At 47.4% G+C, this 288358-nt stretch overlaps 3 protein-coding genes across 5 annotated transcripts in view; 2 read left to right on the forward strand and 1 right to left on the reverse strand.

Moving 5' to 3' along the window:
- Positions 1–46650: 46650 nt before the first annotated feature.
- LOC138657421 (zinc finger protein 665-like) lies at positions 46651–147009 on the forward strand. Its single transcript, XM_069745202.1, has 7 exons — positions 46651–46764; positions 62369–62515; positions 62819–62998; positions 65541–65664; positions 110803–110900; positions 111023–111140; positions 144060–147009. Exons 2-7 carry the CDS (start codon positions 62426–62428, stop codon positions 145853–145855), a joined length of 2406 nt encoding a protein of 801 aa, XP_069601303.1. The 5' UTR covers positions 46651–46764; positions 62369–62425; the 3' UTR covers positions 145856–147009.
- A 7760-nt stretch (positions 147010–154769) lies between these two features.
- On the forward strand, positions 154770–196886 carry LOC138657454 (zinc finger protein 773-like). Its single transcript, XM_069745248.1, has 7 exons — positions 154770–154862; positions 177597–177733; positions 178036–178215; positions 180661–180784; positions 185285–185382; positions 185517–185631; positions 194606–196886. Exons 2-7 carry the CDS (start codon positions 177644–177646, stop codon positions 195562–195564), a joined length of 1566 nt encoding a protein of 521 aa, XP_069601349.1. The 5' UTR covers positions 154770–154862; positions 177597–177643; the 3' UTR covers positions 195565–196886.
- Positions 196887–226046: 29160 nt separating this feature from the next.
- The window catches only part of LOC138657427 (zinc finger protein 84-like), a 729030-nt gene continuing 666718 nt past the window's right edge, over positions 226047–288358 (reverse strand). Inside the window, exons 1-7 of one of the 3 annotated variants that reach the window (XM_069745212.1) lie at positions 256327–256511; positions 245647–245740; positions 242857–243036; positions 237962–238085; positions 237093–237190; positions 236853–236970; positions 226047–228064 (exon numbers count right to left, since the gene is read on the reverse strand). In XM_069745212.1, the coding sequence (XP_069601313.1) occupies positions 226422–228064; positions 236853–236970; positions 237093–237190; positions 237962–238085; positions 242857–243036; positions 245647–245724 (2241 nt within the window). In that variant the 5' untranslated portion in view covers positions 245725–245740; positions 256327–256511 and the 3' untranslated portion in view covers positions 226047–226421. Of the gene's footprint in view, positions 228065–230318; positions 230436–236852; positions 236971–237092; positions 237191–237961; positions 238086–242856; positions 243037–245646; positions 245741–256326; positions 256512–288358 lie in introns of those variants that run through there. The other 2 variants (XM_069745214.1, XM_069745211.1) reach the window with 2 other exon arrangements.

Consider the following 288358-nt stretch of genomic DNA (forward strand, 5'->3'; position numbering starts at 1 on the left):
GAGACTGTCTGTGATCATCCTGGAGCCAATCATTGGTAACGTGAGACTGTGATCATCCTGGAGCCGATCATTGGTAACCTGAGACTGTCTGTGATCATCTTGGAGCCGATCATTGGTAACGTGAGACTGTGATCATCCTGGAGCCGATCATTGGTAACCTAAGACTGTGATCATCCTGGAGCCGATCAATGGTAACGTGAGACTGTCTGTGATCATCCTGGAGCCGATCATTGGTAACGTGAGACTGTCTGTGATCATCCTGGAGCCAATCATTGGTAACGTGAGACTGTGATCATCCTGGAGCCGATCATTGGTAACCTGAGACTGTCTCTGATCATCCTGGAGCCGATCATTGGTAACGTGAGACGGTCTGTGACTATCCTGGAGCCGATCATTGATAACCTGAGACTGTCTGTGATCATCCTGGAGCCGATCATTGGTAACGTGAGACTGTCTGTGATCATCCTGGAGCCAATCATTGGTAACGTGAGACTGTGATCATCCTGGAGCCGATCATTGGTAACCTGAGACTGTCTGTGATCATCCTGGAGCCGATCATTGGTAACGTGAGACTGTGATCATCCTGGAGCCGATCATTGGTAACGTGAGACTGTCTGTGATCATCCTGGAGCCGATCATTGGTAACGTGAGACGGTCTGTGATCATCCTGGAGCCGATCATTGGTAACGTGAGACTGTGATCATCCTGGAGCCGATCACTGGTAACCTAAGACTGTGATCATCCTGGAGCCGATCAATGGTAACGTGAGACTGTCTGTGATCATCCTGGAGCCGATCATTGGTAACGTGAGACTGTGATCATCCTGCAGCCGATCACTGGTAACGTGAGACTGTCTGTGACCATCCTGGAGCCGATCATTGGTAACGTGAGACGGTCTGTGATCATCCTGGAGCCGATCATTGGTAACGTGAGACTGTGATCATCCTGGAGCCGGTCACTGGTAACCTGAGACTGTGACTATCTTGGAGCCGATCATTGGTAACCTGAGACTGTGATCATCCTGGAGCCGATCATTGGTAACGTGAGACTGTGATCATCCTGGAGCCGATCATTGGTAACGTGAGACTGTCTGTGACTATCCTGGAGCCGATCATTGGTAACGGGAGACTGTCTGTGATCATCCTGGAGCCGATTAATGGTAACGTGGGACTGTCTGTGATCATCCGGGAGCCGATCATTGGTAACGTGAGACTGTGATCATCCTGGAGCTGATCACTGGTAATGTGAGACTGTCTGTGATCATCCTGGAGCCGATCATTGGTAACGTGAGACTATCTGTGATCATCCTGGAGCCGATCATTGGTAACGTGAGACTGTGATCATCCTGGAGACGATCATTGGTAACGTGAGACTGTCTGTGATCATCCTGGAGCCAATCATTGGTAACCTGAGACTGTCTGTGATCATCCTGGAGCCAATCATTGGTAACCTGAGACTGTCTGTGATCATCCTGGAGCCGATCATTGGTAACGTGAGACTGTCTGTGATCATCCTGGAGCCAATCATTGGTAACGTGAGACTGTGATCATCCTGGAGCCGATCATTGGTAACGTGAGACTGTGATCATCCTGGAGCCGATCATTGGTAACGTGAGACTGAGATCATCCTGGAGCCGATCATTGGTAACGTGAGACTGTCTGTGATCATCCTGGAGCCAATCATTGGTAACGTGAGACTGTGATCATCCTGGAGCCAATCATTGGTAACCTGAGACTGTCTGTGATCATCCTGGAGCCGATCATTGGTAACGTGAGACGGTCTGTGATCATCCTGGAGCCGATCATTGGTAACGTGAGACTGTCTGTGATCATCCTGGAGCCGATCATTGGTAACGTGAGACTGTCTGTGATCATCCTGGAGCCAATCATTGGTAACCTGAGACTATCTGTGATCATCCTGGAGCCGATCATTGGTAACGTGAGACTGTCTGTGATCATCCTGGAGCCAATCATTGGTAACGTGAGACTGTGATCATCCTGGAGCCGATCATTGGTAACCTGAGACTGTCTCTGATCATCCTGGAGCCGATCATTGGTAACGTGAGACGGTCCTTGACTATCCTGGAGCCGATCATTGATAACCTGAGACTGTCTGTGATCATCCTGGAGCCGATCATTGGTAACGTGAGACGGTCTGTGATCATCCTGGAGCCGATCATTGGTAACGTGAGACTGTCTGTGATCATCCTGGAGCCAATCATTGGTAACATGAGACGGTCTGTGATCATCCTGGAGCCGATCATTGGTAACGTGAGACTGTCTGTGATCATCCTGGAGCCGATCATTGGTAACCTGAGACTGTCTGTGATCATCCTGGAGCCGATCATTGGTAACGTGAGACGGTCTGTGACTATCCTGGAGCCGATCATTGATAACCTGAGACTGTCTGTGACTATCCTGGAGCCGATCATTGATAACCTGAGACTCAAAGTAAAAAAGCGACAGCGCTCCATCCGGGTGTAATCCAAAAATCGAAACTTTATTGAGCCATAAAACAGCAGACAGCAACGTTTCGACCCTGTGGGTCTTTATCAAGCATGTCTAACAGTGCAAAGGGCCGGCTATAAATAGCATAAGTGCCACGCAGGGCACCAATCACCAATAAGCCGCACCCCACCACATAATTGGCAATATATACAACATTAAAAACAAAGATCAGACATATACCCAATAAAAATCTCCCCACCCAGGTATTCACCGCATGCACAGAACGTAGATATATCCCACTAATGTATAGAAATACAGCGCAATCCGGAGAAGTTTCAGCTGTCAGAATCAGGAGGCGTGATCTTCATAAAAAAGTCCACCAATCATTGCACCACCACATGGAGTTGTAAACAATCCACTGCCAATCGACTCCAGGCTCTCTTGAGTGTCGTAGAGCCTAACGACGCAGTCAGAAGAGTCACATGTCCGGAAATCACCTCGCAACCAATAGAAGAACCTGTAACAGAATCAACACAACTCTACATACAGCTCAAACGTCTCCAGCCACCACCCACCCATTGGTAACGTGAGACTGTCTGTGATCATCCTGGAGCCAATCATTGGTAACCTGAGACTGTCTGTGATCATCCTGGAGCCGATCATTGGTAACGTGAGACTGTGATCATCCTGGAGCCGATCATTGGTAACGTGAGACTGTCTGTGATCATCCTGGAGCCGATCATTGGTAACGTGAGACGGTCTGTGATCATCCTGGAGCCGATCATTGGTAACGTGAGACTGTGATCATCCTGGAGCCGATCACTGGTAACCTAAGACTGTGATCATCCTGGAGCCGATCAATGGTAACGTGAGACTGTCTGTGATCATCCTGGAGCCGATCATTGGTAACGTGAGACTGTGATCATCCTGGAGCCGATCACTGGTAACGTGAGACTGTCTGTGACCATCCTGGAGCCGATCATTGGTAACGTGAGACGGTCTGTGATCATCCTGGAGCCGATCATTGGTAACGTGAGACTGTGATCATCCTGGAGCCGGTCACTGGTAACCTGAGACTGTGACTATCCTGGAGCCGATCATTGGTAACCTGAGACTGTGATCATCCTGGAGCCGATCATTGGTAACGTGAGACTGTGATCATCCTGGAGCCGATCATTGGTAACGTGAGACTGTCTGTGACTATCCTGGAGCCGATCATTGGTAACGGGAGACTGTCTGTGATCATCCTGGAGCCGATTATTGGTAACGTGGGACGGTCTGTGATCATCCGGGAGCCGATCATTGGTAACGTGAGACTGTGATCATCCTGGAGCTGATCACTGGTAATGTGAGACTGTCTGTGATCATCCTGGAGCCGATCATTGGTAACGTGAGACTATCTGTGATCATCCTGGAGCCGATCATTGGTAACGTGAGACTGTGATCATCCTGGAGACGATCATTGGTAACGTGAGACTGTCTGTGATCATCCTGGAGCCAATCATTGGTAACCTGAGACTGTCTGTGATCATCCTGGAGCCAATCATTGGTAACCTGAGACTGTCTGTGATCATCCTGGAGCCGATCATTGGTAACGTGAGACTGTCTGTGATCATCCTGGAGCCAATCATTGGTAACGTGAGACTGTGATCATCCTGGAGCCGATCATTGGTAACCTGAGACTGTCTGTGATCATCCTGGAGCCGATCATTGGTAACGTGAGACGGTCTGTGATCATCCTGGAGCCGATCATTGGTAACGTGAGACTGTGATCATCCTGGAGCCGATCATTGGTAACGTGAGACTGTCTGTGATCATCCTGGAGCCGATCATTGGTAACGTGAGACTGTCTGTGATCATCCTGGAGCCAATCATTGGTAACCTGAGACTGTCTGTGATCATCCTGGAGCCAATCATTGGTAACCTGAGACTATCTGTGATCATCCTGGAGCCGATCATTGGTAACGTGAGACTGTCTGTGATCATCCTGGAGCCAATCATTGGTAACGTGAGACTGTGATCATCCTGGAGCCGATCATTGGTAACCTGAGACTGTCTCTGATCATCCTGGAGCCAATCATTGGTAACCTGAGACTGTCTGTGATCATCCTGGAGCCAATCATTGGTAACCTGAGACTGTCTGTGATCATCCTGGAGCCGATCATTGGTAACGTGAGACTGTGATCATCCTGGAGCCGATCATTGGTAACGTGAGACTGTCTGTGATCATCCTGGAGCCGATCATTGGTAACGTGAGACGGTCTGTGATCATCCTGGAGCCGATCATTGGTAACGTGAGACTGTGATCATCCTGGAGCCGATCACTGGTAACCTAAGACTGTGATCATCCTGGAGCCGATCAATGGTAACGTGAGACTGTCTGTGATCATCCTGGAGCCGATCATTGGTAACGTGAGACTGTGATCATCCTGGAGCCGATCACTGGTAACGTGAGACTGTCTGTGACCATCCTGGAGCCGATCATTGGTAACGTGAGACGGTCTGTGATCATCCTGGAGCCGATCATTGGTAACGTGAGACTGTGATCATCCTGGAGCCGGTCACTGGTAACCTGAGACTGTGACTATCCTGGAGCCGATCATTGGTAACCTGAGACTGTGATCATCCTGGAGCCGATCATTGGTAACGTGAGACTGTGATCATCCTGGAGCCGATCATTGGTAACGTGAGACTGTCTGTGACTATCCTGGAGCCGATCATTGGTAACGGGAGACTGTCTGTGATCATCCTGGAGCCGATTATTGGTAACGTGGGACTGTCTGTGATCATCCGGGAGCCGATCATTGGTAACGTGAGACTGTGATCATCCTGGAGCTGATCACTGGTAATGTGAGACTGTCTGTGATCATCCTGGAGCCGATCATTGGTAACGTGAGACTATCTGTGATCATCCTGGAGCCGATCATTGGTAACGTGAGACTGTGATCATCCTGGAGACGATCATTGGTAACGTGAGACTGTCTGTGATCATCCTGGAGCCAATCATTGGTAACCTGAGACTGTCTGTGATCATCCTGGAGCCAATCATTGGTAACCTGAGACTGTCTGTGATCATCCTGGAGCCGATCATTGGTAACGTGAGACTGTCTGTGATCATCCTGGAGCCAATCATTGGTAACGTGAGACTGTGATCATCCTGGAGCCGATCATTGGTAACGTGAGACTGTCTGTGATCATCCTGGAGCCGATCATTGGTAACGTGAGACTGTCTGTGATCATCCTGGAGCCGATCATTGGTAACGTGAGACGGTCTGTGATCATCCTGGAGCCGATCATTGGTAACGTGAGACTGTCTGTGATCATCCTGGAGCCAATCATTGGTAACATGAGACGGTCTGTGATCATCCTGGAGCCGATCATTGGTAACGTGAGACTGTCTGTGATCATCCTGGAGCCGATCATTGGTAACCTGAGACTGTCTGTGATCATCCTGGAGCCGATCATTGGTAACGTGAGACGGTCTGTGACTATCCTGGAGCCGATCATTGATAACCTGAGACTGTCTGTGACTATCCTGGAGCCGATCATTGATAACCTGAGACTCAAAGTAAAAAAGCGACAGCGCTCCATCCGGGTGTAATCCAAAAATCGAAACTTTATTGAGCCATAAAACAGCAGACAGCAACGTTTCGACCCTGTGGGTCTTTATCAAGCATGTCTAACAGTGCAAAGGGCCGGCTATAAATAGCATAAGTGCCACGCAGGGCACCAATCACCAATAAGCCGCACCCCACCACATAATTGGCAATATAGACAACATTAAAAACAAAGATCAGACATATACCCAATAAAAATCTCCCCACCCAGGTATTCACCGCATGCACAGAACGTAGATATAGCCCACTAATGTATAGAAATACAGCGCAATCCGGAGAAGTTTCAGCTGTCAGAATCAGGAGGCGTGATCTTCATAAAAAAGTCCACCAATCATTGCACCACCACATGGAGTTGTAAACAATCCACTGCCAATCGACTCCAGGCTCTCTTGAGTGTCGTAGAGCCTAACGACGCAGTCAGAAGAGTCACATGTCCGGAAATCACCTCGCAACCAATAGAAGAACCTGTAACAGAATCAACACAACTCTACATACAGCTCAAACGTCTCCAGCCACCACCCACCCATTGGTAACGTGAGACTGTCTGTGATCATCCTGGAGCCAATCATTGGTAACCTGAGACTGTCTGTGATCATCCTGGAGCCAATCATTGATAACCTGAGACTGTCTGTGATCATCCTGGAGCCGATCATTGGTAACGTGAGACTGTGATCATCCTGGAGCCGATCATTGGTAACCTGAGACTGGGACTACCGGAGACTCAATAATCAAAAAATCAGCACTAAATATAAGTCAGAAATATTAAGGCAGCTAGACGATGGGGCAGTGTATGAGAAACTATCATGTAACCCGACATTCCGTTTTCAGAAGGAACTACAGCTTGTGGTCAGTGACTCCCTAGCCATGGGACTCATTGACCATAAGCTGGCCGATTTTTTGATTATTGAGTCTCCGGTAGTCCCAGTACTATATGTACTGCCTAAAATACATAAAGATCTGTATAATCCCCCGGGACGACCTATCGTCTCGGGGAGGGGCTCTCTCTTTAATAATGTTGTAATTTTTTTGGACCGCGTATTGAGGTCATATGCTACATCAGCAAAGTCCTACATCCGGGACACGGGAGACTTTCTGAATAAGATTGAAAACATTACCATCTCTGATTCTACCATCTTGGCTTCATTCGATGTGGTATCTTTATATACCTCCATTGAACATGATAAAGGTCTCGAATCGGTCTCATGTATGCTATTGGGCTCTGACGTGGCCCCAGAGTGTGCACGACTCATCCTCACATTGCTTGAATTCATCCTCAGGTGGAATTTTTTTCTGTTTGGGGATGAGTTTTTCTTGCAATTAAGGGGTACCGCCATGGGGTCCAATGTGGCCCCCACGTATGCCAACATCTACATGGCGGTACTTGAGGATGCGTTCGTGTACAGTTCCAGCCTCTGGCGCCACGTCAGAGCCTGGTGGCGATACATTGATGATATTTTTGTGATATGGGAGGGGACCTCCCTTGAGCTGGAGGCCTTTCATGGGTTTTTGAATCATATCTATCCTGAATTATAATTTACCTTGACTCAGTCTACCATCCAGATACAATTTTTGGACACTTTGGTGTACAAGGCTGGTAATAAATTAGAGACCGACATTTTTATTAAAACAACGGATAGGAATGGATTATTAGCCTTTGATAGCAATCACCCGAGGAAGATGGTGGGTTCCCTTCCGTGGAGCCAACTTCTGAGGGTGAGACGCATTGTGTCAGATGAAGAACGCGTGGATTCGAGACTCAGTGAGATGTGTAACAAGTTCATTTCTAGGGGATATCCAGCGAGGGAGGTGATTAAATATAAGAATAAGGCTTATGGCTGCTCCCGTTCGAGTATTCGAAATAAGACTCGTGCTGAGTCAACTACCGATAGAATTCCCTTTGTTTCAACATATAACTCAGCTAGTAGTCGGGTTGGGAATATACTGAGACGGCATTGGTCCCTATTACAACGGGGTCTACCTTTTGTCCCTAAGTTTGAGGCGCCCCCTATGATTTCATTTAGAAGGGGACGTAACTTCAGAGATAAACTTGTGAAGTCAGATATTGGGACCTCTAAAAGATCTATTCAAAGTACCCTGAGCACAGTCAAAAATGGCAATTTTCCTTGTTTGGGCTGTTCTTGTTGCAACAACAACATGTTAAAGGGAGAGTTTTTCCATCACCCGCACACTGGTAAAAAGATTTTTCTCAAGGAGAGATACACGTGTACTTCCAGTTTTGTTGTGTACATGATTGTGTGCCCATGTGGGCTAACTTATGTTGGTGAAACAACCATGGAGGTAAGAGCACGCATCACCAAACATAAGAGTACAGTGAGAACAGGACTCACGGAATTGCCAGTGCCTAAACACTTCGTTGATAATAAACATTCAGTGAATCAACTTAGGTTTAGGGTGATTGACAGTGTACCATTGCTCAGGAGAGGAGGTAATAGATTACAAATTCTCAAGACTAAGGAACTTCGTTGGATCTATATGCTGGGGTCATTACAACCTAAAGGCCTGAATATTGATTTTAACCTGCATGTGTGTACTCGGTAGGAAGTCGGTCCCGTTATCGTTGGTATTTGTTTTTAATGTCTTTTCTGCCCAGAGTTGTTATGCGCTGTTAAAGGTGTGCTGTATCCCCTAATTTTTGGTATGTTCAGATATACTTTGTCACAATGGAGGGTGAAGGGGAAGTGACAGGTCCGATCTATGGCAGGAGACCTTATTTGGTTCCCCTGTCTGTGCCCCCCGTCGGCTATATGGGGGTGATGATGGACTAATCGATGGTTGGTATGTCCCCCTCGCTCTTTACCAATCTCCGCGATTCCCTTAAATATGGGTTCTCTATTAAATGATTGTGATTTTTTCCCCTACAGGATGTGTTCCTCCTTTGGGGTCTTATAGACTCTGATTAGAGATGTCGCTGTGATTTCCTTATTCCTCTACATTGTACCTGGTGCTGCACGTGTAATACTTGGGCTGTGGTTGCCTTGACAACGGGGTGGCTTACCCGGTGAGGTGTGCGAGGTGTGTACATCGCGGACTCGTCCCTTGGGTGGTTCTTCCACTATCTGGTGGGGTTCTGACTTGGGTGGAGATCCGTGTGTGCATCCTCGTTTTCGCGTCGCCGGGTTTAGCCGCTTGTTGAACACTGCGGCTGGGGTATAGTAGCGTTGCGGTTACTGTGGCAACGCTCCAGTCCGGCCCCGCTCCCTTCGGGAGGTGTGCACATGACGCTCTCCGCTCTGGATAGGTCCCCGCTTGGGGGCGTGTCTGAGCGGTGTTGCGCCTGCGCTCTCCGGCCTGGGTGGGTGGTGGCTGGAGACGTTTGAGCTGTATGTAGAGTTGTGTTGATTCTGTTACAGGTTCTTCTATTGGTTGCGAGGTGATTTCCGGACATGTGACTCTTCTGACTGCGTCGTTAGGCTCTACGACACTCAAGAGAGCCTGGAGTCGATTGGCAGTGGATTGTTTACAACTCCATGTGGTGGTGCAATGATTGGTGGACTTTTTTATGAAGATCACGCCTCCTGATTCTGACAGCTGAAACTTCTCCGGATTGCGCTGTATTTCTATACATTAGTGGGATATATCTACGTTCTGTGCATGCGGTGAATACCTGGGTGGGGAGATTTTTATTGGGTATATGTCTGATCTTTGTTTTTAATGTTGTATATATTGCCAATTATGTGGTGGGGTGCGGCTTATTGGTGATTGGTGCCCTGCGTGGCACTTATGCTATTTATAGCCGGCCCTTTGCACTGTTAGACATGCTTGATAAAGACCCACAGGGTCGAAACGTTGCTGTCTGCTGTTTTATGGCTCAATAAAGTTTTGATTTTTGGATTACACCCGGATGGAGCGCTGTCGCTTTTTTACTTTGGACTTCCTATGGTCCTAGTTGGTTCCCTGGACCTGGACGGGCGCTCTAGTTTGTGAAGTGCGGTTAGCCATCTTGTTTGTTTTGATAACCTGAGACTGTCTGTGATCATCCTGGAGCCGATCATTGGTAACGTGAGACTGTCTGTGATCATCCTGGAGCCGATCATTGGTAACGTGAGACTGTCTGTGATCATCCTGGAGCCAATCATTGGTAACGTGAGACTGTCTGTGATCATCCTGGAGCCAATCATTGGTAACGTGAGACGGTCTGTGATCATCCTGGAGCCGATCATTGGTAACGTGAGACTGTCTGTGATCATCCTGGAGCCAATCATTGGTAACGTGAGACTGTGATCATCCTGGAGCCGATCATTGGTAACGTGAGACGGTCTGTGACTATCCTGGAGCCGATCATTGATAACCTGAGACTGTCTGTGACTATCCTGGAGCCGATCATTGGTAACGGGAGACTGTGATCATCCTGGAGCCGATTATTGGTAACGTGAGATTATCTGTGATCATCCTGGAGCCGATCATTGGTAACGTGAGACTGTCTGTGATCATCCTGGAGGTGATCATGCCATTCTGGCCATTCTTCCATCCATTGGAATGGTCGTCTTCTGTTTTCTACCACATCTCTCCGGTTTGGATTTCCATTATAAAGCATTGGAGATCGTTGTAGCTGAACAGCCGATCATTGTCTGCACTTCTTTATAAGTTTTACCCTCTCCAATCAACTTTATAATCAAAGTACGCTGTCCTTCTGAACAATGTCTCGGACAATCCATAGTTCTCAGTAGAGTTGAGCGACCTTGACCTTTTTAGAGTCGAGCCGGGTTTTGCGAAACCCGACTATGTCCAAAGTCGGGTCGAGTGAAATCGGCCGATTATGACGTAAAGTCGGGATCGACCGAAACACGAAACCCAATGCAAGTCAATGGGGCAGCATAGTCGGCAGTGAGTGGGGGCCAGGAAAACACCTAGAGTGCCCATTTTAATGTCAAAACCATCCATTCTTCTTAATGAAGCTTGTCAAGCGTAATTTACCTTATAATAATTGGAAGGCATTTGAAATTGGGGGTCATTTGGCTAAAGTTGTGGGGGGTAGGGCTGGTTCAAGTAATTAGTGGGCCCAGGAAATCTGGACCACGTCACGGCAGTGGAGCAGGGAGAGGTAAGTATTTCAACTTTGCAAGTGCTGTGAACCTGAGCAAGCAGGGGGGGCCCACTCGTTGGCATTGGCACTGGCACAGGGCCCCTCAAAGTACAGCGGTGTGTTTGCACGGCGGGGGCGCCTCCCACCGGCAGCAACACTTTTGCGTACTATGAGAGGCCCTGTGCCAGTGACGTCGCCAACTAGTATTCCTCCCCCCACCTGATGAAGGAACCTGCACTTTCATCTGCACCTTCCTCTTTGTCCCCGTGTAAGGTGGTATGGTATGCGGGAAGAGCAACCTGACTTTCAGCAGGGTCACAATGTTGTTGTGTAGCGTGCACGGGGAATGTTGCGTTATGGGTCAATGTACCAGCAGACTCATCTATCACTGGCTGGGCAATGGGCACGATGAAGTGGAAACACAGATATAGGCCCAAAGAAGAAAGTGGGCTAAATGCAGTTCAAAATTGGTAACACAGGAATAACCAGGGGGCATTGCAGTGGAGGACAACTGGAATGAGAGGCTGACACAGAGAGTAGGGCCAAATCAGTAAGTAGTCGAAATGCAGTTCAAAATTGGCAACCGTAGTAAACAGGCGGCACAGCTTTGTTCAGTGGAGGAGAACAGCAAGGAGTGGCAGACACCGATAGTAGGCCCCAACCCAACTAGTAGGCCAAATGCAGTCTAACATTAACAACTACTTAACGAGAGGCTGAAAATGGTATTTCAGGACAGGAAACCAGGAGAACAGCAAGGAGTGGCAGACACCGATAGTAGGCCCCAAACCAACTAGTACGCCAAATGCAGTTGTTCCATTTAACCACAATTTAATGAGAGCCTGAAGATAGAAGCTCAGGAAAGGCAACCTGGGGAACACCTTGGAGTGTAACACACCATCTCTCTCCACCCCATACCCATTTTGTAGGCCTAATGCTGTGTACTTTTCTACAACTACTAAACGAGAGTCGGAAGACCGAAGCAATGGCAAGGAAACCTGGGGAACACCTTGGAGTGTAACACACCATCTCTCTCCACCCCATACCCAATTTGTAGGCCTAATGCAGCCTACTTTCCGACACCTACTAAACGAGAGCATGAAGATCGAAGCTCAGGAAAGGCAACCTGGGGAACACCTTGGAGTGTAACACACCATCTCTCTCCACCCCATACCCATTTTGTAGGCCTAATGCTGTGTACTTTTCCACCAACTACTAAACGAGAGCCGGAAGATCGAAGCTCATGAAAGGCAACCCGGGGAACACCTTGGAGTGTAACACAACCTCTCTCTACACCACGAAAGGGCTGATTCTTAGGAAGGAAGGCTGTTGTAAATAAGCATTGCGCGTCCGAGGGTGATTATATTCTTATTCGGTATCTACTCACCCTCGGACGCGCCATGCTTCTTGATTTGTAATTAATGTTTATTTGCAATGTGCTTTTGACTTACTCAATTATTTTTTTAATTATTGATTTTATTAAATTAATAGTTTAACATCTTATTGGAAATAATTTAAAGGAGACGCGACAGGACAACACTCGGTGGATGCCATATCTGTGTTAACAACTCCAAAAAACTTTCAGTTAACTTCTTGCAGGAGAAAGAAATTGTAGCTGTTGGACCTTTGTAGTACAGTTCCAGATATTTGTTGTGTGTTTGTTTTGATTGTTAAAATGTCTGCATTTGAGATCTCAACACGATCTTATTTTTTATAATCAAATTAATTTTTTTTATATTTAATGATGTTGGTTCAAGGGGTACACGGGCCGCAGTAGACAGGTCAGTGGAGGCCTAGTGGAAGGAGGGACCGCAGATGCGCCACTGTTTCACCCATACACAATTAGTAGGCCTAATGCAGCGTAGTTTCCAACAGCTACTAAACGAGAGCCGGAAGATCGAAGCTCAGGAAAGGCAACCTGGGGAACACCTTGGAGTGTAACACAACCTCTCTCTACACCACGGAAGGGCTGATTCTTAGGAAGGAAGGCTGTTGTAAATAAGCATTGCGCGTCCGAGGGTGATTATATTCTTATTCGGTATCTACTCACCCTCGGACGCGCCATGCTTCTTGATTTGTAATTAATGTTTATTTGCAATGTGCTTTTGACTTACTCAATTATTTTTTTAATTATTGATTTTATTAAATTAATAGTTTAACATCTTATTGGAAATAATTTAAAGGAGACGCGACAGGACAACACTCGGTGGATGCCATATCTGTGTTAACAACTCCAAAAAACTTTCAGTTAACTTCTTGCAGGAGAAAGAAATTGTAGCTGTTGGACCTTTGTAGTACAGTTCCAGATATTTGTTGTGTGTTTGTTTTGATTGTTAAAATGTCTGCATTTGAGATCTCAACACGATCTTATTTTTTATAATCAAATTAATTTTTTTTATATTTAATGATGTTGGTTCAAGGGGTACACGGGCAGCAATAGACAGGTCAGTGGAGGCCTAGTGGAAGGAGTGACGGCAGACAGGCATCAAAGGCCTAACATTGGGCTGGCTGTAGGCAAGTTAAAATTGGTTCCAGGGGAACACGGCCATCAGTGGCCTGGTCAGTGTAGTTGTAGTTGAAAGAACGGGACGCAGACAGGCTTCGAAGGCCTAACATAACAAACTTGGGCTGGCTGTAGGCACTTTTAAATTTGTTCCAGGGGTACATGGGCAGCAGTGTATGGTCAGTGGAAGTCTAGTGGAAGGAGTGACCGCAGACAGGCTTCCAAGGCCTAACATAACAAACTTGGGCTGGCTGTAGGCACTTTTAAATTGGTTCCAGGGGTACACGGGCAGCAGTGGTCTGGTCTGTGGAAGTCTAGTGGAAGGAGTGACCGCAGACAGGCTTCGAAGGCCTAACATAACAAACTTGGGCTGGCTGTAGGCACTTTTAAATTGGTTCCAGGGGTACACGGGCAGCAGTGGTCTGGTCAGTGGAAGTCTAGTGGAAGGAGTGACCGCAGACAGGCTTCCAAGGCCTAACATAACAAACTTGGGCTGGCTGTAGGCACTTTTAAATTGGTTCCAGGGGTACACGGGCAGCAGTGGTCTGGTCAGTGGAAGTCTAGTGGAAGGAGTGACCGCAGACAGGCTTCCAAGGCCTAACATAACAAACTTGGGCTGGCTGTAGGCACTTTTAAATTGGTTGCAGGGGTACACGGGCAGCAGTGGTCTGGTCAGTGGAAGTCTAGTGGAAGGAGTGACCGCAGACAGGCTTCGAAGGCCTAACATAACAAAATTGGGCTGACTGTAGGCACTTTTAAATTGGTTCCAGGGTAACACGGCCAGCAGTGGCCTGGTCAGTGTAGTAGTTGTAGAAAGAAGGGACCGCAGACAGGCTTCGAAGGCCTAACATAACAAAAATGTCAAAACAATGGTATTGTCAGTGCCAGGCATTGAAGGATGTCAGCGCCTAGACTACACATTGGTGAAGCTGTGAGAGATAATTTTGCTAGTGGTAGAGCACTGTTTGAGCTGGGGGGGGGAACTGTCTTGTGGCCGGCGGTACAGGCACAGGGCCCCTCATATTACAACGGTGTGTCTGACGTTGGGTGCGCACCACCACCGCCAGAGACACTTTATTGTACTATGAGGGACCCAGTGGCAGTGCCGTCGACCAAAAGCGGCCACACCCACCTCTTCAGACAAACAGCACTCTCAAGGGTCCAAGCGCAAAGTGGCGATAGCACGGCCCCGTGTGGGGAGTTTGGCCATTTCGTGAGGTGGAAACATGTCGTATGCTGGACAATCAGGTGAAGAAAATTACGAGATTGGAAAAGTCATTCAGAATAGTCCACAGGCAAGACCTTTTCATAGGAAAGCTAGGTGTCAGCCGGGCAGGGTGGGGCAAAAGATTTTGAAATCCAGTTGTGGTTCATTTTAATGAAGGTTAGATCATCTACATTTTGGGTAGCCAGACGAGTCCTTTTTTCTGTTAGTATTGAACCTGCAGCACTGAATACTCTTTCTGATAGGACACTAGCTGCCGGGCAAGCAAGCTCCTGCAATGCATATTCTGCCAATTCTGGCCAGGTGTCTAATTTGGATGCCCAGTAATCAAATGGGAATGACGGTTGAGGGAGAACGTCGATAAGGGATGAAAAATAGTTTGTAACCATACTGGACAAATGTTGTCTCCTGTCACTTTGAATTGATGCTGCAGTACCTGTCCTGTCTGCGGTCATAGAAAAATCACTCCACAACCTGGTCAGAAAACCCCTCTGGCCAACGCCACTTCTGATTTCTGCCCCTCTAACACCTCTGGTCTGCTGGCCCCTGGAGCTCGTGTGAGAACGATCACGGGCGCTGTGTGCAGGGAATGCCAGAAGCAAACGGTCAACAAGAGTTGATTGTTTTGTTGCTAATATTAGTTCCAAGTTCTCATGTGGCATAATATTTTGCAATTTGCCTTTATAGCGAGGATCAAGGAGGCAGGCCAACCAGTAATCGTCATCGTTCATCATTTTTGTAATGCGTGTGTCCCTTTTGAGGATACGCAAGGCATAATCCGCCATGTGGGCCAAAGTTCCCGTTGTCAAATCTGCGGTTGTGCTTGGTTGAGGGGCAGTTGCAGGCAAATCTACGTCACTTGTGTCCCTCAAAAAACCAGAACCCGGCCTTGCCACGCCACCAATTTCCCGTGCCCCCGGGAAAGCTTCCTCATTAAAAATATACTCATCCCCATCATCCTCCTCATCCTCCACCTCCTCTTCGCCCGGTACCTCGTCATGTACACTGCCCTGACCAGACAATCGCTGACTGTCATCAAGGCTTTCCTCTTCCTCTGGTGCAGACGCCTGATCCTTTATGTGCGTCAAACTTTGCATCAGCAGACGCATTAGGGGGATGCTCATGCTTATTATGGCGTTGTCTGCACTAACCAGCCGTGTGCATTCCTCAAAACACTGAAGGACTTGACACATGTCTTGAATCTTCGACCACTGCACACCTGACAACTCCATGTCTGCCATCCTACTGCCTGCCCGTGTATGTGTATCCTCCCACAAAAACATAACAGCCCGCCTCTGTTCACACAGTCTCTGAAGCATGTGCAGTGTTGAGTTCCACCTTGTTGCAACGTCTATGATTAGGCGATGCTGGGGAAGGTTCAAAGAACGCTGATAGGTCTGCATACGGCTGGAGTGTACAGGCGAACGGCGGATATGTGCGCAAAGTCCACGCACTTTGAGGAGCAGGTCGGATAACCCCGGATAACTTTTCAGGAAGCACTGCACCACCAGGTTTAAGGTGTGAGCCAGGCAAGGAATGTGTTTCAGTTGGGAAAGGGAGATGGCAGCCATGAAATTCCTTCCGTTATCACTCACTACCTTGCCTGCCTCAAGATCTACAGTGCCCAGCCACGACTGCGTTTCTTGCTGCAAGAACTCGGACAGAACTTCCGCGGTGTGTCTATTGTCGCCCAAACACTTCATAGCCAATACAGCCTGCTGACGTATGCCAGTAGCTGCCCCATAATGGGAGACCTGGTGTGCAACAGTGGCAGGTGCGGATGGAGTGTTTGTGCGACTGCGGTCTGTGGACGAGCTCTTGCTTCTGCAGGAGGACGAGGAGGAGGAGGAGGAGGAGGAGGGGGTGCGAACGGCTACAGACAACTGTTTACTAGACCGTGGGCTAGGCAGAACTGTCCCAAACTTGCTGTCCCCTGTGGACCCTGAATCCACCACATTTACCCAGTGTGCCGTGATGGACACGTAACGTCCCTGGCCATGCCTACTGGTCCATGCATCTGTTGTCAGGTGCACCTTTGTGCTCACAGATTGCCTGAGTGCATGGACGATGCGCTCTTTAACATGCTGGTGAAGGGCTGGGATGGCTTTTCTGGAAAAAAAGTGTCGACTGGGTAGCTCGTAGCGTGGTACAGCGTAGTCCATCAGGTCTTTGAAAGCTTCGCTTTCAACTAACCGGTAGGGCATCATCTCTAACGAGATTAGTCTAGCTATGTGGGCGTTCAAACCCTGTGTACGCGGATGCGAGGCTAAGTATTTCCTTTTTCTAACCATAGTCTCATGTAGGGTGAGCTGGACTGGAGAGCTGGAGATCGTGGAACTAGCGGGGGTGCCGGTGGACATGGCAGACTGAGAGACGGTGGGAGATGGTATTGTTGCCGCCGGTGCCCTAGATGCAGTGTTTCCTACTACGAAACTGGTGATTCCCTGACCCTGACTGCTTTGGCCTGGCAAAGATACCTGCACAGATACAGCAGGTGGTGCGCTAAATGGTGGTCCTACACTGCCGGAAGGGATGTTGCGTTGATGACTAGCTTCATTGGCCGAGGGTGCAACAACCTTAAGGGACGTTTGGTAGTTAGTCCAAGCTTTCAAATGCATGGTGGTTAAATGTCTATGCATGCAACTAGTATTGAGACTTTTCAGATTCTGACCTCTGCTTAAGGAAGTAGAACATTTTTGACAGATGACTTTGCGCTGATCAATTGGATGTTGTTTAAAAAAATGCCAGACTGCACTCTTTCTAGCATCGGATACCTTTTCAGGCATTGCAGACTGAGCTTTAACCGGATGGCCACGCTGTCCTCCACCAGGTTTTGGCTTTGCCACGCGTTTTGGGCAAGATACGGGCCCGGCAGATGGAACCTGTGGCGATGTTGATGCCTGCTGCGGCCCCTCCTCCTCCTCTGCTTCAGAACTGCTGCCGCCTGCACCCTGTTCCCCCAATGGCTGCCAATCGGGGTCAAGAACTGGGTCATCTAATAACTCTTCTTGTACCTCCTGCGCAACTTCGTCTGTGTCACCATGTCGTTCGGTGGTATAGCGTTCGTGATGGGGCAACATAGTCTCATCAGGGTCTGATTCTTGATCAGCACCCTGCGAGGGCAATGTTGTGGTCTGAGTCAAAGGACCAGCATAGTAGTCTGGCTGTGGCTGTGCGTCAGTGCACTCCATGTCAGATTCAATTTGTAATGGGCATGGACTGTTAACTGCTTCACTTTCTAAGCCAGGGACGGTATGTGTAAAGAGCTCCATGGAGTAACCCGTTGTGTCGCCTGCTGCATTCTTCTCTGTTGTTGTTTTTGCTGAAGAGGACAAGGAAGTGACTTGTCCCTGACCGTGAACATCCACTAACGACGCGCTGCTTTTACTTTTACCAGTTTCACGAGATGAGGCAAAAGAGCTAGAGGCTGAGTCAGCAAGATAAGCCAAAACTTGCTCTTGCTGCTCCGGCTTTAAAAGCGGTTTTCCTAATCCCAGAAAAGGGAGCGTTCGAGGCCTTGTGTAGCCGGACGACGAACCTGGCTCCACAGCTCCAGACTTAGGTGCAATATTTTTTTCCCCACGACCACCTGATGCTCCACCACTAACACTACCCTCATTACCAGCTGACAATGAACGCCCCCGGCCACGACCTCTTCCACTAGACTTCCTCATTGTTTTAAAAACGTAACCAAACTAACGTTATTTGTTGCAGTCACACAACTTACACGGTGAGCTATAACTTCAGTATGATTTAGCTACCCCTTTACAGGTTGGTGAGACCACAGCGAAAATCAGGCCCAATGTTACACACTCTTTTTTTGGTGGCTGCAAATTAGAGAGATGCCCCACACGCAGGACTGTCACTGAAGCACAAATGTTAATATTAATGTCACACTATTTTTTTTTTTTTATTTTTTTTTTTTTCAGGAACACTTTAGAAACCCCCCAAAAAAAAAAAAATAGATTTTTGCAGGGAGAATTTAGAAAACAAATGTAACAAACTATATGCTTTCTATGGGCCACTGAGTGAGAGATGACGCACACAGGAATCAGGAGTGGCACACAAGCCCAGAGGCCAATATTTTTCTACCAATGATTGATGGAGTTATTTTCTCTGGTAGATTTTGGAACCCAAATCAAGGAAAAAAAATGTAGGCTTTCTATGGACCACAATTGGAGAGAGAGAGAGAGAGAGAGAGAGATGGCACACCCAGGAGTCAAGACTGGCACACAAGCAGAAAGGCCAATATTAATCTCCCATTTTTTGGGGGGTTTTGTTTTTTTTTTTTGTTTTTTGTTTTTTTCAGGGAGACTTTAGAAAAAAAAATAATAAAAAAAATATGATTTTATCAGGAAGAATTTAGAAACCAAATAAAATAAAATGATTTTTTCAGGGAGAATTTATAAAACAAATAAAAACAAAAATAGGCGTTCTATGGCCCACTGACTGAGAGATGACGCACACAGGAGTCAGGAGTGGCACACAAGCCCAGAGGCCAATATTTTTCTACCAATGATTGATGTAGTTATTTTCTCTGGTAGATTTTGGAACCCAAATCAAGGAAAAAAAATATAGGCTTTCTATGGACCACAATTGGAGAGAGAGAGAGAGAGAGAGAGAGATGGCACACCCAGGAGTCAAGACTGGCACACAAGCAGAAAGGCCAATATTAATCTCCCACTGTTTTTTTTGTTTGTTTTTTTTTTTTTTTTTTCAGGGAGACTTTAGAAAAAAAAATAATAAAAAAAATATGATTTTATCAGGAAGAATTTAGAAACCAAATAAAATAAAATGATTTTTTCAGGGAGAATTTATAAAACAAATAAAAACAAAAATAGGCGTTCTATGGCCCACTGACTGAGAGATGACGCACACAGGAGTCAGGAGTGGCACACAAACCCAGAGGCCAATATTTTTCTACCAATGATTGATGTAGTTATTTTCTCTGGTAGATTTTAGAACCCAAATCAAGGAAAAAAAATATAGGCTTTCTATGGACCACAATTGGAGAGAGAGAGAGAGAGAGAGAGAGAGAGATGGCACACCCAGGAGTCAAGACTGGCACACAAGCAGAAAGGCCAATATTAATCTCCCACTGTTTTTTTTGGTTGTTTTTTTTTTTTTTTTTTCAGGGAGACTTTAGAAAAAAAAATAATAAAAAAAATATGATTTTATCAGGAAGAATTTAGAAACCAAATAAAATAAAATGATTTTTTCAGGGAGAATTTAGAAAACAAATAAAACCAAAAATAGGCGTTCTATGGCCCACTGACTGAGATATGACGCACCCAGGAGTCAAGACTGGCACACAAGCAGAAAGGCCAATATTAATCTCCCACTGTTTTTTTTTTTTTTTTTCAGGGAGACTTTAGAAAAAAAAATAATAAAAAAAATATGATTTTATCAGGAAGAATTTAGAAACCAAATAAAATAAAATGATTTTTTCAGGGAGAATTTAGAAAACAAATAAAACCAAAAATAGGCGTTCTATGGCCCACTGACTGAGAGAGAGAGAGAGATGGAACGCTTAGTACTGGCACACAAGCCCAAAGGGCAATATTAATCTCCCTTTTTTTTTCCAGGGAGAATTTCTAAAACCCAAAAAAAAAAAAAAATAGGCTTTCTATGGCCCACTATTTGTGAGAGAGATGGGACGCTCAGGACTGGCACAGATGGCACGCTCAGGACTGGCACAGAAGCCCAGAGGCCAATATTAATCTCCCTTTTTTTCTGGGAGAATTTATAAAACCAAAAAAATATTTAAATAGGCTTTCTATGGCCCACTATTTGTGAGAGAGATGGCACGCTCAGGACTGGCACAGATGGCACGCTCACAACTGGCACACAAGCCCAGAGGCCAATATTAATCTCCCTTTTTTCAGGGAAAATTTATAAAACCAAAAAAAAAATTAAATAGGCTTTCTATGGCCCACTAATTGTGAGAGAGATGGCACGCTCAGGACTGGCACAGATGGCACGCTCACAACTGGCACACAAGCCCAGAGGCCAATATTAATCTCCCTTTTTTCAGGGAAAATTTATAAAACAAAAAAAAAAATTAAATAGGCTTTCTATGGCCCACTATTTGTGAGAGAGATGGCACGCTCAGGGCTGGCACAGATGGCACGCTCAGGACTGGCACACAAGCCCAGAGGCCAATATTAATCTCCCTTTTTTTCAGGGAGAATTTATAAAACCAAAAAAAAAAATAAATAGGCTTTCTATGGCCCACTATTTGTGAGAGAGATGGCACGCTCAGGGCTGGCACAGATGGCACGCTCAGGACTGGCACACAAGCCCAGAGGCCAATATTAATCTCCCTTTTTTTCAGGGAGAATTTATAAAACCCAAAAAAAAATAAAATAGGCTTTCTATGGCCCACTATTTGTGAGAGAGATGGCACACTCAGGACTGGCACACAAGCCCAAAGGCCAATATTAATCTCCCACTGTATTTTTATCAGGGAGAATTTATACACCCCACAAAAAAAAATACAGAAAAATGAAAAGGCTTTCTATGGCCCACTATGTGAGAGAGATGGCACACACAGGGATGGCACTCTAGCAGAAATGCCAAATTGCCAATCTTAATCTCCCACCAAAAAAAAAAAAAAAAAAAAAAACAGGGAATGTCCTACAATTACTATCTCCCTGCCTGCAGTAATCTCAGCCAGGTATGGCAGGCAGCAATAAGGAGTGGACTGATGCACAAATGAAATAAAAAGTGTGGACAAACAAAAAAGATAGCTGTGCAGAAAGGAAGGAACAAGAGGATTTGTGCTTTGAAAAAAGCAGTTGGTTTGCACAGCGGCGTACACACAGCAATGCAGCTATCAGGGAGCCTTCTAGGGCAGCCCAATGAGCTACAGCGCTGAGGGGAAAAAAAAAAAAAAAAAAACTTCCACTGTCCCTGCACACCGAAGGTGGTGTTGGACAGTGCAAATCGCTGCAGCACAAGCGGTTTTGTGGTTAATGGACCCTGCCTAACGCTATCCCTGCTTCTGACAAAGCGGCAGCAACCTCTCCCTAAGCTCAGATCAGCAGCAGTAAGATGGCGGTCGGCGGGAACGCCTCTTTATAGCCCCTGTGACGTCGCAGACAGCAAGCCAATCACTGCAATGCCCTTCTCTAAGATGGTGGGGACCAGGACCTATGTCATCACGCTGCCCACACTCTGCGTTTACCTTCATTGGCTGAGAAATGGCGCTTTTCGCGTCATTGAAACGCGACTTTGGCGCGAAAGTCGCGTACCGCATGGCCGACCCCGCACAGGGGTCGGATCGGGTTTCATGAAACCCCGACTTAGCCAAAGGTCGGCGACTTTTGAAAATGTTCGACCCGTTTCGCTCAACCCTAGTTCTCAGGCTTTCAACTAGAAATGAAATAACGCGCGTTGTCTGTAAGTTTTCAATATGCCCATTAAACGTGGGCTGCAACTTCACATAAGCATATACTTAAGCCAGTTTTGCTCCTGATACATTAACCAGGTACAAAAATAGAAGTGACCAGCAACAGTTTTTACAGTTATAAAAACATAACATTTATTAGTTGAAAAGATAAAAACAATAAAATTTTCTGAAAAAGGTGCTGCAATGGAAAGTACAGGTAAAGATAAATCAATAAGTAGCCGATAAATATACAATGTTATTTATCTCTAATCCCATTGTAAATCATGTAACACTCGGTTAAACAAGAAAATTAAACAAAATATTCTAATTTCTAAAGTGCTAGTCCCAAAAATGAATAACAATAATAAGGTCCTAATAGTGGTCAAAATCCGATTTATTTCAAGACTATCTTGATTAGAAGAATAAACCAATATGAAAAAGTGCAATATCAAATAGAAATGTGTAAGCACAACACACCTGTGATCAAACCAGGGATTGAAGCTTGAAAAGGACAATTTGCATATTCCAGGTGCCTTCTGGGAAAAGCAAAGAGTTTCCCTCAGCAAGAAGATCGTTGGAAACAGCCGGGACCAGCTGCTTGGAAAGCATCGCCAAACCGCGCACCTTACGGCTCGCACATTTTTGCCTCTGCGACATTATTGCAAGAAAGCTTGGCAGATTGAGTAAATTACACAAGAAGGAAGACACACAGCAAGTCAGCAGTATATAGGAGCAACATGGCAGATGTGACAACCTACATGGTGAGCTGCAGCATGTGCTACATGTTCACAGATCGACCAGAAGAAGAATCCAACTTCACCTGCCAGAAGTGTAGACTACTGGCCCTTTTAGAAGAAAATGTGCGGGGTCTGGAAGAAAGAATTGCAACCTTGAAACTCATCAAAGAAAATGAAGTATAGACTGGACCACGGTGAATCATTGGAGGTGGTGTATCTTGATTTTTCCAAAGCGTTTGATACCGTGCCGCACAAGAGGTTGGTACACAAAATGAGAATGCTTGGTCTGGGGGAAAATGTGTGTAAATGGGTTAGTAACTGGCTTAGTGATAGAAAGCAGAGGGTGGTTATAAATGGTATAGTCTCTAACTGGGTCGCTGTGACCAGTGGGGTACCGCAGGGGTCAGTATTGGGACTTGTTCTCTTCAACATATTCATTAATGATCTGGTAGAAGGTTTACACAGTAAAATATCGATATTTGCAGATGATACAAAACTATGTAAAGCAGTTAATACAAGAGAAGATAGTATTCTGCTACAGATGGATCTGGATAAGTTGGAAACTTGGGCTGAAAGGTGGCAGATGAGGTTTAACAATGATAAATGTAAGGTTATACACATGGGAAGGAGGAATCAATATCACCATTACACACTGAACGGGAAACCACTGGGTAAATCTGACAGGGAGAAGGACTTGGGGATCCTAGTTAATGATAAACTTACCTGGAGCAGCCAGTGCCAGGCAGCAGCTGCCAAGGCAAACAGGATCATGGGGTGCATTAAAAGAGGTCTGGATACACATGATGAGAGAATTATACTGCCTCTGTACAAATCCCTAGTTAGACCGCACATGGAGTACTGTGTCCAGTTTTGGGCACCGGTGCTCAGGAAGGATATAATGGAACTAGAGAGAGTACAAAGGAGAGCAACAAAATTAATAAAGGGGATGGGGGAAATACAATACCCAGATAGATTAGCAATTTAGTCTAGAAAAAAGACGACTGAGGGGCGATCTAATAACCATGTATAAGTATATAAGGGGACAATACAAATATCTCTCAGAGAATCTGTTTATACCAAGGAAGATGACGGGCACAAGGGGGCATTCTTTGCGTCTGGAGGAGAGAAGGTTTTTCCACCAACATAGAAGAGGATTCTTTACTGTTAGGGCAGTGAGAATCTGGAATTGCTTGCCTGAAGAGGTGGTGATGGCGAACTCAGTCGAGGGGTTCAAGAGAGGCCTGGATGTCTTCCTGGAGCAGAACAATATTGTATCATACAATTATTAGGTTCTGTAGAAGGACGTAGATCTGGGGATTTATTATGATGGAATATAGGCTGAACTGGATGGACAAATGTCATTTTTCGGCTTTGCTAACTATGTTACTAAAAATACAGGATTTTCCCCCTATAGGCTACTCTGTATATGACACTTTCATTGCAATATGTGCATTTTATATGTTCAAAAAAAAACAATATAAAGGGAAAAATGAACAGGTGTAAAATATTTGGACAGTGAAGCTGAGAAACATGGCATACCTGGGATTTGCTGCAATTCCGAGTTGTCCGTGCACCTGTAACCTACTGGCCCCGACGCGCGTGTTTTGCCCTGCTTTGGGGGGCGTGGTGTACCATTGGAATGGTCATCTTCTGTTTTCTTTCACGTCTCTCCGGTTTGGCTTTTCATTGTAAAGCATTGGAGATCATTTTAGCTGATCGGATGATCATTGTCTGCACTGCTTTATAAGTTTTACTCTCTCCAACTTTTTAACCAAAGTTCGCTGTTGTTATGAACAATGTCTCCAACGACCCATAATTCTCAGGCTTCCAAGTAGAAATGTATGTACAAGTCCTGGCTACACCCTTAAATAAGGGCCACCTGATTCACATCTGTTTCTTTACAGAATGATTGACCTCAGTAATTCATCTCCATTCACACTGATATTATTGTGAACACACCGACTTTCAATTCATTATTCTAACACAGAGACTCAGAAACCTGCAGATCATGAATGCGGAGTCTGGTGGTTTTCTTAGAATCTACTGCATCAACTGGTAAATTGTGTGACAGGTGGTGATATAATTTATAGCAAAAATGGTCATTAATCTGGTTAGTTATTTTGGACGAATAGTATTTTGAACACTACTGTAGTTGGTAACTTCCTGCCAGTTCTGTCTGCTGCCAGTTCAGGAGAAGGAGGCGCACACCGCTGGGTAGAGGACGAGGTGCAAGCTGGACCGGGATATAGTAGAAGGAAAGTCAAACAGCTGCACTCTCAATTCCTGTTGCTAGTGAATCATTAAATACTTAGAACATTTGACACCACACAAATTGATCTGATGCATAAGGTACAAAATCAAATAGCGTCCGTGACGTTTCTACCCTTTGGAGGGACTTTCTCAAACGACGCTGGAAAGTAAGTGAACATACATCAGTAATGTGGTATAGACAGTGTGACATATTCAAAACAGTGAAACATGTTCAATAAACTAAAATATAAATAAAAGATAAAAGACAATAAATATCAATGTAGACTTTGATAAAGTAATATATTGACAGTTTTAAGTAAGCATAGATAGTAGATTACTGGAGAGATTGGTGTTGTGAATTCTGTTGTCGAGCTCCCTCCTGTGGTCGTGAATGGTACTTCGGCGAGTTCCGTCTATGGGCTCCCTCTGGTGGCTATGAGTGAAGCTGCTGCTTCTGAGGTTCCTTACACAGGTGACGTGGTTTATCCTTTGGTTGGCTGCTCTATTTAAATCCTCTCAGATCGTTACTCCATGCCAGCTGTCAATGTTTTTGCATTGCTTTAGTTCGCTCCTGGATCTCTCTGGTGACCTTCCTTCTCCTGCAGAAGCTAAGTTCCTGATAGTCATTATTTGTTCACTGTTTTCTTGTCCAGCTGTTTATCATGATTTTGTCTTGCTAGCTGGAAGCTCTGGGATGCAGAGTGGTCCCTCCGCACCGTGAGTCGGTGCGGAGGTCCTTTTTGCACACTCTGCGTGGTCTTTTGTAGGTTTTTGTGCTGATCGCAAAGTTACCTTTCCTATCCTCTGTCTATTTAGTAAGTCTGGCCTCTCTTTGCTGAAACCTGTTTCATTTCTACGTTTGTGACTTTCATCTTTACTCACAGTCAATATATGTGGGGGGCTTCCTTTACCTTTGGGGAATTTCTCTGAGGCAAGGTAGGCTTTATTTTCTCTCTCTAGGGCTAGATAGTTCTTAGGCTGTGACGAGGCGCCTAGGTCTGGTCAGGAGCGCTCCACGGCTATTTCTAGTGTGTGATAGGATTAGGGCTTGCGGTCAGCAGAGCTCCCACATCCCAGAGCTCGTCCTGTATGAGGTTTAACTATCAGGTCATTCCGGGTGCTCCTAACCACCAGGTCATAACAGATTAGCTGGAGAAGATGGGGTGGCGAGAAGGAGAAAAGGAGCTTGCGGAAAAAGAAAAAAGGAAGGAGCAATGATGTAATACTGACCTAGCTGTAGATTCAATATGGCCCATAAGTAAATGGTGTGCAAATTGGGTGCTGAAATAGTAAAGGAAATATATTAGAAAAACATGGGTAAAGGTAACAGCAAGGAACTAGACGGTAATTGTGCAACATTGCTGGTGAATGGCACAAAAAGCAATCAAGCTCCCTGCTCTGCTGGTAAATGAGGGCATGAGCTAAAAGGAACAACTGTCCACTCACCAATGGGATAGGAGATGGTGTCCTGGAGCGCATATCGCAGCGCCATTGTGGTGGTGTGGAGACATTGGTGGTGGTGGGTGTATAAATAGGAACATAGCGGTGGAGTTCCAGTGTATAGAACCGGAAGTAGCCGCTGTATGAGAGAGAGGCTTGGAGTAGCTGCGCATGCGCAGTGAGACCAGGCGCTTCTGAAAAGGAGGCTTGGAATGATTAGAATAGCGCGCTTGCGCTGTAGTGTGTGTAGGAGTCCTGGAATGCCAGCAATTGCGTGATGGGACTGAGTATGGAACAAGTAAAAAGAGAAAAAAAGAAAGAAAGAAAGAAAGAAAGATAGAAAGAAAGAAAGAAAGAGCACTTGTATAGTAAGGAACAAATAGCAGAGCAAAGCCCCCGGAATTTAATGTAGTGAAATGTATCCCCAAAGGGCATATTTGGGAACAAAAAATCAACGATTTATTTAATAATGAATGGAACTCTGGAAAAATGAAACTAAAATAATGTATGCCAAAGGAAATAAGAATAAACAAAATGAAATAAAAATTAAAAAATAAATATAAAAATAGAGATGGAAAACAATGTAAATGATGATCATAGAGTCATAGAATGGTAGAGTTGGAAGTGACCTCCGGGGTCATCTGGTCCAACCCGCTGCTCAACGCAGGATTCACTAAATCACCCCAGACAGATGTCTGTCCAGCCTCTGAAGACTTCCATGGAAGGAGAACTCACCACCTCTCGTGGCCACTTGTTCCACTCATTGATCACCCTCACTGTCAATAAGTTTTTTCTAATATCTAATCTCTGTCTCCTCCCATTCAGTTTCATCCCATTACTTCTAGTCATTCCTTGTGCAAATGAGAATAAAGATGATCCTTCTACAATGTGACAGCCCTTGAGATATTTGGAGACAGCTATTAAGTCTCCTCTCAGTCTTCTTTTTTGCAGCTAAACATTTCCAAATCCTGTAACTGTTCCCCATAGGACATGGTTTGCAGACCAGTCACCATTCTGGTCGCTCTTCTCTGAACTTGCTCCAGTTTGCTGAGGTCTTTTTTTAAAATGTGGTGCCCAGAACTGGACACAGTATTCCAGATGAGGTCTGACCAAAGAGGAGTAGAGGGCAATAATGACTTCACGTGATCTAGACTGTATGCTTCTGTTAATACACCCCAGAATTGCATTTGCCTTTTTTGCTGCTGCATCACACTGTTGACTCATGTTCAGTCTGTGATCTATTAGTATACCCAAGTCTTTTTCACATGTGCTGTTGCTTAGCCCTATAATAAACTATAGATAATATAATAAAAATGACATGGGAAAAATAGTGAATAAAAAAAATAAAAATAATTTCCAACATCATTTTTACTACATTATCTATAGTTTATCATCATTTACATGGTTTTCAATTATTTTCCATCTCTATTTTTATATTTATTTTTTCATTTTGTTTATTCTTATTTTTTTACTTTATTATTCATTATTAATTCTTTGTTCATCAGTTAATATCCATTTCCTTTGGCATACGTTATTTTATTTTCATTTTTCCAGAGTTCCATTCATTATTAAATAAATAATTGATTTTAATTTTTCCTCCTCCCCTAAAAAAACACCCCACCACCTCTTATTCACAGATATGCCCTTTGGGGATACATTTCACTACATTAAATTCTGGGTGCTTTGCTCTGCTATTCGTTCCTTACGACAGTGCCTTGCGAAAGTATTCGGCTCCCTGGAACTTTTCAACCTTTTCCCACACATCATGCTTCAAACATAAAGATACCAAATGTACATTTTTGGTGAAGAATCAACAACACGTGGAACACAATTGTGAAGTTGAATGAAATTTATTGGTTATTTTACATTTTTGTGGAAATTCACAAACAGAAAAGTGGGGCGTGCAATATTATCCGGCTCCTTTACTTTCAGTGCAGCAAACTCCCTCCAGAAGTTCATGGTGGATCTCTGAATGATCCAATGTCGTCCTAAATGCCTAATGATGATAAATATAATCCACCTGTGTGTAATAAAGTCTCTGTATAAATGCACCTGCTCTGTGATAGTCTCAGGGTTGTGTGTGAAGCACAGAGAGCATCATGAAGACCAAGGAACACAACAGGCAGGTCGGTGATACTGTTGTGGAGAAGTTTAAAGCCGGATTTAGATACAAAATGATTCCAAAACTTTAAACATCCCAAGGAGCACTGTGCAAGCGATCATACTGAAATGGACGGCGTATCATACCACTGCAAATCTACCAAGACCCGGCCGTCCCTCTAAACTTTCATCTCAAACAAGGAGAAGACTGATCAGAGATGCAGCCAAGAGGCCCATGATCACTGTGGATGAACTGCAGAGATCTACAGCTGAGGTGGGACAGTCTGTCCATAGGACAACAATCAGTCATACACTGCACAAATCTGGCCTTTATGGAAGAGTGGCAAGAAGAAAACCATTTCTCAAAGATATCCATAAAAAGTGTTGTTTAACCCCTTCATGACCTTGGGATTTTTCGTTTTTCCGTGTTCGTTTTTCACTCCCCTCCTTCCCAGAGCCATAACTTTTTTATTTTTCCGTGAATTTGGCCATGTGAGGGCTTATTTTTTGCGGGACGAGTTGTACTTTTGAACGACATCATTGGTTTTAGCATGTCGTGTACTAGAAAACGGGAAAAAAATTTCAAGTGCGGTGAAATTGCAAAAAAAAGTGCAGTCCCACACTTGTTTTTTGTGTGGCTTTTTTGCTAGGTTCACTAAATGCTAAAACTGACCTGCCATTATGATTCTCCAGGTCAGTACGAGTTCATAGACACCAAACATGACTAGGTTATTTTTTATCTAAGTGGTGAAAAAAAATTTCAAACTTTTCTAAAAAAAATGAAATAAAAATTGCGCCATTTTCCGATACTCGTAGCGTCTCCATTTTTCGTGATCTGGGGTCGGTTGAGGGCTTATTTTTTGCGTGCCGAGATGACGTTTTTAATGATAGCATTTTGGTGCAGATACGTTCTTTTGATCGCCCGTTATTGCATTTTAATGCAATGTCGTGGCGACCTAAAAAACGTAATTCTGGCGTTTCGAATTTTTTTCTCGCTACGCCGTTTAGCGATCAGGTTAATGCTTTTTTTAATTGATAGATCGGGCGATTCTGAACGCGGCGATACCAAATATGTGTAGATTTGATTTTTTTTATTATTGATTTATTTTGATTGGGGCGAAAGGGGGGTGATTTAAACTTTTATATTTTTTTTATTTTTATCATATTTTTTTTCAACTTTTTTTTTTTACATTTGCCATGCTTCAATAGCCTCCATGGGAGGCTAGAAGCAGGCACAACGCGATCGGCTCTGCTACATAGCAGCGATCTGCTGATCGCTGCTATGTAGCAGAAATGGAGGTGTGCTGTGAGCGCCGACCACAAGGTGGCGCTCACAGCCACCGGCGATCAGTAACCATAGAGGTCTCAAGGACCTCTATGGTTACAATGGAGACGCATCGCCGACCCCCGATCATGTGACGGGGGTCGGCGATGACGTCATTTCCGGCCGCCCGGCCGGATGCGGTAGTTAAATGCCGCTGTCTGCGATTGACAGCGGCATTTAACTAGTTAATAGGTGCGGGCAGATCGCGATTCTGCCCGCACCTATTAACTAGTTAAATGCCGCTGTCAATCGCATGTCGAAACAGCTGACATGTCCCGGCTTTGATGCGGGCTCACCGCGGAGCCCTGCATCAAAGCAGGGGATCTGACCTCGGACGTACTATCCCGTCCGAGGTCAGATAGGGGTTAAAGTTTGCAAAAAGCCACCTGGGAGACACCAAACACGTGGAAGAAGGTGCTCTGGTCAGATGAAACCAAAATCGAACTTTTTGGCAACAATGCCAAATGATATGTTTGGCGTTAAGGCAACACAGCTCATCACCCTGAACACACCATCCCCACTGTCAAACATGGTGGTGGCAGCATCGTGGTTTGGGCCTGCTTTTCTTCAGCAGGGACAGGGAAGATGGTTGAAATTGATGGGAAGATGGATGAAGCCAAATACAGGACCATTCTTGAAGAAAACCTGTTGGAGTCTGGCAAAGACCTGGGACTGGGACGGAGATTTGTCTTCCAAAAAGACAATGATCAGAAAAAAAAAGCAAAATCTACAATGGAATGATTCACAAATAAACGTATCCAGGTGTTAGAATGGCCAAGTCAGAGTCCAGACCTCAATCTGGAGCCCCCCCAGACACAGGGCCACGCGTTTCGGTACTGGGCCTCTCGGGTTCAGTTCTGAGGCGGTCACGGTGGCTAGACCCGGTCCGCGACCCTGCTAAGGGGCATCCAATGAAAGTAGTATTGCAGTCTGTCAGGGGTTCGTGACGCCACCTGTGGTGTTCGGTCAGGGTGACCGACGCTGCTGTGGGGTCCGCTGGGGTGATGGAATGGCAGCTGGATGGTATACCTTCCCACAGGTGAAGTACAGGTCCTTCTCAAAAAATTAGCATATAGTGTTAAATTTCATTATTTACCATAATGTAATGATTACAATTAAACTTTCATATATTATAGATTCATTATCCACCAACTGAAATTTGTCAGGTCTTTTATTGTTTTAATACTGATGATTTTGGCATACAACTCCTGATAACCCAAAAAACCTGTCTCAATAAATTAGCATATCAAGAAAAGGTTCTCTAGACGACCTATTACCCTAATCTTCTGAATCAACTAATTAACTCTGAACACATGCAAAAGATACCTGAGGCTTTTATAAACTCCCTGCCTGGTTCATTACTCAAAACCCCCATCATGGGTAAGACTAGCGACCTGACAGATGTCAAGAAGGCCATCATTGACACCCTCAAGCAAGAGGGTAAGACCCAGAAAGAAATTTCTCAACAAATAGGCTGTTCCCAGAGTGCTGTATCAAGGCACCTCAATGGTAAGTCTGTTGGAAGGAAACAATGTGGCAGAAAACGCTGTACAACGAGAAGAGGAGACCGGACCCTGAGGAAGATTGTGGAGAAGGACCGATTCCAGACCTTGGGGAACCTGAGGAAGCAGTGGACTGAGTCTGGTGTGGAAACATCCAGAGCCACCGTGCACAGGCGTGTGCAGGAAATGGGCTACAGGTGCCGCATTCCCCAGGTAAAGCCACTTTTGAACCATAAACAGCGGCAGAGGCGCCTGACCTGGGCTACAGAGAAGCAGCACTGGACTGATGCTAAGTGGTCCCAAGTACTTTTTTCTGATGAAAGCAAATTTTGCATGTCATTCGGAAATCAAGGTGCCAGAGTCTGGAGGAAGACTGGGGAGAAGGAAATGCCAAAATGCCTGAAGTCCAGTGTCAAGTACCCACAGTCAGTGATGGTGTGGGGTGCCATGTCAGCTGCTGGTGTTGGTCCACTGTGTTTCATCAAGGGCAGGGTCAATGCAGCTAGCTATCAGGAGATTTTGGAGCACTTCATGCTTCCATCGGCTGAAATGCTTTATGGAGATGAAGATTTCATTTTTCAGCACGACCTGGCACCTGCTCACAGTGCCAAAACCACTGGTAAATGGTTTACTGACCATGGTATTACTGTGCTCAATTGGCCTGCCAACTCTCCTGACCTGAACCCCATAGAGAATCTGTGGGATATTGTGAAGAGAAAGTTGAGAGACGCAAGACCCAACACTCTGGATGAGCTTAAGGCCGCTATTGAAGCATCCTGGGCCTCCATAACATCTCAGCAGTGTCACAGGCTGATTGCCTCCATGCCACGCCGCATTGAAGCAGTCATTTCTGCCAAAGGATTCCCGACCAAGTATTGAGTGCATAACTGAACATTATTATTTGTTGGTTTTTTTGTTTGTTATTAAAAAACACTTTTATTTGATTGGATGGGTGACATATGCTAATTTATTGAGACAGGTTTTTTGGGTTATCAGGAGTTGTATGCCAAAATCATCAGTATTAAAACAATAAAAGACCTGACAAATTTCAGTTGGTGGATAATGAATCTATAATATATGAAAGTTTAATTGTAATCATTACATTATGGTAAATAATGAAATTTAACACTATATGCTAATTTTTTGAGAAGGACCTGTATGTCCCCAGGGCTTCCCGGTTTGGTGGATGGTGATGGTGTGAGGCGCAGGCAATAACGAGGACACAAGGTTGCAGTCTCTTTACCTTTTTACTGAAGGCTTCAATACACTCAGTCCAGAGCACGTTCAACCGAGCTATCAGAGACCGGCCGGTCCGATGGGCACATCCAGAGTTTCCCTCGCAGATGGAAATCGTTGCCTACCAATAGCGCCTGTGTGTTATAGTCCTATCCTGCTGAGCATTCAGAATAGTCCTCACAACTGCTGTTCTCCTTCGTTCGTTCTCTACAGCTTTCTCTCTCTCTCTCTCGTCCTTTGGTTCCAGATGTTGCTGGTTTCTCGTCCCCCAGATATATTTTGGCTAGGACGCCACCCGTTTGACGGGAAGGCTTGGAGACGCCCCTCTCCCAATGTTGCCCCCTATGTCTTCGTAGGTGTAAAAGGTAGTCAGCCAACCTATAATCAACTGTCCAGCGGAATTTGAAGTAAGGCCTGAAGTCAGTTACTCCTACGGTGATCCGGCCACCGACTACGCGCCTCAGTAAGATGTTGCCTTCTTCTCTCGACACGACTCTTACTGGCTCTCCTTTGTGCTGATCTCGTTTACACTGTTCCACAATATTCTTCCCTTCTTGTCTCTCTCTTAGGATACCGCCGCAAGGTGTGCAGGTGCGGTTACGTTACGTTCTGTTCGCTAGGCACCTGCCAGGTTCCCACGCCTGACAGGGACCCCCCTGTGCCTTCTCCTGCAACACCCCCTGCCACGGGATGTTGCCTGGATCCAACCCAGTCAGCTTCTGACTAACTTCCTCCCCAGCCCCTAGTTTTACCAGTGTGAGGAGTGGCCCAATAAATAAAGCCTTTTCTCCCCCTAGTGGCCGGAGTGTGAAGTGTAATGTGTTCTAGTGATACCTGGTCAGGAGAACTCCTTAGTGCCATCAGACGTACCGCTGCTCCCCTTAGTGGCAGAGCGCTATACTGCAACGACCAGGTCTCTGGGGCGCTGCAAATCCAATCGAGAATCTGTGGGAAGATGTTGTGAATTCTGCTTTTGGGTTCCCTCCAGTGGTTGTAGGTGGTAATGCAGTTGTCCCTGAGTTGCAGTCCTGGTCAGGTGTTTCTGCTGATTGCAGTTCTGACTGGGGTATTTAGGTGTGCAGGATTCATTAGTCCTTGCCAGTTGTCCATGGTTCTGGGAGGTTTTGGATCTTTGTCTGGTTCCTCCTGCCTTGCTGCCAATTCAGCAAAGATAAGGGTCTGGTTTTTGTTTCTGTGGCACACATGCTGTGTGCTTAATAATTCAGTGCTATTCATTTGTTTTCTCTTGTCCAGCTTAGACTGTGTCAGTATTTTCTCAGTCTTGTTGGATTCACTGGAGTTGCAGATATACGCTCCACATCTTTAGTTAGATGGTGGAATTTTTTGTATTTTCTGCTGTGGATATTTTTGGAAGGGTTTTAATACTGACCGCTTAGTATTCTGTCCTATCCTTTCCTATTTTAGCTAGAGTGGCCTCTTTTGCTAAATCCTGTTTCCTGCCTGCGTGTGTCTTTTCCTCTACTGCTCACAGTCAATGTTTGTGGGGGGCTGCCTATCCTTTGGGGTTCTGCTCTGAGGCAAGGTAGAATTCCTATTTCCATCTATAGGGGTATTTAGTCCTCCGGCTGTGTCGAGGTGTCTAGGATTTGTTAGGCACACCCCACGGCTACTTCTAGTTGCGGTGTTAAGTTCAGGATTTGCGGTCAGTACAGTTTCCACCAACTCCAGAGAAAGTTCCATGCGGCTCCAAGGTCACCGGATCATAACAGAAAGAGCTGAAAACTGCTGTTCACAAACGATCTCCATCAAACCTCACTGAGCTCCAGCTGTTTGCCAAGGAAGGACGGGCGAGAATTTCAGTCTCTCCATGTACAAACCTGATAGAGACATACCCCAAGCGATTTGTAATCGCAGCAAAAGGTGGCGCAACAAAGTATTAAGTCAAAGGGGCCGAATAATATTGCACGCATCACTTTTAGGTTTTTGAATTTCCACAAAAATTTAAAATAACCAATAAATTTCGTTCAACTTCACAATTGTGTTCCACTTGTTGTTGATTCTTCACCCAAAATTTACATTTGGTATCTTTATGTTTGAAGCATGATATGTGGGAAAAGGTTGAAAAGTTCCATGGGGCAGAATACTTTCGCAAGGCACTGTATACAAGCGCTCTTTCTTTCTTTTTTCTCCTTTTACTTGTTTCATACTCAGTCCCATCACGCAAGCGCTGGCATTCCAAGCCTCCTACACACACTACAGCGCAAGCGCGCTATTCTAATCATTCCAAGCCTCCATTTCAGTAGCGCTTGGTCTCACTGCGCATGCGCAGCTACTCCAAGCCTCGCTCTCATACAGCGGCCACTTCCGGTTCTATACACTGGAACTCCACCGCAATGTTCCTATTTATGCACCCACCACCACCAATGTCTCCACACCACCACAATGGCGCTGCGATATGCGCTCCAGGACACCATCTCCTATCCCATTGGTGAATGGACAGATGCTCTTTTTAGCTCATGCCCTCATTTACCAGCAGAGCAGGGAGCTCAATTGCTTTTTGTGCCATTCACCAGCAATGTGGCACAATTACCTACTAGTTCCTTGCTTTTACCTTTACCCATGTTTTTCTAATATATTTCCCTTACTATTTCAGCTTACCTATAGCACCCAATTTGCACACCATTTACTTATGGGCCATATTGAATCTACAGCTAGGTCAGTATTACATCATTGCTCCTTCCTTTTTTTCCTATCCCGTAAGCTCCTTTTCTCCTTCTCCCCACCCCATTTCTCCAGCCAATCTCTCCAGTACACCCTGTTCCAAATTATTATGCAAATGACATTTTTCTCGGATTTTCCAAATGGTCGGTGCAAATGACAGTCAGTCTAATAAAAGTCATCACCCATTAGAGTATACATCAAATTTTATTGAAGAAACCTCCCAATGATAACAGTATAATCTCCAAAATGAATAAAACCCCCACAATGCACTGTTCCAAATTATTAGGCACAGTAGAATTTCTAAACATTTGATATAAAGAACTGAAAATGCTCATTTATGGAATTTGCAGCATTAGGAGGTCACATTCACTGAACAAAAAAGCTATTTAACCCCAAAACCTCCTAACCGGCCAAGTTACATGTTACCATAGGAGCCTTCTTTGCTGTCACCTTCACAATTCTTGCATCCATTGGACTTGTGAGTTTTCAGAGAGTTTCTGCTTGTATTTCTTCCCTCCCAGAGCTGCTGTTTTGATGTGAACGGCCTCCCACCCTCATAGATCTTGTGCTTGATGATTCTCCAAAGGTTTTCTATAGGGTTGAGGTCAGGGGAAGATGGCAGCCGCACCATGAGTTTATCTCCTTTTATGCCCATAGCAGCCAATGACTCAGAGGTTTCTTTGCAGCATGAGATGGGGCATTGTCAGCATGAAGATGATTTTGCTCCTGAAGGCACGTTTCTGTTTTTTATACCATGGAAGAAATTTGTCAGTCAGAAACTCTATATACTTTGCAGAGGTCATTTTCACACCTTCAGGAACCTTAAAGGGCCCACCAGCAGTTTCCCCATGATTCTGACCCAAAACATGACTCCTCCACCTCCTTGCTGACGTTGCAGCCTTGTTGGGACATGGTGGCCATCCACCAACCATCCACTACTCCATCCATCTGGACCATCCAGGCTTGCTCGACACTCATCAGTAAACAAGACTTTTTGGAATTTGGCCTTCATGTATGTCTGGATCCACTGCAGCCGTTTCTGCTTGTGAACACTGTTTAGGGGTGGCCGAATAGTAGGTTTATGCACCACAGCAAGCCTTTGAAGGATCATACACCTTGAGGTTCGAGGGACTCCAGAGGCTCCAGCAGCTTCAAATATGTTTGCTGCTTTGTAATGGTATTTTGGCAGCTGCTCTCTTAATCCGATGAATTTGTCTGACAGAAGCCTTCCTTATTATGCCTTTATCTGCATGAACTCTGTGCTCTGTTTCAGTGACAAATCTCTTCACAGTATGATGATCACTCTTAAGTTTTCGTGAAATATCTAATGTTTTCATACCTTGTCCAAGGCATTGCACTATTTAACGCTTTTCAGCATCAGAGAGATCCTTTTTATTTCCCGTATTGCTTGAAACCTGTGGCCTGCTTAATAATGTGGAACATCATTTTCAAGTAGTTTTCGTTTAATTAGAATCACCTGGAAAACTAATTACCACATGTGTTTAAGGTTGATTTCAGTGATCCACTGAGCCCTGAGACACAATACCATCCACGAGTTTATTTGAAAAACAAAACAATTAAATCTTTATGACACTTAAATTCAATCTACTATATAATTGTCTAAGGGTCACTTCCGTCTGTCTGTCCTTCTGTCTGTCTGTCACGGTTATTCATTCGCTGATTGGTCTCGCCAGCTGCCTGTCATGGCCCGCGACCAATCAGCGATGGGCACAGTCCGGAAGAAAATGGCCTCTCCTTACTCCCCGCAGTGAGTGTCCCTGGCGCTCCGCTCCATACTCCCCGCAGTCAGTGTCCCCAGCGCTCCGGTCCATACTCCCCGCAGGGTCCCCGGCGCTCCGGTCCATACTCCCCGCAGGGTCCCCGGCGCTCCGCTCCATGCTTCCCGCAGTCACTGTCCCCGGCGCCCGCTCCCTACTCCCCTCCGGTCACAGCTAACACAGGGTTAATGCTGGCGGTAACGGACCGCATTATGCCGCGGGTAACGCACTCAGTTATAGCCGCTATTAACTCTGTGTGTCCCCAACCTTTTACTATTGATGCTGCCTATGCGGCATCAATAGTAAAAACAGTAATGTTAAAAATAGTACAAAAACAAAAAACCTGCTATACTCACCCTCCGTTGTCCGCTCGCACCTGCCGCCTTCTTCCTTTCCCAGCGATGCATTGCAAAATTACCCAGAAGACCTAGCGGTCTCGCGAGACCGCTAAAGGTACCTTCACACATAACGATTTCGTTAACGATATCGTTGCAACATCACGCTTTTTGTGACGTAGCAACGATCCCGCTAACGATCTCGTTATGTGTGACAGCGACCAACGATCAGGCCCCTGCTGGGAGATAGTTGGTTGCTAGGGAATGATCAGGACCTTTTTTTGGTCGCTGATCACCCGCTGTCATCGCTGGATCGGCGTGTGTGACGCCGATCCAGCTATGTGTTCACAGGTAACCAGGGTAAATATCGGGTTACTAAGCGCAGGGCCGCACTTAGTAACCCGATATTTACCCTGGTTACCATTGTAAAAGTTAAAAAAAAAAAAAACAGTACATACTCACATTCTGATGTCTGTCACGTCCCCCGGCGTCAGCTTCCCTGCACTGACTGTCAGCGTCGGCCGTAAAGCAGAGCACAGCGGTGACGTCACCGCTGTGCTTTACGGCCGGCGCTCACTGTCAGTGCGGGAAGCTGACACCGGGGGACGTGACAGACATCGGAATGTGAGTATGTACTGTTTTTTGTTTTTTTTTAAACTTTTACAATGGTAACCAGGGTAAATATTGGGTTACTAAGCGCGGTCCTGCGCTTAGTAACCCGATATTTACCCTGGTTACCCGGGGACTTCGGCATCGTTGAAGACAGTTTCAATGATGCCGAAGTCTTTCCCCTGATCGTTGGTCGCTGGAGAGAGCTGTCTGTGTGACAACTACCCAGCGACCACACAACGACTTACCAACGATCACGGCCAGGTCGTATCGCTGGTCGTGATTGTTGGTAAGTCATTTAGTGTAACGGTACCTTAAGTCATCTAGGTAATTTCGCAATGCATCCTGGGAATGGAAGATGGCGGCAGCCGCGCGCCCATCGACACAGCGCCGTTGGATCCCAGGAGGCGGAGAGACGGGACGCTCAGGAGCAGCGACAAGAATGGTGAGTATGTTAAACTACAAGGGGGCCTCGGATCATTAGGTGAGTATGTTTATTTTTTATTTTTTAACCTGTGACATACGTGGCTGGGTAATATACTACGTGGATCTGTGCTGTATACTACGTCACTCGGCAATATCCTACGTGGCTGGGCAATATACTACATCACTGGTGTTGTGAGTTCTGTTTTTGGGCTCCCTCTGGTGGTTACTGATGGTACTGGGTGACTTGTGTTCTCTGCGGTCTCTGGTGTCCACCTGTTCCATCAGGTTATGGGTGTTTCCTATTTAACCTGGCTTTTTAGTCATTTCCTCGCCGGCTATCAATGTAATCAGCGTGTCTTTTTACCTTTGCTCCCTGCGTCTGTTATCTTCTGGACAAGCTAAGTTTTGATTTTCCTGTTCTACGTTTTGCTTACTTTTTGTCTTAGTCCAGCTTGCAGATATGTGATTCCTTGCTGCTGGTTGCTCTAGTGGGCTGAAATTACTCCTCATGTTCCATGAGTTGGCACATGAGTTCAAGTAATTTCAGGATGGTTTTTTGAAGGGTTTTTCGCTGACCGCGCAGTTCACTTTTGTATCCTCTGCTATCTAGCTTTAGCGGGCCTCATTTTTGCTGATTCTATTTTCATAACTACGTATGTGCTTTCCTCTCATTTCACCGTTATTACATGTGGGGGGCTGCTATTTCTGTGGGGTGTTTCTCTGGAGGCAAGAGAGGCCTGTGTTTCTTCTTATAGGGGAAGTTAATCCTTCGGCTGGCGCGAGACGTCTAGGAATCATCGTAGGCACGTTCCCCGGCTACTGCTAGTTGTGTGTTTAGGTTCAGGATCGCGGTCAGCTCAGGTTCCATCACCCTAGAGCTTGTTTTGTTTTTGTGCTTGTCCTTTTGTGATCCCCTGCCATTGGGATCATGACACACTGGGCAATATACTACGTGGCTATGTGCTGTATACTATGTCGCTGTGCAATATACTACGTCACTGGGCAATATACTACGTCACTGGGCAATATACTACGTGGTTGGGCAATATACTTTGTGGCTGGGCAATATAGTACGTGGCTGGGCAATATAGTACGTGGCTGGGCAATATACTACGTGACTGGGCAATATACTAAGTGAATGGGCAATATACTATGTGACTGTGCAATATAGTACATGGCTGGGCAATATACTATGTTGCTGGGCAATATACTACGTAGCTGGGCAATATACTACGTGGTTGGGCAATATACTATGTCGCTGGGCAATATACTACGTCGTTGGGCAATATACTACGTCGCTGGGCAATATACTACGAGGCTGGGCAATATACTACGTCACTGGGCAATATACTACGTGACTGGGCAATATACTACGTGGCTGGGCAATATACTACGAGGCTGGGCAATATACTACGTCACTGGGCAATATACTACGTCATTGGGCAATATACTAGGTGGTTGGGCAATATAGTACGTGGCTGGGCAATATACTACGTGACTGGGCAATATACTAAGTAAATGGGCAATATACTATGTGACTGTGCAATATAGTACGTGGCTGGGCAATATACTACGTGGCTGGGCAATATACTATAGCTGGGCAATATACTACGTGGTTGGGCAATATACTATGTGGCTGGGCAATATACTACGTCGCTGGGCAATATACTACGTCGCTGGGCAATGTACTACATGGCTGGGCAACATACTACGTGGCTGGGCAACATACTACGTGGCTGGGCAATATACTACGTGACTGGGCAATATACTACGTAACTGGGCAATATACTACGTGGCTGGGCAATATACTACGTGGCTGGGCAATATACTACGTGGCTGGGCAATATACTACGTGGCTGGGCAATATACTACGTAACTGGGCAATATACTACATGGCTGGGCAACATACTACGTGGCTGGGCAACATACTACGTGGCTGGGCAATATACTACGTGGCTGGGCAATATACTACGTGGCTGGGCAATATACTACGTCACTAGGCAATATACTACGTCGCTGAGCAATATATTACGTGGACATGCATATTCTAGAATACCCGATGCGTTAGAATCGGGCCACCATCTAGTTTGCATAATAATTTGGAACACGGTGTAATCTTCATTATGTATGTTTATTTAAAACTGTCAATATATATTACTGTACTTCAAAGTCCATATTGATGTTTATTGTCGTTTATCTATATTCAAGTTTATTGAACATATTACACTGTGTTGAATATGCCACACTGTCCATACTACATTACTGATGTATGTTCACTTACTTTCCAGCGTCGTTTGAGAAAGACCCTCCAAAGGGTAGAAACGTCACGTACGCTATTTGATTTTCTACCTTATGCATCAGATCAATTTATATGATGTCAAATGTTCTAACTATTAAATGATTCACTAGCAACACGAATTGAGAGTGCAGCTGTTCGACTTTCCTTCTATGCTGCGAGTTCAGAGCGGTCCCTGACCGCTGCTGCCGGCGATTCAGCTGCTCCACAGCAATAGAGCAGTTCTTCCATCTGCCCTGTCGATGGGGTGTTGCAGGCGACGTCATGGTGAATGACAGCTGGCTTCCACAGTCACGTCTGTCAACAAAGCAGAAGTGAAGCCATTGCTTTTTCTTATTCAAATTTGTATTGTTTTATAAATACACAACTAAAACAAACATATCAACAGGTCCAAACGAACACACCATATGCCATGGTAACTACTGAAATAGAGAATTGTTTGGTTACACGAAAACCAACAACCTCATACGGTATCAACATTAGGCCACTACTTTTTCAACGTGACATCAACAGAAGCCTTAGAATCGCCGCCAGGAGCGGTCTGTAACAGCTTCGTGCTGGGAGACATCAGCTGGTTGCCTGTTCTTAGGCCCATGGTAAAATAATGATCTAATCCTGGATAACCCCTTATACTCACTAGACTAATATAGGCCGCACCCACCGATATCAACGTGTTCGTCTCACAGTCTAAGGCTACGTTCCCACATCCATGTGTAACATTCTGAGATAAATAGACCGATCTTCTCAGGTGTCCTCCTAGCTGTAACCTGGATGCTTCTGTGTGTAGAGGGGTCTTCGCTTCCAAGCCAATAAGAAAATCCTTTGTCCGTCACGTTTTCATTTAAGGTTATCACAAAGCAACAGATCCGTGATGGAAAATGGGAGAATATGTGAAGCTTCCGATCTGCATCTGTGCCTCATGGATCCCCATAGACCTGAATGTCCGAGTCTGAGTCACAAATCGGGTCAGAATAGTCCCTGCTCTGAGTGTCACAGATCTCACTATCAGATCCGTGATATTACCCGATGTGTGACTACATCCATTCTGCTCTGTGACTTTCTACTGTATCTGTACTCCGCTGTGTGAGTGTGCGCTTGTCTACTGAACTCGCACCTTTAATACAGCTTTTGTGTGATTGGTGGGGTCTCAGGATCGGGTTCCCCACCGATCTGCTCAGAACTAAATTGCCTAAAATATAAATAAAAATCTTCCCAAAGTTTAGTTACTCTACAAGGTGCATCCATACTGGCTGATAATCAGTACCGATCGGCCGATCTAAACAGGCGGCCAATCACCCGATCTACGAGCAGAACATTAGTTTGTTTTGTGAAGTAATTTTTAAGCCTAAATATTGTTCTGTGCAGCAGATCATCCTGTGTAAACGTGCCGCTGAGAACATTGCTATTCTCTGTGCACAGAACCATCATAGTACAGCTCACCAGCTATTAAACCACTGCCAATCACCTTCACATAACTGGTCGGTGGTCATGTAAGTGCCACGTCTGACCAGTGTAAATGTCACATTAGATCCCGGTACCTTATAGGTGACGTCTTCTCTGATTGCAGTTGCTCTCATCCTTTTCTTCATCTGCTCCTGATTCCAGGGTAAGTTTTCACATCCACAGCTCGTCTCCACAGATGTCCCTTTTCTCCAGTCTTCTGCAGCATATGACGACACAGCGCCCTTAACAATAAGGGTGTGATGTGCTGCTGCAGTGCAGTATAGAGCAACCTCCACCAGGGGGTGCTGGCTAAGGAAAGGAGGCTGCACACACAGCGCAGCAAAACTGAGCAACAACACAGGTGTCGCAGGTAATGAAAGGGACATGAAACAAGCCAAGGTCATACACGGAGATAGCGGCGCGGTACAGAAGGGGCGAGCAGAGAATCGTCGGGGGCAAGTAAGATGTCAGAACCTACCGGGAACGTGGTAACCAAAACGTGAGGCGTAAGATGGAGTCGGGGTACAGGCCAGAGGTCAGAACAAGTCATAAACGGGGGCAGGCAGTCAGAGGCAAACAGGAACACTATAACAGGGATCAGATCAGGTCAGGAGCTCAAACAGTGCAACATGAACTATAGCTGACACTGGCCCCCAGGCTGCAGAGGACTTAAATAGCACAGCCAGCTCCAGGGTGAGGCAGAGAGGATTAACTCCCACATGACCAGTCCAGAGACAAGAGAGCTGAACATAATCTCAGAACTGGATCATGACAAAGGGTCATTATAATGCCGCCTGAATAAAAATATCTGCCCCTGCTGTGCCCTAAATAAGCTTGTGCCCCTGAATAATAGCGCCCCACTGTGCTCAGTGCACAAGAAATGACATCCACACTGTCCCTCTTATGATACCTGGTCTCCTCTAATATAATATATTGCCACCATACCTTCTCCGCTTATATTATTATTTATTATTATAGCGCCATTTATTCCATGGCACTTTACATGTGAGGAGGGGTATACATAATAATAACAAGTACAATAATCATGAACAATACGAGTCACTGACTGGTACAGGAGGAGAGGACCCTGCCCGCGAGGGCTCAGTCTACAAGGGATGGGTGAGAATACAGTAGGTGAGGGTAGAGCTGGTCGTGCAGCAATATGATAGAACAAGGGTTACTGCCAGTTGCAAGTCTGCCAAAAGAAGTGGGTATTCAGTTTCCTTTTGAAGGTGTTCATGGTAGGCGAGAGTCTGATATGTTGTGGTAGAGAGTTCCAGAGTAGGAGGAACATACAGAAAATATCTTGTTTGCAATTATGGGAAGAGGGGAAGGAGATCTTTGGAAGATTGGAGGTTGCGTGCAGGTAAGTACCAGGAGACGAGGTCACAGATGTATGGAGGACACAGGTTGTGGATGTCTTTGTATGTCATGGTTAGGGTTTTGAACTGAAGTCTCTGGGAAATGGGGAGTCGGTGAAGAGATTGACAGAGAGGAAAGGCAGGAGAATAGTGGGGAGACAGGTGGATTAATCAGGCAGCAGAATTTAGGATAGACTGGAGGGGTGCGAGAGTGTTAGAGGGGATGCCACAGAGCAGGAGGTTGCAGTAGTCAAGGCGGGAGATGATGAGAAATTGGCAGGAAGTGGGAAGGGCTTGGCTATATGGTTTGAAGGAGAGATTATAGAGTCCAGGGTTACTCCGAGGCAGATAGATTGCGGGACTGAGGAGAGTGGGCAGGCATTGACTTTGAGGGAAAGGTCTGTTGAGTGAGATTCTCCTCCACCATTCTCCTCCTATCACCGCTGAGCCATCTACATCGGAGCAGCTGGAATCTCCTCCATTCCCCTCCTGTCATCGCTGAGCCGTCTACACTGGAGCTGCCGGAATCTCCTCCATTCTCCTCCTGTCACCACTGAGCCGTCTACAACAGAGCTGCCAGAATCTCCTCCATTCTCCTCCTGTCACCGCTGAGCGGTCTACACCGGAGCTGCCGGAATCTCCTCCATTCTTTTCCTGTCACCGCTGAGCCATCTACACCAGAGCTGCCAGAATCTCCTCCATTCTCCTCCTGTCACCGCTGAGCCGTCTACACCGGAGCTGCCGGAATCTCCTCCATTCTTTTCCTGTCATCGCTGAGCCGTCTACACCGGAGGCACCGGAATCTCCTCCATTTTCCTCCTGTCACCGCTGAGCCGTCTACACCGGAGCTGCCGGAATCTCCTCCATTCTCCTCCTGTCACCGCTGAGCCGTCTACACCGGAGCTGCCGGAATCTCCTCCATTCTCCTCCTGTCACTGCTGAGCCGTCAACACCGGAGCTGCCAGAATCTCCTCCATTCTCCTCCTGTCACCGTTGAGCCGTCTACACCGGAGCTGCCGGAATCTCCTCCATTCTCCTCCTGTCACCGCTGAGCCGTCTACACCGGAGCTGCCGGAATCTCCTCCATTCTCCTCCTGTCACCGCTGAGCCATCTACACCGCAGCTGCCGGAATCTCCTCCATTCTCCTCCTGTCACCGCTGAGCCATCTACACCGGAGCTGCCGGAATCTCCTCCATTCTCCTCCTGTCACCACTGAGCCGTCTACACCGGAGCTGCCGGAATCTCCTCCATTCTCCTCCTGTCACCGCTGAGCCGTCTACACCGGAGCTGCCGGAATCTCCTCCATTCTCCTCCTGTCACCGCTGAGCCGTCTACACCAGAGCTGCCGGAATCTCCTCCATTCTCCTCCTGTCACTGCTGAGCCGTCTACACCGGAGCTGCCGGAATCTCCTCCATTCTCCTCTTGTCACCGCTGAGCCGTCTACACCGGAGCTGCCGGAATCTCCTCCATTCTCCTCCTGTCACCGCTGAGCCGTCTACACCGGAGCTGCCGGAATCTCCTCCATTCTCCTCCTGTCACCGCTGAGCCATCTACACCGGAGCTGCCGGAATCTCCTCCATTCTCCTCCTGTCACCGCTGAGCCGTCTACACTGGAGCTGCCGGAATCTCCTCCATTCTCCTCTTGTCACCGCTGAGCCGTCTACACCGGAGCTGCCGGAATCTCCTCCATTCTCCTCCTGTCACCGCTGAGCCGTCTACACCGGAGCTGCGGAATCTCCTCCATTCTCCTCCTGTCACCGCTGAGCCGTCTACTCCGGAGCTGCCGGAATCTCCTCCATTCTCCTCCTGTCACCGCTGAGCCATCTACACCGCAGCTGCCGGAATCTCCTCCATTCTCCTCCTGTCACCGCTGAGCCATCTACACCGGAGCTGCTGGAATCTCCTCCATTCTCCTCCTGTCACCACTGAGCCGTCTACACCGGAGCTGCCGGAATCTCCTCCATTCTCCTCCTGTCACCGCTGAGCCGTCTACACCGGAGCTGCCGGAATCTCCTCCATTCTCCTCCTGTCACCGCTGAGCCGTCTACACAGAAGCTGCCGGAATCTCCTCCATTCTCCTCCTGTCACCGCTGAGCCGTCTACACCAGAGCTGCCGGAATCTCCTCCATTCTCCTCCTGTCACCGCTGAGCCGTCTACACTGGAGCTGCCGGAATCTCCTCCATTCTCCTCTTGTCACCGCTGAGCCGTCTACACCGGAGCTGCCGGAATCTCCTCCATTCTCCTCCTGTCACCGCTGAGCCGTCTACACCGGAGCTGCCGGAATCTCCTCCATTCTCCTCCTGTCACCTCTGAGCCGTCTACACCGGAGCTGCCGGAATCTCCTCCATTCTCCTCTTGTCACCGCTGAGCCGTCTACACCGGAGCTGCGGAATCTCCTCCATTCTCCTCCTGTCACCGCTGAGCCGTCTACTCCGGAGCTGCCGGAATCTCCTCCATTCTCCTCCTGTCACCGCTGAGCCATCTACACCGCAGCTGCCGGAATCTCCTCCATTCTCCTCCTGTCACCGCTGAGCCATCTACACCGGAGCTGCCGGAATCTCCTCCATTCTCCTCCTGTCACCACTGAGCCGTCTACACCGGAGCTGCCGGAATCTCCTCCATTCTCCTCCTGTCACCGCTGAGCCGTCTACACCGGAGCTGCCGGAATCTCCTCCATTCTCCTCCTGTCACCGCTGAGCCGTCTACACCGGAGCTGCCGGAATCTCCTCCATTCTCCTCCTGTCACCGCTGAGCCGTCTACACCGGAGCTGCCGGAGAAGAATCCAACAGGAGACAGAACAAGGGGGAAGTGTCTGCTGCACAGAGAGGGAGGAGCTGTAGTCTCATGACAGGATCATCACCACAGGTCTTTCACCTCTTCTCCCCTGAGCCCCGCCCCCTGATCACATGACGGTGACGTCACCACAGGTCCTTCTGCTCTCCATGCAGCAGCTCCGTCCTGGTTGTGTGCAGCTCGTGTTCTCTGGTGTCAGCCAGCAGCAGATTTCCCGCCATTCCGGTGAGATTACAGGAGGGTTTGTGGTAAATCTGTGAGAGGAGAGTGTGGGGTGAGATCAGAGCTGTTCCTGTGGAGGCTCCTGCTCCCTGTGACTGCGGCTCCTCAGTGTTGGGGACGTTAACCCCTTAGTGACGGAGCCAATTTGCTACTTTTTTTTGCGGGACTATCTGTACTTTTGAATGACATCATTGGTTTTACCATGTTGTGTAACAGAACATGGGAAACAAATTCCAAGTGCGATGAAATTGTAAAATAGTGCAGTCCCACACTTTTTTCTTTGCTTTTTTGCTAGGTTCACTAAATGCTGACACTGAGCTGCCATTGTGATTCTCCAGGTCATTCCGAGTTCATAGACACCAAACATGTCCAGGATCTTTGTTATCTAAGTGGTGAAAAAAAATCGAATTTTCAAAAAAAAAAAAAAAAATTGCGACATTTTCCGATACCCGTAGCGTCTCCATTTTTCGTGATCTCGGTTTGGGTGAGGGCTTATTTTTTACACACTGAGCTCAAGTTTTTAATGATACCATATTGGTGCAGATAGATTCTTTTAATCGCCCTTTATTGCACGTTAATGCAATTTTGCGGCAACCAAAAAAGTGTAATTTTGGCATTTTGACTTTTTTTTCTTGCTACGCCATTTGAAGATCAGGTTAATCCTTTTTTTTTATTGATAGATCGGGCGATTCTGAACGCGGTGATACCAAATATGTGTAGGTTTGACTTTTTTTTTTTTTTTTTTTAAATGGAGCGAAAGGGGGGTGATTTGAACTTTTATATTTTTTTATTTGTTTCATAATTTTCAAAACCTTTTTTTTTTTTTTACTTTTGCCATGCTTCAATAGTCTTCATGGGAGGCTAGAAGCTGCCATAACCCGATCGGCTCTGCTACATAGAGGTGATGCTCAGATCGCTCCTATGTACCTGAATTACAGACTTGCTATGAGCGCAGACCACAGGGTGGCGCTCCGAGCATTCCGGCATCAACAACCGTAGAGGTGTCCAGGAGACTTCTGGTTGTCATGCCAATGCACCAATGACCCCCGATCATGTGACAGGGGTCACCGATGTGCACATTTTCGGCCGGATGACCAGAAGCGCTTGCTAAATGCTGCTGTCAGCGTTTGACAGCAGCATTTAACTAGTTAATAGCAGCAGGTGGATCGCGATTCCACCCGTGTCTATTGCGGGCTCAAAACAGCTGACCTGTCCCAGCTCACCGCCAGAGCCCACCTCAAATGGAGACATACTGAGATCGGCTAATTATTCCGTCCAGTGGCAGTAAGGGCTAATGACCGGCCAATTTTTACAATTCTGACCACTCTCACTATATGAGGTTATAACTCTGGAACTTCCATGGATCCCGCTGATTCTGAGATTGTGTTTTCGTGACATATTGTACTTCATGTTAGGCTGCCGTCACACGATCAGTATTTGGTCAGTATTTTACATCAGTATTTGTAGCCAAAACCAGGAGTGGAACAAATAGAGGAAAAGTATAATAGAAACATCTGCACCACTTCTGTATTATCACCCACTCCTGGTTTTGGCTACAAATACTGATGTAAAATACTGACCAAATACTGATAGTGTGACGGCAACCTTAGTGGTAACATTTATTTAATTTGACTATTTATGAAAAAAGCAGAAATTTAGCGAAAATTTTCATAATTTTGCAATTTTCAAACTTTTAATTTTCATGCCCTTAAATCACACAGAGATGTCACACAAAATACTTAATAAATAACATTTCCCACATGTCTACTTTACATCAGCACAATTTTGGAAACAAATTTTTTTTTGTTACGGAGTTATAAGGGTATGTTTCCACGTGCAGGAAACGCTGCTGCATAGAGACGCAGCGTCAAACACGCAGCGTCCAGATGTTACAGCATAGTGGAGGGGATTTTATGAAATCCCGTCTCCACTATGCGTGGTAACACGCATCCGGCGGCCCTGCGACTCCAGACATCTTTTAAGATCGCAGCATGTCCGTGTACCTTGCGGCGACGCTGCGACGCCGCAAGGTATAACACAGGGCCCTATGTGTGGGGTGCGATGATCCCGGATGTGTGCTATAAACACATTCGGCATCATCGCATCACAGAAGGGGGTGGAGCTTAGCACGGAGCAGGTTTGCCGCTCCGACCAAACCGCCGGCCATCCTGAAGGTGGACACATACCCTAAGGGTTAAAAGTTGACCAGGAATTTCTCATTTTTACAACAAAATTTACAAAACCATTTTTTTTAGGGACCACCTCACACTTGAAGTCATTTTGAGGGGTCTATATCATAGAAAATACCCAAAAGTGACACCATTCTAAAAACTGCACCCCTCAAGGTGCTCATATGTAGGGGATAGCCATTGTTTGGGCGCATGGAAGAGCTCGGAAGGGAAGGAGCGCCGTTTGGCTTTTTCATTGGAGAATTGGCTGGAATTGAGATCGGACTCCATGTCATATTTTGAGAGCCCCTGATGTGCCTAAAGAGTGGAAACCCGCCAATTCTAACTGAAACCCTAATCCCAACCCTAATCCTAACTTTAGCCCTGTCACGATAATATGAATATGCCATATTTTGAGTATATACCTAGAAGGTTCCATGGCTTTTCAGACACACGCATGGCCTCCTCAACTCTATCCTGGTATGCACGGCTCCCTCATCCCTATCCTGGTATGCATGGCCTCCTCAACCCTATCCTGGTATGCATGGCCTCCTCAACCCTATCCTGGTATGCATGGCTCCCTCATCCCTATCCTGGTATGCATGGCCTCCTCAACCCTATCCTGGTATGCATGGCTCCCTCATCCCTATCCTGGTATGCATGGCCCCCTCATCCCTATCCTGGTATGCATGGCCTCCTCAACCCTATCCAGGTATGCACGGCTCCCTCATCCCTATCCTGGTATGCATGGCCCCCTCATCCCTATCCTGGTATGCATGGCTCCCTCATCCCTATCCTGGTATGCATGGCCTCCTCAACCCTATCCTGGTATGCACGGCTCCCTCATCCCTATCCTGGTATGCATGGCCCCCTCATCCCTATCCTTGTATGCATGGCTCCCTCATCCCTATCCTGGTATGCAAGGCCGCCTCATCCCTATCCTGGTATGCAAGGCCGCCTAATCCTTATCCTGGTATGCATGGCCCCCTCATCCCTATCCTGGTATGCATGGCCCCCTCATCCCTATCCTGATACACATGTCTCCCTCATCCCTATCCTGGTATGCATGGTTCCCTCATCCCTATCCTGGTATGCATGGCCCCCTCATCCCTATCCTGGTATGCATGGCCCCCTCATCCCTATCCTGTTATGCATGGCCCCCTCATCCCTATCCTGGTATGCATGGCTCCGTCATCCCTATCCTGTTATGCATGGCCGCCTTATCCCTATCCTGGTATGCATGGCCCCCTCATCCCTATCCTGGTATGCATGGCCCCCTCATCCCTATCCTGGTATGCATGGCTTCCTCATCCCTATCCTGGTATTCATGGCTCCGTCATCCCTATCCTGGTATGCATGGCCCCCCTCATCCCTATCCTGGTATGCATGGCCCCCTCATCCCTATCCTGGTATGCATGGCTCCCTCATCCCTATCCTGGTATGCATGGCTCCCTCATCCCTATCCTGGTATGCATGACCAAAAGTTTGGACACACCTTCTCATTTAAAGATTTTTCTGCATTTTCATGACTATGAAAATTGTATATTCATACTGAAGGCATCAAAGCTATGAATTAACACATGTGGAATTATATACTTAGCATAAAAGTGTGAAACAACTGAAATATGTCTTATATTCTAGGTTCTTCAAAGTAGCCACCTTTTGCTTTGATGACTGCTTTGCACACTCTTGGCATTCTCTGGATGAGCTTCCAGAGGTAGTCACCGGAAATGGTCTTCCAACAATCTTGAAGGAGTTCCCAGAGATGCTTAGCACTTGTTGGACCTTTTGCCTTCACTCTGCAGTCCAGCTCACCCCAAACCATCTCGATTGGGTTCAGGTCTGGTGACTGTGGAGGCCAGGTCATCTGGCGTAGCACCCCATCACTCTCCTTCTTGGTCAAATAGCCCTTACGCAGCCTGGAGGTGTGTGTGGGGTCACTGTCCTGTTGAAAAATAAATGATGGTCCAACTAAACGTAAACCGGATGGAATAGCATGCCGCTGCAAGATGCTGTGGTATCCATGCTGGTTCAGTATGCCTTCAATTTTGAATAAATCCCCAACAGTGTCACCAGCAAAGCACCACCACACCTCCTCCTCCATGCTTCACGGTGGGAACCAGGCATGTAGAGTCCATCCGTTCACCTTTTCTGCGTCGCACAAAGACACGGTGGTTGGAACCAAAGATCTCAAATTTGGACTCATCGGACCAAAGCACAGATTTCCACTGGTCTAATGTCCATTGCTTGTGTTCTTTAGCCCAAACAAGTCTCTTCTGCTTGTTGCCTGTCCTTAGCAGAGGTTTCCTAGCAGCTATTTTACCATGAAGGCCTGCTGAACAAAGTCTCCTCTTAAGAGTTGTTGTAGAGATGTGTCTGCTGCTAGAACTCTGTGTGGCATTGACCTGGTCTCTAATCTGAGCTGCTGTTAACCTGCGATTTCTGAGGCTGGTGATTCGGATAAACTTATCCTCAGAAGCAGAGGTGACTCTTGGTCTTCCTTTCCTGGAGCGGTCCTCATGTGAGCCAGTTTCTTTGTAGCGCTTGATGGTTTTTGCCACTGCACTTGGGGACCCTTTCAAAGTTTTTCCAATTTTTCGGACTGACTGACTTACATTTCTTAAAGTAATGATGGCCACTCGTTTTTCTTTACTGAGCTGCTTTTTTCTTGCCATAATACAAATTCTAACAGTCTATTCAGTAGGACTATCAGCTGTGCATCCACCAGACTTCTGCTCAACACAACTGATGGTCCCAACCCCATTTATAAGGCAAGAAATCCCACTTATTAAACCTGACAGGGCACACCTGTGAAGTGAAAACCATTCCCGGTGACTACCTCTTGAAGCTCATCAAGAGAATGCCAGGAGTGTTTAAGCAGTCATCAAAGCAAAAGGTGGCTACTTTGAAGAACCTAGACTATAAGACATATTTTCAGTTATTTCACACTTTTTCCCTGACGTCCATGACGGCACCATGGAGAGAGGGGATCCGCCCACCAAGGACAGGAAACCTACAGATAAAAAGGCGGTACCTCTCTCCCACATCAGTTGGTTTCCTGTCCTTGATGGGAAATCTACAGACTCACCTTAGAAGACGACACCGTCGTGGGATTCCGGGGCCAATCAGTCCAATTCAGGCAGCGGGGGTCCACCTGCCTCAGCTGGTGTGGTGACCCGAGACACCACCGCTGGGGCTAGTGGGCCTCTAGGGTGCGCGAAGATAGGTGGCATGGAAACGCGGCCACCTCTCTAGGTAAGGCAAACAGCAGCAGCGGTATCCAAGGGGGGTCCCTCTATGGATAGGAGCCAGCACTCTGCCTCCCCCAGCGTCAGTCTGTGGGCTGAAGCTCCCGGGGGTTCCGATATCCAGCTACATGCGGCGATGCGTGGTGCCATCTTGTATTAGATTCCCCGTCTGTGCATGCGCGAGATTTCACGCAGCGCGGGTCGCTCTTCGCATGCACGGCCAAATCGATGCTCGCACATGCACGGGAAACAGGCTGCAATTGACACTCTCTGCGCATGCGCGAGATTGAGAACGCGATTGCCGTTCTCTGCGCAGGCGCGGGATTAAGAATGCGATCTTGCGTAGGGACCGCACATGCGCGGGCAGGCAAGATGGCGCCATCCACTGCTATTTAACAAGGCACACCTGGGTGCAAAACACTTCCAATGGAGATCGACCAGCGTTCGCCAGCCATGAGCGACCCAGAGCAGGCATCTTCCCTATCCAGGTCATCACTGCCGCCACAGCAGCAGAAGCGATGACCCCAGAAAGGACACCAGGATGCTACTGGCAAGGGACGCTCTAGATCACTGCACAGCAAGGAGTCCAGTACCACGTCCGGCACAAGGGATAAACCGATAACAGACACGGATCGTCCCCAACCGGTATTTATGGGTCCATAAGGTGGTAAGTGATCTACGTGAAAGCTAATGATAGTAAGGGCATATATTTGTCTTTTCTTGCTATAGGGGAAGAAAAGCACAGGCAAAATTAAGCAAAAGATATGTGCTCTGTGTAGAGAGGAGCTTCCAACTACATGGGAAAAGAGACTTTGCAATGTTTGCATTCAACAGACAGTGTCCGAAGGGCTTCCCGGGTTCGCAGCAGACATTAAAAACCTGATCAGGGACCAGGTCGAAGATACTTTTATATCCCTTAGAGAGGGAAAAAAAGCAAAGGAAGACCAGGCACAGATCCCCGACTCCTGAGTACAGCGATTCGGGGGAAAATGTGGATTCGGATACGTCTAATTCTTCCTCATCATCATCATCATCATCATCATCTTCCCCTGGAGGCTTTCCTCTAGAGGAAATGGACAGTCTTGTTAAGGCAGATAGGATCACTATGGGGCTAACAGACCCTCATACGAAAAGATCGGTTCAGGACATAATGTTTGGAGGTCTCGACCAAAAAAAGAGAAGGGCCTTTCCTCTTAATGAGAAAATCCTAGCATTAATTAAAAAGGAGTGGAAAAAAACCTATAAGGAAGGCATTACTTACGCCAAAAAGGAAATATCCGTTTGATGACCAATCTTATTCTTTTTGGGAAAAGGCACCTAAGCTAGATGTTGCCATAGCTAAGGCATCTAAAAAATATGCCCTTCCATTCGAAGACATGGGGGTCTTGAAAGACCCAATGGCCAAAAAGGCAGATGCTTTCCTCATAAGTTCATGGGAGGCAGCTGGTGGAGGGCTAAAGCCGGCGGTTGCTGCCGCATGCACGTCCCGCTCCCTAATGGTATGGTTAGACCAATTAGAAATCCAGCTTAAGAACAGGTCATCTCATGACTCAATCTTAAATACCTTGCCAGTAATGCGTGGAGCTGCTGCCTTCTTAGCAGATGCCTCTGCGGATCCGATCAGACTATCTGCTAGGTCAGCGGCATTTTCTAATGCCGCAAGACGAGCCCTTTGGCTAAAATGTTGGCCGGGAGATCTCCAGACAAAGTCTAAAATGTGTACCATCCCCTGTGAAGGTGAATTTCTATTCGGGCACACTCTAGATGACATCTTAGAGAAGGCGGGTGATAAAAAGAAATCATTCCCCTCCCTTGGTTTCCCTTCCTACAGGAGGCCCTTTCGGAGCAAGAGGTTCTTCCAAAGGAAGACGGGGAAAAGTCAAGACAAGTGGGAAGATAAGAGAAACAAAAACAAGGGATTCATATTCGATATGAACCCTAATGACAACAAAAATCCTACCCAATGAATGCTTGCCCCAGGTGGGGGGGGAAGACTGTCCCTCTTTCTCTCGGCCTGGGAGAAAATTACCAGCAGTCCTTGGATTTTGAATATAATAAAATCAGGACTAAAGCTAAAATTTCTCAAACTTCCTCGTCCCTCCTTTATGACGACATCACTGAGGACTTCAGAGGAAGAACAACTAGCATTAGAAAAAGAAGTCATGGGACTAGTGAGTAAAGGGGTTCTCCTAAAGGTTTACACAAGAAAAAGGGCAGGGATATAACTCCCCTCTATTCCTGAGGAAGAAACCGGACGGGTCTTTCAGGACTATCATAAATCTGAAAAGTCTATACAAATTCCTAGAAGTCCAGTCGTTCAAAATGGAAACAATAAAAACATCAATAAAAATGCTAAAAAATAAAAATTGCAACTGAAACCGCGCATAAAGGGACCAAAAACACGTATGAAAATATGTAGACACACGTGCAAACAATAGAATGGTACCTGGGGGGCTTCTGGGGGCTGGACAATACCAACCAAAATGCAGAAAGAACCACCAGGGTCCACCCGTAACCACTGCTGAGGAGTGACCCAATGACCTGCAATAATAGTGTGGCGGGCCCCCTACCAAATATAAGATATCAAATGGAATGTCCCGATAAACACAAATGGTGAAAAGATGGACTTACCAGAACACAGGTGCAGTGGTGTCAGCGAGGTGGACGCACTTGGGGTTCTGTGGTGAAGAGCCCAGCACCAGGAAGATAGAAGGCGTGAGGCCGAGCAGACCTGGAAGGGGCTGCAGCACGGCGGAGCACCGAGAGATAGGTGCAACAGGATAAATGGATAAGTCCACGTGGGTGCTGCGCAGGGAAGCCCCGAAGAGATACACGGGCGAACCTGCAGGGGAGCAGGCACAGGAACGCTGTGCAGTAGCTGCGTAGAGCCAGGGAAAGCCCCGGCCGGTGGCGTCCCTGGATACGAGCGGGGGGAAGATGGCCGACAGAAGACTCAGCGTGTGACGTCACAGCTACGGAGCGGCACTGGGACCAAACTTAACCAACGCGTTTCAGAGGAACTCCGTCCTCCTTCGTCAGGGTTACCGGTCCCTGGGTGCTCAGATGATTTATACAAGAGCCCTGTCAATCAAACCCCCAAGCGGCCCGCCCCTATCCCCAGTGATCTGGGCTGCCCATATGAAAGAGTGGTAGCAGAATGTAAAGGTATGAAGCTAACAGCCCCCACTTAACCCGATGAGACCGAGCCACCAACCCGGAGATAACGGGAAAAGAGGGTAATCAAAATAAATACATAATACATAAGTAATGAATAAATAATACAGATGGTCATAGCAGCGTGTGGGTGCACTAAATGAATCGAATATGCTAAAGAGAAGGGGGGTAGAAAGGAGAACACTGTTCACAAACAAGTGAGTACACAAAATAAATAAATAGATATAAAAACATCTTTTAATAAATAGATTAAAAAATGAAAAAAGTGTAATATAAAATGGAATAAATATATAATCATAATAAAAGATACAAAGTGCATGTATCAAAATAAAAATAAAAACAATATCCCTTGCACGTTAATTATATATACCTGTACGGTCAATCTCAGCGTTCCTGTGCCTGCTCCCCTGCAGGTTCGCCCGTGTATCTCTTCGGGGCTTCCCTGCGCAGCACCCACGTGGACTTATCCATTTATCCTGTTGCACCTATCTCTCGGTGCTCCGCCGTGCTGCAGCCCCTTCCAGGTCTGCTCGCCCTCACGCCTTCTATCTTCCTGGTGCTGGGCTCTTCACCACAGAACCCCAAGTGCGTCCACCTCGCTGACACCACTGCACCTGTGTTCTGGTAAGTCCATCTTTTCACCATTTGTGTTTATCGGGACATTCCATTTGATATCTTATATTTGGTAGGGGGCCCGCCACACTATTATTGCAGGTCATTGGGTCACTCCTCAGCAGTGGTTACGGGTGGACCCTGGTAGTTCTTTCTGCATTTTGGTTGGTATTGTCCAGCCCCCAGAAGCCCCCCAGGTACCATTCTATTGTTTGCACGTGTGTCTACATATTTTCATACGTGTTTTTGGTCCCTTTATGCGCGGTTTCAGTTGCAATTTTTATTTTCTAGTACTTCTATAGCAGGATTGGTACTTACCTGCCCTGACTCCAGCTGCTAGGGACTTTGTGTTTAGGATCAGCGCTTGTGTGTTTCCCCTTTTCTTGATCAATAAAAATGCTGTTTCCACTGTGTTTCATGGCAGTCCTGGATCTGAAGGATGCCTACTATCACGTCCCTATCCACAAAGATCACCAAAAATTCCTCAGGATAGCAGTCTACATCAGGGGGGTGATATACCATTTTCAATTTTCAGCTCTCCCCTTCAGGCTGGCCATAGCTCCGGTAATCGGCTCCTCTCCCCAACACTGCGAAAGACAGCTAGAGACAATCATGCACTCATTAGAAAACCTGGGCTGGTTGGTGAACTTAAAAAAATCCGGGTTGTTACCGTGCCAAATCCAGGAGTATCTGGGTCTTATTTTGGACTCTATAAAGCAAGAATGCCGTCTTCCATTGGAAAAAAATCCAAAACATAGTAGGACTAGTATCCAGAATGCGAGATCTCGCCTCCATAACCCTCCGCCATGCTATGTCCCTCTTGGGATCCATGACAGCCTGCATCCCTGCAGTCCAATGGGCTCAACTACGTTCGAGGGAGCCTCATTGGCAAATTTTGTCAGAAGAAGTCTCTCTAAAAGGGAATTTAGAAAGTCTGTTCAGTTTATCTCCAAACACGATTGTCATTAGATTGGTGGACATCGCAAAACAATCTTTCTCGAGGAGTCCCGTGGGCAACTCCGGTCTCAGAAATGGTAACAACAGACGCGAGCCCCAGCGGGTGGGGGGCACACCTGAACGACCTGTTAGCTCAGGGGGCTTGGCCGCCGTATCTAAAAAAAAAAAAAAAAAAAAAAGTATCCTCCAACATGAAGGAACTGCTGGCAGTCAAGTTTGCACTATTAGAGTTCCTGGGTCTCCTTCAGTCCCACCATGTCAGAATTATGTCGGACAACAGAATAGTGATAGCGTATCTAAATCACCAAAGGGGTACCCGGTCGCAGAGTCTGATGGAGGTAACCAAACCAATCTTCCATATAGCCGAGGGCAACCTTCAATCTTTGTCAGGCCTTCATATAAAGGGGGTGGACAACTACAGAGCGGATTTTCTGAGTCGTTCCCGCCTGAAGCAAGGGAAATGGGAGTTAAATCAATCAGTGTTCACCCAGATCTCAGAAAAATGGGGGGTACCAAACATAGACCTTTTCGCGAGCAATCTGAACAAAAAAGTGGACACCTTTTGCTCAATAACGCCATTGGGGAACACTGTTTCACTAGATGCGTTCCTGATTCCCTGGCATCACCAACTAGCATATGCCTTTCCCCCAATTGCTCTGATTCTGGCAGTGCTGAGGAAGGTTCGGGAGGACGGTGCTTACGTAGTCTTAATAGCCCTGTTCTGGCCGAAGAGGCCTTGGTTTTCTTGGATGATGAGAATGTCTATCTCTGACCCATGGGTACTACCGGACCTTCCAAACCTCCTCTCCCAGGGCCCTGTTCATCATCCTCAGGTTGCAAGTTTACACTTGACAGCCTGGCATTTGAAAGGGAGTTACTAGAAAACAGAGGGTTTTCTCCGGGGCTGGTATCTACACTACTGCAAAGTAGGAAACCCGTTACAACCAAACAATACGGGAAAATATGGAAACAATTCCTTTCATCCTCAGGCGCCAAAATAGAGGAGGGTGTCCCTCTTAAAGCCATGCTAGAATTCCTGCAAAACGGATTAGAGATTGCTCTGGCCACAAGTACCTTGAAAGTCCATGTAGCAGCTTTAGGTGCTTTATTCAACTATGATTTGGCGGGGAATCGGTGGATTTCCAGGTTCATCAAAGCAGCCGGTAGATCAAGGCCTCCCCCTGTAAAAATTACCCCTCAGTGGGATTTAAATTTGGTCCTTAAAGCATTGACTAAACCTCCCTTTGAACCCTTAGCGGAGGTCCCATTAAAAATCTTATCCCTTAAAACTTCCCTACTTGTCGCTCTCACCTCTACACGTAGAGTTAGTGACATACAGGCCATATCCGCTAACCCCCCTTTCACTCAATTTCTGGATGATAGGGTCGTTCTAAAAACTGATTCGGCGTATCTCCCAAAAGTAGCATCCCGATTCCATAGGACACAAGAGATATCTCTTCCCTCCTTTTGTCCTAACCCTAAAAACAAGGAGGAGGAGTCTTTACATATAGTGGATGTTAGGAGATACCTGATGCATTACATAGAAGCCACCAGAGAGAGTAGAGAGGATGGCTCTCTTTTTGTGTGCTTTCAGGGTCCCCAGAAGGGGAAGAAAGCCTCCAAGGGCACTCTGGCAAGATGAATCACGGACGCCATCAGCCTGTCATACTCATCAAGTGGGGTACCCGTCCCGGGAAATATCAAGGCGCACTCAACTAGAGCAGTAGCGACCTCTCGGGCGGAGAAGACCGGAGCTTCAATTGATCAGATATGTAGAGCTGCTACCTGGTCTTCACCGTCCACATTCAATAAGCTCTATAGATTGGACCTTATTTCCTCTTCGGACCTTACCTTTGGTAAAAGGGTTCTGGAAGCAGTGGTCCCTCCCTAATGTACAATCTCTGCAATTCTCTCCGTGGTGCCGTCATGGGCGTCAGAGAAAAATATAGTTCTTACCGATAACGGTATTTTTCTGCGCTCATGATGGCACCCGTACATTCCCTCCCTTCACTTATGGCTGTGCACATTAATATAGTGCCTTATGCTAATGGTCCCAATAGCCACGCGGTATCTCAGTTAAGTCTTCAAGTAATGTTAAAATCAAAGACTCTATTCCTTAGTCTCCCATCGTTCTCTAGTAAACAACTGATGCGGGAGAGAGGTACCGCCTTTTTATCTGTAGGTTTACTGTCCTTGGTGGGCGGATCTCCTCTCTCCGTGGTGCCGTCATGGGCTCAGAGATATACCGTTATCGGTAAGAACTATAGTTTTTGTTAAGTGTATATAATTCCACATGTGTTAATTCATAGTTTTGATGCCTTCAGTGTGAATGTACAATTTTCATGGTCATGAAAATACAGAAAAATCTTTATATGAGATGTGTCCAAACTTTTGGTCTGTACTGTACCATCCTCAGCTTCCTCGCAGCATCCTACTCCATTGCCAGCAGCTGATTAATGCTTGTAACCAGCACATGGCAGGGACGTCACAAGCAGAGCACAGCTGCCGGAATACTCACCGGGACTGTTCATCGCAGAGAGCAGTGAGTATTCATTGCTCTTCAGTAGCGCGCGGCGCAGTGTCAGCCGGAGCCTTCCTGCTGCTGCCAGTGGTTGTGTTCCTGCCATGTGCTGCTTACAAGCATTAAGCAGCTGCTGGCACCGGAGCAGGACACTGCTAGGGAGCACTGGGAAGGTAAGTGTAATGGTTTGTTTTTTTTAATCTGATAGGGCATGCAAACCAGGTGCGAGCAATCATACCAGGAACAGAATTAGACCAATCATACCAGGATGCCAAAAAGAAATGAATATTCATTGCCCTCCACGCCCATTATTATTTATTTATATAGCACCATTTATTCCATGATGCTGTACATGAGACGAGGTTACATCAAAATACAAATATCACTTACAGTAAACAAACTAACAATGACAGACTGATACAGAGGGGCGAGGACCCTGCCCTTGGGGGCTTACATTCCACAGGATTGTGGGGAAGGAGACAGTAGGTCGAGGGTTGCAGTAGCTCCGATGGTGTTGAGGTGGCCGTGTGGTCATTACAGGTCATTACAGGTTGCAAGCTTCTTTGAAGAGATGGGTTTTCAGGTTCCGTTTGAAGGATCCAAATGTGGTCGATAACCGGACATGTTGGGGCACAGAATTCCAGAGGATGGGGGATATTCTGGTGAAGTCTTGGAGGCGATTGGGTGAGGAGCGAATAAGTGTGGAGGAGAGAAGGAGGTCTTGGGAGGACCGGAGATTATGTGAGGGAAGATATTGAGAGGTTAGTATAGAAATATACGGAGGAGAAAGTTTATGGATGGCTTTGTAGGTCAGTGTTAGTAGTGTAGACTGGATACGCTGGGATATTGGGAGCCAGTGAAGGGATTTGCAAAGAGGGGAAGCAGGATTGTAGCGAGGAGAGAGACTAATTAGTCGGGCAGCAGCATTAAGGATGGACTTGAGGGGTGTGAGAGTGTTAGAAGAGGTGGTGAGAGCTTGGATGTGCGGTTTAAAGGACAGGGCAGAGTCAAGGGTTACTCAGAGGCAGCGATTACCGGGACGGGGGAAAAATGTGAATTAATTTATTGTGATAGATAGATAGATTAGGTAGGGGGGATACACGAGATGGAGGAAAGTTAATTAGTTTGGTTTTGTCCACACTGAGTTTGAGGAAGCGAGAGGAGAAGGAGGAGGATGTGGCTGATTGACACTCTGGGATTCTGAAGAGCGGAGAGGTGACATCTGGGCCAGAGAGTTAGATCTGATTGTCATCGGCATATAGATGGTAATGGAAGCCATGGGACTTAGAGTTGTCCCAGGCAAAGGGTATAGATTGAGAAGAGAAGAGGTCCTAGGACAGAGCCTTGAGGGACACCAACAGAGAGGGGGCGAGATGAAGAGGTAGTATGGGAGTAGGAAACGCTAAATGTGCGGTTGGTGAGGTATGAAGAGATCCAGGATAGGGCGAGGTCTTTGACACCAAAGGAAGAGAGGATCTGTAGTAGGAGGCAGTGGTCAACTGTGTCGAAGGCAGAAGACAGGTCTAGAAGGAGGAGTATAGAGAATTGTCTGTTAGCTTTGGCTGTAAGTAAGTCATTCGTAAGTTTGGTCAGGGCAGTCTCAGTGGAATGGTAGGGATGGAAGCCAGATTGTAGGCTGTCGAAGAGAGAGTTAGATGCAAGGTGAGAGGAAAGTTCAGCATGGACATGCTGCTCAAGGAGTTTGGAAGCAAATGGGAACAGAGATATGGGGCGGTAGCTGGACATAGCGCACTGGTCAAGGGAAGACTCTTTGAGGATAGGTGTGATTGTGGCATGTTTGAAGGCAGAGAGGAAGGTACCAGGAGTTAGTGATAGATTGAAGAGATGGGTTAGGGATGGGATTAGTGTAGTGGTGAGGTTGGGGAAGAGGTGGGATGGGATGGGGTCAAGCGCACAAGTGGTGAGGTGTGATTTGGAGAGAAGATGAGCAAGCTCCCCTTCAGTGATTTTGGAGAGTGAAGTTATGGGGTTTGGGCATTGGTCTGGTATACAAAGGGGTTGTGGTGGTCAGACCACAAAGACTTGCCTTGTTTGGTCTATCTTATTTTTGAAGTGCGTGGTAAAGTCCTCAGCAGAGATTAAGGAAGTCGGAGGGGGCAGTGGTGGGCGGAGGAGGGAGTTAAAGGTGTTGAACAACTGTTTGGGGTTGTTTGATAAAGAAGATATGAGGGATGTGAAATAGGCCTATTTAGCAGAGGTGAAAGCTGATTTTAATACGAGTGGTAATTGTTTGAGTGCAGTGAAATCATCTTGTGAATGCGTTTTCTGCCAACGCCGTTCTGCAATTCTGGATACTTGCCAAAGCTTTTTAGTGATGTTATTGTGCCAGGGTTGTCTGTTGATTGCATTCCATGGGTGTGGAATGCAGTGAATATTAATTTCTCTTTAGCAGTGGGCACAGGAGTTAGCCGCATCCGCTGGTTTCTGCCTCTGTGACCCGCTGCTCCGCCGAAATCGCTCCCCACCTCTCTACCACAGCCAGAGTCGGTATATCGAGACTATAAGACGCACTCCTAATTTTTCTCCACATTTTGACAGGAAAGAAATGCATCTTATAGTCCGAAAAATACGGTAGCTCTCTTTAGAAGGGGCTATAGCAACAGGAATGTACAGCATCTCCTCCTCATCTCACAGCCTCCACTGGCGGTGTAGTTACCACGGTGATCGTCCCTCTCTGGCGGTGTAGTTACCTCAGTGACCGGCCCCCTGCTGGTGCTGTAGTTACCACCTTGACCGTCCTCCGCCTGCGAAGCTGATAATGAGCGGTCAGATCGGCGGAGGAGGCCGCGGTGGAGTTTTGTGGCTTTTCCTCCAGATTCCTCCTGACAAATGTTGATATTTGGCAGAATTTAGTGATTGTTGTTTTATCGTCCCCTGTGATTTCCATCTTCTCCTTCATCATGAAGACGCCGGCAGGGCGAGATCCCTCCAGCTGATCCAGTGTTCATCCCTTCTCCTCCTGAATGACCCCGAGGATGGACGAGGACAGGAATGAGACCACCAGAAGATTATCCCACTTCGCCCTGGAGATCATCTCCCTGCTGAGCGGAGAGGTAACTCCTCTACATTTCTATCAGCTTTATTGTGTTCTGTGACAAGTCCGACATCCAGAATAGAGAGAAGGATTCTTTACTGTAAGAGCAGTGATTGTGTGGAGCTCTCTGCCCGGAGGAGTTGTCATGGGGATTCCCTATAAGAGCTGTAGAGGGGCCGGGATGTCTGTGCGGAGGGGAATAATATTCCCGGTTATGGCCCCAGATTACTGGAGACGGTTATTGATCCCGGGATTTCTACTGATTGTCAGATCTGGAGTCGGGAAGGAATTCTTCTCCCTAAATGTCTCTCTCCATACACAGGATTACACAATAGTGAGGAAGACACCGGGGGACGGTATGACTCCCATCATCCATCTCCAGGAGTCAGGAGGGCGGAGCCCGGGCCCCATCACAGAGCCTCCCCCGCACTCCCTGCTACATGAGAGGAACAAGAAGGTCCTGGAGCTCAGCAACAAGATGATTGAGCTGCTGAGCGGAGAGGTGACTGCTGGGAGATTATACAGGACTGGAGGATTCTGGGTGATGAGCGGAGAGGTGACTGCTGGGACATTATACAGCACTGGAGGATTCTGGGTGATGAGCGGAGAGGTGACTGCTGTGACATTATACAGGACTGGAGGATTCTGGGTGATGAGCGGAGAGGTGACTGCTGGGACATTATACAGCACTGGAAGATTCTGGGTGATGAGCGGAGAGGTGACTGCTGGGACATTATACAGCACTGGAGGATTCTGGGTGATGAGCGGAGAGGTGACTGCTGGGACATTATACAGGACTGGAGGATTCTGGGTGATGAGCGGAGAGGTGACTGCTGGGACATTATACAGCACTGGAAGATTCTGGGTGATGAGCGGAGAGGTGACTGCTGGGACATTATACAGCACTGGAAGATTCTGGGTGATGAGCGGAGAGGTGACTGCTGGGACATTATACAGAACGGCACTGGAGAATTCTGGGTGATGACCAGAGAGGTGACTGCTGGGACATTATACAGGACTGGAGGATTCTGGGTGATGAGCGGAGAGGTGACTGCTGGGGCATTATAGAGGACTGGAGGATTCTGGGTGATGAGCAGAGAGGTGACTGCTGGGACATTTGTTGTGAATTCTATTGTCGGGCTCCCTCCTGTGGTCATGAATGGTACTTCGGCTGGTTCTGTCCATGGACTTTCTCTGGTGGCTGTGGGTGTTTCTGAGTTTCCTTCCACAGGTGACGAGGTTAATTCGTTAGCTGCTGCTCTATTTAACTCCACTTAGATCTTTGCTCCATGCCACCTGTCAATGTTCCAGTATTGGTCTAGTTCACTCCTGGATCGTTCTTGTGACCTGTCTTCCCAGCAGAAGCTAAGTGACTGCTTGTTTTTCTTTGGTTTGCTATTTTTCTGTCCAGCTTGCTATTCTGATTGTTGTCTTGCTTGCTGGAAGCTCTGGGACGCAGAGGGAGCGCCTCCGCACCGTGAGTCGGTGCGGAGGGTCTTTTTGCGCCCTCTGCGTGGTCTTTTTGTAGGTTTTTGTGCTGACCGCAAAGTAACCTTTCCTATCCTCTGTCTGTTCAGTAAGTCGGGCCTCACTTTGCTAAATCTATTTCATCTCTGTGTTTGTATTTTCATCTTTACTCACAGTCATTATATGTGGGGGGCTGCCTTTTCCTTTGGGGAATTTCTCTGAGGCAAGGTAGGCTTTATTTTTCTATCCTCAGGGCTAGCTAGTTCCTTAGGCTGTGCCGAGTTGCATAGGGAGCGTTAGGCGCAATCCACGGCTATTTCTAGTGTGGTTGATAGGATTAGGGATTGCGGTCAGCAGAGTTCCCACGTCCCAGAGCTCGTCCTTTATTATCAGTAACTATCTGGTCATTCCGTGTGCTCTTAACCACCAGGTCCATTATTGTCCTGACCACCAGGTCATAACAGACATTATACAGCACTGGAGGATTCTGGGTGATGACCAGAGGTGACTGCTGGGACATTATACAGGATGACACTGGAGGATTCTGGGTGATGAGCGGAGAGGTGACTGCTGGGACATTATACAGGACGACGGCACTGGGGGATTCTGGGTGATGAGCGGAGAGGTGACTGCTGGGACATTATACAGGACGACACTGGAGGATTCTGGGTGATGAGTGGAGAGGTGACTGCTGGGACATTATACAGGATGGCACTTGAGGATTCTGGGTGATGAGCGGAGAGGTGACTGCTGGGACATTATACAGCACTGGAGGATTCTGGGTGATGAGCAGAGAGGTGACTGCTGGGACATTATACAGGACAGCACTGGAGGATTCTGGGTGATGAGCAGAGAGGTGACTGCTGGGACATTATACAGCACTGGAGGATTCTGGGTGATGAGCAGAGAGGTGACTGCTGGGACATTGTACAGCACTGGAGGATTCTGGGTGATGAGCGGAGAGGTGACTGCTGGGACATTGTACAGCACTGGAGGATTCTGGGTGATGACGGTGAGGTGACTGCTGGGACATTATACAGCACTGGAGGATTCTGGGTGATGAGCGGAGAGGTGACTGCTGGGACATTGTACAGCACTGGAGGATTCTGGGTGATGAGCGGAGAGGTGACTGCTGGGACATTGTACAGGACAGCACTGGAGGATTCTGGGTGATGAGCAGAGAGGTGACTGCTGGGACATTATGCAGGACAGCACTGGAGGATTCTGGGTGATGAGCGGAGAGGTGACTGCTGGGACATTATACAGCACTGGAGGATTCTGGGTGATGAGCGGAGAGGTGACTGCTGGGACATTATACAGCACTGGAGGATTCTGGGTGATGAGCGGAGAGGTGACTGCTGGGACATTATACAGCACTGGAGGATTCTGGGTGATGAGCGGAGAGGTGACTGCTGGGACATTATACAGCACTGGAGGATTCTGGGTGATGAGCAGAGAGGTGACTGCTGGGACATTGTACAGCACTGGAGGATTCTGGGTGATGAGCGGAGAGGTGCCTGCTGGGACATTATACAGCACTGGAGGATTCTGGGTGATGACGGTGTGGCTGTTGTCAGGTTCCTATAAGGTGTCAGGACGTCGCTGTCTATCTCTCCATGGAGGAGTGGGAGTATCTAGAAGGACACCAGGATCGGTACCAGGATGTGATGATGGAGGAGCTCCGGCCTCTGACACCACGAGGTGAGAGGAAACCTTCCCCTGACATCAGATTGTCTCTTCAGCGTTGGTCGGTTGCTATTAGTGATGCAGACACAGATATTTCCGTGTTTTCTCTGTGGGATGAATCTCTCCTATAACGGCTGATCGGACCTCACATTCGGGTCGTGCAGATGATTCTCTGCGGCTGATGGAGAATTCATTCTAGATTTATCTTTATTTATTGGTTTATAAATTTACAAGTGTTACAATCGGGGCAGTAACCGCGGTGATATCAGACGATCACCGGAGAGTAATAATCCGAGTACAGTGGTGTCAGTTCCCAGGATCCTGCACAGTCTAGAACTTATCATCGGACTTATACTGAGGGCAGAATATTAATTCCCTAATTATAGTCTCATAGTCAATGATCTAACGGCAACGTGTAAGTAAGGTCAGGAGAAGAAGACGAAAGAAAGCGAAGAGAAGAGAGAAAAGCAGAAGAGATGGAAAGAGGGACGGTGAGAGGAAGGAGCGGGGAGGGGGATGTTTCTGCAGATCTCTTCTCTCCTGTTAGAGCCAGGTAATCCCCAGAGGATCGATATTCCAGAGAGTAAAACCAGTTTGTGTAAAAGGCTTGCGTTTATTTGTGAAAAAAAAAATGTGGAAAGTTGACAAACATTTTGCAATTTTCAAACTATTAATTTGTATGCCCTTATATCAGAGAGACATGTCACACCATTCTGAAAACTGCACCCCTCAAGGTGCTCAAAACCACATTCAAGAAGTTTATTAACCCTTCAGGTACTTCACAGGAACTGAAGCAACTTGGAAGGAAAAAATGAACATTTAAATTTTCTCAAAAATTTTACTTCAGACCCTAATTTGTTTATTTTCACAGAGGTAACAATGGAGACAATGGACCCCAAAAATTGTTGTGCAATTTCTCCTGAAAGAGAAGGAGATCCAGCTCAACGAAATAGTGAAAAATCCATAGTTTATTTCATTTAATCATGATTAAGGGTGCTTAGTCACCGGAAACGCGTTGACCTTGGTCTTATAATATTTTTTGTATGCTGATGTTTTGTCCTTTCACTATATTTTAAGTGAAATAAACTATGGATTTTTCACTATTTCGTTGAGCTGGATCTCCTTCTCTTTCCTGTTCGTCTACGCCCTGACACAGCGGTTCCGTGCTCCGAGCTCTTGGGAATGTCGGTATGGTGAGCTGGATTTTGTTTTTTTCCAATTTCTCCTGAGCATGCCAATACCCAATATGTGGAGGAAAACTACTGTTTTGGTGCATGGCAGTGCTTGGAAGGGAAGGAGCGCAATTTAACTTCTTGAATGCAAAATTTGTTGGAGTTATTAGTGGACACCATGTCGCTTTTGCAGAGTCTCTGATGTGCCTAAACAGTGACAAGTTACCACATTTTGGAAACTACACCCCTCAAGGATTTTAACCAGGGGTATAGTGATCATTTTGAAGCCACAGGTGCAATACATATAACATTAGGTATTTGTCATGAACTGGGGGTATTTGGCTGTCCCAGGTTCGTCAATCATTTGTTATATCCCACTTCCTAGTTCTGATTTGGAACTTGCAGCTCTCTGGCACCCCCTTACCCTCAGGTCAGTCTGAGAACTGTACGTAGGATAAGTAGTTGCCAGAAAGGCTGCCTGTTCGTGTACTGGCTATTGGGCACGCTGCAGTGAGGGCATTATACCTATTCCCAATCACAGGCGGAAATCCACTTATAAAACCCTTTCTGTCACTCCCAGCTTTGCCCAACAAGCTCAAAACGTTTCGTTGCCACCATCTCCTATTACTTATGATTAATAATGGGTCAGAAACCAACCCAATCAGTAGCAATGACTTAGGTCGGAGGACTCAGGGTACATTTGGAGCAAGGAAAGCGAGACTAGCAAATATTATAGCTTTTACTCCAAAAAGATTAGGCAGTGTTTACAAAAGTATATAAAACGATATTAGAAAATGAGACAAGCATAGTATGTATAGAACAATTACAAAATAAAAGGGATTGAAGAAGAAAATCTCTTACAGTCCTCTCAGATAATGGCAAGCCATGTGGTGGGGGGGACGGGAGATGCATCACAATTAGTGTTGAGCATTCCGATACCGCAAGTATCGGGTATCGGCCGATATTTGCGGTATCGGAATTCCGATACTGAATTCCGATACTTCCCGCGTATCGGATACCGGAATCGGAAGTTCCCAGAATTCAAATTGAACGCAGCAGCCAATGAGGAATGAATGAAAGTGTGGGCACATCCTGTTTAGCATGGTGGGCATGTAAGTACTGGCAAGGCTTGGATTGGCTGCTGAAATGATGTCACTCTGCACTATAAAAAAGCGCTGCCGCCATTTTGCGCTCACTCTGCTGTGATTTCAGTTAGGGACAGGACGCTGTGTTCTAACTGAGGGCCAGTTGAGCTAGCTAATTGCTTTATTTTCCTTTCCAAAGGCTAATTTAGCAAAACGCTGTGTGTTCTTCACTGTTCACCTTGCTCTTGCCTTGCAGCGCTGTTTTAACAGCGTTCTGCAAGGTCTCTGTGTGTGTGTGTGTGCAGCTCACTCTGTAGTCTGTGTGCAGCCATATACCCGGTTGTATTCAGCTCAGGGGGGGTTCACACTGCCTCACACAGTTGTTCTTTTTTGCTCTTAGTGCAGCCTGCTGCACATTTTTTCTCAAATTTCCTATTAGTGTTTTTCCACCAGTCTCCAGCTCTATTGTGGAAAAACACTACATAGGATAACCTAGAGGGGGGTTTTTGGGCCTTGCAGCGCCGTTTACGGCTGTCTGCACGGTCTCCGTGTGAGCCCAGCTCGCCCTGTAGTCTGTGTGCAGCCATAGCCGGTTGGATTCAGCTCAGGGTTCGTTACTGGCTCATACCTTGAGAAAAATTTTCCTTTTTTTCAAATAGTGCAGCCTGTTTAAAATTTGAAAAAAAAAATTCCTATTAGTGTCTTTCCACTCGTATCCAGCTAAATAGTGGAAAAACACTATATAGGATAACCTAGAGGAGGGTTTTTTGGCCTTGCAGCGCCGTTTACGGCTGTCTGCACGGTCTCCGTGTGAGCCCAGCTCGCCCTGTAGTCTGTGTGCAGCCATAGCCGGTTGGATTCAGCTCAGGGTTCGTTACTGGCTCATACCTTGAGAAAAATTTTCCTTTTTTTCAAATAGTGCAGCCTGTTTAAAATTTGAAAAAAAAAATTCCTATTAGTGTCTTTCCACTCGTATCCAGCTAAATAGTGGAAAAACACTATATAGGATAACCTAGAGGAGGGTTTTTTGGCCTTGCAGCGCCGTTTACGGCTGTCTGCACGGTCTCCGTGTGAGCCCAGCTCGCCCTGTAGTCTGTGTGCAGCCATAGCCGGTTGGATTCAGCTCAGGGTTCGTTACTGGCTCATACCTTGAGAAAAATTTTCCTTTTTTTCAAATAGTGCAGCCTGTTTAAAATTTGAAAAAAAAAATTCCTATTAGTGTCTTTCCACTCGTATCCAGCTAAATAGTGGAAAAACACTATATAGGATAACCTAGAGGAGGGTTTTTTGGCCTTGCAGCGCCGTTTACGGCTGTCTGCACGGTCTCCGTGTGAGCCCAGCTCGCCCTGTAGTCTGTGTGCAGCCATAGCCGGTTGGATTCAGCTCAGGGTGCGTTACTGCCTCATACCTTGAAAAACAATTTCCTTTTTTTCAAATAGTGCAGCCAGTTTAAAATTTGAAAAAAAAAATTCCTATTAGTGTCTTTCCACTTGTATCCAGCTAAATAGTGGAAAAACACTATATAGGATAACCTAGAGGAGGGTTTCTTGGCCTTGCAGCGCCGTTTACGGCTGTCTGCACGGTCTCCGTGTGATTTAAACTAGCTCTGTAGCCCGATCTGCACCAAAAAAAAGGTTAAGTTCACCAAACACAACTTACACTTGTGTAGGCCACATTTGAAAAATAATAAAGTTTAGTCCACAATTTACAACATTAGTGTTTCTTACACCTGTTAGGAGGAGCATTACAGGAATAAGCACACTAAGGCCTTAGTACTTTTCTGCTTATCTTTATCTGTCAACCAAGATGAAGAGGGCAGGGAGTAAGGCACGTGGGCGTGGGCGCGGAGCAGGGAGAGGAGCAGGGAGAGGACGTGGTGATTCTGTGCCTGCTGCGGGCGCCGGTGACTCGTCGTCACTCAGTTTCAGCAGGGAACAGTCCTTCATGCGCAGCTTTGTCGGAGAGCGCCGTGCACCGCTGCTGCGTGAAGACCAAATTGAAGCCGTTGTCGGGTGGATGGCAGCTAACGCCTCGGCATCGACTTCAGTTAGTGCCACATCCTCTCAGGCACAGAGCACTGGAGAGCAGCCATCTGTCTCTTCACCACCTGCCAAATTGGCCAGGCAGTCAGAGAGCCGTCTCTACTTCTGTTCTCTGAATCTCTTGGCTTGGAAACAGGGGGCCAGCCAAGCAGCATTGGAGAAATGGAAGAAGAGGCAGTGTGCAGTGATGCCCAACACCTTTTTCTCTCTGACTCTGAAGAGGCAGGTGGGCCAGTGCCTCCGGTGACCACAGCGCAGTACGCATCTGATGATGAAACTCAGGTGCCGCTTTCTCGTGCGTACTGTGCTGCTGAGACTACCCAGGAGGAGCAGTTGGTGGCAGAGGGTAGTGGAGATGATGAGGTCCTTGACCCATCGTGGCGTGAGGAACAGGAAGGTGGTGGGAGCAGCTCAGAGGAAGAGCTTCCTCTTACGGGCCAAAGAGGGAGAGGGAGGGGGAAGACTGCGGAGCCTGTAGCCTCCACTTTGGCACCCGTTAGGAGCCTGTCTCTTTCCAAAGCCAAAAAGGGCGCTCCCAAGACTTGCAGTGCCTGGTCCTTTTTTGACACAGTTGCAGATGACATTTGTTTTGTCAAATGCAAGCTGTGTCATCATAAAGTAAAAAGAGGGAAAAATGTCAGCAACCTCAATACCACAAATATGTGGAAACATGTGCGGACCAGGCACGCGGTGGAGTTACAGAAACACACTGAAGATGTAGGCCAACCAACAGCGGCAGCTACCACCTCTTCAGCTCGTGTTGCCTCTTCCTCCAGCTCACGCACAGCTGGTTTGGCTTCCTCCCAGAGACCTTGTGTAATTCCACCCACAGCACCACCTTCCCAGTCATCCTCACACTCCCAGTCTACTCTACAGCCATCGGTAGTACAGGCATGGGAGAAAAGGCGGGCATTCTCGGCCAACCACCCCCGAGCACAGGCTCTGAATGCAGGCATTGCCAAACTGTTGTCCCTGGAAATGCTCTCGTTCAGGCTGGTGGAGACTGACAGCTTCCGTGACTTGATGGCATTGGCAGTCCCACAGTACAAGGTGCCCAGCCGCTTTTACTTCAGCAGGCAGGCTGTCCCTGCCCTGCACAGGCATGTTGAGGCAAACATAAAACATGCGCTACTGAACGCCGTCAGTAGCAAGGTCCACCTCACCACCGATGCGTGGACCAGTCAGCATGGACAGGGGCGATATGTTTCCCTCACTGCCCATTGGGTTAATGTTGTTGAGCCAGGTACAGATCGTGCGAGTGGCGCAGGACGTGTCCTGCCCACTCCAAGGATTGCAGGAATCCAGTCTGTACGCATCGACTCCTCCTCTTACACCAGTTCCTCTGATTCCTCTCTGCAGGATCCGTCACAGTCCACCCCCACATGGACCCGTGAACGTTTACCTATGACCGACATGAGCACAGCCGTGGCCAAACGTCAGCAGGCCGTCTTGAAACTAGTTTCATTGGGGCATCGAAGCCACACAGCGCAGGAGCTCTGGAATGCCATAAAGCAGGAGAGCGATGTGTGGTTACTGCCAGCGAATCTCCAGCCAGGCATGGTAGTGTGTGACAATGGCCGAAATCTGGTGGCAGCTTTGGCCCTTGGCAACCTCACTCACATCCCATGTCTGGCACATGTGCTCAATTTGGTTGTGCAGAGTTTTCTGAGGGACTATCCGGATCTTGATGCCCTGCTGCACAAGGTCCGCCTAGAGTGTGCTCACTTGCGGCGTTCCAGCTTGGCCAGATCCCGCATTGCTGCTCTGCAGCGCCGATTCCGCCTTCCGGAACACCGCATCATATGTGACCTACCTACCCGGTGGAATTCCACGTTACATATGTTGGAGCGGTTGTGTGAGCAGCAGCAAGCAGTTATGGAGTACCAGCTGCATCAGGCGCAAAGAAGTCGCAGTCAGCGCCGATCAGACTTCACAACCACAGAGTGGGCCACTATGAAGGACGTCTGCCAGGTTTTGCGTCCTTTTGATTATTCCACGCGGATGGCAAGTGCAGATGATGCACTAGTCAGCATGACTGTCCCCCTTATCTGCCTGCTTCAGCAAACTTTGCAAGGGTTAAGGGATGATGTGGTGGAAGAGGTGGAGGATGAGGAGTCACCTTTTCCATCAGCTTCTGGAGAGTCAGCGCCACGTGGTTCCTCACAAAGGGGTACGCAGGGGCCAATTTGTGAGGAGGATGAGGAGGAGTCAATGGAGGAGGAAGAGCTCCGTCCAGAGGAGGGAGCGACACAATTGTCCAGTGGTCAGTGTGTACAGCGAGGGTGGGGTGATGACGAGCGGGCAGAGATCATGTCTCAAGCAGGGGACAGCGTTTCTGGGCCGGTTGGCACTCTGCAGCACATGGTGGATTTCATGCTGCAGTGCCTGAGAAACGACCGCCGCATCGACCACATTCTCAACATGCCTGATTATTGGGTGTTCACCCTCCTCGATCCTCGCTACCGGGACAACGTCCAAAACCTCATCCCTGCGTTGACCCGGGAGCGTAAATTGCGGGAGTACCACGACACACTGGTGAATTCCATCATCTTCTCCTGTCCAACTGAGAGGAGTGCTGCTAGTGCTTTACAAAGCAGCTCAGTGCGTCGAGGCAGTGGGGGAGGCTCTGCCCAAAGAGGGAGCAGAAGCAGTGCCTCTGCCCAAGGCAAGCCCAGTATGGCACAACTCTGGCACACTTTTGTGTGCCCGCCCCAAATGTCTACACCATCACCGGCGGCTCCAGTCAGCAGGAGGCAACGGTTCCGTCAGATGGTGACAGACTACATGGCTTGCCCTCTTACTGTACTCCCAGACGGCTCTTCCCCGTTCAAGTTTTGGGTCTCTAAGCTGGATACATGGCCAGAGCTAAGCCAGTATGCATTGGAGGTGCTGGCTTGCCCTGCGGCTAGTGTCTTATCGGAACGTGTCTTTAGTGCCGCAGGTGGTGTACTAACAGACCGTCGCATGCGACTATCCTCCGATAACGTTGACCGGCTTACTTTCCTGAAAATGAACCAGGCCTGGATCTCGCAGGAATTTGCCACTCCTCTGCCTGATTAAGTAATTGGGTGTCATCCAGGTCTCCTGCTGTGTTCATCTTTCTACCACCTGAACTGCTATTCCTGGGCTCCAACACCGCCAGTTGCGGCTCAGAAGTGCAGGCTGCACAGTAAAAACATACGACCCAGTGTTATTGGGTTTCAGTAACGTCAGCTGATCCCCAGCTGTGTAGCCGGCAATGTGTCCTGCGACCGCCACGCTGGCACAACAACCTAAATGTAAGGGAACCTGTCCCCCCCCCCCCCCCCCCCGTCGTTTGTTACTGAAAGAGCCATCTTGTGCAGCAGTAATGCTGCACAAGGAAAAGGTAGCTCTTTTTTTTTAGCTCTTTGCACACGCAGAACTTAACACTTATAAAATGTGTTCACTGATACCGTTATACCGTCCCGGAGCTGGGACTTTCCTTCGTAATGTGACGCAGCACAGCCGTCATTCCTACCCCCTTGGTGCCATGCGCTGCCTCCTCAGCGTTGTTTTAAGCTGTCACGGAGCCTGCGCTGTTCTGTTATCCCTTGGGCATGCCCTATTTGCGCTGCCTGTCTTCTGACATAATTTGGTGTCAGGCTGGCTGCGCCTGTGCGGCCGCGGTGCCCGAGATCCCGCCTCGCAGTGTCTTCTGATTGAGTCACACTGCGGGCCTGGGATCCATGGGCATGCGCAGTGCATATCTTCCCCTCGGGCTCTCGCTCATTTCCCTCCGCCTTCTTTAGACTGTGCGCCGTCAGCTGATCCCTAGCATGCCACGGCCGTGACACCGCACAGTCTGAAGAAGAGGGAAGGAGGGGAGTGAGAGTCGAGGTTATGCACTGTGCATGCCCATGGTTCCAAGGCCCGCAGTGGGATTACGTTAGATGAGACTGCGAGGTGGGATCTGGAGCAGCGTGGACGCACAGGCACTGACAGCCTGACACCAAATTATGTCAGAAGACAGGCAGCGCTAATTGGGCATGGCCAAGGGCTAACAGAACAGCGCAGGCTCCGTGGCAGCTTAAAACAACGCTGAGGAGGCAGCGCACGGCATCAAGGGGATAGGAATGACAGCTGTGCTGTGTCCCATTACGAAGGAAATTCGCACCTCCGGAACGGTTTAACGGTATAAAGGGACACATTTTTAGTGTTTACTTCGGTGTTTGCAAGGAGCATAATTAAAAGAGCAACCTTTTCCTTTTGCATCCTTAGTGCTGCACAACATGGCTCTTTCAGCTACAAACGTCTTGGGGGGGGGGGGTTAAAGGTTTCCTTTCAACTTGCTCCAATCAGGCTTCGGCCTACACTCTGTTCCTCTGCTCCTCCTGCTGTCCCTGGGCTCTAACACCGCCAGTTGGTGCCTGGAAGTGCTGTGTGCACAGTCAACAGTCGCTCCTCTGTTATTGGGGTTCAGTAACGTCAGCTGATCCCCAGCTGTGTGTGCGGCAATACCTCCAATCTGCTCCTCCTGCTGTCCCTGGGCTCTAACACCGCCAGTTGGTGCCTGGAAGTGCTGTGTGCACAGTCAACAGTCGCTCCTCTGTTATTGGGGTTCAGTAACGTCAGCTGATCCCCAGCTGTGTATCCGGCAACGTGTCATGCGACCGCCACGCTGGCACAACTAAAATGTAAGGGGACCTGTCCCCCCCCCCCCTAGGCGTTTGTTACTGAAAGAGCCACCATGTGCAGCACTAATACTGCACAAGGGAAAGGTCGCTCTTGAAATTATGCTCCTTGCAAACGCTGAACTACACACTCATGTAATGTGTCCCCTCACACCGTCCAACCGTCCCGGAGGTGGGACTTTCCTTTGTAATGTGACACAGCACAGCCGTCATTGCTACCCCCTTGGCACCGTGCGCTGCCTCCTTAGCGTTGTTTGATTCCGTCATGGACCCTGCGCTGTTATGTTATCCCTTGGCCATGCACAGTTTGCGCTGCCCGTCCTCTGACATCATTTGTTGTCGTCCTGGCTGCGCCTGTGCGTCCACGCTGCCCGAAATCACACCTCGCAGTGTCGTCTAATGTGATCCCACAGTGGGCCTGGTATCCATGGCCATGCGCAGTGCATATACTAGCCTCTCACTCCCCTTCTTCACTCTTCTTCAGACTAGGCGGCGTCAGCTGATCCCTAATAGCATGCCACGGCCGTGACGCCGCACAGTCTGAAGAAGCAGGAAGGAGGTGAGTGAGAGGCGATGATATGCACTGCGCATGCCCATGGATCCCTGGCCCGCAGTGGGACTACATTAGATGACACTGCAAGGTTGGATCTCGGGCAGCTTGGACGCACAGGCACTGCCAGCCTGACACCTACATGATGTCAGAAGACGGGCACCGCTAACTGTGCATGGCCAAGGGATAACATTACAGTGCGGGCTCCGTGACAGAACCAAACAACGTTGAGGAGGTGGTGCCCGGCACCAAGGGGGTTGGAATGACGGCTGTGCTGTGTCACATTACAAAGGAAAGTCCCACTTCCGGGATGGTTTGACGGTGTGAGGGGACACATTATATGAGTGTGTACTTCAGCGTTTGCAAGGAGCATAATTTTCGGAGCCACCATTTTCCATGTGCAGTATTACTGCTGTACAAGATGGCTCTTTCAGCAACAAATGCCTGGGGGGGGGGGTTAAAGGTTCCCTTTCAACTTGCTCCACTGCAGGCTTCGGCCTACACTCTGCTCCTCTTTGATTCCCTGGGTTTCAACACTGTCAGTTGCCACCTGGAAGTGTTGTCTACACAGAAAAAAACACTAGGTGATGTGTCAGTGGGGTTCAGCACCGCCAGCTGTTCCCCTGCTGTGTAGTCGGCAACGTGTCCAGCACAAGCCACGCTGGCACAACAGAACAAAAGCTGCCACCAGTGCAGGCTTCGGCCTACACTCTGCTCCTCTCCTCCTCCTGCTGACCCTGGGCTCAAACACCGCTAGTTTTTGCCCGGAAGTGCTAGCTGCACAGAGAAAAACACCAGCCAATGTGTTAGTGGGGTTCAGCAACGCCAGCTGTTCCCCTGCTGTGTAGCCGGCAACGTGACCTGCAAACGCCATGCAGGCACAGGAACTGAAATTAAAAGGGAACCTGGCCCCACCCCCCCAGGTGTTTCTATGTATAACAGCCACCTAGTACAGCAGTACTGCTGCATTTGTACAAGGTGGCTGACTTTTTCTCCTTGCCCACGTGGAACTCAACACGTACAAAATGTGTCTCATTGAGACCATTCCACTGTCCCTGAGGTGTGACTTTCCTTTGTAATGATACGCAGCACCCCCCTTGGTAGCGTTTCCCGTCTTTTGTCATCATGGTTAGCTGGCTGCGCCTGTGCATCTCCCCTGCTCGAAACAACGGCCCTCGGTGTCTTATTTTTTTGGACAGCGAGGGTGTGATTGATGGGCATGTGCAGTGCATATGTTTGCCTGTGTTCACTCATCTCCTTCCGCCTTCTTCAGACTGGGTGTCCTCATGGCCGCGGCAGGCGATAAGGGATCAGATGAGGCCGCCCAGTCTGAAGCAGGTGTAAGGACATGTGTGAGCGGCAAACATATTTAGTGCACCAGGGCACGAATCCCAGCACCGCAGTGTGATTTTTTAAAAACACACTGTGGGTCTGGGATTCATGTCCATCGCTAACCGCAACGGCCGACATGAAATGAGGTCAGAAGACAGGAAGCGCTCACAGCGCATGGCCAAGGGATCACAATAGCGCAGACTCCTGTACAGCAAATAACAACGCTCAGGAATCTGCGCCCAGTACCTAGGTGCAAATTTTGACACCTGTGCTGCGTCTCGTTAAAAAGACAAGTCACGCCTCCACAACTGTTTGACAGTATAATGGGCTAAATAGTGTACGTGTTTTAGTCAGCGTGTGCAAGGAGCAAAACAAATAGAGCAACCTTTTACTTGTGCAGCATTAATGCTGCACAAGGTGTGGCTCTTGTACCTTGCAACACCTGAGGGGGGGGTTAAAGGTAACCTTTGAAATTGGTTCAACTAGGCTTCGGCCTACACTCTGCTCCTCTCCTCCTCCTGCTGACCCTGGGCTCAAACAACGCCAGTTTCTGCCCGGACATGCTAGCTGCACAGAGAAAAACACCAGCCAATGTGTTAGTGGGGTTCAGCACCGCCTGCTGTTCCCCCGCTGTGTAGCCGGCATCGTGTCCAGCACAAGCCACGCTGGCACAACCGACCAAAAGCTGCCACCAGTGCAGGCTTCGGCCTACACTTTGCTCCTCTCCTCCTCCTCCTGCTGACCCTGGGCTCTAACACCGCTAGTTTTTGCCCGGACATGCAATCTGCACAGAGAAAAACACCAGTCAATGTGTCAGTGGGGTTCAGCAACGCCAGCTGTTCCCCTGCTGTGTAGCTTGCAACGTGACCTGCAAACGCCACGCAGGCACATGAACTGAAATTGAAGGGAGCCTGCCCCCCACCCACAGGTGTTTCTATGTATATCAGCCACCTTGTACAGCAGTACTGCTGCATTTGTACGAGGTGGCTGACTTTTTCTCCTTGCCCACGTGGAACTCAACACGTACAAAATGTGTCTCATTAGAGACCATTACAATGTCCCTGAGGTGTGACTTTCCTTTGTAATGACACGCAGCACCACCCTTGTTAGCGCTGCCCGTCTTTTGACATCATTGGTTAGCTGGCTGCGCCTGTGCATCTCCCCTGCTCGAAACAACGGCCCTCGGTGTCTTATTTTTTTGGACAGCGAGGGTGTGATTGATGGGCATGTGCAGTGCATATGTTTGCCTGTGTTCACTCATCTCCTTCCGCCTTCTTCAGACTGGGTGTCCTCATGGCCGCGGCAGGCGATAAGGGATCAGATGAGGCCGCCCAGTCTGAAGCAGGTGTAAGGACATGTGTGAGCGGCAAACATATTTAGTGCACCAGGGCACGAATCCCAGCACCGCAGTGTGATTTTTTAAAAACACACTGTGGGTCTGGGATTCATGTCCATCGCTAACCGCAACGGCCGACATGAAATGAGGTCAGAAGACAGGAAGCGCTCACAGCGCATGGCCAAGGGATCACAATAGCGCAGACTCCTGTACAGCAAATAACAACGCTCAGGAATCTGCGCCCAGTACCTAGGTGCAAATTTTGACACCTGTGCTGCGTCTCGTTAAAAAGACAAGTCACGCCTCCACAACTGTTTGACAGTATAATGGGCTAAATAGTGTACGTGTTTTAGTCAGCGTGTGCAAGGAGCAAAACAAATAGAGCAACCTTTTACTTGTGCAGCATTAATGCTGCACAAGGTGTGGCTCTTGTACCTTGCAACACCTGAGGGGGGGGTTAAAGGTAACCTTTGAAATTGGTTCAACTAGGCTTCGGCCTACACTCTGCTCCTCTACTCCTCCTGCTGACCCTGGGCTCAAACACCGCTAGTTTTTGCCCGGAAATGCTAGCTGCACAGAGAAAAACACCAGCCAATGTGTTAGTGGGGTTCAGCACCGCCAGCTGTTCCCCTGCTGTGTAGTCGGCAACGTGTCCAGCACAAGCCACGCTGGCACAACCGACCAAAAGCTGCCACCAGTGCAGGCTTCGGCCTACACTTTGCTCCTCTCCTCCTCCTGCTGACCCTGGGCTCAAACAACGCCAGTTTCTGCCCGGACATGCTAGCTGCACAGAGAAAAACACCAGCCAATGTGTTAGTGGGGTTCAGCACCGCCTGCTGTTCCCCCGCTGTGTAGCCGGCATCGTGTCCAGCACAAGCCACGCTGGCACAACCGACCAAAAGCTGCCACCAGTGCAGGCTTCGGCCTACACTTTGCTCCTCTCCTCCTCCTGCTGACCCTGGGCTCAAACAACGCCAGTTTCTGCCCGGACATGCTAGCTGCACAGAGAAAAACACCAGCCAATGTGTTAGTGGGGTTCAGCAACGCCAGCTGTTCCCCTGCTGTGTAGCTTGCAACGTGACCTGCAAACGCCACGCAGGCACATGAACTGAAATTGAAGGGAGCCTGCCCCCCACCCACAGGTGTTTCTATGTATATCAGCCACCTTGTACAGCAGTACTGCTGCATTTGTACGAGGTGGCTGACTTTTTCTCCTTGCCCACGTGGAACTCAACACGTACAAAATGTGTCTCATTAGAGACCATTACAATGTCCCTGAGGTGTGACTTTCCTTTGTAATGACACGCAGCACCCCCATTGTTAGCGCTGCCCGTCTCCTGACATCATTGGTTGGCTGGCTGTGCCTGTGCGTCCCCCCTGCCCGACACAACGCCCCCCGTTGTCTCATATATTTTGACTGCGAGGGTGTGATTGATGGGCACGAGCAGTGCATATGTTCCCCTGTTTTCACTCCCCTCCTTCCGCCTTCTTCTGACTGTGCGGCCTCATGGCCGCGGCATGCGATAAGGGATCAGCTGAGGCCGCCCAGTCTGAAGCAGGTGTAAGGACATGTGTGAGCGGCGAACATATTTACTGCACAAGGCCACGAATCCCAGCACCGCAGTGTGACTTTAGGAAAAGCCACTGTGGGTCTGGGATTTATGGCCATCGTTAACCGCACCGGCCAACATGAAATGAGGTCATGAGACGGCCTGCACTAACAGGGTATTGCCAAGGGATAACACAAGAGCGCAGACTCCTGTACAGCAAATAACAACGCTCAGGAATCTGCGCCCAGTACCTAGGTGCAAATTTTGACACCTGTGCTGCGTCTCGTTAAAAAGACAAGTCACGCCTCCACAACTGTTTGACAGTATAATGGGCTAAATAGTGTACGTGTTTAATTCAGCGTGTGCAAGGAGCAAAATTAAATAGAGCAACCTTTGACTTGTGCATCATTAATGCTGTTCAAGGTGTGGCTCTTGTACCTTGCAACACCTGAGGGGGGGGTTTAAGGTAACCTTTGAAATTGGTTCAACTAGGCTTCGGCCTACACTCTGCTCCTCTACTCCTCCTGCTGACCCTGGGCTCAAACACCGCTAGTTTTTGCCCGGAAATGCTAGCTGCACAGAGAAAAACACCAGCCAATGTGTTAGTGGGGTTCAGCACCGCCAGCTGTTCCCCTGCTGTGTAGTCGGCAACGTGTCCAGCACAAGCCACGCTGGCACAACAGAACAAAAGCTGCCACCAGTGCAGGCTTCGGCCTACACTTTGCTCCTCTCCTCCTCCTCCTGCTGACCCTGGGCTCTAACACCGCTAGTTTTTGCCCGGACATGCAATCTGCACAGAGAAAAACACCAGTCAATGTGTCAGTGGGGTTCAGCAACGCCAGCTGTTCCCCTGCTGTGTAGCTTGCAACGTGACCTGCAAACGCCACGCAGGCACATGAACTGAAATTGAAGGGAGCCTGCCCCCCACCCCCCCAGGTGTTTCTATGTATAACAGCCACCTTGTACAGCAGTACTGCTGCATTTGTACAAGGTGGCTGACTTTTTCTCCTTGCACACGTGGAACTCAACAAGTACAAAATGTGTCTCATTACAGACCATTACAATGTCCCTGAGGTGTGACTTTCCTTTTTAATGACACGCAGCACCCCCATTGTTAGCGCTGCCCGTCTCCTGACATCATTGGTTGGCTGGCTGTGCCTGTGCGTCCCCCCTGCCCGACACAACGCCCCCCGTTGTCTCATATATTTTGACTGCGAGGGTGTGATTGATGGGCACGAGCAGTGCATATGTTCCCCTGTTTTCACTCCCCTCCTTCCGCCTTCTTCTGACTGTGCGGCCTCATGGCCGCGGCATGCGATAAGGGATCAGCTGAGGCCGCCCAGTCTGAAGCAGGTGTAAGGACATGTGTGAGCGGCGAACATATTTACTGCACAAGGCCACGAATCCCAGCACCGCAGTGTGACTTTAGGAAAAGCCACTGTGGGTCTGGGATTTATGGCCATCGTTAACCGCACCGGCCAACATGAAATGAGGTCATGAGACGGCCTGCACTAACAGGGTATTGCCAAGGGATAACACAAGAGCGCAGACTCCTGTACAGCAAATAACAACGCTCAGGAATCTGCGCCCAGTACCTAGGTGCAAATTTTGACACCTGTGCTGCGTCTCGTTAAAAAGACAAGTCACGCCTCCACAACTGTTTGACAGTATAATGGGCTAAATAGTGTACGTGTTTAATTCAGCGTGTGCAAGGAGCAAAATTAAATAGAGCAACCTTTGACTTGTGCATCATTAATGCTGTTCAAGGTGTGGCTCTTGTACCTTGCAACACCTGAGGGGGGGGTTTAAGGTAACCTTTGAAATTGGTTCAACTAGGCTTCGGCCTACACTCTGCTCCTCTACTCCTCCTGCTGACCCTGGGCTCAAACACCGCTAGTTTTTGCCCGGAAATGCTAGCTGCACAGAGAAAAACACCAGCCAATGTGTTAGTGGGGTTCAGCACCGCCAGCTGTTCCCCTGCTGTGTAGTCGGCAACGTGTCCAGCACAAGCCACGCTGGCACAACAGAACAAAAGCTGCCACCAGTGCAGGCTTCGGCCTACACTTTGCTCCTCTCCTCCTCCTCCTGCTGACCCTGGGCTCTAACACCGCTAGTTTTTGCCCGGACATGCAATCTGCACAGAGAAAAACACCAGTCAATGTGTCAGTGGGGTTCAGCAACGCCAGCTGTTCCCCTGCTGTGTAGCTTGCAACGTGACCTGCAAACGCCACGCAGGCACATGAACTGAAATTGAAGGGAGCCTGCCCCCCACCCCCCCAGGTGTTTCTATGTATAACAGCCACCTTGTACAGCAGTACTGCTGCATTTGTACAAGGTGGCTGACTTTTTCTCCTTGCACACGTGGAACTCAACAAGTACAAAATGTGTCTCATTACAGACCATTACAATGTCCCTGAGGTGTGACTTTCCTTTTTAATGACACGCAGCACCCCCATTGTTAGCGCTGCCCGTCTCCTGACATCATTGGTTGGCTGGCTGTGCCTGTGCGTCCCCCCTGCCCGACACAACGCCCCCCGTTGTCTCATATATTTTGACTGCGAGGGTGTGATTGATGGGCACGAGCAGTGCATATGTTCCCCTGTTTTCACTCCCCTCCTTCCGCCTTCTTCTGACTGTGCGGCCTCATGGCCGCGGCATGCGATAAGGGATCAGATGAGGCCGTCCAGTCTGAAGCAGGTGTAAGGACATGTGTGAGCGGCAAACATATTTACTGCACCAGGGCACGAATCCCAGCACCGCAGTGTGATTTTTTAAAAACACACTGTGGGTCTGGGATTCATGTCCATCGCTAACCGCAACGGCCAACATGAAATGAGGTCAGAAGACAGGAAGCGCTCACAGCGCATGGCCAAAGGATCACAAGAGCGCAGACTCCTGTACAGCAACTAACAACGCTCAGGAAGCTGCGCCCATGCAAAAAGGTGTTTTCGACACCTGTGCTGCTTTTCTTTAAAAAGACAAGTCACGCCTCCACTACTGTTAAACAGTATAATGGGCTAAATAGTCTACGTGTTGCATTCAGCTTGTGCAAGTAGACAAATTAATAGAGCAACCTTTTACTTGTGCAGCATTAATGCTGCAGAAGGAGTGGCTCTTGTTCTTTGTAACACCTGAGGGGGGGTTAAAGGTAACCTTTGAAATTGGTTCAACTAGGCTTCGGCCTACACTCTGCTCCTCTCCTCCTCCTGCTGACCCTGGGCTGTAACAACGCTAGTTTTTGCCCGGAAATGCTAGCTGCACAGAGAAAAACACCAGCCAATGTGTTAGTGGGGTTCAGCAACGCCAGCTGTTCCCCCGCTGTGTAGCCGGCATCGTGTCCAGCACAAGCCACGCTGGCACAACCGACCAAAAGCTGCCACCAGTGCAGGCTTCGGCCTACACTTTGCTCCTCTCCTCCTCCTCCTGCTGACCCTGGGCTCAAACACCGCTAGTTTTTGCCCGGAAATGCTAGCTGCACAGAGAAAAACACCAGCCAATGTGTTAGTGGGGTTCAGCAACGCCAGCTGTTCCCCCGCTGTGTAGCCGGCATCGTGTCCAGCACAAGCCACGCTGGCACAACCGACCAAAAGCTGCCACCAGTGCAGGCTTCGGCCTACACTTTGCTCCTCTCCTCCTCCTCCTGCTGACCCTGGGCTCAAACACCGCTAGTTTTTGCCCGGAAATGCTAGCTGCACAGAGAAAAACACCAGCCAATGTGTTAGTGGGGTTCAGCACCGCCAGCTGTTCCCCTGCTGTGCAGCTTGCAACGTGACCTGCAAACGCCACGCAGGCACATGAACTGAAATTGAAGGGAGCCTGGCCCCCACCCCCAGGTGTTTCTATGTATAACAGCCACCTTGTACAGCAGTACTGCTGCATTTGTACAAGGTGGCTGATGTTTTCTCCTTGCCCACGTGGAACTCAACACGTACAAAATGTGTCTCTTTGAGACCATTCCACTGTCCCTGAGGTGTGACTTTCCTTTCTAATGATACGCAGCACCCCCCTTGGTAGCGCTTCCCGTCTTCTGACATCATTGGTTGGCTACTTGCGCCTGTTCGTCCGCCCTGCCTGAATAAAATGCTCCTCGTTGTCTTAATTATTTTGACTGCGAGGGTGTGATTGATGGGCACGAGCAGTGCATATCTTCGCCTGTCTTAACTCATCTCCTTCAGCCTTCTTCAGACTGTGCAGCCTCATGGCCGCGGCATGCAAGAAGGGATCAGCAGAGGCCGCCCAGTCTGAAGCAGGTGTAAGGACGTGTGTGAGCGGCCAAAATATTTACTGCTCAAGGCCACGAATCCCAGCACCGCAGTGTGGCTTTATGAAAAGACACTGTGGGTCTGGGATTTATGGCCATCGTTAACCGCACCGGCCAACATGAAATGATGTCATAAGATGGGCAGCGCTAACAGGGCATTACACAAGAGCGCTAACAGGGATAACACAAGAGCGCAGACTCCTGTACAGCAAATAACAACGCTCAGGAAGCTGCTCCAAGCACCAAGGCGTTATTTTGGACACCTGTGCTGCGTCTCATCAAAAAACCAAGTCACGCATCCACTACAGTTTGACTGTAGAATGGGGTAAATTGTGTATGTCTTTCATTCAGCGTGTGCAAGTAGACAAATTAATAGAGCAACCTTTCACTTGTGCAGCATTAATACTGCACAAGGTGTGTCTCTTGTACTTTGTAACACCTGAGGGGGGGGTTAAAGGTTTCCTTTGAAATTGGTTCAACTAAGCTTCGGCCTACACTCTGCTCCTCTCCTCCTCCTCCTGCTTCAACACGGGCTCTAACATCGCTAGTTTTTGCCCGCAAGTGCTAGCTGCACAGAGAAAAACACACGCCATTGTGTTAGTGGGGTTCAGCAACGCCAGCTGTTCCCCCAGTGTGTAGCCGGCAAAGTGTCCTGCAAACGCAACGCAGACACAAAGCTGCCTCCAGTGCAGGCTTCGGCCTACACTCATCTCCCCCTGCTTACCCTTTGCTCCAACACCGCTAGTTGGGGCTCTAGGAAGACAATCTTTAATAGGCAAGGCAACGCATCCGGGTTCCAGCACCGCCAGCTGGTTCTCGGCAGTGTTCTTGTCACAGGTACTCCCTCGTGCCAAGCCTGGTTTCAGCACCGTCAGCTGTTTCCGGGTTGTGTCAACTTCACTGAGACGCCTATGCTTGCCCCGTCGTGGTGCGGTCGAGTTAGCCAACTCCAGGGTGCCTCCAGTTTAGGAGCTTCCTATGTGGGCTGCGTGAACTGGTAGTCAAGGCTGGTTCTGTAGTGCCAGTAGGCCCAGCTCCCCCTGTAGGACTGTTGGGGTTCGGTAACTGCGGCTGCCTCGCGGCCTAGCTGTTCTCTCCTCTCCTGTGGGCCTTGGGGTCCACCACCTGGTTCCAGCACCGTCAGCTGGTTCCGGGCCGAGCCTTTGGCTTAGGTGCCTCCTCCTGGGTATCCGAGTTCCGCCAACGCCAGGCGGTCCTTGGTAGTGCTTTTAAGCGCGGGCACCTACAGCTTAGTAACCGGGTTCCAGCACCGTCAGCTGGTCCTCGGTCGTGCCATTGGCTCTTGCACACTGGGGCAACGCATCCGGGTTCCAGCACCGCCAGCTGGTTCTCGGCAGTGTTTTTGTCACAGGTACTCCCTCGTGCCAAGCCTGGTTTCAGCACCGTCAGCTGTTTCCGGGTTGTGTCAAGCTCACTGAGACACCTATGCTTGCCTCGTCGTGGTGCGGTCGGGTTAGCCAACTCCAGGGTGCCTCCAGTTTAGGAGCTTCCTATGTGGGCTGCGTGAACTGGTAGTCAAGGCTGGTTCTGTAGTGCCAGTAGGCCCAGCTCCCCCTGTAGGACTGTTGGGGTTCGGTAACTGCGGCTGCCTCGCGGCCTAGCTGTTCTCTCCTCTCCTGTGGGCCTTGGGGTCCACCACCTGGTTCCAGCACCGTCAGCTGGTTCCGGGCCGAGCCTTTGGCTTAGGTGCCTCCTCCTGGGTATCCGAGTTCCGCCAACGCCAGGCGGTCCTTGGTAGTGCTTTTAAGCGCGGGCACCTACAGCTTAGTAACCGGGTTCCAGCACCGTCAGCTGGTCCTCGGTCGTGCCATTGGCTCTTGCACACTGGGGCAACGCATCCGGGTTCCAGCACCGCCAGCTGGTTCTCGGCAGTGTTTTTGTCACAGGTACTCCCTCGTGCCAAGCCTGGTTTCAGCACCGTCAGCTGTTTCCGGGTTGTGTCAAGCTCACTGAGACACCTATGCTTGCCTCGTCGTGGTGCGGTCGGGTTAGCCAACTCCAGGGTGCCTCCAGTTTAGGAGCTTCCTATGTGGGCTGCGTGAACTGGTAGTCAAGGCTGGTTCTGTAGTGCCAGTAGGCCCAGCTCCCCCTGTAGGACTGTTGGGGTTCGGTAACTGCGGCTGCCTCGCGGCCTAGCTGTTCTCTCCTCTCCTGTGGGCCTTGGGGTCCACCACCTGGTTCCAGCACCGTCAGCTGGTTCCGGGCCGAGCCTTTGGCTTAGGTGCCTCCTCCTGGGTATCCGAGTTCCGCCAACGCCAGGCGGTCCTTGGTAGTGCTTTTAAGCGCGGGCACCTACAGCTTAGTAACCGGGTTCCAGCACCGTCAGCTGGTCCTCGGTCGTGCCATTGGCTCTTGCACACTGGGGCAACGCATCCGGGTTCCAGCACCGCCAGCTGGTTCTCGGCAGTGTTTTTGTCACAGGTACTCCCTCGTGCCAAGCCTGGTTTCAGCACCGTCAGCTGTTTCCGGGTTGTGTCAAGCTCACTGAGACACCTATGCTTGCCTCGTCGTGGTGCGGTCGGGTTAGCCAACTCCAGGGTGCCTCCAGTTTAGGAGCTTCCTATGTGGGCTGCGTGAACTGGTAGTCAAGGCTGGTTCTGTAGTGCCAGTAGGCCCAGCTCCCCCTGTAGGACTGTTGGGGTTCGGTAACTGCGGCTGCCTCGCGGCCTAGCTGTTCTCTCCTCTCCTGTGGACCTTGGGGTCCACCACCTGGTTCCAGCACCGTCAGCTGGTTCCGGGCCGAGCCTTTGGCTTAGGTGCCTCCTCCTGGGTATCCGAGTTCCGCCAACGCCAGGCGGTCCTTGGTAGTGCTTTTAAGCGCGGGCACCTACAGCTTAGTAACCGGGTTCCAGCACCGTCAGCTGGTCCTCGGTCGTGCCATTGGCTCTTGCACACTGGGGCAACGCATCCGGGTTCCAGCACCGCCAGCTGGTTCTCAGCAGTGTTCTTGTCACAGGTACTCCCTCGTGCCAAGCCTGGTTTCAGCACCGTCAGCTGTTTCCGGGTTGTGTCAACTTCACTGAGACGCCTATGCTTGCCCCGTCGTGGTGCGGTCGAGTTAGCCAACTCCAGGGTGCCTCCAGTTTAGGAGCTTCCTATGTGGGCTGCGTGAACTGGTAGTCAAGGCTGGTTATGTAGTGCCAGTAGGCCCAGCTCCCCCTGTAGGACTGTTGGGGTTCGGTAACTGCGGCTGCCTCGCGGCCTAGCTGTTCTCTCCTCTCCTGTGGGCCTTCGGGTCCACCACCTGGTTCCAGCACCGTCAGCTGGTTCTCGGCAGTGTCTTTTGCTCTTGTACCTTCTGCTCCCCATCCTGGTTCCAGTACCGTCAGCTGGTTCCGGGCAGAGCCTTTGGCTTAGGTGCCTCCTTCTGGGTATCCAAGTTCCACCAACGTCAGGTGGTCCTTGGTAGTGCTTTCAGGCACGGGTACCTCCTGCTTAGTAACCGGGTTCCAGTAACGTCAGCTGGTCCTCGGTAGTTCCATTGGCTCTTGGACCTTCGGCTACCCATCCGGGTTCCAGTACCGTCAGCTGGTTCTCGGCAGTGTCTTTTGCTCTTGTACCTTCTGCTCCCCATCCTGGTTCCAGTAACGTCAGCTGGTTCCGGGCAGAGCCTTTGGCTTAGGTGCCTCCTTCTGGGTATCCGAGTTCCGTCAACGTCAGGCGGTCCTTGGTAGTGCTTTTTAGCACGGGTACCTCCTGCTTAGTAACCGGGTTCCAGTAACGTCAGCTGGTCCTCGGTAGTTCCATAGGCTCTTGAACCTTCGGGTAGCCATCCGAGTTCCAGTTCCATCAGCTGGTTCTTGGCATTTTCTCAGCCTTCTTGTACCTTCTGCTACATTTCCAAGTTGAAGACCCTAACGTCGACGACCCGGAAGACCACCACGATGACGACGACACGGAAGACCACCCCGATGACGACGACGGCGGAGATGACGACACTGGAGACGACGACCCTGGAGACGACAACATGGAAGACCGAGAAGCAGAAGAACAAGAGGCTGCAGAACAAAGAGCAGAAGAACATTAAGCATAAGACTTAATATCAGAGCAAAAGATATTATCTAAATTATATGCAGAAGAAGACTAAGCAGTGTATGGGGGTGAGTCCGTTCCTCCTCGTGGTGCCCCTGGATAAAGCCTGATGCTGCAGGCCAAACTGAACGCGGACAAATGTAACTTTTGTGACTGGCAGAACGGAAGGTGTAATCTTCAAACTTTTATAGATAACAACTACGGGAATGCCTGTCACAAATGAGAATATGATGAAGAAGTAGAATAGGAAGAATAATAACAGTGGAATAAAAAGAATATGTAGAATAAGAAGAATAATAATAGTTGAATAAAATGAATATGAAGAATGTAATAAAAAAAAAAAAATAGGTAGAAGATGAAGAAGAAGATGAATAAGGTGAAGAAGTTGATGTCAAAGATGCTGATGATGATGAAGATGAAAGTGTGGGAAAAGAAAAAAAAAAAGAAAAAAAAGAAGGGGAAGGGCGTGGAATAGTGAAACATCAATATCTGACAAAATAAAAAAAAAATTTACATAGTCAATATCTTTGTCACTCCGAACGTCTTAAAAAAAAAACAAAAAACATGCTATTCTATTTGATTGGGATAAACCTCTATGACTTTAATGTCTCCGCCACCTCCCCAAATACATCCGGCATTATTCTTAGTTGTTTTCCTTCATGTAGAATGAACCTACAAGGAAAGAAAGGGTTTATTTTAATTCCGATATTTTGGTCCCATTGACTTGCATTGGGATCGGGTATCGGTATCGGCGATATCCGATATTTTTTGAATATCGGCCGATCCAAACCGATACCGATACTTTCCGATATCGGAAGGTATCGCTCAACACTAATCACAATGTATCTGAGCAGATTGCAGAGCTTCTGTTAGCTGACTTCCTGGGCAAAGACCCCCTCCCAACTGAGCTCATCAATGTCATATCCTCTGCTCCGTGACCTCATTGAGTGGGCTGTTCTCTGGAAGGCACACCCCTTTTCAAAGCCACCAAAACTTCATTAATTTCATAACTTGGTGAGGGGGACCTCATGGCGCAACGACAAGACTATCATTGATCTTGGTTTAAAATTAGTGTTCTATTAAGTCTAATCATGGAGTGGAAGTATGACCCGGTTAAGCAGAAATCCATTCCTCGGATTCTGCTGGTGTTGGAGCTTATAAAATGTACTGGCACGTGGCTCTGCTGGGGTACATGCCAAAAATGTATTTGTCCTACTTCCAGACCTAATCTGCGTGATACTTTACCAGTTTAAAATAACAAAAGAGATTCCCCCCGACCATGTGCTGTTGCACATTCTTTAGGGAGGCGGAAGGAACTTACATTACAGCTGGATGCAGGGGGGAAGGAGGAGCTGGCAGACTGAAAAGAAAAGCTATTTAGTGCAGGGAGAAGGAGGGGCTGTGAGGGGGACCACAGCTGCAGCGCGTGTACTTTACACAGACCTAAAAGATGTAGCAGAGCTAGGTGTGTGTGTGGATAGCACAATAAAGAAAAAATTGGTCATATTTCCTGACACCTCCCCCTTTTGGACTGCGCTACGGAGGCAGGACCTCTCGGTACTCCTCCATGCACACCTTGGCAGGCTCGCTCCGGCGGGACATGCCATCTGCAGTGCCATGCTCGCTGCCTTTTTTGTGTTTGACTGTAAAGTCGTACTACTGGAGGGCAAGACTCCAGCGCAGCAACCTTCCATTGGTACCAGACACATTGTGCAACCAGCTCAGGGGGTTGTGGTCTGACATCGCAGTGAAGCTGCGTATGTATAGTTATGGCTGCAAACGTTGCAGGGCCCAGACCGTGGCCAGGCACTCCATCTCGATGGTGGAATAGGACACTTCCCTCCGCAGAAGCTTCCGGCTCAGGAACAACACGGAGTGCTCTTGGTTCCCCGAGTCGACCTGGCTGAAGACAGCACCAAGGCCAAACTCGCTAGCATCGGTCTGTACTAGGAATGGCTGACTGCTGTTGACTGCTTTTAGCACCGGAGAACTGCTCAGGGCTGTTTTCAAAGCCCAGAAGGCCACCTTACAGCTGTCTGTCTAGTCGATTGTTTGGGGTAGCCTCTTCCTGGTGTGGTCTGTCAAGGGTTTTGCTAGGCTACTATAGTTCTGTACGAAGTGCCTAAAGTACCCTGCAGTGCCAAGGAAGCACACCACCTGTTTCTTGGTCGCCTAGGTAGTGGACCTCGCTCATGCCCATCTGGCACTTTCCCAGCTTGTTGGTCAGGCCTGCTTGGTGGATTCGACCGAGCACCTCCTGGAGATGCTGCAGGTGTTCCTCCCAGGAGAGTAAAGATGGTATTGTCATCCAGGTACGCCACTGCGTACCTCTCCAGTCCCTGAAGCAGGTGGTTGACCATCCGCTGGAAAGTGGCAGGGGCATTCTTCATGCCGATGGGCATGACCATGGATTCGTACAGCTGAATGGGGTGATAAAGGCGGATTTCTCTTGCGCCTCGGGGCTCAGGGGAATCTGCCAGTATCCCTGACTCAAATCCATTATGGACAAATATTTTGCTCCAGCTAACCGCTCAAGCAGCTCCTCGATGCACGGCACTGTGTGCACTTCAGACACTGTGATGGAGTTGAGCCCCCTGTAGTCCACGCATAACCGGGTGGTCCGATCCTTGTTTGGCCCGAGGACTACAGGTGAGGCCCACATGCTCTTGGACCTTTGAATCACCCACAGCTGTAACATCTCATCAATCTCCTGGCGCATAACCTGCTGCACCTCGTTTGAGATCCGATAGGTTGTTTGCCGTAGTGGGGCATGATTCCCAGTGTCCACTTTGTGGACCGCTAACTCAGTCCTTCCAGGTCTGTTGGAAAACACGGCCGGGAAGGGTTCCAGCATGGTTCACAGCTGCAACCGCTGGGACTTGGTTAACAAGGCGCTTACCTCCACGTCCTCGATGGACCCACCGGCCTTGGCTTCGGCCAGCATGTCCAGGAGGGGGTCTTCCTCCCCATCCTCGGGCAGGTTGCAGACCAGTAGGATGCAGGCTTGCGGTTCTTGGTGAGCCTTCATCATATTGACGTAAAAAGTTTTGCGCCTACCCATGTGTTGTGAATTCTGTGGCAGAGCTCCCTCCTGTTGTCACAAGTGGTACTTCGGCTGATTCTCTCTGTGAGCTTCTGTTGGTGGAGGGAAGTGGTACTGCGGCTTCTGAGTTTCCTCCCTCAGGTGATCTGGTGAGGTCGTTAGGTGCTTCTCTACTTAACTCCACCTAATGCTTTGATCTTGGCTTCCTGTCAATGTTCCAGTGTTGGACTTGCTTTTCCCTGGATCATTCCTGTGGCCTGCTGCTCTGCATAGCTAAGTTCTTCTTTGCTATTTGTTTGCTATTTTTTCTGTCCAGCTTGTCTAATTTGTTGCTGGAAGCTCTGGGACGCAAAGGGTGTACCTCCGTGCCGTTAGTTCGGTACGGAGGGTCTTTTTGCCCCCTTTGCGTGGTTTTCTTTAGGGTTTTGTGTAGACCGCAAAGTTACCTTTTCTATCCTCGTTCTGTTAAGAAAGTCGGGCCTCACTTTGCTGAATCTATTTCATCTCTGCGTTTGACTTTTCATCTTAACTCACAGTCATTATATGTGGGGGGCTGCCTTTTCCTTTGGGGTATTTCTCTGAGGCAAGGTAGGCTTATTTTCTATCTTCAGGCTAGTTAGTTTCTCAGGCTGTGCCGAGTTGCATAGGCAGTGTTAGGCGCAATCCACGGCTGCCTCTAGTGTTGTTTGGAGAGGATTAGGGATTGCGGTCTGCAGAGTTCCCACGTCTCAGAGCTCGTTCTATGATTTTGGGTTATTGCCTTTCATAACAGTACAGGAAGCCAAAAGTACTAATGATTCTCAATAGAGGGAAAAAAGATTTTTTTTCTTTGCACTATGTTTTGCCTTTTTTTCCCCTAGACATTTGGGTGGTTCAGTACACAGGTGTAGCGATGGACATTAGAAGTCTGTCTTCATTTGTGGATCAGCTCTCGGCAAGTGTACAAAAGATTCAAGACACTATTGATCAGAAATCTATGTTAGAACCAAGAATTCCTATTCCTGATTTGTTTTTTGGAGATAGAACTAAGTTTCTGAGTTTCAAAAATAATTGTAAACTATTTCTGGCCTTGAAACCTCGCTCCTCTGATGATCCAGTTCAACAGGTTTTGATTGTTATTTCTTTTTTGCGCGGCGACCCTCAGGACTGGGCGTTTTCTCTTGCGCCAGGAGATCCTGCATTGAGTAATATCGATGCGTTTTTCCTGGCGCTCGGATTGCTGTACGATGAACCTAATTCAGTGGATCAGGCAGAGAAAAATTTGCTGGCTCTTTGTCAGGGTCAGGATGAGATAGAGGTATATTGTCAGAAATTTAGAAAGTGGTCCGTGCTCACTCAATGGAATGAATCTGCGCTGGCAGCTATGTTCAGAAAGGGTCTCTCTGAAGGCCTCAAGGATGTCATGGTGGGATTTCCTATGCCTGCTGGTTTGAATGAGTCTATGTTTTTGGCCATTCAGATCGGTCGACGCTTGCGGGAGCGTAAATCTGTGCACCATTTGGCGGTATTACCTGAGCTTAAACCTGAGCCTATGCAGTGCGATAGGACTTTGACCAGAGTTGAAAGGCAAGAACACAGACGTCTGAATGGGCTGTGTTTCTACTGTAGTGATTCCACTCATGCTATCTCTGATTGTCCTAAGCGCACTAAGCGGTTCGCTAGGTCTGCCACCATTGGTACAGTACAGTCAAAATTCCTTCTGTCCGTTACCTTGATCTTTTCTTTGTCATCGTATTCTGTCATGGCATTTGTGGATTCAGGCGCTGCCCTGAATTTGATGGACTTGGAGTATGCTAAGCGTTGTGGGTTTCTCTTAGAGCCCTTGCAGTGTCCTATTCCATTGAGAGAAATTGATGCCACGCCTTTGGCCAAGAATAAGCCTCAATACTGGACCCAGCTGACCATGTGCATGGCTCCTGCACATCAGGAGGTTATTCGCATTCTGGTGTTGCATAATCTGCATGATGTGGTCGTGTTGGGGTTGCCATGGCTACAAGCCCATAATCCAGTATTAGATTGGAAATCCATGTCGGTGTCCAGCTGGGGTTGTCAGGGGGTACATGGTGATGTTCCATTTCTGTCAATTTCGTCATCCACCCCTTCTGAGGTTCCAGAGTTCTTGTCTGATTACCGGGATGTATTTGATGAGCCCAAGTCCGATGCCCTACCTCCGCATAGGGATTGTGATTGTGCTATCAATTTGATTCCTGGTAGTAAATTCCCAAAAGGTCGACTGTTTAATTTATACGTGCCTGAGCACGCCGCTATGCGCAGTTATGTGAAGGAATCCCTGGAGAAGGGGCATATTCGCCCGTCATCGTCACCATTAGGAGCAGGGTTTATTTTTGTAGCCAAGAAGGATGGTTCGCTGAGACCTTGTATAGATTACCGCCTTCTAAATAAGATCACGGTTATATTTCAGTACCCCTTGCCATTGTTATCTGATTTGTTTGCTCGGATTAAGGGGGTTAGTTGGTTCACCAAGATAGATCTTCGTGGTGCGTATAATCTGGTGCGTATCAGGCGAGGAGATGAATGGAAAACTGCATTTAATACGCCCGAGGGTCATTTTGAGTATCTAGTGATGCCATTCGGACTTGCCAATGCTCCATCAGTGTTTCAGTCCTTTATGCATGACATCTTCCGAGAGTACCTGGATAAATTCCTGATTGTGTACTTGGATGACATTTTGATCTTCTCGGATGATTGGGAGTCTCATGTGAAGCAGGTCAGAACAGTTTTTCAGGTCCTGCGTGCTAATTCTTTGTTTGTGAAGGGATCAAAGTGTCTCTTTGGTGTGCAGAAGGTTTCATTTTTGGGGTTCATCTTTTCCCCTTCTACTATCGAGATGGATCCTGTTAAGGTCCAAGCCATCCATGATTGGACTCAGCCGACATCTCTGAAAAGTCTGCAAACGTTCCTGGGCTTTGCTAATTTTTATCGTCGCTTCATCTGCAATTTTTCTAGTATTGCCAAACCATTGACCGATTTGACCAAGAAGGGTGCTGATTTGGTCAATTGGTCTTCTGCTGCTGTGGAAGCTTTTCAAGAGTTGAAGCGTCGTTTTTCTTCTGCCCCTGTGTTGTGTCAACCAGATGTTTCTCTTCTGTTCCAGGTCGAGGTTGATGCTTCTGAGATTGGAGCAGGGGCTGTTTTGTCGCAGAGATCTTCTGATTGCTCAGTGATGAAACCATGTGCTTTTTTTTTCCAGGAAGTTTTCGCCTGCTGAGCGAAATTATGATGTGGGCAACCGAGAGTTGCTGGCCATGAAGTGGGCATTCGAGGAGTGGCGTCATTGGCTTGAAGGAGCTAAGCATCGCGTGGTGGTATTGACTGATCATAAGAACTTGACTTATCTTGAGTCTGCTAAGCGGTTGAATCCTAGACAGGCTCGTTGGTCGCTGTTTTTTGCCCGTTTTGACTTTGTGATTTCGTACCTTCCGGGCTCTAAAAATGTGAAGGCGGATGCTCTGTCTAGGAGTTTTGTGGCCGACTCTCCGAGTTTGTCTGAGCCGGCGGGTATCCTCAAGGAAGGAGTAATTGTGTCTGCCATCTCCCCTGATTTGCGGCGGGTGCTGCAAAAATTTCAGGCTAATAAACCTGATCGTTGTCCAGCGGAGAGACTGTTTGTCCCTGATAGGTGGACCAATAAAGTTATCTCTGAGGTTCATTGTTCGGTGTTGGCTGGTCATCCTGGAATCTTTGGTACCAGAGAGTTAGTGGCTAGATCCTTTTGGTGGCCGTGTCTGTCGCGGGATGTGCGTGCTTTTGTGCAGTCCTGTGGGATTTGTGCTCGGGCTAAGCCCTGCTGTTCTCATGCCAGTGGGTTGCTTCTGCCCTTGCCGGTCCCGAAGAGGCCTTGGACACATATCTCTATGGATTTTATTTCTGATCTTCCCGTTTCTCAAAAGATGTCAGTCATTTGGGTGGTCTGTGATCGCTTTTCTAAGATGGTCCATCTGGTACCCTTGTCTAAATTGCCTTCCTCCTCTGATTTGGCGCCATTGTTCTTCCAGCATGTGGTTCTTTTACATGGCATTCCAGAGAATATCGTTTCTGACAGAGGTTCCCAGTTTGTTTCAAGGTTTTGGCGAGCCTTTTGTGGTAGGATGGGCATTGACTTGTCTTTTTCCTCGGCTTTCCATCCTCAGACTAATGGCCAGACCGAACGAACCAATCAGACCTTGGAAACATATCTGAGATGCTTTGTTTCTGCCGATCAGGATGACTGGGTGTCCTTTTTGCCTTTGGCTGAGTTCGCCCTTAATAATCGGGCCAGCTCGGCTACCTTGGTTTCGCCATTTTTCTGCAATTCTGGGTTCCATCCTCGTTTCTCTTCAGGACAGGTTGAGTCTTCGGACTGTCCTGGTGTGGATACTGTGGTGGACAGGTTGCAGCAGATTTGGACTCATGTAGTAGACAATTTGACCTTGTCCCAGGAGAAGGCTCAACGTTTCGCTAATCGCAGACGCCGTGTGGGTCCCCGACTTCGTGTTGGGGATCTGGTTTGGTTATCTTCTCGTCATATTCCTATGAAGGTTTCCTCTCCTAAGTTTAAACCTCGTTTCATTGGTCCGTATAGGATTTCTGAGGTTCTTAATCCTGTGTCTTTTCGTCTGACCCTTCCAGATTCTTTTTCCATACATAACGTGTTCCATAGGTCATTGTTGCGGAGATACGTGGCACCTATGGTTCCATCTGTTGATCCTCCTGCCCCGGTTTTGGTGGACAGGAATTGGAGTATATTGTGGAGAAGATTTTGGATTCTCGTGTTTCTAGACGGAGACTCCAATATCTGGTTAAATGGAAGGGTTATGCTCAGGAAGATAATTCCTGGGTTTTTGCCTCTGATGTCCATGCTCCCGATCTTGTTCGTGCCTTTCATGTGGCTCATCCTGGTCGGCCTGGGGGCTCTGATGAGGGTTCGGTGACCCCTCCTCAAGGGGGGGGTACTGTTGTGAATTCTGTGGCAGAGCTCCCTCCTGTGGTCACAAGTGGTACTTCGGCTGATTCTCTCTGTGAGCTTCTGTTGGTGGAGGGAAGTGGTACTGCGGCTTCTGAGTTTCCTCCCTCAGGTGATCTGGTGAGGTCGTTAGGTGCTTCTCTACTTAACTCCACCTAATGCTTTGATCCTGGCTTCCTGTCAATGTTCCAGTGTTGGACTTGCTTTTCCCTGGATCATTCCTGTGGCCTGCTGCTCTGCATAGCTAAGTTCTTCTTTGCTATTTGTTTGCTATTTTTTCTGTCCAGCTTGTCTAATTTGTTGCTGGAAGCTCTGGGACGCAAAGGGTGTACTTCCGTGCCGTTAGTTCGGTACGGAGGGTCTTTTTGCCCCCTTTGCGTGGTTTTCTTTAGGGTTTTGTGTAGACCGCAAAGTTACCTTTTCTATCCTCGTTCTGTTAAGAAAGTCGGGCCTCACTTTGCTGAATCTATTTCATCTCTGCGTTTGACTTTTCATCTTAACTCACAGTCATTATATGTGGGGGGCTGCCTTTTCCTTTGGGCTATTTCTCTGAGGCAAGGTAGGCTTATTTTCTATCTTCAGGCTAGTTAGTTTCTCAGGCTGTGCCGAGTTACATAGGCAGTGTTAGGCGCAATCCACGGCTGCCTCTAGTGTTGTTTGGAGAGGATTAGGGATTGCGGTCTGCAGAGTTCCCACGTCTCAGAGCTCGTTCTATGATTTTGGGTTATTGTCAGATCACTGTATGTGCTCTGACCGCTATGTCCATTGTGGTACTGAATTGCCTTTCATAACACCCATGGCGTGGTCAAGCATGACCACATAGGTGACTGGGTTGAGCTGTTGGTGTACGACGTACAGGCCTTGCCAAGCTGCCTGAAGATTATTTGGTACTGGGACCAGCACCCACACCTTCTGACCTACCTTCTAGGTCTGCTCTTGGGCGTTCTGGTCATACCAGTGCTTCTGGTCAGCCTAAGCCTGCACCATGTTTTCATGCACCAACTGAGTCAAGGTCAGCATTTTGTCACAGAAGCTCATGACATACTCCACAATGGACACTTCTGAAAGGCTCGGCTCTTCTTCCCAGGATTCACATACCAACCTAAGGGGTCCCCTGACTCGCCTGCCATACAGGAGCTCGAAGGTGGAGAACCCCATTGAGGCCTACGGAACCTCTCGGTAAGCAAATAGCAGGTGTGGGAGGTACCGCTCCCAGTTTCGTCCTTGGGTCTCAACCAGCATGCGTAGCATCTGTTTGAGGGTACCATTGAAGCGCTCACACAAGCCATTGGTCTGTGGCTGATACGAACTCGATACCAGACGCTTCACCTGCATTTTCTTACAGAGAGCCTCCATTAGGCGAGACATGAACTGGGTCCATTGGTCAGTAAGCATCTCCTTGGGAAATCCTACCCATGAAAAGATGGCCAACAGTGCATCCACCACCTTATCCTCCTTAGTTGAGGACAGAGCCACTGCCACTGGGTACCGGGTAGCGTAGTCTACCACAGTGAGGATGTATTGCTTTCCAGAGCTGCTGGGAACGGCCAGGGGGCCCCAATGTCCACCGCGATCCTCTGGAAAGGCTCCTCTATCACTGGCAAAGGGATCAGGGGAGCTTTAAGAGCAGGCCCAGCCTTCCCCACTCTTTGGCAGGTGATAAAGGAGCTGCAGTAGTTTGTCACATCTGTCCCCATCTTGGGCCAATAGAAGTGTTGAGACAGCCGGGCCTTAGTTTTGCTGATCCCCAAGTGGCCAGCGAGTGGGATCTCATGGGCAACTCACCCCTGAATTGGTACGGGTCAACCAGTGGTCTTTCGTTCAACCACTCCTTTTTGGATGTACCGGAAACTGTCTCCCGGTATAACCTCCCTCGTTCCCAGAACACCCTCTTCTTGTCAGTCACGGAGGTGTGAGTCTCGGCCAGGTATCTCAAGTTCTCCAGGCTCGCATCTGAGTGCAGAGCAGCCTGGAACTCCTGGCTAGGGGCAGCCAGAAGCGACATAAGGGTCCCTTCCCCATGGGAACCCTCTGGGACCTGTTCTGGGTCCATTTCCGGTTCAGTCACCCCTGTGACCTCCTGTTAGGGGTTCCTCAGCCATTCCACCCCACAGAGCGACGTGGCTGCGCACTAATGCACCTGTAGACACATCATCCTTAGGAGATAAATGGTTAGCAGTTAAAACATGCAGATTTACATCATCATCACCTTTATGAGATAAAGCATAATCGGGTATATCACTCTCTGGTAACGCGTGCAATTTTACATCATTAGCATTAGCGTCACCCTTTGTATTAGATTGGGGAGGGGTGTCAGGGACATAATATGCAAACATACTCCCCAAATCAGTCCCCAACAAAACGTCAGTGGGCAAGTTTTTGGAAAACCCCACTTCCTTCACCCCGCTCCTGGCACCCCAATCTATAAACACCCGGGCCATTGGCAAGGGACAGTAGATGCCCCACATCCCGGTGGCAGTCAGGCTTTTCTGGAATAATCTCTTTAGGGGCCGCCAGTTCGGGTCGAATGAGGGTTCGTTCAGCCCCAGTGTCCTTGAGGCCTGTAGCGACATGGCCCCCCATGGTGACTGGCTGAACGTTGTCACAGACACTCCCAATTGCCCCATCCACCAAAAGAACTGCTGCATTAGGCCCTGAGGCCTTGGCTGGGTGGTTCTTCTGCTTCTCTGGACAGTTGGTACTGATATGACCAGTCCTATTGCAGGCAGGTCTGGTGCTGGCAACAGGGCCGCCGGTGAGTCAGCTGATGGGCACTGGGGTTGGTGGCTGGCTAACCCCTCTCTAGCTGGTGGTCACTGGCTTCCTCACTTCCTGTTTATAGTTGGCCTCATAGGCGTCAGCAATTTGCGCTGCTTTATCCGCGTCCTTTGGCTCTCGGTCCATCACGAATTGTCGCTCCTCAGCTGGGCAAAGATGTAGGAACTGGTCTTTGATCATCAGGTCTCGCAGCTGCTTAGAGGTGGTTGCTGATAGTCCTTTGGATCACTGGTCAAAGTGGATCCTGAGTCCAAGCACCACATCGCTGTAACTGTCGTGTTGGCCACGTTAGAGGTTCCGGAACGTTTTACGGTAAATGTCAGGAGTGGGCAGGTACTTTTTTATCAGGGCCTACTTGATTGCCTGATAGTCTTTATCTTGTTCTGCCGGGAGAGAAACAAACGCCGCTAGAGCTTTGACTTTAAGCCCTGGGGTCAAATATTGGGCCCTTTGGTCCACATGCAGCTGGTACTGTCTGCAGGCTTTCTCAAATGCCCACAAAAAAGTGTCTAAGTCACTGTCCTTTTCCTTCACAGGAAAGTGCTCTGGCCGGGGTTTAGGAGTTGTTGCATTATCGGACTCAGCCCTCCGTGTGGTAGATGGTACTGCTGTGAGTTGGGCCAGCCGCAGTTAATGGTCTCTCTGAGCTTGGGCCTCCTGCTGGGCTTGGGCCTCTCGCTGATATTGCTGCATCAGCTGCAAGTGTCTCTTGTAATCGTCTGCAGGGCAGTGTTGTAGAGCCATTTGCAGATATTAGTCCACACTACCCTGGTTGCGAGTATGACCGGCATTCAGCGGTTGGGCCTCTGCAGCAGCACCACCTGCACTGGTGCTGGCTTCTGCGTCCGCTGGACTCTGAGCATTTTCCAGTTGTACCAGATCCGCGACCAGATGGCTCTTGTTTTTGCCCGTGGGGTCAATCTGCTTCGACATGCACAGGACAATAAGTGTCCTTGGTTAGATGCTTGTAAAAAGCTTCTCCCAGCTTAACCATTGTTGCCAAACAAAAGATGGAATAGGAAAACGAAGAGAAAGGGAGGAGGTAATCGCTTATACATATGGTAACATCTCAGGACTAGTAATCACTGAGCTCGTTCTCCAAAACTTTTTGCACAGGGTCTGTGCAAGAACCGTGCAAGTTATTAGTGAGAGGAATGATTGCTCAAACCAGATCATTAATGCTCTATTATCCCACTGTTTCCACTAATATGTCATGAATGGGGGGGTGTTTGGCAGCAAACTGTTCATTAGGGGATTTATTTATATCCCAATTCTCAGTTCTGGTTTGGAACTTGCAGCTCTCTGGCACCCCCCTTACCCTCAGGTCAGTCAGGGAACTGCACCTAGGTTAAGTAGTCACCAGAAAGGAAGACTGGTCATGTTCTGAGCTTGTTGGGCAAAGCTGGCAGTGACGGAAAGGGTTTTATAAGTGGATTTCCCGCCTGGGATTGGGAATTGGTATAACGCCCTCACTGTAGTGTGCCCAATAGCCAGTACACAACCAGACAGCCTTTCTGGCGACTAATTATCCTAGGTGCAGTTCCCTGATTGACCTGAGGGTAAGCGGGCGCCAGAGAGCTGCAAGTTCCAAACCCGAACAGGGAAGTGGGATATAAATAAATCCCCTGACAAACCGAGTGCAGCCAAACATACCCGGTTCATGACAGTAGTCATACTGAAAAAGTTAATCTTTTTCCCAAAAATGTTGCTTTAGCCCCAAATTTATCACTTTTGCAAGAGGTGACACCAAAAAGTGGACCCAACAGTTTGATACCTACTTTCTTACTAGCACAGCGATACCACACAAGTAGTCAAAAATTTCTGTTTGAAGAAATGGCAAGGCTCGCAGCGGTAGGAGCAATATTTTAAATTTTTGAACACAAATTTGGCAGAAAGAGATGGCGGGGCACCATGTCCCATTTGCAGGGCCCCTAAGACCCCTCACAAAACTGACCTCATTTTGTACACCACACAAATCAAGTATTTTATCCAGGGATATAATGAGGATTTTGAACCCAAAGGTACTACACATTTGATAACATTAGGTCATCATTTTGAATATGTCATCATAAGTGATGAGACAAGTGCTCGCTGCTCGAATTGGCATCAGGTGCTTGGGTATGCACAGAGTATCGTGGGTATTCGAGTGACATTCTCGCATCTCCGCACCGTATGTGGCTGTTAGATAGCCCACCTGATAGGGCAGAACATCATGGCTACCATCAATTTACAGGAGGCTTATTATCATGTCCTCATTTATCCAACCTACCTAAATTTTTAAGATTTGCAGTTACCCAAGGAAGACAAATGCTGCACCTCCAGTTTAACGTTCTGCCGTTTGGAATATCGTCATCACCTCAAATCTTTACAAGGTTCATGGTAGGGGTCATTGCTTTTATCAGGAAAGAAAACTTCTGTATAATCCCTTAGAGAACATCTACAGCAAACCAGATTTTGACATCCCTAGGATGGCTAATGAACCATTAGAAGTCAGCCTTTGTCCCTTCAACTACCGGTTTTAGGTATTGAACTGGACTTCGGGAGACAAAAAACCTTCTTGCCAAAAGAGAAATATATCCAATGTAAAATAACTTTCCTGTGAAGCCAGAAATCCGTATCCGTAAGATTTGCGATGTCAGTCTTGGGCTCCATGATGTCATGCATTTAGACTGTAACCTGGGCATAAGCGCATACCACAAATCTACAGACCTACATCCTTTCAAATTGGGACGGATTCCCAGAATCTCAGAACAGGAAGATTCTGGCGCCCGATCGGGTAAAGTCATCTCTGACCTGGTCTCTCAATCAAGGGAACCTAAAGAGAAGAGTCTCCTGGATTCAGAACCCCCTATCAATAATAGCAGTGGATGCCAGCAGAAGAGGCTGGGGGGAGTTATGATCTCCTATACTTCCTTCCAGGGGCTCTGGACAAGGGAGATCAGCCATCTTTCCTCCAATCTCAGAGACCTGAAGGTAGTACAGGAGGTACTCCGATCAGCAACATCCATCATTCAAGGTACCCATGTAAGGGTTTACTCAGGCACCATGATGACTGTTGCTCACATCCGTCATCAAGTAAGCATGAAGATCTAAAAGCAGTCTCAACAAGAGTCTTTTCTAGGGCAGAAGACCATATCTCTCTATCTGCTCTTCACAATCTGCTCTGCCAACATCCAGGTCAATATTCTGCACAGAAGAGATGTGCATCCAAGCGAATGGAGCTTAAATAAAGAGATTTTCCAAATGCTAACCATAAGATGGGGACATCCGGAAGCAGACCTGTTTGCAAGTCATCAGAAGGCAAAAGGGATCAGTACTCCTTGAATTCAAACGATGCCTGCATGGAAGTGGACGCATTTGCTGATCCCTGATGATTCAGACTGGCTTATGAATTTCTGCCGATTCCGGTCCTGCCAAGGATGCTCCAAGATTAGAACCTAGAAGGTGAAAATAATTTTAGTGGCACCCCTCTGGCCGAAGAGAAGCTTGTTCGGTACTCTGAACAACTTGAATTTAGAAGAAGAAACCTTCACCAGGGTCCGATCTACCACCTGGACCCCGAAAGTCTGTGTCTGGCTGCTTGGCTTCTGAGTTCGCAATCCTAAAAAGTAAAGGCCTCTCAGATAGTCATACAGACTCTCCAAAAAAGTAGAAAACCAGTAACCAATACCATCCATCGTAAAATATGGAAAGCCTTTGTATCTTGGTGTGCATCTAGTCCTCGAGACCTTCATGCTCTCTCAATCAAAGACCCCTATTTGAGAATTTTGGGTGATAGACTTGTTCTCCAACTTGACCCATGCTTTTTTCCCATGGTATTCTCAGAATTTCACTGATCACATGAAATTATTCTTCCTTCCTTTTGCTAAATTTCAGCACAGCAAATGATAAAGAGGAATAATTCCATTCCTTAGATCTGTGAAGACTGTTGCTCACTACCTTCAACAAACACAATCTTGGACGAAGGATCATAATCTCTTCATCCAGCTCTAAGGCCCAAATAAAGGTAAGAAAACATCAAAAAGCACTATTGCCAACTGGATCAAGAAAGCAATTTGCAAAACATATTGAAACCAGAATCTTTCGTCCCTGGAAAACTTACAGCTCTTTCCACTAGGGATGTCACCTGGGCCGAGAAGGCAATCTCTTCCATAGAATTTATCTGCAGAGCCGCTACCTGGTCCTCAGTCCACACCTTCTCCAAACCCTATAGACTAGACTTTGGGAGAAAAGTTCTTCAGGCCATTGTCCCTCGCTATTATTAGTCGTTGGTATTTCTTCTGTGGTGCTGTCGTGGAGGGTTATTTGAGAAAATAGAAACAAAATTAAATCTAATTCTAAGAAGCCCGCCCCCCAACAGCTCGGGTAATTCGCAATTCTTTTTCCGTTATTTCTTGTATTGTTTAAAATCCGATGGTAAATACATTTTTTTTGAAGCATTCTTTCATACTTGTGTGGTCCTTTGGAAAAACACTGGAGAGAGGATGTAGGTGGGCTACTTGACCTCTTTGTGTTTCCTGTCCCTATTAGGGTGGGGTGATATCCTCGTGTGAAGGGTTCTTAGAAACCAGATTACCAGTAAGTCTAATTCTGTTTTCTTCAGTTAATCAGGGTTAGTTATAACCAGACAGCAGCATTGATATATTCACACATGTCAGCATTTTAAATGGGTGATTGTTCTGGTTGGTTTTAAGAGAGGCCACAATGGGGTAACATAGGGCTAGTCCACGTTGAGTGGGGGCACCACATCGACCTATTGTGGTGCCAATCTCTGCAGTCAGGTAGGGTCAGTGAGGGTAGGCACAACTCCCTTTGAGATTTTTTTGATCAGCTTAATTGATTTGTGGTAGCTAATGCATTTTTGCTGTGTTTTGACCCTATCTATAATATAATGGTGGGAGCGTCACTTTGTCTGAAGGCTCTATAGACTGAGCAAGCGCGACGTGCCTGCGCAGTCTAGTGGAGAGAATGAGAGAGAACCGTTAATTAAAGTAATGAATATGGACACGATTTCACTCCCATAGGCGTGGCTCGCATATTCATTACTTTAATGAGCGGTACCATGTGACCGCTCAGCACTGGAAGGATCTGCCGGCCCGTAACGACGGAGAATCAAGGACGTGCCAGGAGGATGAGTATGACGGGGGATGGTGAGCCATACTATATTCACCTTTCCCCGTTCCATTGCCGCTCTGTCTTCCTCATCCTCTGGCTGTGATGTTCAGGTCAGAGGGCACAATAACGTGTTTAGTGCGCGCCCTCTGCCTGAACATTCACAGCCAGAGGACGCGGAAGACACAGCGTGGCGGTGGAGTGGGGAAAAGGTTAATATCGTAAGTGTTGGGGGCCTGAGCCAGGCGCGACTCTGGCACCTTACCCCCATAGCGCGCCAGTGTCCCCGCCTGCTCAGGCCCCCGATACCTCCCAGCGACGATATGTGAGTATGTCATTTTTTTTTTAATTGCAGCAGCAGCATGCGGGGCATATTATGCTATGGAGCATCTTATGGGGCCATCAACCTTTATGGAGCAGTATACGGGGCATATTATACTATGGAGCATCTTATGGGGGCTAGCAACCTTTTTGGAGCAGCATATGGGGCATATTATGCTATGGAGCATCTTATGGGGCCATCAACCTTTATGAGGCATATTATGCTATGGAGCATCTTATGGGGCCATCTACCTTTATGGAGCAACATATGGGGCATATTGGAACAGCATATGGTACATATTATGCTATGAAGCATCTTATGGGGCCATCAACCTTTATGGAGCAGCATGTGGGACATATTATGCTATGGAGCATCTTATGGGGCCATCATCCTTTATGGAGCAGCATGTGGGACATATTATGCTATGGAGCATCTTATGGGGCCATCAACCTTTATGGGGCAGCATATGGGGCATATTATGCTATGGACGATCTTATGGGGTCATCAACCTTTATGGAGCATTATATGGGGCATATAATTCTATGAAGCATCTTATGGGGCCATCATGAACTGTATGGAGCATTATATGGGGCTCCTGATTCAATATGGATATTCAGAAACACTTAACCTACTGATGTCTCAATTAATTTTACTTTTATTGGTATCTACTTTTATTTTTGAAATTTACCAGTAGCTGCTGCATTTCCCACCCTAGGCTTATACTCAAGTCAATAAGTTATCCCATTTTTTTTGTGGCAAAATTAGGGGTCTCGGCTTATACTCTGGTCGGCTTATACTTGAGTATATACGGTACCTATCCAGTATTGCCGCGGGGTCTCTTTGGGCCGGAGGCTGGGATATGAATCCTCTGTCAGATATGGTGCATGCGTATAGTGCACTTCAGGAGCCATTTTGTAAGTTGCGCATCCGGGGATGAGGATTGTGGCCCAGGAGGGTTGTGGCGCCATAATCGGCACCTGCGCAGTCCGCGCTTTCCGGTGCCATTTTTATACTGAATTTGTATATAAGATACGTCAGCAGAGCAATCCAGCCACTTTTAACTGAATATATATAGAAAATACATCAGTGCAGCAAGCCAGTGACTTATTACTGCACATGACAGAATGGGAGCGCAGGATGGGAGCAGCACATGACCGGATGGGGGCACAGGATGGGAGCAGCACATGACAGAATGAGGGCGCCGGATGGGAGCAGCACATGACAGGATGGCGGCACAGGATGGGAGCAGCACATTACAGAATGAGGGCGCAGAATGGGAGCAGCACATGACAGAATTAGGGCGCAGGATGGGAGCAGTACATGACAGAATGGGTGTGCAGGATGGGAGCTGCACATTACAGAATGAGGGCGCAGGATGGGAGCAGCACATGACAGAATGGGGGCGCAGGATGGGAGCAGCACATGACAGGATGGGGCGCAGGATGGGAGCAGCACATGACATGGAGCACAGGATGGGAGCAGCACAAGACAGAATGGGAGCGCAGGATGGGAGCAGCACATGACAGGATGGGGGCGCAGGATGGGAGCAGCACATGACAGAATGAGGGCGCAGGATGGGAGCAGCACATGACAGAATGGGGGCGCAGGATGGGAGCAGCACATGACAGAATGAGGGCGCCGGATGGGAGCAGCACATGACAGGATGGCGGCACAGGATGGGAGCAGCACATTACAGAATGGGGGCGCAGGATGGGAGCAGCACATGACAGAATGAGGGCGCAGGATGGAAGCAGCACATGACAGAATGGGTGTGCAGGATGGGAGCAGCACATGACAGAATGAGGGCGCCGGATGGGAGCAGCACATGACAGGATGGCGGCACAGGATGGGAGCAGCACATTACAGAATGAGGGCGCAGAATGGGAGCAGCACATGACAGAATTAGGGCGCAGGATGGGAGCAGTACATGACAGAATGGGTGTGCAGGATGGGAGCTGCACATTACAGAATGAGGGCGCAGGATGGGAGCAGCACATGACAGAATGGGGGCGCAGGATGGGAGCAGCACATGACAGGATGGGGCGCAGGATGGGAGCAGCACATGACATGATGGAGCACAGGATGGGAGCAGCACAAGACAGAATGGGAGCGCAGGATGGGAGCAGCACATGACAGGATGGGGGCGCAGGATGGGAGCAGCACATGACAGAATGAGGGCGCAGGATGGGAGCAGCACATGACAGAATGGGGGCGCAGGATGGGAGCAGCACATGACAGAATGAGGGCGCAGGATGGGAGCAGCACATGACAGAATGAGGGCATAGGATGGGAGCAGCACATGACAGAATGAGGGCATAGGATGGGAGCAGCACATGACAGGATGGGAGTGCAGGATGGGAGCAGCACATGACAGAATGGGAGCAGCACATGACAGAATGAGGGCGCAGGATGGGAGCAGCACATGACAGGATGGGGCGCAGGATGGGAGCAGCACATGACAGAATGGGAGCAGCACATGACAGAATGAGGGCGCAGGATGGAAGCAGCACATGACAGAATGGGTGTGCAGGATGGGAGCAGCACATGACAGAATGAGGGCGCCGGATGGGAGCAGCACATGACAGGATGGCGGCACAGGATGGGAGCAGCACATTACAGAATGAGGGCGCAGAATGGGAGCAGCACATGACAGAATTAGGGCGCAGGATGGGAGCAGTACATGACAGAATGGGTGTGCAGGATGGGAGCTGCACATTACAGAATGAGGGCGCAGGATGGGAGCAGCACATGACAGAATGGGGGCGCAGGATGGGAGCAGCACATGACAGGATGGGGCGCAGGATGGGAGCAGCACATGACATGATGGAGCACAGGATGGGAGCAGCACAAGACAGAATGGGAGCGCAGGATGGGAGCAGCACATGACAGGATGGGGGCGCAGGATGGGAGCAGCACATGACAGAATGAGGGCGCAGGATGGGAGCAGCACATGACAGAATGGGGGCGCAGGATGGGAGCAGCACATGACAGAATGAGGGCGCAGGATGGGAGCAGCACATGACAGAATGAGGGCATAGGATGGGAGCAGCACATGACAGAATGAGGGCATAGGATGGGAGCAGCACATGACAGGATGGGAGTGCAGGATGGGAGCAGCACATGACAGAATGGGAGCAGCACATGACAGAATGAGGGCGCAGGATGGGAGCAGCACATGACAGGATGGGGCGCAGGATGGGAGCAGCACATGACAGAATGGGAGCAGCACATGACAGAATGAGGGCGCAGGATGGGAGCAGCACATGACAGAATGGGGGCGCAGGATGAGAGCAGCTCATGACAGAATGGGGGCTCAGGATGGGAGCAGCACATGACAGAATGGGGGCGCAGGATGGGAGCAGCACATGACAGAATGGGGGCGCAGGATGGGAGCAGCACATGACAGAATGAGGGCGCAGGATGGGAGCAGCACATGACAGAATGGGGGCGCAGGATGGGAGCAGCACATGACAGAATGGGGGTGCAGGATGGGAGCAGCACATGACAGAATGGGTGTGCAGGATGAGAGCAGCTCATGACAGGATGGGGGCGCAGGATGGGAGCAGCACATGACATGATGGAGCACAGGATGGGAGCAGCACAAGACAGAATGGGAGCGCAGGATGGGAGCAGCACATGACAGGATGGGGGCGCAGGATGGGAGCAGCACATGACAGAATGAGGGCACAGGATGGGAGCAGCACATGACAGAATGGGGGCGCAGGATGGGAGCAGCACATGACAGAATGGGGGCGCAGGATGGGAGCAGCACATGACAGAATGAGGGCGCAGGATGGGAGCAGCACATGACAGAATGGGGGCGCTGGATGGGAGCAGCACATGACAGAATGAGGGCATAGGATGGGAGCAGCACATGACAGGATGGGAGTGCAGGATGGGAGCAGCACATGACAGAATGGGAGCAGCACATGACAGAATGAGGGCATAGGATGGGAGCAGCACATGACAGGATGGGAGTGCAGGATGGGAGCAGCACATGACAGAATGGGAGCAGCACATGACAGAATGAGGGCGCAGGATGGGAGCAGCACATGACAGGATGGGGTGCAGGATGGGAGCAGTACATGACAGAATGGGAGCAGCACATGACAGAATGAGGGCGCAGGATGGGAGCAGCACATGACAGAATGGGGGCGCAGGATGGGAGCAGCTCATGACAGAATGGGGGCTCAGGATGGGAGCAGCACATGACAGAATGGGGGCGCAGGATGGGAGCAGCACATGACAGAATGAGGGCGCAGGATGGGAGCAGCACATGACAGAATGGGGGCGCAGGATGGGAGCAGCACATGAGAGAATGGGGGTGCAGGATGGGAGCAGCACATGACAGAATGGGTGTGCAGGATGAGAGCAGCTCATGACAGAATGGGGGCGCAGGATGGGAGCAGCACATGACAGAATGGGGGCGCAGGATGGGAGCAGCACATGACATGATGGAGCACAGGATGGGAGCAGCACAAGACAGAATGGGGGTGCAGGATGGGAGCAGCACATGACAGAATGGGGGTGCAGGATGGGAGCAGCACATGACAGAATGGGGGCGCAGGATGGGAGCAGCACATGACAGAATGGGGGCGCAGGATGGGAGCAGCACATGACAGAATGAGGGCATAGGATGGGAGCAGCACATGACAGGATGGGAGTGCAGGATGGGAGCAGCACATGACAGGATGGGGCGCAGGATGGGAGCAGCACATTACAGAATGAGGGCGCAGGATGGGAGCAGCACATGACAGAATGGGGACGCAGGATGAGAGCAGCTCATGACAGAATGGGGGCTCAGGATGGGAGCAGCACATGACAGAATAGGGGCACAGGATGGGAGCAGCACATGACAGAATGGGGGCGCAGGATGGGAGCAGCACATGACAGGATTGGGGCATAGAATGGGAGCAGCACATGAAATGATGAGGGCACAGGAAGAGAGCACCACATAACAAGAGAGAGGCACACAAAACAGGATGAGGGCGCAGGATGGGGGCAGCATATGACAGGATGGAAGCAGCACATACCAGCACATACCAATATAAATGCTCGCCACCCGGGCGTAGAACCGGTTCAATAGCTAGTATATATACATGTGAGATAGATGCATTATACCTATGATTTTAACTTGATAAATAATAAAGTTTATTTTTTAAAGGGGTTTTCTTTTTGTTCGGTATACCTGCCAGCATCTTCCCTGCTGCGGTCCCAATGACAGGTCCCAAGGCATCTTAAGCTTTTCCCTGTGTGTCTCTCACCAAGGTTGCATGATTGGTTTCATTGCATCACTCCAGCGATGGATGTCATGCACTCCGCCATGATGTCATACACTAGTGACTTCATGAATGGCTAGTGTGGATGGTGATTCTCTTGTTTCAGACCTGACTTTCCCGATGATATACCCAGCCGGCTTCTTCAACCCAGCCCTGCTCCAGTTAATGACAGGTCTCTCCAATGTTTGTTGTAACTGTGGTGTCAGTAATAAATGATAAGATGGATATCCCTCTGAAAGCTGTACGCTGGACATCGAACATAGAAAATCATGGTCCATGCAGGTAGAAATATTTGGCTGAGGCCTCGCAGGACTGATTCTTCAGAATTTCTTTTAGTCTTTGCCTGATGAAGAGACCAGTGTAGTCTCGAAAGCTGCAAATTGTTACCATCTTTTCAGTTGGCCATTAAAAGGTATCAACCACTGAGGACTGTCAATTCTAAATATTTTTCTATCTACTGGCCAACACGGTACCCTGATATATATCTTTCCTGTATCAAAAGGAAATATAGGATGAAAACTTTCGTAACCTTTTGACTAAACTAGCTGTGGATTCCTTGTGGATGTCTGTGGAGCAAGTGCGTATGGCAGCTCGTACGGCAGTCCTGGCCAAATCGGCAAGATTCGGATAGTATGAAATAACACTGGTAAGGTGACACTATTTCTGTAACCAAGCTCTGCGCTATTCCGTTTGAAGGAAAGGTAGTCTTCAGTTGTGTCCTTCATCAAAATCTTGGAAAAGCAGCGGACAGGAAGAAGAGCTCCCATAAAGAATCCTCCAGATATAATCCATGAATAAATGAGAAAGAAAAAATGGGACATTGGAGATGCATTAAAGCAGGTGGAGGTCATGATGTCATCCTCCAATGCCAACCATACGGTAAAGGACGATGGCTTCATAAATCTTGGCCGAAGACTTTCTCGGGAAACTAATAAGTAAAAGTTACTTGTTTACCAACCCTAAGAATTTGAAGGGTTCCTATATCCCAATCTCCTTATTAATGAGGAGAAAATTTGGCGCTCGGATATAATGCAGATTAGATTTTTTTTATTGGTGCAAGTAATCCAAAATATATAGACATTTCAGTCAGATAATCAGACGTTCATCAGTAACACGGATTGCACAAGTAAAGATGAAATCTTTAGGACGGCGCTGTGGAAAATCTGTGCGTGCTGGTATGGAGGTGAGGACTTACCTGCGGGGAAAGATGCGGGCACAATTCCTGAGCTGCGTCATAGAATGGGACCTGACATATGAAGAAACACTATGGGAAATGTCAGGAAGGGGTTAAATATCGCTCAGAGGTTCCTGTCTAGAGGGGAGGCCAACTCTCGTGGTGCAGTCATGGCCTCACAGAAAATCAATCTTCTTTGAAAATATTTTTTTTTATAACGTATCTTACCTGCATCTTAAGGGAGGAATTGCTGAAAGGAAATTTGGGGGGTTTATAAATGTAGAACTTTGTCATCTCAGGGGATTCCTTACCTGGAGAAAAGGAAAAATTGCCGATCAGCAGGGTGAGGAGGGGAGACTGTCATGTCTGTTCTGTGGTCACCTACTACTACTCCCATCATCTCATCATCACATGACACAATCTATTCCATCACTGTGTGTCTCCTACAGATGGATCCAGGAGGAGGAATCCACCAGAGAGATGTCCCCGTCCTCTGTATCCCCAGGACTGTCCGGAGGAGAATCACAACATCCCGGAGGATCATCAGGTAGACGGTGCTGAGCCCTGTACCGTATCTGTATATGGGGGGACATTTCTGATCGAGGTCATAGAGGTCACAGATTTTGGTGGTTTCTTGTATTGTGTTGATTGTTACATCTGATGTATCAGGAGGAAGATCCGACTAAGAATAAAGTGAAGGAAGAGACAGAAGAAGAAGCGATGATGAGGGGGGATCAGCCGTGTGTGAGTGACGGGAAGGAGGAGATTCCAGGAGATGTTTTCACAGGTGTGTGATATTAACCGGTGTATGATGGTGATGATGACTGGTATGTAATAATGACGGCAGTACGTTTTATCGAGTGGAGTCTCCGGTGCAGTGAAGCTTTATCCGCTGTCCACATCACAGCAGAAGCGTCCGGTGATGGCGCGGCTGCTCTTGTAGAGTCCGGCGGTGCACTGATGAATAACGGGGCCGCCTTCACACCTCTTCTTAATGATTTAGGAAGAACAGATTTAGTTTTCCTTTACCTTTGTGAATATTCCTTCCATCATTTCTGTCCGTATTTTTCTTCCACAAGTCCCGTGCTGCCATATACATGACTGAGCTCGTGTTCCAGGTTATGAATCTCCCCGTCCTATGGATCCCGGTGATGTAGCAGCCTCTGCCTGGTGCTGACGAGTGATGACACGTCACATGTAGAGTCGTCCTACCTGTCCCCTCTGTTTACCTCCTACACTGAGGCTGATGTTCTGGTCCCTCTACATCCAGGCCGGCCGCCCGGTGACATGAAGAGCCCTGTGGTAAGTCAGGAAGTGCCGTGCTATGGAGGTGTGGGTCAGATATACGGCTGTCATCCCTCTGCCACTATGGAGGCCATCTTGGATGTAGGAGAACCAGAACACCGGTCTCAGTCGGAGGCAAGCGGAGGACACCAGGTAGGTGACAGCACATGACAAATGTTTAGTCTCTCCTCTGTGCCGGGGTGGAGAATTGCTTTATAATAAAAGGGATTACGAGCTTGTATCTACAAACAGATGTGATACATCCGGCCCCATAGCCCCCGAGCGTATAATATCCGGGCCCATAGCCCCCCAGCGTATAATATCCGGCCCTGTAGCTCCCACCCCGGTATATAACATGCGGTTCCTCCTCACATATGGGTTCACACAGGAACTGTTGGGTAAACAGAGCCTGGAGGGGCGTAATTAGGGGGGTGATCTGTGCAAAATAGGACAGATTTAAAAATGAGTTATAATGTCAAAATTAAAAAAAATAAAACATTGTGATTTTGGGAACATCCCTTTAAATGTATATTAGGTCCATGAAAGAAACTCACCTGATCAGTCCAAGCGAGTTACATTGGCCCACGTGCCATCTGTGTACAATCCATTTTTTTTTTGTTACTCAGCAACTATTAACCCTTTACACGACCATTTAGAGTTTACTGCTCCAGAACGGTAATCGCTGGCGAATACAAATGCGAATAAATCCAAAGAAACAAATAAAGAAGAAAAAGATACAAAAATACAAACTTAACCCCTCAGTGACTGAGCTAATTTCTCTATCGCTTCATTGGAGGACACCGGAAACCATGGGGGTATGCTGCTGACACTAGGCAATAAAAAGTTATCTCCTCCTCAGTAGTATACAGCAACTGACCGGAGCCAAACTGACCAGTTTAGCTTAGTGTCAGAAGGACGCAGACATGGTCTTTCAGTAGACCCATATGTACCCCGGTTTTTGGCATTTTTCACTAATTTTTTTACCTTTTTCAGAAGGTTTTTTTTCTTAACCTTTTGGAGGGAAATAGTGTGAATATTCACTCTGTTATCCCACGTAGAGACAAAGTGTACAGCATGGACTGACACCCCGTATCCTCATCTGTCTATCCAGCAGGACCCTAACCTTTAACACACGAGATGTGTTCATGTGATCCAGAAAATGGTCCTAGCCCCCCACCACTGCCAGCTCGCTTTCCAGAGCCAGACGGCATCGGGTGGTATAGAGGTATAGTGGCTACAGAGGTTGGCATGTCAGATTCGACCTTTCCGTGATAAGACATCTGAAGAGTCAACTTCGGGGATGGAGAGGGGATTTTTCTCCCGCAGGTCCACTGTCTACAGTGTATGTGTCGTAGTCCATCGGGAAAATTGTGAGAAAACATTGGGGTTCCCTGGTAAACTTATACAGTACAGACCGAAAGTTTGGACACATCTTCTCATTTAAAATGTTTTCTGTATTTTCATGACTATGAAAATTGTACATTCACACTGAAGGCATCAAAACTATGAATTAACACATGTGGAATTATATACTTAACAAAAACGTGTGAAACAACTGAAAATCTGTCTTGTATTCTAGGTTCTTCAAAGTAGCCACCTTTTGCTGTGATGACTGCTTTGCACACTCTTGGCATTCTCTTGATGAGCTTCAAGAGGAAGTCACCGGGAATGGTTTTCACTTCACAGGTGTTCCCTGTCAGGTTTAATAAGTGGGATTTCTTGCCTTATAAATGGGGTTGGGACCATCAGTTGTGTTGAGCAGACGTCTGGTGGATACACAGCTGATAGTCCTACTGAATAGACTGCTAGAATTTGTATTATGGCAAGAAAAAGCAGCTAAGTAAAGAAAAACAAGTGGCCATCATTACCGTATATACTCAAGTATAAGCCGAGATTTTCAGCCCAAATTTTTGGGCTGAAAGTGCCCCTCTCGGCTTATACTCGAGTCAAGGTGGGTGGCAGGGTCGGCGGGTGAGGGGGAGAGGGCGCTGACACATACTTACCTAGTCCCAGCGATCCTCGCGCTGTCCCTGCCGTCCCACGGTCTTCTGTGCTGCAGCTTCTTCCCCTCTTCAGCGGTCACGTGGGACCGCTCATTAGAGAAATGAATAGGCGGCTCCACCTCCCGCCTATTCATTTCTCTAATCAGCTTTGCCGGTGACCGCTGACAGGAAGAGCTACAGCACAGAAGACCGTGTGACAGGCGGGGAGCGCCAGGATCGCTGGGACTAGGTAAGTCCTGTCCCCGTTCCAGCCGCCGGGCGCCGCTCCATCTTCCCGGCGTCTATCTCCGCTCTGACTGTGCAGGTCAGAGGGCGCGATGACGCATATAGTGTGCGCGGCGCCCTCTGCCTGATCAGTCAGAGCGGAGAGAGACGCCGGAACGAGACGCCGGGAGCTGCAATCAAGAGAGGTGAGTATGGCTTTTTTTTTTTTTATTGCAGCAGCGGCACAGATTTATGTGGAGCTTCTATAGGGAAATATGAACGGTGCAGAGCACTGTATGGGGCAGTATGAACGGTGCAGAGCACTATATGGGGCAGTATGAATGGTGCAGAGCACTATATGGGGCAGTATGAACGGTGCAGAGCCCTGTATGGGGCAGTATGAACCGTGCAGAGCACTGTATGGGGCAGTATGAACGGTGCAGAGCACTATATGGGGCAGTATGAACGGTGCAGAGCACTATATGGGGCAGTATGAACGGTGCAGAGCACTATATGGGGCAGTATGAACGGTGCAGAGCACTATATGGGGCAGTATGAACAGTGCAGAGCACTATATGGGGCAGTATGAACGGTGCAGAGCACTATATGGGGCACAGCTATGGGACAAAAATGAACGGTGCAGAGCATATATGGGGCACAGATATGGGGCAATATGAACGGTGCAGAGCATATAGGGCACAGATATGGGGCAATATGAACGGTGCAGAGCATATAGGGCACAGATATGGGGCAATATGAACGGTGCAGAGCACTATATGGGGCAATATGAATGGTGCAGAGCACTATATGGCACAGCTATGGGGAAATAATGATCTATTTTTATTTTTGAAATTCACCAGTAAATGCTGCATTTCCACCCTAGGCTTATACTCGAGTCAATAAGTTTTCACAGTTTTTTGTGGCAAAATTAGGGGGGTCGGCTTATACTCGGGTCGGCTTATACTCGAGTATATATGGTACTTTAAGAAATGGAGGTCAGTCAGTCTGAAAAATTGAGAAACCTTTGAAAGTGTCCCCAAGTGCAGTGGCAAAAACCTCAAGCGCTACAAAGAAACTGGCTCACATGAGGACCGCCCCAGGAAAGGAAGACCAAGAGTCACCTCTGCTTCTGAGGATAAGTTTGAGTCACCAGCCTCAGAAATCGCAGGTTAACAGCAGCTCAGATTAGAGACCAGGTCAATGCCACACAGAGTTCTAGCAGCAGACACATCTCTACAACAACTCTTAACCCCTTCCCGACCACGTAGGCGTCATGAAAGTCGGTGCCAATCCGACCTGTGACGCCTATGTGGCGTCATGGAGGGATTGTGTCCCTGCAGATCGGGTGAAAGGGATAACTCCAATTTCACCCGATCTGCAGAGACAAGGGGAGTGGTACTTCAGCCCAGGGGGCGTGGCTTTGCCTCCACGTGGCTACGATCGCTCTGATTGACTGTTTCACTTTCAACAGCCAATCAGAGCAATTTGTAATATTTCACCTATGAAACTTGGTGAAATATTACAATCCAGCCATGGCCGTTGCTGCAATATCATCGGCCATGACTGGAGACCCCCATCTGCCCCCCACCACCTGTGCTTCGCTGCCGTGTCTGTTGTGAATTCTGTTGTTAAGCTCCCTCCTGTGGTCATGAATGGTACTTCGGCTGGTTCTGTCCATGGGCTTCCTCTGGTTGTTGTGAGTGGGGCTGCAGCTTCTGAGGTTCCTTCCACAGGTGACGAGGTTAATTCGTTAGCTGGCTGCTCTATTTAACTCCACCTAGATCGTTGCTCCATGCCACCTTTCAATGTTCCAGTATTGGTCTAGTTCGCTTCTGGATCGTTCTTGTGACCTGTCTTCCCAGCAGAAGCTAAGTTCCTGCTTGTTTTTCTCTGTTTGCTATTTTTTCTGTCCAGCTTGCTATTTAGATTTTTGTCTTGCTTGCTGGAAGCTCTGGGACGCAGAGGGAGCGCCTCCGCACCGTGAGTCGGTGCGGAGGGTCTTTTTGCGCCCTCTGCGTGGTCTTTTTGTAGTTTTTTGTGCTGACCGCAAAGTTACCTTTCCTATCCTCACTTTGCTTAATCTATTTCATCTCTGTGTTTGTATTTTCATCTTTACTCACAGTCATTATATGTGGGGGGCTGCCTTTTCCTTTGGGGAATTTCTCTGAGGCAAGGTAGGCTTTATTTTTCTATCTTTAGGGCTAGCTAGTTCCTTAGGCTGTGCCGAGTTGCATAGGGAGCGTTAGGAGCTATCCACGGCTATTTCTAGTGTGTGTGATAGGATTAGGGATTGCGGTCAGCAGAGTTCCCACGTCTCAGAGCTTGTCCTGTATTATTAGTAACTATCAGGTCATTCCGTGTGCTCTAAACCACCAGGTCCATTATTGTCCTCACCACCAGGTCATAACACCTGTCCCCTCCGCCTGCCCCCGGCCTCATCTCCGCCCCCCCATACTTACCAAGTCCCGGTGTCCGTGAGTCTTCAGCGATGGGCGCCGCCATCTTCCAAAATGGCTGGCAGATTCGTTCCAGGTACATTTTGATCACTGTGATAAGTTATATCACAGTGATCAAAAAAAAAAAGTAAATAAAGCCCCCTCTTATCACCCCTATAAGTAGGGAAAATAATGAAATAAAATATATTTATTTTAATTTTTCCACTAGGGTTAGAACTAGGGTTAGGGCTAGGGTTAGAATTGGGATAAGGTTGCAATTAGGGTTAGGATTGCAATTAGGGTTAGGGTTAGAATTAGGCTATGTGCACATGGTGCGGATTTGGCTGCGGATCCGCAGCGGATTGGCCTCTGCAGATTCTTGGCAGTTTTCCATCAGGTTTACAGTACCATGTAAATCTATGGAAAACCAAATCTGCTGTGCACATGGTGCGGAAAATACCGTGCGGAAACGCTGCGTTGTATTTTCCGCAGCATGTCAATTCTTTGTGCGGATTCCGCAGTGGTTTACACCTGTTCCTCAATAGGAATCCGCACAAAAAACACTGGAAATCCGCAGTAAATCCACAAGTAAAACGCAGTATGTTTTACCTGCGGATTTTTCAAAAACGGTGCGGAAAAATCTGCAAACAAATCCGCAACGTGGGCACATAGCCTCAGGGTTAGGGCTGGAACAAGAGTTAGGGTTGGAATTAGGGTTAAGTTTAGGGTTAGGGTATGTTGAGGTTAGGGTTAGGCTTGTGGCTAGAGTTTTGGTTAGGGTTGGGATTAGGGTTGGTTGTGTGTTGGGGTTAGGGTTGTGGTTAGGGTTGGGATTAGGGTTAGGGGTGTGTTGGGGATAGGGTTGTGATTACGGTTATGGTCAGAGTTGGGATTAGGGTTAGGGGTGTGTTGGGGATAGGGTTGTGATTACGGTTATGGTCAGAGTTGGGATTAGGGTTAGGGGTGTGTTGGGGTTAGTGTTGGAGTTAAGGGGTTTCCACTGTTTAGGCACATCAGCGGTCTCCAAACGCAACATTGCGCCACCATTGATTCCAGCCAATCTTGCATTCAAAAAGTCAAATGGTGCTCCCTCCCATCCTTAAGAGCCCCGACGTGCGTCCAAACAGTGGTTTACCCAAACATATGGGGTATCGGCGTACTCAGGAAAAATTGTACAACAATTTTGGGGGTCTATTTTCTCCTGTTACCCTTGGAAAAATAAAAAATTGGGGGCTAAAAAATTATTTTTGTGGGGAAAAAAATGATTTTGTATTTTTAGGGCTCTGCGTTATAAAATTCTGTGAAGCACTTGGGGGTTCAAAGTGCTCACCACACATCTAGATAAGTTCCTTGGGGGGGTCTAGTTTCCAAAATGGGGTCACTTGTGGGGGTTTTTACTGTTTAGGTACATCAGGGGCTCTGCAAACGCAACGTGACGCCCGCAGACCATTCCATCAAAGTCTGCATTTCAAAACGTCACTACTTCCCTTCCGAGCTCTGCCATGCACCCAAACAGTGGTTCCCCCCCACATATGGGGTATCCGTGTACTCAGGACAAACTGGTAAACAACTTTTGGGGTCCAATTTCTCCTGTTACCCTTGTAAAAATAAAAAATTGCGGGGTAAAAAATAATTTTTGAGATAAGAAAAATGATTTTTTTATTTTCACGGCTCTGCGTTATAAACTTCTGTGAAGCACTTGGGGGTTCAAAGTGCTCACCACACATCTAGATACCGTATTTTTCGGACTATAAGGCGCACCCAGGTTTTAGAGGTGGAAAATAGGGAAAAAAATATTTGAAGCAAAAAAAAATGTGGTAAAATTGAATAACATATTATATGTGGTGTTATTATATATAATAGTATGTTTTAAATCAGATAGATTTTTTATTGAACATAATAAATGGTATCCACTCATATAATAAATGGTATCCACTCATATAACAAAGTACATTCGTGTTTTTGATTAACAAGAAAATAACCCCTCCCTTCAGAAGACCAACACCAACCATACAATACTCTTGGAAAGAAGATATTACACATTACAGACATGTTATACCATTAGCATCGTTTACCACAGTCCCTCAATTATTCCCATCCAGCCATGGCTGCCATAGCTTTTGAAAAAAACCCATCCTATTCCTCTTATTATATATACTTTTTTCGAGCTGGACAATATGATTTGCTTGCGCAATAAACTCTCGTCTGATTGGAGGTTCCTCCCTAATCCAATACCTTGCAATCACTTTCCTCGCAATGAACAGTAATCTAGCAATTACCATTTTTGCAGTTTCGTCGGCCAAGATTTCCTCCACATACCCAAGTACACAAACCACTGGATCCCTGGGAATCGAACACCCATAAATCACCCCAATTTGGTTCAGCACTACAACCCAATACGAAAAGAGTCTGGGACAAAGCGATATCATGTGCAGTATACCCGCCCCAGACTGAGAGCATCTAGGGCACTCAGAATCAGGTCTCAACCCAGCTTTAAATAACATGTCAGGTGTCTTATAGGCCCTATTTATCACATACAGTTGCGACAATCTCCCAGGTTCACTCATCGACAATTTGGGCACGTATTCTAGAATAGACTCCCATCTATCATTGTCTATTTCCCCCAGACCAGCCTCCCACTTCTCTCTGGCCTTAATAGGGTGATCTACTAGAAAGGTGTGCAGTACATCCCCGTATACTTCCGATATTGCCCCCTTTGTTCCATTGTTATTTAATATAAAGTCCAACATGAGATCCGTCTGAATCACTATAGGCCCTCTCCTCTTTTGTGCCTGAAATGCGTGCTGAACCCGTCTATATTGATACCACTTTAACCCCGGGAACTGAAATTCTTGCTGTAGCATATCATAAGATTTAAGACTCCCGTTATGAATCAATTGACCTATCAACCCAATGCTAACCCTAACCCTAACCCTTTTTCCTTCCACTCTCCCATTCCTTCCATATGGTTGAATTCTTGAAAAGAGGAGTTATCCCAAATAGGTGAGAACTCGGTGAATCTCACAACCCCCCTGATTCGTTTAAGCATCTGCCATACCTTATGAATTAAATTTATGGTGTGAAGACAAGTCCCCAATTTCTTAAAGAGTCCTGCTTCCAGACCCTGACTCAGGGGCCATATTCCGATAACATATACCAGACTGCTATGACCCTGTCCCTTCTCGAGCCCTTTCCCCCATCCCCTAAGATGCTGGCTCTGTGCAGATAAAAAATATAACCAGGGCTTAGGTAGGGCAAGACCCCTCGTCTTTAGGTCTCTGCAGCATCTCCTGCCTAATCCTTGGACTCTTCCTTCCCCACACCAACTCTCCGAATAATGGTCTTAGTCTACGAAATCTGCTCAGTGGGATCCATACCGGAGAATTATGCAAAATATACAGAATCTGAGGCATCACTACCATCTTGAGGAGATTCACTCTACCCACCACCGACAAATGCAGCTTACTCCAAGCTGAGATTTTGGCGCTTAATTTAGTTATTAATGGCTCGAGATTAAGCTCCTCAAATCTTGTTAAAGGGACTCTGTCACCTGAATTTGGAGGGAACAATCTTCAACCATAGGGGCGGGGTTTTCGGGTGTTTGATTCACCCTTTCCTTACCCGCTGGCTGCAATATTGTATTGAAGTTCATTCTCTGTCCTCCGTAGTACACGGAGTGCAAACTTGCCTTGCGCAGGCGTGTACTATGGAGGACAGAGAATGAACTTCAATCCAATATTGCAGCCAGCGGGTAAGGAAAGGGTGAATCAAACACCCATTTCTCTATCCACCTGTAAAACACTCGATTTATCCCAATTGATAATTAACCCTGAAATTTGCCCGAATCTCTCAATTAATGATATTACATTCCTTAAAGGTTCCCCAGGGCCCTCAAGAAAAAGCAGTATGTCATCTGCATACAGAGCAACTTTTTCTTCCATTTTCCCTTACACAAACCCCTTCACTATCTTAGACCTTCTAATAGCCGCTGCCAGTGGTTCCACCGCTAAGGCAAACAGCAGCGGGGACAACGGGCACCCCTGCCTTGTACCTCGATACAGTTGAAAGCTGTCTGACAGCGCATTATTCACTTTGATTTTAGCCACTGGAGATGAGTATAGGAGTCTCACCCATGACACAAAGACTGGCCCAAACCCACAGCGACTCAGTACCGACCACAAGTATTGCCATTCTATACTATCAAAGGCCTTATGTGCATCGAGGGAGACCCCCATTCTCCTGCCAGCATTGTCCGCCAGTATTTGCATATTGAGAAATAGCCTTCTCAGGTTGATGGCAGTGGATTTATTAGGCATAAAGCCTGATTGGTCCGAGTGAACCACTTTTTCTATCACCCGGGTCAGTCTGTTCGCCAAGGCTTTAGCCAGAATCTTAACATCTGCTGTTAGGAGTGATATTGGTCTACATGACTCCGGCAGCCGTGGATTTTTGTCAGGTTTGGGGATGAGCACAATAATGGCCTCCCTCATGGAATTAGGCAATATACCCCTCTCCAGCGACTCCTCAAAGACCCCCAATAACTGAGTTAGTAATTCCTCAGTAAGGACACCATAGAGTTCTACAGGGATGCCGTCCGCCCCCGGAGCCTCCCCCCCCCGCCATGGACCTCAAGGCACCCTCCAACTCCTCCACCGTAAGCGGCCTATCCAACCAGTCTCTATCCTCTGCCTCTATTCTAGGCAAATTTGCCTCTTCTAGAAATCTGTCTCTTTCTCCCTGCCCTATTTGTGATGAATATAATTTGCTATAAAATCCCTTAAATCCTTCCAAAATTAGGGCCCCCTGTGTTACAATACTACCATTCTCTAATTCCAGGGCATGTACATGTGCCTAGTCACGCTGCGCAGATGCCACCACCGAGACCGGGTGACCCACCTTCTCTCCTTCCGCGTAAAATGCCTCTCTTTGGAAATTTCTCGCCCTCTCTGCTTTGCGTAAGTGTAACTTCACCTCCTCCTGAGCCATCTTCATACGCTTTATGGTGTCTTGTGAGCGCAGATCACTCAATGCAGCCTCCGCTACCCTCAATTCTTCCAATACTGCTTTATCAGATTCCCTTGTTTGTGTCTTTTGCCTAGATACCTCTTTAAATAATATCCCCCTCAAATATGCCTTCATGGTATCCCAAACCACATGCTTCGCTGCACCACCGTCATTAATTTTAAAGAATTCCTTTATCTCTTCCCCTATCGTTCCCATGTCAAGAAGTTGTAACCAGAAGGGGTTAATTTTCCAACCCAGCTTAGCCATCTCCCCCGGGCCTTCAATTTGCAGTGTTACTACCAACGGACTATGGTCCGGCACTACTGTAGACATATATTCCACCTCCTGCACCAACCTATCCATTCCTTCATTACCCAGGGCCAAATCAATACGAGATAAAGAGCCATATGTCGCTGAATAACAGGAGAAGCAGTATGTGTCAATATTACGAACTCTCCATAAATATCTCCATGCCACTTCTTTCAAATAACTACCAAACGCTGTCTCATTCCCTTCCGTCCTCAACAAAGCATGCTGCCCCTTATCCCAGTGATCATTAATAATATTGTTAACGTCTCCTATTATGAGCAATAGAACTCCCCCCCATCTACCAGATATATTTAGGATTTCCTGTAATTTTTTCCCCGAGTATGGTGGAGAAATATACACCGACATGACACACAACAGTCTAGCAAATATTTTACACACCAGGAATACACACTGTCCATCACTATCTATCACCACTTCCACCTCCTGAAACGGTACACTTGTGTGCACAAGAATTGACACCCCTCTAGCGTAGGCCGAAAATGTCGCATGATACGCCTTCCTCACCCATCTTTTATGCAATATATCCACTTTTTCTTTAACTAAATGGTTTTCTTGCAGGCATATCAGCGAGGGTCTCTGTTTCAAAATATATTGCAAAATAGCCATACGCTTTGTATCATTTGTTAAACCCCTAATGTTCCAGCTCAAAATTTTAACTCTACCTCCCATCATATTGCACAACAATGAAACTGCTCTTCTCCCGTCCTTTGGTCTCCCTTACCCCCCTAAACTGAACCCGCCCACCCCAAACTCCCCCCCCAATCCCTCATTATTTCAAAATATCCCTAACCTTACCCTTCCTTCCCTCAATAACGTCCTCCCCCCTAAACGTTGCAACAATCAGCGTATAAACTCCTACTCCCTCACTGTATGAGAAAGGGGAACGTACTATCGCAATCCCAGCAGTGACTCAAAAGCCAACACCAACCACCAATAGATTCTCCGCTATCCTTCAGTCATTCCTCCCCTCGCCCATTAGAAACAGAATATAAAAACAGTTGCGCTGCCGAACACAACCATAGCGCATAGGATCCACATAACAAATTCCTCTGGTAATATATCGCAATAAACCATCAACTCAGTCAAGTCTGCCAAATTAACACATTAGCCAGAAAACCACGCATGATCCTCCTCAGCGGGTCTTTTCTGCTCCGATACGTTTCGCATTCAGATCCAACCAATGTGACACTTCCTCAGGGTTTTGAAAAAAGTGGACCCTGTCCATGGCCACCACACGTAGTTTAGCCGGATAAAGCATAGAATAAGCCAGGCCCAGTTCACGTAGGCGTCTTTTAACCTCTCCGAACTTCATCCTGAGCTTCTGTACAATTGTAGAATAATCAGGGTATATAGATACTCGATTGCCATCAATGGTTAATTCCTCCATATTCCTGGCCCTTCTTAACAGAATATCTCGGTCTCTGTAATTCAGAATTTTGGCCAGAAAGGTCCTTGGAGCGGAACCAGGGGGCAGAGGTCTGGACGGCACCCGATGAGCTCTTTCGACCGCGAATAGTTTAGTGAGACTGTCCCCTCCAACCTTAGTTTTCAGCCATGTCTCAATGAATTCAGTGGGGTTATTTCCTTCTGCCTTTTCGGGCACACCAATAATTCTCAAATTGTTCCTACGCGAACGGTTTTCCAGATCGTCAGTTTTAAGCTCCAACTCCGAAATGCGTTGGACATATTTTTTCTCTCTTTTTACCATTTCAACAATCTGGTCAACGCTCCCCTCCATTTTATGCATATCTGAGCGGAAAGAGGCAACCTCCCCCTTCAGGTCATCCACCTGGACAGTTGGGGTTGTCAATGCAGTCTTGCAGAATAGTATTGCAGAAAATATATTCCTCAGGGTCGGTTCCGCAGCCCCATCAGCACACACAGTCCCCAATTGTGCAGAATATTCCGGGGCCAGCTCGGCTATCTGAGGTAGTGGAGCATTCTTCATAGCCGATACTATGGTGGGTGATATGGGGGATCCGCTCGCCATCACCTCTATCTGTGCCCCAGCCTGCACACCCACCTGCTCCCCTGAGTCCACCGCTTCTCCTGTCACTTCTCCCCCGGCTCCCTGCATCATCCGTCCTGCATCCTCTGTCCTGGCAAACTGTTCCAGCCTGGCGATTACCTCCAGCCGCTTCTTATAGGCAGCGCTTGCCTTTGTCGCCTCTTCCACTGCGCTGTCGGTGCCATCTTGGGAGCGCGTGCTGCCCGCCATCCCGGGTTCTTTCTGCCTCTTGCATGTCATCCTACGGCTCCCACACAGTACGGCTGGTTCTCCCCGCTCCCCGGTTACTCAGGAGCTCCTCCACCGGTATTTGGCGTTCGGCGGCGCCTCTAATATGTCCGGATCACCGTTCGGGCAGCGGGAGAGATCCGGCAAGTGACCTCTTACATCTCCTGCTAGGCCACGCCCCCCATATATAATAGTATGTTGTTATGTTGGAAGCTGCGGGACTAGTGTGGTGTCTGTAAAGTACTATATGAAGACGCTGGAGGGTGAGCATAAGAATGGGGGCACAGGGCTTATATTTAAAGCACCTCTCCTGCACTGAAAAATAACACTGGAGTGCTGCTTTAAGATCCAATTGGGAGAACTATAACTCCCAGCATGTCCTGCAGATCCTATGGCATGCTGGGAGTTATAGTTCACCACAGGAGAGGCAGAGTGCTTTATTGTGTGCTGTAAAGACTAGCCTTTTAATTGTGGGAGGGAGGGTTCTGTGCTGCCATGTGAAGCTCCAGCCCGCCCTCTTCATGACATCACACAGGTCCTTATGCCTCAGCATCCAGCCAGGCAGGTATGCAGTGATCTCGTCTCCCCTGGCCCCTGCTCCTGCCCCCTCCTCCACCGGACATAGATCTCCCCAGCTGCTGCAGGAATCCGGCGCTGGGGAAACCATGTGTGTTTCACTGAAGGAGTATTCATGTGCTGCTCCTGCTCACTGCTCAGCTGACAGGTGGGCGGGGAAGCGGCTAATGAATATTCACTGCACTTTAATCATCGGGACCACCTGCTTTCCCCAGCACTGGATTCGGGCAGCTGGGACATTTTTCTGCCTCCTGCAAGTGGGATCACAGTTCGATCCCCTTTGCCGTGGCCCCCCCTCCACACGTTACATCCCTACCCACACTTTCCTCCCAAATTTGGAGGGAAAAAAGTGCGTCTTATGGTCGGAAAAATACGGTAAGTTCCTTGGGGGCTCTAGTTTCCAAAATGGCGTCGCTTGTGGGGAGTTTCTACAGTTTAGGCACATCAGGGGCTGTGCAAAGGTAACATGACGCCCGCAGACCAATCCATCAAAGTCTGCATTCCAAAACATCACTACTTCCCTTCCAAGCCCCGACGTGTGCCCAAACAGTGGTTTACCCCCACATATGGGGTATCCGCATACTCAGGACAAACTGGACAACAACTTTTGGGGTCCAATTTCTCCTGTTACCCTTGTGAAAATAAAAAATATGGCGCTCCTTCCCTTCCGAGCCTTGCCGTGTGCCTAAACAGTGGTTTGCCCCCACATATGAGGTATCAGTGTACTCAGGAGAAATTGACCAACACATGTTAAGATCCATTTTATCCTGTAGCCCATGAGAAAATGAAGAAATTGAGGCTAAAAGAATTTTTTTTGTGAAGAAGTATTTTTTCATTTTTACGGATCAATTTGTGAAGCACCTGGGGGTTCAAAGTGCTCACTATGCATCTAGATAAGTTCCTTGGGGCGTCTAGTTTCCAAAATGGGATCACTTGTGGGGGAGCTCCAATGTTTAGGCACACAGGCTCTCCAAACACGACATGGTGTCCGCCTACGATTGGAGCTAATTTTTCAATCAAAAAGTCAAATGGTGCTCCTTCCCTTCCGAGCCTTGCCGTGTGCCCAAACAGTGGTTTACCCCCACATATGAGGTATCAGTGTACTCAGGAGAAATTGACCAACACATGTTAAGATCCATTTTATCCTGTAGCCCATGAGAAAATGAAGAAATTGAGGCTAAAAGAATTTTTTTGTGAAAAAGTATTTTTTCATTTTTACGGATCAATTTGTGAAGCACCTGGGGGTTCACAGTGCTCACTATGCATCTAGATAAGTTCCTTGGCGGTCTAGTTTCCAAAATGGGGTCACTTGTGGGGGAGATCCAATCTTTAGGCACACGGGGGCTCTCCAAACGTGACATGGCTCTAATCTTTAGCGGAAACCAATTTTTCATTCAAAAAGTCAAATGGCGCTCCTTCCCTTCCGAGCACTGTTGTGCACACAAACAGTGGTTCCCCCCCACATATGGGGTATCAGCGTACTCAGGACAAATTGTACAACAACTTTCGTGGTCCAGTTTCTCCTTTTACTCTTGGGAAAATAAAAAAAAATGTTGCTAAAAGTTCATTTTTGTGACTAAAAAGTTAAATGTTCATTTTTTCCTTCTATGTTGCTTCTGCTGCTGTGAAACACCTGAAGGGTTAATAAACTTCTTGAATGTGGTGTTGAGCACCTTGAGGGGTGTAGTTTTTAGAATGGTGTCACTTTTAGATATTTTTAGCCATATAGACCCCTCAAACTGACTTCAAATGTGAGGTGGTCCCTAAAAAAATGGTTTTGTCAATTTTGTTGTAAAAATGAGAAATCGTTGGTCAAATTTTAATCCTTTAATCCTTATAACTTCCTAGCAAAAAAAATTTTGCTTCCAAAATTGTGCTGATGTAAAGTAGACATGTGGGAAATGTTATTTATTAACTATTTTGTGTCACATAACTCTGGTTTAACATAATAAAATTCAAAATTTGAAAATTGCAAAATTTTTGCAAAATTTCCATTTTTTTCACAAATAAACGCAAAAATTATTGACATAAATTTACCACTAACATGAAGCTCAATATGAAAAAACATTCTCAGAATCGCTAGGATCCGTTGAAGTGTTCTTGAGTCATCTACTATATAAAGCTGAATGTGTGTGTGTGTGTGTGTATGTCCGGGATTGGCATCTGCACCGTCGCAGCTACAGCCACAAAATTTTGCACAGTCACACGTCTGGACCCCGAGAGCGTCATAGGCTATGTTGTGAGGCGAAATTTTAACCCCGCGCTTTCCAATTCACCAAACAATTTTGCCCCTATCTACATAATGGGGAAAAAAGTGAAAGGAAAAGTGTTGGAAGCGTCGCAGCTACAGCAACAAAATTTTGCACAGTCACACGTCTGGACCCCGAGAGCGTCATAGGCTATGTTGTGAGGCGAAATTTTAACCCCGCGCGTTCCAATTCACCAAACAATTTTGCCCCTATCTACATAATGGGGAAAAAAGTGAAAGGAAAAGTGTTGGAGGCGTCGCAGCTACAGAAACAAAATTTTGCACAGTCACACGTCTGGACACTGAGAGCGTCATAGGCTACGTTGTGAGGTGAAATTTTAACCCCGCGCGTTCCAATTCACCAAACAATTTTGCCCCTATCTACATAATGGGGAAAAAAGTGAAAGGAAAAGTGTTGGAGGCAAATTGACAGCTGCCAGATGTGAACAAGGGGGACTTAAAGAATGAGAGCGATGGCGCCAAAGAGTATATACCGATCAGTTGCTAAGGTGGGGCCCCAACATGAGATACTCACCACACACGGGGATATGAACACACACACAAAATGCGCCACACACTACCACGTGCTTGAACACACATACCACCCTCAGCACACATTTCACCACACATACACCAACCTCGCCACATAAAAGTCGAAACACAAAAGTCGCCGCTCAAAACTCGCCACGCGCAAAACTCGCCACATGCAAAAACTAGGCTCACGCAAAACTCGCCACAAGTGCAAAACTCACCTCATGGAAAACTCGCCACACGCAAAACTTGCACACGCGGAAAAATTGCCACATGCACAAAATTTGCAACACATGCAAAAGTTGCCTCACACAAAACTTGCACATACTCAAAAGGCACCAGACATAAAACTCACCATAATAAGTATATAAGGGGACAATACAAATATCTCGCTGAGGATCTGTTTATACCAAGGAAGGTGACGGGCACAAGGGGGCATTCTTTGCGTCTGGAGGAGAGAAGGTTTTTCCACCAACATAGAAGAGGATTCTTTACTGTTAGGGCAGTGAGAATCTGGAATTGCTTGCCTGAGGAGGTGGTGATGGCGAACTCAGTCGAGGGGTTCAAGAGAGGCCTGGATGTCTTCCTGGAGCAGAACAATATTGTATCATACAATTATTAGGTTCTGTAGAAGGACGTAGATCTGGGGATTTATTATGATGGAATATAGGCTGAACTGGATGGACAAATGTCTTTTTTCGGCCTTACTAACTATGTTACTATGTTACCACGCGCAAAACTCGCCATGCGCAAAACTTGCTGCACACAACTTGCTACACTAACCTGTTACATGCAACTCGACACACAAAAAGTTGCTACACGCATGTTGCCACACAAAACTCATCTCACAAAAGTCGCTACATGCATGTCGCCACACACAACTCAACACACACAACTTGACAAACGAAACTCGCCCTAAAACACACACAAGTCTGGTATTAGCCTTCAAAAATAAAAATCTGATTAATAAGCAGACAAACTACAAGAGCAACAAATGTACCATATAGGAAATACGGCAGCTGTCAGTCACATGACCTGTCTATTATGTGTATGTGTAAGCTAATATATACTGCCAGGGGGAGGGCTTCCTGTTGGCTGGGGATTTATCAGGCTGCCAATTTATCTTACAAATACTGAGGTAAAAATACTGAGCAAATAACGTGTTAACGAGGTCTAATACAGGAGATCACACAGGTATATACTATATACAGAGGAGATGACACACAGATATATACTATATACAGGAGAGATAACACACAGGTATATACTATATAGAGGAGGAGATGACATACAGGTACATACTATATACAGGAGGAGATGACATACAGGTATATACTAAATACAGGAGGAGATGACACACAGGTATATACTATATACAGGAGCAGATTACCTACAGGTATATACTATATACAGGAGGAGATGACATACAGGTATATGCTATATATAGAAGATGACATACAGGTATATACTATATACAGGAGGAGATGACACACAGATATATACTATATACAGGGGAGATGACACACAGGTATATACTATATACAGGAGGAGATGACATACAGGTATATACTATATATAGAAGTAGATGACATACAGGTATATACTATATATAGGAGGAGATGACATACAGGTCTATACTATATATAGGAGAAGATGACATACAGGTATATACTATATATAGGAGGAGACGACATAAAGGTATATACTATATACAGGGGAGATGACACACAGCAGGTATATACTATATACAGGGGAGATGACATACAGGTATATACTATATACAGGAGATGACATACAGGTGTATACTATATATAAGGGAGATGACAAACATGTATATACTGAGGTGAAACTGAGAGGTGTGAGGTGAAAATGAAAAGGTGTGAGTGCAAAATGAGAGGAGTGAGGGAAAATAGTGTAGTGATCGGAAAATGACAGATGTGAGGTTGAAATGACAAGTGTTAGGGGGGAATGAGAGGAGTGAGGGAGAAAATGAGAGGTGTGAGGGAGAAAATGAGAGATGTGAGGGGGAAAATGAGAGGCGTGATGGGAAAATAAGAGAAGTGACGTGCTATAACTAACCACAGATATTTACTATGCCCAGGCAACGCCGGGCTCTTCAGCTAGTTACTTCATAAAGGGACACTGGTCAGAATTTCAAAAAATGGCCAGGTCATTAAGGTCAAAATGGGCTGGGTCATGAAGGGGTTAAGAGACGACTTTGTGCAGCAGGCCTTCATGGTAAAATAGCTGCTAGGAAACCACTGCTAAGGACAGGCAACAAGCAGAAGAGACTTGTTTGGGCTAAAGAACACAAGGAATGGACATTAGACCAGTGGAAATCTGTGCTTTGGTCTGATGAGTCCAAATTTGAGATCTTTGGTTCCAACCACCGTGTCTTTGTGCGACGCAGAAAAGGTGAACGGATGGACTCTACATGCCTGGTTCCCACCGTGAAGCATGAAGGAGGTGTGATGGTGTGGGGGGCTTTGCTGGTGACACTGTTGGGGATTTATTCAAAATTGAAGGCATATTGAACCAGCATGGCTACCACAGCATCTTGCAGCGGCATGCTATTCCATCCGGTTTGCGTTAAGTTGTACCATCATTTATTTTTGTAAAGGACAAGGACCCCAAACACACCTCCAGGCTGTGTAAGGGCAATATGACCAAGAAGGAAAGTGATGGGGTGCTACGCCAGATGACCTGGCCTCCACAGTCACCAGACCTGAACCCAATCGAGATGGTTTGGGGTGAGCTGGACCGCAGAGTGAAGGCAAAAGGGCCAACAAGTGCTAAGCATCTGTGGGAACTCCTTCAAGATTGTTGGAAGACCATTCCCGGTGACTACCTCTTGAAGCTCATTAAGAGAATGCCAACAGTGTGCAAAGCAGTCATCAAAGCAAAAGGTGGCTACTTTGAAGAACCTAGAATATAAGACATATTTTCAGTTGTTTCACACTTTTTTGTTAAATATATAATTCCACATGTGTTAATTCATAGTTTTGATGCCTTCAGTGTGAATTTACAATTTTCATAGTCATGAAAATACAGAAAAATCTTTAAATGAGAAGGTGTGTCCAAACTTTTGGTCTGTACTGTATATGTAGATATATCTTGTGGTAGAACATCTCACTCAGCTGCACATAAAGGTAGACACAGGAACACAGTCTCTTTAAATCTTCCACTGGTTGTTTAAGAGTTCTGCATAAACCAGGGCAAAATTAGCAAAACAAACACAGCCTTCCTGGCCTAACAGGAAAACAAAAACAAAACTTGTGTCACAGTCTTAGTTGCAACTTGAATCCATGCGCTTCCGGAAAAAAACAAAACAAGGTAAGGTACAGCTTTCCTTAACATGAACACTGGCTCCAGAGCTTTCCCTCCAGGTCCACCCCACACTGAATGCTGTAGACGGCCGGGTATGTATCCTCTGGACTCCTCACACTCTACCGCTGTTCAATCAACCCAGCACTAAACATGGCTGATTAACCCCTCTCAGCACGTAGTGTGCTGGATCATTTTCCTAGGTTTATGTTACTGAAGCCAACAACCTCAGTGCTACATATCTCCCCTCCAGTACTTTGCCAGTGACTTTGTCACATATCCCCCACATCTGCCCAAAGCCTGGGGTTTTGGCACCTTCATTCACTAAACACGGAAGTCTAGACAAGGGCATCTGCATTACCAAAGTGCTTCCAAGGCCTGTGTTCCACATGAAAGTTGAAGTCCTGTAGCCCTGAGTTTCATCTCTTGGACCGCCATTTCTGCTTCCAGAGACCATTTGGCCTTTAACGTCTTTGTGCCCTTAAGAAGATCCATCAGGGATTTTTGTATAAATCATTTTTATTGGTCACAGCAATAAAGAATAAAGGTAAACAGTACAAACTGATAAATCTGTGCAATGATAGGCAGTAATTTTAAATCGAACAGGAAGAGCATAGTTACATTTATGTCTTACGATATAATTTTCTAATTAATAATGCTCTTGACTATCCCGAAATTATGGGTTAATAACAATAAAGAACTACCGGGATAGTTGGTAACAATTATTAAATTCCTTTGTAGATATTTAAAATACAATATGAAAATCAAAACTGGATATGAGGAGGACATACATAGAAAGTAAGAAAGAGGAAAGAAAAGAGGGTAGAAAGAAGAAGAAGAGAAGGGTGGATGAGGGGGTGGGGAATTCAGGGAAGGAGTGCGGCTGCCCCCGTAGCCCAGCGGACAAGACGCATGCTGAGGAACGGCCCGGAAGCATACGAAAATAAGCTACACAGTGTGTCGGGTTCTGGAAACCCAGAGATCCAGTTCAGGAGTTTCCCTAAAAGCGATCCAAGGGGCCCATATGTTGTAGGTTTTTTCTACGTTACCTGGTGACTGGTTTATCAACTGCTCCATTCTATAGATGTTATTAAGTTCTGCCACAAATTCTGTACGGGTAGGAAATTTTTATTGTTTCCAAAACCTAGGGATTAGATTTCTGACTGCGGTAAGAAAGTGTCTGAGGATACCCCTCTTGAACCTAGATATTGATAGGTCGCATAGAGACAGCAATGCTAGACCTGCTGAAGGTTGGATCTGTGTGATAGACAGCTTATTATGGAGTTCAAAGACGGCCAGCCACAAATCCTTTATGGGGGGGCAGTCCCACCAGTTATGCATGTAAGAGCCTATTTCCTTTAAACATCTCCAGCAGGTGTCAGGGGTCGTGGGGAACACCGCGTGCACCATGGAGGGGCATCTATACCATCTTGCTAGAATTTTATAGCTCCTCTCCTGTGATACCGCGCATAATGACGATCTGGATGAGAAGAGAAGAATTTTTCCCCTGTCTTCAGATGACAAGGGCCTTCCCAGATCGCCCTCCCATTTCGGGAAAAACAATGGCCAACCCTGCAGTGGAGCCCTCCCTTCTTGGAAGATTTTATATAGCAGCGAGACAGTATGATCCGGGGGATTTGCTGATATACAAAGCATCTCAAAGGGAGTTAGCGGCCTGCTGATATTGGTTTGTTTAGAGATTGAGTGGATATAACTTTTTAGTTGTTCATAGAAGAACCAATCAATAGAGTGGGATTGTTCCTCCGGGAATAATTCCCGAAGGGACTTCATCCCAGTTTCTTTTAAGTAATCATGGATGATGGGTTTGGAGTCTTTTCTCTTATTTAAAAATGTCTCTCTATTCAGCCCCGCTGGAAAAGCAGAGTTGTCATAAATTGGGATTAAAGGGCCCGGGAGAGTTGTGATCTGAAGGTCTTTGTTTCGGTTTTTAATGAGAAGCAATATGTTTCGCGTGAGGAAAGGTATGTAAGTGCCCGGTCCTAGTCCCCTGCCTCCTGTCCAAAGAACAACTTGAGGGTCGCATCCGTTAAGATCGTTTTCTAGGTTTACCCACTTTTTGTTGTTTTTACTGTGATAAAGGTCTAGGATACAGGTTCCCATTGATGCATAACTATAAATCGCGAGATCCGGGAGACCCAATCCACCTGTCAGTTTAGATCTACTTAATGTTGTATATGAAATACGTGCCCGATTATGAGACCAAATAAAACGGGTAATTATTTGTTTGAGGCGGGAAAAGAAGGAAGCTGGCAAGTATAGGGGAATTGTTTGAAAAAAATATAAGAGACGAGGCAGAAGGTCCATCTTAACTGCATTGATCCTACCCAGCCAGGACAATTGGAGCCTGTGCCATTTCTCCAAGTCTGAGTTTGTTTTCTGTAGGATTGGCGCAAGGTTGCTTTCAAACACCGACGTTTTGCTTGTAATTTTGATACCTAAATAAGTAAGGGAATCAAAGTTCCATTTAAATGGGAAGGACCTCCTTAATTGATCCACCAAGGGGAGTTGGAGTGAAATGTTTAGGATTTTGGATTTATGGGAATTCATTTTGAAGTTACTTAGGTGGCCAAATTTATGTAGCTCCGAAATGATATTTGGTAGACTCGTAGAGGGGGACGTGATATATAGGAGGATGTCATCTGCAAAAAGTGCTAGCTTATGTTCTTCAGAACGTAATTTTATGCCATTAATTGATGGGTTGTTTCTCAGGGCCACAGCTAGATGCTCCATTGTTAGGATATATAAGAGGGGAGAGAGAGGGCACCCCTGCCTTGTACCATTCCTGATCGGGAACATTTCCGATAATGTGCCATTTACCTTGACCTGGGCACTAGGACAAGAATATAGGGCGGAGATCCTACGCAGCATGTTTTCTTTTAGGCCAATTTCCTCTAGGGTCTGGGAAATAAATTCCCAATGGACCCGGTCAAAGGCCTTTTCCGCATCTATTGACATGATACACAGGGGGTCCCCCTCTCTGCCCGCTCTGTCAATTAGAGAGATGGTTCGGATTGTGTTGTCCCTCGCCTCTCGCCCTGGGACGAAGCCCACCTGGTCTTGGTTTATTAGTTTTGGTAGAAGGGGGCATAATCTATTGGCTAACATTTTTGCATATATTTTAATATCCAGATTTATTAAAGAGATCGGGCGGTAATTTTCGCATGTAGAAGGGTCCTTGCCCGGCTTAGGGAGAACTGTTATGTGAGCGATGAGTGCCTGTGTAGGGAAAGAGCCCCCAAGAGAGACAAAATTACAAGCCTTCAGAAGTATTGGACTAAGCAGTGAGTTGAACGACTTGTAAAAGCCTGCTGAGTACCCATCAGGGCCCGGGCTCTTGCCCTGTTTCAGGGCGCTAATGGTTTCAGATACCTCCTCCACCGAGAATTCCCTTTCAAGATCAAGTAGATCACCTTCAGGCAGAGTGGGTAGTTTATGTTCCTGTAAATATGATTTGATTTTGTTACGGAGAGAATGTAGTGGGGCCTCTTTATAGTGACCCGCTATGTTATATAGAGATTTGTAGTATTCGCTAAAGTTGGAGAGAATATCTTTGGTATTAAACATTTTCTTCCCCTCTTTGTTTTTAATAAAAGGAATGTAGGTATTGGGATTACGTTGATTGAGAGCTCTGGCCAAGAGTCTACCACTTTTATTGCCGAGCTGGTAGAAGCGGCTCTTGAGTCTTTCTCTGAGGCATTTAGATTTTTGGTCTATTATAGATAGCAGTTTTTGTCTGGCCGAGGAGAGCCGAGCAAATGTGCTGGCCTCAAGGTCTCGTTTGTGTTTGTTTTCTAATTGGTGGATTTGATCTGTTAAGCTAAGTATTTCCGCCGCTCTTTCTTTTTTTAACCTAGCGCCATGAGAGATGAGGACGCCTCTTACTACACTTTTCAAAGCCTCCCATTTTACAGTAGGGGACGTGGTGTCTTCCTCGTGGTCAGTCAGGAAATCTGTGATTGTTTGATCAATCTTGGATTTACATATTGGATCCTGAAACAGATTTTCATTCAGACGCCAGGAGAAACCTGCTCTCGAGGCAGAATGAAGTGAGATTGTTAGGTAAATAGGAGCGTGATCTGACCACAGTATCGACCCCACGTCCGCCTTTACCTGCATGTCAAGCAACTTATGTGAAACGAAGAAATAGTCTATTCTACTATGTGTTATGTATTTTTGAGAAGAAGCTGTAGTCCTTAGTTGTTGGATTAAGAACCCTCCAGACATCTACCAGTCTCAGGCTGCGCAGCTGGGATCTTATTTTTTTAATAGAAGATGCAGGATATGAGGACTTACCCGAAGAGACATCCACCGCAGAGTTCATAGGGATATTGAAGTCGCCCCCAAGTATCACAGGAGAGGAACCAGCAAACTCCTCGAGACGTCTTTTGCATTCGGCTCCAAACTTCTGTTGCCCTTGGTTTGGGAAATATACGTTAGCAATTACAAGTTTATGTGCTGCCCATGTGATGAGTAGGAAGATATATCTGCCGTGTTTGTCAATTTGTGAGTCTAAGATCTCAGGTACAAAGGATTTGTGGAAGGCTATTGAGACACCTTTTGACTTTGAAAATGGATTTGGGCTATGATACCATTTGGGATAATTTTTCGTGATACAGTGTGGTACCACACCAGTTTTGAAATGTGTCTCTTGGAGCAGTAGCACAGAGACCCTCTGTTTGTGACTCTCAAATAGGACCCGTCGTCTTTTTTCTGGTATATTTAGCCCCTTAACGTTGAAGGAGCAAAATTTAAAATCATCCATTGTCAAATATCCCTACGCCAACCCGCAACACTATGAGCCCCGTCCGCCAGAACCGGCGACAGCCAAGGGTAGTAGGGAAGGAACAATAGGAGGGAAGGGAAAAAGACAGGGTAGAGAAGAGATAATAGAACATGGAAAACATGAAAGAAGGTGCGTTAGGGTTGACGCACCAGGTTAGACTATGCATCTGTGTAGTTAGGGCAAAAGAATGGAGAAGGAGAAGTCTCCTCCCCTCCCTTCGCCCGTGCACCTTAGGTGGATAAGGGAAGCCAAGGGAGATACTGAACCCCCCAACCCCCCCGAACTTGGTATGTCCCATAAATGAGGATATGTAAACAATAAGTGATCATGGGACCACTCAGCTGCAGCAGAGTATCTGGGCATATTGCAACAATGGGCAGAAACTAATTAAAACTAAGAAGAAAATGAAACAAATGAAGAGAGGAGAACTTCATGGGGATCTGAGGAGCCTTCGTTGGTATGACGATTCTTGGAACGGGGAACCTTGAGCCACCTCGGAGGAGCATCTGGAAGTGTCGGGGCCAGAGGCCAATCTGGAAGATCTATTAATGGGAGTTCAAATGTTCCTAAGAAGTTAGCCAGGTCCCCAATCCGGCGAAAGTATGCGCTTTTGCCGCCTTTGAATGCTGTTAGTTGAAATGGGAACCCCCACCTGTAGGGGATATCTCTTTCCTTGAGAACTTCCAGCAAGGGCTTCAGAGCTTTGCGCAGAAATAGGGTGCGCCTGGATAGGTCTGATAGGAGTAGAATTGGATGGCCTTCAAACTGGAGGGATCCCTTTTTCCTAGAGGCCATCATGATGGCCTCCTTAATTCTGAAATAATGCACCCTGCAGATGACATCTCTAGGACGCGCCTCAGACGTGGGTTTAGGACCAAGGGATCTATGGATCCTGTCGAACTCGATGGTGTTGTCCTCGTGGTCGCCGAGGATGTCCAGAAATATTCTCTGAACTGTACGGTCTAGGTCCTGAGGACTGACAAGATTCTGGTAAGCCACGTATACGGATATTGTTACGCCTATTGCGATTCTCTAGATCTTCAAGGCTAGATGACATTTCCTCCAGTTTCATGGTGTGGTCCATTAAAATTTCCCTGTGCGCCTGAAGTTCCTGTGAAATATCCTCTTGTGTCTTTTCCACATCTTCTATACGCGATGTGAATTCTGTCTGTAAGTTATGTATCTCCTTTTTGTAAGAGTTCTCAAGCCTGCACGCAAAACTTTCCAGATCCGTTTTAGTTGGAAGAGCTTTAATGTATTTACTCAGCTATATTCATGTCCTCCGATATGTCTACATCTCCCCCGCTATTGTCTGTTGTTTTTTTAGGAGAGATGTGTGAGGTCTGTGGCTCTTTTGAGGAGGAACTATTTTTGTGCGGTGTTTGCGACATTGCTGATCTGGTGTTCCTTGTTTGAAGTGGTTGGTTTAAGAATCGATCCATGTCCTCTATAGGAGGTTCCTTATGTAAGCCTGTGGGTTGCCCAGAAGTCTTCTTATTTTTACCCATATATATCTGCTGCTATTAATTGCCCGTGGTAGTGTTCAGGGGAGCATGGGGGCGCAGCGGTCGCCACATCAGACAAAGCCCCCCATCAGCAAGCCCCCTCCGAGGTGCATTAGTTATGATCTTGAGGTTAGTGGGGCATATACAATGTCCTGGACCAGGAAAAGGAACCTCTAGTTGTTATACACAATTTCAGCACTAGGTGTCACCAGAGGTCTGGGCTAGTAAGTAATAGGCTTGTTACACGGTGTGCTGCAGATCTTTTTTCTGATAATAATGTAAATAAAGCACAATGACAACCCTTTAAGGAGCTATGGTAGGGTGGCTGCACCGCTTCTGCAGCAAGGATGACAAGCAAAGCAATATGCAGGGGTGCCAGGTATCTTGGGCACGTCCGCCCTGAAATGGTGCTTCTTTATGAGGAGTCCCGTCCCCAAAATGGCGTCCACCCTCTCAGTGGCAGGAAATCAATCAACACTGGCGGCACAATGGTGGGCGCCCTGGGGGGATTCTCCTATCCCACCTATAGCAGTCCTACCTTCCTTGTCTTCCTCTTTAGTGGGGTGCACACTTCAGGGTTTCCCCAGCAGGAGTTCCAGGATGCTCGCGGCGCTCTCTCTGTGAGTGCACACCGCGCCTGCTGAGCCTCCTCGTGCTGTCCGCAGAGCCTGAGGGGATCAGTGGAGCGCAGCCCGCGCACTCCTCAGGGACTCACCCGCAGGGGCTCCGACCAAGCACGACCGCGGCGTTCTCCCCGCAGATGCTCACCGCGCTCTGTCCGCCGAGCCTCCCTGTGCCTTCTGCAGAGCCTGATGGAGCCGGTGGAGCGCGGTCCGCGCGCTCCTCTGGGATTCACCCGCAGGGGTTCTAACTGGGCACGCCTGCGATGCTCTTTCGGCAGGCGCCGCGGAGAATCCAAGGGCGGGAGGGTCCCTCCTTCACTGCCCCCTCAGCTCAGCGGGGGTCCGCGGGCTTCCTACCGCCGCCGCTCACCTCGCCCTGCACCGCCTGCTGTGTCAGTCTGTGCCCGGAGTGGTGAACTGTAAGGCCGCTCCAGGCCCGTGGGTCCGATGCGGCGTCTCCTCGTGGAAGGGGGGTCACCCGCTGGGGGTCTCCCTTAGTCCATATATGATTGCCCAGAAAAATTGGTGGTCCATGTTTGAGTGGAGTCTGGGGGAAGACCTTTTTCCTCCTTTTTGCTGGAGGAGCTCTCCCCATCAGGGATTTTTATTATTTTTTATTATTATACATTTTTATAGCGCCATTTATTCCATGGCGCTTTACATGTGAATACGAGGCAAATATAGACAAATACAACTAAACATGATCAAATAACAAGGCACACGGGTACATAAGGAGGGAGGACCCTGCCGGCGAGGGCTCACAGTCTGCAGGGGATGGGTGATGAAACCCTAGGAGAGTGTAGGGCAGATTGTGCGGCGATTCATTAAGTTCAGGATCACTGCAGGCTGTAGGCTTGTCGGAATAGGTGAGTCTTCAGGTTCTTTTTGAAGGTTTCTATGGTAGGCGAGAGTCTGATGTGTTGGGGTAGAGAGTTCCAGAGAATGGGGGAAGCACGGGAGAAGTCTTGGATGAGGTTGTGGGAAGAAGAGATGAGAGGGGAGTAGAGAAGGAGGTCTTGAGAGGATCGGCGGTTGCGTGTAGGTAGGTACTGGGAGACCATGTCACAGATGTATGGAGGACACAGGTTGTGGATGGCTTTGTATGTCATTGTGAGGGTTTTGAACTGGAGTCTCTGGGCAATAGGAAGCCAGTGAAGAGCTTTGCATAGGGGAGAGGCTGGGGAATAGCGGGGAGACAGGTAGATTAGTCGGGCAGCAGAGTGTAGGAGGGATGTGGCTATCTTGGTGAAATTCAGTATACACCGCTGATAGTTTCCCACCATTTGTAGAAATGCCTGAGGACCTGTTTCTTGGAGGTGGGTTTAGGCCAATTTTGGATTACCTCCACCTTATTCACTTGCGGTTTTGCTTCACCTTTTACGACAATGTAGCCCAAGTATTTTCCCTCTCTTTCCCCATGGCACACTTCTTTGGGTTTACGGTAACCCGTCCTCGGCACATCCAGCACGGCCTGGACCTTCTGCAGATGACTACCCCAATCCGGGCTGACTATCACAATATCTTCAAGGTAAGCTGCGGCTTACTTTTTGAGAGGGGGGCTAAGATACGGTTCACGACCCTCTAGTAGGTAGCTGGGGCTCCTGGCAGCCCGAATGGCCTTTTGGTATAATGGATGCAACAGTCAGACGTAGAAGAGGCCATCCTTTCCTTTGCTCTTTGATATAGGAGGGTTTTCCAGTAACTTTTTGTTAGGTCTATGATGGTGATGTATCTGGCTGACCCTAGCTACTTCTCTATGAGTTCATAGACGTTGGGCATTGGATACGCGCTAACTTATCCACCTCATTTTAGTTTCCTGTAGTTGCTGCAAAAACTCCCTTCTCCACCAGGAGATTGGACAATCTTGGGGCTCCTCGCTGGGTGGACAGTCCACACTTAAATTGGAATATGCGTAGAATGAACACAGGCGTCCCATGCTACAGTCCACTTGCTCGGTGGTAAAGGGACAATGGGCAGTTATATTACCTGGGCCGTGACATCTCCAGCAAATTACATCCCCTGATGAGGCCCTTGGCCTGACATCGACTACCACCTTGGATTTTGGACTCCCCACCCCCCTTTTAACTTCTGCCCCCCCAGTAAGGAGTGGGTTGTCTCCTCAAGGACCTTTTGACCCCTGATACCTTTCAACCACTCCGACCAAGTCATAGGGGTTCCAAGTGTGCATCGGGCTTGGAAGGGAGTACACGAACCAGTCCATTAAATCTCGCTCCACCATATTCTTTGGTGTAGAGGACTGTGGCTGTAACCACTTTTGGACGAGGTGCAGCAGATCAAATATTTGGGAGCGAGGAGATTTGTCACAGTGATATGCCCAGCAGTGGACCATTTGTGCCCTGACAGACATTGTCACCCGCAAGCTCCCCAAAATTTCTTTTTTCAATTTTCCATATTTTTTGGCATCCTGTTTATGGGCTGGCTGCACCCTGCAGTGCATTTGTTCCAAGATCTGGGCAGGTAAATGTTGCTGCCTTTTTTTCTGCTGTTGAAAATTGAATCTTTGTAGACCTTGAGTCTCTAGTGGCTTTGCTATTTAGTTTAGCATCGTGTAAAGCCAAATCATAATAGGCTTTTTGTGGCTCCCCTGTTAAGTATGACGCCAGGTCTTCCACCCACTGTTATGACGGGAGTTTGTCCTTATGGGCGACCTTTTCAAATACGGTTAAAAAGGCCTCTAGGTCTTCAGGTGGGGTCATTTTTGGCAAGGCTATCCTCACCACCTTCTGGAAAGCAAAACCTAACGTGTGTCACAGTCCTTGTTACTGCAGGAATCCGTACTCTTCAGGAGCAAACAACACAAGGTTCAGGTTTCCTGATCATGAACATGCAGCTCTAGAGCTTTCACTCCAGGCACACCCCACACTGAATGCTCTAGAAGGGTGGGTATGTATCCTCTGGACTTTCCTACTCTACAGCTGTTCAATCAACCCAGCACTAAAAATGGCTGATTAACCCCTCTCTGCACTTAATGTGTTGGAGCATATTTCTAGGCTTATATTACGGAAGCCAACAAACTCGGTGCTACATATCTCCCCTCCAGTACTTTGTCACAATATACAGCTCTGGCAAAAATTTCGGTGACCTTATGCCACTCCTGGTACAAAAACGTAAGCAGTTCTTCTTTGTTTGATGGCTTCTGACTATCCATCTTCTTCTTGATTACATTACAGAGGTTTTCAATGAGATTCAGGTCTGGAGATTGGGCTGGCCATGACAGGGATTTGATGTAGTGGTCTCTTAATTTATGCCAGAGCTGCATATATGTATGTATGTGTGTGTGTGTGTATGTATACGTGTGTGTGTGTGTGTGTGTGTGTGTGTGTGTATATATATATACACACTACCGTTCAAAAGTTTAGGGTCACCTAGAAATTTCCATATTTTTGAAAGAAAAGCACAGTTTTTGCAATGAAGTGAACATTAAATGATGCAGAAATACACTCTATACATTGTTAATGTGGTAAATGACTATTCTAGCTGCAAACGTTTGGTTTGTAATGTAATATCTTCATAGGTGTATAGAGGCCCATTTCCAACAACCATCACTCCAGCGTTCTTATGGTACTTGTGTAAGAAGGCTAATGGATGGTTAGAATACCCTTGAAAACCCTTGTGCAAGTATGTTAGCATAGCTGAAAACAGTTTGGCTGATTAGAGAACCTATAATCCTCACCTTCCTTTGATCTAGTTGAGAATGTGGAGCATTACATTTGTTGGTTCCATTAAACTCTCAAAATGGCCAGAAAAAAAAGAACTTTCATGTGAAACTCAACAGTCTATTCTTGTTCTTAGAAATGAAGGCTATTCCATGCCAGAAATTGTATGCCAACCAAAATCAAATCTATTGCGATCCTAGACAATAGAAAACCAAAGAAAAAAACAAGGATCCCTAAAATATAACATTTAATGAATAAAGTTTAAAAAGCATTCCAAAATTGGAGACAAAACACCAAATATTGAAGGGATTACCATAAGGAAATAAATACATCTCAGTAGTGAGTCCTTCTGTGCCCTGCAGGTCCACTGTTCTGACCCCTGCCTGGCAGTGGAGGTTGGCAATTTAGTCCCCGACTCAGCTCTGGGCCTTTTCCTGGAGCTAGGACACGCCCTTCCGTCATCCCGGCCAATCAGTTGCTTGGTCTCTCCTGCATTCCCTGCCCACCTATAACTAAAAAAGTTATAGTTCTTAGAATAAAGCGATACAAAAATATAAAATAGGTTTTGTGTAAAAGTTCCAAAACATAAAAAAACAATATAAATGAGGTATCGCTATAATCGTACTGACCCGAAGAATACAGCTGCCTTATCAATTTTACCACACATGCTGAATGGTATAAAAAAAAAAAAAAATAATAATTCCTGAAATGCTGGATTTTGTTCATTCTGTCTCCCAAAAATCAGAATAGAAAGTGATCAAAAAATATCATGTGCCCAAAAATGGTACCAATAAAAACATCAATTCGTCCCACAAAAAAACAAGCCCTGACATGAATCTGTGGGCCAAAATATGGAAAAATTATACCTCTCAAAATATGATGCAAAAACTGGTTTTCGCAATAAAAAGCGTCTTTTAGTTTGTGACAGCAGCCAACCATAAAAACCCGCTATAAATCTGGTATCGCTGTAATCGCAGCGACCCGAAGAGTAAATTCGCCTAATCACTTATACCGCACAAGGAACGACGTAGAAAATAAAGCCAATTCTTCACCCGCTGTTCATTTTTTTCATTCTGCCTCCCAAAGATCGCAGGAAGACTTGGCACACATTTATCCTGCGCTCTGCTATAATGAGGCAGATGGAGGCACTGTGGACGCCATCTGACCTGTGATCCGGTTGTGTCTGTCTATTTAAGATTGCATAGAAGTCCCGTCAGCCACAGTTTTATGCACTTCTGAAAAGGATACCGCTGAACAGAGGCAAGACAGGGTCGAGAGTAACTCTGCTGCCTCATTATAGTGAATGGATCCCTCAGGGGTTTCATCTCAAGAGATTTTTATGGAAACCCCAAAGTAAGTGCTCAGCGTAGAGCGCAGGATAAATGTGATCCCAAACATTATGTGAAATGTTCCCAATAAAAGCTTCAACTCAATCCACAAAAAAAGCAAGTCCCTACTCAGGTCCGTCATCTGTTAACGGAAATATAGCATTGACTACGGCCAGAGAGAACACTGAAGCCCTCAACCCTGGATCCACTGATGAACCCTTATACTTCATAAGGCCAAGTTCACACTGCGTTAGGAGCAGCCCGTTCAGCACATACGCTAACGGGCTGCTGTTAGCGCAAGTGCCGGCGTTTACATCGCGCTAGCGCAGATAGAGCATCTTCTAGCTCTATCTGCGCTAGCAGTGACGGACCCGGAAACGCTGCAGCCCGCGTCTCCGGGTCCGTCACTCAATGACGGCACATCCCTAGTGCACGCCCATTGTGGGCGTGCGCTAGCGATGCGTCCGACATTGCAGTAAATGGCGGCCGTAACAGACTACGTTACACTGCGTTTATGCCGCGGTGTAACGTAGTCCATCTAACGGACTGCCTGGACGCAGTGTGAACCCAGCCTAAGGGGGAAACACATCGGGATAAGAGGGAGCTAAGAATGGCGGATAAGTACCACGACTGTGTGGAATTTCTTTCTCATGGCTATTGATACTGGATTATGCACCCAGTTATGTGCTGGTTTCTGAAATTAGGAGACGAGGAGTGGATTAATACCTATACTGTGTGGGATTTTTGTATGGCGAATTTATGTTCTGCTTTTTTGGGGGGTCAAACAGAAGGTATCACATTGGGCATTAGGCTTTTGAATTAAGAGAACAGAAAGGCGTTAATTATCTAATCGTACCTTGTCATTTGATATCTGACTGTGCACCCATTTGATTGACGTTCCATTAGTGTATTCAAGACCATATAAATATTATAGGCACTGTGTAATAGCGATATGGATCATAGATTTTCTTTGTCTAAATTGTAGCCCCAAAGATGACTATTAATGTGATTGCATGCTCTGGCCATATCATCTTTGTTGGGGTATTAATGTGACTACACCTCTTGTCTGCATTCCTCCTGGAACATACAGCAATAACTACGAGATATTTATATCTTGGGTACTCCCTTTAATTGTTTTTGTATGTGTGTGTTTTTTATGTATATTATACTGTGTAGGATGTTCAGGGTGCATTAGGGTCCCTAGGGGTGCCGAAGTTCAGCGGGGGTGCCATCACGTCTACAACTAGTGTGCCAACCTCCGCTGGCAGGTAGGGTGAACTTTAGGGCTCATATAGGGAGAGATAAGTCATAGATTAAAAAAAAAATCCCCATTGACCCTCCATTTTTGCAGCTTTTTAAGATAATCAAGTATTTTTGACCCTTTCAAATACATGAATAAAGGTTACTTTTTAGAGGTCTATTTGTGCCAATGTCACCATTTTATAAATGTTATTCACTTTACCTATCATTGTGATAATGTTATGGCATGTAGTTGTCTTCCTTATTACCTGTACTTTCACTGACGAGGGTCTTCATTTTGAGCTCCATCAAATTTCGAAATCCCTTTTGTAAATTTTATCTTTCTTCTTTATAGGAAATACTTGTGATAATAACAGTTTATCACTAAATTGTAAAAAAGAAGATACCAGGAAGCACTCTAATGGAGAAAACCTCATTACCCTTCATGGACTTCCCAGCACTTCACTTTCTTATAATCCTCCTAATCATGAGGAACCCTCTCCTGAGCAATGTCGCATTGTTACCACAATTCCCAGTGACAAAGTGGATACAGGATTTCAGTGTGACAAGGAATTTACTAAAAGCTCAGATTATCTAACTCAAAGCAGACATGAAGGAGAGAAGCCATACTCCTGTTTAGAATGTGGGAAATGCTTTACATATAAATCAGAATGTGTTAGACATGAGAGAAGTCACACAGGAGAAAAGCCATTTTCATGTTCAGAATGTGGGAAGTGCTACACAGATAAATGGTGTCTTACTAGACATCAAATAATTCACACAGGAGAAAACCCATTTTCATGTTCAGAATGTGGGAAGTGCTACACAGATAAAGGGGGTCTTATTAGACATCAAATAATTCACACAGGAGAAAGGCCATTTTCATGTTCAGAATGTGAGAAATCCTTCACAAATAATGCAAGTCTTATTAGACATAAGAGAATTCACACAAGAGAAAGCCCATTTTCATGTTCAGAATGTGGGAAATACTACACAGATAAAGCAAGTCTTATTATACATCAGAGAATTCACACAGGAGAAAAGCCATTTTCATGTTCAGAATGTGAGAAATCCTTCATAGATAAAGGGAGTCTTATTAAACATCAGAGAATTCACACAGGAGAAAAGCCATTTTCATGTTCGGAATGTGGGAAGTGCTACACAGATAAAGGGAGTCTTATTAGACATCAAATAATTCACACAGGAGAAAGGCCATTTTCATGTTCAGAATGTGAGAAATCCTTCATAGATAAAGGGAGTCTTATTAAACATCAAAGAATTCACACAGGAGAAAACCCATTTTCATGTTCAGAATGTGGGAAGTGCTACAGAGATAAAGGGAGTCTTATTAGACATCAAATAATTCACACAGGAGAAAGGCCATTTTCATGTTCAGAATGTGAGAAATACTTCTCAGATAATGCAAGTCTTATTAGACATAAGAGAATTCACACAAGAGAAAGCCCATTTTCATGTTCAGAATGTGGGAAGTACTACACAAATAAAGCAAGTCTTATTAGACATCAGAGAATTCACACAGGAGAAAAGCCATTTTCATGTTCAGAATGTGAGAAATCCTTCATAGATAAAGGGAGTCTTATTAGACATCAGAGAATTCACACAGGAGAAAAGCCATTTTCATGTTCAGAATGTGAGAAATCCTTCATAGATAAAGGGAGTCTTATTACACATCAGAGAATTCACACAGGAGAAAAGCCATTTTCATGTCCAGAATGTGGGAAAGCCTTCAAACATAGCTATAGTCTTTTTACACATCAGTTAATTCACACAGGAGAAAAGCCATTTTCATGTCCAGAATGTGGGAAAGCCTTCAAACATAACTATAGTCTTTTTACACATCAGTTAATTCACACAGGAGAAAGGCCATTTTCATGTCCAGAATGTGGGAAAGCCTTCAAACATAACTATAGTTTTTTTACACATCAGTTAATTCACACAGGAGAAAGGCCATTTTCATGTTCGGAATGTGGGAAGTCCTTTGTGGTTAAAGGGCATCTTATTAAACATCAGAGAATTCATACAGGAAAGAAGTCATATTCATGTTCGGAATGTGGGAAGTCCTTCGCGGATAAACGGCATCTTATTACACATCAGAGAGTTCATACAGGAGAGAAGCCATATTCATGTTAAAAATGTTGGAAATTTTTTAACCAAAAAACAAATCTTGTAACACATCTAAGAATTCGCACAGGGGAGAAACCGTTTTCATGTTTACAATGTGGAAAATGCTTTACAGAGAAATCACAACTTGTTAAATATCAGAGAACTCACACGGGAAAGAAGCCGTATTCATGTCTAGAATCTGGTAAATGTTTTATACATAAATCACGTCTTTTCTGAAGAGAAGTCACACAGGAGATAAGCCATATTCATGTTCAATGTGTGGGAAATCCTTAGTAAATAAATCAAATCTTGTTAGACATGAGATAAGTCATACAGAGAAAAGCTGTTTTCATATTCAGAATGTGGGAAGTCTTTTTGTCATGGTCTCATTTTTACTGTGGACTAGAGAGGCTGTCAGTGATGGCTCATCCTCGCAATGGGATCTGTTGTATGCTGGACTGTCAGTGTTGTGAGTGAAAGTCCATTCATCCAATATGATCCTGGGGCATTCTGGGCTCGTAGCATTTTGATCAACAGCCCTGCTGCTCAATCTGGTCAAGCCTTCGGGCATTTACCCAGATGCCTCTCATCCTTTGGTAATTTTCTAGTTATTTAGCTGGCTAGCTGTGAGCAGATCGGTGTCAGCTGTAGCTGAGTTAGTTTGGTGTGTTCTTACCTCTGTCTGATTGTGTCTTTCTCTGATCTTGTTGCCAGATGTAGGATTTGTCTATTTTGACTATTCATGTGGATTATCCCTTCTGCTCTTGATGCTCTCTGACTGCAGGTACGGGTCATTCCATATCAAGTCATCCAAATGAATATTTTTTTTTACCTGACGTCTTTAGATTTATTTTATTTTTTCTTTTTATGAAGTACAACTTTAGTTAATTACAAATTAAAAGTTTTGAATTTTTTTCTTCATCAGTTAATTTTTTACAGATTTCTAAATTTTTCAAAAAGCGCAGATTTTGGCCTGGTATGGCTTTACATTTTTTATCATATCTCGGGCTAGAATTAAGATAAAGAGTTGAGAGAGGCATCCTTTTTCTCAGAACGGTACCAGCTTTCGTTTGATATGTCACAAGACTATGTTTATTCATATTTTGTTTAGGAGAAATCAAATTCAAAATTTTGATGCGCAATTGTGAAAAAAACGTATGTATTAAAATTGTGAAAACATGCATGTGTGTTACTTGTGTTCTTGTTTATATTTGTACATGGATTCAACTTGGGACCGATCGAATTTGTATTTTGTTTTAAGCCTTGAATCATCTGATTTTATGTTTGTGTGAGTTTCTTCCTTTTTTCTTTTCAAATTACAACTTATTGAATTCAACATTTATATGCAACAATAAAGACACAAAAACAAATACCGAAGTGCCAGAATAAGTACCGTATATACTTGAGTATAAGCCGAGATTTTCAGACCACTTTTTTGGGCTGAAAGTCCCCCTCTCGGCTTATACTTGAGTCATACCCAGGGGTCGGCAGGGGAGGGGGAGTGGGGGCTGTCTAATTATACTTACCTACTCCTGGCGCGGCCCCTGCACATCCATGCTTCTTCAAGCGCTGCAGCTTCTTCCTGTAGTGAGCGGTCACATGTACCGCTCATTACAGTAATGAATATGCGGCTCCACCTCCCATAGAAGTGGAGCCGAATATTCATTACTGTAATGAGCGGTAACGGTGACCACTCACTACAGGAAGAAAATGCGGCGCCGGGGAACAGACCTGCAGCGACGGCGCCAGGAGCAGGTAAGTATGATGGGGGCAGTGCGCGATACTCACCTGCTCCTCGTGCCACCGGCGGCGATGCTGTGTCTTCCGCAGTGACGTTCAGGTCAGAGGGCACGGTGACGCGATTAGTGCACACCGCTCTCTTCCCGAACGTCGGCGCAGAGGATGGGAAGACACAGCTGCGGTCAGCGGTGGAACGGGAAAGGTGAGTATAGCAAGTGCCGGGGGCCTGAGAGGTGAGTATGTAATTTTTAACATTTTTTAATCGCAGCAACAATATATGGGGCAAATATCTGTATGGGGCATCTTATGTGGCCATGTGCAGCATGATATGGGGCAAATATCTATGGGGCATCTTATGTGGCCATGTGCAGCATTATATGGGGCAAATGTCTGTATGGGGCATCTGTGTGGGGCCATGTGCAGCATGATATGAGGGCAAGTATCTGTATGGGGCATCTTATGTGGCCATGTGCAGCATGATATGGGGCAAATATCTGTATGGGGCATCTGTGTGGGGCCATGTGCAGCATGATATGGGGGCAATTATCTGTATGGGGCATCTTATGTGGCCATGTGCAGCATGATATGGGGACAAATATCTGTATGGGGCATCTGTGTGGGGCCATGTGCAGCATGATATGGGGGCAAATATCTGTATGGGGCATCTTATGTGGCCATGTGCAGCATGATATGGGGGCAAATATCTGTATGGGGCATCTGTGTGGGGCCATGTGCTGCATGATATGGGGGCAAATATCTGTATGGGGCATCTTATGTGGCCATGTGCACTGTGCACCATTATATGGGGGCAAATATCTATGGGGCATCTTATGTGGTCATGTGCAGCATGATATGGGGGCAATTATCTGTATGGGGCATCTTATGTGGCCATGTGCAGCATGATATGGGGGCAAATATCTGTATGGGGCATCTGCATGGAGCCATGTGCAGCATGATATGGGGGCAAATATCTGTATGGGGCATCTGTATGGGGCCATGTACAGCATATGGGGGCAAATATCTGGGGCATCTTATGTGGCCATGTGCACCATGATATGGGGCAAATATCTGTATGGGGCATCTGTATGGGGTCATGTGCAGCATGATATGGGGGCAAATATCTGTATTGGGCATCTGTATGGGGCCATGTGCAGCATGATATGGGTGCAAATATCTGTATGGGGCCATGTGCAGCATGATATGGGCCAAATATCTGTATGGGGCATCTTATGTGGCCATGTGCAGCATGATATGGGGGCAAATATCTGTATGGGGCATCTTATGTGGCCATGTGCAGCATTATATGGGGGCAAATGTCTGTATGGAGCATCTTATGTGGCCATGTGCAGCATTATATGGGGCAGTTATCTGTATGGAGCATCTTATGGGGCCATGTGCAGCATTATATGGGGCAAATATCTGTATGGAGCATCTTATGGGGTCATAATCAACAATTGTGCAGCATTATATGGGGCATATTTTAATATGGAGCCCATCATAAACTGTATGGAGCATTATATGGGGCTCCTGATTCAATATGGATATTCAAAAACACTTAACCTACTGATGTCTCAATTAATTTTACTTTTATTGGTATCTATTTTTATTTTTGAAATTTACCGGTAGCTGTTGCATTTTCCACTGTAGGCTTATACTCAAGTCATTAAGTTTTCCCAGTTTTTTTGTGGCAAAATTAGGGGGTTCGGCTTATACTCGGGTCGGCTTATACTCGAGTATATACGGTACATCTTATTCATCATAACACAACTTGCTCATCATTTTCAACCTGAATGCATTGAACAAGCCAAGTTGGGTCGGGTGAAATCGGCCGATTATTGCGAAAGTCGGGGGCCGACCGAAACACGAAACCCAATGCAAGTCAATGGGGAATCAAAGTCGGCAGTGAGTGGAGGACAGGAAAACACCTACAGTGCCCATTTTAATGCCAAAAACATCAATTCGTATTACTGAAGCTTGTCAATCTTAATTTACTTTAAAATAATAGATGGGCATTGAAAACAGGGGGTCATTTGGCTAAAGTTGTGGGGGAGTAGGACTGGCTCAAGATTTTCGTGGGCCCAGGAAACGCGGAATACGTCACGGCGATGGAGCAGGGAGAGGTAAGTATTTCAATTTTGCAAGTGCTGTGATCCTGAGCAAGCAGGGGGGACCCACTAGTTAGCACTGGCACAGGGCCCCTCATAGTACGGCAGTGTATTTGACGGCGGGCGGCGCCTCCCACTGCCAGAGACACTTTTGCGTACTATGAGGGGCCCTGTGCCAGTGCCAACGAGTATGCCCCCCACCTGATGAAGGAACCTGCACTTTCATCTGCACCTTCCTCTTTCTCCCTGTGTAAGGTGGTATAGTATGCGGGAAGGGGAACCTGACTTTCAGCAGGGTCAGATTCTGGCTGTGTAGAGTGCAAGGGGAATGTAGTGGTCTGGGTCAATGTACCAGCAGACTCATCTAGCAGTGGCTGGGCAATGGGCAGGATGAGGAGGAAACACAGATATAGGCCCAAATAAGAAAGTAGGCTAAATGCAGTTCATAATTGGTAACAGGACGGCATTGCTTTGTTCAGCAGAGGACAACTGTAATGAGAGGCTGACACAGTTAGTAGGCACAAAAAAGTAAGTAGGCTAAATGCAGTTCAAAATTGCTAACAGGACTAAACAGGCGGCATTGCTTTGTTCAGCGGAGGACAACTGTAAAGAGTGGCTGACACAGTTAGTAGGCCCAAATAAGTAAGTAGGCTAAATGTAGTTCAAAATTGGTAACAGGAGTACACAGGCGGCATAGCTTTGTTCAGTGGAGGACAACTGTATTGAGTGGCGCAGACAGACTTAGTAGGCCTAAAATAAAAAAGGCTAAATGCAGTTCAAAATTGGTAACAGGAGTATAGAGGCGGCATCGCTTTGTTCAGTGGAGGACAACTGTATTGAGTGGCGCAGACAGACTTAGTAGGCCTAAAATAAAAAAGTAGGCTAAATGTAGTTCAAAATTTGTAACAGGAGTACACAGGCGGCATAGCTTTGTTCAGTGGAGGACAACTGTAATGAGTGGCGCAGACACAGTTTGTAGGCCCACAATAAAAAAAGTAGGCTAAATGCAGTTCAAAATTGGTAACAGGACTAAACAGGCGGCATTGCTTTGTTCAGCCGAGGACAACTGTAAGGAGTGGCTGACACAGTTACTAGGCCCAAATAAGTAAGTAGGCTAAATGCAGTTCAAAATTGGTAACAGGACTAAACTGGCGGCATAGCTTTTTTCAGTGGAGGACAACTGTATTGAGTGGCGCAGACAGACTTAGTAGGCCTAAAATAAAAAAGTAAATGCATGTAAAAAAGCCGCGGAGACACCATGTTAGGACTGGCGGAACGCACCAAGTTTCAGATGTAATAGTATTAGGTGCGTTCGTAGTCTGAGGTCCACCGTGCAGCTGAAAACCCTGCTGCTAGTAGAGACGGACGATATGGCGGTACAATGTGAATACACACATGCGTTAACCTGTGTGAAGGAAGCGAACCCTGTTGCATCACAGGGCCGCGGTACCGCACCAAGAGCGCAAGCAAGGAGTCTCAGAACTCAATCCCAAGACTCAGGATTTGAGTTCATAAAGACCTCATGCGCTCAACACCACTACTAGGGTGTCAGAGAGACAGAAATAATATTATTAGGAAGCACAAGAGTGCGTGCGGTGCCGCACTGGCGAACGCCAATAACAACTCAGGCTTGGGTCAGGAAAGTGCAGAGAAAGCGCACGGCGCCGCACTGGCGGTCACAGCAATTAGACGCTGTAATGTGTGTAACGTGCTGATGGCTAAGTCGGGCGCTAGATTGCAATCATCCACCTTCCGCAAGCAGTCATACACTAGAGAGGGAATTTTAAAGAATGACTTTCTCTCACAACACACACACGTTTACAAAAGTCAATACTAGCGCATGGCCATGCGAGCCTTAAATAGCTGCAGCACGTTTAGGACCTTCAGAGAAGGACCAATGGAGTTGCTGCAGTACCTGAGCATGTGACCCCAGATCTCCACTGAGAGATCTTGCCCTGGGCATGCTCAGAGTGCAAAGCAGGACTTAGTCCTAGCACCTACAAGGACCTTCCAAGAAGGACCAATGACCTAGCTGCAGTATCTAATCATGTGACCCTCGATCTCCACTAAGAGATCTTACTCTGGGCATGCTCAGAACGTGAAAAGCAGGACCTAGTCCCAGAAGCGTCTGCTCGCCGCTGCCCAGCACTGACTTCAATGGCAGAAGCAGGAAATGCAGCAGTAACTCTTAGCACAGAGTCAGACTGAGCGAGACGCTGGGATCGACGTCTCCGCTTAGCAGGTTCCACTGCAGCCGGAGAAGAATGGGAGACCGGAGCGGAGATGGCCCGAGATTCCCCCTGTGCAGAGGCAGGAACTCGACCCCTAACATTACCCCCCCTCCTTGGGCCTCGCTATGTTTGAAGGCAGCAATGAGCTGCGGAGCCCGAATGTGCTCAACAGGCTCCCAGGACCTGTCCTCAGGGCCATAACCCTTCCAATCCACCAAATAGAATTTTTTACCACTTACCACCTTGTACCCCAAAATAGTGTTCACCTCGTAATCATCCGTAGACGAACCTGATGTCCCGGCAGATGACTCAGAAAACCGGGACATGTATACGGGTTTCAAGAGGGACACATGAAAGGTGTCGTGATACCCAAGCGTGGAGGAAGGGCCAGACAGTAGACCACAGGGTTAACCTGTTCGAGGACCTTGAAAGGACCTAAGTTGCAAGGTGCAAATTTAGAGGACTCAACTCGCAGCCTGATGTTACGGGTGGAGAGCCACACCAAGTTGCCAGGAGCAAAAGTCGGAGCGGGGCGCCGATGTGCATTGGTGGAGGACCTCATTCTCTCCTTGGAAGCCCGAATGGCATCCTGAGTGCGATCCCAAATGTCCCATGCCTCCACAGCCCTGTCTGCCACCCTGGAATCGGCAGAAGGCAAGGGCACAGGTACCCGCGGATGCTGACCATAGTTAAGGAGGAATGGAGTCTGTCCAGTGGAGTCGGCTACAGCATTGTTCAGAGCAAACTCCGCCCACGATAGCAAAGATGCCCAGTCATCTTGCCTAGCAGAGACAAAATGTCGCAGATATGTGACCAAGGTCTGGTTGGCTCTCTCTACCAACCCATTCGTCTCGGGATGATAGGCAGAAGAGAAATTTAACTCAATCCTGAGAAGATGACAAAGCTCTCTCCAGAACCGAGACGCAAACTGGGGACCCCGGTCACTGACAATTTTGTCCGGCATACCGTGAAGGCGGAAGATATGTCTAATAAACAACGTTGCCAAGGCCCGTGCTGAAGGTAGCCGAGGAAGCGGCACCAAATGCACCATTTTAGAAAAATGGTCGGTGATTACCCAAATGACTGTACAGCCACGAGACTTGGGCAAACCCACCACAAAGTCCATCCCGACCATCTCCCAGGGCCTGTCTGCCACCGGCAAAGGGTATAACAAACCAGCTGGCCGTTGCCGAGGAGACTTATTTTTGGCGCAGGAGACAACATAGAAGAGGATTCTTTACTGTTAGGGCGGTAAGAATCTGGAATTGCTTGCCTGAGGAGGTGGTGATGGCGAACTCAGTCGAGGGGTTCAAGAGAGGCCTGGATGTCTTCCTGGAGCAGAACAATATTGTATTATACAATTATTAGGTTCTGTAGAAGGACGTAGATCTGGGGATTTATTATGATGGAATATAGGCTGAACTGGATGGACAAATGTCTTTTTTCGGCTTTACTAACTATGTTACTATGTTACACCGGAGCTGCCGGAATCTCCTCCATTCTCCTCCTGTCACCACTGAGCCGTCTACACCGGAGCTGCCGGAATCTCCTCCATTCTCCTCCTATCACCGCTGAGCCATCTACACCAGAGCTGCCGGAATCTCCTCCATTCTCCTCCTGTCACCACTGAGCCGTCTACACCGGAGCTGCCATAATCTCCTCCATTCTCCTCCTGTCACCACTGAGCCGTCTACACCAGAGCTGCCGGAATCTCCTCCATTCACCTCCTGTCACCACTGAGCCGTCTACACCGGAGCTGCCAGAATCTCCTCCATTCTCCTCCTGTCACCGCGGAGCCGTCTACACCAGAGCTGCCGGAATCTCCTCCATTCTCCTCCTGTCACCACTGAGCCATCTACACTGGAGCTGCCGGAATCTCCTCCATTCTCCTCCTGTCACCACTGAGCCGTCTACACCGGAGCTGCTGGAATCTCCTCCATTCTCCTCCTGTCATGGCTGAGCCTCCTACACCGGCGCTGCCGGAATCTCCTCCATTCTCCTGTCACCGCTGAGCAGTCTACACCGGAGCTGCCGGAATCTCCTCCATTCTCCTCCTGTCACCGCTGAGCCGTCTACACCAGAGCTGCCGGAATTTCCTCCATTCTCCTCCTGTCACCACTGAGCCGTCTACACCAGAGCTGCCGGAATCTCCTCCATTCACCTCCTGTCACCACTGAGCCGTCTACACCGGAGCTGCCGGAATCTCCTCCATTCTCCTCCTGTCACCGCTGAGCCGTCTACACCAGAGCTGCCATAATCTCCTCCATTCTCCTCCTGTCACCACTGAGCCGTCTACACCAGAGCTGCCGGAATCTCCTCCATTCTCCTCCTGTCACCACTGAGCCGTCTACACTGGAGCTGCCGGAATCTCCTCCATTCTCCTCCTGTCACCACTGAGCCGTCTACACCGGAGCTGCCGGAATCTCCTCCATTCTCCTCCTGTCATGGCTGAGCCTCCTACACCGGAGCTGCCGGAATCTCCTCCATTCTCCTCCTGTCACCGCTGAGCCGTCTACACCGGAGCTGCCGGAATCTCCTCCATTCTCCTCCTGTCACCGCTGAGCCGTCTACACCGGAGCTGCCGGAATCTCCTCCATTCTCCTCCTGTCACCGCTGAGCCGTCTACACCGGAGCTGCCAGAATCTCCTCCATTCTCCTCCTGTCACCACTGAGCCGTCTACACCGCAGCTGCCGGAATCTCCTCCATTCTCCTCCTGTCACCGCTGAGTCGTCTACACCAGAGCTGCCGGAATCTCCTCCATTCTCCTCCTGTCACCGCTGAGCCGTCTACACCGGAGCTGCCGGAATCTCCTCCACTTCTCTCCTGAGTGCCGCCCCCTGATCACATGACGGTGATGTCACCACAGGTCCTTCAGCTCTCAGTGCAGCAGCTCCGTCCTGGTTGTGTGCAGCTCGTGTTCTCTGGTGTCAGGCAGCAGCAGATTTCCCGCCATTCCGGTGAGATTACAGGAGGGTTTGTGGTAAATCTGTGAGAGGAGAGTGTGGGGTGAGATCAGAGCTGTTCCTGTGGAGGCTCCTGCTCCATGTGACTGCGGCTCCTCAGTGTTGGGGATGTTAAAGGGATCCTGTCACCTCCCTCAGGCGTTTGTAACTAAAAGAGCCACCTTGTGCAGCACAAATGCTGCATTCTGACAAGGTGGCTCTTTTAGTTATGATGCCTGCACACGCTGAAATAATCACTTATAAAATGTGCCCCCTCTTAGGCTACTTTCTCACTAGCGTCGTACGACGCACGTTGCAATGCGTTGTTTTGGTGAAAAAGCGCATCCTGCAAAATTGTTTGCAGGATGCGTTTTTTCTCCATAGACTAACATTAGCGACGCTTTGCCACACGTCGCAACAGTCGTGCGACTGTTGCGTCGGACCGTCAAAACCAAAAAACATTGCATGTAACGTTTTTTGGTGCGTCGTGTCTGAAATTTCCAACCGCGCATGCGCGGCCGGAACTCCGCCCCCTCCTCCCCGCAGCTCAGAATGGGGCAGCGGATGCGTTGAAAAACTGCATCCGCTGCCCCCGTTGTGCGGTGCTTTCACAGTATGCATCGGTATGTCGCATTGCGACGTGCGTCGTATGACGCTAGTGTGAAAGTAGCCTTACCCTGAAATGTTCCCGGAGGCGGGTCTTTCCTTGCTAATCAGACGCAGCACAGCCGTCACTCCGTGCCTGTGCGAGCCGGCGCCGCCTCCTCAGCGCAGTTTTCAAATGAGCCGGCGCCTGCACTCTTTTCTCATGCCTTGGGCATGCGCAGTGAGCGCTGCCCGTTCTCTGTCCTCATTTGCAGTCTAGCTGACTGCGCCTGTGCGGCCGCCCTGCCAGGCATCCCGCCCCACAGTGTCTTCTTATTTATTCACATCGCGGCGGCCGCACAGACGCAGTCAGCTAGCCCGCAGACAACTCTCTCCCCCCTGTATGGGCTATAATGTGAAACCAGTGTGCTGTGAGCAGGCCTACTCAGCTGCCTGCAAAAAGCACATGGTCGGGGGACCTTCCTTTTGTTCTCTTAAACTAGAATATAATCACGCAGCTTAGGACTGGAAGCAGGACAAATACATTTTTGGTCTCTACATCAGCTGGGCCATCACACAGTGCATTTTCTAAGCGCAGCGCCTAGCAGAAATGGAGAAACGGATTACTGCTTAACAGGGGCTCATAACCACATCATGTTTGGGCTCAAATTAATGCCCAGCTCATGCCCAAAAGAATGGTAGTTCCATGGTTGCTGTATGGGGTGCCATCCCCGAGCTACGATGGCTAGGAGCTTTCAGTACGCTTCAGTCCCTCTGAGAAAAGAGGAGTGCATTTCATAACTCAGCACATTCAGTGATGTCATGACCAGAGAGTATATCTGAAACCCGCTGAGTTATGAGTCAGTCTTTGGCCAGGAAAAGAGCTAACAGCATCTATGCATTCTGTTCCGATGCATTTGGATGTTCACCCCTCCCCCGGCCACATGGTTTGCCATGATCTGAAATGATATTAAAAAACTGTAAGTGTTTTTTTTCAACTTTAATCTCTTTTGATTTGTAATCGTCTGTATTTACATAATTGTCTAATTTTGTAATATCTTTTTACCCTTTTGTAAACACTGCCTATCTTTTAGAGTAAAATATATGAAATTACTAGCTTCGTTTCTCCTTGCTCTATAACGTACTGTCACGTCCTCTGAAGTGAATTACACTACTAAATGGTTTGGCTCCGGACCCATTAATTAAGAAATCGGAGCTGGTGGCAGCGGATTTGTCCTACGCCTTTGGGAAACCAGGTAGTGATGGACGGTGTTGATAATTATTGTTCCCGCATGAGTGGGAGTAGTTATATCGCCCTCGCTGCAGTGTGCCGATTAGCCAGTACATAGTAAGGCAGTCTTTCTGCCGTACCCGGTCTGACCTGAAGGTACGGGGGGCGCCAGAGGGCTGCAAGTTCGTAACCGGAACTGGGAAGTGGGAAATAAATAAATCACCTTCAGAAAAGAACCAGGGCAACCAAGCAACCCCGGTTCATGACATATTGGTGTGATCAGTGGGGATGGTAAAAATATCCCCCCCCCCCCCCCCGTGATTCGTGACAAGCCTCAACCCTAACCCTAACTTCAGCCCAACTCACTTTAGCTCAACTCTAACCCTTATGGGAAAATGGAAATACATTTTTTTAATTTTATTATTTTTCCCTAACTAAAGGGGTGATAAAGGGGGGCTTTATTTACTTTTTTTATTTTGATCACTGTGATAAAGTCTATCACAGTGATTATGATGAACCAATAGGAAAAAATCACCTATTTTTGCCAGGTGCCGACCGGCAGATCTCAGTGGGGGCATTGCGCATGCGCCCGCCGTTTTATTACCAGAAAAAGATGCCGGTGGCCGTGGGGAGACATAGGAAGGTCTAGGGAAAGTAAATGGAAAATCAGCCTATTTTTAATATTTTTCCAGCCGCCATTTTACCCTTAATAACGGCGGCCGCAACAGCGGGGACGGTAAACACCAACCCAAATCATGTTCTCTGGGGTCTCGGCTACCCCCGGCAGCTGAGACCCCAGAGAAATTCTGACTCTGGGGGGCACTGTACACATTTTCATGTGATTTCAGTAACCTTAACTGCCGCCGTTAAAAGGTGTATCGGTCGTTAAGGGGTTAATGTTATGGTAAATATTTATACTTTGATTATTATTAGATAATTACATTTCCCTATAAATCTCTGATAATTCTGTATTTAGTATTCGCTCTATAAGTGTTATTGATAGAAGTAATAGCGCCGGGCGCTGTCTCTATATAGAGGGGTCTGTGGGGGGAGTTGTGTTTGTTATGTAATGGAAACCTGTATGGAAACTTATAGGAGAATCTCAGGAGGTGTCAGACATTTACCAGCTATCATCACATCAGAGACCAGAGCAGAAGCCGCGTCTGTCCGTGTCCGATCCTCGTCTGGTCTCAGGTCCCGGAGATGAGAGAGTGGGAGGAATGGCTTCTTACATTACAGAGATGAGAGAGCGGGAGGAATGGCTTCTTACATCACAGAGATGAGAGAGCGGGAGGAATGGCTTCTTACATTACAGAGATGAGAGAGTGGGAGGAATGGCTTCTTACATTACAGAGATGAGAGAGTGGGAGGAATGGCTTCTTACATTACAGAGATGAGAGCGGGAGGAATGGCTTCTTACATCACAGAGATGAGAGAGCGGGAGGAATGGCTTCTTACATCACAGAGATGAGAGAGCGGGAGGAATGGCTTCTTACATCACAGAGATGAGAGAGCGGGAGGAATGGCTTCTTACATCACAGAGATGAGAGACCGGGAGGAATGGCTTCTTACATCACAGAGATGAGAGAGCGGGAGGAATGGCTTCTTACATCACAGAGATGAGAGAGCGGGAGGAATGGCTTCTTAAATTATAGAGATGAGAGAGCGGGAGGAATGGCTTCTTACATTACAGAGATGAGAGAGCGGGAGGAATGGCTTCTTACATCACAGAGATGAGAGAGCGGGAGGAATGGCCTCTTACATTACAGAGATGAGAGAGCGGGAGGAATGGCTTCTTACATCACAGAGATGAGAGAGCGGGAGGAATGGCCTCTTACATTACAGAGATGAGAGAGTGGGAGGAATGGCTTCTTACATCATAGAGATGAGAGAGCGGGAGGAATGGCTTCTTACATCACAGAGATGAGAGAGCGGGAGGAATGGCTTCTTACATCACAGAGATGAGAGAGCGGGAGGAATGGCCTCTTACATTATAGAGATGAGAGCGGGAGGAATGGCTTCTTACATCACACAGATGAGCGAGTGGGAGGAATGGCTTCTTACATCACAGAGATGAGAGAGCGGGAGGAATGGCTTCTTACATCACAGAGATGAGAGAGCGGGAGGAATGGCCTCTTACATTATAGAGATGAGAGAGCGGGAGGAATGGCTTCTTACATTACAGAGATGAGAGAGCGGGAGGAATGGCTTCTTACATCACAGAGATGAGAGAGCGGGAGGAATGGCCTCTTACATTACAGAGATGAGAGAGCGGGAGGAATGGCTTCTTACATCACAGAGATGAGAGAGCGGGAGGAATGGCCTCTTACATTACAGAGATGAGAGAGCGGGAGGAATGGCTTCTTACATTACAGAGATGAGAGAGCTGGAGGAATGGCTCCTTACATCACAGAGATGAGAGAGCGGGAGGAATGGCTTCTTACATTACAGAGATGAGAGAGCGGGAGGAATGGCTTCTTACATTACAGAGATGAGAGAGCGGGAGGAATGGCTTCTTACATCACAGAGATGAGAGAGCGGGAGGAATGGCCTCTTACATTACAGAGATGAGAGAGCGGGAGGAATGGCTTCTTACATCACAGAGATGAGAGAGCGGGAGGAATGGCTTCTTACATCACAGAGATGAGAGAGCGGGAGGAATGGCCTCTTACATTACAGAGATGAGAGAGCGGGAGGAATGGCTTCTTACATTACAGAGATGAGAGAGCGGGAGGAATGGCTTCTTACATTACAGAGATGAGAGAGGGGGAGGAATGGCTTCTTACATTACAGAGATGAGAGAGCTGGAGGAATGGCCTCTTACATCACAGAGATGAGAGAGCGGGAGGAATGGCTTCTTACATCACAGAGATGAGAGAGCGGGAGGAATGGCTTCTTACATCACAGAGATGAGAGAGCGGGAGGAATGGCTTCTTACATTACAGAGATGAGAGAGCGGAAGGAATGGCTTCTTACATCACAGAGATGAGAGAGCGGGAGGAATGGCTTCTTACATTACAGAGATGAGAGAGCGGGAGGAATGGCTTCTTACATTACAGAGATGAGAGAGCGGGAGGAATGGCTTCTTACATCACAGAGATGAGAGAGCGGGAGGAATGGCTTCTTACATCACAGAGATGAGAGAGCTGGAGGAATGGCTTCTTACATCACAGAGATGAGAGAGCGGGAGGAATGGCTTCTTACATCACAGAGATGAGAGAGCGGGAGGAATGGCTTCTTACATTACAGAGATGAGAGAGCGGGAGGAATGGCTTCTTACATTACAGAGATGAGAGAGCGGGAGGAATGGCTTCTTACATTACAGAGATGAGAGCGGGAGGAATGGCTTCTTACATCACAGAGATGAGAGAGCGGGAGGAATGGCTTCTTATATTACAGAGATGAGAGAGCGGGAGGAATGGCTTCTTACATCACAGAGATGAGAGAGCGGGAGGAATGGCTTCTTACATCACAGAGATGAGAGAGCGGGAGGAATGGCTTCTTACATTACAGAGATGAGAGAGCGGGAGGAATGGCTTCTTACATTACAGAGATGAGAGAGCGGGAGGAATGGCCTCTTACATCACAGAGATGAGAGAGCGGGAGGAATGGCTTCTTACATTACAGAGATGAGAGAGCGGGAGGAATGGCTTCTTACATCACATAGATGATTGAGCGGGAGGAATGGCTTCTTACATCACAGAGATGAGAGAGCGGGAGGAATGGCTTCTTACATCACAGAGATGAGAGAGCGGGAGGAATGGCTTCTTACATCACAGAGATGAGAGAGCGGGAGGAATGGCCTCTTACATCACAGAGATGAGAGAGCGGGAGGAATGGCCTCTTACATCACAGAGATGAGAGCGGGAGGAATGGCTTCTTACATTACAGAGATGAGAGAGCGGGAGGAATGGCTTCTTACATCACAGAGATGAGAGAGCGGGAGGAATGGCTTCTTACATTACAGAGATGAGAGAGCGGGAGGAATGGCTTCTTACATCACAGAGATGAGAGAGCGGGAGGAATGGCTTCTTACATCACAGAGATGAGAGCGGGAGGAATGGCTTCTTACATTACAGAGATGAGAGAGTGGGAGGAATGGCTTCTTACATCACAGAGATGAGAGAGCGGGAGGAATGGCTTCTTACATTACAGAGATGAGAGCGGGAGGAATGGCTTCTTACATTACAGAGATGAGAGAGTGGGAGGAATGGCTTCTTACATCACAGAGATGAGAGAGCTGGAGGAATGGCTTCTTACATTACAGAGATGAGAGAGCGGGAGGAATGGCTTCTTACATTACAGAGATGAGAGAGCGGGAGGAATGGCTTCTTAAATTACAGAGATGAGAGAGTGGGAGGAATGGCTTCTTACATCACAGAGATGAGAGAGCGGGAGGAATGGCTTCTTACATTACAGAGATGAGAGAGCGGGAGGAATGGCTTCTTACATCACAGAGATGAGAGAGCGGGAGGAATGGCTTCTTACATCACAGAGATGAGAGAGCGGGAGGAATGGCTTCTTACATCACAGAGATGAGAGAGCGGGAGGAATGGCTTCTTACATCACAGAGATGAGAGAGCGGGAGGAATGGCTTCTTACATCACAGAGATGAGAGAGCGGGAGGAATGGCTTCTTACATCACAGAGATGAGAGAGCGGGAGGAATGGCTTCTTACATTACAGAGATGAGAGAGCGGGAGGAATGGCCTCTTACATTACAGAGATGAGAGAGCGGGAGGAATGGCTTCTTACATTACAGAGATGAGAGAGCGGGAGGAATGGCTTCTTACATCACAGAGATGAGAGAGCGGGAGGAATGGCTTCTTACATTACAGAGATGAGAGAGCGGGAGGAATGGCTTCTTACATCACAGAGATGAGAGAGCGGGAGGAATGGCTTCTTACATTACAGAGATGAGAGAGCGGGAGGAATGGCTTCTTACATTACAGAGATGAGAGAGCGGGAGGAATGGCTTCTTACATTACAGAGATGAGAGAGCGGGAGGAATGGCTTCTTATATCACAGAGATGAGAGAGCGGGAGGAATGGCTTCTTACATTACAGAGATGAGAGAGCGGGAGGAATGGCTTCTTATATCACAGAGATGAGAGAGCGGGAGGAATGGCTTCTTACATCACAGAGATGAGAGAGCGGGAGGAATGGCTTCTTACATCACAGAGATGAGACAGCGGGAGGAATGGCTTCTTACATCACACAGATGAGAGAGTGGGAGGAATGGCTTCTTACATCACAGAGATGAGAGAGCGGGAGGAATGGCTTCTTACATCACAGAGATGAGAGAGCGGGAGGAATGGCTTCTTAAATTATAGAGATGAGAGAGCGGGAGGAATGGCTTCTTACATTACAGAGATGAGAGAGCGGGAGGAATGGCTTCTTACATCACAGAGATGAGAGAGCGGGAGGAATGGCTTCTTACATCACAGAGATGAGAGAGCGGGAGGAATGGCTTCTTACATCACAGAGATGAGAGAGCGGGAGGAATGGCCTCTTACATTACAGAGATGAGAGAGCGGGAGGAATGGCTTCTTACATTACAGAGATGAGAGAGCGGGAGGAATGGCTTCTTACATCACAGAGATGAGAGAGCGGGAGGAATGGCCTCTTACATTACAGAGATGAGAGAGCGGGAGGAATGGCTTCTTACATTACAGAGATGAGAGAGCGGGAGGAATGGCTTCTTACATTACAGAGATGAGAGAGCGGGAGGAATGGCTTCTTACATCACAGAGATGAGAGAGCGGGAGGAATGGCTTCTTACATTACAGAGATGAGAGAGCTGGAGGAATGGCTCCTTACATCACAGAGATGAGAGAGCGGGAGGAATGGCTTCTTACATTACAGAGATGAGAGAGCGGGAGGAATGGCTTCTTACATCACAGAGATGAGAGAGCGGGAGGAATGGCTTCTTACATCACAGAGATGAGAGAGCGGGAGGAATGGCCTCTTACATTACAGAGATGAGAGAGCGGGAGGAATGGCTTCTTACATTACAGAGATGAGAGAGCGGGAGGAATGGCTTCTTACATCACAGAGATGAGAGAGCGGGAGGAATGGCCTCTTACATTACAGAGATGAGAGAGCGGGAGGAATGGCTTCTTACATTACAGAGATGAGAGAGCTGGAGGAATGGCTCCTTACATCACAGAGATGAGAGAGCGGGAGGAATGGCTTCTTACATTACAGAGATGAGAGAGCGGGAGGAATGGCTTCTTACATCACAGAGATGAGAGAGCGGGAGGAATGGCTTCTTACATCACAGAGATGAGAGAGCGGGAGGAATGGCCTCTTACATTACAGAGATGAGAGAGCGGGAGGAATGGCTTCTTACATTACAGAGATGAGAGAGCGGGAGGAATGGCTTCTTACATTACAGAGATGAGAGAGCGGGAGGAATGGCTTCTTACATCACAGAGATGAGAGAGCGGGAGGAATGGCTTCTTACATTACAGAGATGAGAGAGCGGGAGGAATGGCTTCTTACATTACAGAGATGAGAGAGCGGGAGGAATGGCTTCTTACATTACAGAGATGAGAGAGCGGGAGGAATGGCTTCTTACATTACAGAGATGAGAGAGGGGGAGGAATGGCTTCTTACATTACAGAGATGAGAGAGCTGGAGGAATGGCCTCTTACATCACAGAGATGAGAGAGCGGGAGGAATGGCTTCTTACATCACAGAGATGAGAGAGCGGGAGGAATGGCTTCTTACATTACAGAGATGAGAGAGCGGAAGGAATGGCTTCTTACATCACAGAGATGAGAGAGCGGGAGGAATGGCTTCTTACATTACAGAGATGAGAGAGCGGGAGGAATGGCTTCTTACATTACAGAGATGAGAGAGCGGGAGGAATGGCTTCTTACATCACAGAGATGAGAGAGCGGGAGGAATGGCTTCTTACATCACAGAGATGAGAGAGCGGGAGGAATGGCTTCTTACATCACAGAGATGAGAGAGCGGGAGGAATGGCTTCTTACATCACAGAGATGAGAGAGCGGGAGGAATGGCTTCTTACATTACAGAGATGAGAGAGCGGGAGGAATGGCTTCTTACATCACAGAGATGAGAGAGCGGGAGGAATGGCTTCTTACATCACAGAGATGAGAGAGCGGGAGGAATGGCTTCTTACATTACAGAGATGAGAGAGCGGGAGGAATGGCTTCTTACATTACAGAGATGAGAGAGCGGGAGGAATGGCTTCTTACATTACAGAGATGAGAGAGCGGGAGGAATGGCTTCTTACATTACAGAGATGAGAGCGGGAGGAATGGCTTCTTACATCACAGAGATGAGAGAGCGGGAGGAATGGCTTCTTATATTACAGAGATGAGAGAGCGGGAGGAATGGCTTCTTACATCACAGAGATGAGAGAGCGGGAGGAATGGCTTCTTACATCACAGAGATGAGAGAGCGGGAGGAATGGCTTCTTACATTACAGAGATGAGAGAGCGGGAGGAATGGCTTCTTACATTACAGAGATGAGAGAGCGGGAGGAATGGCCTCTTACATCACAGAGATGAGAGAGCGGGAGGAATGGCTTCTTACATTACAGAGATGAGAGAGCGGGAGGAATGGCTTCTTACATCACATAGATGAGAGAGCGGGAGGAATGGCTTCTTACATCACAGAGATGAAAGAGCGGGAGGAATGGCTTCTTACATCACAGAGATGAGAGAGCGGGAGGAATGGCTTCTTACATCACAGAGATGAGAGAGCGGGAGGAATGGCTTCTTCCATCACAGAGATGAGAGAGCGGGAGGAATGGCTTCTTACATTACAGAGATGAGAGAGCGGGAGGAATGGCTTCTTACATCACAGAGATGAGAGAGCGGGAGGAATGGCTTCTTACATTACAGAGATGAGAGAGCGGGAGGAATGGCTTCTTACATCACAGAGATGAGAGAGCGGGAGGAATGGCTTCTTACATCACAGAGATGAGAGCGGGAGGAATGGCTTCTTACATTACAGAGATGAGAGAGCGGGAGGAATGGCTTCTTACATCACAGAGATGAGAGAGCGGGAGGAATGGCTTCTTACATTACAGAGATGAGAGAGCGGGAGGAATGGCTTCTTACATCACAGAGATGAGAGCGGGAGGAATGGCTTCTTACATTACAGAGATGAGAGAGTGGGAGGAATGGCTTCTTACATTACAGAGATGAGAGAGCGGGAGGAATGGCTTCTTACATCACAGAGATGAGAGAGCGGGAGGAATGGCTTCTTACATTACAGAGATGAGAGCGGGAGGAATGGCTTCTTACATTACAGAGATGAGAGAGTGGGAGGAATGGCTTCTTACATCACAGAGATGAGAGAGCGGGAGGAATGGCTTCTTACATTACAGAGATGAGAGAGCTGGAGGAATGGCTTCTTACATTACAGAGATGAGAGAGCGGGAGGAATGGCTTCTTACATTACAGAGATGAGAGAGCGGGAGGAATGGCTTCTTAAATTACAGAGATGAGAGAGTGGGAGGAATGGCTTCTTACATCACAGAGATGAGAGAGCGGGAGGAATGGCTTCTTACATTACAGAGATGAGAGAGCGGGAGGAATGGCTTCTTACATCACAGAGATGAGAGAGCGGGAGGAATGGCTTCTTACATCACAGAGATGAGAGAGCGGGAGGAATGGCTTCTTATATTACAGAGATGAGAGAGCGGGAGGAATGGCTTCTTACATCACAGAGATGAGAGAGCGGGAGGAATGGCTTCTTACATCACAGAGATGAGAGAGCGGGAGGAATGGCTTCTTACATTACAGAGATGAGAGAGCGGGAGGAATGGCTTCTTACATTACAGAGATGAGAGAGCGGGAGGAATGGCCTCTTACATCACAGAGATGAGAGAGCGGGAGGAATGGCTTCTTACATTACAGAGATGAGAGAGCGGGAGGAATGGCTTCTTACATCACATAGATGAGAGAGCGGGAGGAATGGCTTCTTACATCACAGAGATGAGAGAGCGGGAGGAATGGCTTCTTACATCACAGAGATGAGAGAGCGGGAGGAATGGCTTCTTACATCACAGAGATGAGAGAGCGGGAGGAATGGCCTCTTACATCACAGAGATGAGAGAGCGGGAGGAATGGCCTCTTACATCACAGAGATGAGAGCGGGAGGAATGGCTTCTTACATTACAGAGATGAGAGAGCGGGAGGAATGGCTTCTTACATCACAGAGATGAGAGAGTGGGAGGAATGGCTTCTTACATTACAGAGATGAGAGAGCGGGAGGAATGGCTTCTTACATCACAGAGATGAGAGAGCGGGAGGAATGGCTTCTTACATTACAGAGAAGAGAGCGGGAGGAATGGCTTCTTACATTACAGAGATGAGAGAGTGGGAGGAATGGCTTCTTACATCACAGAGATGAGAGAGCGGGAGGAATGGCTTCTTACATTACAGAGATGAGAGAGCTGGAGGAATGGCTTCTTACATTACAGAGATGAGAGAGCGGGAGGAATGGCTTCTTACATTACAGAGATGAGAGAGCGGGAGGAATGGCTTCTTAAATTACAGAGATGAGAGAGTGGGAGGAATGGCTTCTTACATCACAGAGATGAGAGAGCGGGAGGAATGGCTTCTTACATTACAGAGATGAGAGAGCGGGAGGAATGGCTTCTTACATCACAGAGATGAGAGAGCGGGAGGAATGGCTTCTTACATCACAGAGATGAGAGAGCGGGAGGAATGGCTTCTTACATCACAGAGATGAGAGAGCGGGAGGAATGGCTTCTTACATCACAGAGATGAGAGAGCGGGAGGAATGGCTTCTTACATCACAGAGATGAGAGAGCGGGAGGAATGGCTTCTTACATCACAGAGATGAGAGAGCGGGAGGAATGGCTTCTTACATTACAGAGATGAGAGAGCGGGAGGAATGGCCTCTTACATTACAGAGATGAGAGAGCGGGAGGAATGGCTTCTTACATTACAGAGATGAGAGAGCGGGAGGAATGGCTTCTTACATCACAGAGATGAGAGAGCGGGAGGAATGGCATCTTACATTACAGAGATGAGAGCGGGAGGAATGGCTTCTTACATCACAGAGATGAGAGAGCGGGAGGAATGGCTTCTTACATCACAGAGATGAGAGAGCGGGAGGAATGGCTTCTTACATCACAGAGATGAGAGAGCGGGAGGAATGGCTTGTTACATCACAGATGAGAGAGCGGGAGGAATGGCTTCTTACATTACAGAGATGAGAGAGCGGGAGGAATGGCTTCTTACATCACAGAGATGAGAGAGCGGGAGGAATGGCTTCTTACATCACAGAGATGAGAGAGCGGGAGGAATGGCTTCTTACATTACAGAGATGAGAGAGCGGGAGGAATGGCTTCTTACATTACAGAGATGAGAGCTGGAGGAATGGCTTCTTACATTACAGAGATGAGAGAGCGGGAGGAATGGCTTCTTATATCACAGAGATGAGAGAGCGGGAGGAATGGCTTCTTACATTACAGAGATGAGAGAGCGGGAGGAATGGCTTCTTATATCACAGAGATGAGAGAGCGGGAGGAATGGCTTCTTACATCACAGAGATGAGAGAGCGGGAGGAATGGCTTCTTACATCACAGAGATGAGACAGCGGGAGGAATGGCTTCTTACATCACACAGATGAGAGAGTGGGAGGAATGGCTTCTTACATCACAGAGATGAGAGAGCGGGAGGAATGGCTTCTTACATCACAGAGATGAGAGAGCGGGAGGAATGGCTTCTTAAATTATAGAGATGAGAGAGCGGGAGGAATGGCTTCTTACATTACAGAGATGAGAGAGCGGGAGGAATGGCTTCTTACATCACAGAGATGAGAGAGCGGGAGGAATGGCCTCTTACATTACAGAGATGAGAGAGCGGGAGGAATGGCTTCTTACATCACAGAGATGAGAGAGCGGGAGGAATGGCCTCTTACATTACAGAGATGAGAGAGCGGGAGGAATGGCTTCTTACATTACAGAGATGAGAGAGCTGGAGGAATGGCTCCTTACATCACAGAGATGAGAGAGCGGGAGGAATGGCTTCTTACATTACAGAGATGAGAGAGCGGGAGGAATGGCTTCTTACATCACAGAGATGAGAGAGCGGGAGGAATGGCTTCTTACATCACAGAGATGAGAGAGCGGGAGGAATGGCCTCTTACATTACAGAGATGAGAGAGCGGGAGGAATGGCTTCTTACATTACAGAGATGAGAGAGCGGGAGGAATGGCTTCTTACATTACAGAGATGAGAGAGCGGGAGGAATGGCTTCTTACATCACAGAGATGAGAGAGCGGGAGGAATGGCTTCTTACATTACAGAGATGAGAGAGCGGGAGGAATGGCTTCTTACATTACAGAGATGAGAGAGCGGGAGGAATGGCTTCTTACATTACAGAGATGAGAGAGCGGGAGGAATGGCTTCTTACATTACAGAGATGAGAGAGGGGGAGGAATGGCTTCTTACATTACAGAGATGAGAGAGCTGGAGGAATGGCCTCTTACATCACAGAGATGAGAGAGCGGGAGGAATGGCTTCTTACATCACAGAGATGAGAGAGCGGGAGGAATGGCTTCTTACATTACAGAGATGAGAGAGCGGAAGGAATGGCTTCTTACATCACAGAGATGAGAGAGCGGGAGGAATGGCTTCTTACATTACAGAGATGAGAGAGCGGGAGGAATGGCTTCTTACATTACAGAGATGAGAGAGCGGGAGGAATGGCTTCTTACATCACAGAGATGAGAGAGCGGGAGGAATGGCTTCTTACATCACAGAGATGAGAGAGCGGGAGGAATGGCTTCTTACATCACAGAGATGAGAGAGCGGGAGGAATGGCTTCTTACATCACAGAGATGAGAGAGCGGGAGGAATGGCTTCTTACATTACAGAGATGAGAGAGCGGGAGGAATGGCTTCTTACATCACAGAGATGAGAGAGCGGGAGGAATGGCTTCTTACATCACAGAGATGAGAGAGCGGGAGGAATGGCTTCTTACATTACAGAGATGAGAGAGCGGGAGGAATGGCTTCTTACATTACAGAGATGAGAGAGCGGGAGGAATGGCTTCTTACATTACAGAGATGAGAGAGCGGGAGGAATGGCTTCTTACATTACAGAGATGAGAGCGGGAGGAATGGCTTCTTACATCACAGAGATGAGAGAGCGGGAGGAATGGCTTCTTATATTACAGAGATGAGAGAGCGGGAGGAATGGCTTCTTACATCACAGAGATGAGAGAGCGGGAGGAATGGCTTCTTACATCACAGAGATGAGAGAGCGGGAGGAATGGCTTCTTACATTACAGAGATGAGAGAGCGGGAGGAATGGCTTCTTACATCACATAGATGAGAGAGCGGGAGGAATGGCTTCTTACATCACAGAGATGAAAGAGCGGGAGGAATGGCTTCTTACATCACAGAGATGAGAGAGCGGGAGGAATGGCTTCTTACATCACAGAGATGAGAGAGCGGGAGGAATGGCCTCTTACATCACAGAGATGAGAGAGCGGGAGGAATGGCTTCTTACATCACAGAGATGAGAGCGGGAGGAATGGCTTCTTACATTACAGAGATGAGAGAGCGGGAGGAATGGCTTCTTACATCACAGAGATGAGAGAGCGGGAGGAATGGCTTCTTACATCACAGAGATGAGAGAGCGGGAGGAATGGCCTCTTACATCACAGAGATGAGAGAGCGGGAGGAATGGCTTCTTACATTACAGAGATGAGAGAGCGGGAGGAATGGCTTCTTACATCACATAGATGAGAGAGCGGGAGGAATGGCTTCTTACATCACAGAGATGAAAGAGCGGGAGGAATGGCTTCTTACATCACAGAGATGAGAGAGCGGGAGGAATGGCTTCTTACATCACAGAGATGAGAGAGCGGGAGGAATGGCCTCTTACATCACAGAGATGAGAGAGCGGGAGGAATGGCTTCTTACATCACAGAGATGAGAGCGGGAGGAATGGCTTCTTACATTACAGAGATGAGAGAGCGGGAGGAATGGCTTCTTACATCACAGAGATGAGAGAGCGGGAGGAATGGCTTCTTACATTACAGAGATGAGAGAGCGGGAGGAATGGCTTCTTACATCACAGAGATGAGAGCGGGAGGAATGGCTTCTTACATTACAGAGATGAGAGAGTGGGAGGAATGGCTTCTTACATTACAGAGATGAGAGAGCGGGAGGAATGGCTTCTTACATCACAGAGATGAGAGAGCGGGAGGAATGGCTTCTTACATTACAGAGATGAGAGCGGGAGGAATGGCTTCTTACATTACAGAGATGAGAGAGTGGGAGGAATGGCTTCTTACATCACAGAGATGAGAGAGCGGGAGGAATGGCTTCTTACATTACAGAGATGAGAGAGCTGGAGGAATGGCTTCTTACATTACAGAGATGAGAGAGCGGGAGGAATGGCTTCTTACATTACAGAGATGAGAGAGCGGGAGGAATGGCTTCTTAAATTACAGAGATGAGAGAGTGGGAGGAATGGCTTCTTACATCACAGAGATGAGAGAGCGGGAGGAATGGCTTCTTACATTACAGAGATGAGAGAGCGGGAGGAATGGCTTCTTACATCACAGAGATGAGAGAGCGGGAGGAATGGCTTCTTACATCACAGAGATGAGAGAGCGGGAGGAATGGCTTCTTATATTACAGAGATGAGAGAGCGGGAGGAATGGCTTCTTACATCACAGAGATGAGAGAGCGGGAGGAATGGCTTCTTACATCACAGAGATGAGAGAGCGGGAGGAATGGCTTCTTACATTACAGAGATGAGAGAGCGGGAGGAATGGCTTCTTACATTACAGAGATGAGAGAGCGGGAGGAATGGCCTCTTACATCACAGAGATGAGAGAGCGGGAGGAATGGCTTCTTACATTACAGAGATGAGAGAGCGGGAGGAATGGCTTCTTACATCACATAGATGAGAGAGCGGGAGGAATGGCTTCTTACATCACAGAGATGAGAGAGCGGGAGGAATGGCTTCTTACATCACAGAGATGAGAGAGCGGGAGGAATGGCTTCTTACATCACAGAGATGAGAGAGCGGGAGGAATGGCCTCTTACATCACAGAGATGAGAGAGCGGGAGGAATGGCCTCTTACATCACAGAGATGAGAGCGGGAGGAATGGCTTCTTACATTACAGAGATGAGAGAGCGGGAGGAATGGCTTCTTAAATTACAGAGATGAGAGAGTGGGAGGAATGGCTTCTTACATCACAGAGATGAGAGAGCGGGAGGAATGGCTTCTTACATTACAGAGATGAGAGAGCGGGAGGAATGGCTTCTTACATCACAGAGATGAGAGAGCGGGAGGAATGGCTTCTTACATCACAGAGATGAGAGAGCGGGAGGAATGGCTTCTTACATCACAGAGATGAGAGAGCGGGAGGAATGGCTTCTTACATCACAGAGATGAGAGAGCGGGAGGAATGGCTTCTTACATCACAGAGATGAGAGAGCGGGAGGAATGGCTTCTTACATCACAGAGATGAGAGAGCGGGAGGAATGGCTTCTTACATTACAGAGATGAGAGAGCGGGAGGAATGGCCTCTTACATTACAGAGATGAGAGAGCGGGAGGAATGGCTTCTTACATTACAGAGATGAGAGAGCGGGAGGAATGGCTTCTTACATCACAGAGATGAGAGAGCGGGAGGAATGGCATCTTACATTACAGAGATGAGAGCGGGAGGAATGGCTTCTTACATCACAGAGATGAGAGAGCGGGAGGAATGGCTTCTTACATCACAGAGATGAGAGAGCGGGAGGAATGGCTTCTTACATTACAGAGATGAGAGAGCGGGAGGAATGGCTTGTTACATCACAGATGAGAGAGCGGGAGGAATGGCTTCTTACATTACAGAGATGAGAGAGCGGGAGGAATGGCTTCTTACATCACAGAGATGAGAGAGCGGGAGGAATGGCTTCTTACATCACAGAGATGAGAGAGCGGGAGGAATGGCTTCTTACATTACAGAGATGAGAGAGCGGGAGGAATGGCTTCTTACATTACAGAGATGAGAGCTGGAGGAATGGCTTCTTACATTACAGAGATGAGAGCGGGAGGAATGGCTTCTTACATCACAGAGATGAGAGAGCGGGAGGAATGGCTTCTTACATCACATTACCTGAGGGAGGAATGGCTTCTTACATCACAGAGATGAGAGAGCGGGAGGAATGGCTTCTTACATCACAGAGATGAGAGCGGGAGGAATGGCTTCGTACATTACAGAGATGAGAGAGCGGGAAGAATGGCTTCTTACATCACAGAGATGAGAGAGCGGGAGGAATGGCCTCTTACATCACAGAGATGAGAGAGCGGGAGGAATGGCTTCTTACATTACAGAGATGAGAGAGCGGGAGGAATGGCTTCTTACATTACAGAGATGAGAGAGCGGGAGGAATGGCTTCTTACATTACAGAGATGAGAGCGGGAGGAATGGCTTCTTACATCACAGAGATGAGAGAGCGGGAGGAATGGCTTTTTACATTACAGAGATGAGAGAGCGGGAGGAATGGCTTCTTACATTACAGAGATGAGAGAGCGGGAGGAATGGCTTCTTACATCACAGATGAGAGCGGGAGGAATGGCTTCTTACATTACAGAGATGAGAGAGTGGGAGGAATGGCTTCTTACATCACAGATGAGAGAGCGGGAGGAATGGCTTCTTACATCACAGAGATGAGAGAGCGGGAGGAATGGCTTCTTACATTACAGAGATGAGAGCGGGAGGAATGGCTTCTTACATTACAGAGATGAGAGAGTGGGAGGAATGGCTTCTTACATTACAGAGATGAGAGCGGGAGGAATGGCTTCTTACATCACAGAGATGAGAGAGTGGGAGGAATGGCTTCTTACATCACAGAGATGAGAGAGCGGGAGGAATGGCTTCTTACATCACAGAGATGAGAGAGTGGGAGGAATGGCTTCTTACATCACAGAGATGAGAGACCGGGAGGAATGGCTTCTTACATCACAGAGATGAGAGAGCGGGAGGAATGGCTTCTTACATCACAGAGATGAGAGAGCGGGAGGAATGGCTTCTTACATCACATTACCTGAGGGAGGAATGGCTTCTTACATCACAGAGATGAGAGAGCGGGAGGAATGGCTTCTTACATCACAGAGATGAGAGCGGGAGGAATGGCTTCGTACATTACAGAGATGAGAGAGCGGGAAGAATGGCTTCTTACATCACAGAGATGAGAGAGCGGGAGGAATGGCCTCTTACATCACAGAGATGAGAGAGTGGGAGGAATGGCTTCTTACATTACAGAGATGAGAGCGGGAGGAATGGCTTCTTACATTACAGAGATGAGAGAGCGGGAGGAATGGCTTCTTACATTACAGAGATGAGAGAGCGGGAGGAATGGCTTCTTACATTACAGAGATGAGAGAGCGGGAGGAATGGCTTCTTACATTACAGAGATGAGAGAGCGGGAGGAATGGCCTCTTACATCACAGAGATGAGAGAGCGGGAGGAATGGCTTCTTACATTACAGAGATGAGAGAGCGGGAGGAATGGCTTCTTACATCACAGAGATGAGAGAGCGGGAGGAATGGCCTCTTACATCACAGAGATGAGAGAGCGGGAGGAATGGCTTCTTACATTACAGAGATGAGAGAGCGGGAGGAATGGCTTCTTACATTACAGAGATGAGAGCGGGAGGAATGGCTTCTTACATCACAGAGATGAGAGAGCGGGAGGAATGGCTTCTTACATTACAGAGATGAGAGAGTGGGAGAAATGGCTTCTTACATCACAGAGATGAGAGAGCGGGAGGAATGGCTTCTTACATTACAGAGATGAGAGAGTGGGAGAAATGGCTTCTTACATCACAGAGATGAGAGAGCGGGAGGAATGGCTTCTTACATTACAGAGATGAGAGAGTGGGAGGAATGGCTTCTTACATCACAGAGATGAGAGAGCGGGAGGAATGGCTTCTTACATCACAGAGATGAGAGAGTGGGAGGAATGGCTTCTTACATCACAGAGATGAGAGAGCGAGAGGAATGGCCTCTTACATCACAGAGATGAGAGAGCGGGAGGAATGGCTTCTTACATCACATTACCTGAGGGAGGAGAGATTTACGGTGGGAAATTATTATCAGACCGGTTCTCCCCAGATTACTGTACTCAGATACAAAGGATTGTATAATACACAGACCCTCTATATAGAGACATCATTTACCACCTTGCTATTCACAAGTACAATACTCTCTGACTGGTGATGTAAGAAGCCATTCCTCCCGCTCTCTCATTTCCGGGACCTGAGACCAGACAAGGATCGGACACGGACAGACACCGGCTGTGTATTTTCTTGCCTCCGATGCATCGTATTTATTTTATTTTTAATTTGGACCAATAAGATGGAAGATCTGGAGATCGCTTGTATCTCAGCCAAAATTACCGTATTTTTCAGACTATGTGACTCACCGGACCATAAGACGCACCTAGGTTTTAGAGGAGGAAATTAGGAAAAAAGAAACTGAAGCAAAAAATGTGATCAATTCTGTACTTAGTATCCCCTATCCTGGTAAATAAGGTTCCCTCATACCCATCCTGATAAACATGGCCTCCTCATCCCTATCCTGGTATGCATGGCTCCCTCATCCCTATCCTGGTATGCATGGCTCCCTCATCCCTATCCTGGTATGCATGGCTCCTCATCCCTATCCTGGTATGCATGGCTCCCTCATCCCTATCCTGGTGTGCATGGCCCCTCATCCCTATCCTGGTATGCATGGCTCCCTCATCCCTATCCTGATATGCATGGCCTTCATCCCTATCCTGGTATGCATGGCTCCCTCATCCCTATCCTGCATGCATGGCTCCCTCATCCCTATCCTGGTATGCATGGCTCCCTCATCCCTATCCTAGTATGCATGGCTCTCTCATCCCTATCCTGGTATGCATAGCTCCTCATCCCTATCCTGGTATGCATGGCTCCCTCATCCCTATCCTGTTATGCATGGCCTTCATCCCTATCCTGGTATGCATGGCCCCTCATCCCTATCCTGGTATGCATGGCTCCCTCATCCCTATCCTGGTATGCATGGCTCCCTCATCCCTATCCTGGTATGCATGGCTCCCTCATCCCTATCCTGGTATGCATGGCTCCTCATCCCTATCCTGGTATGCATGGCCTCCTCATCCCTATCCTGATATGCATGGCCACCTCATCCCTATCCTGATACACATGGCCCCTCATCCCTATCCTGGTATACATTGCTCCCTCCTCCCTACCCTAGTACACATGACCCCCTCATTCCTATCCTGGTACACATGGCTCCCTTATCCCTATCCTGATATGCATGGCCCCCTCATCCCTATTCTGGTATGCATGGCCCCCTCCTCCCTATCCTGATATGCATGGCCCCCTCCTCCCTATCCTGGTATGCATGGCCCCTCATCCCTATCCTGGTATGCATGGCCCTCTTATCCCTATCCTGGTATGCATGGCTCCTCATACCTATTCTGGTATGCATGGCCCCCTCCTCCCTATCCTGATATGCATGGCCCCCTCCTCCCTATCCTGGTATGCATGGCCCCCTCCTCCCTATCCTGGTATGCATGGCCCCCTCATCCCTATCCTGGTATGCATGGCCCCCTCATCCCTATCCTGGTATGCATGGCCCCCTCATCCCTATCCTGATATGCATGGCCCCCTCCTCCCTACCGTGGTACACATGACCCCCTCATCCCTATCCTGGTACGCATGGCTCCTCATCCCTATCCTGGTATGCATGGCCCTCTCATTCCCATCCTGGTATGCATGGCCCCCCTCATCCCTATCCTGATATGCATGGCCCCCTCATCCCTATCCTGATATGCATGGCCCCCTCATCTCTATCCTGATATGCATGGCCCCCTCATCTCTATCCTGGTATGCATGGCCCCCTCATCCCTATCCTAGCATGCATGGCCCCCTCATCCCTATCCTGGTATGCATGGCCCCCCTCTTCCCTATCCTGGTATGCATGGCCCCCTCATCCCTACCTGATATACATGGCTCCCTCATCCTTATCCTGGTATGCATGGCTTCCTCATCTCTATCCTGGTATACATGGCCTCCTCATCTCTATCCTGGTATGCATGGCTCCTCATCCCTATCCTGATATGCATGGCCTCCTCATTCCTATCCTGGTATGCATGGCCCTCTCATCCCCATCCTGGTATGCATGGCCCCCTCATCCCTATTCTGGTATGCATGGCCCCTCATCCCTATTCTGGTATGCATGGCCCCTCATCCCTATTTTGGTATTCATGGCCCCCTCATCCCTACCTGATATACATGGCTCCCTCATCCCTATCCTGGTATGCATGGCCCCCTCATTCCTATCCTGGTATGCATGGCCCCCTCATCCCTATGCTGGTATGCATGGTCTCCTCATTCCTATCCTGGTATGCATGGCTCCTCATCCCTATTCTGGTATTCATGGCCCCCTCATCCCTACCTGATATACATGGCTCCCTCATCCCTATCCTGGTATGCAAGGCCGCCTCATCCCTATCCTGGTATGCATGGCTCCCTCATCCCTAATCTGGTATTCATGGCCCCCTCATCCCTATCCTGATATGCATGGCTCCTCATCCCTATCCTGGTATGCATGGCCCCTCATCCCTATCCTGATATACATGGCTCCTCATCCCTATCCTGGAATGCATGGCCCCTCATCCCTATCCTGGTATACATGGCTCCTCATCCCTACCCTGGAATGCATGGCCCCTCATCCCTATCCTGATACACATGGCTCCCTCATTCCTATCCTGGTATGATTGGCTCCATCAGAAAAGATTAAAATAAAAAACCATTACACTTCCTTCCGCCGCTCCCTCGCAGCGTCCTACTCCGTTGCCAGTAGCTGACTAATGCTTGTAAGCAGCACATGGCAGGGACGTCACAAGCAGAGCACAGCTGCCGGAATACTCACCGGGACTGTTCATCGCAGAGAGCAGTGAGTATTCATTGCCCTTCAGTAGCGCGCAGTGTCAGCCGGAGCCTTCCTGCTGCTGCCGGCGGTCTCGTCCCTGCCATGTGCTGCTTACAATCGTTAAGCAGCTGCTGGCACTGGAGTAGGACGCTGCGAGGGAACGGAGGAAGGAAGTGTAATGGTTTGTTTTTTTTAATCTTTCCTGATAGGGCCAATCATACCAGGATAAGGATGGGTCCATGAATACCAGGATGCAAAAAAGTAATGAATATTCATTGCCCTGCACGCCCATGGGCATTGAATGCAGTGAATATTCATTTCTCTTTAGCAGCGGGCACAGGAGTTAGCCGCATCGGCTGGCTCCTGCCTCTGTGATCCTCTGCTCCACCAAAACCGCTCCGCACCTCCCCACCACAGACAGAGCCGGTATATCCGGACTCCCCATTTTTTCCACATTTTGGGAGGAAAAAGTGCGTCTTATAGTCTGAAAAATATGGTAGCTCTCATTGGAAGGGGCTATAGCAACAGGGATGAACATCTCCTCCTCATCTCACAGCCTCCACCGGCGATGTAGTTAGCACGGTAACCGTCCCCGCTTGTGGTGTAGTTACCACGGTGACCAACCTCTGCTGAAGGTTGTAGTTACCACGGTTACTGACACGGTTACTGACCTTTGCTAGCGGTGCAGTTACCAAGGTGACCAACCTCTGCTGACGGTGTAGTTACCACGGTGACCGTCCTCCACTGGCTGTGTAGTTACCACGGTGACCTCCTCCGTTGAAGGTGTAGTTACCACAGTGACCGGCCTCTGCTGGTGATGTAGTTACCACGGTGACCGTCCCCCGCCCACGAGGCCGCAGTGGATTTTTGTGGCTTTTCCTCCAGATTCCTCCTGATAAATGTTGATATTTGGCAGAATTTAGTGATTGTCGTTCTCTCGTCCCCGGTGATTTCCATCTTCTCCTTCATCATTAATTTTTCCGGCAGGACGAGATCCCTCCAGCTGATCCAGTGCTCATCCCTCCTCCTCCTGAATGACCCCGAGGATGGACGAGGACAGGGATGAGACCACCAGAAGATTATTCCACTTCGCCCTGGAGATCATCTCCCTGCTGAGCGGAGAGGTAACTCCTCTACATTTCTATCAGCTTTATTGTGTTCTGTGACAAGTCCGACATCCAGAATAGAGAGAAGGATTCTTTACTGTAAGAGCAGTGATTGTGTGGAGCTCTCTGCCCGGAGGAGTTGTCATGGGGATTCCCTATAAGAGCTGTAGAGGGGCCGGGATGTCTGTCCGGAGGGGAATAATATTCCCGGTTATGGCCCCAGATTACTGGAAACGGTTATTGATCCCGGGATTTCTACTGATTGTCAGATCTGGAGTCGGGAAGGAATCTTCTCCCTAAGTGTCTCTCTCCATACACAGGATTACACAATAGTGAGGAAGACACTGGGGGACGGTGTGACTCCCATCATCCATCTCCAGGAGTCAGGAGGGCGGAGCCCGGGCCCCATCACAGAGCCTCCCCCGCACTCCATGCTACATGAGAGGAACAAGAAGATCCTGGAGCTCAGCAACAAGATGATTGAGCTGCTGAGCGGAGAGGTGACTGCTGGGAGATTATACAGCACTGGAGGATTCTGGGTGATGAGCGGAGAGGTGACTGCTGGGAGATTATACAGGACTGGAGGATTCTGGGTGATGAGCGGAGAGGTGACTGCTGGGACATTATACAGGACTGGAGGATTCTGGGTGATGAGCGGAGAGGAGACTGCTGGGACATTATACAGGACTGGAGGTTTCTGGGTGATGAGCGGAGAGGTGACTGCTGGGAGATTATACAGGACTGGAGGATTCTGGGTGATGAGCGGAGAGGTGACTGCTGGGACATTATACAGGACTGGAGGTTTCTGGGTGATGAGCGGAGAGGTGACTGCTGGGAGATTATACAGGACTGGAGGATTCTGGGTGATGAGCGGAGAGGTGACTGCTGGGACATTATACAGCACTGGAGGGTTCTGGGTGATGAGCGGAGAGGAGACTGCTGGGACATTATACAGCACTGGAGGATTCTGGGTGATGAGCGGAGAGGTGACTGCTGGGACATTATACAGCACTGGAGGATTCTGGGTGATGAGCGGAGAGGTGACTGCTGGGAGATTATACAGCACTGGAGGATTCTGGGTGATGAGCGGAGAGGTGACTGCTGGGACATTATACAGCACTGGAGGATTCTGGGTGATGAGCGGAGAGGTGACTGCTGGGACATTATACAGGACTGGAGGATTCTGGGTGATGAGCGGAGAGGTGACTGCTGGAACATTATACAGGACTGGAGGATTCTGGGTGATGAGCGGAGAGGTGACTGCTGGAACATTATACAGGACTGGAGGATTCTGGGTGATGAGCGGAGAGGTGACTGCTGGAACATTATACAGGACTGGAGGATTCTGGGTGATGAGCGGAGAGGTGACTGCTGGGACATTATACAGCACTGGAGGATTCTGGGTGATGAGCGGAGAGGTGACTGCTGGGACATTATACAGCACTAGAGGATTCTGGGTGATGAGCGGAGAGGTGACTGCTGGGACATTATACAGGACTGGAGGATTCTGGGTGATGAGCGGAGAGGTGACTGCTGGAACATTATACAGGACTGGAGGATTCTGGGTGATGAGCGGAGAGGTGACTGCTGGGACATTATACAGGACTGGAGGATTCTGGGTGATGAGCGGAGAGGTGACTGCTGGGACATTATACAGCACTGGAGGATTCTGGGTGATGAGCGGAGAGGTGACTGCTGGGACATTATACAGCACTGGAGGATTCTGGGTGATGAGCGGAGAGGTGACTGCTGGAACATTATACAGGACTGGAGGATTCTGGGTGATGAGCGGAGAGGTGACTGCTGGGACATTATACAGGACTGGAGGATTCTGGGTGATGAGCGGAGAGGTGACTGCTGGGACATTATACAGCACTGGAGGATTCTGGGTGATGAGCGGAGAGGTGACTGCTGGGACATTATACAGGACTGGAGGATTCTGGGTGATGAGCGGAGAGGTGACTGCTGGGACATTATACAGCACTGGAGGATTCTGGGTGATGAGCGGAGAGGTGACTGCTGGAACATTATACAGGACTGGAGGATTCTGGGTGATGAGCGGAGAGGTGACTGCTGGGACATTATACAGCACTGGAGGATTCTGGGTGATGAGCGGAGAGGTGACTGCTGGGACATTATACAGCACTGGAGGATTCTGGGTGATGAGCGGAGAGGTGACTGCTGGGACATTATACAGGATGGCACTGGAGGATTCTGGGTGATGAGCGGAGAGGTGACTGCTGGGACATTATACAGCACTGGAGGATTCTGGGTGATGAGCGGAGAGGTGACTGCTGGGACATTATACAGCACTGGAGGATTCTGGATGATGAGCGGAGAGGTGACTGCTGGGACATTATTCAGGACTGGAGGATTCTGGGTGATGAGCGGAGAGGTGACTGCTGGGACATTATATAGCACTGGAGGATTCTGGGTGATGAGCGGAGAGGTGACTGCTGGGACATTATACAGCACTGGAGGATTCTGGGTGATGAGCGGAGAGGTGACTGCTGGGACATTATACAGGACTGGAGGATTCTGGGTGATGAGCGGAGAGGTGACTGCTGGGACATTATACAGCACTGGAGGATTCTGGGTGATGAGAGGAGAGGTGACTGCTGGGACATTATACAGCACTGGAGGGTTCTGGGTGATGAGCGGAGAGGTGACTGCTGGGACATTATTCAGGACTGGAGGATTCTGGGTGATAAGCGGAGAGGTGACTGCTGGGACATTATACAGCACTGGAGGATTCTGGGTGATGAGAGGAGAGGTGACTGCTGGGACATTATACAGCACTGGAGGGTTCTGGGTGATGAGCGGAGAGGTGACTGCTGGGACATTATACAGGACTGGAGGATTCTGGGTAATGAGCGGAGAGGTGACTGCTGGGATATTATACAGCACTGGAGGATTCTGGGTGATGACGGTGTGGCTGTTGTCAGGTTCCTATAAGGTGTCAGGACGTCGCTGTCTATCTCTCCATGGAGGAGTGGGAGTATCTAGAAGGACACCAGGATCGGTACCAGGATGTGATGATGGAGGAGCTCCGGCCTCTTACACCACCAGGTGAGACGATCTCGCTGGTTTCATAGTTGTGCTTACTCTTTAGACACTGGGTATCTCAGCAGGTATCTGGCTGCCGTGACAGTAATTCTTCATGGCGATTAATTGGGTGAGCTGATGCCCACTATGTTTCTTACCGCCTGATGTACCATTTTTTCAATTGACAACAGCATGTACGAGGGTAAAGTGTTACAATCTGATTGTACTAAGACGTCAGATCTGGAACATCGGAGCCATTATTGTTACTTCATGTTGGGTCATACAGTGCCTTACGAAAGTATTCGGCCCCCTGGAACTTTTCAGCCTTTTCCCACATATCATGCTTCAAACATAAAGATACCAAATGTACATTTTTGATGAAGAATCAACAACAAGTGGAACACAATTGTGAAGTTGAATGAAATTTATTGGTTATTTAAAATTTTTGTGGAAATTCAAAAACCCAAAAGTGGGGCGTGCAATATTATTCGGCCCCTTTACTTTCACTCCAGAAGTTCATTGTGGATCTCTGAATGATCCAATGTTGTCCTAAATGCCTAATGATGATAAATATAATCCACCTGTGTGTAATCAAGTCTCCGTATAAATGTACCTGCTCTGTGATAGTCTCAGGGTTCTGTGTGAAGCACACAGAGCATCATGAAGACCAAGGAACACAACAGACAGGTCCGTGATACTGTTGTGGAGAAGTTTAAAGCCGGATTTGGATACAAAACAATAAACATCCCAAGGAGCACTGTGCAAGCGATCATATTGAAATGGAAGGAGTATCATACCGCTGCAAATCTACCAAGACCCGGCCGTCCCTCTAAACTTTCATCTCAAGCAAGGAGAAGACTGATCAGAGATGCAGCCAAGAGGCCCATGATCACTCTGGATGAACTGCAGAGATCTACAGCTGAGGTGGGACAGTCTGTCCTGTTGTGAATTCTGTGGCCAAGCTCCCTCCTGTGGTCGTGAGTGGTACTGCGGCTGGTTCTGTCTATAAGCTTCCTTTGGTGGATGAGAGTGGTACTGCGGCTTCTGAGTTTCCTTCCTCAGGTGATGAGGTTAAGTCGTTAGGTGCTGCTCTATTTAACTCCACCTGGTGCTTTGATCCTGGCCTCCAGTCAATGTTCCAGTATTGGTCTTGCTTCCTCCTGGATCGTTCCTGTGGCCTGTCTATCCTGCATAAGCTAAGTTCTGCTTATGTTATTTTTGTTTGCTATATTTTCTGTCCAGCTTGCTATATTGGTTATTCTTGCTTGCTGGAAGCTCTGAGACGGAGAGGGAGCACCTCCGTACCGTTAGTCGGTGCGGAGGGTCTTTTTGCCCCTCTGCGTGGTTGTTTGTAGGTTTTTGTGTTGACCGCAAAGCTTCTTTCCTATCCTCGGTCTATTCAGTAAGTCGGGCCTCACTTTGCTAAATCTATTTCATCTCTGTGTTTGTATTTTCATCTTTACTCACAGTCATTATATGTGGGGGGCTGCCTTTTCCTTTGGGGAATTTCTCTGAGGCAAGGTAGGCTTATTTTTCTATCTTCAGGGCTAGTTAGTTTCTCAGGCTGTGCCGAGTTGCATAGGGAGCGTTAGGCGCAATCCACGGCTACCTCTAGTGTGGTGTGATAGGATTAGGGATTGCGGTCAGCAGAGTTTCCACGTCTCAGAGCTCGTCATATGTTTTTGGTAAATGTCAGGTCACTTTGTATGCTCTGAACTTCAAGGTCCATTGTGGTTCTGAATTACCTGTTCATAACACTGTCCATAGGACAACAATCAGTCGTACACTGCACAAATCTGGCCTTTATGGAAGAGTGGCAAGAAGAAAGCCATTTCTCAAAGATATCCATAAAAAGTGTCGTTTAAAGTTTGCAACAAGCCACCTGGGAGACACCAAACACGTGGAAGAAGGTGTTCTGGTCAGATGAAACCAAAATCAAACTTTTTGGCAACAAAATGCCAAACGATATGTTTGGCGAAAAGGCAACACAGCTCATCACCCTGAACACACCATCCCCACTGTCAAACATGGTGGTGGCAGCATCATGGTTTACATAGTAACATAGTTAGTAAGGCCGAAAAAAGACATTTGTCCATCCAGTTCAGCCTATATTCCATCATAATAAATACCCAGATCTACGTCCTTCTACAGAACCTAATAATTGTATGATACAATATTGTTCTGCTCCAGGAAGACATCCAGGCCTCTTTTGAACCCCTCGACTGAGTTCGCCATCACCACCTCCTCAGGCAAGCAATTCCAGATTCTCACTGCCCTAACAGTAAAGAATCCTCTTCTGTGTTGGTGGAAAAACCTTCTCTCCCCCAGACGCAAAGAATGCCCCCTTTGGGCCTGCTTTTCTTCAGCAGGGACGGGGAAGATGGTTAAAATTGATGGGAAGATGGATGGAGCCAAATACAGGACCATTCTAGAAGAAAACCTGTTGGAGTCTGCAAAAGAGCTGAGACTGGGACGGGGATTTGTCTTCCAACAAGCCAATGATCCCAAACATAAAGCAAAATCTACAATGGATTGGTTCACAAATAAACGTATCCAGGTGTTAGAATGGCCAAGTCACAGTCCAGACCTCAATCCAATGGAGAATCTGTGGAAAGAGCTGAAAACTGCTGTTCACAAACGATCTCCATCAACCTCACTGAGCTCGAGCTGTTTGCCAAGGAAGAACGAGCGAGAATTTCAGTCTCTCGATGTACAAAACTGATAGAGACAGACCCCAAGCGACTTGTAATCGCAGCAAAAGGGGCGCAACAAAGTATTAAGTTACAGGGGCCGAATAATATTGCACGCCCCACTTTTCAGCTTTTGAATTTCCACAAAAATGTAAAATAACTAATAAATTTAGTTCAACTTCACAATTGTGTTCCACCTGTTTTTGATTCTTCACCATACATTTACATTTGGTATCTTTATGTTTAAAGCATGATATGTGGGAAAAGGTTGAAAAGTTCCAGAGAGCTGAATACTTTCGCAAGGCACTGTATATAGATTATTGAATTTGGTAAGAAGAAATAAATCGTATTTGAACAAAGGTCTAGAGGTGGAATAGAGACCGACGCCCGATCACAGATGCCGCGACCTGTGACGCTTCCATATTACTCCTGACTGTTAGCACAGGTCGTAGCTCCTGGTGGAGATAAACGTCCGATAATGGCCGGAATATACAGAACTGCCCCTTGAGGGTGTAAGATGTCACTTCTCTGATTCTGGGACAAATTAGAAAGCTCAGGTAAATAATGACTACAAGCTTCTGATCTCCTGTGAGAGGTGTCCGGTGTCCCCAGGAGAAGTGCGCAGGCACAATATGACCCCTGAGAATTCCTCATTTAGATCTGTTAGCAACACAACACCCTGGAGAGCGGAGTGATTATTGGCCGCCTGATGTCCCTCCATCTGACGGGTGTGAAAGTGAGAAGATGATCTGTGTTACCGCGCCTGGGTCTGGGCTGTAATGAATGGCCTAAAACTACACAGGGGGGGGGACTTGTTAATGATCTCAAGGCAGCTAGGACCACAGTCACCAAGATAACCATTGGTAACACATTACGCCGTAAAGGTGTAAAATCCTGCAGTTCCCACAAGGTCCCCCTGCTCAAGAAGGCACATGTGCAGGCCCATCTGAAGTTTGCCAGTGAACAGCTGGATGATTCTGCGAGTGATTGGGAGAAGGTTCTGTGGTCAGAGGAGACGAAAATTGAGCTCTTTGGCATTAACTCAACTTGCCGTGTTTGGAGGAGGAGAAATGCTTCCTATGACCCAAAGAACACCGTTCCCACTGTCAAGCATGGAGGTGGAAACATTATGTTTTGGGGGTGTTTCTCTGCTAAGGGCACAGGACTACTTCCCCACATCAATGGGAGAATGGATGGAGACATGTACCGTAAATTCCTGAGTGACAACCTCCTTCCCTCCACCAGGACATTAAAAATGGGTCGTGGCTGGGTCTTGCAACAAGGACAATGACCCAAGACATACAGTCAAGGCAACAAAGGAGTGGCTCAAAAAGAAGCACATTAAGGTGAAAGAGTGGCCTAGTCAGTCTCCAGACCTTAATCCCATAGAAAACTTATGGAGGGAGATGAAGCTCCGAGTTGCCAAGCGACAGCCTCAAAATCTTAATGATTTAGAGATGATCTGCGAAGAGGAGTGGAGCAAAATTCCTCCTGACATGTGAGCAAACCTCATCATCAACTACAAGAAACGTCTGACCGCTGTGCTTGCCAACAAGGGTTTTACCACCAAGTATTAAGTCTTGTTTGCCAGAGGGATCAAATAATTTTCTCACTGCAAAATGCAAATACATTTATATAATTTATACAATGCGATTTTCTGGATTTATTTTTGATATTCTATCTCTCAATGTTAAAATTAACCAACCCTTAAAATTATAGACTGTTCATGTCTTTGTCAGTGGGCAAACTTACAAAATCAGCAAGGGATCAAATACTTATTTCCTTCACTATATATGGGGACTGTGTAGTCCGTCACGTGGTTGTTTCTCCACAGATGGATCCAGGAGGAGAAATCCACCAGAGAGATGTCCCCGTCCTCTGTATCCCCAGGACTGTCCGGAGGAGAATCACAACATCCCGGAGGATCATCAGGTAGACGGCGCTGAGCCCTGTACCGGATCTTTATGGGGAGATGGGGCAATTCTGGTCCTGCGATCATATGTTTTGGTGGTTTCTTGTATTTATTGTCTCCTTTACTGTACTTATTGTTCCATATGATGTATCAGGTAGAAGATCTGATTATTATTAAAGTGGAGGATGAAGAAGAAGAAGTGGTGACGAGGGGGGATCAGCCGTGTATAAGTGACGCGAAAGAAGAAACTCCAATAGACATTACCACAGGTGTGTAATAAGTTTAGAAAGTGAATTCAGAGGTTTCATAAGGTCTAAAGCTGAACGTATCATCTTAATGTGTTTATCCAGGGGAAGGTAAAACACCCTCTGGGGATCAACGGTCTGTGATCATCGAACCTTCTAGACGTACAGGAATCTTCCTTTCCTGGTCATCAATCCTGACAGCACCATGGAGGACGTCCTTCTTATCCTTACTGTGACAGCACACAATGAGATGTTAAAAGGACCCTTCCATCTACACCCCTCAGTGTTTTTACTGTCCCAGTGAGGCTAGGAACGGCGAGAGAGAAATCTGGGGTATCTCTGGCTGTACCTGGCAGACCCAGCACGGATCGGGGGGGCCCAGCCTCTCCTTTCCTGCTGTTAAGCGGCCTGTGGTCGACACCCTCTGATGGGGTCCATCAACCTACCTCGGTGAGCGCTGCTCCCGGGCTGTGAGCCTCTTTCTCCTGCCTGGAGGCTCTGGACTCTGTGCACGTTGAATCCCTGCAGGCGCGCTTCCGGCGACGCCATCTCTACGGGCCGAGCAGAGCACTTCCGGGTCACGGCCAGCAGGCGTTCCATGGTGGAATGCAGGAAGGAAATCCGGCGACGCATGATCCGAGCAGCTCCCTGGATATGGGTATTGTATAAATAGGGTCCTAGGTGTCTGTAGGCTGCCCTACTGTATGTTTGGACATGGAGGAATCTGATAAAAGCTGAGGCTAGCTTGGAACAGAGTTAGGGGCACTTCAGTAAGCTAGTAAAGTCTCTAAGCCCTTACCCCACACATAGAAACACACATGGCATCTACCCTGTGTATTCTGGGGGGGAACACCTGCTCGGCAAATCCTAAAAGGGATGGCAAGAAATCAGGTAAGGGTATAAGATGTGCTATCTATAACATAAAGCTACCGGCCACCTGGCAGAAGCACCTATGCGAACCCTGCACCTCAAAGGTTATTAGAGAAGAGCAGTCATCTCTACTGTCAGGCATGAGGTCCATAATCGAGGGCTAGTCCAAGCTCATATTTCACAGCCCGAATCCCAAAAGTGGTCCCCGTACCAAAAGACCAAGGGAGTCAGAATTGTCCTCTGAAGAAGACATAATGTCGGGCGAGTCTGACCAGGAAGCAGGGGAAGTGTCTGCTAACCCACCAGAGGTAGGAAAAAGATAGCTTTCTCCTCCGAGGACACAGATGAACTCCTCTATGCAGTAAGAAATAATATGCAGGTGGAGGAAACCCAACAACCCCTCTCCATACAGGACAAGATGTCTGGAGGTTGAAGGTTCCAGAGGAATAGTCTTCCCGGTCAACAGCTACATCCGTTCAATGATCACGGAGGAATGGGAAGATGTGGAAAAGAGCCTGGTTATTCCCCGGGACTTCAAACTTTGCCTAACTTTTGAGCCAAAAGACATCAAAGCCTGGGAAGATATCCCCAAAACAGATGTTCCTGTAGCTAAAATGGCGAAGAGGACCTCGATTACATTCGAGAACTCTTCTAACCTAAAGGAACCCATGGAACAGAAGGCGGATGGTCTTCTAAAAAGAACCTGGGAGACGTCAGCAGCCATAATTCGGACCAACATCGCGGCGACCTAGGTGGCTCGATCCATGCATCTATGGGTCGACGACCTGGAAGAACTCTTGATGTCCAAAACCCCCAGGGACGCCCTCCTGAAATCCCTTCCTCTCCTAAAGCTAGCAACTTGATTCATGGCTGACGCATTGGCAGAATCTGTTTGATTCGCAGCCAGGAATGGTCCTCATCCAATGCCGCCCGGAGGGCTATCTGGCCGGGGAAATACACAGTTCAGAAACAAGCTGTGTTCCATTCCCTTCTTGGGTAATCGAGTGTTTGGGTCTGTACTAGATGATATCCTAGAAAAGGCATCAGACAACAAGAAAGGGTTCCCCTATGAGAAACCAAAGAAGTATCAGCCCTTTCATAGACCCCAACCTAGCCAGAAGTCAGGCCACAAGGGAAAGGGCAAGACAGGCAGATGGAGCTATCCCAAGGGAGGTAGAGGTAAGGACTCCATTTTTTGGTTCAGGAAGAAAGTGACGCAGTGAGAGTGGGGGGACAGCTGGGGCTGGTCCTGGGAGGCTGGCAGGAGATTTCAGAAAATCAGTGGGTTTTGGGGATAGTCTCTTCCGTTAGCAAAATAGAGTTTACCCAAACCCTGTCAGCGAGGTTCATAATAACAAACTCCCGCCTCCAGTCGACCCTTTCCCCCATGTGAACAGATGTCCAGGATCTCCTAAAAATCGGAGCAATAGTCTGTGTGCTCGAGCAAGAAAAACGCAAGGCTCACTACTCCAGTCTTTTTTGGTAAAGAAACCATAGGGAGAGAGCAGGACAATAATAAATCTAAAACCCCTGAACTGCTGGATAAATTACAAAAAATTCAAGATGAAGTCCATCAGATCTACAATCCCCGATAGACAAGATTTCGGTGATGTGCACCCTAGACTTAAAAAACACATACTATCATGTTCATGTCTGTACTTCACTCTAGATATACTTTAAGGTTCACTGTGAGGGTCCAGGGGAAAGTCCGTCACTACCAATTTCGTTGCCTAGCCTCAGCACCCAGAGTGTTCACCATCTATTGGAGGAGGTGGTCGCCTACCTAAGGAGATGGGATATCATCATAGTCCCCTACCTGGATGCCTTCCTGAGCATAGCCAGCTCCAATGTAGCTCCAACAAAGTGTTAATCCGCACAGCGGAGAAGCCCACTCAGTGCACAGGTAATTGCATGAACTGATGCTGCAAGCATGTATACAGCAGTAAGTGCTCCGTGAGCCGGGGTGCCACTCCAAAGAAAATGGCCACAATGGATACAAAAATTTAAAGGAACGGATGGCACTCATCGGTTAAAAAACTTCTTTATTCCAATACATTAAAACATTGGCGTCAGGTTTAGTTGCCTCCCTCTGTTAAGGTGGTTAGTCTCACTTACCAGTGTGACCAGTAGAAGCGCCACTGCAGCGCGAAACGGCTGTCGTCCATTCCACTCCTGCTCCAATCCTCCCGACGCCGATGTTTTCAAAGTATTGGAAAAAATAAGTTTTTTAACCGGTGAGTGCCATCCGTTCCTTTCAATTTTTATAGCCAGCTCCAAGGAACAACTCCTGGAGCACTGCCGGTCCTCGACCTCCATACTACAGGGACTGGGATTGGTTATATACTGGAAGAAGTCGGATCTCTTTCCAGAATCCAGAAAAGGTTCCTGGGGGTTCTCCTAGACTCCCAACTGAGAACATCTTTCTTGCCAGAAGAGAAGCAGACCGCTATAAGGTCTCCTTCACACTTGCGAGAAATACGTCCGAGTCTCACAGGTTAAAACCCTGCTACGGCGCCGGCACTTCAGAGGGGAGCGTGCAGCTCCATGTATTGCTGTGCGGCCGCACACTCCTCTCTGGAGTGCCGGCGCCATAGCAGGGTTTTAAACTGCGAGACTCGGACGTATTTCTCGCAAGTGAGAAGGAGCCCTAAGGGAAAGAATCCACCAATTCACAGGAAGCGGCTGCTCCACCAGAGAGGCAATGAGGATCCTGGGACTAATGACCTCTTGTATCCCCTGCGAATGGTGGAGTCCGTTCTACTCACGGGAGCTCTAAGGTACCATTCTATCTGCCTGGGACAGCTGTTTCTGGACACTGTGATCCCCTATCCACCTCGGTGAGGGAATCTTTACTCTGGTGGACCACTATGGAAAACCTCCAGGCAGTAGTTCCCTGGGTTCTTTCCCCATGCACCGTAATCACCACCGATGCAAGTCAGCTAGGCTGGGGCAGCCATTCTGAAGGAATATACTTCCAAAGAATGTGGAGCCCAGAGATCAGAGCCAGGTCCTTTAAACTTCATGGAACTGTACGCAATATAGAAGGTATTACGCCAGGTTCAGTCGGCTGACAGGGGCAGGCATATAAAAGTCCCGACAACATTACAACGATGGCATTCCTACGTCATCAAGGGGGTCCAAGACATCCTGTCCTACAACACCTGGCGGGGAAGATCTTCCAATGGGCAGAAAGGATGGTGCTATCTGTCTCATCAGTGCACCTAGAAGGATCCAGGAACCAGGTGGCAGACATCTTGAGTAGGCAGAATTTATCCCCGACAGAGTGGGAGCTGAACGAGGAAGTGTTCAGCATTCTGTGTCAGCGCTGGGGAGTTCCATGGGTGGATCTGTTCGCATCCAGAGAAAAGCCGAATGTCAGGAAATTTTTTTTTTCTCTAAACCCCCTAGACGGTCCAGTGGGAGTCGATGCAGTATCCCAACCATGGGGAGGGAAACTGTCCTATGTGTTTCCCCCTCTTCCTCTGATTCCGAGAGTACTGAGAAAAGTACAGGAAGAAAAGGCAAAGATTATCTTGGTGGTGCCCTTCTGGCCGAGAAGGAGTTGGTTCCCTCTGCTGAGAAAGATGGCAGTAGAAGACCCCAACCTCCTTCCAAGGAGAAAAGACCTCCTCCACCAGGGCCCAGTATTCCTCTACAATCCAGATAGTCTTCAGCTGTCGGCATGGATCCTGAGAGGCAGGTCCTGAAATTAAGGGTACTGTCCAACGACGTGATCTCTACCCTTCAAGCAAGCAGAAAACTTGTAACATCTGCTATATATATATATATATATATATATATATATATATATATAAAACAAGATCTGGAAGCACTTCTGCATATACTGCAGTGACTCGTCGGTGGATTCATCTCACCTGGATATTCCCAAGATTCTTGATTTCCTGCAGACGAGTTTCAGCAAGGGCCTTAGACCAAGTACCCGGGAGTACAGATCTCAGCCCTATCTTCCCACCCCTAGATAGGTAGATTCTCCAGAGCTGTACACAGACCTTCAGTGAGGAAATCTGTCCCACCTTGGGATCTAAACCTGGTGCTCAATGCACTTTGTAAACCTCCATACGAGCCAATAAACAGTATGGGTCCGAAGAAGTGCAGCAGCACGAAATGGCCGTCGTCTGTCCACTCCACGTTCTCCCTTAAATTTACCTGCATGCATTTTCAATAAAGGCTCGTAATTCATAGGACTGGTGAGTGCACTTCTATTTTTTCTGTTCATGGATGTTCGTATTTGAATCTTTATGGTGCACCCGAATGTCCGTTTTGGTGTCTCACGGACTCTGCAGCGGCACATAGCAGTAGGCGTTTTGGGGAAGTGTTAGGTAGCGGTACCGTGTTATTTCTTCCTTGCTACATTGATTTAATTTAAAACGGCTTTCCTGGTAGCGATTACATCAGCCAAGAGGACAGGAGAGCTACAGGCCCTGTCTATCAAGGACCCGTATCAATGGATATTTGAGAACCGATTGGTCTTAAGGCTCGACCTGGCGTTCATCCCTAAAGTGGTGTCAACCCCGAATATGAACCAGGAAGTTCCCTCCTTCTGCCAGCACCCTAGAAACCCTAAAGATCAGTCCTTTCATTCTCTAGATGTCAGAGACAGGGTTTTCCACTACCTGGAAGCAACCAGGGATTGGAGACAGGACACAAACCTATTTGTTCAGTATGGGGGATCAAAAGGGGCTAAATCCACAATAGCAAGGTGGATCAGATCCACGATTGGTCCAGCCTATGAGGCTGAGGAAGGTCTCATTTGGAGACACTTGGAGCCCATTCAACTAGGGCCACAGCCACCTCATGGGCAGAAAAAGGGGGTGCATCAGTGGATCAGATATGTACGGCCACAACATGGTCAAATCTGAATAACTTCTCCATACATTACAAGCTAGATGTAGTCTCAGAGCAAGTGGCCATCTATAGGAAGGATCTTCACACAGTAGTCCCACCCTAGATCATCATACTTTGGTATTCTCCATGATTTACTATGTTACTATGTTACTATGTTACTATGTTACTATGCTGTCAGGATTGATGACCTCGAAAACGGTAATTAGATCTACCGATAATTGTTTCCAGGAATCCATCCTGACAGCACGGCTAGTTCCCTCCCTTCTGAGAAATTCTATACTTATCTGACGTAACGTTAGTATAAAAAATAATACATTTTGGTGCATCCATCCTGGTGTGGTACTTAGAAAAGAGACTGAGGGGTGGAGATGGGAGGGTCCTTTTAACCTCTCCTTGTTTCCTGTCCCAGTAAGGATAAGAAGGACCGTCCTCCATGGTGCTGTCAGGATGGATTCCTGGAAACACAATTACCGATAGGTCTATTTACTGTTTTCGATGACGCTGGTCTTGATGTGAACAGTTCATTGCGCTGTCCGGTCATATATTTGTACATTGTCCTAGTTTAGATCATCCCTTCGGCTATGAAATCATTCCATGGAGTACAGCGTTTTCCTCACTCCTCTAATAGACATCGTGGGGGTGGTTGGAGTTTCCCATATTATAATTAGCAATTTGTTTTTTTACAAAAAAAAACTTTAAAAAGAAGGGGTGAGGAAAGGGTTCCCAATTATACAAGACTAGGTATAGCGATATTGGGATTTAAAACTTAACTTTTAGGGTATGTGCACACGTTCAGGTTTTTTCACGTTTTTTCACGATAAAAATGCTATAAAAACGCATTAAAAATGCAGACATATGCATCCTATCATATACATAGTAACATAGTTAGTAAGGCCGAAAAAAGACATTTGTCCATCCAGTTCAGCCTATATTCCATCATAATAGATCCCCAGATCTACGTCCTTCTACAGAACCTAATAATTGTATGATACAATATTGTTCTGCTCCAGGAAGACATCCAGGCCTCTCTTGAACCCCTTGACTGAGTTCGCCATCACCACCTCCTCAGGCAAGCAATTCCAGATTCTCACTGCCCTAACAGTAAAGAATCCTCTTCTATGTTGGTGGAAAAACCTTCTCTCCTCCAGACGCAAAGAATGCCCCCTTGTGCCCGTCACCTTCCTTGGTATAAACAGATCCTCAGCGAGATATTTGTATTGTCCCCTTATATACTTATACATGGTTATTAGATCACCCCTCAGTCGTCTTTTTTCTAGACTAAATAATCCTAATTTCGCTAATCTATCTGGGTATCGTAGTTCTCCCATCCCCTTTATTAATTTTGTTGCCCTCCTTTGTACTCTCTCTAGTTCCCTTATATCCTTCCTGAGCACCGGTGCCCAAAACTGGACACAGTACTCCATGTGCGGTCTAACTAGGGATTTGTACAGAGGCAGTATAATGCTCTCATCATGTGTATCCAGACCTCTTTTAATGCACCCCATGATCCTGTTTGCCTTGGCAGCTGCTGCCTGGCACTGGCTGCTCCAGGTAAGTTTATCATTAACTAGGATCCCCAAGTCCTTCTCCCTGTCAGATTTACCCAGTGGTTTCCCATTCAGTGTGTAATGGTGATATTGATTCCTTCTTCCCATGTGTATAGCCTTACATTTATCATTGTTAAACCTCATCTGCCACCTTTCAGCCCAAGTTTCCAACTTATCCAGATCCATCTGTAGCAGAATACTATCTTCTCTTGTATTAACTGCTTTACATAGTTTTGTATCATCTGCAAATATCGATATTTTACTGTGTAAACCTTCTACCAGATCATTAATGAATATGTTGAAGAGAACAGGTCCCAATACTGACCCCTGCGGTACCCCACTGGTCACAGCGACCCAGTTAGAGACTATACCATTTATAACCACCCTCTGCTTTCTATCACTAAGCCAGTAACTAACCCATTTACACACATTTTCCCCCAGACCAAGCATTCTCATTTTGTGTACCAACCTCTTGTGCGGCACGGTATCAAACGCTTTGGAAAAATCGAGATATACCACGTCCAATGACTCACCGTGGTCCAACCTATAGCTTACCTCTTCATAAAAACTGATTAGATTGGTTTGACAGGAGCGATTTCTCATAAACCCATGCTGATATGGAGTTAAACAGTTATTCTCATTGAGATAATCCAGAATAACATCCCTCAGAAACCCTTCAAATATTTTACCAACAATAGAGGTTAGACTTACTGGCCTATAATTTCCAGGTTCACTTTTAGAGCCCTTTTTGAATATTGGCACCACATTTGCTATGCGCCAGTCCTGCGGAACAGACCCCGTCGCTATAGAGTCCCTAAAAATAAGAAATAATGGTTATATATATAGAATGCATTCCGCAATTTTTGTGCACATGATGCGCTTTTTTCCGCGGAAAAAAATACGTATCGCGGTAAAAAAGCAGCATGTTCATTAATTTTGCAGATTTTTTGCGTTTTTCCCGCTATTTAATGCATTGGGAAAAAACGCAAAAAAACGCACGCATCCTGACGTGTGCACATACCCTTAATATGCTATTATAGCAAGAGGTTGAAAAAACAAAACTAGACACACAACACCTGAATGTCGAAAACCAGGTCGTTAATTCCAGTTACTTCACAGCATATCATTGCCAGTACAACCAAGGAGGTATCGGGGAAAGCAAGATGCCCTATTTAACACATATGCCCAGAGACAGCCTAGGTGGATATATAAATATGGCTATACGCAAATCAAATGTCAAACGGATAAGTGAGACCCACTATACGATTAGCACAGGTAGCCACCATTGTCCCAGGTATCGGGGAGAGCAAGAGACACCCTGCATTAAATGCATTAAATATATACCAGGATGGGGATGAGGGGGCCATGCATACAAGGCCGCCCCGGAACATGAGAATCTCATTAACTGAAAACTACAAATAAAGATTAGGCAACAACCACAAGATGGATTCATCACCAGGTATCATATTAATCAGTATAACTGCGCTGACCTGACACTGTCTGTAGTTACTGTGCACAATCCTGTTGACAGGGTCACTTTAATAGGAAGCATTGCTACCACTGACAATCGCCGCAGATTTGGGGTGATTTTGTTTTGAAATATTCCAATCTTCCAGATTAATGATTATTAAGAATCCAATACGTCACATTTATTTAATGTATATGCAATGTTGTTTCTGTGAAAAACTTACAAAATGTATTTGTAATCTTAACAGAAAATCTTAGTCAGAACTCTGAGGGAAACTTCATGTTACTAAATTATAAAGTGGAAGATGAAGATATCAAGCAGCATGCTACAGAAGAAAATCTCATTAACCTTTATGTAAATTCAGGTCTTTACCGTAGAGATCTAATTTATGATTCACCTAATCCTGAGGAACCTGCAGATCAATCTCAAATTGTCACTTCCGGTCTGATGGGTCGAAAAGGAGTTCAATGTGGTGGAAAGTTTATAAAAAGCTCAGAACTTTTACAGCACAGAAGAATTCACATAGGGAAGAAGCCATACTCCTGTTTAGAATGTGGGAAATGTCTCTCGGATAAAGCGAGTCTTAGTAGACATGAGAAAAGTCACACAGGGGAGAAGCCGTATTCATGTTCAGAATGCGGGAAATGTTTTACACTCAAATCTGGTTTAATTATGCATCAGAGAGTTCACAAAGGAGAGAAGCCACATTCATGTATAGAATGTGGGAAATGCTTCATTACTAAAACCAAACTTAAGGAACATTTTCGAATTCACACAGGAGAGAAGCCGTTTCCATGTTCTGTATGTGGAAAATACTTTAGAAGTCAGTCATGTCTTCTTTCACATAAGAAAATTCACACTGTAGAGAAGCCGTATTCCTGTTCAGAATGCGGGAAATGTTTTAAATATAAGTCAGGTTTTATTATGCATCAGAAAGTTCACACGGGGGAGAAGCCCCATTCATGTATAGAATGTGGGAAATGCTTTATTACTATAACTAAACTTAAGGAACATTATCGAATTCACACAGGAGAGAAGCCGTTCTCATGTTCTGTATGTGGAAAATGCCTTGTAAGTCGGTCAAGTCTTCGTTCACACGAGAAAACTCACGAAAGAAAACAACATTCATGCTCACTATGTACGAAATGTTTTTCAAAAAAATCGAGTCTTGTTAAACATCAGAGAATTCACACAGATAAGAGCTGAGATTAATGATCAGAATGTAGAAAATGATTTATAAATCAATCAGATCTTGATAAATATCAGAAAAAAAAAATCACATCAGAAAGAAAAAACTTAAGAGAAAAGTGCACTATCGCTCCCCTACAGTACAATATTCTATACCATTACTGTATTCAGTGCGGTTCTCGCCTGTTTTGGTTGTGTTATTGTTTAGGCACAACTCCAGTCCTCGTTTTTTTATGTTGAAAGACTTGGGATGGGCTGCTGCTCTTTTGCCCGTTGGTGCATCGCCTCCTCAGGCATCAAAATAGAAAAAAAAAGGAATAGCTGGAAAAAGATATCAAAGAATCTGGACTCGCCGAATCAACGGCACTTGGATCCGATTAATGTTCTTATGTTTTCCTGACGCAATAATTTTCAAAAGTTAACTGTTTTCATTGTCAATCAGTTATACAACAAGTGGATGACATATAAACTATGAGAGAATGTCAGCCATAGTGGAGGGGTCCTCTACGTATAAGATAACCTACATTGTACAATGCATTAAAAGAGATACTATGTAATCAAAATGCTAAAAATAAAATGCAAAGGTTCAATCAAAAGTTTGGGCTAAATGTTAAAGCGTGAAATACATTATCACTAAAAAAAATTATATGGTGAAGCTTTCTACATAATGAAGGTGTCTAGGAACATCTAAATCATAGATATTTGCACTGATCTATATCAAGAGACATAAGGTTGGGGCTGCACATCCTCCTTCCCGTGGAGCTGATTAAATCCACATATCGCCAGACGCAGAAGGTTTTCATAATGTGGCTCTCGGGATAAATCTATGTATGCTGGCTGAAATGGGATCGATGAACTACAGGGAGCAGACATTCAAGTCTGAAGGTGTCATCATTTGGAGTGACACAAGGTAAGTATGATGCACGTCACATCTTGACAATATTCAGTAAATGAAACGTCGACCCTTCAAGCCTCACTTGAACAATGGGGACTATTGTTTTGCATGTACACAAGTCTAATCAGTTTTGAACTTAGCTTGGATGTCAGAAAACAAAATGGTTCGTTAATGATCATGAATATAAATACGGATCATTACAATTTCTTAATGGCGCATAGTATCCAATTTATAGTTTAATTTGACAAATTCAATGGTTTAATTCAGTCCATTCGGTACTAAAATTTGAAACCTATAAATCCAATAGGATTCTGGGTTTTTAGCTTGTGGAATCTATTTCCTGTTCCTTCATTGACCTCTTCTAGTGGATTGATGCTAGTGTTGGTGTGATACCTTTCATTATGCTTGGTCAAGTGACTGGAGATGCGGTTTAATAAAAAATCCTTTTACGAGTTGGTCCTATGTTTATTTTTGTGCTCTCTGAACGGCCGATTCATCAGTGTTTAGACCACTTTTCTGGGATAAAACACTTTGAAAAGTTACAGAATTTTTGCACAACGTAAAATTCCACAACAATGTTGTGACGTCTGCTATTATGAACGGCAGTGTCTGGCCACCAAATTCATCAAAAGGTACTTCATTTCCGAGAAGACGTAGGCCTTTTGATGATTCTGCCGCACCTTACTCCACCGCGTCGCTTCATTAAGACTGGTTTGTTCAACGTCATCAAATATCTGTGTGCAGAATTATTGAGCAGCCAAATAAAAAGTTACATTTTCAATCTCAATTTTTTATTTTCATCTGTTAAAGTGAGAATAAAAACTAAACAACTAAAAATGTACAAAAATACATTTGACATTTCTCAAAAAATCTTTGTGACCAATATAGTAATCTAGGCGTCCTTCTTTTCAGTAACATTCATAAACTTCATCCATAGAGGCTGTTGTTTTTTTTTCTTCATTTTTTGACTATCACGTTTTTGGGCAGGACTGACCACTGCCTCCCCGGCACTGTTCTCAGAGGTGACTGTTTTTCTTCACTATAAATCTCCCGTGTAAGAAGTGACACAAGTTCTCACTAGGGTTTAGGTTTGGTGAGGATGGGGCCGGGTCATTATACTGTCTTCTTTACGTTTTTTCCTGGCATCCAAGCAATGAAGACTCCGATGCTGCAATTAAGAATTTTTCTGCATAAAAATCGCAGTTTTCTGGAGAGATCCAGACTTTTTCCTGTACCACTGCTGAGAGAAAGTGTCTGCTAAAAACTTGCAGTAGGTTTGGGAGTGGATTTTGAGTAAATTTCCAATCTGAAAGGTCCAACTCCAGGATTTTTTAGGATCCCTTTGTTAGGGAATACATAAGTGAGTGTATTGAATGTAGTTACATACTCACTAGTGATGAGCAAGCATGCTCGAGTGCTAATAAAGTATCTTGAGGGTATGTGCACACGTCAGGTTTTTTTCCTGACAAAATCAGGAGAATTCTGGCAGAAAATCGCGTTTTTTTCTGCGCTGATTTTTCGCGGTTTTTGCGCGGATTTTTTGCGGAATTTTTGCGTTTTTTTTTTCCTGAAAGTCATTTTGGCTTATAAATCCGCAAAAAGAATGAGCATGTCCATTTTTTTTGCGGCATGCGTTTTTTTTTGCGGTAAAAAACGCATCCATCTGAACAAAAAATCCGGAATGCATTCTAAATGATAGGATGCATATTTTTAGCGTTTTTGATGCGGAATTATAGCGTTTTTATAGCGAAATTCCGCAAAAAAAAATGCTAAAAATCCAGACGTGTGCACATACCCTGAGCGTGCTCGAAAACTATGTTCAAGTCGCCATGGTTGCATGTTTTTCGCGGCTGTTCAACAGCTGCAACATATGCAGGGATTGCCTAACAGGCAAATTCCTGCATGTCCAAAGGGGAGATGGGGACATGGAAGAAAAGAAGGAATTGCAGCATTCACCCAATCCTTGAAGATATAGTCCTTTATTTCTTTATATGGATAACATCACAAAGTGTGGTTGTGCAAATGACGAGAGTTTTTGCAAGGAGAGACAATAGACCTGACGGACTATGGCCGCTTCGTGCCTAGCTTGCACTTTTATATGCACTTCCTGCATGTGTTGCAGCTGTTGAGCCTCGAGACATGAAGCCACAGCGACTCAAGCACAGTTTTCGAGCACGCTGAAGACACTCTATTAGCACTCGAGCATTGGCATCGTCAGCTATTTTTAGCTCCACTCCGGCACCAAGTAATTGCTTTTTGTGCTGGATTGCTGCGAGTTCCGGAAGTCACTTTTCGCAACACAAGTTTATGGGAATCTGAATGAGACTGCAGAGCATTGTCAGGAATTAAAAAAGTGACCTCCGTTTCACACAACCAATTTGTGATCTGGTTGGCCACAACTGCAGTCACTAGAGCGAGGCTGAACATTGGTGAAGATGGCTACTGGTGATTGTGACTACATGCTTTACATACCCATATGTGAACCCGAACAAAGGGGTAAAAAAATACACAACACTGGAGTGGTGCTTTTAATAATATCAGCCCATAGCAGTACCGCACTTCCACCTTGCTGAGGTGTGAGCGGAAGTGGAGGTGTATGGCCGTTACTAAAGGGTTGGCTCCGGACCCGTTAATCGGAGCTAGTGGCAACATACTTTGTTCTGTGCAATTGGGAATCTTTGTAGCGATGGAGGCGTTGATAATTATTGTTCCTGCCTGAGTGGGAGTAGTTATATTGCCCTCACTGCATCGTGTCCAATAGCCAGTACAGAGCAGGCAGCCTTTCTGGTGACTAATTACCCTAGGTACAGTACCTAATCTGACCAGAGGTTAAGGGGGTGCCAGAGAGCTGCAAGTTCCAAACCGGAACTGGGAAGTGGGATATAGATAAATCCCCTCCAGATTCCACAAATCTCTGCCTTAGATGATCCAATGAGACACCGCAATTATCAGAATTTCTGTAAATTTGTAATCACCTTTTCGTCATAATGCAAAACATGGAAATTTGAAAACCTTTAACCCCAAACTTCTAAAAACTTCGCCCTAAGGTTTTTATTTTATATATGTATTTACCATTTTATTGGCATATGATCAATTATGGCTATTCTTATACATAAAAAAAGGAATTCACACACGAGAGAAGCCGTACTCGCGTCTGGAACATGGAAAGTGTTTCACAGATGAACTAGACATTATTAAACATCAGGTAATTCACACACAAGCCGTTTGGATGACCTATGCGTGTAAAATGCTGTACCAGATGATCACATTTGGGGACTCCTCAACGTACTGGGATAGGATAGAGAAACCATATAATTTTTTGGAATGTGAGTAGAAAATTGTAGATCATTAATGGGAATATTTAAAGATTTTTTGTGGCAGGTTTAATTGATCTGTTTCTGCATTTCTGAGTAATCATTGTTTTCAGTCATACATAAATGAGGCATTAAGTGCTCTGCATGTGACAAACCACTTCCAGAGCTTTAAGGCCCCGTCATACATAGCGAGATCGCTAGCGAGATCGCTGCTGAGTCACAAGTTTTGTGACGCAACAGCGATCTCAGTAGCGATCTCGCTATGTGTGACACGTACCAGCGATCAGCCCCCTGCTGTGAGATCGCTGGTCATGTCGGAATGGCCTGGGCCATTTTTTGATCGTTGAGGTCCCGCTGACATCGCTGAATCGGCGTGTGTGACGCCGATTCAGCGATGTCTTCGCTGGTAACCAGGGTAAACATCGGGTAACTAAGCGCAGGGCCGCGCTTAGTAACCCGATGTTTACCCTGGTTACCATCCTAAAAGTAAAAAAACAACCACTACATACTTGCCTATCGCTGTCTGTCCTCGGCGCTCTGCTTCTCTGGTCTGGCTGTGAGCGCCGGTCAGCCGGAAAGCAGAGCGGTGACGTCACCGCTCTACTTTCCGGCCGCTGTGCTCACAGCCAGACCAGAGAAGCAGAGCACCGAGGACAGACAGCGATAGGTAAGTATGTAGCGTTTGTTTTTTTTTACTTTAACGATGGTAACCAGGGTAAACATCGGGTTACTAAGCGCGGCCCTGCGCTTAGTTACCCGATGTTTACCCTGGTTACCGGGGACCTCGGGATCGTTGGTCGCTGGAGAGCGGTCTGTGTGACAGCTCTCCAGCGACCAAACAGCGACGCTGCAGCGATCCGGATCCTTGTCGGTATCGCTGCAGCGTCGCTATGTGTGACGGGGCCTTTAGCCTCGGAGTTGTTTCCTCACTGAGCACCAGCCTGTTTAGCTTGATTGATCGCTCTCTGTCCTGATGTCACCTCGGGACACAAAGGTTTGTGAAATACTCTGTCAAGCCCAGAGCACCTAAGGCAATATGTATATGAGAATGAAATTCTAATTACTCAGGAATGAAGCAACAGATAGAAGTTATTAAGGTTTAGATGGATTTACATTTCGAGGACCTGCATGCCTATGTATGTGGTTTGGGAAGAGGGGTTTCATCTTAGTGATGGATTTCTTTGGCTTGGAAAGAAATAGATAAAAAACAGCAATTCTGCCATTCATTTTTGGTTTTAATTTATTTTGCTGTTTTATGTAATAAAAATTACCTTTCATTTCAATGTTTCAATGATAATGTGTGCAAAATGTAAAGTGCTGCAGAATATGTTAGCGCTATATAAAAATAAAGATTATTATTATAGTTTCCATATAACGGGGCGATACCCAGCTGTTTTCTATTTGATACTGTTGTAATATAAAAACATTCTATGCAAAACAATCCATTTTTGTGTGATTGAATTGTGGCCGCCATAACTTGCAGGATGAGTTGTATTTTTGGTTTATGCCATTTGGTGGTAGTATTATTTATACATGAGTCTGTATTACATGTATTCTGAGAGGGGTGATCCTTTGTTTTGCATTTTTGTTGCGTAGTTATTTCTGTTAGTAACCATGCATTACAACAGGTTACCTTTAATTTATGGGTAAGTTTCTTAATGGTGGAGTATTAAAACATAATAGTAATTTTATTTTCTGGAAAAGGGTTTGTGTAATTACAATTACCGATGAAGATCCACATACAGTCCTGTGAGATAGCACTCACTAGGCGGTTTGGCATGACTGTCTTTCCTTAAGGGTATGTGCACATGTTGCGGATTCCATTGCAGATTTTTTTTGCGTGGATTCTGCGGAATCTGCAGGTAAAATGATCTACGTTTTACCTGCGGATTCCCTGCAGGTTTTCTGCAGATATTGTGCATATTTCACCTGCGTTTTTACACCTGCGGATTCCTATAATGGAATAGGTGTAAAACGCTGTGAATTCTGCACAAAGAATTGACATGCTGCATAAAATAAACCTCTACGTTTGTGTGCGGTATTTTCCGCAGCATGTGCACAGCGGATTTTGTTGTCACAGGATGATTATCTGCCTCCATAAAACAGAAGTATTTGGCATAGATATGGAGGGGATATGTGGCAATTTAGTATGTAGCCGGGACTATTAGATGCTATCATGTTCTTGATGTAGAGCTCCAATAACGTCTCTCCGGAAGCCAGCAGAGATTGCACCAGATCTTCGTCAGATGCAGGGGGCTCAAATGCTGGAGGTGCCTTGGCTGCTTTGGAACTGGGATATATAATAATACTGGGATTATATATAATAATTTTATATAAATTGTATTATAAGGGACTTTATCAGTCCGTACTATATCTTTAAGAGAATCCTTGTCGGTGCAGACCCTAGGGTTGTTGGACAATTCTTGTGGGTCACAACAGTGACCAGCCTTTGTACCAAGCCGAGGAAGAGTTTGTATTCATCTTTTCCTGAATGCTGTGCTGCAGGTATTTCATAATGGGAGTAGTGGTCCTTATTTTGTGAGCTGGCAATCTCTGTATATATGTAGCTTCAGGGCAGCTTCCGTCCTTCTCCTAAAACTTGAAGTCTGGGAATTTGTTGAATTTAATTTTAATATTTTCTTAGGTACGTTCAAATAAATGGTTGCAATGAGATCTGATAAAGAAAATCCCTTTTCGGTGGCTATTTTGTAGCTTTTTTCATTATTACAATAGGTATACAGAAAAATCCTGCAGTCCAGCCGTCCCCCCCCCCAGCCCCTTAGTGCACCACTTCTACATTGCTACCATGTCTTGCAAGAAGTCCTCAATTTACCTAAAGATTAGTGATTGCGACTGTACTCGTTGCTCGGGTTTTCCAGAGCACGCTCGGGTGACCTCCGAGTATTTATGACTGCTCGGAGATTTAGTTTTCATCACTTCAGCTGAATGATTTACAGCTACTAGCCAGGCTGAGTACATGTGGGGATTCCCTAGCAACCAGGCAACCCCCACATGTACTCAGCCTGGCTAGTAGCTGTATATCATTCAGTTGCCGCGATGAAAACGAAATCTCCCAGCAGTCATAAATACTCGGAGATCACCCGAGCGTGCTCTGGAAAACCCGAGCAACGAGTATACTCGCTCATCACTACTAAAGATCTAAGAAATGTTGTTTGCAAGTGTATATGTGGTACCGTGATGGGAACAAAATTTACCCCAAGTTATGCATCGTATATGTGGCATTTTATATCCCCCCCACATTATTAATAACCCCGAAAAAAGCAAGCAGGATCATTAACAAATAAAGCTACTTAGCTGATCTGTCTGTAATGTAGGACAGATCCATATGAAATATCTCATTCCTCATGGAATTAGACAATAAGACCTGGAAAATTATTTTTACAAAATAAGAGCAGATGAAGTGGATTCTTTCAATCTTATGGCGTCTGATGATAAATAGCCATTTGCAAGAAAAATATGTAGTCAAACTGTAAACCTCATTATCTAGAGATTTCATCAGTTACCACCAATCACGATTGAAAAATACTAATTTTAGCCAATTCTGAGACAGTAAAAAATTGCACTAATAGGTAAGATTTTAATGACCAAGTCAAGATACTAGAATAGTGAATCGGAGACAGTTCCAAAAACCTCGGTTGAAGATGCGTATGAAAGAGAGAGAAACATCACAGAAAATCGTGTATTTTCATTACTAAATTGAACTTGGCACACAAATTAAAAACATTTTTTGTCAGTTTTATCCAATATAATTAGATGACCGGATTACTATCAAACTCCAGGTGAGCTGAACTTGTCTGGTGTCTCACGACAAGAAGCAATTTGTAAGCAAAACCTATATTTAACCCGTGGACAGCAATAGCTACAGCATTCAACAGCGACCACCACCAATCACAAGTGAAAAATATTCCTTTTATCCAATTCCGAGCCTGAAAAAAAATTACACTAATACATAAGATTTAAATGATCAAGTCAAGATACTAGAAAGTGTGATTCACAGAGAAGAAAGATCCAAAAATCTTAGATTAAGGTAAAAAAAAATCACGGAAAAGCCAGAAACCTAACTTCAACTCGGCACATAAAGAAATTAAAAAACGCTTCTGGAAGTTTTGTACAATATTATAAGATGACAACTAGAGTGCCACCACATTTCAGGTGAGTTTTTGAAGGGTATTAAATCTAAAATCAAGCCGACTGACAACAGATAATACATTCTGAACCCAGCTCTGAAATGAAGGGGCGTAATAAGGCGCATGAAAAAGTGCCAGTGCTGTGATAACATCACATATGTCTCCCAGAGGATACAATCTAATATCAGAGATCATGTGGACTGCGCCACACACTGTGTGATAGATCTAACAGTATACTGTGGCATGTAAAAGTTTGTGCACCCCCGGTCAAAATTACTGTTATTGTGAACAGTTAAGCAAGTTGAAGATGAAATGACCTAAAAGGCCTAAAGTTATAGATGACACATTTATGTTATATTTTAGGCAAAATAAATTAATAAATAAATTTATATATATATACAGTTAGGGCCAGAAATATTTGGACAGTGACACAAGTTTTGTTATTTTAGCTGTTTACAAAAACATGTTCAGAAATACAATTATATATATAATATGGGCTGAAAGTGCACACTCCCAGCTGCAGTATGATAGTTTCCACATCCAAATCGGAGAAAGGGTTTAGGAATCATAGCTCTGTAATGCATAGCGTCCTCTTTTTCAAGGGACCAAAAGTAATTGGACAATGGACTCTAAGGGCTGCAATTAACTCTGAATGCGTCTCCCTCGTTAACCTGTAATCAATGAAGTAGTTAAAAGGTCAGGGGTGGATTCCAGGTGTGTGGTTTTGCATTTGGAAGCTGTTGCTGTGAGCAGACAACATGCGGTCAAAGGAACTCTCAATTGAGGTGAAGCAGAACATCCTGAGGCTGAAAAAAAAAGAAAAAATCCATCAGAAAGATAGCAGACATGCTTGGAGTAGCAAAATCAACAGTTGGGTACATTCTGAGAAAAAAGGAATTGACTGGTGAGCTTGGGAACTCAAAAAGGCCTGGGCGTCCACGGATGACAAGAGTGGTGGATGATCGCCGCATACTTAATTTGGTGAAGAAGAACCCGTTCACAACATCAACTGAAGTCCAGAACACTCTCAGTGAAGTAGGTGTATCTGTCTCTAAGTCAACAGTAAAGAGAAGACTCCATGACAGTAAATACAAAGGGTTCACATCTAGATGCAAACCATTCATCAATACCAAAAATAGACAGGCCAGAGTTAAATTTGCAGAAAAACACCTCAAGAAGCCAGCTCAGTTCTGGAAAAGTATTCTATGGACAGATGAGACAAAGATCAACCTGGACCAGAATGATGGGGAGAAGAAAGGGAACGGCACATGATCCAAGGCACACCACATCCTCTGTAAAACATGGTGGAGGCAGCGTGATGGCATGGGCATGCATGGCTTTCAATGGCACTGGGTCACTTGTGTTTATTGATGACATAAGAGCAGACAAGAGTAGCCGGATGAATTCTGAAGTGTACCGGGATATACTTTCAGCCCAGATTCAGCCAAATGCTGCAAAGTTGATTGGACGGCGCTTCATAGTACAGATGGACAATGACCCCAAGCATACAGCCAAAGCTACCCAGGAGTTCATGAGTGCCAAAAAGTGGCACATTCTGCACTGGACAAGTCAATCTCCAGATCTAAACCCAATTGAGCATGCATTTCACTTGCTCAAATCCAGACTTAAGACGGAAAGACCCACAAACAAGCAAGACCTGAAGGCTGCGGCTGTAAAGGCCTGGCAAAGCATTAAGAAGGAGGAAACCCAGCGTTTGGTGATGTCCATGGGTTCCAGACTTAAGGCAGTGATTGCCTCCAAAGGATTTGCAACAAAATATTGAAAATAAAAATATTTTGTTTGGGTTATGTTTATTTGTCCAATTACTTTTGACCTCCTAAAATGTGGAGTGTTTGTAAAGAAATGTGTACAATTCCTACATTTTCTATCAGATATTTTTGTTCAACCCTTCAAATTAAACGTTACAATCTGCACTTGAATTCTGTTGTAGAGGTTTCATTTCAAATCCAATGTGGTGGCATGCAGAGCCCAACTCGCGAAAATTGTGTCACTGTCCAAATATTTCTGGCCCTAACTGTATATATATATATATATATATATATAAAGCTGAATGTGTGTGTATGTGTGTGTGTGTATGTATGTCCGGGATTGGCATCTGCACCGTCGCAGCTACAGCCACAAAATTTTGCACAGTCACACGTCTGGACCCCGAGAGCGTCATAGGCTATATTGTGAGGTGAAATATTAACCCTGCGCTTTCCAATTCACCAAACAATTTTACCCCTATCTACATAATGGGGAAAAAAGTGAAAGGAAGTGTTGGAGGCGTCGCAGCTACAGAAACAAAATTTTGCACAGTCACACGTCTGGACCCTGAGAGCGTCATAGGCTACGTTGTGAGGTGAAATTTGAACCCCGCGCTTTCCAATTCACCAAACTATTTTTCCCCTATCTACATAATGGGGAAAAGTGTAGGAGGCAAATTGATGGCTGCCAGATGTGAACAAGGGGGACTTAAAGAATGAGAGCGATGGCGCCAAAGAGTATATACCGTACAGTTGCTAAGGTGGGGCCCCGACATGGGATACTCACCACACACGGGGATATGAACACACACACAAAATGCGCCACACACTACCACGTACTTGAACACATATACCACCCTCAGCACACATTTCACCACACATACACCAACCTCGCCACATAAAAGTCGAAACACAAAAGTCGCCGCTCAAAACTCGCCACGCGCAAAACTCGCCACATGCAAAAACTAGGCTCACGCAAAACTCGCCACAAGTGCAAAACTCACCTCATGGAAAACTCGCCACACGCAAAACTTGCACACGCGGAAAAATTGCCACATGCACAAAATTTGCAACACATGCAAAAGTTGCCTCACACAAAACTTGCACATACTCAAAAGGCACCAGACATAAAACTCACCACGCGCAAAACTCGCCATGCGCAAAACTTGCTGCACACAACTTGCTACACTAACCTGTTACATGCAACTCGACACACAAAAAGTTGCTACACGCATGTTGCCACACAAAACTCAACACACACAACTTGACGAACGAAACTCACCCTAAAACACACACAAGTCTGGTATTAGCCTTCAAAAATAAAAATCTGATTAATAAGCAGACAAACTACAAGAGCAACAAATGTACCATATAGGAAATACAGCAGCTGTCAGTCACATGACCTATTATGTGTATGTGTGAGCTAATATATACTGCCAGGGGGAGGGCTTCATGTTGGCTGGGGATTTATCAGGCTGCCAATTTATCTTACAAATACTGAGGTAAAAATACTGAGCAAATAACGTGTTAACGAGGTCTAATACAGGAGATCACACAGGTATATACTATATACAGGGGAGATGACACACAGATATATACTATATACAGGAGAGATAACACACAGATATATACTATATACAGGAGAGATAACACACAGGTATATACTATATAGAGGAGGAGATGACATACAGGTACATACTATATACAGGAGGAGATGACATACAGGTATATACTAAATACAGGAGGAGATGACACACAGGTATAAACTATATACAGGAGCAGATTACCTACAGGTATATACTATATACAGGAGGAGATGACATACAGGTATATGCTATATATAGAAGATGACATACAGGTATATACTATATACAGGAGGAGATGACACACAGATATATACTATATACAGGGGAGATGACACACAGGTATATACTATATACAGGAGGAGATGACATACAGGTATATACTATATATAGATGACATACAGGTATATACTATATATAGGAGGAGATGACATACAGGTATATACTATATATAGGAGGAGATGACATACAGGTATATACTATATACAGGGGAGATGACACACAGCAGGTATATACTATATACAGGGGAGAAGACATACAGGTGTATACTATATATAAGGGAGATGACAAACATGTATATACTGAGGTGAAAATGAGAGGTGTGAGGTGAAAATGAGAGGAGTGAGGGAAAATAGTGTAGTGATCGGAAAATGACAGATGTGAGGTCAAAATGACAAGTGTAAGGGGGGGAATGAGAGGAGTGAGGGAGAAAATGAGAGGTGTGAGGGGGAAAATGAGAGGCGTGATGGGAAAATAAGAGAAGTGACGTGCTATAACTAACCACAGATATTTACTATGCCCAGGCAACGCCGGGCTCTTCAGCTAGTCTATAGATATAATTGCCTAAGGGTTTTTCCGTCTGTCTGTCTGTCTGTCTGTCTGTCCTGGAAATCCCGCCTCTCTGATTGGTCGAGGCCGCCAGGCCTCGACCAATCAGCGACGGGCACAGCGACAATGATGTCATAAAGGACGTAGATATCCCACGTCTGATTGGTCGAGGCCGCCAGGCCTCGACCAATCAGCAACGGGCACAGTATCGACGTAGATGTCATAATGGTTGCCATGGCGACGATGATGTCCTAAAGGTTGCCCGCGTCTCTGATTGGTCGAGGCCGCCAGGCCTCGACCAATCAGCAACGGGCACAGCGACGATGATGTCATAAAGGACGTAGAAATCCAACGTTTCTGATTCAGCGACGGGAACAGTATCGACGTAGATGTCATAATGGTTGCCATGGCGACGATGATGTCATAAAGGTTGCCTCGACCAATCAGCGACGGGCACAGTCTGCCACGAATTCTGGAATCATCATTGTCCATATACTACGGGGACATGCATATTCTAGAATACCCGATGCGTTAGAATCGGGCCGCAATCTAGTCTTTATATATAATTGTCTAAGGGTTTTTCCGTCTGTCTGTCTTTCTGTCTGTCTGTCTTTCTGTCTGTCTGTCTGTCCTGGAAATCCCGGCTCTCTGATTGGTCGAGGCCGCCAGGCCTCGACCAATCAGCAACGGGCACAGCGACGATGATGTCATAATGGTTGCCATGGCGACGATGATGTCATAAAGGTTGCCTCGACCAATCAGCGACGGGCACAGTCTGCCGCGAATTCTGGAATCATCATTGTCCATATATTACAGGGACATGCATATTCTAGAATACCCGATGCGTTAGAATCGGGCCGCAATCTAGTCTACTATATAAAGCTGAATGTGTGTGTGTGTGTGTGTGTGTGTGTGTATGTGTGTATGTCCGGGATTGGCATCTGCACCGTCGCAGCTACAGCCACAAAATTTTGCACAGTCACACGTCTGGACCCTGAGAGCGTCATAGGCTATATTGTGAGGCGAAATTTTAACCCCGCGCTTTCCAATTCACCAAACAATTTTGCCCCTATCTACATAATGGGGAAAAAGTGAAATGAAAAGTGTTGGAGGCGTCGCAGCTACAGCCACAAAATTTTGCACAGTCACACGTCTGGACCCTGAGAGCATCATAGGCTATGTTGTGAGGTGAAATTTTAACTCCGCGCTTTCCAATTCACCAAACTATTTTTCCCCTATCTACATAATGGGGAAAAGTGTAGGAGGCAAATTGACAGCTGCCAGATGTGAACAAGGGGGACTTAAAGAATGAGAGCGATGGCGCCAAAGAGTATATACCGTACAGTTGCTAAGGTGGGGCCCCGACATGAGATACTCACCACACACGGGGATATGAACACACACAAAATGCGCCACACACTACCACGTGCTTGAACACATATAACACCCTCAGCACACATTTCACCACACATACACCAACCTCGCCACATAAAAGTCGAAACACAAAAGTCGCCGCTCAAAACTCGCCACGAGCAAAACTCGCCACATGCAAAAACTAGGCTCACGCAAAACTCGCCACAAGTGCAAAACTCACCTCATGGAAAACTCGCCACACGCAAAACTTGCACACGCGGAAAAATTGCCACATGCACAAAATTTGCAACACATGCAAAAGTTGCCTCACACAAAACTTGCACATACTCAAAAGGCACCACACATAATACTCGCAACGCGCAAAACTCGCCATGCGCAAAACTTGCTGCACACAACTTGCTACACTAACCTGTTACATGCAACTCGACACACAAAAAGTTGCTACACGCATGTTGCCACACAAAACTCAACACACACAACTTGACGAACGAAACTCACCCTAAAACACACACAAGTCTGGTATTAGCCTTCAAAAATAAAAATCTGATTAATAAGCAGACAAACTACAAGAGCAACAAATGTACCATATAGGAAATACAGCAGCTGTCAGTCACATGACCTATTATGTGTATGTGTGAGCTAATATATACTGCCAGGGGGAGGGCTTCATGTTGGCTGGGGATTTATGAGGCTGCCAATTTATCTTACAAATACTGAGGTAAAAATACTGAGCAAATAACGTGTTAACGAGGTCTAATACAGGAGATCACACAGGTATATACTATATACAGGGGAGATGACACACAGATATACAGGTCCTTCTCAAAAAATTAGCATATAGTGTTAAATTTCATTATTTACCATAATGTAATGATTACAATTAAACTTTCATATATTATAGATTCATTATCCACCAACTGAAATTTGTCAGGTCTTTTATTGTTTTAATACTGATGATTTTGGCATACAACTCCTGATAACCCAAAAAACCTGTCTCAATAAATTAGCATATTTCACCCATCCAATCAAATAAAAGTGTTTTTTAATAACAAACAAAAAACCCATCAAATAATAATGTTCAGTTATGCACTCAATACTTGGTCGGGAATCCTTTGGCAGAAATGACTGCTTCAATGCGGCGTGGCATGGAGGCAATCAGCCTGTGACACTGCTGAGATGTTATGGAGGCCCAGGATGCTTCAATAGCGGCCTTAAGCTCATCCAGAGTGTTGGGTCTTGCGTCTCTCAACTTTCTCTTCACAATATCCCACAGATTCTCTATGGGGTTCAGGTCAGGAGAGTTGGCAGGCCAATTGAGCACAGTAATACCATGGTCAGTAAACCATTTACCGGTGGTTTTGGCACTGTGATCAGGTGCCAGGTCGTGCTGAAAAATGAAATCTTCATCTCCATAAAGCATTTCAGCCGATGGAAGCATGAAGTGCTCCAAAATCTCCTGATAGCTAGCTGCATTGACCCTGCCCTTGATGAAACACAGTGGACCAACACCAGCAGCTGACATGGCACCCCACACCATCACTGACTGTGGGTACTTGACACTGGACTTCAGGCATTTTGGCATTTCCTTCTCCCCAGTCTTCCTCCAGACTCTGGCACCTTGATTTCCGAATGACATGCAAAATTTGCTTTCATCAGAAAAAAGTACTTGGGACCACTTAGCAACAGTCCAGTGCTGCTTCTCTGTAGCCCAGGTCAGGCGCCTCTGCCGCTGTTTATGGTTCAAAAGTGGCTTTACCTGGGGAATGCAGCACCTGTAGCCCATTTCCTGCACACGCCTGTGCACGGTGGCTCTGGATGTTTCCACACCAGACTCAGTCCACTGCTTCCTCAGGTTCCCCAAGGTCTGGAATCGGTCCTTCTCCACAATCTTCCTCAGGGTCCGGTCTCCTCTTCTCGTTGTACAGCGTTTTCTGCCACATTGTTTCCTTCCAACAGACTTACCATTGAGGTGCCTTGATACAGCACTCTGGGAACAGCCTATTTGTTGAGAAATTTCTTTCTGGGTCTTACCCTCTTGCTTGAGGGTGTCAATGATGGCCTTCTTGACATCTGTCAGGTCGCTAGTCTTACCCATGATGGGGGTTTTGAGTAATGAACCAGGCAGGGAGTTTATAAAAGCCTCAGGTATCTTTTGCATGTGTTTAGAGTTAATTAGTTGATTCAGAAGATTAGGGTAATAGGTCGTTTAGAGAACCTTTTCTTGATATGCTAATTTATTGAGACAGGTTTTTTGGGTTATCAGGAGTTGTATGCCAAAATCATCAGTATTAAAACAATAAAAGACCTGACAAATTTCAGTTGGTGGATAATGAATCTATAATATATGAAAGTTTAATTGTAATCATTACATTATGGTAAATAATGAAATTTAACACTATATGCTAATTTTTTGAGAAGGACCTGAATACTATATACAGGAGAGATAACACACAGGTATATACTATATAGAGGAGGAGATGACATACAGGTACATACTATATACAGGAGGAGATGACATACAGGTATATACTAAATACAGGAGGAGATGACACACAGGTATAAACTATATACAGGAGCAGATTACCTACAGGTATATACTATATACAGGAGGAGATGACATACAGGTATATGCTATATATAGAAGATGACATACAGGTATATACTATATACAGGAGGAGATGACACACAGATATATACTATATACAGGGGAGATGACACACAGGTATATACTATATACAGGAGGAGATGACATACAGGTATATACTATATATAGGAGATGACATACAGGTATATACTATATATAGGAGGAGATGACATACAGGTATATACTATATATAGGAGGAGATGACATACAGGTATATACTATATATAGGAGGAGATGACATACAGGTATATACTATATACAGGGGAGATGACACACAGCAGGTATATACTATATACAGGGGAGAAGACATACAGGTGTATACTATATATAAGGGAGATGACAAACATGTATATACTGAGGTGAAAATGAGAGGTGTGAGGTGAAAATGAAAAGGTGTGAGTGCAAAATGAGAGGAGTGAGGGAAAATAGTGTAGTGATCGGAAAATGACAGATGTGAGGTCGAAATGACAAGTGTAAGGGGGGGAATGAGAGGAGTGAGGGAGAAAATGAGAGGTGTGAGGGAGAAAATGAGAGATGTGAGGGGGAAAATGAGAGGCGTGATGGGAAAATAAGAGAAGTGACGTGCTATAACTAACCACAGATATTTACTATGCCCAGGCAACGCCGGGCTCTTCAGCTAGTCTATATATATAATTGTCTAAGGGTTTTTCCGTCTGTCTGTCTGTCTGTCTGTCTGTCTGTCTTTCTGTCTGTCCTGGAAATCCCGGCTCTCTGATTGGTCGAGGCCGCCAGGCCTCGACCAATCAAAGACCGGCACAGCATCGACGTAGAAATCCCGCGTCTCTGATTGGTCGAGGCTGCCAGGCCTCGACCAATCAGCAACGGGCACAGCGACGATGATGTCATAATGGTTGCCATGGCGACGATGATGTCATAAAGGACGTAGAAATCCAACGTTTCTGATTCAGCGACGGGAACAGTATCGACGTAGATTTCATAATGGTTGCCATGGCGACGATGATGTCATAAAGGTTGCCTCGACCAATCAGCGACGGACACAGTCTGCCGCGAATTCTGGAATCATCATTGTCCATATACTACGGGGACATGCATATTCTAGAATACCCGATGCGTTAGAATCTGGCCACAATCTAGTCTATATATATAATTGTCTAAGGGTTTTTCCGTCTGTCTGTCTTTCTGTCTGTCTGTCTTTCTGTCTGTCTGTCTGTCCTGGAAATCCCGGCTCTCTGATTGGTCGAGGCCGCCAGGCCTCGACCAATCAGCAACGGGCACAGCGACGATGATGTCATAATGGTTGTCATGGCGACGATGATGTCATAAAGGTTGCCTCGACCAATCAGCGACGGGCACAGTCTGCCGCGAATTCTGGAATCATCATTGTCCATATATTACAGGGACATGCATATTCTAGAATACCCGATGCGTTAGAATCGGGCCGCAATCTAGTCTACTATATAAAGCTGAATGTGTGTGTGTGTGTGTGTGTGTGTGTGTATGTGTGTGTGTATGTCCGGGATTGGCATCTGCACCGTCGCAGCTACAGCCACAAAATTTTGCACAGTCACACGTCTGGACCCTGAGAGCGTCATAGGCTATATTGTGAGGCGAAATTTTAACCCCGCGCTTTCAAATTCACCAAACAATTTTGCCCCCATCTACATAATGGGGAAAAAAGTGAAAGGAAAAGTGTTGGAGGCAAATTGACAGCTGCCAGATGTGAACAAAGGGGACTTAAAGAGTGAGAGCGATGGCGCCAAAGAGTATATACCATACAGTTGCTAAGGTGGAACCCCGACATGGGATACTCACCACACACGGGGATATGAACACACACACAAAATGCGCCACACATTACCACGTGCTTGAACACATATTACCCTCAGCACACATTTCACCACACATACACCAACCTCGCCACATAAAAGTCGAAACACAAAAGTCGCCGCTCAAAACTCACCACGCGCAAAACTTGCCACATGCAAAAACTAGGCTCACGCAAAACTCGCCACAAGTGCAAAACTCACCTCATGGAAAACTCGCCACACGCAAAACTTGCACATGCGGAAAAATTGCCACATGCACAAAAGTTGCAACACATGCAAAAGTTGCCTCACACAAAACTTGCACATACTCAAAAGGCACCAGACATAAAACTCACCACGCGCAAAACTCGCCATGCGCAAAACTTGCTGCACACAACTTGCTACACTAACCTGTCACATGCAACTCGACACACAAAAAGTTGCTACACGCATGTCCCCACACAAAACTCAACGCACACAACTTGACAAACGAAACTCGCCCTAAAACACACACAAGTCTGGTATTAGCCTTTAAAAATAAAAATCTGATTAATAAGCAGACAAACTACAAGAGCAACAAATGTACCATATAGGAAATACGGCAGCTGTCAGTCACAAGACCTGTCTATTATGTGCATGTGTGAGCTAATATATACTGCCAGGGGGAGGGCTTCATGTTGGCTGGGGATTTATCAGGCTGCCAATTTATCTTACAAATACTGAGGTAAAAATACTGAGCAAATAACGTGTTAACGAGGTCTAATACAGGAGATCACACAGGTATATGCTATATACAGGGGAGATGACACACAGATATATACTATATGCAGGAGAGATGACACACAGGTATATACTATATAGAGGAGATGACATACAGGTATATACTATATACAGGAGGAGATGACACACAGGTATATACTATATACAGGAGCAGATGACCTACAGGTATATACTATATACAGGAGGAGATGACATACAGGTATATACTATATACAGGAGGAGATGACACACAGATATATACTATATACAGGGGAGATGACACACAGGTATATACTATATACAGGAGGAGATGACATACAGGTATATACTATATATAGAAGGAGATGACATACAGGTATATACTATATATAGGAGGAGATGACATACAGGTATATACTATATATAGGAGGAGATGACATACAGGTATATACTATATATAGGAGGAGATGACATACAGGTGTATACTATATACAGGGGAGATGACACACAGCAGGTATATACTATATACAGGGGAGATGACATACAGGTATATACTATATACAGGAGATGACATACAGGTGTATACTATATATAAGGGAGATGACAAACATGTATATACTGAGGTGAAACTGAGAGGTGTGAGGTGAAAATGAAAAGGTGTGAGTGCAAAATGAGAGGAGTGAGGGAAAATAGTGTAGTGATCGGAAAATGACAGATGTGAGGTCGAAATGACAAGTGTTAGGCGGGAATGAGAGGAGTGAGGGAGAAAATGAGAGGTGTGAGGGAGAAAATGAGAGATGTGAGGGGGAAAATTAAAGATGTGATTGGGAAAATGAGAGGCGTGACGTGCTATAACTAACCACAGATATTTACTATGCCCAGGCAACGCCGGGCTCTTCAGCTGGTACAATTATAAATTACAAAAAGGAAAATGAGCAAATTCAAAAGTGTGGACACCCTTGGAGACTTGTGTGCTCCGATAACTTTGACCAAGGTGTCAAGCCTTAATTAGCCTGTTAGGGTTATGGCTCATTCACTATCATCGTTAGGAAAGGCCATGTAATGCACATTTCCCAGCTTTATATAAACCCAGCCTCCTCTAACCTTGTGCAAAAAAACAGCAGCCATGGGTTCTTCTAAGCAGCTGCTGAGCACGCTGAAAATGGTGGAGGCCACAAAGCAGGAGACTATAAAAAGACAGCAAAGCGTTTTCCAGTTGCCCTTCCCTCAGTTAGATATGTAATTAAAGGGAATTTGTCACCTCATTTTTGGCAGAGCAAAGTACTGCAGTGCGCAGGCGCCGGGAAAAATCAGAGAGGCTCGGTGCCTGCGCACTGTAGTACTTTGCTCTGCCCTCGACAGGTGAGATATAGTACAACTGCACCGGAGCCGCGACATGAAGCAAGGAAGAGGATGTCAGCGCATGAAGATGGGAGGCCCCGGACCGCAACGCCCATCGGACCAGACCGCACCGGGACCGCCCCTGGGTGAGTATAATCTAACCTCTTTTTCTTATCTTTCAGATACATCGGGGGCTTATCTACAGCATTACAGAATGCATTACAGAATGCTGTAGAGAAGCCCCTGATGGCGGTAGCTTACAGGCCAAAAATGGGTGACAGATTCCCTTTAAGGAATGGCAGTTACCAATTAAAACCAAGGAAAAAGAGCATGCCATAAACCAGGGACCACCATACAAATGCCAATGTTTGTTAGGGAATACAAAAAGCCCAAAACTTTAAAAACAGCCATTAGGTACAAACCCATAGATGGAAATCAGCCCAACAGACACAGAGGCACAAGATGGTAAATATATCATGCCACATGTCAGATCTGCCCATAGAGCAGGACCAGAGATAAGTGGAGGTGTCAGGAGGGACGCGTGTCACCATCCAGCTGGTGGCTTCTTCAGGGGCAGGTATGGTGGCTCAAATGTATTCCTCAGTAAAAATATAAATACCTAAATAAGAAGATCGAAATCAGCCGAGAATCACGCTGGAAAAAAGCCGAAGGTGACGTAAGTGGTCAAGTCCGGTCAACTGGAAACAAAGTGCATGTGCGTGGCGTGTACAATGGTGTAAATCTACGAGACATTGACAAACTGCGCACGCGTGAGAAAGATCGAGTGAGCACTGATGAATAGACACAGATGTAGATGACGTCCGACTCACGCGCATGCGCTGGGACTTATTGTCAGCAGGTGACAGCATTTACCAAACCAGGGTATAAATAGTGCATAGATGATAACGCCGCTTACAGGCGCTAAGTTACCCGTATACCCAGAAGTAGACGCTGCTTTGGATAAGCAATTTTGGATTCCACTTTTAATATTCTATTGGTCACTACCAAGAATCATTTTTTTTGCCCATTTTCAAATCTCAGTAAGTTCGGTACCTTGTTTACTACTTAGCTCGGCACTCCTTTGTGTTACTTGCAAAAGAGTTTGCAACTAGCTAGTAACCATGCAGGGTGCAAAAACTTTTGCATCTGACCATTTTCCTGTTTGTAATTTTTAAAATGTAAAAGATGAAAATATATCTTTATTTCCTAAAATACAAAGGAAATGTGTCATGTGTAACTTTAGGCATTTTAGATCATTTCATTAATTGTTTGCAATAACAGTAATTTTGACCAGGGGTGCACAAACGTTTACATGCCTTTGTATGTGTGGCCTACAATTCTTTGGCTGCACAAAATAGACACATTGGGGACGATTCGTTAGACTTGCTGTGAACACGCCAGTTTTAATAAAGGGATGTGGTGTAATGGGACGTGCCAAATGTATTAACCCTTTCACGACATAACGTACATATAAATATTTCATCAGGTGACATGGACCCCTAACAGTCGTGGGTGGAATCCAATCCACCCGCGGCTGTTAATATGTTAAATGCCGCTGTTAATCTGTGACAGCGGCATTTAACATGCTCGCACCGAAAGGGCGTCAATAGCACCGCCCGTCGACACCCCTATCACATGATCACGGGTGGCTGATCACTTCAATAAAAAAGAACCTAGCCATGTTTGGTGTGTATGAACTCGTAATGACCTGGTGAATCATAATGGCAGCTCAGTTTTAGCATCTAGTGAACATGGTAAAAAACAAACAAAAAAGAATTGTGGAATTGCACTTTTTTTTACAATTTCACAGCACTTGGATTTTTTTTTTTACATTTTCCAGTACATTACATGGTGAAATCAATGGTGTCATTCAAAAGTACAACTCGTCCTGGAAAAAAACAAGCTCTTATTGACTAAAAATAAAAAATTTTTTATGGCTCTTTGGGGAAAAATGGAAAAACAGTGTGATGAATCAGCCCGTTAACGAGCACATCAACACAGGTTCAACTTGGAAAAGGATTTTACATTAATCCGCGTCTCCCGGCCTTTGACCAAGCAATGTGAAAGGTTCCACACCAACATTTCTATCAATCCGCTAGAAATGGTCAAAGGGAAAGAGATTCCACGAGCTGAAATCCTGAATCCTATTGGATGGAAAAGTTTAACATTTTACTGCCCAGTGGACTTAACTAAGTGGTTGAACCTGTCAACTAAATTAACCCCTTGAAGACCAGAGATGATTGAATTCAAGTAGAATTTCTTGAAATCCGCAGATCCACGCAAACTTGAACAATCTGTAATTAGATTTTTGAGGATAATAAAAATAAAAAAAAATGCACCACTTCACATGTGCGACACAGTCGCTGAACGGGCCATCAGAGTCTGGCGTCCCAGCGCGGGCTCGCCCATAATGTCCTGCAGCAGTCTGATCACATGGAGTGCACAGCCAATCAGGGGGGCTATTGTTATGTCTCCTGCAGCACATTCTCATGGATAGCGTATAAACCAGGGGGGGGGGGGGGGGGGGCGAGAGGGGACAAATACCTGAACCTGACAGGTCCCTGTTCAGACTAGGAAAAATCCCTCCTCTGACCCTGGTCTGCCACTGCCTCACTGCGGAGGTTGGCACCCCAAAAAAACACCCCCCACGATGGCGCCTTACCCCGAATGTCCATAGCAGCTCCTAGTATCACTAGATAGTGGAATCACACACAAAACAACAACCAAGAATCCAACAAAATCTATTACTATCACCAGCAGGAAACACCAGAGGGGGAAGGTATATGAAGCTGCACCCGGAAGGTGATAGGACAGACAGACCGTGTAAGTGAAAAACACCTGTTACCCCAAACCGACAGAAACAAAGATAGAACTAAAACACCCAAAGAAAAGGCAACACTGCCGTGGCTCAGCGGGAAGAGACTCCGACCACAGAACACAGGATCATGGGATTGTGACCAGACGCATGACAGCCATCACAGGCAGTATAAAACATAGATAAGGACATGTCAGCTCACCCACGCCACAGGCAGCACGAGATCCATAGGGCAAGATACAAACACATAGGGAAGAAAGGAGGGGTTGATGCAGCTTCCAGAATTAGTTTTTTTTGCCAAAAAACTTTTTTATTTGATAGAAGGTGCAAAAAAATATGTACAAAAATCAGTAAGATGGCAGCAACACGTTTCAAACGCACATGGCGTTCTTTGTGAGACATAGAGCAGCGGGGACGCAAACATATTTTTTGAGCACGCCGAAGACCCTCAGTTAGCAGCTGAGCACGCTCCGATAACGCCTTATTCAAGCACGTTTGTGCATCACTATAGTCTACTCCAAATACCGCACACCCCTTCACCAGGCTGCCATTGCTGACACATATAGGTTTCTGGCTGTGACCCTACATGTTGCAATTTGCAACAGAGAATTTTAGGTTTTATTAAATTAAATTTTACTTTGGTTCAACATCATTATTAACCCCTTAAGGACCAGGGGTGTTTCCTTTTTTGGCTCCCCTTCTTCCCACAGCCATAACTTTTTTTATTTTTCCGTCAGTATGGCCATGTGAGTGCTTTTATTTTGCAGGACCAGTTGTACTTTTCAAAGGCTCCATTCATTTTACCATAACATGTACTGGAAAATGGGTAAAAAATTCCAAGTGTGGAGAAATTGCAAAAAAAGAGCAATTCAATAATTTTTTTTTTCAATAGTCGCCATGGGAGACTAGAAGCTGCGATCATTCGATTACTTGTGCTACATAGAGTAGGGCTGCGGAGCCCTGTTCTATGTAGCAGAAATGCTCCTAGCTATCCGGCTAAGACAACCACAGGGGTCTCCTGCAGACGCCGGGATGTCATGCCAACCCATCAGCGACCCGCAGTCATGTGGCAGGGTTAATTACACGCTTCCTGCGCATGCATGTTAAATGCTGCTGTCAGAGTTTAACATGTTAACAGCCGCGAGTGGATTGCGATTCCACCCGCAGCTGTTAGGGGCACATCAGATGTCATGAGCTGGAAAAGGTGAGAGCTCATCGGCCCGCACCAAACAGGGGGAGGCGTCCAATGTGGGATATATCCATCGTTGGACACTAAGGGGTAAAACAAAAAATAAAACAATAAGGCCGGGATCACACATGCGAGAAACACGTCCGTGTCTCGCATGTGAAATCCAAGCTCAGGCGCCGGCACTTGGGAGCAGAGCGTGTGGCTCCATGTGTTGCTATGTTGGAGTGCCGGCGCCAGAGCTTGGATTTCACATGCGAGACACGGACGTGTTTCTCGCATGTGGAAACAAGCCCTAAAACAACAAGAGGTAAAAGTTTTGCAATGGTTGATTAGTCGCATATAGTAAGGCCGCTCTCTGCACTTGCTTCTGAGCTGTGAAAACAGGGAAATCCCGCATCTGCAGGGAATGAGGTAAATATGTTAAAACATTATTTTACTGGCAATCATTAAAAACAAGGGAGTAAAAATAAAAAATACTTGACAGTGGTCTACAAGTTTCCAGCATCCGCTCTTAGTCATGGCAGCTTATGTGTCCATAATCCGTGCTAGATCCACGGATCCATTCTCGTAGCAGCATTTGTCTTTCTTGCAGATTGTTTCTCCCCTTTCTCATTAGCGATCAGTAATCTTGTGGTGTGTTCCCTTCGGTTTTTCCTAGTTTGCTCTCCAATAAAACACTGGATTATGGACACTGTGACGCTCGCGCCCAGACTGGTTGGCGCGGGCATGTGGCCTCACTGTGCCACAGACCAGACTACCCTGGAAGGGGCGTAACTAAGTAGCTTCCTTGGTCTTCGCTGGAGCCTCAGATGGTGAGGTCCGACTTGTGCGGCAGGAAGCTACCAGGTAGCAGGTGTCTGGCTGTAACTGCTGATCCCACCGGGGAACGGAACATAGACAGGCAAGTGGGCACGGCTGGCATTCTGGCAGACAGGCGGACACGGCTGGGACACAGGCAGACGGACGGGTACAACAGAGACACTGGCAGGCAGGCGGACACGGCTGGCTCCCTGGTTGGCAGGCAGGTACGGCTAGCTTTAGCAGGACTGGCAGACAAGGCTGGTACACTGTAAGAACCGGTAGGGACCGGTCTGCAGGCTGGTATGTAAAACAGGTAAGAACCTGTTCAGACAGGAGGACTTATGAATAGGTAGAGAAAGACCGCAAGAGCGGATGCAAAGCGGAAGCACAGGAGCTAGAGCAAAGAACAGAAATGCAGGAGGCGGAGCCAAGTGCGGAAAAGCAGGAGGCAGAGCCAAGAGCAGGAAGCGGAGCCAAGTGCGGAAATGCAGGAGGTGGAGCCAAGAGCAGGAGGCAGAGCAGAGATGCAGGAGGCGGAGCAGGGAAGAACTGCAAGAAGCAGAGCAAGGTAGAACCGCAAGGAGCGGAGCCACAGAGTGCAAAGCTGAGAGCAGAGCAAAGTCAGAGTGCAGAGCAGAGTGCAAAACCACAAAGTGCAGAGCAAGGTCACAGAATGCAGAGCAAGGAGCAAAGTCGCAGAGAGCAAAGCCGAAAGCAGAGCAAAGCTAGATAGAGTGCAGAGCAGAGCAAAACACAGAGTACGCACAGCAGAGAAAGCAAACCAAGACAGGGATATAAACGAACACAGGAACAGGACTAGACTAAGAGTCAGGAACGGGAAAGGTCGAGACACGGACACAAGCCAGGGAACGATGCTCCTCTGGGTGGCCAACATAGGCCAGGGTACAAAGCCCCACTGGGTGGCGGACACAAGAGTAACAGAGACAGGGCCTGGCACCTCAGCAGCTAAGGACTGACTGAGGGAGTAAGTTGCACAGGCCCCCACCAGTGGATGGAGATGTCTTAAATACAGGAAGCCTCATGGCAATTGGCCAGGGACACCTTAGCAAGGTGCACACAGTCTCTATAAGAAACAGGAGTTGCCGGCACCACCCCCCTATGCACACAGAGCATGCACAGAGCAAACAGCAGACATGAGGCACACAGCATGGGGCTGGCAGCAGAGAGAAGTCACAAGGCCCAGAGAAGTGAGTTTGAGTGTAATGCAGGTGGGGGATGGGAGGCCATGCAGTGATGCCAGCAGGGTTGTTACAGGCACACAAGCTGTCAGGACAAAGAGCGGTTGCTCGAAATGCGTAGACCCGTGTCCTGTCTTCCATTCCCTTGTTTTAAATGGTCGCCAATAAAATGTTTTACCATACTTACCTTATTTACTGCGGATGCGGGATTTCCCCGTTTGCTGCCATACTCTCCACCGAGACACCAGTCTGGAGTCTTCACACACCGGACCTTACATACAGGCATTTTCCAGCCAACAGAACTTCTTATTTTCTCTTGATTACTAGGCTGTAGATACCATGCGTAGCTACTATGGCTATGGACCACGAGTCTCACAGCTCACTGGATGAATGTTAGAAGAACATCGGAGAAGGTGGTGAATAGTGAGGAGCAAACGTGCTTGAATAAGGTGTTATTGGAGTATGCTCGGGTGCTAACCTAGTGTCTTTGGCACTCTCGAAAAGTATGTTTGAACCCCTGCGGCTGCACGTTTTGCAGCTGTCAGGCAATTCCTACATGTGTTGTGGGTGGTGAACAGCCGCAGGGACTCGGACATATTTTTCGACCACACCAGAGTCACTCGGTTAGCACCCGACCATAACACCTTATCCAAGCATGTTCATTCAACACGACTGGGAGCCACACGAGTGGGAGCCACGTCTGTTTGAACCTCTAGGCGGTGGATATCTGCCTCCTTCAGATCTTGCTCAACATGAGATCCCATCCCCAACCAGCACAGGGAAGTTCAAGGATTTCACATGGCGCCATCATTGCTTTCAGTCATGTGAGGCAAAGTGCTACCAGTTTTACAGATTGAAAGTCGCAAGGGTAAAAGCCTCACAGCAGAAGGGTTGCTGCCGTACATCAAGAGGCAAGCGAACCACTGGCTGTCTCTGTGTGAACTGCAACTTGGAACAGTCATCAGCGACAAAGCCCGGAACATTCCGGCTGCATTACAGTCAGGTAGTGCAATAATCCGCACTCCACGCAAGGCCACATCCTGAATTTAACGGTGCAAGATTTATTTTGCAAATATAAACACTTGAGTGAGCTGCTGGCTTCAGTGACAAAAGTGTCTGCCCGATAGGTACTAAGGCTTTAAAAAAAAAAAAGGGGCTTCCACCTGGCATGTGAGATCGCAACTCCAACTGGATATGCTGAAAAGCTTGTATGAACAGCGCAAAGCAGTCACGGACTTTATCATGGAGACGTCACACCGAAGCACAGGTTACTCTGAGACCCGACATTGGCAGCTAATGAGGGTGCATGTCGCCTACGGAAACCCATTTGTCAGTAGAGACACACGAGGAATCAGCATTTGCCCCATTTTCCGTTACATATGACTTTTTGATAATTTTTATGATGCCATTTTCTGAGGTGAAATTAAAAAAGAATTACACTGAACATGGCACTTGTTTCTGTCGGTCGATACGATAACGAGAATGCCACACTAATTTAGATTTTGTTTTCTACATTTGAAAAAAACACAGACTAACTTTTGGTCCATAACTTTATTTGTCTGTAGATACAATTGTGTGAGGGATAATTCTCAGCAGGACAAGCTGTAGTTTTCATTGGTGCCATTTTGGGACCAAAACACAACACCTTCATTATGTGGAATCTTCCCCATATTTTAGACCATTTTTAGTGATGACGTCACATGAATATTTATACCTTTAGGCCAAGCTTCTGATTGAGCCTTCACATTTTATTTTCAGCATTCTGATTACATAGTATCTAATTGAATGTGTTATGCATCGTACAATGTAGGTTATTTATACGGGGAGGACCCCTCACCACCACGGCTGCTGTTCTCGGATAGTTCAGCTTTATGTGTCATCCACTTGAGGTGTAACCATTTATATGACCGACAATGAAAGCAGTTCACTTTTGAAAAGTATTGCTTCAAGAAAGCATAAAAAGAACATTCATCGGATGAGTGCTCTGGTCATCCAAAGTGCCATTGACTCGGTGAGCACATATTCCTTGACATCTTTTCCAGAGATAAATCATTTCAGAGAAGAGGTACCAGGATGGTGAGCGGACTGCAAAGAATGTCCTACGAGCAACGGTTAAATGATCTGGGAATGTTTAGCGTGCAAAAATGAAGGCTAAGAGTAGACTTAACCCCTTCACGACACGCACCATACGTGTACGGCGCATGCCGTGTCTCTCCCTTTGATGTAGGAACTGGCACATGTCAGCTGTTTGGAACAGCTGACATATGCCGCTAACAGCCGAGGGTGGAATCACGATTCCCAGCGGCTGTTAACCTGTTAAATGTCGCTGTCAATCTCTGACAGCGGCACTTAATGTGATTGCACCGGAAGAGAGCCACTAATCCCGCCCATCGGCACCCGTGTCACATGACTGCAGGTCGCCGATGGGTTGGCATGACAACCTGGGTTCTGCAGGAGACCCCTATGGTTGTCAATGCCGGATTGCTATGAGCTCTGCCCAGCGGTCAGCACTCATAGCAACTGAGCATTTCTGCTACACACGGGCGATTTGATCATCGCCTGTATATAGCAGAGACTATTGAGGTATACAGAAAGCAAACAATTGTTTTAAAAACATATAAAAAAAAATACAAATTAAAATCACCTGACATTTGCCCCATTCAAAATACAAATAAAAAAAATAAAAAAAATAACATATTTGGGATCACCCGATCTATCAACATATAAAAGAATTAACCCGATCGGTAAACGGCGTGGCGAAAAACAAAAGTCAAAACGACAATCACATTTTTTTGGTCGCCGTGACATTGCATTAAAATGCAATCATGGGCGATCAGAAGATCATACCTACACCAAAATGGTATCAATAAAAATGTCAGCTCGGCACGCAAAAAATAAGCCCTCACCCAGTCCGAGATCCCGAAAAATGGACACGCTACGGGTATCGGAAAATGACACAATTTCTGATTTTTTTTTTACCACTTAATTTAAAAAGATCCTAGACATGTTTAGTGTCTGTGAACTCATAATGACCTGGAGAATCATAATGGCAGCTTAGTTTTAGCATTTGGTGAACATGGGAAAAATAAAATCCAAAAAACAGTTGTGGAATTGCACTTTTTTTGCAATTTCACCGCACTTGGAATATTTTTCCCATTTTCTAGTACACGACATGGCAAAACCAATTATGTCCTTCAAAAGTGCAATTCGTCCCACAAAAAACAAGCCCTCACATGGCCATATTGACGAAAAGATAAAGAAGTTATGGCTCTTGGAAGAAGGGGGGGGGGGCAGAAAATGAAGGTATTAATGGCGGTCTACAAATATCTGAAGGGCTGTCACAGTGTAGAGGGAGGATCATCATTCTCATTTTCACATGTAAACACGAGAAGCAATGAAATGAAACAAAGGTAGAAGATACAGATTAGATATTAGGCTGCCGTCACACTAGGAGTATTTGGTCAGTATTTTACATCAGTATTTGTAAGCCAAAAACAGGAGTGGAACAATTAGGGTATGTGCACACGTAGAAAGATCCTTTGCGGATTTTTCCGCAGCGGATTTGATAAATCCGCAGTGCAAAACCGCTGCGTTTTTTACTGTGGATTTATCGCGGTTTCTATTGCGGATTCCGCTGCGGTTTTACATCTGCAGTTTTCTATTGGAGCAGGTGTAAAACCACTGCGGATTCCGTACAAAGAATTGACATGCTGCAGAAAATAAAACGCTGCGTTTCCATGCTTTTTTTTCCGCAGCATGTGTACTGTAAACTCATGGGAAACTGCTGTGGATCCGCAGCTGCGGAAACGCTGTGGATCCGCAGCAAAATCCGCAACATGTGCACATACCCTTAGAGGAAAAGTATAATAGAAACATGTCCCCACTCCTGTATTTATCACCCACTCCTGGTCTTGGCTTACAAATACTGATGTAAAATACTGACCAAATACTGCTAGTGTGACGGCAGCCTTAGAAAACACTTTTTGACAGTGAGTGTGATCAATGAGTGGAACAGGCGGCCATGAGAGGTGGTGAGTTCTCCTTCAATGGAAGTCTTCAAACAGAGGCTGGGCAGACATCTGTCTGAGATAATAATAATAATCTTTATTTTTATATAGCGCTAACATATTCCGCAGCGCTTTACAGTTTGCACACATTATCATCACTGTCCCTGATGGGGCTCACAATCTAAATTCCCTATCAGTATGTCTTTGGAATGTGGAAGGAAACCGGAGAACCCAGAGGAAATCCACGCAAACACGGGGAGAACATACAAACTATTTGCAGATGTTGTCCTTGGTGGGGTTTGAACCCAGGACTCCAGCGCTGCAAGGCTGCAGTGCTAACCACTGCGCCACCGATGGTTTAGTGACTCCTGCATTGAGCACGGGGATTGGACACGAGGATCCTGGAGGTCCCTTATAATTCTAACATTCTAGGATTCTATGATGTCTCAGCTCTTGTCTGTGTGAATGGTCTGATGTTTAACAAGACTCGATTTTTTTGCAAAACATTTCTTACAGAGTGAACATGAATATTTTTTTCCTTTGTGAATTTTCTCGTGTGAAAGAAGACTTGAATGACTTATAAAGCATTTCCCACATATAGAACATGGAAATGGCCTCTCTCCTGTGTGAATTCGATAATGATCATTAAGTTTGGCTTTAGTAATAAAACATTTCCCACATTCTATACATGAATGCGGCTTCTCTCCTGTGTGAATTCTCTGATGCATAATAAAACTTGATTTATGTGTAAAACATTTGCCGCACTCTGAACAGGAATACGGCTTCTCTCCTGTGTGAATTCTTGAATGTTTAATAAAAGCCGAATTATTTGAAAATCCCTTTCCACATTCAGAACATGAATAGGGCATCGCTCCTGTGTGACTTTTCTGATGCACAACTAGACTTGATTTACACGTAAAACACTTCCCACATTCTGAACATGGATATGGCTTCTCTCCTGTGTGACTTCTCATATGTTTAACAAAAGTTGAGTTATCTGAAAAACATTTCCCACATTCTAAACAGGAATACGGTTTATCTCCTGTGTGACTTTGTTGGTGATAAACAAAACTTGATCTGTTTGTAAAGACCTTTTCACATTCTGAACACGAATACGGCTTCTCTCCTGTGTGAATTCTCTGGTGTTTAATAAAACTTGATTTATCTGAAAAACTTTTCTCACATTCTGAGCAGGAGTATGGCTTTTCCCCTGTGTGTATTCTCTGATGTTTAACAAGACCTGACTTATGTGAAAAACACTTTCCACATACTAAACATGAGTACGGTTTCTCTCCTGTATGAATTTTCCCATGCTTCATAAGAGTTGAATTATTTCTAAAGTATTTCCCACATTCTGAACATGAATACTTCTTCTCTCCTGTGTGAGTTTTCATATGTTTAGCAAATGTTGAATTAGACAAAAAACGTTTTCCACATTCTGAGCAGCAGTATGGTTTCCCTCTTGTGTGACTTTGCTGATGATAGACAAAACTTGATCTATATGTAAAACACCTTGAGCATTCAGAACACGAATATGGCTTTTCTCCTGTGTGAGTTCTGGTATGAATAGCAAGCCTTGATTTATCTGAAAAACAATTCCCACATTCAGAACAGGAGTATGGTTTCTCCCCTGTGTGGAGTCTCTGATGCTTCACAAGATCTGATTGTTGTGTAAAACATTTTCCACATACTGAACATGAATACGGCTTCACCCCTGTGTGACATCTCACATGTCTTATTAGGCTTGATTTGCCTGAGAGACATTTCCCACATTCTAAACAGGAGTATGGCTTCTTCCCGGTGTGAATTTTTTTGTGTTCCAAATGTTCTGAGCTTTTCGTGAACTGTCCACCACACTGAATCTCTTGTCCTTTTGTCTGACTTGTGCTTAAAGTGAGAATTTGAAATTGCTCAGGAGAAGGTTCCTCAGGATTAGGTGAATCATAAATTAGGTCTCTACTGTAAAGTTCTGAATTTACATTTACAAGGGTAATGAGATATTCTTCTGTAGCATGCTGCTTGATATCTTCATCTTCTACTTTATAATTTAGTAACATGAAGTTTCCCTCAGAGTTCTGACTCAGATTTTCTGTAAAAATTTCAAATACATTTTGTAAGTTTTCACTGAAACACTTTACATGTACATTAAATAAATGTGACGTATGGGATTTGTAATAATCATGAATCTGGAGGATTGGAATATTTGGAAATAAAATCACCCTTAGTTTGAGGCGATTGTCTGTTTAGCGGTAGCAATGCTTCCTATTAAATTCAGGGGAATATGTGCACCAGCAAGAAGGGTAGTAGGGCTGCAAAGACGAGGATCACGAACGGTGTGTTGTCTTACCGGTGCTTAAGTTCGACATATCGGGGATCGATTATTGGGAGCGTATGGTGAGGACCCAGCGGTGACGGTGCACATTGGAACAATTACAAATTTAGAGCTAAGTGGAAGGTCCTTAACCCCTTTCTGACCTCGGATGGGATAGTACGACCGAGGTCAGATCCCCCGCTTAGATGCGGGCTCCGGCGGTGAGCCTGCATCAAAGCTGGGACATGTCAGCTGTTTTGAACAGCTGACATGTGCCCGCAATAGCGGCGGGTGAAATCGTGATTCACCCACTGTTATTAACTAATTAAATGCGCTGTCAAACGCTGACAGTGGCATTTAACCGGCGCTTCCGGCCGGGCGGAAATGAGCGCATCGCTGATCCCCGTCAAATGATCGGGGGTCAGCGATGCATCAGAATGGTAACCATAGAGGTCCTTGAGACCTCTATGGTTACTGATCCCGGCTAGCTGTGAGCGCCACCCTGTGGTCGGCGCTCATAGCAAGCCTGTTATTAAGCTACATAGCAGCGATCTGATGATCGCTGCTATGTAGCAGAGCCGATCGAGCTGTGGCAGCTTCTAGCCTCCCATGGAGGCTATTGAAGCATGGAAAAAGTAAAAAAAAAAAAAAAAAAAAAAAAAAGTAAAAAAAAATGTGAAAAAAATAAAAAAATATAAAAGTTTAAAATCACCCCCCTTTCGCCCATTCAAAATAAAAAAAAATAAAAAATCAAACCTACACATATTTGGTATCGCCGCCTTCAGAATTGCCCGATCTATCAATAAAAAAAAAGGATTAACCTGATCGCTAAAGGCGTAGCGAAAAAAAAAAATTGAAACGCCAGAATTACGTTTTTTTTTTGGTCGCCACGACATTGCATTAAAATGCAATAACGGCCGATCAAAAGAACATATCTGCACCAAAACGGTATCATTATAAATGTCAGCTCGGCATGCAAAAAATAAGCCCTCAACCGACCCCAGAACATGAAAAATGGAGATGCTATGGGTATTGGAAAATGGCGCAATTTATTTATTTATTTTTTTTAGCAAAGTTTGGAATTTTTTTTCACTACTTAGATAAAAAATAACCTGGACATGTTTGGTGTCTGTGAACTCGTAATGACCTGGAGAATCATAATGGCAGGTCAGTTTTAGCATTTAGTGAACCTAGTAAAAAAGCCAAACAAAAAACAAGTGTGGGGTTGCACTTATTTTGCAATTTCACAGTTTTCTAGTGCACGACATGCTAAATCCAATGATGTCGTTCAAAAGTACAACTTGTTTCGCAAAAACTAAGCCCTCACATGGCCATAGTGACGGAAAAATAAAGTTATGGCTCTGGGAAGGAGGGGAGCGAAAAACGAACACGGAAAAACGGAAAATCCCAAGGTTATGAAGGGGTTAAAAATAATTTTATGGATTTAGGATGTAAGCTTAAAGAGTTACCATCAATTTCATAAAAAAAAAAAAAAAAATTAACCCCTTCAAGACTTGTGTTGTATATATCCAGCGCTGCAGGAGCTGTGTTCCCGCAAACTGCAATATGTATACGGAGTGATGATCGTGCGGGCTCACGCTGAGCGCCGCTGCGAGCAAATGGGGGTGTCAGCTCTATATGAGAGTGGACGCCCTGCACCAACGCCCATGATCGGTGCTAGCGCCGATAGCAGGCTTTTAACCTCTTTAATGCCGCTGTCAATAGTGACAGTAACATTGAGGAGACTAGCAGAGGCAGGGAGCTCCCTCTATGTTCCCATCGGCACAATGCGATTGCAATCGCGTTGTGTTGATGGTCTCCACGGGTCGGAAGATGGCTGCAGGATCACCCAGGGATGGTGGCCTGTAAGTTCCTGCTCAGAGCAGAATCTGACGCCTCCTCCCTGCGTGAGACACGCTGATCTAACACCCTGCAATGTAAAAGCATTGCTGAGCATTCGACCAACAATCAAGGCAGTTAGAGGTAATGTCCCATACTGACAAAGTAAAAAAAAAAATAGAATTATTCTTACCGTTAATTCGGTTTCTAGGAACCTTCCACGACAGCCACTTCGGAGGTTGTCTTCCCCGCCCTAATAGGGGACAGGAACACAAGAGGTTAAATACCCCTCCCCTTCCTGCACCGCCAGTGTTCTCCTGGACACAGTAGTATGTATAGTTACCACAAAAGTGCAGGAATCATCCAATAAGAATATCAGGTAGGGAGGGAAATTAGTGCTGTCGTGGAAGGTTCCTAGAAACCGAATTAACGGTAAGAATAATTCTATTTTCTCTAGTCACCTTCCACGACAGCCACTTCGGAGTAGTACCAACAGCTAATTTCTCTAGGGAGGGACTACAGCCTGCAGAACACGTCTGCCAAACGTTAAATCCCTATTGAAATTTAGCCGTTAATGTCTGGTGAACGTATGGATGGACGACCAGGTGGCGGCTCTGCATATCTGCTCTGATGAGGCATTCCCCCTCCACTGCCCATGATGTTGCCATCGCTCGGGTAGTGTGCTTTCAGAGAGGCAGGTGGATCCAGTCCCTGCGATGAATAAGCCAAGCAAATAGACTGTTTGATCCAGCTTGCGATGGTGTTTTTTGCCGCCTTCTTTCCCTTGTTTCGTCCAGAAAACTGAATGAATAAATTTTGATCAACTCGCCAGGTTTCAGTTTGTTGTAAGTAAAATAAGACCACCCTGCGAACATCCAAGGTGTGGAAGGTCTGTTCTTTAGGGTTGGAGGGGTTTGGGCAAAAAGAAGGAAGTAGAATGTCCTGATCTCTGTGGAAATTCGAGACCACCTTGGGTAAAAAGGACCGGTCTAGTTTTAGTACAATGCTATCCGCAGTGATCGTTAGATAGGGTTCCTGTATTGACAGGGCCTGTAATTCCCCAACACGTCTAGCCGTAGTGATTGCGACTAGAAAGACTGTTTTCAAAGTTAAGTTTTTCATGGTTATAGCATCCAGGGGTTCGAATAGATCCTGGGTTAGTGCGTTAAGTACAGTATTGAGGTCCCAGGAGGGTACCCTATTACGGAGTGTAGGACAAATTCTGGATGCGGCTGTCATAAATCGCTTGATCCAGCGGTGATTGGCTAAATTAGAGTCAAAAAAGCTACTAAGGGCCGATACTTGCACTTTGAGTGTGCTAGGGGTAAGGCCTATATCCAAGCCCTTCTGTAAAAATTGTAAGATCCTTGCTATATCAGGATTGAAGGGGTCTGGAACTTCTGGGGAGCACCAGGACGCACATTTTTTCCAGACCTTAGTGTAGATGGCATTGGTTACTGCCTTTCTGCTTTTTTGAAGGGTCTGGATTACGTCATCTGAGAGTCCTTTAGCTTTTAAGATTGTGGCTTCAGTAGCCATGCCGCCAAGTTCAATCTGTTTAGATCCGGATGTAGTAGAGGACCCTGGTGTAGGAGATCGGTCTTTTGAGGTAGAAGGCAGGGACCTTCCAGGGCCATATCTAATAGGGCGCCGTACCAACTCCTCCCGGGCCACAATGGGGCAATGAAGATTGTGGTCACTTCGTCTGTCCTGATCTTTTGCAGAGTTTTCGCCAGCATGGGAATGGGAGGAAAGGCATATGCAAGGTTGAATTTCCACTGGTGTGAAAAGGCATCTATTCCCTGTGCCTTGTTTTTGTGATGAAGGGAGAAAAATGTTTCTACCTTCGCATTTTGCCCGTTGGCGAATAAATCCACCTCTGGAGTACCCCATTTTTTGGTTAGGGACTGAAACACTGCTTGGTTTAGGGACCACTCTCCCGGATGAACGTCTTTCCTGCTGAGGAAATCCGCCTGAGTGTTGTCCAATCCCCTCAGATGTACTGCTGTGACCGATAGAAGGTTCTTCTCTGCCCAGAAAAATATTCTTGCAGCCACTTCTTTGAGAGAGGCATACTTTGTCCCCCCTTGGTGTCGTAGATAGGCTACTGTGGTCATATTGTCCGAGTAAATACGAACGTGATGAATATCAGTATGCGCAGATGAGACATGCCTTTAGAGCTCAGAATAAGAAGGCTGATATCAGGGTTCAAGATGATATAGTGTTGGAGTATGTGTGTGGTGAGGGTACTACAAGGGGAGTTATTTCCACTCTGTATAAGGACCTTATGCACACATTTCTGCTAGATTTCCCTATAAAGGCGAGAGCTAAGTGGGAGAGAGAAGTGGGGCCGATGGAAAATGAAACCTGGGAATCGGTGATGGAGTGGGTTCCGCGACTGTCCTTGAGTGAACCATATAGGCTCTCGCAGCTATACATTTTGCATAGGGTATATAAATCTCCGGAAGTGTTATACAAAGCGGGATTGCGTGCCAATTCTGGGTGTCCGAGGTGTGCGAGTGAGAAGGCAGGAATATATCACATGATGTGGACGTGTCCGAGACTGGCTGCCTTTTGGGTGGTGGTTTTGAGCCGAGTTGAAGCAGCGTATAAGTGCAGAGTTGTTAGAGACCCGATAGTATGTGTGCTGGGATATGTGGAAGAAATTGGAGTTGACAATACTTGGAAGATTGCAATTGCTAGGCTACTCTACATGGCCAGGAAAGTAATAGCACGAAACTGGATAAACGCGGAACCACCTGTGAGAAGGGAATTTCTCCAATATGTTCAACATGGTCTAAAATTGGAAAAGGGGGTGTACAGTAAAAGGGGGAAAATAGAAATGTTTAATAAAATATGGTCTCCTTGGCTTGATTTGGATTGAGGAGTATAGGCGTCGTGTTTCCTAAGACCTGGAAGAGGATAAATTACAAGAGGCAGATAATGGGGTGGAGATTGAGACTGAGCTGTCTTATGGGGGAGGGGGGTAGTTGGGGTAATGTTGGGGTTTATTAAAGTAAGAAAATGTGTATCTGATATAATGCAATGTAAATGGCATTCTGTTGTTCTCCTTTTTTTTATATTGTTAATAAAAATCTATTTAAATTAAAAAAAAAAAATACGAACGTGATGATTTTTGATCAGTGCTGATGATGCCTTTAGGGCCTCCTCCACAGCTTTCAATTCTCTTAGATTCGAGGAGCTGCTGCTGATGTTCGATGTCCATTGTCCCTGAAAGTGGAAACCCTCTACCACCGCACCCCAGCCTCTTTTGCTGGCATCTGAGCGGAGTGTTTTTAGGGGAAGGTGGTCCCAGCTGACCCCTCTCTGGAGATTTTGGTAATCTAGCCACCATTTTAGCGCTGATTTCACATGGCCAGGGAGAAGAATCTTCTGATTCAATGGAGTCTGTCGTCTCCTGGAATGTAGGAGAACATAAGTCTGGAGAGTTCGTGTGTGAGCCTGGGCCCAGGAAACCGATTGTATACATGCGGTCAGGGACCCTAGTACAGACATCGATTCTCTGAGGGTCGGTGCACGCTGGCCTCTGAACTTGGTTACCTTGCGGACAAGGTTGATTTGATGATCTTTGGGTAAAAAAGATGTTCTTACATCCGAGTCCAGTAGCACCCCCAGAAATTTCCTTCTTGTGGAGGGATGGACCTCCGATTTCTCCAGATTTGGGATCCAACCCAGGGTTTGTAATATCTCTAGGGACTTTGATACGTCTGTTTCCAGACGGGAGGCAGATGGAGCCATGATAAGCAGGTCGTCTAGATACGGGACTATGCATATTCCCTGTTGACGGATGAAGATTATCGCTTCCGCCATAATCTTTGTGAAAACCCGTGGGGCCGAAGAGATGCCGAAGGGGAGAACATTGAACTGAAAATGTTTGATTTGGTGACCCTTGGAGACTGCGAACCTGAGGAATTTCCTGTGCTCTGGATGGATTGGCACATGGTAGTACGCATCCCTCAGGTCCACAGTCGCCATCATCCAACTCTGACCGATGAGGGGGATTACTGATTTGACTGTCTCCATTTTGAATCTCCTGTATCGGACAGATTCGTTTAAGGGTTTCAAATTTATGATAATTCTGTTCTTCCCCGACGGCTTGGTTATTAGAAAAAGGCGTGAATAATGACCACGTCCTTCCTCTAACTTCGGCACCTGAGAAATCACATTTGATTGCATTAGTTTTTGTAGATCTTGTAACAAGGAGTTTTGGAGATCTGGGTTTTGAAGGGAGGTTATCTTTACGCATTGTGGGGGTGGTTTCACAAATTCTATTTTTAATCCTTCTTGAATGGTACGAAGGACCCACTGATTTGTGGAGATGTTTTGCCACTCGGTGAAGAATCGTGAGAGTCGACCCCCGACCGGAGTACAGTCATTGCTTATCTGGGGTTTGCTGGGCCTGAGGGGCCAGGATATTTTTTCCCCTGCCTCCCTTAGGATAACTCCATCTTCCCGTTTTGCCTTTTCCTCTTTGTGAGGTTTGATCACGGGAGGGACGAAAAAAGCGTTTTTTGGGGGTCTTTTGCTCAGGAAGAGATTTCTTTTTATCTGCCGCCTTATCCAAAATATCGTCCAGGACTGGTCCAAATACATTATGACCCTGAAAGGGTATGCTACATAATTTGGACTTGGAGACAAAATCGCCTCCCCAGGATTTTATCCAGAGTGCTCTCCTGGACGAGTTAGAGAGAACGGCAGCTTTCGCGGCTACTCGAACCGATTCAGCAGATGCATCGGCTAGGAACCCTGTAGCTTTCTGTAGTAATGGTAGGGAGTCTAAAATCTCCTCCCTTGGGGTGCCTTGAGTCAAGTGATCCTCAAGTTTGCGTAACCAGATAAATAGAGATCTGGCTACGCAAGTAGAGGCTATATTAGATTTCAGCAGATTTGTGGAGGTGTCCCAGGAATTCTTTAATAAACTCTCTATTTTACGATCCATCGGATCCTTGAGTTGCGAAGAGTCCTCAAAGGGGAGGGCAGTTTTTTTAGTTACCCTAGACACATGAACATCTACTTTCGGGGTCTCCCATAAGGAGTTATCCCCATCCAATGGGTACCGTTTTTTTTAGTTCCGATGGTATAGTCAGACCTTTTTCAGGGAGGTCCCATTCATGCAGAATTAAATCTCGTAAATTCTTATGCACTGGAAACCCTTTTTGGTCTTTGGGTTTCAGACCCTCAAACATCTCATCATGTACTGTGAGTGTAACTTCTTCATCCTCTACCCCCATGGTGCTTCTTACTAAACCGATTAGTTCACTCATGTCCTCAGAATTAATATAGTATTTTTTGTTTTCTGATTTACAGGTGGGGGTAGAAGTAGAGCCTTCGTTTTCCCAGTTATCCTCTGAACCTGAGGACTGGATTTCTCCCGAGTCCGGGTCGGATTCTACTGGGGCTTTTTTCCCTCTTTTTTGGAGGGGGTGGCTGAGGCACCGACATTTGTGAGAAGGTAGCCATAGAAGAATGGACCTCATCTTTAATGAGAGATCTAATGCTATCCAACAGCGAGGGTTGTTCAGCGCGTAGGACCTCATCCGTACAGGATTGGCAGAGCTTTTTCCCGTATGTTGATGGGAGTTTGGCTGTACACACTTTGCATTTGCGGCTTGACCTTTTAGGGTCGGAAACCTTTTCTCCCTAAGAGAGAGAGAGAGGGTTTGCTAAGCCACTTAGAGGTATACATCTACATATACATATATCCATGAAAGCACATATGTATATAGGGGATAGCTGGGCCCAACACCTGCTACTTACTTTGGTAGGAGGGGGAACGCTGGCATCTGCAGATGCAGAGCAAGGGGGTCTGTCACTGTCCATGTCCGTCAGCTGTTAACAGTTAGACAGCTTACCTTGCTACCCGGATCTTTTTATAAGGATCGGTGGTCCCAGCGTGCAGTGCTCCTCCCCCCACGTGTGCCCGATTGGGGTAGGTCCTGGAACGCCCCCGAAACGCTGTCTGTATGGCGTGCTTCAGCTGCTGGACGCCATTGCCGGCCGGCATGCGCTCCATGGAACGCTCCCTGAATGAACCGGAAGTGACGCGCGTTAACCCGGAAGTCATCGGGCCTCCGGCCACAGCCCGGGACGCGTGCCACCTCCAGCGCTGCAGCCATGGGAGGAGAGAACGGGAGGGCTGCAGGAGGCCCCCGGCAAGCACGTCACCGCCCCGCATTATTCCCAAAGGGAGCGCCGGAGGGGCGGGAAGGTCCCGAGTCCCTCCGAAGAGAGGAGACGGGAGCAGCATACTAGAGGAGGGAGCCCGACCTCATGCCGCCCGACTTTTTCTGGTAAGTGGAGCTCCGTCGCCGGCCACGGCAGCCCCTTCAGATCTCTTCATGCCCCATAGGGGACAGGAAAACACTGGCGGTGCAGGAAGGGGAGGGGTATTTAACCTCTTGTGTTCCTGTCCCCTATTAGGGCGGGGAAGACAACCTCCGAAGTGGCTGTCGTGGAAGGTGACTAGAGAAAAAGTTATTAAAAATTGTAAAAATATAGAAAACGTAAGAGAAGTCAACTATGGAGGACCCAGCCAAACAAAGATGGTGGGTAAATCACTAAGTGATGGGACGTTTCTCCAGAGAACTTGTCTCATTGACATATTTGGAGTCAGGAGGGAACTTTTGCCCTAATGTGGGTTTTTTACCTTCCTCTGGTATCAACACATTAGAAGGTTCTAAATCCACTTTCTACATTTTTCACACACCTGTGGAAACATCTACTGAAGTTTCCTCCTTCCCGTCACTCACACACGGCTGATCCCCCCTCGTCATCGCTTCTTCTTCTGTCTCCTCCTTCACTTTATTCTTAGTCGGATCTTCCTCCTGATATATCAGATGTAACAATCAGCACAATACAAGAAACCACCAAAATCTGTGACCTCTATGACCTCGATCAGAAATGTCCCCCCGTATACAGATCCGGTACAGGGCTCAGCACCGTCTACCTGATGATCCTCCGGGATGTTGTGATTCTCCTCCGGACAGTCCTGGGGATTCAGAGGACGGGGACATCTCTCTGGTGGATTTCTCCTCCTGGATCCATCTGTGGAGACAGTGACTGACTTGTATCTATGTATCACACGCGATGAGGCTTAGACCAATAATTTCTATATTTACGTATCAGTGACAATATAACATCGCGGTCCTCACCACGGGAACCGAGATCTCGGGAACATATAGGCCGCCGGCCTAGAATACACGTGACCGTTGGCTTTCTGCTTTGTCAAAGGGTTCAATAATATCTGTGGCCAAAGGACAAGAAAACATTGTCCGGATACAGGGGTCTCATGTGTTTCCTTCTCTCCACATTTCATCGTCCTAGCACAAGGACCACCTGCCATTATGATACGACAGGCTAATATTTTCATCCTCGAGGGGACAGTTCAGTGTATTCCGGCCTACGGAGGACGTCCATAGACACACACCACCGAGAAGTGTTCATCTCCACCAGGAGCTACAACGGCCGGGGAGGGACAGACAGTTTTATTACTGACTTTTCTCAGGCTACTTTTACAAACGCTTCTGTAATCAGCCCGTCTGGTTCTATTCCAGGTCTGGACCTTTATTAAATCATGACCTGAAATTAGTTATTTCCTCTTGAGAGAATGAATTAACTATTTAATACCTGGTGTAAAAAAAAGAAAAGAAAAAAAGCTCCTAAGATCCATATGTGACCTCATATACGTTGTTATCAATCGTAACAAAGGTGCCACAAGAGAGAAGGTACATGGAGGCCGACTGTTCTATTACCCGTCATCTGCCCATCCCCAATGGAGCATCAATGGCATGGCGTCCAGGGGCGAAGTGTAAATACCATGGGGTGTGCGGGGCCGGAGCTCCTCCATCATCACGTCCTGGTACCGATCCTGGTGTCCTTCTAGATACTCCCACTCCTCCATGGAGAGATAGACAGCGACGTCCTGACACCTTATAGGAACCTGACAACAGCCACACCGTCATCACCCAGAATCCTCCAGTGCTGTATAATGTCCCAGCAGTCACCTCTCCGCTCATCACCCAGAATCCTCCAGTGCTGTATAATGTCCCAGCAGTCACCTCTCCGCTCATCACCCAGAATCCTCCAGTCCTGTATAATGTCCCAGCAGTCACCTCTCCGCTCATCATCCAGAATCCTCCAGTCCTGTATAATGTCCCAGCAGTCACCTCTCCGCTCATCACCCAGAATCCTCCAGTGCTGTATAATGTCCCAGCAGTCACCTCTCCGCTCATCACCCAGAATCCTCCAGTGCCGTCCTGTATAATGTCCCAGCAGTCACCTCTCCGCTCATCACCCAGAATCCTCCAGTGCTGTATAATGTCCCAGCAGCCACCTCTCCGCTCATCACCCAGAATCCTCCAGTGCTGCATAATGTCCCAGCAGTCACCTCTCCGCTCATCACCCAGAATCCTCCAGTGCTGTATAATGTCCCAGCAGTCACCTCTCCGCTCATCACCCAGAATCCTCCAGTGCTGTATAATGTCCCAGCAGTCACCTCTCCTCTCATCACCCAGAATCCTCCAGTGCCGTCCTGTATAATGTCCCAGCAGTCACCTCTCCGCTCATCACCCAGAATCCTCCAGTGCTGTATAATGTCCCAGCAGTCACCTCTCCGCTCATCACCCAGAATCCTCCAGTCCTGTATAATGTCCCAGCAGCCACCTCTCCGCTCATCACCCAGAATCCTCCAGTCCTGTATAATGTCCCAGCAGTCACCTCTCCGCTCATCACCCAGAATCCTCCAGTGCTGTATAATGTCCCAGCAGCCACCTCTCCGCTCATCACCCAGAATCCTCCAGTCCTGTATAATGTCCCAGCAGTCACCTCTCCGCTCATCACCCAGAATCCTCCAGTCCTGTATAATGTCCCAGCAGTCACCTCTCCGCTCATCACCCAGAATCCTCCAGTGCTGTATAATGTCCCAGCAGTCACCTCTCCGCTCATCACCCAGAATCCTCCAGTGCTGTATAATGTCCCAGCAGTCACCTCTCCGCTCATCACCCAGAATCCTCCAGTGCTGTATAATGTCCCAGCAGTCACCTCTCCGCTCATCACCCAGAATCCTCCAGTGCTGTATAATGTCCCAGCAGTCACCTCTCCGCTCATCACCCAGAATCCTCCAGTGCTGTATAATGTCCCAGCAGTCACCTCTCCGCTCATCACCCAGAATCCTCCAGTGCTGTATAATGTCCCAGCAGTCACCTCTCCGCCCATCACCCAGAATCCTCCACTCCTGTATAATCTCCCAGCAGTCACCTCTCCTCTCATCACCCAGAATCCTCCAGTGCTGTATAATCTCCCAGCAGTCACCTCTCCGCTCATCACCCAGAATCCTCCAGTCCTGTATAATATCCCAGCAGTCACCTCTCCGCTCATCACCCAGAATCCTCCAGTGCTGTATAATGTCCCAGCAGTCACCTCTCCGCTCATCACCCAGAATCCTCCAGTGCTGTATAATGTCCCAGCAGTCACCTCTCCGCTCATCACCCAGAATCCTCCAGTGCTGTATAATCTCCCAGCAGTCACCTCTCCGCTCATCACCCAGAATCCTCCAGTCCTGTATAATCTCCCAGCAGTCACCTCTCCGCTCATCACCCAGAATCCTCCAGTGCTGTATAATGTCCTAGCAGTCACCTCTCCGCTCATCACCCAGAATCCTCCAGTGCTGTATAATGTCCCAGCAGTCACCTCTCCGCCCATCACCCAGAATCCTCCAGTGCTGTATAATGTCCCAGCAGTCACCTCTCCGCTCATCACCCAGAATCCTCCAGTCCTGTATAATGTCCCAGCAGTCACCTCTCCGCTCATCACCCAGAATCCTCCAGTCCTGTATAATGTCCCAGCAGTCACCTCTCCGCTCATCACCCAGAATCCTCCAGTCCTGTATAATGTCCCAGCAGTCACCTCTCCGCTCATCACCCAGAATCCTCCAGTCCTGTATAATCTCCCAGCAGTCACCTCTCCGCTCATCACCCAGAATCCTCCAGTCCTGTATAATGTCCCAGCAGTCACCTCTCCGCTCATCACCCAGAATCCTCCAGTGCTGTATAATCTCCCAGCAGTCACCTCTCCGCTCATCACCCAGAATCCTCCAGTCCTGTATAATGTCCCAGCAGTCACCTCTCCGCTCATCACCCAGAATCCTCCAGTGCTGTGTAATCTCCCAGCAGTCACCTCTCCGCTCATCACCCAGAATCCTCCAGTGCTGTATAATGTCCCAGCAGTCACCTCTCCGCTCATCACCCAGAATCCTCCAGTGCTGTATAATGTCCCAGCAGTCACCTCTCCGCCCATCACCCAGAATCCTCCACTCCTGTATAATCTCCCAGCAGTCACCTCTCCGCTCATCACCCAGAATCCTCCAGTCCTGTATAATATCCCAGCAGTCACCTCTCCGCTCATCACCCAGAATCCTCCAGTGCTGTATAATGTCCCAGCAGTCACCTCTCCGCTCATCACCCAGAATCCTCCAGTGCTGTATAATGTCCCAGCAGTCACCTCTCCGCTCATCACCCAGAATCCTCCAGTGCTGTATAATCTCCCAGCAGTCACCTCTCCGCTCATCACCCAGAATCCTCCAGTCCTGTATAATGTCCCAGCAGTCACCTCTCCGCTCATCACCCAGAATCCTCCAGTGCTGTATAATGTCCTAGCAGTCACCTCTCCGCTCATCACCCAGAATCCTCCAGTCCTGTATAATGTCCCAGCAGTCACCTCTCCGCTCATCACCCAGAATCCTCCAGTGCTGTATAATGTCCCAGCAGTCACCTCTCCGCCCATCACCCAGAATCCTCCAGTGCTGTATAATGTCCCAGCAGTCACCTCTCCGCCCATCACCCAGAATCCTCCAGTCCTGTATAATGTCCCAGCAGTCACCTCTCCGCTCATCACCCAGAATCCTCCAGTCCTGTATAATGTCCCAGCAGTCACCTCTCCGCTCATCACCCAGAATCCTCCAGTCCTGTATAATGTCCCAGCAGTCACCTCTCCGCTCATCACCCAGAATCCTCCAGTCCTGTATAATCTCCCAGCAGTCACCTCTCCGCTCATCACCCAGAATCCTCCAGTGCTGTATAATGTCCAGCAGTCACCTCTCCGCTCATCACCCAGAATCCTCCAGTCCTGTATAATGTCCCAGCAGTCACCTCTCCGCTCACCACCCAGAATCCTCCAGTGCTGTATAATCTCCCAGCAGTCACCTCTCCGCTCACCACCCAGAATCCTCCAGTGCTGTATAATCTCCCAGTAGTCACCTCTCCGCTCATCACCCAGAATCCTCCAGTGCTGTATAATCTCCCAGCAGTCACCTCTCCGCTCATCACCCAGAATCCTCCAGTGCTGTATAATCTCCCAGCAGTCACCTCTCCGCTCATCACCCAGAATCCTCCAGTGATGTATAATGTCCCAGCAGTCACCTCTCCGCTCATCACCCAGAATCCTCCAGTGATGTATAATGTCCCAGCAGTCACCTCTCCGCTCATCACCCAGAATCCTCCAGTGCTGTATAATGTCCCAGCAGTCACCTCTCCGCTCATCACCCAGAATCCTCCAGTGCTGTATAATCTCCCAGCAGTCACCTCTCCGCTCATCACCCAGAATCCTCCAGTCCTGTATAATGTCCCAGCAGTCACCTCTCCGCTCATCACCCAGAATCCTCGAGTCCTGTATAATCTCCCAGCAGTCACCTCTCCGCTCATCACCCAGAATCCTCCAGTGCTGTATAATGTCCCAGCAGTCACCTCTCCGCTCATCACCCAGAATCCTCCAGTGCTGTATAATGTCCCAGCAGTCACCTCCCCGCTCATCACCCAGAATCCTCCAGTACTGTATAATCTCCCAGCAGTCACCTCTCCGCTCATCACCCAGAATCCTCCAGTCCTGTATAATGTCCCAGCAGTCACCTCTCCGCTCATCACCCAGAATCCTCCAGTCCTGTATAATCTCCCAGCAGTCACCTCTCCGCTCATCACCCAGAATCCTCCAGTGCTGTATAATGTCCCAGCAGTCACCTCTCCGCTCATCACCCAGAATCCTCCAGTGCTGTATAATGTCCCAGCAGTCACCTCCCCGCTCATCACCCAGAATCCTCCAGTACTGTATAATCTCCCAGCAGTCACCTCTCCGCTCATCACCCAGAATCCTCCAGTCCTGTATAATGTCCCAGCAGTCACCTCTCCGCTCATCACCCAGAATCCTCCAGTCCTGTATAATCTCCCAGCAGTCACCTCTCCGCTCATCACCCAGAATCCTCCAGTCCTGTATAATCTCCCAGCAGTCACCTCTCCGCTCATCACCCAGAATCCTCCAGTCCTGTATAATGTCCCAGCAGTCACCTCTCCGCTCATCACCCAGAATCCTCCAGTCCTGTATAATGTCCCAGCAGTCACCTCTCCGCTCATCACCCAGAATCCTCCAGTCCTGTATAATGTCCCAGCAGTCACCTCTCCGCTCATCCCCCAGAATCCTCCAGTGCTGTATAATGTCCCAGCAGTCACCTCTCCGCTCATCACCCAGAATCCTCCAGTGCTGTATAATCTCCCAGCAGTCACCTCTCCGCTCATCACCCAGAATCCTCCAGTGCTGTATAATGTCCCAGCAGTCACCTCTCCGCTCATCACCCAGAATCCTCCAGTCCTGTATAATCTCCCAGCAGTCACCTCTCCGCTCATCACCCAGAATCCTCCAGTCCTGTATAATGTCCCAGCAGTCACCTCTCCGCTCAGCAGCTCAATCATCTTGTTGCTGAGCTCCAGGACCTTCTTGTTCCTCTCATGTAGCAGGGAGTGCGGGGGAGGCTCTGTGATGGGGCCCGGGCTCCGCCCTCCTGACTCGTGGAGATGGATGATGGGAGTCACACCGTCCCCCAGTGTCTTCCTCACTATTGTGTAATCCTGTGTATGGAGAGAGACACTTAGGGAGAAGATTCCTTCCCGACTCCAGATCTGACAATCAGTAGGTAAGAAGCCATTCCTCCCGCTCTCTCATCTCTGTGATGTAAGAAGCCATTCCTACCGCTCTCTCATCTCTGTGATGTAAGAAGCCATTCCTCCCGCTGTCTCATCTCTGTAATGTAAGAAGCCATTCCTCCCACTCTCTCATCTCTGTGATGTAAGAAGCCATTCCTCCCGCTCTCATCTCTGTGATGTAAGAAGCCATTCCTCCCGCTCTCATCTCTGTAATGTAAGAAGCCATTCCTCCCACTCTCATCTCTGTGATGTAAGAAGCCATTCCTCCCGCTCTCTCATCTCTGTAATGTAAGAAGCCATTCCTCCCGCTCTCTCATCTCTGTGATGTAAGAAGCCATTCCTCCCGCTCTCATCTCTGTAATGTAAGAAGCCATTCCTCCCGCTCTCATCTCTGTGATGTAAGAAGCCATTCCTCCCGCTCTCATCTCTGTAATGTAAGAAGCCATTCCTCCCGCTGTCTCATCTCTGTAATGTAAGAAGCCATTCCTCCCGCTCTCATCTCTGTAATGTAAGAAGCCATTCCTCCCGCTCTCATCTCTGTAATGTAAGAAGCCATTCCTCCCGCTCTCTCATCTCTGTAATGTAAGAAGCCATTCCTCCCGCTCTCTCTTCTCTGTGATGTAAGAAGCCATTCCTCCCACTCTCATCTCTGTAATGTAAGAAGCCATTCCTCCCGCTCTCTCATCTCTGTGATGTAAGAAGCCATTCCTCCCGCTCTCTCTTCTCTGTGATGTAAGAAGCCATTCCTCCCACTCTCATCTCTGTAATGTAAGAAGCCATTCCTCCCGCTCTCTCATCTCTGTGATGTAAGAAGCCATTCCTCCCGCTCTCATCTCTGTAATGTAAGAAGCCATTCCTCCCGCTCTCTCATCTCTGTGATGTAAGAAGCCATTCCTCCCGCTCTCTCATCTCTGTGATGTAAGAAGCCATTCCTCCCGCTCTCTCATCTCTGTAATGTATGAAGCCATTCCTCCCGCTCTCTCATCTCTGTGATGTAAGAAGCCATTCCTCCCGCTCTCTCATCTCTGTAATGTAAGAAGCCATTCCTCCCGCTCTCTCATCTCTGTGATGTAAGAAGCCATTCCTCCCGCTCTCTCATCTCTGTAATGTATGAAGCCATTCCTCCCGCTCTCTCATCTCTGTGATGTAAGAAGCCATTCCTCCCGCTCTCCCATCTCTGTGATGTAAGAAGCCATTCCTCCCGCTCTCATCTCTGTGATGTAAGAAGCCATTCCTCCCGCTCTCTCATCTCGGTGATGTAAGAAGCCATTCCTTCCACTCTCTCATCTCTGTGATGTAAGAAGCCATTCCTCCCGCTCTCTCATCTCTGTGATGTAAGGAGCCATTCCTCCCGCTCTCATCTCTGTGATGTAAGAAGCCATTCCTCCCACTCTCATCTCTGTGATGTAAGAGGCCATTCCTCCCGCTCTCTCATCTCTGTAATGTAAGAAGCCATTCCTCCCGCTCTCTCATCTCTGTAATATAAGAAGCCATTCCTCCCACTCTCATCTCTGTAATGTAAGAAGCCATTCCTCCCACTCTCTCATCTCTGTAATGTAAGAAGCCATTCCTCCCGCTCTCTCATCTCTGTAATGTAAGAGGCCATTCCTCCCGCTCTCTCATCTCTGTGATGTAAGAAGCCATTCCTCCCGCTCTCTCATCTCTGTAATGTAAGAAGCCATTCCTCCCACTCTCATCTCTGTAATGTAAGAAGCCATTCCTCCCACTCTCATCTTTGTAATGTAAGAAGCCATTCCTCCCACTCTCTCATCTCTGTAATGTAAGAAGCCATTCCTCCCGCTCTCTCATCTCTGTGATGTAAGAAGCCATTCCTCCCGCTCTCTCATCTCTGTAATGTAAGAAGCCATTCCTCCCGCTCTCTCATCTCTGTAATGTAAGAAGCCATTCCTCCCGCTCTCTCATCTCTGTAATGTAAGAAGCCATTCCTCCCGCTCTCTCATCTCTGTAATGTAAGAAGCCATTCCTCCCACTCTCTCATCTCTGTAATGTAAGAAGCCATTCCTCCCGCTCTCTCATCTCTGTGATGTAAGAGGCCATTCCTCCCGCTCTCTCATCTCTGTAATGTAAGAAGCCATTCCTCCCGCTCTCATCTATGTGATGTAAGAGGCCATTCCTCCCGCTCTCTCATCTCTGTGATGTAAGAAGCCATTCCTCCCGCTCTCTCATCTCTGTAATATAAGAAGCCATTCCTCCCGCTCTCTCATCTCTGTGATGTAAGAAGCCATTCCTCCCGCTCTCTCATCTCTGTAATGTAAGAAGCCATTCCTCCCGCTCTCTCATCTCTGTAGAAATCCCGGGATCAATAACCGTCTCCAGTAATCTGGGGCCATAACCGGGAATATTATTAGACATCCCGGCCCCTCTACAGCTCTTATAGGGAATCCCCATGACAACTCCTCCGGGCAGAGAGCTCCACACAATAACTGCTCTTACAGTAAAGAATCCTTCTCTCTATTCTGGATGTCGGACTTGTCACAGAACACAATAAAGCTGATAGAAATGTAGAGGAGTTACCTCTCCGCTCAGCAGGGAGATGATCTCCAGGGCGAAGTGGAATAATCTTCTGGTGGTCTCATCCCTGTCCTCGTCCATCCTCGGGGGTCATTTGCTAGATGAAGCATTTTAAAGAAGAACATGAGAAAAATGTCAGCTCGAAGACTCTAGCACTACAGGCATAATAAAAACTTTTTTGCAAAAGCAAGCAGTTTTATAAGTTTATTTGTTATCAAAAATCTTTTGTGCTCTCAAGAAAGGAGCGATTTTTAACTTTACTTTTTAGTGCTTGTCACCTAGGTTACCCGCCATCTTTGCGGTGTATCAGTGTTGGCCGGTTTTCCAGGCAAGGAGCGCAGTGCTTACAAGCTGTGCTCTGAAGTTAGCCAGATTGCTGGTTCTGACAAGTTTCACTGCTCCTGCGTTCCTCTACTGTAGCAGTAAAGATGCCTCTATTTGCAGCACCAGAGAGCACACTGTTGAGTCCTCTGGCACAATTATGCTGATTTGATGTGTTAATCAAGCAGAAGAGCATTGTACAATATATCAATAGAAAAATACGGGGGCCAAAAGGCCCAGTCAGCTCACTAACAGACCACAGGAGCACGTGAACCCGTCCTGACCCAGATGTAGCAACAGCTGAAGACGTAAGAAATGTGAAGATTGATCCAGCTCCTTTCCGATTAAAAGTCCTTTATTGATCCATATCCTTAAAAAATCATCCCTCCACAAAAGGGAATGTGAACAGACGACAAGAACCATCTAATAGCAACGCGTTTCTATCTAAAAGATCTTCATCATGGCCATGCACATGCAGCTGCGACACCGAACAGCTGATCGTCGGGAGCGCTCCAGGTATCAGAGGCAGCTTTTCGGGAAGTGCTATAGCTATTCGGGAAGTGCTTATCCGAAGCTATTCGATCAATACTAATAATATTCCATTTATTCAATCCATCTCTTCCTTTACCTAATCCCCGTTTGATGAAATCTACTTTCACGTTGGAAAAAGCTATATGGTATCTCAAAAACTAATAAATGTAACATTAATCCCAACAAACTTCCAATCTCAATTTTTCATACAGCTCTACAAAATTTTCCATGTAATAAAACTGTGAAATGTTTGGAATTCTAGACTGTTCTTCACTTATAACGGGGCCTAAATTAGACTCGATTATAAACCTTACACAATCTTCCTGACGAAGAATTCTATAATTGTCTACAGTTGAGGAAGTATATTAGAAATACGTTTTCTTTACGTTTGACCCTTTCAAGAGAACTTCTTACTCTTTTAGAGACTCCTATGAATAACTCAATATGGAATAAGGAAGAAGATCTACTCGATTTTTAACTCTGATGTCTCTTTTGAAAAACTGAATTACCGTATATACTCGAGTATAAGCCGAGATTTTCAGCCCACTTTTTTGGAGCTGAAAGTCCCCCTCTAAGCTTATACTCGAGTCATACCCAGGGGTCGGCAGGGGAGGGGGAGCGGAGGCTATCTAATTATACTTACCTGCTCCTGTGCAGTCCCTGCTTCCCCGGCGCCCCAGCTTCTTCCTGTACTGAGTGGTCACATGGTACCGCTCATTACAGTAATGAATATGGACCCCTCTCCACTCCCATAGAGGTGGAGCCGCATATTCATTACTATAATGAGCGGTAATCGTGACCGCTCAATACAGGAAGAAGCTACGGTGCCGGGGAAGCAGGGACTGCACAGCGCCAGGAGCAGGTGAGTATAACGGGGAGGGGAGCGCTGCGCGATATTCACCTGCTCCTCATTCCAGCCGCCGCTCTGTCTTCAGCGTCTTCTGCAGTGACGCTCAGGTCAGAGGGCGCGATGACGTGTTTAGTGCGCGCCGCCCTCTGCCTGAACGTCAGTGCAGAAGACGCTGAAGATAGAGTGGCGCCGGAGCGAAGTCAGGTGAATATTGAAAGTGCCGGGGGCCTGAGCGACGGAGAGGTGAGTATTAGGGTTGAGCGAAACGGATCGGACAAATTAAAAAATCGGCAAAGTCGGGTTTCATGAAACCAGACCCTAGTGTGGGATCGGCCATGAGGATGGCGATCTTCACACCAAAGTCGCGTTTCGTATGATGCTTTCAGCGCCATTTTTCAGCCAATGAAGGTGGACGCAGAGAGTGGGCAGCGTGATGACATTGGTCTCGGTCCCCACCATCTTAGAGAAGGGCATGACAGTGATTGGCTTGCTTTCTGCGGCGTCACAGGGGCTATAAAGGGGCGTACACGCCGACCGCCATCTTACTTCTGCCGAGCTCAGCATAGGGAGAGGTTGCTGCAGCTTCATCAGAAGAAGGAATATAGTTAGGGAGGGAAGATTAACCCCGAAACTGCTTGTGCTGTAGCGAATTCCACTGTCCAACACCTTACCAAATGTAAGGTTATACACATGGGAAGAAGGAATCAATATCACCATTACACACTGAACGGGAAACCACTGGGTAAATCTGACAGGGAGAAGGACTTGGGGATCCTAGTTAATGATAAACTTACCTGGAGCAGCCAGTGCCAGGCAGCAGCTGCCAAGGCAAACAGGATCATGGGGTGCATTAAAAGAGGTCTGGATACACATGATGAGAGCATTATACTGCCTCTGTACAAATCCCTAGTTAGACCGCACATGGAGTACTGTGTCCAGTTTTGGGCACCGGTGCTCAGGAAGGATATAATGGAACTAGAGAGAGTACAAAGGAGGGCAACAAAATTAATAAAGGGGATGGGAGAACTACAATACCCAGATAGATTAGCGAAATTAGGATTTTTTAGTCTAGAAAAAAAGACGACTGAGGGGCGATCTAATAACCATGTATAAGTATATAAGGGGACAATACAAATATCTCGCTGAGGATCTGTTTATACCAAGGAAGGTGACGGGCACAAGGGGGCATTCTTTGCGTCTGGAGGAGAGAAGGTTTTTCCACCAACATAGAAGAGGATTCTTTACTGTTAGGGCAGTGAGAATCTGGAATTGCTTGCCTGAGGAGGTGGTGATGGCGAACTCAGTCGAGGGGTTCAAGAGAGGCCTGGATGTCTTCCTGGAGCAGAACAATATTGTATCATACAATTATTAGGTTCTGTAGAAGGACGTAGATCTGGGGATTTATTATGATGGAATATAGGCTGAACTGAATGGACAAATGTCTTTTTTCGGCCTTACTAACTATGTTACCTTTTTTTGCAGGGACAGTGAAGGCTACATTTTTGTGCATCAGCTCTGTAGCTTATTAGTCTGCCTTATAAGACTTCCTGATAGCTGCATTGCTGTTTGTACGCTCCTGTGCAAACCAACTGCTTATTTAAAAGCGAAAATCCTGTTGCTCCCTTCTGCACAGTTATCTTGTTTATTTGTCCACACTTTTGTGTGCAGCAGTCCTTTTTATTGCTGCCATACTTGTCCTGAGATCATTGTAGGGAGATTGAAATTGTACTACAGTCCTTGTATTTTTTCATATATCTTCCAGCCACTTGCTGCCACTTACATTGTGTTGTTTTTTGACCAGGGCCTGAGTTTTGGTTCAGTCTCCCCCCCAAAAAAAGGGAGATTTAAATTCTCAACAAGTTTTATATGCACCTTCTACCTTGTTTTACAGTACCATATAACGGTTGTTATTTTGGTTAGATTTTCCAAAAAATGAGGAAGTCTGGTGGAAGTGTCCATGGGCGGTGGTTGCCAGCTGGTACTGATGGCGGTGGTGGAGCATCTGGTGGTCGTGGCAAAAGCACAATAGCACCTAAGGCTGGAGGTGTTGAGCCAGCATCATCGTCTGGCTACACAAGGCCTCGAAGGCTCCCTTATCTGGGAGTAGGAAAACTGCTTTTAAAGCCGGATGATCTAACCTTCATTAAAATGAACCAATCATGGATTTCTAATTATTTTGCCCCACGTTCCCCTGCTGACACGTAGCTTGCTGGAAAAATGTCTTGCTTTTGGCCTCCTCTTACTGACTTCTCCAATTCCTCCATTTGCAGCTGCTGAATGTCCACCATAGGCCATTTTTATACCTCCCTAAATGGGCTGACTCCCCCCACAGGGCTGTGGTCACCACTTGGCGCAAGCACCCGTGCGAGTGCCGTTTACCTGGACAGGTGGGTGCGCCCACTCTTGGGCGACGGCACTGGCACAGGGTCCCTCATAGTACAATGAAGTGTCTCTGACGGTGGTGGTGCACAACCAACGTCAGACACACCGTCGTAATATGAGGGGCCCTGTGCCAGTACCGCCACCCACGAGAGAGTGTTCCCCCCCAGCTCGAACTGCGCTCTACCACTTGCAATACTTACCTCTCCCTGCTCCACTACTGTGTAGTCTGTGCTGTTAAATCCTTCAATGGCACTGCCAATACAAATTTGTTGAAATGATAGATGATAGTTAAAATATACAGGGGCCCTGGCCTCCATTTAGACCAGTTAATACTTTGCGCCTACTACCACTGTTACTCAGCAGAGGAGCCCACCCCTGTACCTCGCTATGCCGCCTGTTTAGTCCTGTTACCAATTTTGAACTGCATTTAGCCCACTTTCTTATTTGGGCCTATATCTGTGTTTCCTCCTCGTCCTGCCCATTGCCCAGCCAGTGATAGATGAGTCTGCTGGTACATTGACCCAGACCACTACATTCCCCGTGCACGCTACACAGCCAGAATCTGACCCTGCTGAAAGTCAGGTTCCCCTTCCCGCATACCATACCACCTTACACGGGGACAAAGAGGAAGGTGCAGATGAAAGTTCAGGTTCCTTCATCAGGTGGGGGGGGGGGGGCATACTCGTTGGCGACGTCACTGGCACAGGGCCCCTCATAGTACGCAAAAGTGTCTCTACCAGTGGGAGGCGTCACCCACCGTCAAACACACCGCCGTACTATGAGGGGCCCTGTGACAATGCCATCTAGTGGGCCCCCCCTGCTTGCTCAGGATCACAGCACTTGCAAAGTTGAAATACTTACCTCTCCCTGCTCCACTGCCGGGACGTAATCCGCGTTTCCTGGGCCCATGAAAATCTTGAGCTAGCCCTACCCCCCCACAACTTTAGCCAAATGACCCCCTGTTTTCAATGCCTTACTATTATTATAAAGTAAATTAAGATTGACAAGCTTCAGTAACAAGAATTGATGTTTTTGGCATTAAAATGGGCACTGTAGGTGTTTTTCTGTCCTCCACTCACTGCCGACTTTGATTCCCCATTGACTTGCATTGGGTTTCGTGTTTCAGTCGGCCCCCGACTTTTTGCAATAATCGGCCGATTTCACCCGACCCGACTTTTGACAAAGTCGGGTTTTGCGAAACCTGACTCGATCCGAAAAAAGTAAAAGTCGCTCAACTCTAGTGAGTATGTGATTTTTTTTTTCTTATCGCAGCAACAGCAAATGGGGCAAGTGTCTGTATGGAGCATCATATGGGGCATAATCAAAGTTTGTGCACCACTATATGGGGCAAATTTCTTTATGGAGCATCTTATGGGGCCATTATTAACGTTTGTGCAGCATTATATGGGGCAAATGTATGGGGCATCAAAATCATATGAAAAAACCTCAATGTTAAAATTCCTTTTTATTATTAAAAACAAGGCACCCAACCCCACCTACAGTGAACAACAAAAAACAAAAACCAACAAAAACAAATGTGCTCAAACCAATGTAAATAGAACTAATGGGGAAATCTATACAGCCCTACTCGAGGCACATATACTGCCCCTACCTGGCTGCGGAGGTAGACGCCCTAGGGGGGAGCGTTGTGGCGCCCCCGCTCCACGATGACTATCCCTACAGGCCCTGATATGCCCTGCGGCCACTGATGAGAGCCACTACCCAAACACTAAAGGATCCTCTAGCACTATACAGGTAACTACTATGCTAGGGATTACCTGGTTCCCCAAAAACAACAAGCTAAATATGAACACATATGGCGATAGATAGATATCAACTAAATAGTCATTCACTGTGATCCAAATATTTCTGGCTCAGTATAGGCAAAGATCTTTGATAGATCAACACTATCACACACTAGCACACTGCAGCACACTAGTACCTGCCTCAGTGACACTAGCACCTGTCCCGTGACACTAGCACCTGCCTCAGTGACACTAGAACCTGAGGATCTCACCGCGGCACACTAGCAGCTGCCTCAGTAACACTAGTACCTGCCTCAGTGACACTAGCACCTGTCCCGTGACACTAGCACCTGCCTCAGTGACACTAGCCCCTGCCTCAGTGACACTAGCCCCTGCCTCAGTGACACTAGCCCCTGCCTCAGTGACACTAGCCCCTGCCTCAGTGACACTAGCACCTGAGGATCTCACCGCGGCACACTAGCACACCGCAGCACACTAGCAGCTGCCTCACTGACACTAGCACCCGCCTCAGTGACACTAGCACCCGCCTCAGTGACACTAGCCCCTGCCTCAGTGACACTAGCACCTGAGGATCTCACCGCGGCACACTAGCACACCGCAGCACACTAGCAGCTGCCTCAGTGACACTAGCACCCGCCTCAGTGACACTAGCACCCGCCTCAGTGACACTAGTACCTGTCCCGTGACACTAGCACCTGCCTCAGTGACACTAGCACCTGCCTCAATGACACTAGCACCTGCCTCAGTGACACTAGCCCCTGCCTCAGTGACACTAGCACCTGAGGATCTCACCGCGGCGCACTAGCACACCGCAGCACACTAGCACCTGCCTCAGTGACACTAGCACCTGCCTCCGTGACACTAGAACCTGAGGATCTCACGGCGGCACACTAGCAGCTGCCTCAGTAACACTAGTACCTGCCTCAGTGACACTAGCACCTGTCCCGTGACACTAGCACCTGCCTCAGTGACACTAGCACCTGTCCCGTGACACTAGCACCTGCTTCAGTGACACTAGCACCTGCCTCAGTGACACTAGCACCTGAGGATCTCACCGCGGCACCTAGCAGCACACTAGCACCTGCCTCGGTGACACTAGCACCTGCCTCAGTGACACTAGCACCTGCCTCAGTGACACTAGCACCTGCCTCAGTGACACTAGCACCTGCCTCAGTGACACTAGCACCCGCCTCAGTGACACTAGCACCTGTCCCGTGACACTAGCACCTGCCTCAGTGACACTAGCACCTGCCTCAGTGACACTAGCACCTGCCTCAGTGACACTAGCACCCGCCTCAGTGACACTAGCACCTGTCCCGTGACACTAGCACCTGCCTCAGTGACACTAGCACCTGTCCCGTGACACTAGCACCCGCCTCAGTGACACTAGAACCTGAGGATCTCACCGCGGCACACTAGCAGCTGCCTCAGTAACACTAGTACCTGCCTCAGTGACACTAGCACCTGTCCCGTGACACTAGCACCTGCCTCAGTGACACTAGAACCTGAGGATCTCACCGCGGCACACTAGCAGCTGCCTCAGTAACACTAGTACCTGCCTCAGTGACACTAGCCCCTGCCTCAGTGACACTAGCACCTGAGGATCTCACCGCGGCACACTAGCACACTGCAGCACACTAGCACCTGCCTCAGTGACACTAGCACCCGCCTCAGTGACACTAGCACCCGCCTCAGTGACACTAGCCCCTGCCTCAGTGACACTAGCACCTGAGGATCTCACCGTGGCACACTAGCACACTGCAGCACACTAGCACCTGCCTCAGTGACACTAGCACCCGCCTCAGTGACACTAGCACCCGCCTCAGTGACACTAGCACCCGCCTCAGTGACACTAGCACCCGCCTCAGTGACACTAGCACCTCCTCTGTGACACTAGCACCCGCCTCAGTGACACTAGCCCCTGCCTCAGTGACACTAGCACCCGCCTCTGTGACACTAGCACCCGCCTCTGTGACACTAGCCCCTGCCTCAGTGACACTAGCACCCGCCTCTGTGACACTAGCACCCGCCTCTGTGACACTAGCACCTGCCTCTGTGACACTAGCACCTGCCTCTGTGACACTAGCACCTCCCCAGTGACACTAGCACCTCCCCAGTGACACCAGCACCTCCCCAGTGACACTAGCACCCGCCTCAGTGACACTAGCACCCGCCTCTGTGACACTAGCACCTCCTCTGTGACACTAGCACCCGCCTCTGTGACACTAGCCCCTGCCTCAGTGACACTAGCCCCTGCCTCAGTGACACCAGCACCTGCCTCAGTGACACTAGCACCGGCCTCAGTGACACTAGCACCGGCCTCAGTGACACTAGCACCTCCTCTGTGACACTAGCACCTGCCTCTGTGACACTAGCACCTGCCTCTGTGACACTAGCACCTCCCCAGTGACACTAGCACCTCCCCAGTGACACCAGCACCTCCCCAGTGACACTAGCACCCGCCTCAGTGACACTAGCACCCGCCTCTGTGACACTAGCACCTCCTCAGTGACACTAGCACCCGCCTCTGTGACACTAGCACCTGCCTCTGTGACACTAGCACCTGCCTCTGTGACACTAGCACCTCCCCAGTGACACCAGCACCTCCTCAGTGACACTAGCACCTGCCTCTGTGACACTAGCACCTCCCCAGTGACACCAGCACCTCCTCAGTGACACTAGCACCTGCCTCGGTGACACTAGCACCTCCTCAGTGACACTAGCCCCTGCCTCAGTGACACTAGCACCCGCCTCAGTGACACTAGCCCCTGCCTCAGTGACACTAGCACCTCCCCAGTGACACTAGCACCTCCTCAGTGACACTAGCACCTCCTCAGTGACACTAGCACCTCCTCAGTGACACTAGCCTCTGCCTCAGTGACACTAGCCCCTGCTTCAGTGACACTAGCACCTCCCCAGTGACACTAGCACCTCCTCAGTGACACTAGCACCCGCCTCAGTGACACTAGCCCCTGCTTCAGTGACACTAGCACCTCCCCAGTGACACTAGCACCCGCCTCAGTGACACTAGCCCCTGCTTCAGTGACACTAGCACCTCCTCAGTGACACTAGCACCTCCTCAGTGACACTAGCACCTCCCCAGTGACACTAGCACCTCCTCAGTGACACTAGCACCTCCTCAGTGACACTAGCACCTCCTCAGTGACACTAGCCTCTGCCTCAGTGACACTAGCCCCTGCTTCAGTGACACTAGCACCTCCCCAGTGACACTAGCACCTCCTCAGTGACACTAGCACCCGCCTCAGTGACACTAGCCCCTGCTTCAGTGACACTAGCACCTCCCCAGTGACACTAGCACCCGCCTCAGTGACACTAGCCCCTGCTTCAGTGACACTAGCACCTCCCCAGTGACACTAGCACCTCCTCAGTGACACTAGCACCTCCTCAGTGACACTAGCACCTCCCCAGTGACACTAGCACCTCCCCAGTGACACTAGCACCCGCCTCAGTGACACTAGCACCTCCCTCAGTGACACTAGCCCCTCCCTCAGTGACACTAGCACCTCCCCAGTGACACTAGCACCTCCCTCAGTGACACTAGCCCCTCCCTCAGTGACACTAGCCCCTCCCTCAGTGACACTAGCCCCTCCCTCAGTGACACTAGCACCCGCCTCAGTGACACTAGCACCTCCCTCAGTGACACTAGCCCCTCCCTCAGTGACACTAGCACCTCCCCAGTGACACTAGCCCCTCCCTCAGTGACACTAGCCCCTCCCTCAGTGACACTAGCACCTCCTCAGTGACACTAGCCCCTCCCTCAGTGACACTAGCACCCGCCTCAGTGACACTAGCACCTCCCCAGTGACACTAGCCCCTCCCTCAGTGACACTAGCCCCTCCCTCAGTGACACTAGCCCCTCCCTCAGTGACACTAGCCCCTCCCTCAGTGACACTAGCACCCTCCTCAGTGACACTAGCACCTCCCTCAGTGACACTAGCCCCTCCCTCAGTGACACTAGCACCTCCCCAGTGACACTAGCCCCTCCCTCAGTGACACTAGCCCCTCCCTCAGTGACACTAGCACCTCCCTCAGTGACACTAGCCCCTCCCTCAGTGACACTAGCACCTCCCCAGTGACACTAGCCCCTCCCTCAGTGACACTAGCCCCTCCCTCAGTGACACTAGCACCTCCTCAGTGACACTAGCACCTCCTCAGTGACACTAGCACCCGCCTCAGTGACACTAGCCCCTCCCTCAGTGACACTAGCCCCTCCCTCAGTGACACTAGCACCTCCTCAGTGACACTAGCACCTCCTCAGTGACACTAGCACCCGCCTCAGTGACACTAGCCCCTCCCTCAGTGACACTAGCCCCTCCCTCAGTGACACTAGCACCTCCCTCAGTGACACTAGCCCCTCCCTCAGTGACACTAGCACCTCCCCAGTGACACTAGCCCCTCCCTCAGTGACACTAGCCCCTCCCTCAGTGACACTAGCACCTCCTCAGTGACACTAGCCCCTCCCTCAGTGACACTAGCACCTCCCTCAGTGACACTAGCCCCTCCCTCAGTGACACTAGCACCTCCCCAGTGACACTAGCCCCTCCCTCAGTGACACTAGCCCCTCCCTCAGTGACACTAGCACCTCCTCAGTGACACTAGCACCTCCTCAGTGACACTAGCCCCTCCCTCAGTGACACTAGCCCCTCCCTCAGTGACACTAGCCCCTCCCTCAGTGACACTAGCCCCTCCCTCAGTGACACCAGCACCCGCCTCGGTGACAGAGGGAGGAGGAGGCGGTTTTATCCACCAGTGCATCCGCAGGCCCCTCCCTCCTTCCCCCCAGCACCGTCCTGACACCCGCCGTGTTCTCACCTGCAGCCCCCGGAGCTCGTCCTCCTCTTATCTGTGTATAATGACGTCTGTTCTGCACAGAAGTCTCCGTGTAATATGGCTGATAACAGAGAACAAAACATCCACAGAACAGCAGGACGGATCTGCTACACTGCAAATGGACGAAGGACCTGCGATGACGTCACTGTCATGTGATCAGAGCATCTGGGGCGGAGCTTGTTAATACATGGAAAAAAAGGACCTGTGACATTAGTCATGTGACTAGAGAAGGCGGAGACACTGACGACTGGGATCACATGACGGTGACGTCAGCACAGGTCCGTGGGCTCCTGCAGCCAATGAGCGCCCGGTGGTGATGTTGCCTGTGAGGACGTCATATTAACCCCTCCGCCGCTGTACACGGTCAGAGCCGAGGCCGCGGGGAGATCCTCGGGAGATCCCTCCGCTGTGCACGGTCAGAGCCGAGGCCGTGGGGAGATCCTCAGGAGATCCCTCCGCTGTACACGGTCAGTGCCGAGGCCGCGGGAAGATCCTCAGGAGATCCCTCCGCTGTGCACGGTCAGAGCTGAGGCCGCGGGGAGATCCTCAGGAGATCCCTCCGCTGTGCACGGTCAGCGCCGAGGCCGCGGGGAGATCCTCAGGAGATCCCTCCGCTGTACACGGTCAGAGCTGAGGCCGCGGGGAGATCCTCGGGAGATCCCTCCGCTGTGCACGGTCAGAGCCGAGGCCGTGGGGAGATCCTCAGGAGATCCCTCCGCTGTGCACGGTCAGAGCCGAGGCCGTGGGGAGATCCTCAGGAGATCCCTCCGCTATACACGGTCAGTGCCGAGGCCGCGGGAAGATCCTCAGGAGATCCCTCCGCTGTGCACGGTCAGAGCTGAGGCCGCGGGGAGATCCTCAGGAGATCCCTCCGCTGTGCACGGTCAGTGCCGAGGCCGCGGGGAGATCCTCAGGAGATCCCTCCGCTGTGCACGGTCAGAGCTGAGGCCGCGGGGAGATCCTCAGGAGATCCCTCCGCTGTGCACGGTCAGAGCTGAGGCCGCGGGGAGATCCTCAGGAGATCCCTCCGCTGTGCACGGTCAGTGCCGAGGCCGCGGGGAGATCCTCAGGAGATCCCTCCGCTGTGCACGGTCAGAGCCGAGGCCGCGGGGAGATCCTCAGGAGATCCCTCCGCTGTGCACGGTCAGTGCCGAGGCCGCGGGGAGATCCTCAGGAGATCCCTCCGCTGTGCACGGTCAGAGCTGAGGCCGCGGGGAGATCCTCAGGAGATCCCTCCGCTGTGCACGGTCAGTGCCGAGGCCGCGGGGAGATCCTCAGGAGATCCCTCCGCTGTGCACGGTCAGAGCCGAGGCCGCGGGGAGATCCTCAGGAGATCCCTCCGCTGTACACGGTCAGTGCCGAGGCCGCGGGGAGATCCTCAGGAGATCCCTCCGCTGTGCACGGTCAGAGCCGAGGCCGCGGGGAGATCCTCAGGAGATCCCTCCGCTGTGCACGGTCAGAGCTGAGGCCGCGGGGAGATCCTCAGGAGATCCCTCCGCTGTGCACGGTCAGAGCTGAGGCCGTGGGGAGATCCTCAGGAGATCCCTCCGCTGTGCACGGTCAGAGCCGAGGCCGCGGGGAGATCCTCAGGAGATCCCTCCGCTGTGCACGGTCAGAGCTGAGGCCGCGGGGAGATCCTCAGGAGATCCCTCCGCTGTGCACGGTCAGTGCCGAGGCCGCGGGGAGATCCTCAGGTGATCCCTCCGCTGTGCACGGTCAGTGCTGAGTCCTCAGGAGATCCTCAGGAGATCCCTCCGCTGTGCACGGTCAGAGCTGAGGCCGCGGGGAGATCCTCAGGAGATCCCTCCGCTGTGCACGGTCAGTGCCGAGGCCGCGGGGAGATCCTCAGGAGATCCCTCCGCTGTGCACGGTCAGAGCCGAGGCCACGGGGAGATCCTCAGGAGATCCCTCCGCTGTGCACGGTCAGAGCCGAGGCCACGGGGAGATCCTCAGGAGATCCCTCCGCTGTGCACGGTCAGTGCCGAGGCCGCGGGGAGATCCTCAGGAGATCCCTCCGCTGTGCACGGTCAGTGCTGAGTCCTCAGGAGATCCTCAGGAGATCCCTCCGCTGTGCACGGTCAGTGCCGAGGCCGCGGGGAGATCCTCAGGAGATCCCTCCGCTGTGCACGGTCAGTGCTGAGTCCTCAGGAGATCCTCAGGAGATCCCTCCGCTGTGCACGGTCAGTGCCGAGGCCGCGGGGAGATCCTCAGGAGATCCCTCCGCTGTGCACGGTCAGTGCTGAGGCCGCGGGGAGATCCTCAGGAGATCCCTCCGCTGTGCACGGTCAGTGCCGAGGCCGCGGGGAGATCCTCAGGAGATCCCTCCGCTGTGCACGGTCAGTGCCGAGGCGAGATCCTCAGGAGATCCCTCCGCTGTGCACGGTCAGAGCCGAGGCCACGGGGAGATCCTCAGGAGATCCCTCCGCTGTGCACGGTCAGCGCCGAGGCCGCGGGGAGATCCTCAGGAGATCCCTCCGCTGTGCACGGTCAGAGCTGAGGCCGCGGGGAGATCCTCAGGAGATCCCTCCGCTGTGCACGGTCAGTGCCGAGGCCGCGGGGAGATCCTCAGGTGATCCCTCCGCTGTGCACGGTCAGTGCTGAGTCCTCAGGAGATCCTCAGGAGATCCCTCCGCTGTGCACGGTCAGTGCCGAGGCCGCGGGGAGATCCTCAGGAGATCCCTCCGCTGTGCACGGTCAGAGCTGAGGCCGCGGGGAGATCCTCAGGAGATCCCTCCGCTGTGCACGGTCAGTGCCGAGGCCGCGGGGAGATCCTCAGGAGATCCCTCCGCTGTGCACGGTCAGAGCCGAGGCCGCGGGGAGATCCTCAGGAGATCCCTCCGCTGTGCACGGTCAGAGCTGAGGCCGCGGGGAGATCCTCAGGAGATCCCTCCGCTGTGCACGGTCAGTGCCGAGGCCGCGGGGAGATCCTCAGGTGATCCCTCCGCTGTGCACGGTCAGTGCTGAGTCCTCAGGAGATCCTCAGGAGATCCCTCCGCTGTGCACGGTCAGTGCCGAGGCCGCGGGGAGATCCTCAGGAGATCCCTCCGCTGTGCACGGTCAGAGCTGAGGCCGCGGGGAGATCCTCAGGAGATCCCTCCGCTGTGCACGGTCAGTGCCGAGGCCGCGGGGAGATCCTCAGGAGATCCCTCCGCTGTGCACGGTCAGAGCCGAGGCCGCGGGGAGATCCTCAGGAGATCCCTCCGCTGTGCACGGTCAGAGCTGAGGCCGCGGGGAGATCCTCAGGAGATCCCTCCGCTGTGCACGGTCAGTGCCGAGGCCGCGGGGAGATCCTCAGGAGATCCCTCCGCTGTGCACGGTCAGAGCCGAGGCCGCGGGGAGATCCTCAGGAGATCCCTCCGCTGTACACGGTCAGTGCCGAGGCCGCGGGGAGATCCTCAGGAGATCCCTCCGCTGTGCACGGTCAGAGCCGAGGCCGCGGGGAGATCCTCAGGAGATCCCTCCGCTGTGCACGGTCAGAGCTGAGGCCGCGGGGAGATCCTCAGGAGATCCCTCCGCTGTGCACGGTCAGAGCTGAGGCCGTGGGGAGATCCTCAGGAGATCCCTCCGCTGTGCACGGTCAGAGCCGAGGCCGCGGGGAGATCCTCAGGAGATCCCTCCGCTGTGCACGGTCAGAGCTGAGGCCGCGGGGAGATCCTCAGGAGATCCCTCCGCTGTGCACGGTCAGTGCCGAGGCCGCGGGGAGATCCTCAGGTGATCCCTCCGCTGTGCACGGTCAGTGCTGAGTCCTCAGGAGATCCTCAGGAGATCCCTCCGCTGTGCACGGTCAGAGCTGAGGCCGCGGGGAGATCCTCAGGAGATCCCTCCGCTGTGCACGGTCAGTGCCGAGGCCGCGGGGAGATCCTCAGGAGATCCCTCCGCTGTGCACGGTCAGAGCCGAGGCCACGGGGAGATCCTCAGGAGATCCCTCCGCTGTGCACGGTCAGAGCCGAGGCCACGGGGAGATCCTCAGGAGATCCCTCCGCTGTGCACGGTCAGTGCCGAGGCCGCGGGGAGATCCTCAGGAGATCCCTCCGCTGTGCACGGTCAGTGCTGAGTCCTCAGGAGATCCTCAGGAGATCCCTCCGCTGTGCACGGTCAGTGCCGAGGCCGCGGGGAGATCCTCAGGAGATCCCTCCGCTGTGCACGGTCAGTGCTGAGTCCTCAGGAGATCCTCAGGAGATCCCTCCGCTGTGCACGGTCAGTGCCGAGGCCGCGGGGAGATCCTCAGGAGATCCCTCCGCTGTGCACGGTCAGTGCTGAGGCCGCGGGGAGATCCTCAGGAGATCCCTCCGCTGTGCACGGTCAGTGCCGAGGCCGCGGGGAGATCCTCAGGAGATCCCTCCGCTGTGCACGGTCAGTGCCGAGGCGAGATCCTCAGGAGATCCCTCCGCTGTGCACGGTCAGAGCCGAGGCCACGGGGAGATCCTCAGGAGATCCCTCCGCTGTGCACGGTCAGCGCCGAGGCCGCGGGGAGATCCTCAGGAGATCCCTCCGCTGTGCACGGTCAGAGCTGAGGCCGCGGGGAGATCCTCAGGAGATCCCTCCGCTGTGCACGGTCAGTGCCGAGGCCGCGGGGAGATCCTCAGGAGATCCCTCCGCTGTGCACGGTCAGAGCTGAGGCCGCGGGGAGATCCTCAGGAGATCCCTCCGCTGTGCACGGTCAGAGCCGAGGCCACGGGGAGATCCTCAGGAGATCCCTCCGCTGTGCACGGTCAGAGCCGAGGCCACGGGGAGATCCTCAGGAGATCCCTCCGCTGTGCACGGTCAGTGCCGAGGCCGCGGGGAGATCCTCAGGAGATCCCTCCGCTGTGCACGGTCAGAGCTGAGGCCGCGGGGAGATCCTCAGGAGATCCCTCCGCTGTGCACGGTCAGTGCTGAGTCCTCAGGAGATCCTCAGGAGATCCCTCCGCTGTGCACGGTCAGTGCCGAGGCCGCGGGGAGATCCTCAGGAGATCCCTCCGCTGTGCACGGTCAGTGCTGAGGCCGCGGGGAGATCCTCAGGAGATCCCTCCGCTGTGCACGGTCAGTGCCGAGGCCGCGGGGAGATCCTCAGGAGATCCCTCCGCTGTGCACGGTCAGTGCCGAGGCCGCGGGGAGATCCTCAGGAGATCCCTCCGCTGTGCACGGTCAGTGCCGAGGCCGCGGGGAGATCCTCAGGAGATCCCTCCGCTGTGCACGGTCAGTGCCGAGGCCGCGGGGAGATCCTCAGGAGATCCCTCCGCTGTGCACGGTCAGAGCTGAGGCCGCGGGGAGATCCTCAGGAGATCCCTCCGCTGTGCACGGTCAGTGCCGAGGCCGCGGGGAGATCCTCAGGAGATCCCTCCGCTGTGCACGGTCAGTGCCGAGGCCGCGGGGAGATCCTCAGGAGATCCCTCCGCTGTGCACGGTCAGAGCTGAGGCCGCGGGGAGATCCTCAGGAGATCCCTCCGCTGTGCACGGTCAGTGCCGAGGCCGCGGGGAGATCCTCAGGAGATCCCTCCGCTGTGCACGGTCAGTGCCGAGGCCGCGGGGAGATCCTCAGGAGATCCCTCCGCTGTGCACGGTCAGTGCCGAGGCCGCGGGGAGATCCTCAGGAGATCCCTCCGCTGTGCACGGTCAGTGCCGAGGCCGCGGGGAGATCCTCAGGAGATCCCTCCGCTGTGCACGGTCAGAGCCGAGGCCGCGGGGAGATCCTCAGGAGATCCCTCCGCTGTGCACGGTCAGAGCCGAGGCCGCGGGGAGATCCTCAGGAGATCCCTCCGCTGTGCACGGTCAGAGCTACGATGCTGAAGTTGGTTTCTTATTCGGCTATTTTTTATTTTCTGTTTTTTTCAGGTTTTGGTATAAAAATAAACCATTCTGAGTATATGGCAGACGCGGTACTGATTAAGGTGCGCGTCTCTGACTGGGGAGCACATAGAGAGCTGCACGTAAAGGTGGTCTGTGCCAGTTCCCCCCTAGCATCACTCCCCCCCCCCCTTTTAGTGATGCACTAATTGGAAGACCCCCAGCCGGCCAGTGGGCACTAGAGGGGAGGGGTCCTACGGCCACTCCTACAGGGGTTAAATCCAGGTGTCCGGCCGAGAACTTTCTCTTTCACTCTCGGCAGGACACCTGGAGCTAGGGCTGGGTCTTGCCCCCACTTTGTTGTCGTCCATTTCTCTGGCCAACCAGATTTGCACCATTGGTTTTTATAGATTGCTGCGAAACCCTCTGTTTTGTTCCACCCTATTGTCAGCCCTAAATCCTCGCTTGTGATCTCTCTAGCCATGACGCACGTGTGACCGTTGTACGATTGTAGGAACGTCTGCCATACCAGCAGATCCGCTTTTAGCGAACGAGTGAGCCTAATTCTATGGCCGGGCTGAGAAGCGCCTTTTGTTGCCAGAGATAGTCTGCGTGAGAATGCTCTGCCGACCGGCATTACACGGCAGGCGAACGTCAGTAGACCCGATAATGCCTGCATTTGCTGTAGGGTTACCTTCTTAACTCCGCGGAAGCCTTTCGACATTTGTTGGGTTTTTTGTATTCTATCCTCTGGTAAGCGGAACACCATCATGTTGGTATCTATTTCGATGCCCAATAAGGGCAATACATTACATGGTCCCCCCGTTTTTTTTTTGTTTTTTTTAGGTGACAATGGCACGCCGAATTTGAGTGAGATAGATTTGAATTTTTCTTGTAAATCGGAGCAGAGATTAAAATCACTGGGGCCGACGAACAGGAAATCGTCGAGGTAGTGAATTAGGGATTTACTGCCCGTTTCGTACTGAACTACCCAATCTAGGAAGGTGCTGAACAGCTCGAAATAGTGACACGAGATGGAACATCCCATCGGGAGGCACATGTCGAAGTAATAGTGTTGGTCCACTTTGCAGCCCAGAAGGTGGAAACATTCGGGGTGCATGGGTAGTAAACGGAATGCCGATTCAATGTCGGATTTGGCGAGCAGGGCGCCTGGTTTGGCTGCCCGGACTAGTTCTACCGCTGTATCGAAAGACACATACGAGACAGAAGCTTTTTCTGGGGAAATAGCATCGTTAACCGAATCGCCCTTTGGGTGAGGTAAATGATGGATTAAACGGTATTTACCGGGTTCCTTTTTTGGTATGATGCCTAACGGAGAAATTTTAATGTTTTTGAAGGGGAGCGACTTAAAGGGGCCTGCTATTCTACCCAATTCTACCTCCTTCCCAATTTTTGTCTAAGAATTTTGGGAATTCGCGAGCCGATTTTAGGTTATCGGATAGGGTTGGCGTTCTTGTTAGCCTAAAGGGAATAAAGAACCCGTCGGAGAAGCCCGATTGCAGTTGCTGAGCCGCTTCCTTATTGGGGTAAAGCTTTAGCCAGGGGGCCACCCATAATACAGCCCAATACTACGAAGGCCTGGAGCCAATTATTCATGGTTAATCCGATTTTTGATCTCCCCCTATCGAAAACCCTATCGTTAGCTTTATCCACAGTTTGTTGGTCCGCTGATAACGGCGACCATATGTCAATATAATCGTTGCTCCTGATTTTCTGTCTAGTTTCCTGATCTATAGTTAAAGCTATTTTTGATCCAGATCTTTGTTCACCACTTATCCGTTTGGATGTGATAGTTGTAGGCTTAACTCCTTTACCGCTGAAGTTAGCTCCATTTCCTTTATGTTAACCCTGTAGCGTAAGATTTCCTCGTTACCCTTGGCACACTCACCGCTGTGTGACTCTGGATGAGTGTGCTCCGATCCTGGAGGAACCCCCGCAGATGTTGACGGGGGGATGTCGCAGGACGGGGAAACTCTGGCTCCCGCTACAGCGAGGGATTGGCCGATGTGCTGTCCGATGCACTGAATATCGTGCGTTGGAGCCCGATTACTACCACGTAGTGGCGGATTAATGGCTCTGTCTTCAGCGACTGCATTGCAGTTGTCGTGGCTGGAAGCCGCGGGGGATTGTTCTTCCCTGGCTGATTCGCTACCCTTGGAACACTCACCGCTGCGTGATTCTGGACGAGTGTACACCGATCCTGGAGGAACCCCCGCAAATGTTGACGGGGTGATGTCGCAGGACGGGGAAACTCTGGCTCCCGCTACAGCGAGGGATTGGCCGATGTGCTGTCCGATGCACTGAATATCGTGCGTTGGAGCCCGATTACTACCACGTAGTGGCGGATTAATGGCTCTGTCTTCAGCGACTGCATTGCAGTTGTCGTGGCTGGAAGCCGCGGGGGATTGTTCTTCCCTGGCTGATTCGCTACCCTTGGAACACTCACCGCTGCGTGATTCTGGACGAGTGTACACCGATCCTGGAGGAACCCCCGCAAATGTTGACGGGGTGATGTCGCAGGACGGGGAAACTCTGGCTCCCGCTACAGCGAGGGATTGGCCGATGTGCTGTCCGATGCACTGAATATCGTGCGTTGGAGCCCGATTACTACCACGTAGTGGCGGATTAATGGCTCTGTCTTCAGCGACTGCATTGCAGTTGTCGTGGCTGGAAGCCGCGGGGGATTGTTCTTCCCTGGCTGATTCGCTACCCTTGGAACACTCACCACTGCGTGATTCTGGACGAGTGTACACCGATCCTGGAGGAACCCCCGCAGATGTTGACGGGGTGATGTCGCAGGACGGGGAAACTCTGGCTCCTGCTGCGTGGTGGTTGTTGTGGCTGGAAGCCGCGGGGGATTGTTCTCCCCGGCTGAAAGCCCTACAGGGTGCCTGTGATTTAGAGGACTGATCACGTGCATGATGACTCTTATCCGGACTTAGCGACACCTCGGATGTTGCTGATGACAGCCGTGCGGGTGGCAATGACCTTGGCAAACAAAAGGTGGCTGAATTGTACAAATGGTTGACAACGGATATGGATACAAAAGGTGGCCGAATTGTACAAATGGGTGACAACGGATATGTATTGGTTCAGCTGTCTTTACAGGAACATGATACTGGTGTGGTCGGATATAATACACCACGGGCCGTCTGGCGAAGAGCAAGAGATAAAAGAGCCATAGAACGGACAAGGGGTTAATTCAATGCTCGGATTGGAAAATATGTGAGAGGAAGAGGCGGTATCGTGATTCGTCACCTCCCGTTACAAGGGGATAACACGCCACAACTAAGAACGGACGGAGTTCACCTAACGGACATTGGCCTTGATATTTTTCTGTCTGGTTTACAGGACGGGGTTGAACAGGCCCTAACATCGAGGGGTGGGGTCGGAGTCCCGCGTAGTTAATACACGGGATCCTCCGTGGCGGAAAAAGCGGAGGAGGGCAAAGATCGTAACCGCTCGTTGGGCCAATTCCCCTGTCGATCACGGACAGGAGCTCGGCGCGAGCCGCTCGTTACGATATGTAATTGCCCTTTCTCCGATTATTTAATTAATAAACTGTGACCGACCTGTTCAACCCAACTAGGACTGTGTGTGTTTCATTACGGGATTGATGGGAGGGGGGAAGGCACTGGTTACGACACCCAGGTCTCCACAGTCTGGCAGACGCGGTACTGAATAAGGAACGCGTCTCTGACTGGGGAGCACACACAGAGAGCTGCACATAAAGGTTGTAAGTGCCAGTTCCCCCCTAGCATCACTCCCCCTTAGTGATGCACTAATTGGAAGACCCCCAGCCGGCCAGTGGGCACTAGAGGGGAGGGGTCCTACGGCCACTCCTACAGGGGTTAAATCCAGGTGTCCGGCCGAGAACTTTCTCTTTCACTCTCGGCAGGACACCTGGAAGCTTTTGTCCCACCCACCCTCCCTTTTAAAGGCTAATTATGATACTAACCCCCAGGAGAATGTAAATGTGTGAATTATGTTGTAAGTTTAAAAAAAAAAAAAAAGAAAAATTTATTACGCATGTTGATAGAACTAACCCCTGGTAACCTTTATTAAGTCACAGCGGAAGAAGCGGAGGAGGGCAAAGGTCGTAACCGCTCGTTGGGCCAATTCCCCTGTCGATCACGGACAGGAGCTCGGCGCGAGCCGCTCGTTACGATATGTAATTGCCCTTTCTCTGCTTATTTAATTAATAAACTGTGACCGACCTGTTCAACCCACCTAGGACTGTGTGTGTTTGATTACGGGATTGATGGGAGGGGGGAAGGCACTGGTTACGACACCCAGGTCTCCACAGTCTAATAATATGCGGTCATGTGTCCTTTTGTGAATACACTTAAAAACAGATACAAAATTTAGAAGGCTGGCACAAAAATGGGCATCAAAGTGGGCACTGAGGTATGGTATTTTTAAGGGGTTAAATAGCTTTGTGCCACTGATCTAACACCTGATTTACATACCTACTGATGCCCCACATGAAATCCATGTCACTCCAGCCTGGCACAAATGGGTTCTGGGCATCAGACCTGGCATCAAAGTGGGCAAATCACCCATTTTCACAGATTTGAATAAGTAACAGCTATTTTTAAGGGGTTAAATGCCTTTGTGCCACTGATCTAACACCTGATTTACATACCTACTTATGCCCCACATGAAATCCATGTCACTCCAGCCTGGCACAAATGGGTTCTGGGCATCAAAACTGGCATCAAAGTGGGCAAATCACCCATTTTCACAGATTTGAATAAGTAACAGCAATTTTTAAGGGGTTAAATGCCTTTGTGCCACTGATCTAACACCTGATTTACATACCTACTGATGCCCCACATGAAATCCATGTCACTCCAGCCTGGCACAAATGGGTTCTGGGCATCAGAACTGGCATCAAAGTGGGCAAATCGCCCATTTTCACAGATTTGAATAAGTAACAGCAATTTTTAAGGGGTTAAATGCCTTTGTGCCACTGATCTAACACCTGATTTACATACCTACTGATGCCCCACATAAAATCCATGTCACTCCAGCCTGGCACAAATGGGTTCTGGGCATCAGAACTGGCATCAAAGGGGGTAAATCACCCATTTTCACACATTTGAATAAGTAACAGCTATTTTTAAGGGGTTAAATGCCTTTGTCCACTAATCTAACACCTGATTTACATATTTACTGATGCCCCACATGAAATCCATGTCACTCCAGCCTGGCACAAATGGGTTCTGGGCATCAGAACTGGCATCAAAGTGGGCAAATCACCCATTTTCACAGATTTGAATAAGTAACAGCAATTTTTAAGGGGTTAAATGCCTTTGTGCCACTGATCTAACACCCGATTTACATACCTACTGATGCCCCACATGAAATCCATGTCACTCCAGCCTGGCACAAATGGGTTCTGGGCATCAAAACTGGCATCAAAGTGGGCAAATCACCCATTTTCACAGATTTGAATAAGTAACAGCAATTTTTAAGGGGTTAAATGCCTTTGTGCCACTGATCTAACACCTGATTTACATACCTACTGATGCCCCACATGAAATCCATGTCACTACAGCCTGGCACAAATGGGTTCTGGGCATCAGAACTGGCATCAAAGTGGGCAAATCACCCATTTTCACAGATTTGAATAAGTAACAGCAATTTTTAAGGGGTTAAATGCCTTTGTGCCACTGATCTAACACCTGATTTACATACCTACTGATGCCCCACATGAAATCCATGTCACTCCAGCCTGGCACAAATGGGTTCTGGGCATCAGAACTGGCATCAAAGTGGGCAAATCACCCATTTTCACAGATTTGAATAAGTAACAGCTATTTTTAAGGGGTTAAATAGCTTTGTGCCACTGATCTAACACCTGATTTACATACCTACTGATGCCCCACATGAAATCCATGTCACTCCAGCCTGGCACAAATGGGTTCTGGGCATCAGAACTGGCATCAAAGTGGGCAAATCGTACATTTTCACAGATTTGAATAAGTAACAGCTATTTTTAAGGGGTTAAATAGCTTTGTGCCACTGATCTAACACCTGATTTACATACCTACTGATGCCCCACATGAAATCCATGTCACTCCAGCCTGGCACAAATGGGTTCTGGGCATCAGAACTGGCATCAAAGTGGGCAAATCACCCATTTTCACAGATTTGAATAAGTAACAGCTATTTTTAAGGGGTTAAATAGCTTTGTGCCACTGATCTAACACCTGATTTACATACCTACTGATGCCCCACATGAAATCCATGTCACTCCAGCCTGGCACAAATGGGTTCTGGGCATCAAAACTGGCATCAAAGTGGGCAAATCACCCATTTTCACAGATTTGAATAAGTAACAGCTATTTTTAAGGGGTTAAATAGCTTTGTGCCACTGATCTAACACCTGATTTACATACCTACTGATGCCGCACATGAAATCCATGTCACTCCAGCCTGGCACAAATGGGTTCTGGGCATCAAAACTGGCATCAAATGGGGCAAATCGCCCATTTTCACAGATTTGAATAAGTAACAGCTATTTTTAAGGGGTTAAATGCCTTTGTGCCACTGATCTAACACCTGATTTACATACCTACTGATGCCCCACATGAAATCCATGTCACTGCAGCCTGGCACAAATGGGTTCTGGGCATCAGAACTGGCATCAAAGGGGGTAAATCGCCCATTTTCACAGATTTGAATAAGTAACAGCTATTTTTAAGGGGTTAAATGCCTTTGTGCCACTGATCTAACACCTGATTTACATACCTACTGATGCCCCACATGAAATCCATGTCACTGCAGCCTGGCACAAATGGGTTCTGGGCATCAGAACTGGCATCAAAGTGGGCAAATCACCCATTTTCACAGATTTGAATAAGTAACAGCAATTTTTAAGGGGTTAAATGCCTTTGTGCCACTGATCTAACACCTGATTTACATACCTACTGATGCCGCACATGAAATCCATGTCACTGCAGCCTGGCACAAATGGGTTCTGGGCATCAGAACTGGCATCAAAGTGGGCAAATCGTACATTTTCACAGATTTGAATAAGTAACAGCAATTTTTAAGGGGTTAAATGCCTTTGTGCCACTAATCTAACACCTGATTTACATACCTACTGATGCCCCACATGAAATCCATGTCACTCCAGCCTGGCACAAATGGGTTCTGGGCATCAGAACTGGCATCAAAGTGGGCAAATCACCCATTTTCACAGATTTGAATAAGTAACAGCTATTTTTAAGGGGTTAAATGCCTTTGTGCCACTGATATAACACCTGATTTACATACCTACTGATGCCCGACATGAAATCCATGTCACTCCAGCCTGGCACAAATGGGTTCTGGGCATCAAAACTGGCATCAAAGTGGGCAAATCGTACATTTTCACAGATTTGAATAAGTAACAGCTATTTTTAAGGGGTTAAATGCCTTTGTCCACTGATCTAACACCTGATTTACATACCTACTGATGCCCCTCATGAAATCCATGTCACTCCAGCCTGGCACAAATGGGTTCTGGGCATCAGAACTGGCATCAAAGTGGGCAAATCACCCATTTTCACAGATTTGAATAAGTAACAGCTATTTTTAAGGGGTTAAATGCCTTTGTGCCACTGATCTAACACCTGATTTACATACCTACTTATGCCCCACATGAAATCCATGTCACTCCAGCCTGGCACAAATGGGTTCTGGGCATCAAAACTGGCATCAAAGTGGGCAAATCACCCATTTTCACAGATTTGAATAAGTAACAGCAATTTTTAAGGGGTTAAATGCCTTTGTGCCACTGATCTAACACCTGATTTACATACCTACTGATGCCCCACATGAAATCCATGTCACTCCAGCCTGGCACAAATGGGTTCTGGGCATCAGAACTGGCATCAAAGTGGGCAAATCGCCCATTTTCACAGATTTGAATAAGTAACAGCAATTTTTAAGGGGTTAAATGCCTTTGTGCCACTGATCTAACACCTGATTTACATACCTACTGATGCCCCACATAAAATCCATGTCACTCCAGCCTGGCACAAATGGGTTCTGGGCATCAGAACTGGCATCAAAGGGGGTAAATCACCCATTTTCACACATTTGAATAAGTAACAGCTATTTTTAAGGGGTTAAATGCCTTTGTCCACTAATCTAACACCTGATTTACATATTTACTGATGCCCCACATGAAATCCATGTCACTCCAGCCTGGCACAAATGGGTTCTGGGCATCAGAACTGGCATCAAAGTGGGCAAATCACCCATTTTCACAGATTTGAATAAGTAACAGCAATTTTTAAGGGGTTAAATGCCTTTGTGCCACTGATCTAACACCCGATTTACATACCTACTGATGCCCCACATGAAATCCATGTCACTCCAGCCTGGCACAAATGGGTTCTGGGCATCAAAACTGGCATCAAAGTGGGCAAATCACCCATTTTCACAGATTTGAATAAGTAACAGCAATTTTTAAGGGGTTAAATGCCTTTGTGCCACTGATCTAACACCTGATTTACATACCTACTGATGCCCCACATGAAATCCATGTCACTACAGCCTGGCACAAATGGGTTCTGGGCATCAGAACTGGCATCAAAGTGGGCAAATCACCCATTTTCACAGATTTGAATAAGTAACAGCAATTTTTAAGGGGTTAAATGCCTTTGTGCCACTGATCTAACACCTGATTTACATACCTACTGATGCCCCACATGAAATCCATGTCACTCCAGCCTGGCACAAATGGGTTCTGGGCATCAGAACTGGCATCAAAGTGGGCAAATCACCCATTTTCACAGATTTGAATAAGTAACAGCTATTTTTAAGGGGTTAAATAGCTTTGTGCCACTGATCTAACACCTGATTTACATACCTACTGATGCCCCACATGAAATCCATGTCACTCCAGCCTGGCACAAATGGGTTCTGGGCATCAGAACTGGCATCAAAGTGGGCAAATCGTACATTTTCACAGATTTGAATAAGTAACAGCTATTTTTAAGGGGTTAAATAGCTTTGTGCCACTGATCTAACACCTGATTTACATACCTACTGATGCCCCACATGAAATCCATGTCACTCCAGCCTGGCACAAATGGGTTCTGGGCATCAGAACTGGCATCAAAGTGGGCAAATCACCCATTTTCACAGATTTGAATAAGTAACAGCTATTTTTAAGGGGTTAAATAGCTTTGTGCCACTGATCTAACACCTGATTTACATACCTACTGATGCCCCACATGAAATCCATGTCACTCCAGCCTGGCACAAATGGGTTCTGGGCATCAAAACTGGCATCAAAGTGGGCAAATCACCCATTTTCACAGATTTGAATAAGTAACAGCTATTTTTAAGGGGTTAAATAGCTTTGTGCCACTGATCTAACACCTGATTTACATACCTACTGATGCCGCACATGAAATCCATGTCACTCCAGCCTGGCACAAATGGGTTCTGGGCATCAAAACTGGCATCAAATGGGGCAAATCGCCCATTTTCACAGATTTGAATAAGTAACAGCTATTTTTAAGGGGTTAAATGCCTTTGTGCCACTGATCTAACACCTGATTTACATACCTACTGATGCCCCACATGAAATCCATGTCACTGCAGCCTGGCACAAATGGGTTCTGGGCATCAGAACTGGCATCAAAGGGGGTAAATCGCCCATTTTCACAGATTTGAATAAGTAACAGCTATTTTTAAGGGGTTAAATGCCTTTGTGCCACTGATCTAACACCTGATTTACATACCTACTGATGCCCCACATGAAATCCATGTCACTCCAGCCTGGCACAAATGGGTTCTGGGCATCAGAACTGGCATCAAAGTGGGCAAATCACCCATTTTCACAGATTTGAATAAGTAACAGCAATTTTTAAGGGGTTAAATGCCTTTGTCCACTAATCTAACACCTGATTTACATACCTACTGATGCCCCACATGAAATCCATGTCACTGCAGCCTGGCACAAATGGGTTCTGGGCATCAGAACTGGCATCAAAGTGGGCAAATCACCCATTTTCACAGATTTGAATAAGTAACAGCAATTTTTAAGGGGTTAAATGCCTTTGTGCCACTGATCTAACACCTGATTTACATACCTACTGATGCCGCACATGAAATCCATGTCACTGCAGCCTGGCACAAATGGGTTCTGGGCATCAGAACTGGCATCAAAGTGGGCAAATCGTACATTTTCACAGATTTGAATAAGTAACAGCAATTTTTAAGGGGTTAAATGCCTTTGTGCCACTGATCTAACACCTGATTTACATACGTACTGATGCCCCACATGAAATCCATGTCACTCCAGCCTGGCACAAATGGGTTCTGGGCATCAAAACTGGCATCAAATGGGGCAAATCACTCATTTTCACAGATTTGAATAAGTAACAGCTATTTTTGAGGGGGTTAGATGCCTTTGTGCCACTGATCTAACACCTGATTTACATACCTACTGATGCCCCACATGAAATCCATGTCACTCCAGCCTGGCACAAATGGGTTCTGGGCATCAGAACTGGCATCAAAGTGGGCAAGTCACCCATTTTCACAGATTTGAATAAGTAACAGCTATTTTTGAGAGGTTAAATGCCTTTGTGCCACTGATCTAACACCTGATTTACATACCTACTGATGCCGCACATGAAATCCATGTCACTCCAGCCTGGCACAAATGGGTTCTGGGCATCAAAACTGGCATCAAATGGGGCAAATCACCCATTTTCACAGATTTGAATAAGTAACAGCTATTTTTAAGGGGTTAAATAGCTTTGTGCCACTGATCTAACACCTGATTTACATACCTACTGATGCCCCACATGAAATCCATGTCACTCCAGCCTGGCACAAATGGGTTCTGGGCATCAGAACTGGCATCAAAGTGGGCAAATCACCCATTTTCACAGATTTGAATAAGTAACAGCTATTTTTGAGGGGTTAAATGCCTTTGTGCCACTGATCTAACACCTGATTTACATACCTACTGATGCCCCACATGAAATCCATGTCACTCCAGCCTGGCACAAATGGGTTCTGGGCATCAGAACTGGCATCAAAGTGGGCAGAGAACCAATTTTCACACATGCGAATAAGTAACAGCTATTTTTGAGGGGTTAAATGCCTTTGTGCCACTGATCTAACACCTGATTTACATACCTACTGATGCCCCACATGAAATCCATGTCACTCCAGCCTGGCACAAATGGGTTCTGGGCATCAAAACTGGCATCAAAGTGGGCAAATCACCCATTTTCACAGATTTGAATAAGTAACAGCTATTTTTAAGGGGTTAAATGCCTTTGTGCCACCGATATAACACCTGATTTACATACCTACTGATGCCCCACATGAAATCCATGTCACTCCAGCCTGGCACAAATGGGTTCTGGGCATCAAAACTGGCATCAAAATGGACAAATCACCCATTTTCACAGATTTGAATAAGTAACAGCTATTTTTAAGGGGTTAAATGCCTTTGTGCCACTGATCTAACACCTGATTTACATACCTAATGATGCCCCACATGAAATCCATGTCACTGCAGCCTGGCACAAATGGGTTCTGGGCATCAAAACTGGCATCAAAATGGACAAATCACCCATTTTCACAGATTTGAATAAGTAACAGCTATTTTTAAGGGGTTAAATGCCTTTGTGCCACTGATATAACACCTGATTTACATACCTACTGATGCCCCACATGAAATCCATGTCACTCCAGCCTGGCACAAATGGGTTCTGGGCATCAAAACTGGCATCAAAATGGACAAATCACCCATTTTCACAGATTTGAATAAGTAACAGCTATTTTTAAGGGGTTAAATGCCTTTGTGCCACTGATCTAACACCTGATTTACATACCTACTGATGCCCCACATGAAATCCATGTCACTCCAGCCTGGCACAAATGGGTTCTGGGCATCAAAACTGGCATCAAAATGGACAAATCACCCATTTTCACAGATTTGAATAAGTAACAGCTATTTTTAAGGGGTTAAATAGCTTTGTGCCACCGATATAACACCTGATTTACATACCTACTGATGCCCCACATGAAATCCATGTCACTCCAGCCTGGCACAAATGGGTTCTGGGCATCAAAACTGGCATCAAAGGGGGCAAATCGCCCATTTTCACAGATTTGAATAAGTAACAGCTATTTTTAAGGGGTTAAATGCCTTTGTGCCACTGATCTAACACCTGATTTACATACCTACTGATGCCCCACATGAAATCCATGTCACTCTAGCCTGGCACAAATGGGTTCTGGGCATCAGAACTGGCATCAAAATGGTCAAATCGCCCATTTTCACAGATTTGAATAAGTAACAGCTATTTTTAAGGGGTTAAATAGCTTTGTCCACTGATCTAACACCTGATTTACATACCTACTGATGCCCCTCATGAAATCCATGTCACTCCAGCCTGGCACAAATGGGTTCTGGGCATCAGAACTGGCATCAAAGTGGGCAAATCACCCATTTTCACAGATTTGAATAAGTAACAGCTATTTTTAAGGGGTTAAATGCCTTTGTGCCACTGATCTAACACCTGATTTACATACCTACTTATGCCCCACATGAAATCCATGTCACTCCAGCCTGGCACAAATGGGTTCTGGGCATCAAAACTGGCATCAAAGTGGGCAAATCACCCATTTTCACAGATTTGAATAAGTAACAGCAATTTTTAAGGGGTTAAATGCCTTTGTGCCACTGATCTAACACCTGATTTACATACCTACTGATGCCCCACATGAAATCCATGTCACTCCAGCCTGGCACAAATGGGTTCTGGGCATCAGAACTGGCATCAAAGTGGGCAAATCGCCCATTTTCACAGATTTGAATAAGTAACAGCAATTTTTAAGGGGTTAAATGCCTTTGTGCCACTGATCTAACACCTGATTTACATACCTACTGATGCCCCACATAAAATCCATGTCACTCCAGCCTGGCACAAATGGGTTCTGGGCATCAGAACTGGCATCAAAGGGGGTAAATCACCCATTTTCACACATTTGAATAAGTAACAGCTATTTTTAAGGGGTTAAATGCCTTTGTCCACTAATCTAACACCTGATTTACATATTTACTGATGCCCCACATGAAATCCATGTCACTCCAGCCTGGCACAAATGGGTTCTGGGCATCAGAACTGGCATCAAAGTGGGCAAATCACCCATTTTCACAGATTTGAATAAGTAACAGCAATTTTTAAGGGGTTAAATGCCTTTGTGCCACTGATCTAACACCCGATTTACATACCTACTGATGCCCCACATGAAATCCATGTCACTCCAGCCTGGCACAAATGGGTTCTGGGCATCAAAACTGGCATCAAAGTGGGCAAATCACCCATTTTCACAGATTTGAATAAGTAACAGCAATTTTTAAGGGGTTAAATGCCTTTGTGCCACTGATCTAACACCTGATTTACATACCTACTGATGCCCCACATGAAATCCATGTCACTACAGCCTGGCACAAATGGGTTCTGGGCATCAGAACTGGCATCAAAGTGGGCAAATCACCCATTTTCACAGATTTGAATAAGTAACAGCAATTTTTAAGGGGTTAAATGCCTTTGTGCCACTGATCTAACACCTGATTTACATACCTACTGATGCCCCACATGAAATCCATGTCACTCCAGCCTGGCACAAATGGGTTCTGGGCATCAGAACTGGCATCAAAGTGGGCAAATCACCCATTTTCACAGATTTGAATAAGTAACAGCTATTTTTAAGGGGTTAAATAGCTTTGTGCCACTGATCTAACACCTGATTTACATACCTACTGATGCCCCACATGAAATCCATGTCACTCCAGCCTGGCACAAATGGGTTCTGGGCATCAGAACTGGCATCAAAGTGGGCAAATCGTACATTTTCACAGATTTGAATAAGTAACAGCTATTTTTAAGGGGTTAAATAGCTTTGTGCCACTGATCTAACACCTGATTTACATACCTACTGATGCCCCACATGAAATCCATGTCACTCCAGCCTGGCACAAATGGGTTCTGGGCATCAGAACTGGCATCAAAGTGGGCAAATCACCCATTTTCACAGATTTGAATAAGTAACAGCTATTTTTAAGGGGTTAAATAGCTTTGTGCCACTGATCTAACACCTGATTTACATACCTACTGATGCCCCACATGAAATCCATGTCACTCCAGCCTGGCACAAATGGGTTCTGGGCATCAAAACTGGCATCAAAGTGGGCAAATCACCCATTTTCACAGATTTGAATAAGTAACAGCTATTTTTAAGGGGTTAAATAGCTTTGTGCCACTGATCTAACACCTGATTTACATACCTACTGATGCCGCACATGAAATCCATGTCACTCCAGCCTGGCACAAATGGGTTCTGGGCATCAAAACTGGCATCAAATGGGGCAAATCGCCCATTTTCACAGATTTGAATAAGTAACAGCTATTTTTAAGGGGTTAAATGCCTTTGTGCCACTGATCTAACACCTGATTTACATACCTACTGATGCCCCACATGAAATCCATGTCACTGCAGCCTGGCACAAATGGGTTCTGGGCATCAGAACTGGCATCAAAGGGGGTAAATCGCCCATTTTCACAGATTTGAATAAGTAACAGCTATTTTTAAGGGGTTAAATGCCTTTGTGCCACTGATCTAACACCTGATTTACATACCTACTGATGCCCCACATGAAATCCATGTCACTCCAGCCTGGCACAAATGGGTTCTGGGCATCAGAACTGGCATCAAAGTGGGCAAATCACCCATTTTCACAGATTTGAATAAGTAACAGCAATTTTTAAGGGGTTAAATGCCTTTGTCCACTAATCTAACACCTGATTTACATACCTACTGATGCCCCACATGAAATCCATGTCACTGCAGCCTGGCACAAATGGGTTCTGGGCATCAGAACTGGCATCAAAGTGGGCAAATCACCCATTTTCACAGATTTGAATAAGTAACAGCAATTTTTAAGGGGTTAAATGCCTTTGTGCCACTGATCTAACACCTGATTTACATACCTACTGATGCCGCACATGAAATCCATGTCACTGCAGCCTGGCACAAATGGGTTCTGGGCATCAGAACTGGCATCAAAGTGGGCAAATCGTACATTTTCACAGATTTGAATAAGTAACAGCAATTTTTAAGGGGTTAAATGCCTTTGTGCCACTGATCTAACACCTGATTTACATACGTACTGATGCCCCACATGAAATCCATGTCACTCCAGCCTGGCACAAATGGGTTCTGGGCATCAAAACTGGCATCAAATGGGGCAAATCACTCATTTTCACAGATTTGAATAAGTAACAGCTATTTTTGAGGGGGTTAGATGCCTTTGTGCCACTGATCTAACACCTGATTTACATACCTACTGATGCCCCACATGAAATCCATGTCACTCCAGCCTGGCACAAATGGGTTCTGGGCATCAGAACTGGCATCAAAGTGGGCAAGTCACCCATTTTCACAGATTTGAATAAGTAACAGCTATTTTTGAGAGGTTAAATGCCTTTGTGCCACTGATCTAACACCTGATTTACATACCTACTGATGCCGCACATGAAATCCATGTCACTCCAGCCTGGCACAAATGGGTTCTGGGCATCAAAACTGGCATCAAATGGGGCAAATCACCCATTTTCACAGATTTGAATAAGTAACAGCTATTTTTAAGGGGTTAAATAGCTTTGTGCCACTGATCTAACACCTGATTTACATACCTACTGATGCCCCACATGAAATCCATGTCACTCCAGCCTGGCACAAATGGGTTCTGGGCATCAGAACTGGCATCAAAGTGGGCAAATCACCCATTTTCACAGATTTGAATAAGTAACAGCTATTTTTGAGGGGTTAAATGCCTTTGTGCCACTGATCTAACACCTGATTTACATACCTACTGATGCCCCACATGAAATCCATGTCACTCCAGCCTGGCACAAATGGGTTCTGGGCATCAGAACTGGCATCAAAGTGGGCAGAGAACCAATTTTCACACATGCGAATAAGTAACAGCTATTTTTGAGGGGTTAAATGCCTTTGTGCCACTGATCTAACACCTGATTTACATACCTACTGATGCCCCACATGAAATCCATGTCACTCCAGCCTGGCACAAATGGGTTCTGGGCATCAAAACTGGCATCAAAGTGGGCAAATCACCCATTTTCACAGATTTGAATAAGTAACAGCTATTTTTAAGGGGTTAAATGCCTTTGTGCCACCGATATAACACCTGATTTACATACCTACTGATGCCCCACATGAAATCCATGTCACTCCAGCCTGGCACAAATGGGTTCTGGGCATCAAAACTGGCATCAAAATGGACAAATCACCCATTTTCACAGATTTGAATAAGTAACAGCTATTTTTAAGGGGTTAAATGCCTTTGTGCCACTGATCTAACACCTGATTTACATACCTAATGATGCCCCACATGAAATCCATGTCACTGCAGCCTGGCACAAATGGGTTCTGGGCATCAAAACTGGCATCAAAATGGACAAATCACCCATTTTCACAGATTTGAATAAGTAACAGCTATTTTTAAGGGGTTAAATGCCTTTGTGCCACTGATATAACACCTGATTTACATACCTACTGATGCCCCACATGAAATCCATGTCACTCCAGCCTGGCACAAATGGGTTCTGGGCATCAAAACTGGCATCAAAATGGACAAATCACCCATTTTCACAGATTTGAATAAGTAACAGCTATTTTTAAGGGGTTAAATGCCTTTGTGCCACTGATCTAACACCTGATTTACATACCTACTGATGCCCCACATGAAATCCATGTCACTCCAGCCTGGCACAAATGGGTTCTGGGCATCAAAACTGGCATCAAAATGGACAAATCACCCATTTTCACAGATTTGAATAAGTAACAGCTATTTTTAAGGGGTTAAATAGCTTTGTGCCACCGATATAACACCTGATTTACATACCTACTGATGCCCCACATGAAATCCATGTCACTCCAGCCTGGCACAAATGGGTTCTGGGCATCAAAACTGGCATCAAAGGGGGCAAATCGCCCATTTTCACAGATTTGAATAAGTAACAGCTATTTTTAAGGGGTTAAATGCCTTTGTGCCACTGATCTAACACCTGATTTACATACCTACTGATGCCCCACATGAAATCCATGTCACTGCAGCCTGGCACAAATGGGTTCTGGGCATCAAAACTGGCATCAAAGTACTCAAATCACCAATTTTCATAGATTTGAATAAGTAACAGCTATTTTTAAGGGGTTAAATGCCTTTGTGCCACTGATCTAACACCTGATTTACATACCTACTGATGCCCCACATGAAATCCATGTCACTCCAGCCTGGCACAAATGGGTTCTGGGCATCAGAACTGGCATCAAAGTGGGCAAATCGTACATTTTCACAGATTTGAATAAGTAACAGCAATTTTTAAGGGGTTAAATGTCTTTGTGCCACTAATCTAACACCTGATTTACATACCTACTGATGCCCCACATGAAATCCATGTCACTCTAGCCTGGCACAAATGGGTTCTGGGCATCAGAACTGGCATCAAAATGGTCAAATCGCCCATTTTCACAGATTTGAATAAGTAACAGCTATTTTTAAGGGGTTAAATGCCTTTGTGCCACTAATCTAACACCTGATCTACATACCTACTGATGCCCCACATGAAATCCATGTCACTCCAGCCTGGCACAAATGGGTTCTGGGCATCAGAACTGGCATCAAAGTGGGCAAATCACCCATTTTCACAGATTTGAATAAGTAACTGATGTTTTTATGGGGTTAAATGCCTTTGTGCCACTGATATAACACCTGATTTACATACCTACTGATGCCCCACATGAAATCCATGTCACTCCAGCCTGGCACAAATGGGTTCTGGGCATCAAAACTGGCATCAAATGGGGCAAATCGCCCATTTTCACAGATTTGAATAAGTAACAGCTATTTTTGAGGGGTTAAATGCCTTTGTCCACTAATCTAACACCTGATTTACATACCTACTGATGCCCCACATGAAATCCATGTCACTCCAGCCTGGCACAAATGGGTTCTGGGCATCAGAACTGGCATCAAAGTGGGCAAATCACCAATTTTCACAGATTTGAATAAGTAACAGCTATTTTTAAGGGGTTAAATGCCTTTGTGCCACTGATCTAACACCTGATTTACATACCTACTGATGCCCCACATGAAATCCATGTCACTCCAGCCTGGCACAAATGGGTTCTGGGCATCAGAACTGGCATCAAAGTGGGCAAATCACCAATTTTCACAGATTTGAATAAGTAACAGCTATTTTTAAGGGGTTAAATGCCTTTGTGCCACTGATCTAACACCTGATTTACATACCTACTGATGCCCCACATGAAATCCATGTCACTCCAGCCTGGCACAAATGGGTTCTGGGCATCAAAACTGGCATCAAATGGGGCAAATCGCCCATTTTCACAGATTTGAATAAGTAACAGCTATTTTTAAGGGGTTAAATAGCTTTGTGCCACTGATATAACACCTGATTTACATACCTACTGATGCCCCACATGAAATCCATGTCACTCCAGCCTGGCACAAATGGGTTCTGGGCATCAAAACTGGCATCAAAGGGGGCAAATCACCCATTTTCACAGATTTGAATAAGTAACAGCAATTTTTAAGGGGTTAAATGCCTTTGTGCCACTGATATAACACCTGATTTACATACCTACTGATGCCCCACATGAAATCCATGTCACTGCAGCCTGGCACAAATGGGTTCTGGGCATCAAAACTGGCATCAAAGGGGGCAAATCACCCATTTTCACAGATTTGAATAAGTAACAGCAATTTTTAAGGGGTTAAATGCCTTTGTGCCACTGATATAACACCTGATTTACATACCTACTGATGCCCGACATGAAATCCATGTCACTCCAGCCTGGCACAAATAGGTTCTGGGCATCAGAACTGGCATCAAAGTGGGCAAATCACCCATTTTCACAGATTTGAATAAGTAACAGCTATTTTTAAGGGGTTAAATGCCTTTGTGCCACTGATCTAACACCTGATTTACATACCTACTGATGCCCCACATGAAATCCATGTCACTGCAGCCTGGCACAAATGGGTTCTGGGCATCAGAACTGGCATCAAAGGGGGCAAATTGCACATTTTCACAGATTTGAATAAGTAACAGCTATTTTTAAGGGGTTAAATGCCTTTGTGCCACTAATCTAACACCTGATTTACATACCTACTGATGCCCCACATGAAATCCATGTCACTCCAGCCTGGCACAAATGGGTTCTGGGCATCAAAACTGGCATCAAAATGGTCAAATCGCCCATTTTCACAGATTTGAATAAGTAACAGCTATTTTTAAGGGGTTAAATGCCTTTGTGCCACTAATCTAACACCTGATTTACATACCTACTGATGCCCCACATGAAATCCATGTCACTCCAGCCTGGCACAAATGGGTTCTGGGCATCAGAACTGGCATCAAAGTGGGCAAATCGCCCATTTTCACAGATTTGAATAAGTAACAGCTATTTTTAAGGGGTTAAATGCCTTTGTGCCACTGATATAACACCTGATTTACATACCTACTGATGCCCCACATGAAATCCATGTCACTCCAGCCTGGCACAAATGGGTTCTGGGCATCAAAACTGGCATCAAAATGGTCAAATCGCCCATTTTCACAGATTTGAATAAGTAACAGCTATTTTTAAGGGGTTAAATGCCTTTGTGCCACTGATCTAACACCTGATTTACATACCTACTGATGCCCCACATGAAATCCATGTCACTCCACCCTGGCACAAATGGGTTCTGGGCATCAGAACTGGCATCAAAGTGGGCAAATCACCCATTTTCACAGATTTGAATAAGTAACAGCTATTTTTAAGGGGTTAAATGCCTTTGTGCCACTGATCTAACACCTGATTTACATACCTACTGATGCCCCACATGAAATCCATGTCACTCCACCCTGGCACAAATGGGTTCTGGGCATCAGAACTGGCATCAAAGTGGGCAAATCACCCATTTTCACAGATTTGAATAAGTAACAGCTATTTTTGAGGGGTTAAATAGCTTTGTGCCACTGATCTAACACCTGATTTACATACCTACTGATGCCCCACATGAAATCCATGTCACTGCAGCCTGGCACAAATGGGTTCTGGGCATCAGAACTGGCATCAAAGGGGGCAAATCACCCATTTTCACAGATTTGAATAAGTAACAGCTATTTTTGAGAGGTTAAATGCCTTTGTGCCACTGATCTAACACCTGATTTACATACCTACTGATGCCGCACATGAAATCCATGTCACTGCAGCCTGGCACAAATGGGTTCTGGGCATCAGAACTGGCATCAAAGTGGGCAAATCGTACATTTTCACAGATTTGAATAAGTAACAGCTATTTTTAAGGGGTTAAATAGCTTTGTGCCACTGATCTAACACCTGATTTACATACCTACTGATGCCCCACATGAAATCCATGTCACTCCAGCCTGGCACAAATGGGTTCTGGGCATCAAAACTGGCATCAAATGGGGCAAATCACCCATTTTCACAGATTTGAATAAGTAACAGCTATTTTTAAGGGGTTAAATAGCTTTGTGCCACTGATCTAACACCTGATTTACATACCTACTGATGCCGCACATGAAATCCATGTCACTCCAGCCTGGCACAAATGGGTTCTGGGCATCAAAACTGGCATCAAATGGGGCAAATCACCCATTTTCACAGATTTGAATAAGTAACAGCTATTTTTAAGGGGTTAAATAGCTTTGTGCCACTGATCTAACACCTGATTTACATACCTACTGATGCCCCACATGAAATCCATGTCACTCCAGCCTGGCACAAATGGGTTCTGGGCATCAGAACTGGCATCAAAGTGGGCAAATCACCCATTTTCACAGATTTGAATAAGTAACAGCTATTTTTGAGGGGTTAAATGCCTTTGTGCCACTGATCTAACACCTGATTTACATACCTACTGATGCCCCACATGAAATCCATGTCACTCCAGCCTGGCACAAATGGGTTCTGGGCATCAGAACTGGCATCAAAGTGGGCAGAGAACCAATTTTCACACATGCAAATAAGTAACAGCTATTTTTGAGGGGTTAAATGCCTTTGTGCCACTGATCTAACACCTGATTTACATACCTACTGATGCCCCACATGAAATCCATGTCACTGCAGCCTGGCACAAATGGGTTCTGGGCATCAAAACTGGCATCAAAGTACTCAAATCACCAATTTTCATAGATTTGAATAAGTAACAGCTATTTTTAAGGGGTTAAATGCCTTTGTGCCACTGATCTAACACCTGATTTACATACCTACTGATGCCCCACATGAAATCCATGTCACTCCAGCCTGGCACAAATGGGTTCTGGGCATCAGAACTGGCATCAAAGTGGGCAAATCGTACATTTTCACAGATTTGAATAAGTAACAGCAATTTTTAAGGGGTTAAATGTCTTTGTGCCACTAATCTAACACCTGATTTACATACCTACTGATGCCCCACATGAAATCCATGTCACTCTAGCCTGGCACAAATGGGTTCTGGGCATCAGAACTGGCATCAAAATGGTCAAATCGCCCATTTTCACAGATTTGAATAAGTAACAGCTATTTTTAAGGGGTTAAATGCCTTTGTGCCACTAATCTAACACCTGATTTACATACCTACTGATGCCCCACATGAAATCCATGTCACTCCAGCCTGGCACAAATGGGTTCTGGGCATCAGAACTGGCATCAAAGTGGGCAAATCACCCATTTTCACAGATTTGAATAAGTAACTGATGTTTTTATGGGGTTAAATGCCTTTGTGCCACTGATATAACACCTGATTTACATACCTATTGATGCCCCACATGAAATCCATGTCACTCCAGCCTGGCACAAATGGGTTCTGGGCATCAGAACTGGCATCAAAGTGGGCAAATCACCCATTTTCACAGATTTGAATAAGTAACAGCTATTTTTAAGGGGTTAAATGCCTTTGTGCCACTGATCTAACACCTGATTTACATACCTACTGATGCCGCACATGAAATCCATGTCACTCCAGCCTGGCACAAATGGGTTCTGGGCATCAAAACTGGCATCAAATGGGGCAAATCACCCATTTTCACAGATTTGAATAAGTAACAGCTATTTTTAAGGGGTTAAATAGCTTTGTGCCACTGATCTAACACCTGATTTACATACCTACTGATGCCGCACATGAAATCCATGTCACTCCAGCCTGGCACAAATGGGTTCTGGGCATCAAAACTGGCATCAAATGGGGCAAATCACCCATTTTCACAGATTTGAATAAGTAACAGCTATTTTTAAGGGGTTAAATAGCTTTGTGCCACTGATCTAACACCTGATTTACATACCTACTGATGCCCCACATGAAATCCATGTCACTCCAGCCTGGCACAAATGGGTTCTGGGCATCAGAACTGGCATCAAAGTGGGCAAATCACCCATTTTCACAGATTTGAATAAGTAACAGCTATTTTTGAGGGGTTAAATGCCTTTGTGCCACTGATCTAACACCTGATTTACATACCTACTGATGCCCCACATGAAATCCATGTCACTCCAGCCTGGCACAAATGGGTTCTGGGCATCAGAACTGGCATCAAAGTGGGCAGAGAACCAATTTTCACACATGCAAATAAGTAACAGCTATTTTTGAGGGGTTAAATGCCTTTGTGCCACTGATCTAACACCTGATTTACATACCTACTGATGCCCCACATGAAATCCATGTCACTGCAGCCTGGCACAAATGGGTTCTGGGCATCAAAACTGGCATCAAAGTACTCAAATCACCAATTTTCATAGATTTGAATAAGTAACAGCTATTTTTAAGGGGTTAAATGCCTTTGTGCCACTGATCTAACACCTGATTTACATACCTACTGATGCCCCACATGAAATCCATGTCACTCCAGCCTGGCACAAATGGGTTCTGGGCATCAGAACTGGCATCAAAGTGGGCAAATCGTACATTTTCACAGATTTGAATAAGTAACAGCAATTTTTAAGGGGTTAAATGTCTTTGTGCCACTAATCTAACACCTGATTTACATACCTACTGATGCCCCACATGAAATCCATGTCACTCTAGCCTGGCACAAATGGGTTCTGGGCATCAGAACTGGCATCAAAATGGTCAAATCGCCCATTTTCACAGATTTGAATAAGTAACAGCTATTTTTAAGGGGTTAAATGCCTTTGTGCCACTAATCTAACACCTGATTTACATACCTACTGATGCCCCACATGAAATCCATGTCACTCCAGCCTGGCACAAATGGGTTCTGGGCATCAGAACTGGCATCAAAGTGGGCAAATCACCCATTTTCACAGATTTGAATAAGTAACTGATGTTTTTATGGGGTTAAATGCCTTTGTGCCACTGATATAACACCTGATTTACATACCTATTGATGCCCCACATGAAATCCATGTCACTCCAGCCTGGCACAAATGGGTTCTGGGCATCAGAACTGGCATCAAAGTGGGCAAATCACCCATTTTCACAGATTTGAATAAGTAACAGCTATTTTTGAGGGGTTAAATGCCTTTGTGCCACTGATCTAACACCTGATTTACATACCTACTGATGCCCCACATGAAATCCATGTCACTCCAGCCTGGCACAAATGGGTTCTGGGCATCAGAACTGGCATCAAAGTGGGCAAATCACCCATTTTCACAGATTTGAATAAGTAACAGCTATTTTTAAGGGGTTAAATGCCTTTGTGCCACTGATCTAACACCTGATTTACATACCTACTGATGCCCCACATGAAATCCATGTCACTCCAGCCTGGCACAAATGGGTTCTGGGCATCAAAACTGGCATCAAATGGGGCAAATCGCCCATTTTCACAGATTTGAATAAGTAACAGCTATATTTGAGGGGTTAAATGCCTTTGTCCACTAATCTAACACCTGATTTACATACCTACTGATGCCCCACATGAAATCCATGTCACTCCAGCCTGGCACAAATGGGTTCTGGGCATCAGAACTGGCATCAAAGTGGGCAAATCACCAATTTTCACAGATTTGAATAAGTAACAGCTATTTTTAAGGGGTTAAATGCCTTTGTGCCACTGATCTAACACCTGATTTACATACCTACTGATGCCCCACATGAAATCCATGTCACTCCAGCCTGGCACAAATGGGTTCTGGGCATCAAAACTGGCATCAAATGGGGCAAATCGCCCATTTTCACAGATTTGAATAAGTAACAGCTATTTTTGAGGGGTTAAATGCCTTTGTGCCACTGATCTAACACCTGATTTACATACCTACTGATGCCCCACATGAAATCCATGTCACTCCAGCCTGGCACAAATGGGTTCTGGGCATCAAAACTGGCATCAAATGGGGCAAATCGCCCATTTTCACAGATTTGAATAAGTAACAGCTATTTTTGAGGGGTTAAATGCCTTTGTGCCACTGATCTAACACCTGATTTACATACCTACTGATGCCCCACATGAAATCCATGTCACTCCAGCCTGGCACAAATGGGTTCTGGGCATCAAAACTGGCATCAAATGGGGCAAATCGCCCATTTTCACAGATTTGAATAAGTAACAGCTATTTTTGAGGGGTTAAATGCCTTTGTGCCACTGATATAACACCTGATTTACATACCTACTGATGCCCCACATGAAATCCATGTCACTCCAGCCTGGCACAAATGGGTTCTGGGCATCAAAACTGGCATCAAATGGGGCAAATCGCCCATTTTCACAGATTTGAATAAGTAACAGCTATTTTTGAGGGGTTAAATGCCTTTGTGCCACTAATCTAACACCTGATTTACATACCTACTGATGCCCCACATGAAATCCATGTCACTCCAGCCTGGCACAAATGGGTTCTGGGCATCAGAACTGGCATCAAATGGGGCAAATCGCCCATTTTCACAGATTTGAATAAGTAACAGCTATTTTTAAGGGGTTAAATAGCTTTGTGCCACTGATCTAACACCTGATTTACATACCTACTGATGCCCCACATGAAATCCATGTCACTGCAGCCTGGCACAAATGGGTTCTGGGCATCAAAACTGGCATCAAAGGGGGCAAATCACCCATTTTCACAGATTTGAATAAGTAACAGCAATTTTTAAGGGGTTAAATGCCTTTGTGCCACTGATATAACACCTGATTTACATACCTACTGATGCCCCACATGAAATCCATGTCACTGCAGCCTGGCACAAATGGGTTCTGGGCATCAGAACTGGCATCAAAGGGGGCAAATCACCCATTTTCACAGATTTTAATAAGTAACAGCAATTTTTAAGGGGTTAAATGCCTTTGTGCCACTGATCTAACACCTGATTTACATACCTACTGATGCCCCACATGAAATCCATGTCACTCCAGCCTGGCACAAATGGGTTCTGGGCATCAGAACTGGCATCAAAATGGGCAAATCACCCATTTTCACAGATTTGAATAAGTAACAGCTATTTTTAAGGGGTTAAATGCCTTTGTGCCACTGATCTAACACCTGATTTACATACCTACTGATGCCCCACATGAAATCCATGTCACTCCAGCCTGGCACAAATGGGTTCTGGGCATCAAAACTGGCATCAAAGGGGGCAAATCGCCCATTTTCACAGATTTGAATAAGTAACAGCTATTTTTGAGGGGTTAAATGCCTTTGTGCCACTGATCTAACACCTGATTTACATACCTACTGATGCCCCACATGAAATCCATGTCACTGCAGCCTGGCACAAATGGGTTCTGGGCATCAAAACTGGCATCAAAATGGTCAAATCACCCATTTTCACAGATTTGAATAAGTAACAGCTATTTTTGAGGGGTTAAATGCCTTTGTGCCACTAATCTAACACCTGATTTACATACCTACTGATGCCCCACATGAAATCCATGTCACTCCAGCCTGGCACAAATGGGTTCTGGGCATCAGAACTGGCATCAAAGTGGGCAAATCACCCATTTTCACAGATTTGAATAAGTAACAGCTATTTTTAAGGGGTTAAATGCCTTTGTGCCACTGATATAACACCTGATTTACATACCTACTGATGCCCGACATGAAATCCATGTCACTCCAGCCTGGCACAAATGGGTTCTGGGCATCAAAACTGGCATCAAAGTGGGCAAATCGTACATTTTCACAGATTTGAATAAGTAAC

This window comes from Ranitomeya imitator, chromosome 1 (assembly GCF_032444005.1).
Source record: "Ranitomeya imitator isolate aRanImi1 chromosome 1, aRanImi1.pri, whole genome shotgun sequence".
NCBI classification, from domain to species: Eukaryota; Metazoa; Chordata; class Amphibia; order Anura; family Dendrobatidae; genus Ranitomeya; species Ranitomeya imitator.

Bases quoted from the DNA above. Each gene is read 5' to 3' on its own strand.
- LOC138657421 (XM_069745202.1), top strand. From the start codon at position 62,426: ATGACCCCGAGGATGGACGAGGACAGGAATGAGACCACCAGAAGATTA. The intron at 62,516-62,818 runs GTAACTCCTCTA...CTCCATACACAG, and splicing joins TCTCCCTGCTGAGCGGAGAG to GATTACACAATAGTGAGGAA. The intron at 111,141-144,059 runs GTGTGTGATATT...TCTTCTTTATAG, and splicing joins TCCAGGAGATGTTTTCACAG to GAAATACTTGTGATAATAAC.
- LOC138657454 (XM_069745248.1), top strand. From the start codon at position 177,644: ATGACCCCGAGGATGGACGAGGACAGGGATGAGACCACCAGAAGATTA. The intron at 177,734-178,035 runs GTAACTCCTCTA...CTCCATACACAG, and splicing joins TCTCCCTGCTGAGCGGAGAG to GATTACACAATAGTGAGGAA. The intron at 180,785-185,284 runs GTGAGACGATCT...GTTTCTCCACAG, and splicing joins CCGGCCTCTTACACCACCAG to ATGGATCCAGGAGGAGAAAT.